The 287,681-nt window shown below is 45.4% G+C and overlaps 1 protein-coding gene across 1 annotated transcript; it reads left to right on the forward strand.

The window, feature by feature from the left end:
* The first annotated feature begins 17,808 nt into the window (after positions 1-17,808).
* On the forward strand, positions 17,809-150,357 carry ZNF804A (zinc finger protein 804A). The gene is made up of 4 exons (XM_059868240.1): positions 17,809-17,922; positions 122,704-122,847; positions 142,458-142,588; positions 146,757-150,357. The coding sequence occupies exons 1-4, from the start codon at positions 17,812-17,814 to the stop codon at positions 149,926-149,928; spliced, it is 3,558 nt and encodes a 1,185-aa protein (XP_059724223.1). The 5' UTR covers positions 17,809-17,811; the 3' UTR covers positions 149,929-150,357.
* Positions 150,358-287,681: the final 137,324 nt, after the last annotated feature.

The raw sequence follows: 287,681 nt of genomic DNA on the forward strand, positions 1-287,681 counted from the left end.
GCCCATCAGGAGATGATCTTGGATCATCTCAACCTTCAGCTCAAATCTTCCTCCTCCTCTCCATACTTGAACATCAGGAGATGATCTTGGATCATCCCAACCTTCAGCTCAAATCTTCCTCCTCCTCTCCATACCTGCCCATCAGGAGATGATCTTGGATCATCCCAACCTTCAGCTCAAATCTTCCTCCTCCTCTCCATACTTGAACATCAGGAGATGATCTTGGATCATCTCAACCTTCAGCTCAAATCTTTCTCCTCCTCTCCATACCTGAACATCAGGAGATGATCTTGGATCATCTCAACCTTCAGCTCAAATCTTCCTCCTCCTCTCCATACTTGCCCATCAGGAGATGATCTTACATCATCTCAACCTTCAGCTACAATCTTCCTCCTCCTCTCCATACCTGAACATCAGGAGATGATCTTGGATCATCCCAACCTTCAGCTACAATCTTCCTCCTCCTCTCCATACCTGAACATCAGGAGATGATCTTGGATCATCTCAACCTTCAGCTCAAATCTTCCTCCTCCTCTCCATACTTGAACATCAGGAGATGATCTTGGATCATCCCAACCTTCAGCTCAAATCTTCCTCCTCCTCTCCATACTTGCCCATCAGGAGATGATCCTGGAGGGGTTCTTTGTTTCTAGCTACCCTGGAGGAGAGCAGTGCAAGTTATCCCTGCTAACTAAAAGCTAGGAGTGGACCACAGAATTCAGGACAGCGACTTTCTCTTTGCAGTTGTTCTGCTACTGCTAAGCATTGGCCAGCCAGCCAGTTAAATTTTAAAAGGGAAGCAGCCTTGTGCTGGCTGAGAAGGCTCTTCACTAAAATAACAAAGCACAGGAAAGTGGTAGCTGGAAAGAGCTTGCTCAGAAGGACCAGGGCCATTTAGGAATAGCAAAAGGCAGCCCTGAGCAAGATGTGAGCAATAAACTGTCAGGAAGTGGTGAAAGGAAAAGGAACGGTGAATTTCACCCATTGAATTTCCTTTCAGATGTATTTGAAACCTATTTGCCTTCCCTTTTCCCTTTCATTTGATTTCAATAGATCACAAAGAAGACTTTGCTGTCCCTCAGATCTATTGTTCCAGAATCTTGTGGGGTTTGATACAGCATTAACTTCCTTCATTAGACTGTACCAGCACTGCCAGCCTGGCACCATTTGCCCCTGAAACACATTTTGTCAGCAGTAACTGCTTTTTTTGAGTGAGCTTCCTGAGTAGATGCTCCTGCTCTTTGGCAAGGTGAGCTGAGCTATATCCTGCTCCTGATGCTATTGCTGGTTGACTCACTTTGTCAGGTGAATCCAAAGATTTATTTTCTAGGCAGTGCCCCAGCTTGCATGACTCTGCTTTACTCCTACTTGTGAAGATCAATCACAGGGAACATGGCAGAGGAAATTACCAGCATGAGCAGGGAGTTCCTTGAGCAGCAGCTGATCAAAAGGTTTTGCTCTTTTCCTGCCCGTGGTTGCAGGGGTCCATGTATTCTTTGGGATCTGCCATGGGGGATAAAACAAGGGCTTGGCTCTGGTTTTTATATGGCCCAGAGTCTCTTGTCTATACCCCACCAGTATGATAATCATTGTAAGACCCTTTATAAGATTGTACATTGCAATCAGTCACACATTACAAAAGCATTCATATTTTATGCATTCCCTGGAGGTGCAATTGATGCAATAGTTGCAGATATAGGGATAAAATATATATATATATATATATGTGTGTGTGTGTGTGTGTATCTGTGTTTCTCAGCTGAACAATGAAGGCTCCTTTCTTGGGAAACATACTGCAGCCCTGATTTACTCCAAGAGCAGGATGAGGCAAGGAAAGTGTGGCCATGTGCTGGAGCAAGAGGCTTTCTGTGGGTTTGGAGGATGGCAGCACAAACTGTAAGAAATTCCCTGTCCTTGTGTGTGGCCTGCAGGAATATGTGAGCTGGAAGGAGATGGAATAGCAGGGGTGGTGCTTGGGAGCCTGTCAGGAGCTGGAATGAAGCTTTCCACACCTCAAGGCTCTGCTTACAGGGAGGTGAGGGTGCTGCACTCTGTGCCAGAGCCACGAGCCAGCCCTTGTGAGGTCAGGGCTTGGAGGAGCCCTGCAGTAATTAAGCTGAAATCTTCAGTGGAGGTTGCAGCTGCTGCGTTGCTGTTGGCAGAGAGCTCAGCTCTGAAAACACAGCAGAGAGTTGTTGTTGTGGGCAGCAGCACGACTGAATCCCTAAATAACTGCTGCCTGTGCTGAGCTGCCTTCCCACTGCAGAGCATTTCCTATCTTTGCTGGTTCAGGTTCTGGCCCAACAGTGGCACTGCTTGCTTGCTGTAGAGATGCTGCTGCTGGTCGATGGCTGGCACTGAGTGCAGTTCAAACAAAAACAAGTGCTGAGGCCTCTGATTTAATTGCTTTTTGATGTACCACACTCTGTCTGCGAAGCAGGCAGCCTTGTTCTCAGGCAACCTCTGGTTTAGTCTTGATTTTAACTCAGCCAGCCAAGCCATGCAGATGTCCAGTTTCTGGTTCTGCCTATTTCCAGCAGATTGGCATTTATGTATATCTCCAGTTTCTGGTTCTTCTTATCACCAGATCTCCAGTTCCTGATTCTGCTTATCACCAGATCTCCAGTTTCTGGTTCTGCTTATCACCAGATCTCCAGTTTCTGATTCTGCTTATCACCAGATGTCCAGTTTCTGATTCTGCTTATCACCAGATCTCCAGTTCCTGATTCTGCTTATCACCAGATCTCCAGTTTCTGATTCTGCTTATCACCAGATGTCCAGTTTCTGGTTCTGCCTATTTCCAGCAGATTGGCATTTATGTATATCTCCAGTTCCTGATTCTGCTTATTTCCTGATCTCCAGTTCCTGATTCTGCTTATCACCAGATCTCCAGTTTCTGGTTCTGCTTATCACCAGATCTCCAGTTTCTGATTCTGCTTATCACCAGATCTCCAGTTTCTGATTCTGCTTATCACCAGATCTCCAGTTTCTGGTTCTGCCTATCACCAGATCTCCAGTTTCTGGTTCTGCCTATCACCAGATCTCCAGTTCCTGATTCTGCTGATCACCAGATCTCCAGTTCCTGATTCTGCCGATCACCAGATCTCCAGTTTCTGGTTCTGCCTATCACCAGATCTCCAGTTTCTGGTTCTGCCTATCACCAGATCTCCAGTTTCTGGTTCTGCCTATCACCAGCAGATTGGCATTTATGTGTCTTGGTTTCAACAAGCTCCTTGTAGAGGTTCTAAGCTTGCTTTGCCCAGCTGGGGGGATTGGTGCTCGCTGGCTCCAGCAGGGCCCCTCAGAGGTGTGTGTGCCTTTAGGGATGTGAGTGTCCTTTCCAAAGCATGGCCTCATCATTTTAATGGGCCACTAAACTGCAGGGCTGTCCAAGGCAAAACCAGCAACAGCAAAACTATCCCTAGGGTGATATTCAACATGTTGTGGAGCTTTAAAAGAAATGGGAAAAAATTGGTTTCTGGTAGACCTTATAGGATAAAATGGCCCAAAACAGCACAACCATGACACACTCCTTTCTGGAAACTTCACCAAAATTATGGTGAAACTGATTTGGCAGAGGGAAAGTAAGAGCTGCAGCTTTTCTGCACCAAAGCACTGTAAGTTTTCCAGTGGAAAGACATCTTCTGTTGCTGAGCTGTGGCATGTTTTGGGTGGTGGTAAGGGATATAAATGCTGCATGTTGTTCACATTAGGTTTTAAATATTGTTTAGAGAACCTGAGAGAATACATGGCTACCAAGTGAATGATTGTGTGAGTGATTATTGTTCACTGGTAGTGTTTGAAACTGGATTTAAAATCCATCACAAAAATTGAGATATATGCCCTTGCTGCTTTGTTTTCTACACTGGCTCTGAATGCTCTCACAAGGCTGCCCAAGGACCACTGTATAAGTTAGGGGTTAAATCACTTTCTTATTATTTTTAATCCAATTTCCATTTGAACTTAAGCCCTTTCACCTGCCCGTTCCTGGGGGAAAATGAAATATATTTACCATAATTGAACTGTAGCTTAATTTCTTTAGGTACACAGTAAGCCAATGATCTCTAGAGAATGTGCTTCTGTTCTAAGAGGCTTATGAACAGAGGAAAGCATTAAATAATAACACAACTTCCAGATATTTATGACTGCAGTGAGATCACCTGACATTGGAGGCTTTATTTTTTTTTTTTTTTAATCTGAAATTGAATTAATTCAGGGTATTTGGTGGTTTTTAAAGCATTCCATGCTTTTTAAAATGGTCAGTTCTCTTTTCTCACCTTGTAGCAAAGAGGCTTACATAGTCTCTCTTTGGCTATTTATTTGGCTCTTCCAAATAAAAGCTGTTAGTAAAGCACCCAAACTCTGTGTGATTCTCTAGAGCTGAGACGATTTTGAAAAATAGAGGATTTTACCTAATACACACTGGCATTGCTTTTTTTTTTTTGTACCCACATCAGCACAAATCACCCTTCTTTACATACAAATCTCCATCTGCCTCTCCCTAGTGCTGTTAATGATGGCTTTCCCCATGTTAATGTGTCAGGAGGCAGCTGAGGAGCTTTTTTTGGGCTGAGATGTTGTGTGCTCAGCTGGGACAGGGCCAGCTGGGGCCCAAGGGCTGCCCAGGGTGTCAGAGGATGCTTTTCAGCCAGACCTTGAGGAGCAGGATGTTCAACCAGGACAGGGACACTGGGGCCCGAGGGCTGCCCAGGATGTCAGAGGATGTTTTTCAGCCAGGCCTTGAGGAGCAGGATGTTCAGCCAGGCCCTGAGGAGCAGGAGATGTTCAGCCAGGCCCTGAGGAGCAGGATGCTCAGCCAGGACAGATGCACTGGTACCTGAGAGCTGCCCTGGTGTGTCAGAGGATGCTTTTCAGCCAGGCCCTGAGGAGCAGGAGATGTTCAGCCAGGCCTTGAGGAGCAGGATGTTCAGCCAGGCCCTGAGGAGCAGGAGATGTTCAGCCAGGCAGATGCACTGGTACCTGAGAGCTGCCCTGGTGTGTCAGAGGATGCTTTTCAGGCAGGCCTTGAGGTGCAGGAGACGTTCAGCCAGGGCAGAGCCACTGGGGCCCAAGGGCTGCTGGAGGGTGTCAGAGGATGCTTTTCAGCCAGGCCCTGAGGAGCAGGAGATGTTCAGCCAGGCCCTGAGGAGCAGGATGCTCAGCCAGGCCCTGAGGAGCAGGATGCTCAGCCAGGACAGAGCCACTGGGGCCCAAGGGATGCCCAGGGTGTCAGAGGTTGCTTTTCAGCCAGGCCCTGAGGAGCAGGATGCTCAGGCAGGCCCTGAGGAGCAGGATGCTCAGGCAGGCCCTGAGGAGCAGGATGCTCAGCCAGGCCCTGAGGAGCAGGATGCTCAGCCAGGACAGAGCCACTGGGGCCCAAGGGATGCCCAGGGTGTCAGAGGTTGCTTTTCAGCCAGGCCCTGAGGAGCAGGATGCTCAGGCAGGCCCTGAGGAGCAGGATGCTCAGGCAGGCCCTGAGGAGCAGGATGCTCAGCCAGGGCAGGGACAGCTGGGGCCCAAGGGCTGCCCTGGTGGGTCAGAGGATGCTTTTCAGCCAGGCCCTGAGGAGCAGGATGCTCAGCCAGGCCCTGAGGAGCAGGATGCTCAGCCAGGACAGAGACACTGGGACCTGAGGGCTGCCCTGCTGTGTCAGAGGATGCTTTTCAGGCAGGCCTTGAGGAGCAGGAGATGCTCAGCCAGGCCCTGAGCAGCAGGATGCTCAGCCAGGACAGAGCCACTGGGGCCCAAGGGATGCCCAGGGTGTCAGAGGTTGCTTTTCAGGCAGGCCCTGAGGAGCAGGATGTTCAGCCAGGACAGAGCCAGCTAGGGCCCAAGGGCTGCTGGAGGGTGTCAGAGGATGCTTTTCAGGCAGGCCCTGAGGAGCAGGAGATGTTCAGCCAGGACAGAGACACTGGGACCTGAGGGCTGCCCAGGGTGTCAGAGGATGCTTTTCAGGCAGGCCCTGAGGAGCAGGATGCTCAGCCAGGACAGAGCCAGCTGGAACCCAAGGACTGCCCAGGATGTCAGAGGATGTTTTTCAGCCAGGCCCTGAGGAGCAGGATGTTCAGCCAGGCCTTGAGGAGCAGGATGCTCAGCCAGGACAGAGACACTGGGGCACAAGGGCTGCCCAGGATATCAGAGGATGTTTTTCAGCCAGGCCTTGAGGAGCAGGAGATGTTCAGCCAGGGCAGAGCCAGCTGGGGCCCAAGGGCTGCCCAGGGTGTCAGAGGATGCTTTTCAGCCAGGCCCTGAGGAGCAGGATGCTCAGCCAGGCCCTGAGGAGCAGGATGTTCAGCCAGGCCCTGAGGAGCAGGATGTTCAGCCAGGGCAGGGCCAGCTGGGGCCCAAGGGCTGCTGGAGGGTGTCAGAGGATGCTTTTCAGGCAGGCCCTGAGGAGCAGGATGTTCAGCCAGGGCAGAGCCAGCTGGGGCCCAAGGGCTGCCCAGGGTGTCAGAGGATGCTTTTCAGCCAGGCCCTGAGGAGCAGGATGTTCAGCCAGGGCAGGGCCAGCTGGGACCTGAGGGCTGCCCAGGATATCAGAGGATGCTTTTCAGGCAGGCCTTGAGGAGCAGGATGTTCAACCAGGCCCTGAGGAGCAGGATGCTCAGCCAGGGCAGGGGCACTGGGACTTGAGGGATGCCCTGGTGTGTCAGAGGTTGCTTTTCAGCCAGGCCCTGAGCAGCAGGATGTTCAGCCAAGACAGAGCCACTGGGATCTGAGGGCTGCCCTGGTGGGTCAGAGGATGTTTTTCAGCCAGGCCTTGAGGAGCAGGAGATGTTCAGCCAGGACAGGGCCCAAGGACTGCCCAGGGTGTCAGAGGATGCTTTTCAGCCAGGCCCTGAGGAGCAGGATGCTCAGCCAGGACAGAGCCACTGGAACCCAAGGGATGCCCAGGGTGTCAGAGGATGCTTTTCAGGCAGGCCCTGAGGAGCAGGACAGACACCTTGGCTGTGAGGTGCAGATGCTTGTGCTGCTCCTTGCCAGGGCTCTGTCCCAGCATGACTCCTGCCAGGGGTGCTGCTTCTCCCACACCCAGCAAGGGCTGGGGATTGTAAACCAAGGACGACTCCGATGGAGGGGAGAGAGAATGATGCATCTGACTCCATCATCAGCAGGCCAATGAATTACTTTATTATGCTAATAATTACTTTATTCTACTACACTGTGTACAGTTCATCTAGACTGAATCTGCCCTGCTCACAAGTGCCCAGCCCTGCACTCACCTCTGATTCTCCCGTGACTGTCCCAGGACAGTCCCACACACTCCTGGCCCTGATAGGCCAAGGGAACAAAACATCCTCACCTTGGCTAAACAATCTCCATGTTGCATTCTGCTTTAGCACAGCACAGGCACAGCCAGAGAGATAGGAATTGTGTTTTCCTTCTTCTCTGCTTGTCCCCCAGCTTCTCTCTGCTCAGAGGGGTGTGAATCCCACAGCTGGGAGCAGGAGCAGCCCTGCAGCATCCCCAGCTGCCTTGGGTCACCCCAGGCAGCACCTGGCCCCTGAGATGGGGAAAGGGGCTGTGCACACCTCCTGCAGGGGTGATGGTCTGCCTGGTGGTGAGGTTGCACCTGGGTGTGGTGCCATGGACCACCTCTGTTCCTGCCCCATCAGAGCAGCCTTTGGAGCTGCTGGGCTGGCAGGAGTGTGTGCACCCAGAGGAATGCAGGTGTTGAGGTGGGAGCTGGAGCAGAGGGGGTTTGTGACCCTGTGTTTGGGTGTGATGCTGACAGGAGTGCTATTCCTCATCCTGCTCTCTGTGCAGAGCATGTTGGCTCTGCAAACTCCTGGGGGGATTGTAAAAACTAGGGATGCCTCCCTGTGTGTGTCCTGCAGGGATGTGTGGGTGAGGACAGGGCTGGCCCATTCAGGAGCCCAGAATTCCCCCTGCTGTGGAGGGCTGAGCTCCAGGGACCCCTTCCTGAGGCATCATGTGGTGTGAACATGGCCCAGACAAGCAAAAACTGGGCTTGCTGCTCATCAGGCACCTTTATTGCAGCGTGTCTGAGCAGAGATGAAATCCAGGTGCTCTGTGCAGGGCAGCGTGTCAAAGTAAGGACTGCAGAAAGAAGGAAATGCTCTTTAATTCTGGCCATCTTAAAAGCCAGATAATTAGAGTGATGGAAAAGATGGCTTTTACTGCCTGCTCTCAGAAAAAGGAGGAAACATCATATATAATGTGCCCCCCAAGGCAAGGGTGACTGGATATAAAGTTTTTTAGGAATAATTTTTGCAAAACCTTTCCCAGGAAAAAACAAATCAGCCTGGATTTTATTTAGTTCCTCACTGCTGCAGCAGGACTACAGCTCTGGCTGCTCTTAGCAAAGTTAGGAAATGAGTTAGCCTCAGTATGAATGCAGTGAGTTCCATTTGCAAAGCCAGCCCAGAGCTTTGCACGGTGTTCCCAGATACCGGAATTCAATTCACAGGATTTGCCAAAGCTCTATTTTTATTTTGTCTTCATCTGATGTTATCAAGGTTGTTCATGTTCCAAAAATGGATGAGTTTAGCAATAGTTAGCAGTTGGTAATAGGAGTCAAGAAGACCAAGGCTTTTAACACATTCAGAATGTTTAATTTCCCCTCCATCTGATGATAATAACTTACCATGTAAAAAGAAAATAACACAAAATTATGTGGATTTAAAAAACCTCCCACGCACCTTATGGAATTAAAATAGTGTGTGGGCCTGGAACCACGAGTATGTTCACTAAGTATGATCTCCAGAAGCATGTTAGATTTGAGAAAAAAAATTAAATGGAAAATTAATCGTCGCTGTTTTATCCAAACACTTCACTTTCCTAACATTTCGCTATGCCCATTAGGTAATCATGCCATTTATATTTAGCTAAATTTTTTCCTTAGGGTGGCATCTGTAAAATTTAAATATCTGCTTATTCATTTGGGGTGTTTCTATAACTGGAACACAACATTGCAGGAAATCTTGAAGTGCGTCCAAGGAAAGGTCAGATTCTGCTGAAATTGTTACTTATCTGAAGCTTTTTCACACCAAAATGCATTTCAGAGTGTAGTCAGCAGAGTGTTTCTGTGAGGCTGGGTGGTTTTGGTTGTGGCATGAGGAGCTGGTTGGGAGTCTGTGTGTCTGTCTTGCCAGGCTTGGCCCAGCCCCAGGATGTGCAGTGAGCTGTGCAGAGTCACAGAACAGCCTGAAGCAGGAGACACCAGGGATCAGAGTGGGGAATCCTCCTGCCTCATCATCCCAGGGCATGTGGAGAGCAGGCAGGAAAGAGCCAAACCCTTCCCAGACATGCTTCTAGGAAGGAGTGTCATTAAAAAAAAAGACAACAAAAACCAACAACAACAAAAAAAACCCCAAAAAAACCCACAAAAAACCCCCAAAACCCCACAAAAAACCCCAAAAAACCCAACAAAAAAAAACCCACACAAAAAAAAAACCCACCAAAAAACCAAAACAACAAAAAACCCAACAAAAAACCAAAAAACCCCACTAAAAACCCCCAAAACCAAACAAAACAAGAAACTCACAGAAAGCATTTTCAGTATATATTTAAGCATGGGAGATAGAACTCAGAAATTTTTAAAATCAGGTGGGATGGCCGCAGTCTTAGTGGGGTACATGTGTTAGGGTGTTTTATTAATATTTAGCCTTTTAAAGTTTATCTCACAAAAATCAGGGATGGCTGTGGAAAAACTATTCCTTGTAATGGCACTCAGAGTGCTGTAAAATGAGATGAGCACGTGTTGTGGTGCAGCAAATAACCCTGGTCTGACTGTTGTGGCAGGTATTCCAGGTTCTGAGGATTAGATTGGGTTAGGAACATGAGGAGGAGGAACTGCAACATCTGCAGAGCAGAGAAAAGGTGAAGCTGAGGGTGGGGAGCCACTGAAATGCTGCCTGCCCATTGCCCAGCAGAGCAAGGACCCCCAAAATCCAGAGCACTGCTGCTCTCCCCTGCTGCCAGAGGCCCTACCTGGGTGCTGAGCATGTTTGTGACATGTTGTTTGTAAATGCTCTTTATGTGTCCCCACAATGTGAAAAGTGTGAAATTTGGGTTAAAAGGTGCTCATTTTCCTGATCAAAAGGGCAACATTGCTCAGAGTGAGCCCTTTGGAGATTGGAGTTTATCTGGAAAGAGCATTGTAGTTGGTAGAGATGGAAATAGAGTGGAATGTGGGGGGTTTAGTAAATCTATTTAGGATACAAGAGTCAGATGCAGAATGACACAGCAAAGATGTAGGTGCAAAATACAAATACATGCTAACCAGGTTCTTCACTTAGTGGTGGTGGCTCTAGCACAGAACCTTCATGGCACAGTTAGACTACAGCCAAGAATTAAATTTGAGAGAAGTTTAGCCATCTTTTCTTTGTAGTATGTGTACTTTGGCAGGGTTCATTCATAAACCTCCTGAACCAAGAGCCTTTTTCAAGGTATTATTACAGAAGCACTGAAAAGATGCAGTAACTGTGAGCAGGTTTTTGTGCCAGAAAAGAGTTCCTGCAGAAGACAGCCATGCCCAGCAGACCAGAAATATGCTGTTTTTAAAGGAATTTGTGTATAGAAAGCATCTTCAGGAAGAAGAGATGGAATGCAATCTTCCTTAGGTATACGCCTGTTAGGATATTTTTATCATCTGCTGCAATCTAATGCTGGCTCCTGTAAGAGGGGCTTTGCACATTCCTTTCTCATTTCTGCTAGGAAATTAAATCCTGGTAAGGTTCTATATGATGTCTCTTATCACTCTGTAGAGCAGCAATTTAAAGACCAGAAACACACATGGTTTTTCATCTTTATGATCCAATTTTGACCACTGGAGTTTGTTTCCTGCTGCTGTTTTCACAGGGGCAGAAAATGCTTTGTCCAAAAACCACTTACCTCTCTGCTGGCCTTCAGTTTGAGGAATGTTCTGTTAAACCCAAAATACACGGCTGCAATATTGGGCAGAAATTGGCTCCCTGCTAATAAATTCATACAAATAGTGCTTGGGTTCCTCTTGTTAGCTCCTCGTGTGAAGGGCCAGTGAGCTGAGGATGAGAAATGGAGAGAGAAATGAAGCACCAGGCACAGCCAAAGAACTGGCTGTGCCAGAATCTGAGCAATGAGAGGAGCAATTTGTGGGGGTGAGGGGTCTCTGTGAGAACCAGGATGGGCTTGGCAGCCCGGAGTGCCAGAGTCAGCCCCCACCAGAGACCCTCCAGTGGATGGAGCAGCAGCACTGAGGTCAGTGTGTGCCCTGCATCCTTCCATCCAATCTCATCCTGCACGCCCTGAACCTTGTTTTTATTCTCACAGACCCTCGGGGAGACAATTCTGCTGCAGCTCCTGCTTTTCTACCTTTAGGGTGTTATTCCAAATCCAATCCATGTTTGGCTTTCTACAAATAACGTGGAGGGCACAATGGAGATGAATACCCAATCAAAAAGTCTTAAATTGCTGTCTTTAAGGGTTGATCTTTAAACATAATCTGCCTGCCAGTAGATTACACTTCTGGCCATTTGGGTACAAATGCACTTTTACAAGAGAATAATTCACTCAGCAAAGCCAGCAGAGGGAATTTAGAGAAGATGGACAAAAATAACCAGGAATCAATTTATGTTCAAGCATTAAAGTAATGACAATAAAGCTTCACCAGCAGAAGCTGCAGAGACTTCAGTGTCTTGCAGTAAAGTGTGATTATTTATAAAAAAGGGAGAGAAAAGCTTGAGGAATATTTTATTCCAGTGTTAGGCCAAAAGAATTGATGGTGATTTCCAGCTGACAAAAGGGTGGCAGCAAAGACATTTAAAAGGGGCAAGTTTAGCAATCATGAGGGAGTGAGGGACTGTCCTGCCAGTGTCTGAGTCTGCCAGGCTCAGGCTCCAGAAAAACAAGGCACAAACTCCAAGATGGGCTTCAAAAGCAGTGGGGTGATGTCTTCTTGTTGGTTTAAGGGCTGCGTTGGTTGGTTGGTTGTTGTTTTGTTGGTTTTTTGTTTTCCTTCTTTTTAAACCACATCAAGATCAGCAAGTTTAAACATAATATTTCTTTCAGAGGGGTGAGAATTTGAGTAGGTTTTTTTTTTCTTTCTCCATGTTTTTTTTTTGTTGTTGTTTGAATGTTTTTTTTTAGAGTAAATGCATTTTCCTGTAAAGACTGCAGCACCTGGGTTCCCAGGGAATAGTTCAGTTGTGTTCTGACTTTTAAAACATTTTATACTTTCTTTTCCTCTTAACTTCAGGCATTTAGAATGCATCAGGGTCACTGGTTCTAGTGGGAACGCTGACGTTGAGGTTAGTTCAAGGGTGATTTAATATATTTAGGTATTGGAATTCTGTAAAAGCAAAGCTGCTTTGTTGTGGGTCTAGATAATAGATATCTGGTATTGAATTCAGCTCTGGGTGGAGAAAAGGCAGTGTGCAGGTACAGAAATGTGTCAAGTGACACTGGAGTGTACAAAGGAATAATGGAAGGAGAAAATTGAGCTCCTAACTATCTAAACATATATGTGTGTGTGTGTGTGATCAGGCAAAGAAGAGAGAAGGAAGGGGAACATCACCTTTTAATATTGGAGAAGGTTTTTCCTCTGTGATGCCTCCCACTTAACTGTCCCAAGGGATTGTTGATCCAAAAGGCCACGTGAACACAGCTGTAGAGCAGAAAAGTCATGGAACTAACCTGTTCCACTCTCATAATAAATGAACGACATCAGAGTGCTCATTATTTTAATTAAATTAATGTGGAGTCAGTAGTAGTTATGCTGCTTTATTCCCCCATCATGCAGACAGGAGGGATGGTTAATTCAGGGCTCAGCCCTACCAGAGCATCACAGCCCCAAGGCACCTGGAAATTGGGTGGAGAAAGAGCAGTTCAGGTTGTTTGGACACAGATCTGTGGCTGACCCCTGGCAGTTGCCTTGATGTGGTGTAGTTAAGAGTGCTTTGCCTTCTCTTCTGCTCACACAGGTCTCACAGAGACTCAAGGAAATGTGCATTTGGTAAAGCCTGGCATGATTTACACAGCTTGGAGCAATGAGTAAGTCCTTACTTAATTAAATGAATTATGTAGACATTTTTTAATTGTCCAAATGCCAAAGCAGATACGCTGGGCTTTGGAACTCCTCCCTATTTTTAGAGCAATCCTGACTTCCTTTCTTAACATGTTATTTTTTTTTCAGGCTAGTAATCTACAATGTACTTGAGCTATTTTGATATGGTTATCTTTAATTAAGCACATAACTTATTAATATTTTGCAAGTTGGATTAAATTCTTTTGATAGCATTTTAACATGCCAATTTGTAATTCCATTATTTCAGTGCAGCAGACGGATGGGTAAGTCATGAGTTATTAGGGGAAAGAAATTGTTCTAATGAATAAACAGGGCCTTGCAGGCAGCGAGCTGATGGTGTCAAACATCAGGAGGGCCAAAAAAGGACTTGAAGGCTATTTATTGCTGGACTGCAGGTATCTGTCAGCATTTAAATCACAATTCATAAAAGCAGTGTGGTTTAAAAGTATGGCAATGCATCATATTATGGAATATTGGAAATACCCTTCCCCAGCAGGTGCTTGAGGCTGTGCTGTGTTTGGGCTCTGTCACAGCTGGTGCCCTGTGAGAGTGAGCCAGGCAATGCCTGGGGTGATGGATGGGGCTCTGAGCTGGGAGCTCCTCACCATAAATGCTGTAAAGGGCTCTGATTTTCAGGTTATGCCAAACATCCCACCTTGAGAAATGGATCTTGCTGAAATGTGTAACACTGGGAAAGTAAACACAACATTTTAAATTTCATTTCCATTCTCCTCCATGACAGTTGTAGATCCCATGGAGAAGGAAGCCATCACAGCCTGTCACATGTTGGACTCCATGAAATGTGTTACCATTGAATCTCTGGAGTTGGGAAAGTAAACACAACATTTTAAATTTCATTTCCATTCTCCTTGTGACAGTTACAGATCCCATGGAGAAGGAAGCCATCACAGCCCATCACATGTTGAACTCCATGAAATGTGTTACCATTGAATCTCTGGAGTTGGGAAAGTGAACACAACATTTTAAATTTAATTTCCATTCTCCTCCATGGCAGTTACAGATCCCATGGAGAAGGAAGCCATCACAGCCTGTCACATGTTGAACTCCATGAAATGTGTTACCATTGAATCTCTGGAGTTGGGAAAGTGAACACAACATTTTAAATTTATTACCATTCTCCTTGTGACAGTTACAGATCCCATGGAGAAGGAAGCCACCGAGCCGAGCTCGCCGATGTGAAGTTTCTAATTGACTGTGCAATACTCCTGATCAAAGCTTTAGACCCCAGATTCCTTAGCTCTGGAAAAAAATTGTGTGGCTGTTGGCAGGGAAAATAATCTGTTTGTAATAAATGGCCACAAATCATCTGCTATCCTAGATCTCAAAATTTACAGTTTGCCTATTTATTTGTGGGTATCAGGTCTTCCCTTAATGCCTCGTTTGTTTTAGTTAAAAGCTTTTAGTTTCTAAAATACCTTGGAAATGTATTTTTTAACAAAGAAAGTTTCAACTGGGTAAAATTAATTTTAAAACTAATTTAAAAACTAATTTAAAAATTAATTTAAAATTAATTTAAATAAATTAATTGGTAAAAATGAAAACTTGGTGCTCATTATGTAGCCAAATTCACCTCCAGAAGAGTACCAGAATGAGGCATGAAAACTTAGGTGAGGAGTTGAGAAAGGTCAGAGATCAGCTAAAAAAATCTAAAAAAAATCCAACCAGAATCAACAGGGCTAGAAAACATTTCTTTTGCTTGTCAGGTGTTATTGGTTGTGCTTTGTTTATTCAGTGCTTTGGAGGAATCAAGTGGTTTTCAACTGTTTGTTGGTTTTTCCCCTCCCTTAATAGAGGAGGACAGTGATTTTCATGAGCAGGAGCTGTAGCAGCTTTTAATGCTGTTGCTCACTTCTGTTTGGTGCAAAGCAGGGTGCACCTTTGAGACCTGAGCTGTGGGAGTGGATTATTTCTCTGCTGCTCCAAGATGTTCCCAAGCCCTTGGACTCTTAACAAGAGCGTGCAAGCAGTGCCAGAAAGGCCAGAGAGCAGCTGGAACTTTTGAAATCCCTGCAAGGGCCCAGGGATGGCTGAGGCAGCTGTGAGTAAAAGGGTCAGCAATGTGTCTGAGCAAGGATTTCACAGGAAAAGGTTCCAGTCCTTTGAGATGGTGAATGTGTGGGGCTCCATTCCCAGGCAGAAGGGTCCTCACACATCAGTGATGTTCTGTTTAGAAGGTGGAAAAAACAATGTTCTAGTCCGAGTTGGAATATATTTATTCCCAGGAAAGAGTTGCCTAATTTTATTTCTTGCATAATGTCATGTCTTGTCTTCTGACATTTTGGAGAGGGAACCACACCCATGATTGTGTCTGAAGGGGAGCGAGGCCTCGAGTGTGCTGTTTTTAAATTTATCAGGTATTTATAATATTGACTTGATTTTCACATGGCAACAAAGCTGCTGGTTATTTCCAGACACACACGTACATCCTGAAACCAGAAGAGCCATGTTCTGTGTTTGTACATGATCACACTCCTCTTTTGGCTGCAACAAGAAGCAGCAAATTCTGATCTCTCACCTGTGGCTCAGCTGTCAAAACTTTCCACTTTTGCCTTTTCCATAATTCCCTCCCAAGTACTGGAAATGCTCAAGAATGAGTGACAGCTGTCACAATTTACTGTTCACTGTGTACGGTCGGAGGCAGTGACAGGAGATGTTTATCAGAAGGGGGCACATCTCAAAAAATGGGGCTTGCTCAGTCAAGGATGCAAACACCTGAGACAGCAATTTCTGCCCAGGGAAGGGTTTGGATGCGTCCCCATCCTCAATCTTCTGGCAGCAGCTCATCCATTTTGGAGGACAGGATGATAGGACACTGCTGTTATGTTGCCAGCACTAAATGCTGACTAAGAGACGTGTTCAGATGTTGCATCATGTTTCTGGGTTTCTTTTTGAAGGTGCTCCTTCTTTTGGCACTGGAAATTCATCCCATCAATCTTGATTTTTACAAAGCAGAATAAAGGTGAAGCAGGTTGGAAGGAGAGCCAGCTAAGAGTGTTTCACACCTCGCATGAGAAACCTGCAAATCACAGGTGTCTTGTGGGGGAGAAAAGCCCCAACAAAACAACAAACCACACTCAAGCATCTTTCTCCTGCACATCTTAGACTGTGACAAATTCTGGTCCTGGAAGCCGGCTCTGGTTGGTGTGCTGCAAAAAGAAAGGGACACTTCAGCTGGTGAAGGAGCAGGGGTGTGCCACAGCTGCCTCATGCTGATGGACCGGGTGGCTTTTAGTCCGGCTTGCTCGGGGCTTTGTAGAACCGAGCGAGTGCATTACACGGGCGCTGAGGCTGAGCATCGCAGAGCCTGCGCCAGAGCCCGCAAGAAACCATGGTCCTTGTCCTTTTCCTTGCATCCGCCCGAGCCCTGCGAGGCCGGGTGGGCAGAGCCGCCTCCGCCGGCGGCCCCGGGCCGGGAGAACCGTGAGTAACCGCGGGGGAGAGGCGGGGGCGCTCCGGGAAAGGGGAATGCGGCCCCCGAGGAGGAGGAGGAGGGATGCAGGCACCCGGGAAGGGGGGATGCAGCCCCCCGAGGAGGAGGAGGGATGCAGGCACCCGGGAAGGGGGGATGCAGCCCCCCGAGGAGGAGGGATGCAGGTACCCCGGGAAGGGGGGATGCAGCCCCCAAGGAGGAGGGATGCAGCCCCCAAGGAGGAGGGATGCAGGCACCCGGGAAGGGGGGATGCAGCCCCCCAAGGAGGAGGGATGCAGCCCCCAAAGAGGAGGGATGCAGGCACCCGGGAAGGGGGGATGCAGCCCCCCAAGGAGGAGGAGGGATACAGTCCCCCAAGGAGGAGGGATGCAGCCCCCAAGGAGGAGGGATGCGGGCACCCCGAGAAGGGGGGATGCAGCCCCCAAGGAGGAGGGATGCGGACACCCGGGAAGGGGGGATGCGGCCCCAAGCGCTTCCCGGCGCCGTGACCCAGAAGTTTGGCCAGCCCGCTCCTGATCCTGCGGGATGCGGCGGGGATGGGCTGCGGCGGCCGCAGCCCAGGGAAGGGCGGGATGGAGCTTACCCCGAGCGAGGATGAGGAATGACCGATTTCCCCCAGTTACGTTGTCACGGGCCAGAGGAGCCGAGAGCGGCGGGCGGGGGCGGCGGCCGATGGAGCCCGGGGAGCGGGGGGGCTGCTCCGGCCCGGGCAGGTGGAGGTGCATGTGGGAAGGGTGTCAGAGAAATGTGTAACAAAAAAAAGAAGAGGGCGCGGAGGCTGCTCGGAGGAGGGGGAGGGCTGGGGGCGTCGCACCCCGGGCATCTCGCCATGCCCACCCCCCCAGATCCCCGAGGAATCACACTCGCCGTCGTCCCCACCCCCGGAAAAAGGAGGGCACACCCCACCTGCGGGGCCGGCCGCGGTCGGGGTGCCGGCTCTGCCCTCTCCCCCCGCCCGTCCCCCTTTACCTGCCGCCGGCCCGTCCGCGGCGGGGGCAGCGGGGCGTGGGGCGGTGGGTGGCGGTGGAGGCGGCGTGTGACAGATGTCCTCCTCTGACAGCGCTCGGTGCCAGCCCAGTGGCTCCCTGCCATTGGCTCAGTGCAGCCGACCGGCAAGGCTGCTCGCTATAATAGCACTATGCCTGCCAGCGGCGGCGGCAGCTCGCTCGGCTCCGCCGCGGCCGCCCCGCCGCGCATCCTCCTCATCCTCCTCATCCTCCTCCCGCGGCCGCGCCGCGCCTGAGGGGCCGCACCCCCGGGCCCCGCCGGCCCCGGCCCCGGCCCTGCCCGCCCAGCCCCGCCGAGCCCGGCCCGAGGAGGCGGCCCCGGCCCCATGGAGTGCTACTACATTGTCATCAGCTCCGCGCATCTCAGCAACGGGCACTTTCGCAACATCAAGGGAGTTTTCCGCGGCCCCCTCAGCAAGAACGGGAACAAAACTCTGGTAATGGCTTCTTCCCTTGCCTTCCCCCTTCCTCCTCCTCCTCCTCCTCCTCCGGCTCGCGGCGGCAGCCGGGGCCGCCCGCCCCTCCTCGGCCGCCGCGGGGACGCGGTGCCCTCGGCTCCCGCGATCGGAGCCGCGCTGCGGGCGAGGGGCGGCCCGGGGACCCCTCGGGGCGCGGAGCCGCAGGGCCGGGGCTGCGCAGCCCCGGAGCTCGGGGAGAGGCGGCCGCCGCCCGGCTGAGCGCGGCTCCCGGCGCGGGGCTCCGCGGGGAGCGCCGGTGCTGTCCCCCCGTGCGGGGCCAGCCGCGGGTCCCGCCCGGGGAAGGGCGGGGAGGGAGCCGAAACTTGTGTGCTCGCTGGTCCGAGCCCTCTGGGTAGAGAGCGGAGCCTGAGAAACGATCCGCGGTTTGGTCTGTGGGCTGCCAAGTTCTCTTTGAGAGCGGAGCTCGGGCTTTGGCAGGACTCGGTGGGTTCGGGCAATTTGGTGTAGGTGCTCCGGAGAGCCTGCCCGGGCTATTCGGGCTGTTTCTGAATCGATCCTCCATCCTCGGGTATCTCTGCATCTGTCGGGTTCCCTGCGGTTTTGCTGACTCGCTGGAACTCGCCCCGTGCTGCTCCCGAACTTTAATGGGAGAGTGACGGTGCAGTAGCCTTGGCAGCGCGTTTGCTCTCCCGCCTGCCCCGATCCGAGGGGTGTAGGATAACGGCAGGCTGGGCGAGCTGCATCCCAGAACATCTCAACCGCGGCACAACACGCTGTGGACAGATGTCTGGAGAGGAGGATGGAGCTGAGCGAGGGGCTTAGCCACGTTGTTTATCTCTCTCTCCCATCGCTGCCTTACTCTGAAATCCTCTTTGGAGGAGACGGAGCAGAACTTACTCACCACAGTCTTGTTCCCTCGAATGCACGACCTATATTGATGGGGAATTTACTGAAGTACTTAACATTTGCTGGAGTTGGCAAGCTTGCAATTTCTCCCTAAATAAAGAGATTAAAGCAAGTCTGAGCCAAGTCATAAAAATAGTAACTACTACGAGAGAATCTGAGGCAGATTTTTGGCCTGTTTCAAATGTGAAGTTCCTGCTTTCACGTTGTAAATCTTTACAATTTTATTTGCTGTGGATTCTGCATATTTTTCTGTCAGGGATTGCGTTCTTGGAATTTTAAACAAGTGTTTGTAGTATCCATGAGATGGCAATATGTGTGTAATATTTCACTGTTACAGTTGCAAGCCCAAGACCTACTGCAGAAATATTTGGTACATTTCAAATAATGGCATGATGCATCACCTTCTTCCCACTAAACAATTTCAGTAAAGATGCATTTGGCAGGACTGAGAATACTCTGATGTAACTTTTGGACTGTGCATTATCTTGCAGTTCATAATGGATTCTGCTTCAACAGCATTTTTTGAAATATTTTTTATTCCATTGGCAAAGAAAAAACGATAACAGCCATGTATTCTCAATATTCCTGATTAATTTATTTACTGATAAAATTATTTGTGACCAAAATATTTGGGGAAAGACGGGTGCCACCTTCAAAGTCAAATAAAAAAATAATTGTGTGTACTTTGAAGGGCTCATACTCTGGAAGAAAATGTACTCTGGGAAGAAATTTTAACTCAGCCCTGCTCTTCATTGGGACAGATGTGAGGGGAGACAAGGCAGGGCTGGCTGTGGGACTGCCACAGAGCCCTTGGCTCAACAGCTGCTCTGTGGGCACCGAGCCCTGGCAAAGTTTTGGCTGGGTTGAAAAGGAGGAGTTCTTGATGTTGGCTCTGTGGGCAGAATGGACTCCTCCCCTGTTAAATAAATGCTAAAGATGCAGGCATCAAGGTTTGGGTTTCTGTTTGGGCTCTTTGGTCATTGAGAGGAGGTGAAGGTACCGTGGGGGTTGATGCTGGCTCAGAGGGGATGGCTCTGTGGTGCTGAAGTGCACTTACAGCCATTCCAATGGGAAAATCAGAGGTTTCTTTGCTTCAGAGGTTGGTCACTCTCACTGCAAACAGCCTTTCCAGACTGGGAAGGATGGAAGTGTTTGTTAGTGTAAGCTGGACTAAGTCTTTAGAATTCCAGTAAGAACACAGCCCTTTGGGATGCTCTTGCTGTCTCCACTGTAGAGTAAGGCTCGGAGAAAGAGCAATCTGTGAGGCTAAAAATCAGAAATTTTGAAGCTGCTCTGGCTCAGACCTATCTTCCTATGTGCTGTAAAGCATTCCCTGTCTCCTCATCTGAGCTCCAAGCTTTCAGAAATCACTGCTTCCTCTCAAACCAGGGAGAACTTGGAACCAGCCTCCCTTTGTGCAGCACCAGCTCCTGTGCAAAACTTGCCTTGCTGAAGTCTTGGTTCTCCTTCAGAGCTCTGCCACCACACTCAGTAGAAATAAAGGTGAGGGTAGGTTTCAGCAGGATTTCACATCGAGTGGGAAAGTGCTGGGTCTGGTCAGATGGTGTTGTGGTTTTGAGGTGACTGGGTGTGGTGTATCTTCAAGCCTGATCTGGGCAGGTTTTAGGGGAGAAAGCTCCTTGGGCCTTCATTCTGGAGTGACCTGGTATTGCCCTGAAACTTTTTTTTTTTTCCTTTCTTTTTTGGCCCTGCTCCCCAGGAGAGGTCACTGAGAGGTTTTGTCTCTGTGGGTGATCATCACGTGCTTGTCCTCTGCCTGCATCCTGTCTCACACAGAATTAGCAGTTTGAAACTCTGCAGATTTGGTTCAAGACTCCCAGAGTACAGCAGGGAGGAGGAGCTGGCAGGGAACACGGAACACAAAGCTCTGGCCTTCTCTAAAGGCTGCATCAGAGAGTCACTTTTTGGTAGAAAAGGTGGAGTGACAGTGTTTCTACTGCCTTGGTCTTCCTCTGTCTGTCTTTAATGCCTGGGGAGTGTGGGTTTGAGATGGGGTCACTTGGGAGGGGGACAGAAGGGTAGAAATACCGAGGAGGAGGAGGAGGATGGGGAAAGCCACAGTTCTGTTCCTCCAGAGAAGGCGTGGGGAAAACCTGAGCTCAGAGAGAGGGGAAAGGCCCCAGGGAACAAGGGAAAGGGTGGGTTTACAAAACAGGTTACTCTAAAAACTTTCAAAATTAAATAAAATAAGGAAAAGTTGCTTGTGAGTGAACGTTTAGCCAGGTGAGGGTGGGCAATGAAGGAATGTGGGTCTACATGCAGTTTGGGTATCTGAGAGCTTTGCCCAGTGCCTGGGGCCCCCCTGGCCCACTGGACAGCTCTTGGGGTAGGGATCTCTCACCCAGTTGTAATCTGCTGCTTGTCAGGAAAACAAATCTGAATAGAGGATTGATGGGAAATGGGCCCCTGTGGGAGAACAGACTCCAAACTCTTATTTAAAAGTAGCTTGAGAAAATGGAGCAGTATGGTTAAAAGAAATTGGTGGTGTTTGTGCTGTCAAATAAGATTTATCCTCTCCCTGTGCAGTTTGTATGGCCTGAAATATCCTTCAGACATGCACAGTCTCCTAACCATGGCTGATCTGCCACTGGAGTGCTCCAGGGCAGCTCTTTGGGAGGATTTTTGGTTGTTGCTGGAGGACTGTCACCAGCTGCCACGTGGTCTTTGTGTGGCAGGTGGTCTCTGAGCTAGAAACTCAAGACTCACCATGTGGGTCAGTACTGTGCAATGGTGCTTCACATTTCTAGTGCTCTTTCTGTATTTTCATGGGTTTTGGTGTTTTAGTCAATGAATATTGGCTTGATTGCTTGGCCATTTCCTGTCAGGGTTTGTACTTGGGGGCTGTGAAGTTTCCCAAGGATGTTCTTTTTGGCTGTAGCAGTTTATAAAAATTTTTGCTACAAACTCTTTGTTTTGCCTATGATCCTGAACTTTTAATGCACTTGCTCTGTTATTTTTTTTGGCCTTATGTCATTGGTGCCAAATTACAGTAGTCTGTCTTTGTAATTCATCTTCCTTGCTGTGGCTGCTGCCTTGCAGTTTATAATCTCAAAAACCATTGAAACTTGTATGAAAAAAAAAACCCTTTGCAGAGGGAGAAATCAGTTGCTTGGAGTTGGAACCACAGGTGATTTCTTTTAAAATCCTTAAAATGTCTTTCAGGATGTAAACTCCAAAGTAGGACAAAGTATTTCTCCTGGTTAATATGTAAAATTGTTGAGAGGTGACTCCTTGGCTTTCTGAGTAGCTGGTGTGTGGCTGGTGACTGGGTGTCTGCTGTTTCACCTTGAGCTATTGCACTGGTGTGAAGGGCTCTGTTTCCTTGAGATTTACACGGGTGGAGCCCTGGACACCTGGGGCTCCTTCACATCCTTTACTGGACAAACAGATTTTCTCTGGTGGTGATCACAATGGGTGAGGTGCTGTCACTTGGCTGAGGAGGTCAGGGAAAAGCTCAGACCTCTGTGGGGTGTAAATTGCTGCTGCAATTCCAGTTTCTAGTGCCTTGTTGGTAACAGACAGGAAGTAGATAAGATTACAAAGTCCTGATAATAAGTTGCTCAAAGGACCAAATACACCAAAGACAACAAGCTGTTTTTGTGGCTGAGAGTGACCTCTGCATTGGGAGGTTTATACTTTGGTTAAAAGTGTGGGCACAGGGCACTCCAGGCCTAGAATGGAGCCAGGGGTCCCCAGGTCCAAGGGAGGCAGTCACAGGTAATTTAAAACTGGAACCAAGCTCTGAGCTCAGTGCCCTAAGCCTTGTGGAGAAGATGATCTCATGAACTTCAGGTGGCTGCCGTGAGTACAGCTTTGTGCCTCCCAGCCAGCTGGGTTGTTACTGCAGGCTATTAGCTAATTAATAATGTAATTAATTGGTTTAGAAGTCCTTTCAGAAGTCCTAGGGCACGCCTGTGTTTTTGTGAAAGCTCCATGGAGCTCAAACACTGTCACACTGGTGCCCCCTGAAAGTGCCCTCTGTTGCTCAGGTGGTCTTTAGCTCTTTTACACTTTGTAGAACATTTCTGTATTCCCACATCTCCTAAAGTAAATAGGTTGAGGCAAACATAAAAATGTACTGTATGAGAATTTCTATTACAAACACCCATTCCCTGCTGCAGGAAGAAAGTATTAAACCAAAACACTTCCTGATGAATTCCTACAGCAGCTGTAATTCTGCATGGTCAGGGCAAATGCCCATTGGTTCCAAGCTATCTAGCACACACATAAAATAAGCAATGGTTACCACAGGTTTATTTTAAACACTGCTAAAGTGACATCCTGCAGCTCTGTTTGCCATACTGTGTATTACCAGTAGCAGGAGGGTGATTTTTCAATTCCATCTTGCACATGCAGGATTTAATGGAACTATTGCCACACATTGTTTTTCATCGTTCATGCTGCAGAATCTGTAGGCTTGAGTTGCTGGGCCAGGGTTGTGTTGGTTAAGGGAGAAAAATCACCTGTTACTTCCTTCAGTGGTCATGTTCCCTCTGGATCTGCTAATGTCTTTTTTGACCTAAGAATGAGACTTGGAAAAGTTCACATCTTTTCTGTGAAAGAAGCTGAACAGCCCTAACTCATTGAAATGTTAAAGTGGCAAAATAAATTCTGCCACATTTAATTTTAATAATTAATGAACATTACTTAGATCGTGATTGAAAACCAACCACTCAGAAGGCAGCAGAACGAACTGGTAAAGTTTAAGGAGCAATAAAATCAGAGCTGTAAAGTCCTTTTGTTTGAGCTCAGGTTACCTGGTTTGTTTGTGTGAGGCTGTCTCTAACAGTTCTGGCTCAAAACCCTATCAGCAGGCCCATTTGGGTGAGTTTAGAGGAAACTTTGATAATTTCAGTGCATTTCCAGAGCCAGTCAGAGAGGTCTCCAGACACAGCACTCCTGTGTCCATCAGACTCGGTGTGACTCCATCAGCTGCTCCAAAAAACAGCAGGAGCTGGAGCCAGGCCTGCAGCAGATTTAAACTGGGGCAGCTTCTGCTCCAGAGCTATTACTGAGCAGGCTTTGTACTGTAAAAGCTGATTAAATGCATGGTGAGCTTCAAACACATCGGTGTTCTGCTGAGTGTAATTAGACTATTACCATGGTTAAATTAGTACACTTGTTTGGTTTTTTCAGATCCAGGCCTTAAAGAATGAGTCTGAGCAGAGCCTTTGCCTTGAATGTTTTCTGGTGCAAATACCCGTGGCAATCTCTTGGCTCTGAGACACACCACGTTGATTTTAACACCTTGCTCACACTTGGAAAATGGTGCTGCTGGCATGTTGTTTACCATGCTGCTAACTGGAAAGCAGCAAGCTGCCTCCTGTGTTTTCCAAACCTCAGATTTATTTTTTTGAAGTCTTTAAACTAATTAGTCTTCTCCAAGGTGCAGGTTGCAATCCCGACCTTCTTGGCTTTCCTGTGGGCTCTGGGAAAGTTCAGGTTTATGGCCTTGCCATCAGCAGGGGTTCAGAGTTGAAAAAAGGAGTTGATTCTGACTTGTGGATCCAGAGGACCCCTCCAGGCTGAGCACAGAGAGGTTTTCTGTAGAACCTGACCAAGCAGCTGCAAGGTCTCTGATGCCCCTGGCTGGGGACAGTTACAATATTTCCTTTTCTGTATGGCAGGAATGTCAGCAGGAACAATTATTGTCTGCAAAAATCAAAGCCATTGAACAGATGCATCTGAAATGTAGGCAGGGACGAGCCTAAAGAACCCCACCAAATCAATACAGAGCGTTTTCTGTGATTTAATATCTTAATGCAGTTAATAATTATTTATAAGATGGATCCTCTAATGCTGCTGGTGGTAGTGGACAGTGAGCTGATTTTTTTCTTTGCTCACTGGTGATTCAATTGTAAACATGGCAGAAGAGGCAGTGAGCCTTCCTCATTTGGCTCTATCTGGCCACTCCTGTAAAAACAAATACCAGTCAGACCCTTCTATTTTTCCACACATTTTTGGAATGAGAACAAATGCTTTTCCCCCAGCGTTCTTGAGAGACTGTTATGTGATGAGCTGTGACTTACTGTTGTTTAAAAAACCCCAAAGTAAACAAAACAACATTTACTCACAAGGAGGCACAATATTTGTCATGTTTAACCTTGTTTGCTGAACGGAGATAAGAAACTGTCTGAAGGCGTCAGGAACCAGGAGATTTTAACTCCTGGTGTAATTAATTTATTTTGTTAAAATATGTTTACAGTTCCTTTCCTCTGAGGACTGGCCAAGGCAGGGGTACAGATGGGGCAGAGGGTTTTTTTTTTTTCTCCCTTGGCAGAGAATGTTTGTTCTGAACACTGAGTTATGTGTGAGCATGAATTTCTGTGGGAACTTTTTAATTAATTCAGAGAGTAGATTTCCAAATATTTTTCAAATGGCATTTTAAATGGGTGGTAGTTATCCAGATAGTGGTGTAGGAAAGGAAATGCAGGTTCTGTGATCCAGGTAATGGTGTAAGAGAGGAAATGCAGGTTCTGTTATCCAGATAGTGGTGTAGGAAAAGGAAATGCAGGTTCTGTTATCCAGGTAATGGTGTAAGAGAGGAAATGCAGGTTCTGTTATCCAGGTAATGGTGTAAGAGAGGAAATGCAGGTTCTGTTATCCAGGTAATGGTGTAAGAAAAGGAAATGCAGGTTCTGTTATCCAGGTAATGGTGTAAGAGAGGAAATGCAGGTTCTGTTATCCAGGTAATGGTGTAAGAGAGGAAATGCAGGTTCTGTGATCCAGGTAATGGTGTAAGAAAAGGAAATGCAGGTTCTGTTATCCAGGTAATGGTGTAAGAAAAGGAAATGCAGGTTCTGTTATCCAGGCAATGGTGTAAGAGAGGAAATGCAGGTTCTGTGATCCAGGTAATGGTGTAAGAGAGGAAATGCAGGTTCTGTTATCCAGGTAATGGTGTAAGAAAAGGAAATGCAGGTTCTGTTATCCAGGTAATGGTGTAAGAAAAGGAAATGCAGGTTCTGTTAACCAGACAGTGGTGTAAGAGAGGAAATGCAGGTTCTGTTATCCAGGTAATGGTGTAAGAGAGGAAATGCAGGTTCTGTTAACCAGACAGTGGTGTAAGAGAGGAAATGCAGGTTCTGTTATCCAGGTAATGGTGTAAGAAAGGGAAATGCAGGTTCTGTTATCCAGGTAATGGTGTAAGAAAGGGAAATGCAGGTTCTGTGATCCAGACAGTGGTGTAGGAAAGGAAATGCAGGTTCTGTTATCCAGACAGTGGTGTAAGAAAGGAAATGCAGGTTCTGTTATCCAGGTAATGGTGTAAGAAAAGGAAATGCAGGTTCTGTTATCCAGGTAATGGTGTAAGAAAGGGAAATTCAGGTTCTGTTATCCAGACAGTGGTGTAAGAAAGGAAATGCAGGTTCTTTCTTCCCAGCTGTAAGAGCAAATCCAGAAATAATGCCTCCAGAGGGATCTCCATGCCTCCCCCCTGGCATTGCTTCCCTGATTGCATCTGGTAAAGAACAGGTTTGGTGTTAAAATTCTGCAAGTGGCTTGGAGAGTGTTGAGAATTGGTTTGAGGAATTGAGAGATTTTTGTTGTTTGTTTGTTTGTGTTTAGATGCTCATCAGCATTCTTGGTTTGTACCAACGACTTGCTGGGCTTTGTGTCTGGCTGTGGTGATTTGCATTTTTTGAAATGATTTTTTCATGTGTGTGAAAATGATATTTTTGGAGAGGCTTCTTTCCCCAAATAGCAAGTGATCAGGCTACCTCCTCTGGGACCCAGCTGAACTCAAATATTCTCCTTGCAAGATCTCTCACAGCCAGCACAGAGCTTGATTGCCCACACTGGCCAAGGCCTGGGCAGGTTTTCTTTCAAGCTTAGCACTGCACAAAATCTGTTAGAATTTGCCTCTTTGCCTCAGGGAAATGAGTTTCTGGACTCAGGGAAATGAGTTTCTGGGCTCAGGGAAGGAGCTTCCTTCCCACCTAGCTGACAGCATGCCTCCACCATGGTTATAAATCAGTGCAGGTGTCCCTGCCCATGCACTGGGGCTGGAGCTAAATGACCTCTGGGTCCACTCCAGCCCACGCTGGTCCAGATTCTGTGGTCTGACACCTGTCAGTCAGTCGCTGGGGCAGTGTTTTCTGTGTGTGGGTGTCCATGGAGTTTGTGGATTGTGTTTTTCTTTCATCAACACATCTTGATTTACACGGCGGAATGCAGTTGTTTGAGCAGCTGCAATTTCTGGGTGTTTAATTTCTGCTGCAGCTGGTTTTGACAGGGAACCACAATGCCCATTACAGAATATCAGCTCCCTCTTCACCAAATGGATTTTGATCAAGTGTCTGGAGTTAAACCTGGGGCACACGTGGGTCTGTAGAGGATTATGGTGCATTGGGGCTCTGCCCAAGCAGTCCCTGAAACAGCCTGAGCCTAAATTTATAAAGCAAATGCAAAATGCCTTTTTTTTTTTGGCTAGTCATTATTGAAATGTATCATTATTTAGTGGAGTTTGCCTAAAGTTGTGTAATTGCATGGGATCTTTTGTCTTCCTCTTTTGGAAACAGTTGGCTTTATCATGAGAGGGTGTAACAAGACAAAGGTGTCCTCAGGCTTGGCCAGCACCAAACCTGCCTGTCCCAGGCTTAGTTCTGAGCCTGTCTGTGTCAGTGCTGAGCCCTCATCTGGGCTGGCTTCTGAATTTAAACAAAAAGGACAAAGTAAAGAAGTGGCATAAATGTCTTTATACCAGAAGTCTTGGGCTTCTTATATACTTGCAGCATAGTACACTGTGGGTTTAGTCTCCATTTTTGTGGTTTTTGGGGTTTTTTAAAGTATTCTATTTTTACAAAGTACTCTTTATTGTCAAAAAAAAAGGTTTTGGGTTTGCTTAAAAGTGAGACTCTGGAAACTTAATTCAATTGCATAAAGAACATTATGCTCTTTTACGTGAGTAGTAAACAACTGTTTCTACAAATAAAACAAGGTTGTTAGTAGCCTTTTTTAAAGCAAAATACCTTTTATGCTGCTGGTTCACAAAACATTCTTAAAATATAGTTAATGCTTCAGGATACTCTGAGGGTGGCACTGGAATGTACTGCTGAATAAATGGGTTCTCTGGCTTCTTTCCATTTATATTTCTAATAGCAATGCTAATTTTTTTTTCTGATGGTTTTATGGAAATATTTCATGAGGGAGAAAAATCAAGATAATATTTGCCTGTCCTTCTGCTGTGCAAATGAGCCAGTAAATCACCTGACACCTGTTTGTTTGGCAAATCAGTGAATTTGCATGAGCCAGCAGGTGGAATTAAGGCTCAGGAAGAGATGAAAGCAGTTCTAAAGGATTACTTCCAGAGGTTTGTGCAGTTGTAGCCTGTTGTATTACCAATGCTGAGCAGAGAAAAGCTTCCCAGCAGCAGGATGTCAGCAATGTTTGAGGTTTTCTTGGTGGAGCACCTCGGAGTGCCCGTGGGGATGGAGGTGTGGTGGCCATGTCATTGGCAAAGCTGCTGGCTGCACCCCCAGCTCCCTGGGGTGGCTGCTGTGCCCAGAGTGGACCTGCTGTGTAAGGAATGGAGGGTTGGAGGTGGAAAATGCAGCTTCCCAGGGACAGGAAACTGCAGTGAGCGTGTAACAGAGAGAGGAGGGAGAGTCACCAAGAGCTCAGGCATCATCAGTGAGGGATGGCCTGGTGGCACTGGAGGTGTGGGCTGGCCGCAGGGTTTGGGACCCTGACTTGTGTTAAAAGTCTCTGTTTCAGCCCACATGTTCAAAGGGTCAGTCAGAGCTCTTCAGTTCTCAGTCTCAGAATTGTTTATCATATCTTATCTACAAAATTTTCCTCCTGCCCAGCCCAGGTCCACTCAGCAGGTCAGCCAGAGGCACTCTGCCTGCCCCCAGGGTGGTGTTATCTTTATAGACTACAAACTGCATGTACAATATTTACAATAACTTTCCAATACCTATCACCTGTGTTAGACAGTGAGCTTCTCCTCTAGACCAATCTAAAAGTGCCACCATCACCACTGAAGATGGAGGTAGAGAAGAAGAAAGGCCAGACACGCCCAAATCCCTCCATCTTTCCCCAAAACCCCTATACTAAAATCCCCAAACCTACATTTGCACCCTGTGATCAGTTTATTTTTACACTATTTAACCTGCTGTGGCTTTTATCTCTTCATGTAAAGGTGGCAGTTTGCTCCAGGGTTCATAATTGAACCCACTGGTGCTCTGGGCTGAGTGCCAGGGTCTCTGAGCCCCCTGGCAGGGTCCCAACAACTCCAGACTCCCAAAGGGATGTCCTGAGTTCTGAGATGGAGAAAACCAGGACAAAGGTTTGCCTGTTCTGGCCACAGCAGCAGCACAGTCTGTGTTCTTTGTTCAGGTTCTTGTGCTGGGAAGCCAGAGGGACTGGGAGGAGTTTTGGTCAGGCTTGTCTTGGAGGTGTGTGACAGGAGGCAGCAAGTTCAGGTTAAGAGATGGAAAATCCTGATCAGGTACAGGGAACAAAGCACAGTGGAGGGGGGGAAGCCCTGGAAGGAGAGACTGTGGCATGCCCATCCTTGGAGATGCCCAGGCTCGACTGAGCAGCATTAATTTATTGGCAGTGCTTTAAGCCAAGTGCAGGACTCAGTATCCCTCCCTCCCTCCCCAGCCAAGGTTCCAATTTCACATTTGATCTGCAGAAGAGCAGCTTTTAATGGAATCCTCTGTGGTGAGGCTCCTTGGGGAGCCAGGCATGTCCCTCTGTGCCCTGCTCCCAGCCTTCTGGCACTCCTGAGTGCTCCTGGCTGCCCTCAGCCCAGATGTGGCACAGCTGGCAGGAGCAGCGCCTGCACCGACACCCTCTGGGAGCTCCTGATCCATCAGGGGTCTGAGACACAGGGCTTGTTCCAGCTCTGAGGAGCAGATAAATCAAATGCAGCTATAAAATCTCCTCGGGATTCCTGTGCAGGGATTCCTGGGCTGAGTCATGCCGTTGGTAGTCAATGACCCAAGTTGTAATTAGGGAGGATGACAGACTCGGAACCTTTCCAAAGCTAATTCATATTTAGCTCCCACTCTCCACAAGTCGTGTGCACCATCAGCAGTACACTTTACTGATTGCACTTTTTCTTGTTGAAAATTACTGGAGTATAGTGCCCTCATTTTGGGAAGGCTTTTAGAAGGTACTTGGGAACACAAGTGACACAGAAACTGAATTGTTGTCATTAGGACAGCTTTATGCAGAGGCCAGGAGAACTCAGGCCAAGCATTGTAGTCTGCAGTCCTTCATTATGGATTGCTCCAAAGAGGGAAAAATGAGAAACAAACTCTGAGCCTTGTCTTGGTCAGCCCTCAGAGCTCCTGCACTGTGGGATAGGCAGGGTACACTTGCACAGTTTGAGGATTTCCAGGAGATTGTTGGGATATTTTGCATTTTTCATACAGAGGGTGTGGTGTGTTTACAGTTTTGATATGTATATATTTATAGAATTAAAAATACACTTTATGTACTTATGTATACTAAGTATATATTTACATACTTAATTCACATTGTACATTGATATTTCAGGATGTATTTTTATATTATCATACCTGTACAACATTGTTAATATTTACTCTGTATATTCAAGCCCATTGTATGGCACAGTAGGTGTGATGTGCTTACAGTTTTGATATATTTATAGAATTATAAATACACTTTATGTACTTATATATACTAAGTATATATTTACATTGTTCACATTGCACATTGATATTCCAGGATGTATTTTTACATTATGATACCTGTACAACAGTGTTAATATTTACTCTGTATGTTCAAGCCCATTGATTAGCACAGTGCTGTGGCATCCTGCTCATTTCCCACAGCCCCTGATTGTCCTGGAGGAGATGTGATCCTGGAGGAAGGAAGTGCCAGAGTTCTTTATGAGGGGCTGAAACTCTCAGTTCTGTGAGAGGGGCCTTGCTGGCTCCAGGAGTCTCCACTCAGAGGAGAAGTTCCCATGGAGCAAACCTTGGAGAAGTCCCCTCAGAGCAAACCAGTGCACGTGAGGGCTGTGGATGCTCTCCCTCCTGCCCATCAGGGGCAGCAGAAATCTGGAGCTCACTCTGAAGTGCCCTGGTCACTGCAGGCCAGGCAGGTCGTGGCTAATGCTGTGTTGTAGCCACGAGATGAATGTTGGATTTATTTTCCAGCCAGTTAGCAGAGTAACTCGAGCCATGTATAATCACCTTAAAAAAAAAAACAAACCCACAACCAACCTGTCAGAACTTCTATGCATAGTAAATGTGAAAGCTGCAATATGGAATGAATTATCAAATGGCTCAAGTTCAGAGTACCTTTGAAAGCTACGGGGGGGTGTGCAGAGGAAATTGCATTTGTATTTTACACCTGACAAATCGAATTACAGCAACAGATCTGTAGCATTACAATTCAGAGACCAGGATTCCTTCTTGGAGCTGGCTAATTAGGAGCAGAACTCTGCTTGAAGGTTCAAATTGGATTCTTAGAAAGAGTCCCTTACATGAATACGACCTATAGAGAAATCAGTGTTTTCATCTCTTCTATTTTAAGAATTTTGAATCATAATGTAAAGTGACTCATCCATTATTTCCTCATCTCTTCATCAGCAAGACGCACGAGAAATTATTCCTTTGATTGTTTCTCTGCAAATGGGAAATCTTTACAGTTCCTTCTCTCTTCAGCAGCCATTCATAAATCCAATTAACATTAATGAGTCTCACACGTGTGCGTGGGGAGAGGAAACAAATGGACCTTTTGTCTCTCCGAGTGTGTTTCACTGCAGAGAAGGGAATGAAGGAAAAGCTCTTGGTTAAAAAGGGGTTAGAGAGGCTCCTGTCTCCCTTTGCAGGAGCTGGCACATTCCCCTGGCTCCCTCTCCTCTCCAAGGCTCCTCGCAGGAGCTGGAAATGCAGGATGAGCAGAGCTGCTGGGAGGTGCAGAGGGCTGTGCCTCCAGTTCTCAGATTAATTATGATGGGTCATGTTTTCAGCGGGGTGGCAGGGCTGCAGCAGGGTTAACAGGCTGTGCTTTGTGGCACAACTCACGGGAACAGAGGTAGGAGAAGTAAAAAGCATTAACAGCTCAGTGACCTACAAAGGAGAAATTCTTGGTGCCCTTCTTTGGGGGTTCTGTTTTCTCTCTGAAGAACAGGATTGATGCTGCAAGAAGTTGGTGACAGTTTGTGTTATTCAGCAACATTTCTTGTTTACTTAGAGGCACTCTTAGAGCAGCTGGACTTTCCCAATGACACAGGAGGTCCTGATCAAGCTCAGGGCTGATAGCAGGTGAGTGGAGTCTCAGTAAATTAAATACTGCCTCTAGGAAAGCATCTGCTCCTGTTGCTGGCAAAACAGTCTGAGCACAGGGCATTTTGCTTAATTTAATTTGTTGCAAATTAGCACCAACGTTTGATTACTGATTTGGGTATTGGGGTTGGGAAGGAGGATTCCAGTGGAGGAAATGTTTCCTTGAATTGGCTGAAGTTTGGGGTGGGGTGGGTGGCTCAGAGCAGGGCCACCACCCACCAGCAGTCCCACCAGGGTCCTCCCACAGTGGCCCAGCACCCAAAGCTGCTGTGTGTCCCCAGAAGAAGTCACAGCTGACACGTGGAAAGGCTCTGAAGAGCTCAGTGTGGTATAAATACCCTGAGACCATATGGTCCATCAGAATCACAATATCACTTCAGAGGTAGAGAAATAGTGTGTTTATTAGCTGCAATCACTTCAAAATGTTCCTTGCAGTGAATCAAGTGCTCAGTATGGCTGTATCTCCACACAAGCCTTTCTGCAGTTTGGTTTGGAGTGGAAGGCACCATCCTTCACCCAAAAAGAGAAGAGCTGAAGGCTCTTTGGGTATGCCCAGTGTCTGGAGTTTGGAGTGGAAGGCACCATCCTTCACCCAAAAAGAGAAGAGCTGGAGGCTCTTTGGGTATGCCCTGTGTCTGGAGTTTGGAGTGAAAGGCACCATCCTTCACCCAAAAAGAGAAGAGCTGGAGGCTCTTTGGGTATGCCCTGTGTCTGGAGTTTGGAGTGGAAGGCACCATCCTTCACCCAAAAAGAGAAGAGCTGGAGGCTCTTTGGGTATGCCCTGTGTCTGGAGTTTGGAGTGGAAGGCACCATCACTCACCCAAAAAGAGAAGAGCTGGAGGCTCTTTGGGTATGCCCTGTGTCTGGAGTTTGGAGTGGAAGGCACCATCCTTCACCCAAAAAGAGAAGAGCTGGAGGCTCTTTGGGTATGCCCTGTGTCTGGAGTTTGGAGTGGAAGGCACCATCCTTCACCCAAAAAGAGAAGAGCTGGAGGCTCTTTGGGTATGCCCAGTGTCTGGAGTTTGGAGTGGAAGGCACCATCACTCACCCAAAAAGAGAAGAGCTGGAGGCTCTTTGGGTATGCCCTGTGTCTGGAGTTTGGAGTGGAAGGCACCATCCTTCACCCAAAAAGAGAAGAGCTGAAGGCTCTTTGGGTATGCCCTGTGTCTGGAGTTTGGAGTGGAAGGCACCATCCTTCACCCAAAAAGAGAAGAGCTGGAGGCTCTTTGGGTATGCCCTGTGTCTGACAGTGCATCATGACTGTGCTTGGACAGAGCTGCAGCCTGTGGCTGCCTCCACAGGAGATAATCTAACGTGTGCATCCACATCAGATGCTCTCTGCTTCAAAATAACTGTTGCTGCACTTTTCTGCCATTAAGGGTTTCCTGAAACTATTACTGTTTTGCAGCTGTGCTTCCTCCTGAGGATGAACACTTCACCTGATTTAATTCCCGTTCAGGTCTGTAAGATAAAGACCAGAGCTTTTGCTCATACCACAAAGACACAAAGAAGTTATGAAAAGGTGATTTTGAGGGAGTGAGGAAGCAAAGCAGGGCCTGGCTGGTCACAGAGAGCGTGGATTTCTGAATTTGCAGGTCAGGATTGCTGAGCTGGGTCCAGTGGCTGCTAGCTGGAAGAGGGCACTGTCCTTGCTGGAAGGAAAGGTGGACTCTGCAGAGAAGTCTGGGGCTCTCTGGCCAGATCCCAGGGACCCTGAACAGATCCCAGGGACCCTGAGCAGACCCCAAAGACCCTGAGCAGATCCCAAAGACCCTGAGCAGATCCCAGGGACCCTGAGCAGATCCCAAGGACCCTGAGCAGATCCCAGGGACCCTGAGCAGATCCCAAGGACCCTGAACAGATCCCAAGGGCCCTGAGCAGATCCCAAAGACCCTGAACAGATCCCAAGGGCCCTGAGCAGATCCCAAGGACCCTGAGCAGATCCCAGGGACCCTGAGCAGATCCCAGGGACCCTGAACAGATCCCAGGGACCCTGAGCAGACCCCAAAGACCCTGAGCAGATCCCAGGGACCCTGAGCAGATCCCAGGGACCCTGAACAGATCCCAAGGGCCCTGAACAGACCCCAAGGACCCTGAGCAGATCCCAAGGACCTGTGGCAGCACCTAGCTTTGCTGAAGTCAGGTGGGAACTGCTCCTTGTGTTGTACTTGTGAGCTACAAAGAGTCAAAAAATGAAGGAGTGGTTTTAAAGTGTGTACTGAAAATTTAAAATGGATTAAACTTCGCTGGAAGGCACAGAGGAAAAACAAGATGGTGAAACTTTGAACCCTTCCTGTCAAGTCTCATTAAAGCTTTCTTGATCAGTGTCCCTTTGCTTTTTCCAGCTTGTCTCCCACAAGGACAGGGTGTCCAGATGGCAGCAGCCCCCCAGGACTCTGATAAACATTCCTGTGTGCTGATTCTGTACCTGGAATTCTGGAATTCTGGAATTTTGGAATTCTAGAATTCTGGAATTCTGGAATTCTGTGCCTGTAATTCTGTAATTCTATGCCTGTAATTCTGTAATAATTCTGTAATTCTGTAATTCTGTGCCTGTAATTCTGTAATAATTCTGTAATTCTGTGCCTGTAATTCTGTGCTAATTCTGTAATTCTGTAATTCTTTAATTCTGTAATAATTCTGTAATTCTGTAATTCTGTAATTCTGTGATTCTGTGCCTATAATTCTGTAATAATTCTGTAATTCCGTACCTGTAATTCTGTAATAATTCTGTAATTCTGTAATTCTGTAATTCTGTAATAATTCTGTTATTCTGTGCCTGTAATCCTGTAATAATTCTGGAATTCTGGAATTCTGTGCCTGTAATCCTGTAATAATTCTGTAATTCTGTGCCTGTAATTCTGTGCTAATTCTGGAATTCTGTAATTCTGTAATTCTGTAATAATTCTGTAATTCTGTAATTCTGTAATCCTGTAATAATTCTGTAATTCTGTGCCTGTAGTTCTGTGCTAATTCTGTAATTCTGTAATTCTGTAATTCTGTAATTCTGTGCCTGTAATCCTGTAATAATTCTGTAATTCTGTGGGTGTGCACACCCCCAGTGCTTGCTGTGCTGGGCTGTGCATGGAGACTGGTCAGCTCTGAGCACTCCATTCATCAAGCTGATGCTGGAGTGTGTAGCAGAGCTAAGTGGCTGGAAAGCAGCTGCCTTGTTCAAAAAAGCCACTTAGTGAGACATTTACTGAGGAAGTAACATCTTGGAAAATATTTAGTGCCACTTGAAACAGCAACTGTATGAAATATTTAGGAAACAGCTTCTTTGAGGGGGAAGTCTGGCAGGTTTTGTGCAGTAATGTTCCCATCTTTTAATGTTGCAGTCACTCAGCTGATAGGAAGAACCTCTCTTCATTATTTAACACTTAGGTTCACTTACCAGCCATAGATACAGTTGGTCCTGGAATGGATCAATTGTTTAAAAGTGTCAGATATCAGAAGAGAACGGGGTTCCTTACCCTGTACTGAGTGTTAGACCAGCTGGGGGTGTCCAGACTGCTGCACAGGCAGGGATCATGGGCCTTTCCAGCCCCTGAACACAGCACTCCTCATGTAACCAAAAAGTGGGGTTTTTGGAAAGAGTCATGCTTTTGTAGTGCACATTTGGCCTCCTTAAGCTGTACTAAATGCCAATTTCGCTATTATATTTATTTATTTTTAATGAATACAGTGGCTTTTCTCTTTTCTTTCTTGTTGCCTGCATGTAAATTGAATTAATCCCCTCATAAATTCATACATGTACTCAATCCTCCAACATGCAAGCTTTTGTTGTTAGTCTTGCAAACACTTCTTTAGCAACAGACTCAAGTGTTGTTTTGAGACCAAGCCACGCACCAGCCATTCCCATCTCATCCTCCCTGAAGCCAAGTGTCTGTTTCACTCATTTTCAGTGTTTGTAACCACATATTACAAGTTGTCAGCAAGTGACAGCTTTTAAAATACGCTCCTGTCTTGCTCTTCCAGTAATAAAATGCACTGTAAATGAGATTTCTTGTGTGGGCTGCTCCGACTGGGCAGTGGTGAGTGGGTCACATCCTTATCTGGATGTCAGTATTTAGAATATTTGTACAAATATCTGCCTTTTGATACGTTGGGTGTATCTGAGCCGTTTTTTTCTTGGCCAAAAACTGGTTTGTTAACAGTCTGGCAGTGAATCACCTTTCCCCCTGTGGCAGGTGTTGGTTTGGTTTGGCAGTGAATCACCTTTCCCCTCTGACAGTGTTGGTTTGGTTGGTGTGGCAGTGCCAGTCTGGCAGTGAATCACCTTTCCTCTCTGGCAGGTGCTGGTTTGGTTTGGCAGTGAATCACCTTTCCCCTCTGACAGTGTTGGTTTGGTTGGTGTGGCAGTGCCAGTCTGGCAGTGAATCACCTTTCCTCTCTGGCAGGTGCTGGTTTGGTTTGGCAGTGAATCACCTTTCCCTCCCGTGGCAGTGTTGGTTTGGTTTGACAGTGAATCACCTTTCCCCTGTGGCAGTGTTGGTTTGGCAGTGCCAGTCTGGCAGTGAATCACCTTTCCCTGTGGCAGTGTTGGTTTGACAGTGAATCACCTTTCCTCTCTGGCAGGTGTTGGTTTGGCAGTGCCAGTTTGGCAGTGAATCACCTTTCCCCTGTGGCAGTGTTGGTTTGGTTGGTTTGGCAGTGCCAGTCTGGCAGTGAATCACCTTTCCCCAGTGGCAGTGTTGGTTTGGTTTGACAGTGAATCACCTTTCCCCTCTGGCAAGTGTTGGTGTGGCAGTGCCAGTCTGGCAGTGAATCACCTTTCCCTCCTGTGGCAGGTGTTGGTTTGGTTTGACAGTGAATCACCTTTCCCCTGTGGCAGTGTTGGTTTGGCAGTGCCAGTCTGGCAGTGAATCACCTTTCCCTGTGGCAGTGTTGGTTTGGCAGTGCCAGTCTGGCAGTGAATCACCTTTCCCTGTGGCAGTGTTGGTTTGGCAGTGCCAGTCTGGCAGTGAATCACCTTTCCCTGTGGCAGTGTTGGTTTGGCAGTGAATCACCTTTCCTCTCTGGCAGGTGTTGGTTTGGTTGGTGTGGCAGAATTACCTGCTCTCTGGGATTCTGCCCAGGTGTGAGTTGAGCCACCAGCCAAGGTCCAGGCCCGTGCTTTCCCTTTGGGCAGCTTTGGAACAAACACATGTGCTGGCTCTGGGCAATGGGAGTGGATCCAATCTGCAGTCAAGTCCCTGATCTGCCTGTGCTCCGTGTTTGTTTACAGGAGCTGCATCAAGCTGCAGCTTCATCCTCCTGTGCAGGTTCTTTATGATGTAGATGTGGCTGTATGTCTGCAGAGAATGCAGGCTGAGCTATTTGCAGCATCAGAGTTTTACTCTGTAGGATGAAAGTGCAATTAGATGTTGTGCCCATAATAGTTACACTCTGTCCTTTGCAGTGCATCAGGAGATGGAGCAAGGCACAATCAAAACCTCTCACATTTTTTGTGACGTGCTTGCATGCAAACATTCCCTTTTGCACAGATGCACACGAAGCACACACAGTTTCTGCCCTGTGCTGTTGGCAGTGCCTGTTTCAGAAGCAAGGAGGCACGAGAGGAGCAGGAGCAAGGGCAGCAACCCCGGAGTGTGTGCAGTGATGGCCCTGGGGGCCTTTCCTTCCTGCTGGCTCCATCTGCCCCAGGGGGCTGGCAGGCCAGCAGCAGGGCCAGCGTGCTGGGTGAGTCCTGGAGAGCATCTCCCAGTGCCCCTGGTGTGCTCCAGCACCTCTGCAGGCTGTGGGCAATGACAGCAGGTGGGGTGGGAAATAAAAAACCCATTTTTTATTTCGTGCCCTCGCTGCTGCCAAACAGCCTCTGCCAGAGGCAGGTTTTTTCTTTCAGGTGAGAGATGAAAGTGTGGGGACAGGTGATGGTTTGAAAGCCTGTCATGTCTTTATTAATTCATAGTTGCAGTTGGGCTTGCTTTTTCAGCACTAGAATATTCATGTGTCCTTTGAAATTAATTGGTCTGCTCGTCATTAAAACCAGTGGGGATCTCATTTGAGTAAACACCCAAGAATTAAGCTGGCATGAAAAGTTCAGGCCATTCCAAGCATTGGAGAGCAGAATCAGTGCAGTGCCTGCCTGTCTTTGTTCCCCTTGGATTGTGTCTTTGTGGCTTCATTCAGGGGTGATTGCCCAGACAGGAAGAGCTGCCCCTTCACCATCCATGCCTGCAGCTCCAGATCCTCTCCTGGTGATTGCACACCTCTGGGGAAAGCTGTCTGTAATGGTGCATATTTCACAATACTTTGGTTAAAGTGTCCCCACTGTGACTATTTATAGTTATAAAATGTTATAGGTGTTCTGAGAGCTGGGGCTTGGTGGCTTTTCTTGCTGTTTGGCTGAGTTTTTAATTTTTTCTTTGTGCTTTTTGTTTCGCTGTTTGGATTTTTCTTTCCATTTTCTGTTCCTAGCAGTAGATTTTGATGGAGCAGGACTTGTGCCTGGGCTCAGTTTCTCCAGGTGCATGTGAGGAGATGGGCTGGCTCTGGCTCAAGGTGAGCAGAAGGCCAGGAGCAGTCCAGCACAGCTGGGTGCAGCAGGGGGGACCAGAGCCTGGCAGGCAGGAGTGTGGGTCTGGGGGCTCCCAGGCAGGGTGGGAGGTGCTGCAGCCTGTTTGTGGTGTGACATTGGAGAAACCTGGAGCTGATCTCATTTTCTTGGCCAAAAAGTGCTTTATTAACAGCACCTTTGTGTGCAGCTTCTCGAGATTCCAGTGGGGAAGTCCTGGAATTGAAATGGACTGTATATAAATGGGCTGTATATAAATATATATAAATCCTGAATACATCTGGTTGATACTGTCTGGAAAGATACTGTCTCCTGGGGGAGAGGGAAGGAGTGTTAGGGGAGATAATTAGAGAAAAACTAATTAATGCATTGCTTTGTATTTTTATGATCTCACTTTGGAAAAAAATGCACATTTAATACTTTTCACTACTGCCCTCTTCTCTCCTGCTCTCCTCTATTTCATTTCAAAGATGCAAGGGTTTTATGAGAGAAGATTCTAAAACATTTTTTCAACGCTTTGAGATAATTCTAAATATTCATATTTTCTACCAGTTGCCTGGACTCTAATCTTCCTGAATGCAAATTCTGATCAGGGCACTCAGATATTTGAAAGGCCCAAGATGCATTTGAGCAACAGACTCTGTCTGAGTTTTATTTTTCTCTCAACCTCTTAAAAATTTCCAGCGTCTGTGAAATACTGGGGGTGTCTTTGGGAGAGCAGAAATCCCCAGCCCCTGGTGAGCATTTCTGGATGCATCCCTGCCTGGGGTTTGTGCAGCCAAAGGCTTGGCAGGGGGGACAGATCCCTGCCCAGACTCAATGCTTGTCTCTCTTTGGTCTCATGGAAAACCAGCAGGGCACACATGCAAGCAGCCAGCGTGGAAAGCAAAGGGGAAAAGACTTGCCACATTCCATGATGATTTAAAAGCTGCAAAACTGTGATAAAGTCATTCTTGCTGTTCTTTGTACGTGATGTTTGTTGGCAGGGAAAATGTTCTTGCTCCCAAACTCCCGACACACCTCCAGCCCAGTTATCTGCAGTCCCAGGTCTCAGCTTTTAGGGGCAAGAAAATAAAAGAAATGACAGTAAAGAACTGGAACAACGCTCCCTCCCCAGCCCTCCAAACCCCAAACGAGCCAAACCCCCAAATCCAAGAGGATTTTTAGATAGGAGGAGCACAAGAGCTCATCATCCTGGTCTGGCTGGGCTGGAGGAGTGCAGAATTTGCCCTTTTCCTTGCCAGTGGATTCTCACCCCAGTGAGCCCTGCTCCACCCTGCTGGGGGGAATCCCTTCTGGTTTGACCTGTTCTGCACTTTGCAGGTTGCTCACAAGGCCTTGGGCTTTTGCTTGGTTTTGGTTTTCCTTCTGGTTAATTTAATCATGCTTTTAATTCAAAATCTGCCCATGGAGTTTAGGGCATATAGTATTGATATATGGTAGTTTAAAATTACAGCCCCTTCTTTTTCCCCCTCCCTGCAGATCCCTCAGTAATTATAAGGATAGATTGTTTTATCTACAGCTTTGCCAGGCACATTAATTTAGTCAAGAAGGTCACCTCTTTGCTCCTACTCAAAAATCTGGTTTTGCAACTTTTAACATTGTGTGTTCCTGTGGGTATTAGCCTAATGAGGGAAATGCAGGGAAAACTGGAATGATTTTGTGGAGCTCTGATAAGGATGGAAGAGTTTAATTGTTAACTCTTATTGACAATTTACAAATAAATCAGCCTGGAGCTAAGGCACTCTTAAAAGGCTAAATAGGAGGTTTAAAGTAAATATTCCTGGAAATGCACAGGGTGAGCACAGTCCCACTCATGCCTGACACAGAACTTTGAGAGAGATGCTGGTGTCTTCCCTTCATGTCTTTTGTCACTAAATAATGAACACACAGACACAGGGTGCCTCACGTCAGGATTTTTTTGTGGGCTGCAGAGAGTCACTGACAATTCTGGCTGGCTTACATGCAAAGACTTTCTATCTGGTTTTTTATTTTTTGTGACTGAGTGCAGTTTCTTTGGGGAGCAGTTGGGATGGATTCTGGGCTGGGTGACAGACATTGTCAGCTCAGAAGACAGGGATTAGTCAACTTTGGGCAGATAAAGCAGGGGCAGAATTTTGCATGGTTCTCCCTCTAGTTTGTGCACACTTCCCTTGAGCTCTCTGCCAAGCTCAGGAGCGTGTTTGGATGCAGCTCAGACCTCCCTCCTGGCTGGAGTGTGGGAGGAGAGCTTTGGGCACTGGGGTTGGTACCCACTCACACACAGCCTGTGCCAGCCTCAGGCTGCAGCTGCTGCTCCCTGGCCTGCCAGCAGCACAAATCCAGCACAAACTCCTTTCACCTGTGCCCTCAGGGCTGAGCCAGCCCAGGCTGGGGCTCCAGCAGGGCTTTGGTGGCACGCAGGCTTGGATGGAGGCATCTTGGGCATCCACTGGCATGGCTGGGATCTGCAGTGCCATCCTTGGGTTAGGAGTGTGCAAGAGAATAAGGAATAAAGAATAAGGAATAAAGAATAAAGAATAAAGAATAAAGAATAAGGAATAAAGAATAAGGAATAAGGAATAAAGAATAAGGAATAAAGAATAAAGAATAAGGAATAAAGAATAAAGAATAAAGAATAAGGAATAAAGAATAAGGAATAAGGAATAAAGAATAAAGAATAAAGGGTAAGGAATAAAGAATAAAGAATAAAGAATAAAGAATAAAGAATAAAGAATAAGGAATAAAGAATAAAGAATAAAGAATAAGGAATAAGGAATAAAGAATAAGGAATAAAGAATAAGGAATAAAGAATAAAGAATAAGGAATAAAGAATAAGGAATAAAGAATAAAGAATAAAAAATAAAGAATAAGGAATAAGGAATAAAGAATAAGGAATAAAGAATAAGGAATAAAGAATAAAGAATAAGGAATAAAGAATAAGGAATAAAGAATAAAGAATAAGGAATAAAGAATAAGGAATAAAGAATAAAGAATAAAAAATAAAGAATAAGGAATAAGGAATAAAGAATAAGGAATAAAGAATAAGGAATAAAGAATAAAGAATAAAGAATAAAGAATAAGGAATAAAGAATAAAGAATAAGGAATAAAGAATAAAGAATAACGAATAAAGAATAACGAATAAAGAATAAGGAATAAAGAATAAGGAATAAAGAATAAAGAATAAGGAATAAAGAATAAAGAATAAAGAATAAAAAATAAAGAATAAAGAATAAAGAATAAAGAATAAAGAATAAAGTGCAGGGTTGGTTCCTGAGAAGCAGAGGAGGAGGGCTGGAGGGACAAGCTTTGTTCTTAAAAGCTCTCATCAGTTGTAGCTCACCTCCATCTATGCCCTGGCCAGCTATCCACTGTGATGGAATCATAAATATGATCTGGGTTTTTGGGGGAGCTGGGAAAGGGTTTTTGAGTTAGAGATCCATAATTGCATGATTTTATGTTCATTTACAACTTTTGGAGGCTCTAGCAGCACTAGGAAGGCTTTGGGTGCTGTCAGACTGTTGGACTAGAGGCAAATGAGGTGGGAAATAACCAGGGTGAGCTGCTGAGGTGAGATGGGGTGGGTGAGAACAGGCTGGGGGGCTGGCTGTGTTAGCTGCCCTCAGCAGGCTGGGGAAGGAGAAGAAAGCCTTCAGCCATTTGTAATTTTTTTCAATGGTTGTTATTGTTGCACTGGAATAGAAAAGGGGCAGTGTGTTCCCTAGGGCTGCTGTAAAGGGGAACTGAAGGGCTGCAGCAGGTATTTTACAGGGAAGAGTGTGGAGATGCCAGGAAAGAGCTGCCTGTGACCTGGCTGAGGATGAAGGAGAGTTGCAGCACCTCAGGGGAGATGGAGAGTAAAGGTTTGTTCATGGCTTTATCCAGAGGGACACTTTCCCAGCAGAGGGAACCACACCTGGGAGCAGCCCTGACAGCTCAGCTGGCTGATCCCAGGGCAGCCTAATGGGCTCATCCTTTCATCCCCAAGGAATTTCAATTCCACTGCACTCAATTTTTAGTTCCCATCAATGCCATAATTTGAAGCAGCCCAAACTGGTTATTTTATAGCACACATTCACATATTTGATTTAGATTATTACTTAAAGTTTAATGTGTCTGATTTGGTCTCTCACAGTATAAACCAACATTTAAAAAGGACACAGCTGAAGGAGAAGCTGGTCAGTCGTGCTCAGTAGATGTTCTTACAGCTATTAAATACTGCTTCATCCCTCTGACTGATGAAGGCATTCTGGACTTTGCCTCAGACCTATGTTCCCTTTTCCTCTCCAGTGTTTATTTGTTCCACCACGCTTTCTACTTTTAATATTTTTTCTTCTGTTGTGTAAGTCAGCTTTTCCCAAATCCTGGGTTTGTGGGGATGGGCAGAGATGTGAAGCTGGCTGTGTATCTGGCTTGAAAAACCAAAAAGGAAAAATCACAGAATAGTTCAACTGTGAAATAAAAGTAGTGTGTGTTTGGGCAGGTCTTTTCCAGGTCGGGGGAGATCCGACATGGCACAGTATTCAGTAACCACACCATTCCCTGTTGCTTCCCCAGAGATTTAAAGGAAAGTCCCAGAGAATGAGGGAGTGTGAGGAAAGTATGAAGCAGCATCACTGATGATGATTTTAGGTCTGTTAGAGCATCCACCACAGCGGGGCAGCAGCCAGCAAGCGTAGGTTGTCTGACTCCTGCCTCCGGTGAGGAATGCCTGGTTCTGGAGGGGACAGCGACTGATCCTGAATGGAAGGTATTCATTGAGTGTAAATCCCTCTCCTGGTGCTGCCAGCTGTGAGGTTCTGTGCCTGTCACTCTTTGGAGAATGTATTGAATGTTCATATGGAGTGTAAATCCCTCTCCTGGTGCTGCCAGCTGTGAGGTTCTGTGCCTGTCACTCTTTGGAGAATGTATGGAATGTTCATATGGAGTGTAAATCCCTCTCCTGGTGCTGCCAGCTGTGAGGTTCTGTGCCTGTCACTCTTTGGAGAATGTATGGAATGTTCTTACTGAGTGTAAATCCCTCTCTTGGTGCTGCCAGCTGTGAGGTTCTGTGCCCGTCACTCTTTGGAGAATGTATTGAATGTATTCATTGAGTGTAAATCCCTCTCCTGGTGCTGCCAGCTGTGAGGTTCTGTGCCCGTGACTCTTTGGAGAATGTATTGAATGTTCTTATTGAGTGTAAATCCCTCTCCTGGTGCCAGCTGTGAGGTTCTGTGCCCGTGACTCTTTGGAGAATGTATGGAATGTTCTTACTGAGTGTAAATCCCTCTCCTGGTCCAGCTGTGAGGTTCTGTGCCCGTGACTCTTTGGAGAATGTATGGAATGTATTCATTGAGTGTAAATCCTTCTCCAGGTGCCAGCTGTGAGGTTCTGTGCCCGTGACTCTTTGGAGAATGTATGGAATGTTCTTATTGAGTGTAAATCCCTCTCCTGGTGCTGCCAGCTGTGAGGTTCTGTGCCCGTGACTCTTTGGAGAATGTATGGAATGTTCTTACTGAGTGTAAATCCCTCTCCTGGTCCAGCTGTGAGGTTCTGTGCCTGTGACTCTTTGGAGAATGTATGGAATGTTCTTACTGAGTGTAAATCCCTCTCTTGGTGCAGCTGTGAGGTTCTGTGCCTGTGACTCTTTGGAGAATGTATGGAATGTTCTCATTGAGTGTAAATCCCTCTCTTGGTGCCAGCTGTGAGGTTCTGTGCCCGTGACTCTTTGGAGAATGTATTGAATGTATTCATTGAGTGTAAATCCCTCTCCTGGTGCCAGCTGTGAGGTTCTGTGCCCGTGACTCTTTGGAGAATGTATGGAATGTATTCATTGAGTGTAAATCCCTCTTTTGGTGCCAGCTGTGAGGTTCTGTGCCCCTGACTCTTGGGAGAATGTATGGAATGTATTCATTGAGTGTAAATCCCTCTCCTGGTGCTGCCAGCTGTGAGGTTCTGTGCCTGTCACTCTTTGGAGAATGTATGGAATGTTCTTACTGAGTGTAAATCCCTCTCTTGGTGCAGCTGTGAGGTTCTGTGCCTGTGACTCTTTGGAGAATGTATGGAATGTTCATATTGAGTGTAAATCCCTCTCCTGGTGCCAGCTGTGAGGTTCTGTGCCCGTCACTCTTTGGAGAATGTATTGAATGTTCATATTGAGTGTAAATCCCTCTCCTGGTGCCAGCTGTGAGGTTCTGTGCCCGTCACTCTTTGGAGAATGTATGGAATGTATTCATTGAGTGTAAATCCCTCTCCTGGTGCCAGCTGTGAGGTTCTGTGCCTGTCACTCTTTGGAGAATGTATGGAATGTTCTCATTGAGTGTAAATCCCTCTCCTGGTGCTGCCAGCTGTGAGGTTCTGTGCCCGTGACTCTTTGGAGAATGTATTGAATGTTCTTACTGAGTGTAAATCCCTCTCTTGGTCCAGCTGTGAGGTTCTGTGCCTGTCACTCTTTGGAGAATGTGTTGAATGTTCTTATTGAGTGTAAATCCCTCTCCTGGTGCCAGCTGTGAGGTTCTGTGCCCGTGACTCTTTGGAGAATGTATGGAATGTATTCATTGAGTGTAAATCCCTCTCTTGGTCCAGCTGTGAGGTTCTGTGCCCGTCACTCTTTGGAGAATGTATGGAATGTTCTTATTGAATGTAAATCCCTCTCTTGGTGCTGCCAGCTGTGAGGTTCTGTGCCCGTCACTCTTTGGAGAATGTATGGAATGTTCTCATTGAGTGTAAATCCCTCTCCAGGTGCCAGCTGTGAGGTTCTGTGCCTGTGACTCTTTGGAGAATGTATGGAATGTATTCATTGAGTGTAAATCCCTCTCCTGGTGCAGCTGTGAGGTTCTGTGCCCGTCACTCTTTGGAGAATGTATTCATTGTTCATACTGAGTGTAAATCCCTCTCTTGGTGCTGCCAGCTGTGAGGTTCTGTGCCCGTCACTCTTTGGAGAATGTATGGAATGTTCTTACTGAGTGTAAATCCCTCTCTTGGTGCAGCTGTGAGGTTCTCTGCCCGTGACTCTTTGGAGAATGAATGGAATGTTAATACTGAGTGTAAATCCCTCTCCTGGTGCTGCCAGCTGTGAGGTTCTGTGCCTGTGACTCTTTGGAGAATGTATGGAATGTTCTTACTGAGTGTAAATCCTTCTCCAGGTGCCAGCTGTGAGGTTCTGTGCCCGTGACTCTTTGGAGAATGTATGGAATGTTCTCATTGAGTGTAAATCCCTCTCCTGGTGCAGCTGTGAGGTTCTGTGCCCCTGACTCTTTGGAGAATGTGTTGAATGTTCTTATTGAGTGTAAATCCCTCTCCTGGTGCAGCTGTGAGGTTCTGTGCCCCTGACTCTTTGGAGAATGTGTTGAATGTTCTTATTGAGTGTAAATCCCTCTCCAGGTGCCAGCTGTGAGGTTCTGTGCCCGTGACTCTTTGGAGAATGTATGGAATGTTCATATTGAGTGTAAATCCCTCTCTTGGTGCTGCCAGCTGTGAGGTTCTGTGCCCGTCACTCTTTGGAGAATGTATGGAATGTTCATATTGAGTGTAAATCCCTCTCCTGCTGCCAGCTGTGAGGTTCTGTGCCTGTCACTCTTTGGAGAATGTATGGAATGTTCATATGGAGTGTAAATCCCTCTCCTGGTGCTGCCAGCTGTGAGGTTCTGTGCCTGTCACTCTTTGGAGAATGTATGGAATGTTCTTACTGAGTGTAAATCCCTCTCTTGGTGCTGCCAGCTGTGAGGTTCTGTGCCCGTCACTCTTTGGAGAATGTACTGAATGTATTCATTGAGTGTAAATCCCTCTCCTGGTGCTGCCAGCTGTGAGGTTCTGTGCCCGTGACTCTTTGGAGAATGTATTGAATGTTCTTATTGAGTGTAAATCCCTCTCCTGGTGCCAGCTGTGAGGTTCTGTGCCCGTGACTCTTTGGAGAATGTATGGAATGTTCTTACTGAGTGTAAATCCCTCTCCTGGTCCAGCTGTGAGGTTCTGTGCCCGTGACTCTTTGGAGAATGTATGGAATGTATTCATTGAGTGTAAATCCCTCTCTTGGTGCCAGCTGTGAGGTTCTGTGCCTGTGACTCTTTGGAGAATGTATTCATTGTTCATATTGAGTGTAAATCCCTCTCCTGGTGCTGCCGGCTGTGAGGTTCTGTGCCCGTGACTCTTTGGAGAATGTATGGAATGTTCTCATTGAGTGTAAATCCCTCTCCTGGTGCAGCTGTGAGGTTCTGTGCCTGTGACTCTTTGGAGAATGTATGGAATGTTCTCATTGAGTGTAAATCCCTCTCTTGGTGCAGCTGTGAGGTTCTGTGCCTGTGACTCTTTGGAGAATGTATTCATTGTTCATATTGAGTGTAAATCCCTCTCTTGGTGCCAGCTGTGAGGTTCTGTGCCCGTCACTCTTTGGAGAATGTATGGAATGTTCTTATTGAGTGTAAATCCCTCTCTTGGTCCAGCTGTGAGGTTCTGTGCCCGTCACTCTTTGGAGAATGTATGGAATGTTCTTATTGAGTGTAAATCCCTCTCTTGGTCCAGCTGTGAGGTTCTGTGCCTGTCACTCTTTGGAGAATGTATGGAATGCATTCATTGAATGTAAATCCCTCTCTTGGTGCAGCTGTGAGCTTCTGTGCCTGTCACTCTTTGGAGAATGTATGGAATGTTCTTATGGAGTGTAAATCCCTCTCTTGGTGCTGCCAGCTGTGAGGTTCTGTGCCTGTCACTCTTTGGAGAATGTATGGAATGTTCTTATGGAGTGTAAATCCCTCTCTTGGTGCAGCTGTGAGGTTCTGTGCTCGTGACTCTTTGGAGAATGTATGGAATGTATTCATTGAGTGTAAATCCCTCTCCTGGTGCCAGCTGTGAGGTTCTGTGCCCGTGACTCTTTGGAGAATGTATGGAATGTTCATATTGAGTGTAAATCCCTCTCTTGGTGCCAGCTGTGATGTTCTGTGCCCGTCACTCTTTGGAGAATGTATTGAATGTATTCATTGAGTGTAAATCCCTCTCCTGGTGCTGCCAGCTGTGAGGTTCTGTGCCCGTCACTCTTTGGAGAATGTATGGAATGTTCTTATTGAGTGTAAATCCCTCTCCTGGTCCAGCTGTGAGGTTCTGTGCCCGTCCCTCTTGGGAGAATGTATGGAATGTTCTTATTGAGTGTAAATCCCTCTCCTGGTGCCAGCTGTGAGGTTCTGTGCCCGTCCCTCTTTGGAGAATGTATGGAATGTTCATATTGAGTGTAAATCCCTCTCCTGGTCCAGCTGTGAGGTTCTGTGCCCGTGACTCTTTGGAGAATGTATGGAATGTATTCATTGAGTGTAAATCCCTCTCTTGGTCCAGCTGTGAGGTTCTGTGCCCGTCCCTCTTTGGAGAATGTATGGAATGTTCTCATTGAGTGTAAATCCCTCTCCTGGTGCCAGCTGTGAGGTTCTGTGCCCGTGACTCTTTGGAGAATGTATTGAATGTTCATATTGAGTGTAAATCCCTCTCTTGGTCCAGCTGTGAGGTTCTGTGCCCGTCACTCTTTGGAGAATGTATTGAATGTATTCATTGAGTGTAAATCCCTCTCCTGGTGCTGCCAGCTGTGAGGTTCTGTGCCCGTCACTCTTTGGAGAATGTATGGAATGTTCTTATTGAGTGTAAATCCCTCTCCTGGTGCCAGCTGTGAGGTTCTGTGCCCGTGACTCTTTGGAGAATGTATGGAATGTTCTCATTGAGTGTAAATCCCTCTCCTGGTGCAGCTGTGAGGTTCTGTGCCCGTCACTCTTTGGAGAATGTATGGAATGTTCATATTGAGTGTAAATCCCTCTCCTGGTGCTGCCAGCTGTGAGGTTCTGTGCCCGTGAGTCTTTGGAGAATGTATGGAATGTTCATATGGAGTGTAAATCCCTCTCTTGGTGCCAGCTGTGAGGTTCTGTGCCCGTCACTCTTTGGAGAATGTATTGAATGTATTCATTGAGTGTAAATCCCTCTCCAGGTGCCAGCTGTGAGGTTCTGTGCCTGTGACTCTTTGGAGAATGTATTGAATGTATTCATTGAGTGTAAATCCCTCTCCAGGTGCCAGCTGTGAGGTTCTGTGCCTGTCACTCTTTGGAGAATGTATGGAATGTTCTCATTGAGTGTAAATCCCTCTCTTGGTCCAGCTGTGAGGTTCTGTGCCCGTGACTCTTTGGAGAATGTATGGAATGTTCTTATTGAGTGTAAATCCCTCTCTTGGTGCTGCCAGCTGTGAGGTTCTGTGCCTGTCACTCTTTGGAGAATGTATTGAATGTTCATACTGAGTGTAAATCCCTCTCCTGGTGCCAGCTGTGAGGTTCTGTGCCCGTGACTCTTTGGAGAATGTATTCATTGTTCATACTGAGTGTAAATCCCTCTCTTGGTGCAGCTGTGAGGTTCTGTGCCCGTGACTCTTTGGAGAATGTATGGAATGTTCTTACTGAGTGTAAATCCCTCTCTTGGTGCCAGCTGTGAGGTTCTGTGCCCGTCACTCTTTGGAGAATGTATGGAATGTATTCATTGAGTGTAAATCCCTCTCTTGGTGCTGCCAGCTGTGAGGTTCTGTGCCTGTGACTCTTTGGAGAATGTATTCATTGTTCATACTGAGTGTAAATCCCTCTCTTGGTGCAGCTGTGAGGTTCTGTGCCTGTCACTCTTTGGAGAATGTATGGAATGTTCTCATTGAGTGTAAATCCCTCTCTTGGTCCAGCTGTGAGGTTCTGTGCCCGTCACTCTTTGGAGAATGTATGGAATGTTCTTACTGAGTGTAAATCCCTCTCTTGGTGCCAGCTGTGAGGTTCTGTGCCCGTCACTCTTTGGAGAATGAATGGAATGTATTCATTGAGTGTAAATCCCTCTCTTGGTGCTGCCAGCTGTGAGGTTCTGTGCCTGTGACTCTTTGGAGAATGTATGGAATGTTCATATTGAGTGTAAATCCCTCTCCTGGTGCCAGCTGTGAGGTTCTGTGCCCGTCACTCTTTGGAGAATGTATTCATTGTTCTTATTGAGTGTAAATCCCTCTCTTGGTGCTGCCAGCTGTGAGGTTCTGTGCCCGTGACTCTTTGGAGAATGTATGGAATGTTCTTATTGAGTGTAAATCCCTCTCCTGGTCCAGCTGTGAGGTTCTGTGCCCGTGACTCTTTGGAGAATGTATGGACTGTTCTTATTGAGTGTAAATCCCTCTCTTGGTGCCAGCTGTGAGGTTCTGTGCCCGTCACTCTTTGGAGAATGTATGGAATGTATTCATTGAGTGTAAATCCCTCTCTTGGTGCAGCTGTGAGGTTCTGTGCCCGTCACTCTTTGGAGAATGTATGGAATGTTCTTACTGAGTGTAAATCCCTCTCCTGGTGCCAGCTGTGAGGTTCTGTGCCCGTCACTCTTTGGTAGGAACCTGGAGCATGGCTGGTGCACTGCTGTCTCCAGAGGCTCCTTCCACTGCTTTGTCTTTCCTTGAGTCCCAGACCTCCCTGAGAATGGGCCAGGGAATGAGCAGGAGTGTTTGTGTGGTTTATTTCATAGTGGTTCCAAATGGTGCTGGCATTCCGATGGCCTCACTGACAGAGTGTTGGTTTTTTGAGATTAATCAATTATTTTGATCTTTCTAGAACTGATTTTAATGGACTAAAGGAAATTCTGTTTCCAAAAATAAAAAGAACCAACAGCAGAAAATTCAGCTGCTCACAGGTCAGTGGATGCCTTAATAGAAGAATGGCTTCTGTAATATCGTTTAAATGACTCAAAATAAATAAGTGCATGAGAAAAGCAAAAGTCTTAGGTGAAGTATTTTGGCTTAATCATGCCTGCCCATGCTCTTGAGGAGGCTGCAGGGATTTACATGTGAATGGAGGGAGCTCATTGTGTACCTAATGACTCCTGCAGGTTGGGTCCTTCTCTCTTAAAGCAGTTGTTATCCTCTGCAGATCTACAGCGCTGATTTAAACTGCTGTGTGACAAATCCCATTAAGGTGATGAGTTTGTTATAATCTGTAATAAATCCTTTTGGAAACCTCCTGATTATCCCTGGTGTTCTCTGGGCCCGGAGATTCTATCAGGCAGTGAAAGTAAATTAGTCTGGTGAGGGAGGGAAAATGAGGGAGAATCTGAAAGTCAGGTGTGCAGTAAAGCTTTGGGGTGTCTAAAAAAGGAATAAGACTGTCTTTTGAATGATAATATTCCATCAGAGCTATTAACAGCCAGAGGGAAAGTGACTTATCCTTCTTTTTGCTGTTTTGGGCTGGATGTGCTCCTGGGTTTAGTCCCTGTGCACATTTTCCTGGAGTGGTCACTCACTCACCAGGCCCTGCATGGTGAGGAGATGGACAATTGCACACCAACGTGTGAAAAAATCCTGATTTTTGTACTTAAAATTGCACACCAACGTGTGAAGAAATCCTGATTTTTGTACTTACAGCTGAACACCAACGTGTGAAGAAATCCTGATTTTTGTACTTACAGTTGAACACCAACAAGTGAAGAAATCCTGATTTTTGTACTTAAAATTGCACACCAACGTGTGAAGAAATCCTGATTTTTGTACTTACAATTGAACACCAACAAGTGAGGAAATCCTGGTTTTTGTACTTACAGTTGAACACCAACGTGTGAAGAAATCCTGATTTTTGTACTTACAATTGAACACCAACAAGTGAAGAAATCCTGATTTTTGTACTTACAATTGCACACCAACCTGTGAAGAAATCCTGATTTTTGTACTTACAATTGAACACCAACAAGTGAGGAAATCCTGGTTTTTGTACTTACAATTGAACACCAACGTGTGAAGAAATCCTGATTTTTGTACTTAAAATTGCACACCAACGTGTGAAGAAATCCTGATTTTTGTACTTACAATTGAACACCAACAAGTGAGGAAATCCTGGTTTTTGTACTTACAACTGAACACCAACACGTGAGGAAATCCTGATTTTTGTACTTACAATTGAACACCAACGTGTGAAGAAATCCTGATTTTTGTACTTACAATTGAACACCAACAAGTGAGGAAATCCTGGTTTTTGTACTTACAATTGAACACCAATGTGTGAAGAAATCCTGGTTTTTGTACTTACAATTGAACACCAACACGTGAGGAAATCCTGATTTTTGTACTTACAACTGAACACCAACGTGTGAAGAAATCCTGATTTTTGTACTTACAGCTGAACACCCACATGTGAAGAAATCCTGATTTTTGTACTTACAATTGAACACCAACAAGTGAAGAAATCCTGATTTTTGTACTTACAATTGAACACCAACATTTGAAGAATGTGCCAGAATTGGCTACTAGTGGCTGGTTCTGTGTATTGAAATTAATTAAAATATTATGTTATTAAGTGACTTGCAAATCTTGTGTTAAGCAGGGATGAATTACCCATTCCTGTTTTATCTGCCTAAAATAATTACAGGGAGAATGTTTTCTCCAAAAAGCCAAGTCCAGTGCCTACATCCATTGGCACTGATTGTCATCCACCTGTACCTATTTTATTTTTGTGCTTTATGGGTGGGTAAAATGCATGCAGGTGCATATGTTATGTTTCTAAGGGTGTCCAGGTCTCCTGCTCACCTTTTCACCTTCACCCCCACAGTTTAGGCTGTGTGTCCCTGAGCTGTTGGCACAAATATTTTATTGCTACAGGCCTAAAAATGCATTAACCTGCTGCTCAACCCAGGTTTGTGTCCCTGCTGATGGGAGCAGCTCCTTAGTGGGGGTCAGTTCCTTTCTGTCTCATCAGAAGGCTCCAGGTCACCTGAAATGCAGAAATGTGCCCCGTTGGGTGAACAGTGAGCTTGTGACCTTGGTGCCTTGGCTTTCCATGGGGATTTATTCCAGCCTCCCTTGGCTTTCCATGGGGATTTATTAAACCAGTGGGTTTGCAGGGCTTTGTGCTCTGAATTGCACTTGGGATTTTCCTGTTAGTCAATCTCGCTGGGGTGTGGGGAGAAATCCAAACCTTACTTCCAGGTTTTGATGGCTGGTGGGGTTGTTATGAGTCTTGCTCGTGGCAAAACTATTGTTAGTCTTTGCAACTCCCAAAGTGTTTGGAATTGTAAGGGAATTGTGGGTCAAACATTCCAAAACGTTTGGAATCAGAAGTGAATTGTAGGTCAAGCATTCCAAAACATTTGGAATTGGAAATGAAGCATAGGTCAAACGTTCCAAAACGTTTGGGATTGGAAGTGAAGCATAGCTCAAACGTTCCAAAACGTTTGGAATTGTAAGTGAATTGTAGGTCAAACATTCCAAAGTGTTTGGAATTGTAAGTGAATTGTAGGTCAAGCATTCCAAAACATTTGGAATTGGAAATGAAGCATAGGTCAAACGTTCCAAAACGTTTGGAATTGTAAGTGAAGCATAGCTCAAATGTTCCAAAATGTTTGGAATTGTAAGTGAATCGTGGGTCAAACGTTCCAAAGTGTTTGGAATTGTAAGTGAATTGTAGGTCAAATGTTCCAAAATGTTTGGCATTGTAAGTGAAGCATAGGTTAAACACTCCAAAACATTTGGAATCAGAAGTGAATTGTGGGTCAAACATTCCAAAGTGTTTGGAATTGTAAGTGAATTGTAGGTCAAATGTTCCAAAATGTTTGGAATTGTAAGTGAATTGCAGGTCAAGCATTCCAAAACGTTTGGGATTGGAAGTGAAGCATAGCTCAAACATTCCAAAATGTTTGGAATTGTAAGTGAAGCATAAGTCAAACGTTCCAAAACGTTTGGAATTGTAAGTGAATTGTGGGTCAAACATTCTAAAATGTTTGGAATTGTAAGTGAAGCATAGGTCAAACATTCCAAAATGTTTGGAATCCTCAGTGTGAGTTTATGGGTTGTCTCTCAATATTTATTTATTCATTTCTAAGGGAGCCCTTCCTTTATCTTTGCCACCTGTCCCTGAACCCTGACCATGCCCTGCTGGTTCCAGGCAGCTGGAGCACGCCCCTGTTTTAGGTTTAACAGCAAAGGTGGAGGTCTGTTTGCTCCAGTAGATGTGGATCTGGTGGCTCCTGCAGCAGCTGCAGGGGACAGGTGTCTCTCCAGGGGTGCCCTGGGAGGTGTGTGAGGTTCTCCAGGCTCTCCACCTGGTGGTTTGGGGCTCATCCTGGGCCTTGGTGCTGGAAGCTCTGGTTTTCTGAGTCAGTGGCTGGGAGCTGCTCTTGGACCTGATTCAGCTGGGGGCGAAGGCCTGGGGAATAAATATTGCTTGGGAGAGCAGAGGGCTCTCAGAGAGCCATGAGCTGTGACAGCATTCTGCCCAGCTGATGAATGGCAGCGTGGCAGGAAGGATGCTACAATGAGTATTGATTTCTTTTGTGCCTGGAACTCATTTTGCTGCAGCTTGAGAATTGCCTTCATGAGCTGACAATCCATTAAGGATCACTTTGTGTGTCTCTTCCTTCATTATGGCATCTTTTACTGCTCTCTGCTTTACTGCCTTTAAAGCACATTGTCAAGGCAAAACTGAAACAGGTACAGGGGAAGCTCTAATAGGAGCAAAGCAATTTGGCTTTTGGTCAATTACTCCATTGCAAAAAATACTGTACTGGGGGACGACCTGCAAAGGCAATTTCAAGGAGCTAAACAGATCATATTAAAATTCTTTTAGGGTAGGGTAGCTCACCTAATGATTGTAATTTTGTGCCATGAAATGCACCTTTTATTGTAAGGTTGGTTTGTTTTTTTTCTTAGTCTGAAGACCTAAAATATCAGTTTTATGTGGACATAATTTAGTCTTGTTCATTCTACATGGCCAGTGGGTGCCCCACATTCTGAATATGTGCCAGTGATACCTTCAGAGATGCAGTGCTTGATGTTTTTCATGGACTGGAGGGTTGTTGCTTTTTATTCAGAGTAAACAGGGAAGCACTGTGTTCCTCTGCATTAATTTTTTGCCACTTCAAGGAGTAAACAGAGAAGTTGTCTGTTCCTATACATTAATTTTTTGCTATTTCAAGGAAGTAGACAAGTTTTGTGGCACAAATGCATTAATAGTAAAATCATGGTTTTTTGCTCAAGCACGTGGTATTTTCTTTGGTCGTGTAATCACGTTGATTAGGTTTTGTCATTATATAAAGGGCTGGAATTAAGAGTGTCCAGATAAGGTTATTAGATGCAGGAGCAGCAAATTAAGAGGGCCAATGCACTGTAGCCCATTGTGGCAGGAAGTGTATTATTTCTGCCACCAAGATAATTCTTTCACTCAGAAGAACTTCCCACGTGCACATTTTGGGCTGTTTTGTTTGGGACTGGGCAAGGCTGGCCCTCCCTAGGTCTCCTCCTGGTAGCAGTGTCCCAGTCCCAGGGAGGGATGCTGCCTTGCAGAGTGATTTGTGTTCCAGAGCCCCACTGAGGAGCTGGGCTCTGCACTTTAGGGAGCAGATGGTGCTCTCCAGAGCTGCTCTAAACCTCCAGAGCCAGCGTGTCCTGTGGCTGTTGCAGTTTGGTTTGGTGCAGTCAGTCACACAGGCAGGGTGGCTTTCCCATCACAGCGTTGTTCTCTGCTTTCCCCCCCGGCTGGGACATCTGTGTGAAGCTCTCTGTGATCCACCTCCTGCAGCTCCTGGCAGCTCCTGAGTCCTGCTGCCAGGACCTTGGCCCTGCTGGCTGCCAGCAGCTCTGTGCTGTCACTGCCCTCTCTGATGGCACCCCCTGGCTCAGGGCAGCACTGCTTGCTCAGGGTGACCCCACTGGGTTTGTGTGCTGTCACTGCCCTCTCTGATGGCACCCCCTGGCTCAGGGCAGCACTGCTTGCTCAGGGTGACCCCACTGGGTTTGTGTGCTGGGCACTGCCCTCTCTGATGGCACCCCCTAGCTCTCAGAGCAGTGCTACTCACTCTGAGTGCACCAGGCTGGGTTTGTGTGCTGTCACTGCCCTCTCTGATGGCACCCCCTGGCTCTCAGAGCAGCACTGCTCACTCTGGGTGACCCCACTGGGTTTGTGTGCTGGGCACTGCCCTCTCTGATGGCATCCCCTGGCTCAGGGCAGGGCTGCTCACTCAGGGTGACCCCACTGGGTTTGTGTGCTGTCACTGCCCTCTCTGATGGCATCCCCTGGCTCAGAGCAGGGCTGCTCACTCTGAGTGCACCAGGCTGTTCTGTGTGCTGGGCACTGCCCTCTCTGATGGCACCCCCTGGCTCAGGGCAGGGCTGCTCACTCAGGGTGACCCCACTGAGTTCTGTGTGCTGTCACTGCCCTCTCTGATGGCATCCCCTGGCTCTCAGAGCAGGACTGCTCACTCTGGGTGACCCCACTGAGTTTTGTGTGCTGTCACTGCCCTCTCTGATGGCATCCCCTGGCTCTCAGAGCAGCACTGCTCACTCAGGGTAACTCCAAATGCACCAGGCTGTTCTGTGTGCTGTCACTGCCCTCTCTGATGGCATCCCCTGGCTCAAGGCAGGGCTGCTCACTCAGGGTGACCCCACTGGGTTTGTGTGCTGTCACTGCCCTCTCTGATGGCACCCCCTGGCTCTCAGAGCAGCACTGCTCACTCAGGGTGACTCCAAATGCACCAGGCTGAGTTTGTGTGAGTGCTTGGCCAAGCTCTTGGTTCTTCTTCTTTCCTCCCATCTCCTCTCCCTTGCACTTTCAGCACTGCCTGATCTGTATCTTCCCATTGCTTCTGGCTAGAAACCTGAGGAGTTATGTTCTGGTCTCTGTCAATTAAAAAATAAATAGTAATTTAAGCCAATTAAGCCAAAAATAGAATTTTAAGCCAAGGCCACCTGGAAGCTCGACTGTGTCTTGCTGTGCTTGGAAGGCCATGGCAGAGTACAGAGGTGAAAGGAGTCTTTGCTCTCCTTAAAGCACTTGGTGGGCTGGGGTGCACTGCAGGCCTCCAGCCCCCCCTCAGCAGCGAGCTGGGTCAGGATTTCCAAGGTGAGATTTTCTGGAACAGGCTTCAGTCTGCCTCTTGTGTGTGTCACAGAGAATCTGGGATCATTAGTGGATGTATGAGTGAACAAAATTGGTAACCCCTCCCACGGCTGCACGTGCCACATCAGGAGAGGTTGAGTTTGGTAAATTAGTTCTGGGGAAAAGAATTCCCCATCTTCTTTGCTGAGGTGTTTTTTGTAGCCAACCCTGCTCTCCTGCAGATGTGATTAAACTCTGTGACTGCTGGACTGTGGAAGTGGCTCTGACTATGCCTGCATGGATCCTTTAAAAATATAACAGATTTTTTAAAATACCTAGAAGAGAGCTTGGATGCTGTTTGTAAACTCAGCAGCACATTTTTTGTTCTCTATTTACGTTGACCTGACTTTATTGTCTGGATTTCAGTTAGTTTTGTTTTTCCTTAACAGCAACTTTTTGTTCCCTATTTTTTTTTTAACTTTTACTAGTGGGAAGAGCTTTTTGTTTTGGGATTTTTTTAGTTTTTGGTTGTTGTTTTTCTCCTTTTTTTTTTTATTTTTGTGCGGGGGGCTTTGACTTTAACTGGTGTGTACTACTACAGCATTCACTTTTCTTTATTTGTTTAGGGTCAAATCCTTGGCCATGTCCATGGAGCATCAAGAGACACAGAAATAAGAGGTTTGTGCCATTTCTGCATCCCATTGAGTGTCAGGGGGGCTGGAGGCAGGCCCTGTGTCAGCAGACCCCTCCTCAATCCCTTCTCCCTCCTGGTGCTGGCTCAGGCAGTCCCAAGGGGCTGGGGCTGGACTCCATGGAGGACTCAGAGCTCTGGAAATCAGATTTCACCTGCTGGGGTGTGTTAAATGGGGCAGGTTTTGCTGTGCAAGGGGGTGTGAGTCTCCTGAGACAAATCAGCAGCAGCTCCTTTGGTGTGGGGTGCTGGATAAACTCTATGTCCCCATTGTAAGCCAAAGCTAAAATCCTGGTTTTGTGCTGGGTAAACTCTATGTCCCCATTGTAAGACAAAGCTAAATTCCTGGTTTTGTGCTGGATAAACTCAACATCCCATTGTAAGCCAAATGAAGTTAAAATCCTGATTTTGTGCTGGGTAAACTCAGTATCCCATTGTAAGACAAATGAAGTTAAGTTCCTGGTTTTGTGCTGGATAAACTCAGTATCCCATTGTAAGCCAAATGTAGTTAAATTCCTGATATTGTGCTGGATAAACTCAACATCCCATTGTAAGACAAATGAAGTTGAATTCCTGGTTTTGTGCTGGGTAAACTCAGTATCCCATTGTAAGCCAAATGTAGTTAAATTCCTGGTTTTGTGCTGGATAAACTCAACATCCCATTGTAAGCCAAATGAAGTTAAAATCCTGGTTTTGTGCTGGATAAACTCAACATCCCATTGTAAGCCAAAGTTAAGTTCCTGGTTTTGTGCTGGGTAAACTCAACATCCCATTGTAAGCCAAATGAAGTTAAATTCCTGGTTTTGTGCTGTTAAACTCAACATCCCCATTGTAAACCAAAGTTCCTGGTTTTGTGCTGGGTAAACTCAGTATCCCATTGTAAGCCACATGAAGTTAAAATCCTGATTTTGTGCTGGGTAAGCTCAGTATCCCATTGTAAGCCAAATGTAGTTAAAATCCTGGTTTTGTGCTGGATAAACTCAGTATCCCATTGTAAGCCAAAGTTAAATTCCTGGTTCTGTGCTGGGTAAACTCAACATCCCATTGTAAACCACATGAAGTTAAAATCCTGATTTTGTGCTGGGTAAACTCAGTATCCCATTGTAAGCCACATGAAGTTAAAATCCTGATTTTGTGCTGGGTAAACTCAACATCCCATTGTAAACCACATGAAGTTAAAATCCTGATTTTGTGCTGGATAAACTCAGCATCCCCGTTGTAAACCAAAGTTCCTGGTTTTGTGCTGAAGCCATAAAGCTGGCACAGATGGACTGGAAGACTGGTTTTTTTGGGTTAAAATATGGGGTAGCTTGAATTAAGTAACTGTGTTCAGTAGAAATGAAGAACTGTAAACTCAACATATGGAGATAAAAGCTCTACATGTCAGTATAAAAACCTACTCTACATACGAGTATAAAAATTTAACATATGAGTAGAAAAACTGAACATTTGAGTAGAAAATCTCTACAGTGAGCATAATGCTCCCCCCCAAAAAATAAATTCTGAGGTGTGGGATGTCTGCTGCAGGATGCTGTGGCAGTCCAGCTCACTTTTACCCAAGTATTTAGAAATAAAAATGCAGTAGTTGGGTATTTCCTCACAATGGGTAAATGTTTTTCTTAACAAAAAGGCAAACTGAACCTTGTGAGCCCTGAGTGGGCTCTTACAAGCCACAGCCAGAGGTGATGGAGCAGTGGTGGGCAGAATGGAAAAAAACCATAAAAAAACTGGACTTAGCAGGTCTTTTAACCTTTATTACTCAGCTTTTGAATTAAAATGTGTGGTTGGTCATTAAGGTTGGTCAGGGTTCATTCTGATATCCTTGTGCCAGCAGCTTCATTTCTGTGCCTTAGTGATTTCACCTGCATGCAGAAGTGAATGCAAAACAAAACAAAAAAAGAGAAACATTTGTATTTATTTATTTTACAGATTTTTGTTTTTGTTGTATATATCCAGAAGTGAATGCACCTCATTAATTTATCCTTGACCTTGAAAAAAAAAATAATTACATATGAACAAAATTAGCAACTATCAAACCCTTGAGTTACTTGCAGGGGGTGCAAAAAACAAATGAACAAAAACAAGACCAAAAAAGAGAAACATTTTATTTGTTTTACAGATTTTTGGTTTGGTTGTATATATCCTTGGGAAAGTAAACTCTGTGGCACACTGATCAGTGGAATGGGACCACAGTTTTTTATTTAAGGAGCTAGTCCTGCTGAATACACTAAATATAAAAGTGCAGAGATAATATTTGCATAGTTGAGATATGCATATTAAAAAATAGATCTACTGTAAAAAAATAGATATACTGTAACAAAATTGAAAAAGAAATTAAAAGCTGTATGGCTGCTTTGGTCCACCAGAAGACAGCCTTAATCTGAACTATGGTTCTGTTGGTTTTCATATTCTGAACATCCATCACAAAAATATCTGCGTGATTGCACAGAAATATATACTGACAAGCATAAAGCATTTTTTCTCTCTCCAATCATTTTTATTTCAAAGCTTAAAAAAAATAATTTAGAAATTAAGAATAAGCGTGCTAAATTTATCTTAAAACCAGGACTTGAATGGTAAGCATCTGAAAAATGCTCTCTTTGGAGTGGGAATGAGCTGTGGTGCAGACAGATGTCGTGGCTTTGGCTGTAATTCCGTTTGCTAGCGTGGCACTAAATTTGCTGTGGAGAATGTGCTGTCCTGGAGGAGCAGCCTGAGCTGGAGCTTCCATCTGTGCAGCCTGCTGCATGCCCTGCCACCTCCTGTGCCCCGGGTTGTGCCCTCCGGACAGCCGTGCCACCCCCTGCTCTGAAACCCTCTACCCTCGTGTGCCACCCCCTGCCCTCCTCCCTCAGACCCAGAAATGGCACTTTCCCCTTCTCCTGAATCACTTTTTATTCGAGCATGGCTTTGAGGAGCCTCTTGGGGGTGGGAATGATGCATTTTGAGGTTCTCAGAATATTAACCTGCTGCAAAGAGCTGCGGCAGTTCCTCGTGGTGAGCTGCTCTTCCCAGGGTTTCCCTCTTTGGGATGAGGTAACTCACTTCCAGCCTGGACCAGCTCCTTTTCCACTGGTGCATGCAGACCTGCAGCTCTCAGTCCACTGGATGTGTCTGATGGGTCGTTCAGAGGGATGCAGGAGCTGCCTGGTGGCTGCAGTGTCCTCCAGTGTCCTCCCTGCCCTCCTCCCTCAGACCCAGAAATGGCACTTTCCCCTTCTCCTGAATCACTTTTTATTCGAGCATGGCTTTGAGGAGCCTCTTGGGGGTGGGAATGATGCATTTTGAGGTTCTCAGAAAATTAACCTGCTGCAAAGAGCTGTGGCAGTTCCTCGTGGTGAGCTGCTCTTCCCAGGGTTTCCCTCTTTGGGATGAGGTAACTCACTTCCAGCCTGGACCAGCTCCTTTTCCACTGGTGCATGCAGACCTGCAGCTCTCAGTCCACTGGATGTGTCTGATGGGTCGTTCAGAGGGATGCAGGAGCTGCCTGGTGGCTGCAGTGTCCTCCAGTGTCCTTCCTGCCCTCCTCCCTCAGACCCAGAAATGGCATTTTCCCCTTCTCCTGAATCACTTTTTATTCGAGCATGGCTTTGAGGAGCCTCTGGGGGGTGGGAATGATGCATTTTGAGGTTCTCAAATTATTAACCTGCTGCAAAAGAGCTGTGGCAGTTCCTCGTGGTGAGCTGCTCTTCCCAGGGTTTCCCTCTTTGGGATGAGGTAACTCACTTCCAGCCTGGACCAGCTCCTTTTCCACTGGTGCATGCAGACCTGCAGCTCTCAGTCCACTGGATGTGTCTGATGGGTTGCTCAGAGGGATGCAGGAGCTGCCTGGTGGCTGCAGTGTCCTCCAGTGTCCTCCCTGCCCTCCTCCCTCAGACCCAGAAATGGCACTTTCCCCTTCTCCTGAATCACTTTTTATTCGAGCATGGCTTTGAGGAGCCTCTGGGGGGTGGGAATGATGCATTTTGATGTTCTCACAATATTAACCTGCTGCAAAAGAGCTGTGGCAGTTCCTCGTGGTGAGCTGCTCTTCCCTGGTTTTCCCTCTTTGGGATGAGGTAACTCACTTCCAGCCTGGACCAGCTCCTTTTCCACTGGTGCATGCAGACCTGCAGCTCTCAGTCCACTGGATGGGTCTGATGGGTCGCTCAGAGGGATGCAGGAGCTGCCTGGTGGCTGCAGTGTCCTCCAGTGTCCTCCCTGCCCTCCTCCCTCAGACCCAGAAATGGCACTTTCCCCTTCTCCTGAATCACTTTTTATTCGAGCATGGCTTTGAGGAGCCTCTTGGGGGTGGGAATGATGCATTTTGAGGTTCTCAGAATATTAACCTGCTGCAAAGAGCTGTGGCAGTTCCTCGTGGTGAGCTGCTCTTCCCAGGGTTTCCCTCTTTGGGATGAGGTGACTCACTTCCAGCCTGGACCAGCTCCTTTTCCACTGGTGCATGCAGACCTGCAGCTCTCAGTCCACTGGATGGGTCTGATGGGTTGCTCAGAGGGATGCAGGAGCTGCCTGGTGGCTGCAGTGTCCTCCAGAGTCACTCACAAAGCAGAGCAGGCTGCCTCGGGTGGCAGGAAGGTCTTTGCCACGTTTTGCCAAATTTTGAAATGAAGTTATTCAGTTCTTTCTGTGTGCATTTCAGATCAGTAGAGGGAGGATGAGGAACTGTGGTTTGGGTTATCTGGTAGATGTCAGAGTGAAGACTTGGCTGCTCAGGAAGTCATCCACAGGTTTGCCAGAGCTGCTGGGGGAGAGTCTGGGCTGGAATCAGTTGTCCCACAGGCACGTGGCCTTGACAGCTTCAGTTTGTATTTAGCCAAATCTTCTCATCTTTTTCTCAGGCTGTGGCTTTCAGTGAAGTGATGCTATGGCTAAAAGAATGCAAAATTTACTTACCACAGGAGGTTGCAGACCCCTGTTCAATCAGCCCATTTCCTGAAGAACAAAATCCTTGATACAATATTTTAGAGTTTGCAGCATCCTGTCAGTAATGCATGGCCTCTCCTACAAGAATTGAAGTTCTAATGAAACAACCCCAAAAATATTAATTAATAAATGACAGAGCTGTGTTTTCACAGTTTTAATCTGTTTGCCTTTGGTTTTAGATAAAGGCTCCCTGCTGGTTCGGGGTTGTTCTGTTCTGCCTGAGATAATCATCAAGTAATGGCTAATTCAATGCAATGATCAATTCAGCTGCAGATTAGAGTGGCATTCAGCAGTGAAAATAAATATCCCCAAACTGTACGTGCCCAAGGAGTGTTTAATTCCAGTCCAAATGGCACTGGGAGTGTTACAAATGTGCCTGGCTTGTTTGCAGTCTCGAGTCAAACCGAGGTAATGAGATCCAAGCACCAGGATTTAGGCTTGGGCACAAATAACTCAGAGTCTCTGAAGGTTTGGGCTGCCCCACTCAAACACATGCAGCTCTTCAACTTGGTGACTTCAATCCCTGATAAACAGGACTTTTAAAGTATGAAGGGAGGTTATCATGAAAGAAAGAACACTGGGTTTATTGTTCCAGGTAAAGTCTTTTGGAGGTGATTGCTCTCTCACGAAAACATTGTGTTCAGTACTCTGGTGGCACAGGCATCTGTCACTCAAGCAGATGTCAGCCCATAAACCTGAAAATGCAGCTTTTTTCCTGCTCTCTGTGGATAAGTGGAGCCTTCAGGTGGATACACTCGGTGACATTTGTTTCAGTGACAGATGTTCCTGTCTGGTGGCCCTCGGTGGGGAGGTGACCTTGCTGCCTTGGGGGGAGTTCCGTGTCGAGCTCTGTAATTATTTGTATGCAGAGGAGATGTGCCTTCATCAGGGCTGAAATTCCTGAGGACCTTCGTGCCCTCCAGGCTGCTGTGTGTGTAATGGAGAGGTTTGGAATTAGGCAGCCAGGCTGCAGTGTTTGCTTCTGTCCTGCCCTAAGCAGAGCAAGATGAGCTCAGTGAGCTCTGTAGATGTAAAGAACCACAGAACACTCGAGCTGCAGGGGATCAGTGCTACGAGAGCAGGGCCAAGGCTCAGTGTTTTGCCCCTGTGCTTTTCTCCTGAATGGTCTAAATGTTATGTCCTGAGTGCAGGATTTATTTGCTGAGGAATGTCCACAGCTGCATGGGCAGGGGCTGCAGGCAGAAGGCTTTTGGTCTGAAGAAGTGAAATCTCCAAACATTTCTGGTCAGTTTTAACTCCTGGTGCCTGGTGCTGTCCTTGCCAGGCAGATGTTTAAGCATTGTTTGCACTGTCTAGGAAAGGGGATGGGAGCTTTTCCAGCCTGCTGGATTCTTCTGGAATTAGCTGTTGGATGAGTGCATTCACTCAGGGAAAAATAACAGCTCAGATGGTTCTGTCTGCAGTGCTGCTGTCTCTGGCCATCATATCAGTTTCTGTGCATGCATTCTGAGTTTCAGGTTTGTTATCTGTCACTGAGAAGTGCTGAGTCTCCAAAATATCTTCTTTGGACAGGCAGTCCCTACTTCACCCTTCCTCTTGGGCATGGCTCATCTTCATTCAGTTTCCCCAGTGATTTATTTCTGCCTCCCCTCAGCCCCTTCATTTTCCAGCTGTACCCAGAAAGTTCTGTGAGAAGCAGTCCTGGAACTCACCTGCCACCTCAGGCTCCCAACTTGGTTTCAGTCCTGCTAATTTTTCACAGTGGAAGGAACTAAACCTTCATTTCCTTTTCACCTTCCCTACGTCATTCCAAAATATGCCAGTCCTAAAGGAGGTCCCCACGTGTGTTTGGGATTGCTGAGATGGGAATCCCAAACACACGTGGGATTACAAAATGTACCCCTGGCCCCACTCCAGTGTGCTGCCTTCAGGGTGAAGAATGATGCAGGGTCTCCAAATGGGATTCACCCTGAACATCTCATCTTTCCTGCATGCCTCCTGTCCCTGTGCTCAGTCAGAGAGAGCCTCTCCCCAAAAAAAGGAGTAACTTTTGTCTTGCCTTGTGCCTTTTGCTGTAGGTGACTCACATCCACGTTCCTGAGTGGAACAATTCCCGTTTGCCAGCCCTTTCTGGGGTCACCTGCCAGCAGTGTCTAGCAGGTGCTGGCAGGTGTGGGTTGGGTGGGACATTCCCAGCCCACCCTCGGTGCTTTTCAGGGTTTCTGAGGTGCCAGAGCCCGGGGTGTCCCTGCCACACGGGTGGGTGCCAGCTCCTCTCCTCAGGGCCCTGCACATGGAGAGGGGGCACAGAGCTGCAGGGGGCACAGCCCAGAGTGGGCACAGCCCAGAGTGGGCACTCACAGCCCAAGGCTCTCCCCCACCATCCCCTGCACATGGAGAGGGGGCACAGAGCTGCAGGGGGCACAGCCCAGAGTGGGCACAGCCCTGAGTGGGCACAGCCCCGAGTGGGCACTCACAGCCCAGAGTGGGCACAGCCCTGAGTGGGCACAGCCCTGAGTGGGCACTCACAGCCCAAAGCTCTCCCCCACCATCCCCAGCCCATGGAGAGGGGGCACAGAGCTGAGTGGGCACAGCCCTGAGTGGGCACAGCCCTGAGTGGGCACACACAGCCCAAAGCTCTCCCCCACCATCCCCTGCACATGGAGAGGGGGCACAGCCCTGAGTGGGCACTCACAGCCCAAAGCTCTCCAGCACCATCCCCTGCACATGGAGAGGGCACAGCCCAGAGTGGGCACTCACAGCCCTGAGTGGGCACTCACAGCCCTGAGTGGGCACTCACAGCCCCGAGTGGGCACTCACAGCCCAAAGCTCTCCCCCACCATCCCCTGCTCACAATTATCCTGCTCTGCTGCTAAATCCCGCTGGCTTCAGAGCCTCAGTGCAGGAATGGGGAAAGGAGATTAGGATAATTATTAACCCTGAGTCCTCTGCCCACCTCGCTTCCTCATCTGGAGGAAATTATCCCCTGCTTAAGTTCAAGTGTGTTAATTGCTCTGCAGCATAACGAGCTCTTAATCTCCCGGCTTCCAAAGAAGTGTCCTCTTGTGCCTTCAGATCCTCATCATCTTTAGGCTTCTTTGTCTGCTTTGCGTTGCTTAAAAAAAAAAAAAAAATTAATTTAAACTCTTGCCAATCTATCATAATAAAGCTCCAGAAAAAATTCATCATAGGCTCTTTGTAGGTGACTTGTGAAATAAATATTTACTGAGGGCTGTTCCATTTTAGTGCACTGCAGGTGCTACTTTGCAATTCAGTCTCTGGGTATGGAATATTGCAGATTTTTCCAGGGGTAACTTTATTGAGGTACCAACATTTCTTCTCTAAAATGCTTTTTCTGACCTGTCCAACTCCTATTTGTTTTGCAGCCTGCAAATATATAAATTTTTCTATTATATGTTATTTTCTATTATATATATTTTTCTATTTATTTATATATTTTTAGGCTGCAAATATATAAATAAATAGAAAAATACAGAAATAGAAAATATTTCTATTTTATGTATATTTCTATAGAATATAGAAGTATGTATTCTATATAATAATGTAGAAATATATTTCTATATTATATATAATTTAGAAATATATTTATATATAATATATAATATACTATAGAAATTGTATTTCTATATTATATATGATATAATATAGAAACATATTATATTATATTATATTATATTATATTATATTATATTATATTATATTATATTATATTATATTATATTATATTATATTATATTATATTATATTATATTGCATTATATTACATTACATTACATTATATTATATTATATTATATATATTTTGTATTATATCATATTGTATTATATTATATTACATTTCATTATATTACATTATATTATATTATATTATATTAATTATATTATATTATATTATATTATATTATATTATATTATATTATATTATATTATATTATATTATATTATATTATATTATATTATATTATTTAATATTTATATAAGCAATCTTCTAAAACTGAAGTTATCTACTGCAGGCTGTCATGCCAGATAATATTTCTGTGAGCCAACACAACCCAGGTCACTCACAGTCAGTTAAAGGTCCCGAGCCTGTTGCTTGTGAGGTGTTTGGCCCAATTTCCCCTGGAGCTCTGAACCAGAGCTGCCTGGTGGTGTTTGTGCCTGGCAAGAGCTCAGTCTGCTGGGACCCGCTCAGCCAGCCCAGAGCAGTGCTTCAGCAGGGCTGTCAGCACTGCAGAGCTCTAGAGCTGCCTGCAGGGGTGTGAGGGGCAAGGCTGCTGCTGCTCTGCATCCCTCACAGCCCTGGGGGCTGCTCTGGGGGCTGCTCTGCATCCCTCACACCCCTGGGGGCTGCTCTGGGGGCTGCTCTGCATCCCTCCCACCCCTGGGGGCTGCTCTGCATCCCTCTGGGTGTTGGTTTGCCTCCCTCACACCCCTGGGCTTGACTCTGGGTTTTGGTCTGGGTGCTGTTCTGCATCCCTCCCAGCTCTGGGGGCTGCTCTGCATCCCTCCCAGCCCTGGGGGCTGCTCTGGGTGCTGGTCTGCATCTCTCCCACCCCTGGGTGCTGCTCTGGGGGATGCTCTGCATCCCTCACAGCTCTGGGTGTTGGTCTGGGTGCTGCTCTGCATCCCTCCCACCCCTGGGTGCTGCTCTGGGGGCTGCTCTGCATCCCTCCCACCCCTGGGTGCTGCTCTGGGGGCTGCTCTGCATCCCTCCCAGCCCTGGGGGCTGCTCTGCATCCCTCCCACCCCTGGGGGCTGCTCTGCATCCCTCTGGGTGTTGGTTTGCCTCCCTCACACCCCTGGGCTTGACTCTGGGTTTTGGTCTGGGTGCTGTTCTGCATCTCTCCCACCCCTGGGTGCTGCTCTGGGTGCTGGTCTCCATCCCTCCCACCCCTGGGTGCTGCTCTGCACCCCTCACACCCCAGGGTTTGACTCTGGGTTTGACCCTGGGTGCTGCTCTGCATCCCTCCCACCCCTGGGGGCTGCTCTGCATTCCTCCCACCCCCGGGGGCTGCTCTGCATCCCTCTCACCCCTGGTTGCTGTTCTGCATCCCTCTGGGTGCTGCTCTGCATCCCTCTCACCCCCGGGTCTGACTCTGCTGGAACCTGTCTTATGATCTTCCCACCGATTCGGTAGTTAAATAACAAAATTTATCATTTTGTGATGGGGAGGGATTAAAGGAGTTAATGGCTGTGTTTGCTTTCAGAGGCATGTGTGCCTTCCATCAAAATAAATTAGTCTCTCAGGCTTCTGAAGGAGAGTATTAGAGCTAACATCTTAATATATTCTAAAGCTGCGTGTCTGAGAGAAGTGAATTAAAGGACTTTAAATTTCTAATTACTTGAGATGTAATTAATTTCCTCCTTTTTCTTAAATAAAGTTAGATGAGAAAGTGTGGTTTAAAAAGGCAGAGAGGCTGTGAAGAGGAATAACTGTTATCCTGTGAGGAGTGCTGCAAAGCAGGGAATTAATTTTATTTGGTGCACGACAGAGAGCAGGACTTCACAGATACCAAGGCAGCGCTTCATTTCTGTTTGGGAAACACTTTTTCTTTTTGCTGTGGTGACATCCCAAGGAGCAGCACCTTGGCCTTGCCCAGGCTGCCTGGGAAGCTCTGTCCCAGGTGCAAGCCAGCTGCTGCCTGAGCCCCTGTGCCTGCAGGGGGGTGCAGCTGCAGCAGAAATAACTCCTGACAGCACAACTCAGGAGAATTGTTCAGAGTTACCCTCTCTGTAAGGTTACAGCCCACCACACCTGACGGGGGTGTTGTGGCAGCCCTGGAGATCTATCAGTGCTACCTGATCTCCCCTTTATATCCTGCAGTAAGTTGAAGGGATTCACAGCTCCTGACTTCTGTCTGCTCTGCTGGCCCAAGTGCCAGCTGTGCTGAGTTCCTCAGGGATGTGTTTAACTGGGTTTGGTGAGGAGCCCACCCCACCACCGCCTCTCTCTGCCCAGCCAGGAGCCCTGTGGAACTGATGGATGGGGGAGAGCTGCCTTTGGGTGTTCTCAGAGCTCTGCCAGCTCTGCCTCTGGGCTGCAGGGCAGCTGGGGGCTGGCTCAGGGCTGGGAACCCTCCCTGCTGCACTCTGCTGGAGAGCTGCCTGCCATGTGTCCCCCACATCCCAGTGCTTTGGGTTTGGAGAGGGGAAGGTGGGCCCCTGAAAGAAATCTCACACATTTCTGTCTTGAGTGGACCGAGTAACTTTCACTTTGTTTGCAAAAACAGCTTGACACAGCTCTCTGCCTTTTCTGCTGTGGCTTTCCATAAGATTTCCTCTGTCCAGAGCATTAGCAGGAAAAAAATGTGTTTGGGGAAAAAATATTGAAAGCGTTGGGGAAGTTAAATAGTAGTTCACAAAAGAAACTAAAAAATACTTTCCAACCACCTATTTTATCTTGTTAGCTGTTTGTTGGTTTTCAGCTGGCTTACCTGGAGTTCAGCTGGGTTCACATGGAGAGAGCCTATAGATCAGGAAGGACAGAATGCTTCTGGCTCCTGTTCATTCTCTGGGAAACAATTTACCCAAAAGAAAGTGTTCTGCTGCACTGAAATGGAGAATTCCAGCTGCTGTTCTGTACTACAATATTTATTTTCTCCCCTGCGAGTTCAGCTCTTATTTCTTGCTAAAGACTTTTCTCCTTTCAAAAATCCTTCTCCTTACCTGTGTTTCTGCTGCTGTCCACAGCTCCTGGGAAATCAGCTCTTTGGAAACCTGCAAGACACTGGAATAAAGCAAGGTTAATCTCCAGTGTTTCTCAGCAGCTCAGTGTCAGTGACAGCATTTACAACCTGCTCCCCAGGAAGAGTAAAGCTTTAAAGAAGTGAGGATGGGAGTGCAACAATCCAAACTAATAAATGTTGCATAATGGTGGGGGTTTCTCCCCCCTCTTTGCAATCTGCAGTCTCAGCTCGCTCCAGCAAAATGGCAAAAAGGAAAAGGCCCATTTAACAACCTTCCTGCCACCACAATCTGTATTTGGGAACGTTTCCTTACACAGTATGAAGTGGTAAAATAATTGTCAGAGCTGTTTAGGTCAGCTTGTCCTCTGCTGGGATGAGCAATGATTCCTCCTGAGAGGAGCTGTGCAGCAGGCTGAGAACCTAGCCAGGAGATCTTGGTGCTTCTGGCCATAAAACAATATTAACTGATGTTTTGGAATAAGGAGCAGTTTTGACTAAAAGAACTGGGACTGGGTGGGTTTTCCATCACCTGGTGCTGCAGGGCTGTGCTCCACAGAGCCCCAGTGTCCCAGCGTGGCCGGGAGCTGTGGCTGGGTTTGCCTCTTGCAGAGGAGGATGGAGGCACCAAGATTAGATCCTAGAGGTGGCCAGCAGCAGGAACAGCAGCACAGACACTGATTTTGGGCTGCATTCTCCTCTGTCTGTCTGTCTGTCACCGGAGGGGGCTGAGAGCTGCAGTGTCACAGAGAGGCCGAGCAGGAGCCCGAGCAGCCAGAGGGGGCTCGACTGATTCCTTACAAGCACAGACACCTGGAGCTTGGGGGTCAGGGCCCCTCCAGGAGGAAGAGCAGAGATGATGCAGAGCCTCCCACGTCCTGTGAGCAGAGACAGCTGGGCTTTGTGACACCTGAGACGTGACTGTGTGCCCAGATGCCTCCTGGCACGAGTCCTCCTGGTGAGAAGGGCAGGGGGGAGTCACAGCTGCTACTTCTGAGATAGTTTTGGGGTAACAGACCAAAGAAGTTGTGCAGTGCTGCCCAGACTGAATAGTGGTTGATAATTGTGCCTGGAGAGCAAAGCTGGGAGGCATTGCTGATGGAAGCTGGGGGGTGTTTAACACTTGCAGGGGGTGGGTTGTGCTTCCCTTTGATCTCATTCTTTGTGCAGAGCCAGCATCAGTGCCTCAGAACAGCACTAGAAACTGCAGCTGAAGGACATTGTAGAAAAAAACCCCTAGTTACTGCCAGATTTGCCCTCAGGAGACAAATAATCAATTTATTTGTAACCTGGGCCATATCAAAAGCCCAGATGTAGGCACTGGGGCCTGTCACTGTGTCTCTGTCACGTTGGCCTTCCTTGTAAATGCAGATATATGTATTAAATGTCTCACATTTATAGCTATCCATAAGTTAATGAAACTCCCCCACACTAAACAGTTAGAGTTTAGTTTAGTTTAGTTGAGTTTAGTTTAACCAATACCCATGCAAAACATAGTTCTGTATTCTGATTGGTTTTGGTAGTTTTACTTTGTTTTGGAAGGACACTGGCTGTGGCTGAATATATAAAATTATATTTTGAATTATATAAAATTAATATAGTGGCTGAATATATAAAATTACTGAATTGCACTGGCAGTCTTCTGATGAATTATTAGCTTGAAATGAAAAATTTACCATTTGTATAATTTTGTGTAATACTGTGTTTTATTGGTAATGTTATGAACATTCTTAGAGTTGCTCAAAGACCTGTATCCAAAGTTTTTATCCTCTTTAGAGAAAGGGCAGTTAATTCCTTTGTGCTCACTGAAGTAGGGACATCTGCAAATTACAGCTCTGGTACATAATTGCATGTTTTGAGTAGCACACTGAATGTGAGTGGAAATAAACTGTTTGTAGTGACAAATGTATCGTCCAAGTCCTGCAAAATAAGGGGACTTTTGTTTTGTTTTGCCTTCTTCATTGCAAATAACATAATTGAACTATTTCTTCAGTCTGGCTTTTTCTGTTCTCTTTCTAGCTCGCAGGAAGAGTTTTGTGCTTGAATTCCAGCTTGTAGCTGCAATTTGAGGGCAGAAAAAAACCCTCAAAAGCATTGGGGCTCTTCTTTTGCCCAGGAACAGTCACTACCAAAGTGTTCCTTGCTCATCTACATTCTTCAGAACTAAAATCACAAGGATTACTGCAACACCAGTGGTGGCTTGTAGGGATTGCAGTGGTTTGTAAACCTGGCTGCTTGCTGTTGTCATTTGGTACAAATTTCAGTACAATGTTAACACAGAAGTTTGTATTGGTAGGTTGCAGTGGTTTGTAAACCTGGCTGCTTTCTGTTGTCATTTCTGCTGTGGAACACATTTCAGTAGAATGTTAACACAGATGTTTGTATTAGGTTGCAGTGATTTGTAAACCTGGCTGCTTTCTGTTGTTATTTCTGCTGTGGAACACATTTCAGTACAATGTTAATGCAGAAGTTTGTATTGGTAGGTTGCAGTGGTTTCTAAACCTGGCTGCTTGCTGTTGTCATTTCTGCTGTTGAACAAATTTCAGTAGAATGTTAACACAGATGTTTGTATTGGTAGGTTGCAGTGGTTTGTAAACCTGGCTGCTTTCTGTTGTCATTTGGAACAAATTTCAGTACAATGTTAACACAGAAGTTTGTATTAGATTGCAGTGGTTTCTAAACCTGGCTGCTTTCTGTTGTCATTTGGAACAAATTTCAGTACAATGTTAACACAGAAGTTTGTATTGGTAGGTTGCAGTGGTTTGTAAACCTGGCTGGTTTCTATTGTCATTTCCACTGTGGAACAAATTTCAGTACAATGTTTACACAGATGTTTGTATTAGGTTGCAGAGGTTTGTAAACCTGGCTGCTTTCTGTTGTCATTTGGAACAAATTTCAGTACAATGTTAACACAGATGTTTGTGGTGGTAGCTTGCAGTTGTTTGTAAACCTGGCTGTTTGCTGTTGTCATTTCTGCTGTGAAACAAATTTCAGTACAATGTTAATGCAGAAGTTTGTATTGGTAGGTTGCAGTGGTTTGTAAACCTGGCTGGTTTCTGTTGTCATTTGGAACAAATTTCAGTACAATGTTTACATAGAAGTTTGTATTAGATTGCAGTGGTTTGTAAACCTGGCTGCTTTCTGTTGTCATTTGGAACAAATTTCAGTACAATGTTAAAATAGAAGTTTGTTTTGGTAGGTTGCAGTGGTTTGTAAACCTGGCTGGTTTCTGTTGTCATTTGGAACAAATTTCAGTAGAATGTTTACATAGAAGTTTGTATTAGATTGCAGTTGTTTGTAAACCTGGCTGTTTGCTGTTGTCATTTCTGCTGTGAAACAAATTTCAGTACAATGTTAATGCAGAAGTTTGTATTGGTAGGTTGCAGTGGTTTGTAAACCTGGCTGGTTTCTGTTGTCATTTGGAACACATTTCAGTACAATGTTTACATAGAAGTTTGTATTAGATTGCAGTGGTTTGTAAACCTGGCTGCTTTCTGTTGTCATTTGGAACAAATTTCAGTACAATGTTAAAATAGAAGTTTGTTTTGGTAGGTTGCAGTGGTTTGTAAACCTGGCTGGTTTCTGTTGTCATTTGGAACAAATTTCAGTAGAATGTTTACATAGAAGTTTGTATTAGATTGCAGTTGTTTGTAAACCTGGCTGTTTGCTGTTGTCATTTCTGCTGTGAAACAAATTTCAGTACAATGTTAATGCAGAAGTTTGTATTAGATTGCAGTGGTTTGTAAACCTGGCTGGTTTCTGTTGTCATTTGGAACACATTTCAGTACAATGTTAACACAGATGTTTGTATTAGGTTGCAGTGGTTTGTAAACCTGGCTCTTTGCTGTTGTCATTTCTGCCGTGGAACACATTTCAGTACAATGTTAACACAGATGTTTGTATTAGGTTGCAGTGGTTTCTAAACCTGGCTGCTTTCTGTTGTCATTTCCACTGCGGAACAAATTTCAGTACAATGTTAATGCAGATGTTTGTATTAGGTTGCAGTGGTTTGTAAACCTGGCTGGTTTCTGTTGTCATTTCTGCCTGGAACACATTTCAGTACAATGTTAACACAGATGTTTGTATTGGTAGATTTATGTCACTCCACGGCGCTAAAATACCCGTGGAACATTCTTAAGTTAGAAACAAAATGAATTGTAAAATAGTGGAAAGTGCAGTCAGAACTATTCAGATTTTAGTGCCTGTGTGATACTGTCTGCATTACTCAGCACACCTAAGGATGCTGCTTGTTGGGTTTTGGGGGGAGAGCTGTGAGAACAGGAGGGAGGCACGTTTGTTTGTAAGGACTCAAACAGCAAGCTTTCCTTTTTAGCTCCTCTGTTTTGAACTCGGAGCACAAGGGGTTTGAAACTCGGCTCTCCTTGAATTATGCATGATGTGGAACTGCTCGGCAGTGTGCTTTAAAGTAACTGATAAGCCAGAGCAGAAATGGCTGTGGTGTCGCCTTGTCGGCACATCTGCATTTCTAAGGATGAGGCAGAATTTGATAACAGACTGAAGATTGTCTCATTCTCTGAGAGTTCCTTCTCTTCATCTGTGTTGCACTTCTGGAGCTGGTATCCATGGCAATTCACAAGGATGATTTAGGAGCTGGGCTTGAAAGTGTCTATGAGAGTTCTTACTCAAACTTCACAGCATTACTTTGTGAGTCCATTTATTGATGTGAACTGTTGCCAGCTGTGTATTTAAAATTCCCCCCCTCCATTGCTCACAGAATTTTTAGTTCTGTGGATTTTGGTCTCATTTTTGTGAGAAGTCTGAAATCCAAATGCATCTGGGTTGCACCTTAATGCTTTTACATCTTAGGACAAAAGAGGAATTGGGGTTTAGGAGAGCTGTAATGGCTAAAGATGGTGATTTAAACTCTTGGTGACCTTTTAGCTGTGGAGGATCAGTTTATGAAGCTTGGTAAATTTACTCATAACAATATTCAAATTCTGAGCACCTTCAAAGTCAGGTGCACTAAATCTTGTCTGGGAAGGGGAAAGCACCACAGGACCAATGCTTCCTAATGGAGTTTGAATTTCAGGTACCTGAGGGGCTAAGAGCCATTGGGGTGAGCCAGATCCAAGGATTATGATTTACCAAGTCATTATTTCCCCAAGACTGTCTTTTCTTAAAAAAAAGATTTATTTCTCTTCTGCTTGGAAGTGTTATGAGCTTCTGTGCTGTTCTAACACATTTCTGAGACATTCCTTCAGCCCAGCTCCATGATATTTTGGTTTGATCAATAGGGCTGGTTTGCTGTGAAGTTGTATTTATCCTCTGTTTGAGTTTTCATTAGGTACAGGAAATGGAAATAGTTTCTCTCCATTATTGTTCTCTCAGCAATGGGTTTATTCCTTCATCTCCCCTTTCCTGAATTCCAGGCTCCCTTGGGAGCTCATCTTGTGATTTAACAGCCTGAGGGGAAAAAAATAAATATCAGGATGGAGCTTGTTAACTTCATTATTTGATATTAAACATACTTTAAAGAAAATTTGTGATTTCTACTTTGATTATCGTATCTGGTACTTTTAATATACATTAAATATGTGAGTTAGGGCTGTTATGAGCTATTGGGAGAGTTGTATTATGGTGAGGACTTGATCAGCAAATTTAATTCTGAAATTCTTAGGCACGATAGAATGAAGAGTATTTCCAGAATGCTTTGGCATTTGTAATCCTCAGAAGTTGTGTTGGTGCACATGGAGTTGGCTCCAGATGGATTGTACACCTCAGGATTTTTTTTAGACATTGTGAAATAAATTTTCTCGAGGAGCTTTGTTGCAAACCCAGCAAACTCACTCAGTTTTAACTTTTCCATCAAATGCAGGGAGGCTGGGATTTGCCTTCTCTTCAAAGAATTCAATACTCCACTGTTTTTGCTCTCACCTTTTCCATATACATTTTTTGTCCTCTCTGTTTTCATACCTGTCCCAGTCTGTGGCACTCACAGAACATCCACACATCACAGGCTGTAAATCACAACTGAGTTTTCTCCTCAGAGGAGCTAATGGGTGACATTCTGATTGCAAATGCTTAACTAACTGTCAGTTAAAAATAGGTGGATTCATTCTGGAATCTCCACCTGTGGCTCTGTTTAAAAAAACCCAAACCAAAAAACCAAGGGCAGAGATGGTTTCTTTTGGGAGCTGATCAGTCCTGGCAGTGAATCCCAGGATGGCTGAGGTCAGCAGGGCTTGGTGCAATTGTCCCTTGGCCTGCTGGCTGTCATGCAGCCCAGGGTGGGTGACAGCCCCCTGGGCTGGGAGGCCCAGCCTGGTGACCACCAGATCCTGGGGTGTCCCTTGGGCTAGGCAGGGTTTTCCCATTGCCTCTGACCAGAATTTATGTTGGAGCATCCCCAGGGCTCTGCTCGCTGCCATCAGCATAAAGCCAGAGCAGCCCCTGTGTCCTCAGAGGAGGAGAGTTTGGGAAACAGGGATGGACCTCTGGGCAGTGGCACAGCCTGCAGAGATCCTGGAGCTGCTCTCTGGAGCCAGCCGAGGCCCATTTGGGGCTCCTGAGCTTCCCTGCTGCTGCAGGATTAAAACTGCATGGATTTTTGTCTTGGGATCAGTAAAAGTCTGAGTAGAAAGTTTAGGAGACTTTATCTTCTGTGCAAAAATTCTTTTTCACCCCTAGCCAGGCTTTACGAATTTATTTGTGCACTCAGTGTAGCTCTGGTTTCAGGTGGAGGCTCTATTCCTGTTAACCTATAATTTGCCTAAAATAATCCCCAATGCTGTCCAAATACGTGATTTTATTTAGGACTGATTAAAACGAGATTAGAAGCTGCAAGCTATGCTGAGAAAATGTGTATTTGTCACCTGTTGTGGTGAAAAAATCGAATTTAAAACTATTAAGTAGATGTGAGTTCTGTCCATGAAAATAACAATTAGACTGGGATCTTGCTGGCATCCCTCTCACGGGACCTGAACCAGGCACTTTCGATGGAAGGAACACACAGAAGCAAAAAATCATTTTATTATGTTCTTCAAAAGCCTATTAGTGCTTTAGTGGGCTTTCTATAGTGCTTTTCTAGAAGGAGAAAGAAAATTATTGCTCTCTGGAGATGTTCAGCATTGTGGTTTTTGATGGGAAATAGGGGAGGTTAAAGCACCATTCTTAGTCTGGGATCTGCACAGACATCTGTGTTTGTACACACTCCCATCCCTTCCAGTTGTTTCTGTCTGCCTCTAAAAACACTGCCACGCACTCTGCTTGTCTTGCAGAAATGAAATTTTCTCTAATGTCCAGCATAGTGAAAAATTTGATTAAATATCTTAGGGTGGATTTGTCTTTCAAATGTTTGCTGTTGTTTTCGATTATAATGACTTGTAGCATCAGGCAGAGCCATCACCTTCCTTGTTTGCCTCTCCTTCCCCCCTCCTTTCCACCTCCCTGTCTCTCCCCTCTATTCTGCTTCCATTTCTGTGGGGGCATGATAAACACTGCTCCCTGTGGAGCTCTGATATCAGCAAGGGAGGATGAATTTCCCCTTGGCTGAGATTTGGGGTTGATTCACTTCCTCATGCAGGAAGAAGGCCAAATTGCCCTCTGCATTTCCTGGGTGTCTGATGGCAGTGCAGCCATTATGGCACCACAATTACCCTGCAGAAGGACAGGTTTTTGTACTTTCTACTGGAACCTGCCCTGGCACCATCAGTACTGTGCTCTGCTTGTCCTCTTTGTGCCCAGAGCACTCACCCGGTCTCAAAAACAACAACAAGCAAAGACATCACCAGGCTGTCTTGATCAGTGCTGCTGACTGCAGAGATGCATGCAATTTGGAGGGAAAAAAGTCAGTGTTATGGATGAAATTAAATATCCATTTATCTATGGATAAATTAGAGCCAGGGGATAACTTTTCTTGGCCAAGCATGGTTCAGTGTTGGCATCAGGAAATGTCCCAGGGCTCCTGGACTCTGCAGAGCTGAAATTCCCTCTGTGAATCCAACCTGCTGGATGCTGCATTCCTGCCCCTCAGGTACCCACAGGAGCTCCACTCCTGGCATTTCTCAGGGCAGATTTGGCATTTCCAGAGCTGAGCTGCAATCAGTGTGCTCTGCAGCTTTCACTGATTGCTGTGCTTCTGCTCCCAGGGGGATCATGACTGAAATACCTGGAATATTTGGGAGAATCAGCTGCTGTTCTACATTTCCTTGCAGGCTCCTGCCTTGAGCTGTGCTCTTGTCTACAGATGTTAGCCCTTGGACATGTTAGATTAAAAACACCAAGTGCAGAACCTGAGGAGCTCAGGGTTTGGTGCTGATAATTCAGGAATCAGTAGGGTGGTGAGGAGAGCTGTGCACCTGCAGGATCCTGAGGCTGAAAAAGAACACGTGCTGGTCTGTCCTGGGGACTTGTTAGTTTTGCAAAAGCTTCCTAATGGATTAGATTTGAAACCTGGACTGGGGGAATCTGGGGCATTGACAAGTCACCCAATTTTGTATTTAACTCATGTTCTAGCTTGGGCTAATTTAGAGGTTCTTATGTGTTAAAAGCATTCTATAAAGTTGCATTAAGTAGATTATTATGCTTTTAAAATATGATTTTTGCCCTTTTTAAAAATTTGTATTTCATCCCTTGACTTCAAGAAGCCCTTTTTCAGACTCAGCAGTTGGTAACATTTAATTTTCTGTCATTTAGTGTCTTTAGAGATGTGTTGACATTTCTGCCTTTCCGAGGAGCATTTTTACTTCCTGTCATCAGCCTGTGTGTTATAAAGCACCAAATTAACCTTTCCAGCACATTTAGGTGTTACACAAAGGCACTTTTCATGGAATGCCATGCTACTCATTAGGTAAGTTGTGCTTGTTGTATGAAAGAATTGTCTGAACACCACAGTTGAACCACGACAGCTGTGGGTGTCTGTGTATTGGTGGTTCCAGGCTGCAGCACGGAATTTAAAGAATTTTGCCTTTGCTTTGCCTTCAGGAAAAGCTCCAAAAAGGGAATGGACAGCCTTTGCTGCCCTTGACTTCTCACAGTCTGGTAAAGATTTTGGTGTTGGGTAGAAAGAGCCAGCAAACACCCGAGGGAAGTGATGGGAGAGAAGGAGAAAAGTTCACGTGCAAGAATTCCCAGCAAGCACTTACCCATGACAGATGGCTCTGAGGTGTGAGCAGTCAGCAAGGGACCAGGCCTGAAGTGCCAGGAGCTGTGTGCTGGACTTGGAAACCACAGAATTTTCATTTGTCACGGGGCTTCATGTGTTTTATAGCTGTTGAAAGCACCAGGACCTGCCAAAGCACGTTCAATCCCCGGGCAAATTTCCCAGGGTGAGGGCAGACCTCACCTGGAGGAGCAGCTCCAGCTCTGTGCTCGAGGAGGGAACACCTGGAGCTGCTGGATCTGCTCAGAGCTGTGAAGGGGGAAGTGTTTGAGTGCTGGAACCCCAGAGCAGCAGCAGTGCAGCAGTTTGTGCTGCTTCCAGCTGCAGATCCTTGGAGCAGGGTGGTGGGTTCAGGTGCTGGCACGGGGAGCCAGCTGCACCTCCCCAGGTCTCAGGGCAGATCTGGCTGGCAGCAGGGCAGATGGAAATTGCTGATGGAAATTCAGAGGAGGATTGCCCTCTTGTTGTCTTTCACTCTTTATATGAGGCCTTTCAAAGTTCCTGCATTTTTAATTTGTGGCAGCCAGCTGAGAATGCTAATGACACTATCTGATGGTGATCAGTGATTTTTTCACATGTCCTTCTAATCATAACCCCAAAGTGATTCATAAACTCCAGACACTACACTGGCTTTTAGTTCACCAGGCACTTAATGGTCTGATGCATCTGGAGAATAAAAATCCAGCAATCAACCTTTATTCCTATAATTATGTGAAGAAAACAAAGTTACTGACACGGGGGAAAGAGACTTGTAGAGGAGGAGTGTTTGTTAGGTGAGAGAAATAATTAGCAGCATTTATTCTGAACTGAAAGCACAGCTGAGAAATATTTGGGAAACAATATGCAAAGCAGATGAATAAGGGATAAATGTGATTTTTTAAATGGATGTTCACAAATGGTTCTGAGCTCTGGTTCTTTACTCGTGTCACGCTGAGATAAATTCCATCTTAAGGTGAATGCAGGCTGGGTGGAGCTCTGAGCAACCTGGTCTAGCACAAGCTGTCCCTGCCTGTGGCAGGGGGGCTGGAACTGGAGGATCTGTAAGATCCCTTCCAACCCAAACCATTCCATGATTCTATGATAACCTAATTCTTACACTGAAATACTTTCTAATTTCTGCTCAGTGAGCAGAACTAAAACTTTCTGTCCAAATTCCAGTGGTTGTGCTCAGGAAGAAGCCTGACAAAATGCACAACATTTATGGTTTTTGACATGAAATCCTTTCCTTTGTGTCACCTCGTGGCCAAAATGATCCTATGAAACAAGTTGGTTTCAGTCCAGGGAAGGAACTTGCTCGGAATGTTTGCAGCCCAACTGTTCCTGCTGCCATCAGTGGAGGTCACAGGCCCCCAGTTCTGCTTCTGTCCTGTTTCTTGTGGCTCAGAGGCCTTTGCCTGGTCCTGGTTCCTGTGGGACACACTCTGTCTTCTCTGAAGCCCCATCTGCAATCACACCCTGAGTTAAGGGAAGATTTTGCCAGGGTGTCACAGATACTGGAGAAGGCAGATCACTGAGAAACTCTGAATAGCCAAACTCCTCTCTGGCATGCAGAAATGGGCTCTGGATTTTGTAATAATAGCTGTGACTGCAGGCTGCACACTCAGCTTGATTTTCAAGTCCCAGGTGGTTCTGAAAGCAAATGTCAGAGCCTTATTAAATGAGTTAACATTATTGTTAGGCAGAAAAAGTCAAGTGGATTTTTTTTTCTTTTTTTTTTTTTTTTTTTTGTTTCTTAGGGGGGTTTTGAAGAATATTTTTTTTCCCTGTGTGATTTTTGCTTCCCAATCTGGACATGTTGGAAATGTTGCCCTCATTCTCCCTCAGTCTTTGCCCTGGCTGCAAGGGGAAAATGCAGAAACAGGTGCTGTGGTTTGGGTGTGATGCAGTTTGAGAGAGCTCTGCTGAGTCTGTTCAATGATCCAGCTATCCTCTGCACACCCTTCGTGGTGCTGTGTCTGAATCAACACTGGGAATCTGGGGAGCACCAGTTTTGTTCTGAGATTTATTTTAGAAAACTGAGCAGTGCCAAGGCAGCTGTCAGTGCTCTGGGCACTGCTGGGTGCTCACACTGCCCTGGTGAATCCCTCCCCATGTCCTGGCTGGTTCAGTTTTGTTCTGAGATTTATTTTAGAAAACCCTGAGCAGTGCCAAGGCAGCTGTGAGTGCTCTGGGCACTGCTGGGTGCTCACACTGCCCTGGTGAATCCCTCCCCACACCCTGGCTAGATCAGTTTTGTTCTGAGATTTATTTTAGAAAACCCTGAGCAGTGCCAAGGCAGCTGTGAGTGCTCTGAGCACTGCTGGGTGCTCACACTGCCCTGGTGAATCCCTCCCCATGCCCTGGCTGGTTCAGTTTTGTTCTGAGATTTATTTTAGAAAAGCTGTAAGTGCTCTCTGAGCACTGCTGGGTGCTCACACTGCCCTGGTGAATCCCTCCCCATGCCCTGGCTGGTTCAGTTTTGTTCTGAGATTTATTTTAGAAAAGCTGTAAGTGCTCTCTGAGCACTGCTGGGTGCTCACACTGCCCTGCTGAATCCCTCCCCACGCCCTGGCTGGTTCAGTTTTGTTCTGAGATTTATTTTAGAAAAGCTGTAAGTGCTCTCTGAGCACTGCTGGGTGCTCACACTGTGAGGGTGAATCCCTCCCCACGCCCTGGCTGGTTCATGGACCAGGCTCTGCCTGGCTGGATGCAAACCCTGGATGCTGTGAATCTCCTTCCCACTGAGCGTGGGGCCTGGGGCTGGCAGCAGGGAAACAAGGGGGTTGGTTTGGTTTGTTAAGAAACGAGGAAGGAGAATGAAAGAGCTTTGGGATTGGTTGCAGTGAGTTTGTGGAAAAAACTTCATTTTTCAAGAAGCACAGGAATGTCAGTGGCTGCACACAGAAATGGCTGAGAGAAGCCAGTGAGTGGAAGCACTGTAGTGAGGAATACAGCCTGGGAAAGGTAATTTTGCAGTAAAATACTGCTGGGGTGGGGTTTTTTTGTTTATCCCTGCTGTCACTGTTGTGGTGTTTGTGAGGATGAGGTGAGAGATGAGAATCTGCCTCCAAGTTCTCAGAAGGCTGATTTATTATTTGTTATTTATTTGTTATCCTTTATTAGAGAGTGCTGTACCAAACTGTACTGAAGAAGGAGAAAGGACACAGGCAGAAGGCTGAACAAGAGGGACAGGGAGAGCTCAGGGCTGACCCCTCAGCCCTGCACAGCTGGCTGTGGTGGCTTGTCCAAACCTGTGAATTGGTTCTAATTAGTGACCAGTCTCCAGACCTCATCCCAGAGCAGCAAACAGGGAGAAGCTCAAGCTGCCCAAGAGAAGAAATCCTGGCAAAGGGATTTTCCAGAAAACATCACAGTGACAGATGTATTGTTGAATTGCTGCCCTCTCAGAATTCCTGACAGAGACAAAATCAGTGTTGGACACAGGACATTTGTAAAGATGGGATTTATTAATCCATATTCATGGCCATGAATATTCCTGGCGTTGAATTTTGTCATTTGTTAGATGGAAATATCTCCAATGCAACTGCAGCAATGCTTTCATGGCTGAGTGATGGATTTGACAGATTTCAAGGGCTTGAGCTGGATGTGGTTGGGTCTTTTTTGATTCACCAGTAAATACTGAGAAATTCATCAGTTCACAAGTTGGGGCTTTTTTGATTCACCAGTAAATACTGAGAAATTCATCAGTTCACAAGTTGGGGCTTTTTTGATTCACCAGTAAATACTGAGAAATTCATCAGTTCACAAGTTGGGGCTTTTTTGATTCATCAGTAAACACTGAGAAAAAAAAAAAAATTGTGATTTTGCTCCTAGAACATCAGATCATGTTGAGGTTTCAGGTACTTGTTAAAGGCACTTTAAGGCAGTGAACCAGCAGTCAGATTGCTGCTTTCAAACATCTGGGGCACCTCGTGCTCTAAGCTGCTGCAAATCCCTGATTTTTAGCTGAAAAGGAGTTTTCATGGCTCTCTTCATCTACCTTTCCATGGCTAAAAGCTTGTATTTTTTCATTTGTGTGTGTAGCTCTTAAGAACAATGAATCACTTTTGTCAGAGGTGAAGGATAAAAACACAGTGAAAACTGGAAATTTCTGGAAAACTGGATTGCATTTCAAAATGCTAGAAGCAGTGAAAATGGAAATCCTCCTATTCATTCAATCTGAAGCCATTCCAAATTATGCAAATCATGCTAACTCCAATGTCACTGATATTTAACTTCAGTTATAAATAGAAATACTTTGCATTTATTGAAAGATGAAAAACCCCCCATTTTCAATGAAGAATTACAATAAACATTGTCTTCCCTTTACCTTGAAGTTGCTCAAAAGGATTGTGGGGAAGTTTCTCCTCTTTATTTTTCTCTCTCCCTTTTGGATTTTTGTTTCTTGTCTCCCTTAGCAGCGCCGAGGTTTTTTTGTTTTCTTGTGAATATTAGCACCTGACTGACACCCAACTTCGTGTGAGACAGAGCCAAGATTCCTAATAATTACATTTCTTCAGAGTCAGAAGCAAATTTGACCCAGCAGGCTGTATAAAACTTGGAGTCCTATGAAATTTGTTTGAGGAACACTTAATGCTTTTGGTTTGTGAATGCTGCAGGGCAGAGGAGAGGAAGCAAATCTTGGGGAGGATGCTGCAGGTGTTTTGCCTTTGTTTTCTTGCATGGTTTTAGCCTAAAACGTTTCTGGAGGCCTTTGTCTCCTGGCAGAGGGGCTGGTGGATTCCAGGATGTGCTGAACATCCAGGAATGGATGGGAAGAGCAGCTGGGCAGGAATTGAGTGCCCGAGTTTGGACCTGATAAAGGGTGGAACAGACCCATTGTAAAGTTCCCCTTTGTCTTTAACAAGCCCTGTTTATCTGGGCTTAATTAGGTGAGGTAATGACTTAGACCTCCTGGTATTCAGAGTCTAGAGATAATGGTTTGTAACAATTAATTTCCTCACTCGTCCCTAGTGCCAAACCCTGACTCTTCAAAGGCAGCCTGGTTATCCAGTTTGGGGATAGGAACTGGAATATAAGCCTCAAAATCTGAGCCCTGTAAATTGATTTAACCAGGGGAGGAAGCATGAGGAATGCCCTGCCGTTTGGATGGGGAGGTCTGGGACAGTGACCATGCTCAGGGACATGAGGAGCAATGCTAACTCGTGGTTCAGAGCCCCTGGGAGCTGCCCTTCTCCTTCCCCTGCTGGCACAGCAGAGCAGGCAGCTCCACCTACAGAGTGCCTCTGCCTGGGCTGAGCATCCTCCATCCAGAGTGGAAATTACATGGGAAATTTGCAGCTTTTAAAATTTTTAATTCACTGAGAAAATCATGAAGTGCCCTGAGTTCTCCAGTTAGAATTACTTAAATAAAAGGGTGCTAAAATATGTCCTGTCATTTTCCACACTCAGAAATGGAATAATATATTATACTTTTATGTGCCAGAGTCCTTTAATGTAGGAAATAAAAGATAGTCATGAAAATATATTGAAAGACTGAAAATAGTATTTCAATCAAAGACTATGAAATATTAATTTGCTTTTTTTGGTCAGGAATAGAATCCTCTGGTAATAGTTGGATCCTTCCCTTGGATTTTTCTCGGTGTCAGGCTAGATATTGGTGTTGCATCTTATTTTCTCTTCCCACAGTTTGGTGTTGCACAGTGGGTGTGTCTGTGCAGGTCACTGTGTTTGTGCACAGGTGTTGCACAGTGGGTGTGTCTGTGCAGGTCACTGTGCACAGGTGTTGCACAGTGGGTGTGTCTGTGCAGGTCACTGTGCACAGGTGTTGCACAGTGGGTGTGTCTGTGCAGGTCACTGTGCACAGGTGTTGCACAGTGGGTGTGTCTGTGCAGGTCACTGTGTTTGTGCACAGGTGTTGCACAGTGGGTGTGTCTGTGCAGGTCACTTTGTGTGTTTGTGCACAGGTGTTGCACAGTGGGTGTGTCTGTGCAGGTCACTTTGTGCACAGGTGTTGCACAGTGGGTGTGTCTGTGCAGGTCACTGTGTTTGTTTGTGCACAGGTGTTGCACAGTGGGTGTGTCTGTGCAGGTCACTGTGTTTGTTTGTGCACAGGTGTTGCACAGTGGGTGTGTCTGTGCAGGTCACTGTGCACAGGTGTTGCACAGTGGGTGTGTCTGTGCAGGTCACTGTGTTTGTTTGTGCACAGGTGTTGCACAGTGGGTGTGTCTGTGCAGGTCACTGTGTTTGTTTGTGCACAGGTGTTGCACAGTGGGTGTGTCTGTGCAGGTCACTGTGCACAGGTGTTGCACAGTGGGTGTGTCTGTGCAGGTCACTGTGTTTGTTTGTGCACAGGTGTTGCACAGGGGGTGTGTCTGTGCAGGTCACTGTGTTTGTGCACAGGTGTTGCACAGTGGGTGTGTCTGTGCAGGTCACTGTGTGCACAGGTGTTGCACAGTGGGTGTGTCTGTGCAGGTCACTTTGTGCACAGGTGTTGCACAGTGGGTGTGTCTGTGCAGGTCACTGTGTTTGTTTGTGCACAGGTGTTGCACAGTGGGTGTGTCTGTGCAGGTCACTGTGCACAGGTGTTGCACAGTGGGTGTGTCTGTGCAGGTCACTGTGTTTGTGCACAGGTGTTGCACAGTGGGTGTGTCTGTGCAGGTCACTTTGTGTGTTTGTGCACAGGTGTTGCACAGTGGGTGTGTCTGTGCAGGTCACTGTGTTTGTGCACAGGTGTTGCACAGTGGGTGTGTCTGTGCAGGTCACTGTGCACAGGTGTTGCACAGTGGGTGTGTCTGTGCAGGTCACTGTGCACAGGTATTGCACAGTGGGTGTGTCTGTGCAGGTCACTGTGTTTGTGCACAGGTGTTGCACAGTGGGTGTGTCTGTGCAGGTCACTGTGCACAGGTGCTGCACAGTGGGTGTGTCTGTGCAGGTCACTGTGCACAGGTGTTGCACAGTGGGTGTGTCTGTGCAGGTCACTGTGTTTGTTTGTGCACAGGTGTTGCACAGTGGGTGTGTCTGTGCAGGTCACTGTGCACAGGTCTTGCACAGTGGGTGTGTCTGTGCAGGTCACTGTGTCTGTGCACAGGTGTTGCACAGTGGGTGTGTCTGTGCAGGTCACTGTGCACAGGTGTTGCACAGTGGGTGTGTCTGTGCAGGTCACTGTGTTTGTGCACAGGTGTTGCACAGTGGGTGTGTCTGTGCAGGTCACTGTGTTTGTGCACAGGTGTTGCACAGTGGGTGTGTCTGTGCAGGTTACTGTGTACAGGTGTTGCACAGTGGGTGTGTCTGTGCAGGTCACTGTGTTTGTAGGTCCAGTGTGTGGATTCTGCCCCTCTGCTCTGCAGGCTCTGGCACTGCTGCTCTGAGGGACCTCTCTGGAGAGCACCACTCTCACCTTGTGAGCTGTGTTCCCCACCTGTCTGCTTGCTCTAAATGGGTTATTTTTGATAAATCACTCCTCGAGCACTTTCCCTAAATGAAATCCTCATCCCCTGAGGTAACTTGATATTCTAGAATGTGCTGAGCTGGGAGGGAGCCACCAGGGTCATGAGAGTCCAACTCCTGGGCCCGTGCAGGAGCCCCAGCAATCCCACCCTGTGCCTGAGAGCTTTCCCAAATGCTTCTTGAGCTCTCTCAGGCTGAGGCTGTGACTACTTTTACCATCCTTTTAGCCCTGTCTTACACCTTACTTGATTTGGAATTGAAACGAGTTTATTTATTTTTTCTAGAATTAGCAAATTTGACCTGAAAAGCCTGGCTTTGGTGCTTGGAAAAATGTTTTGTTTTCAAAGGTTTTGGGGAGATTGTTTTTCCTTTGTATTGAACTGAGTAGACCCTGAGAAAAACCTTCTGCCTCTCAGCTCCCAACCACAACCAGAACTTGTATCCCCAGTATTTGCTGGTCCCTCGAGGTACCTGCTGGGCAAGGTCTGCCCTCTCTGAGCTCAGCTGCAACAGCTGAAGTTGAAATAAAGAATGAGATTGTCTCAGTGCAGCCAGTGGTGAGAAATGGGGACTGTTCCTTCCTTAGCTTGGCTCTGGTGGTGTGTGTGGGGAGGAGGATTTGGGAACCTGCTGCCGTGCAGTGCTGGTGGCTCAGCAGCAGGCGTGGGCTGGTCCTCACTCTGCAGCTTCCAGCTCTGCTCTGTCCCACCCCATGTCTGTCTGCTCCCTCCCAAGCACTGCCACGGACCTCTCTGTGACCATCTCTGGTGAGAACACCTCAAGCAGTGCCATAAACCCAAGGATGCTGTGGAAGTCTTTTAGGAAGGGATTCCTTCGGGCTGCGTGCTATTGATGGCTCCTGCAGTTTCACACACACCGTGCAGAAACTGGTCCTTAAGATGCTCAGACTCTTCAAAATCAAAAATAGACTGAAGGGAAGAAGGTACTGAGAGAGACAGGACAACCTGTCAGCAGCCTCTGGCTTCACAGATCTGGTGGGAAGTCCTGATTTACACCAAAGTGGCAGCAGCTCCCTCGGCGAGAGTGCCAAGGAGACAGATGGCAATGTGGAGTGTTCTCTGTTGTGCCTATCATCAGGTCTAGTAAAGAGACAACTCAGGAGCAACAACATCTTGGAGTAGAGTAAATAATACTCACTACCACTTTTTTATGGGGAGGGAGGCTGTTTGTTGGAAGCTGCTGGTGTACAGCTGAGCTGGACTCTTTGATTTGGGTGGAGAAGAAACATTAGTTAGGAGGATGGGTTTGTATTAATGTTGTGCTGCCTTGGGGCAGATAAATTAAAATTTTAGTCCCGTAGAAAAAGATGAACTTCAATGTTCAAGTTCAGTGGAAGTAAGGAGGGAAGGAAGCCCCAGAGTGCCAGTGGGGATAACTCTGCTTTGGCACGGGCTGCTGCCTCTCTGTCTTTGCTTTTTGTCCCGGATCCACATCTGGCTGCTGCTCTGCTTGCACTGTTCCAGTGGGCTCTGGGGGCAGCAGGCCCTGGTGTGTGCAGGAGAGGCTCTGTGACAGTACCATGGACACCTGCAGAGTGCTAATTGTCACCCTCAGCTCAGTGGGGAGGGGAGGCTCTGCTTGAGAGCAAAGATTTGCTTGAGTTGTGTTGGAGTCTCTCTGGCTGTCAGAGTGACCCCGAGAAAAGTCCCAAAGTCTCTTTGCCCAGCCTGGAAAGGAGTCAGAGCTCTTCATTCTCAGTCTCAAGGTTGTTTATTGCATCTTATCTATAAAATTTTCCTCCTGCCCAGCCCAGGTCCACTCAGCAGGACAGCCAGAGGCACTCTGCCTGCCCCAGGGTGGTGTTACCTTTATATACTACAAACTACCTGTGCAATATTTACAATAACTTTCCAGTACCTATCACCTGTGTTAGACAGTGAGCTTCTCCTCTAGACCAATCTAAAAGTGCCACCATCACCACTGAAGATGGAGGTAGAGAAGAAGAAGAAGAAAGGCTTGACACACCCAAATCCCTCCATCTTTCCCCAAAACCCCTATACTAAAATCCCCAAACCTACATTTGCACCCTGTGATCAGTTTATTTTTACACTATTTAACCTGCTGTGGCTTTTATCTCTTCCTGGAAAGGTGGTCAGTTGTTCCACAGGTCATAATCGACCCCACAGGTGTTCTGGGCTGTGTGCCAGGGTCCCTGAGCCCCCTGGCAGGGTCCCAACAACTCCAGACTCCCAGAGGGATGTCCTGAGTTCCGACAGAGTTGTTCCCTTGGAACAGGGACCTGAATCAGGGCTGGGCTCTGTGCTGTCCCTTCTGGATCTGGGCTGTCCCTCTGAGCTCTCTCTGCTGGCAGCAGGGGTGCAGTGGAGCAGCAGCAGGGATGCAGTGGAGCAGCATTAGGGGTGCAGTGGAGCAGCATTAGGGGTGCAGTGGAGCAGCATTAGGGATGCAGTGGAGCAGCAGCAGGGATGCAGTGGAGCAGCATTAGGGATGCAGTGGAGCAGCAGCAGGGGTGCAGTGGAGCAGCATTAGGGATGCAGTGGAGCAGCATTAGGGGTGCAGTGGAGCAGCAGCAGGGATGCAGTGGAGCAGCAGCAGGGGTGCAGTGGAGCAGCAGCAGGGATGCAGTGGAGCAGCAGCAGGGGTGCAGTGGAGCAGCAGCAGGGGTGCAGTGGAGCAGCAGCAGGGATGCAGTGGAGCAGCAGCAGGGGTGCAGTGGAGCAGCAGCAGGGGTGCAGTGGAGCAGCAGCATCGCTGCAGGCGCTTTGTCACTGCCCTGGTGCCCTTGGCTGTTTGTGGGGGGCATCCAGCTCCTAAAAGCTGCCACCTGCAGAGCATGGGCACTCCTCTGCTTTCTCTAGGTCTTCTTCTAGCTGCTCTGCTGCAGCTTCCTGCTCTTGAGCCTTGCAGGTTGATTTCTAACACAGAAGGAAGAGAAAAGTAGGAATTAACGTGTAGTTTTATGTGATTATTGCTTATTTCTTTCTTATTGCTGCAAGTTGTCTTAAAAAAAAGTACTCTCAATCTTTGTAGGATGAGCTTCTCCCTGGACAGACAGGCAGAACAAGAATGTAAGGTGCTTGTGATGAAATAATGAGCTTTAAAGGGCACAAATTTTAAACAGAGGGATCATACATGTGAATGTTGGTGTTTCTGGTGAGAAGCTGATTTGGTGTCTGCATTCCAGCCATGGCAGTGATTCCAGCTGGACTTTGGAAACCTGAAGGAAAAGGCCATGTTTGACCCAAAGATTGCATTTTCCTTTCTGTCCTGATTTCTTTGTGTGCAAAGATACAGAGAGCCACTATTTAATTTCAGGTGTAATTCCATTCCAAGTGTATCCTCAATGTAACATATTGTGTGACCTATTTTCCTTTCTTCCACAGAAGTAATTTTGTCCAGAGTCTTGTTCTGTTGGACATATTCCAAGGAAAATTTAATCTTGTGTTGGGCTGGGTTTTGGGAGGGAGCAGGAAACTGTCCATGACTTAGGCTTGGCCCTCAGGAGGGATCTGGGGTTGCACTTGCAGCCTCAGCAGGCAGCAGGGCTTGGTCTCCAAGGCTGTAGAGAATCTGACCTGGTGCATGCCCTGCAAATCAATCTTCATCCTTCCTCGTGGCTTCTTTTGGAGTTATTTAAGATCCACAGGTCGCCCTGCAGGAGAGCAGGAGAAAAGCTCCCCTTCCCTGTCAGTGTGAAATTAAAATGCTCTCTGGAAATGAAATCATGGTGCTCCTGGCAAAGCACATGCAGTCCCTAACCTGCCATTCTGACCCCACCTGCTCAGTAAAGATTTCCCACCACCCAGTGCAAACAGCAGCTGAATAAACTATTGAGTGCAATACAACACCTCAGCACTTTCCTTTTCTCTCCCACCCCAAACAGAAGGAAATGCACTGGGCAGATGGAAATGGGAGGCAGACAGGGTGGGTTGGGTAGCTTGGAAATGAAGACTGGAAGGGGAAAACAAGAGTGAGTAGGACAGACTGAAATGGTGTTTGAGCAGCAAGGATTTCTGATTTCTTCCCTGTAGGATGAGCAGACCTATTGCTGTCCCAAGGCCATGTGCTCCTTGGTGATGACACCAGGGGGATGAAGGGCAGCTGAGGGCCTCCCTCTTTAGTTCAGGGCGTGTCACCAGGCCAGGAGGGCAGAGGTGCTCTGCACTATAACAAGCACAGCATTAAAACAACAGATGACCATAAAACAAATCTTGCTGTCCCATGGGGACTCTTCAATGTTAAGTGAAAGCATCTGCAACTGATTATTTTGTCCTTATTCAGCTCAAAGAGTCCAGAACTTGGAGTTTTGAAATGCAGGTCCATCTCTTACATCGTGTATTTGAGATTAAATTATTGGATAAAAAGATTCAATGTATTTTTAATATCATTGACTTATCTCAGTGATTGATTGTGATTGCAGTCTGGGTTGAGATCTTCCCACGCATGGATTGTTTTCATCTGGAGGTCTGGCTGGCAGTCATGGAAGTAGGCTATTATTTAATTTCATTTGAGATTTATATTTATTTTTATTTATTTAAATATTTAATTTTTATATGTTTGTTGATATTTATTTAAAAATTTTATATATAAATTTATATATAATATAAATATAGTTTATATATAATATAATATATACATGATATTATATGATATAATATAATATAACAACATAATATAATATAATATAATAGAATATAATATAATAGAATATAATATAATATAATATAATATAATATAATATTGTAAGATAATATAATGTAATATAACATAATATATATACTATAATATAATATACTATAATATACTATAATATACTATAATATACTATAATATACTATAATATACTATAATATAATATAATATAATATTATATTATATTATATTATATTATATTATATTATATTATATTATATTATATTATATTATATTATATTATATATTTTATATATATAAAGATACAAATATAATAAAAATATACTGTATAAATATATAATATAAACATATTATTATATATAAATATAAAAATATAGATTTTATATTTATTTAAATATTTATATATAATATTTATATATAAAAACTATATCTATAATATAGTTTATTTAAATATTTATAGACATATAATATACTATATAATATAGAATATATTCTGTATTTCTCTATTTAATCCTGTGCCTACGAGCAGCAGATATAGAGGTACATGAGAATGTATTTGGCCATTACATGTGGGACAGAATTTATTCAGGTCCTGAGGGCTGTGTGACTGCATCTGCATATTTTCACACATGGAAACCTGAGCTTTCACTAATGCTAACACTTTGTAAGTGTGACAGACCTGATTTAGAAAACAGAAATTGCTTTGTTTCCATCCTCATGGCCGACTGCCTACAACAATGAGTCAGCAGCAACATCCTTGACCATTTAATTTTCCTTTGCCATTCTCAATGGTACTCATCTAATGCAAAAGCCAACCTGAGGATGGGTTTTCCACCTGGGAGGCTGTGTTTTGTGGGGGAAAATGGGATTTTAGGGTTTTATTATACTCTGCTGATAAATTTTAATATTATCTTGTCCTGTGTACTGCTCTGGATAGCACAAATACCTGTGTCCAGGAAGAGGAAGGCAAAAGTCCTGGACCCAAGGAAGCTGCAGGTCCAGGGAGAAATTCACTGCTCTGGCATTTATAAGGTGTTAAACTATTTCAGTTGCCTGGGTGGAACTTGCAGTTAAAATAGTCCAAGTTAATAATATTTTTTTCCTCTGAGTTAAATATAAAAGAAATTTTCTTCATAAAACAAATTTTCTTCGTAAAACAAATTTTCTTCAAAGTGGCTACAAAAGTAAAAAAAAAGTGAACAGAAACCTCCCCAAGCCCCTGGAGTGATAATGCAAACCAGGCAGTGCCTTCTGACCTGCTGGCCATTTGCTGCTTTATTTACTAGGTCATGTTTAGTACTAAAAAGAAATAAGTCTAAACAGATCAGCAAATAGCCCTGCAAACTCAGATAATCTGCACATCCGAAGGCTACAATTTTCCTATTTTACAGCCTCCTTAAAGACACTGTACCTGCAGAACCCACAGCTCCATGCAATCAATTGATTGCCAAAAGTTATTATCCCCCTAGGATGCTTTCCTTTTCATATGAGCTAGAACATTAAATTTAAAAATTAGCCCTGCTGTGAAACTAACAACAAGTCTTCAGCTGAAAAATGTCAATCCACTTCAAACAATTTCAAGAAGATCCTATTTTGCCCTTCACTTACCAAAAAAAAAAAAAAAAAAGAAGAAAAAAATTTAAAAAAGAAGAAAAAATTGGAGAAAATTTGTGTCTGCAGGGGCTGTGCAGCACATCCTTACTGGAGGCCAAACCCTGCCTGGCTCTGGGTGGTGGAGATGAATTCCTTGGCCCTGCTGGGCTGCAGTGTCTGGGGGAAGGCTGCAAGGTGACAGTGGGACCTTCACCAGCTCCTCATGGCAAGGTGACACAGGGACCTTCTCCAGCTCCTCCTGCAAGGTGACAGAGGGACCTTCAGCTTCTCCTGCAAGGTGACAGAGGGACCTTCACCAGTCCCTCCTGGTGAGGTGACAGAGGGACCTTCACCAGCTCCTCCTGCAAGGTGACAGAGGGACCTTCACCAGCTCCTCATGGCAAGGTGACAGAGGGACCTTCACCAGCCCCTCCTGGTGAGGTGACAGAGGGACCTTCACCAGCTCCTCCTGCAAGGTGACAGAGGGACCTTCTCCAGCTCCTCCTGGTGAGGTGACAGAGGGACCTTCACCAGCTCCTCCTGCAAGGTGACACAGGGACCTTCTCCAGCTCCTCCTGGTGAGGTGACAGAGGGACCTTCACCAGCTCCTCCTGCAAGGTGACAGAGGGACCTTCACCAGCCCCTCCTGGTGAGGTGACAGAGGGACCTTCACCAGCTCCTCCTGCAAGGTGACACAGGGACCTTCACCAGCTCCTCCTGCAAGGTGACACAGGGACCTTCACCAGCTCCTCCTGCAAGGTGACAGAGGGACCTTCACCAGCTCCTCCTGCAAGGTGACAGAGGGACCTTCTCCAGCTCCTCCTGGTGAGGTGACAGAGGGACCTTCTCCAGCTCCTCCTGCAAGGTGACAGAGGGACCTTCTCCAGCTCCTCCTGGTGAGGTGACAGAGGGACCTTCTCCAGCTCCTCCTGCAAGGTGACAGAGGGACCTTCACCAGCTCCTCCTGCAAGGTGACAGAGGGACCTTCTCCAGCTCCTCCTGGTGAGGTGACAGAGGGACCTTCTCCAGCTCCTCCTGGTGAGGTGACAGAGGGACCTTCACCAGCTCCTCCTGCAAGGTGACACAGGGACCTTCTCCAGCTCCTCCTGGTGAGGTGACAGAGGGACCTTCACCAGCTCCTCCTGCAAGGTGACAGAGGGACCTTCACCAGCTCCTCATGGCAAGGTGACAGAGGGACCTTCAGCTTCTCCTGCAAGGTGACAGAGGGACCTTCTCCAGCTCCTCCTGCAAGGTGACAGAGGGACCTTCACCAGCTCCTCCTGCAAGGTGAAGAGGGGCCTTCACCAGTCCCTCCTGCAAGGTGACAGAGGGACCTTCACCAGCTCCTCCTGCAAGGTGACACAGGGACCTTCACCAGCTCCTCCTGCAAGGTGACAGAGGGACCTTCACCAGCTCCTCCTGCAAGGTGACACAGGGACCTTCACCAGCCCCTCCTGCAAGGTGACAGAGGGGCCTTCACCAGCTCCTCCTGGTGAGGTGACAGAGGGACCTTCTCCAGCCCCTCCTGCAAGGTGACAGAGGGACCTTCACCAGCTCCTCCTACAAGGTGACACAGGGACCTTCACCAGCTCCTCCTGCAAGGTGACAGAGGGACCTTCACCAGCCCCTCCTGGCAAGGTGACATTGACACCTTCACCAGCTCCTCCTACAAGGTGACAGAGGGACCTTCACCAGCTCCTCATGTAGGAACTTTCTAACCAGACAGCATTTACCCAGAGGAGTGTAAAAGTTTTCAGTGCCTTTTTTAAAACCATTGCTCCCTGGTTATCTTTGGAATGGGCACACAGCTCTCTGGGATTCACTGTGCCTTAAACTTGCTCCATTTCTGGAATACATTTAATAATACACATTTTCTATCCAGGAAACCCTTCAGGCTGGATTTTCTTTATTTCAGCTGAGCAGTTCTCACTCTGCCCCTGCAGAGCAAGGCAGTGTTTGCACGGGCACAAGTGGCAGGTGAAGTGGAAAGGAACAGGGAATTCACGTGGCTCCCGTGCTTGCACTGACCTGCTCAAGAGCAGGGAGTAAGGAGCCACAAATAATTCACAGTGGAAAAGGCAAAAGCCTGAGCATTTGTAATAAATAATAATTTTTAGGTGGCGTGCCTTTCATGTGATAATAGCAGAATTTCAGGTACCTGGAAAATGTGCTGAGTCCAGAATAGAAAGAAATCCTTCAAGTACATCTGTACAGCCTGGGGGCCAAATAGGCTGTGCAGTTAAATAATGATTGGATTTCAGAGCTGTTTATTTACAGGGCATGAACAAGTGCATTTATGCAGGGGCTGTAATGAAAATCTTGCCTGTTTGTGAATTAGTGTTGGTTGGTTGTTTTTAGTTGGTTTTTTTTTGGTTTGTTTTTTTTTTTCTTTTTCACTTGGTGTGTGTAGGATCTGCCATGCAGAGTCAGGGTGATTTTCTTTCTTCTTTGCTGTTTTAAAAACCAGTTTTTCAGACTGTAAAGTAAGTCTTGTATTATGCAAAGAAATGACTATTGAAAAGGAAAACGCACCCTTAGGTAGCATTCAGAAAAGCAATAGAATAAGAAAAAGAGTTTTTGCAAGGCCTTGAAGGCCAAGTCTCTCTATATGTTAATAATAAATGCCCCAATTTCCCAGGCATGCTATTTTTATAATATAGTTTTCCTGCCTTAGGTTTTATCTAAATAAATTATGCTCGCTGTGTGCTACAATTGGAATAGTTTGGTAACATCATGATTGGATCTGTGATAATTTACAGCATGTCACAGCTTTTCTCTGGAGCATGAGGATTGCTTTATCTGTGCCTGTCTGGGCCCTGGTGGGATCAGCACTGTGGTTTTCCGAGTGTGTGCCCTTGTGATCTTCACACAGGGTGGAATTCTGTGGTGTGAAACAGCCAATCCAGCCCTCTGGAATTCCTGGAGACAGCTTGAAGGGGCTCTGCTGGCAGCCAAAGTGAGCAGTGGTGTTCCTGTGCTCACATCCCAGTCATTTTTTCCTACTGCACACCAGAATTCATGTGTTCACATCAGAATTCATATCAAAATAGAATAATTCTTGTGCAGGCATTGTTCTTTTTGCTTGCAGGGGAAATTGGGAACTGGTGGCACGAAGCCACCCCTAACAGCACAGCACAGACCTTTCTGCAGGTCACCAGGAGTGCCCCTGAGTTCAGCAAGGCAGGCTGCCTTTGCAGCTGGTTTGGTGCTCCCCTTTTCCTGGTCCTTCCATCCCCCTGACCATGGGGGTGTCTCCTGCCCTGACTCAGCACACTGTGTTCAGCTGGTTTTGTATGGAAAAGCCAAAAAAGTGTTAATTGTTGCTGTCATGGTGTTTTCATACCTTCTGAAATGCCACGATTTAGCATGAGCTAAAAAAAAAAACACAACTGAAATCCTGTGTGGCTTTTTCACTGTTGTTAATGAAGCTGTTGTCCTGGTTCAGGGCAAATTCTGGGAGCGAAATCTGAGAGAAAACAAGCATCAAAAAGTCACCCTAGGACAGCTGTAGCACATGGCAGACAAAGAACAAAGTAAATCTTGAAAACAAAAAAGGAGTAAAAGCTTTCACTTTTTAAAAAAAGCCATGAGAGGGATTCTGTTGGGCAGTGTCAGAAATAATGAAGGTGACGTGAAAAGGTGCAGTGTTTGCAGTGAAAGGTGCAGTGTTTGCAGTGGTGCAGTGTTTGCAGTGGTGCAGGTGCAGTGTTTGCAGTGAGAGGTGCAGTGTTTGCAGTGGTGCAGGTGCAGTGTTTGCAGTGGTGCAGTGTTTGCAGTGAGAGGTGCAGTGTTTGCAGTGGTGCAGGTGCAGTGTTTGCAGTGGTGCAGTGGTGCAGGTGCAGTGTTTGCAGTGGTGCAGGTGCAGTGTTTGCAGTGGTGCAGTGGTGCAGGTGCAGTGTTTGCAGTGGTGCAGGTGCAGTGTTTGCAGTGAAAGGCGCAGTGTTTGCAGTGAGAGGTGCAGTGTTTGCAGTGGTGCAGTGTTTGCAGTGAAAGGTGCACTGGTGCAGGTGCAGTGTTTGCAGTGGTGCAGGTGCAGTGTTTGCAGTGTTTGCAGTGGTGCAGTGTTTGCAGTGGTACAGGTGCAGTGTTTGCAGAGGTGGAGTGTTTGCAGTGAGAGGTGCAGTGTTTGCAGTGGTGCAGGTGCAGTGTTTGCAGTGAAAAGAGAAAGAAAGGAATAAAAACAACAAAGCAGACAGAAAAAGCCAAGGGTTAATTGATGTTAATAATTACGAATCAGGATTTAGGAATTGTGGTGAGGAATGTGTGTCTGTAAACTCTAATACACATATATAAGAATTTCTACATCAAATACATTGTATGAGAATATAAATATACCTCTAAATAAATCTATGTGAGGAAGGATCAATATTGTAAACTATTTTCTCTTCAATTATACAAAATTTGATTTAAAATAATATATAAATAGGTATATAGATAAAGCTATTTTACTGTAACTTTGAAGTATGATTACTTAATTACTAATGAAAGTGAGAAGTGTTTGAATGACGCCATAGGAATTAAAGCCAGGGGAGTTTGAAAAGATAATGCAGAAAAGTCAGAAATTCTGGGTAATTATTGATGTTCTGGATTTGGAAAAGGCAGCAGAAGAGCATGACCAGGTCTCATTACAACTGTAATTAAGGACTCTTAATAGTGGAGAGCAATGCTGGGCATTTTGCAACCAACAGGTTTAAACTGAGAGTTAGGAAAAATCTGTTTGAATCCTTCTCTTGAGTCACTGCTATTTATTTGTTTTTTATTCTTTTTCGTGGAGTGCTGGGGAAGTTCCAGATGATGGGAAGAAATCTAATGTTGTGCCAATGAAAGGCTGAATGGGAAGACTCAGATAATTATAAGTCTGTCAGCCTGACATTGATCTCGGGCAAAATAATGGAATGGTTTCTAAAGAGCTCAATTAATAAAGAATTAAAGAAGGGAAACATAGTTATTGCTAATCAGCCTGGGTTTATGGAAAACAGGCCATTCAAATTAGCTCGGTATCATTTTTGTGGTATTACAAATTTGGCTGATGAGATCAACTTCTGCAGGGCACTGATGGCTACCAAGCATGGATGGAAAGCTGTAAAACCCTGTGCTTGTTTAGCAGAGCAGGAGGGAAATGGGCACATCCAGAGCTTTGTGGGTAACAGGAGTGCTTTTGTCCTAGAGAGGAGGTGATGTAACCTGGGAACAGCCAGGGCTGCATTCTCTCTGGGGGCAGAGCTGTGCTCAGCACCCAGCTCTGTCTCCCTGGAGCAGGGTGTTCTAAAAGTCAGGAGCACAGTCAGCTCCTGGTGAGAGCTGCTCTGGAGCAGGGGCTGAGCTGGCAGCAGTGCAGCAAGGCTGTCTGACAGCAAGGCTGGGCACAGACAGGAGTCAGGAACTCAGCTGGAGACTGGAGGGGTGTAAGGAGGGTAGGGGACAATGAAATAATTTTTTTATTCTGTTCTCACTTGATGTTTCTCTTTGAGTGACCAGCTGGGTCCTTTGGCTGAGCTCTTTGGGGCTGCCAGGTAATGCACAGGTGCAGCAAGGCTGTCTGACAGCAAGGCTGGGCACAGACAGAGTCAGGAACTCAGTGGAGACTGGAGGGGTGTAGGGGACCACAGAACCATCTTTTCATTCTGTTCTCACTTTGTTTCTCTGTGATTGGCCAGCTGGGTCCTTTGGGGCTGCCAGGTAATGCACAGGTGCAGCAAGGCTGTCTGACAGCAAGGCTGGGCACGACAGAGTCAGGAACTCAGCTGGAGACTGGAGGGGTGTAAGGAGGGTAGGGGACAATGAAATAATTTTTTTATTCTGTTCTCACTTGATGTTTCTCTGTGAGTGACCAGCTGGGTCCTTTGGGGCTGCCAGGTAATGCACAGGTGCAGCAAGGCTGTCTGACAGCAAGGCTGGGCACAGACAGAGTCAGGAACTCAGCTGGAGACTGGAGGGGTGTAGGGGACCACAGAACCATCTTTTCATTCTGTTCTCACTTGATGTTTCTCTGTGAGTGACCAGCTGGGTCCTTTGGCTGGGTTCTTTGGGGTGCCAGGTAATGCACAGGTGCAGCCCCCAGCATGGCCAGTGCTCTGGGGAGCTTCCCAGAAATGGAAATGTGGTGAAGAAATTCTCTTCTCGCAGCATCTACTGTCAGAAAAAAACCCCAAAAATCTACAGAAAGGCTGAAAGAGAACTATTTGTAGTCAGCCTATATGGAGACAAACTTTAGCAGCTGTTTTTACTGAGTTCTGCTGCAATTTTTTCAATTCTCTTCTTAGATAAATCACTGGCTTTGCTTCCCAAGAGTTGGCTCATTGAAAGTAGATCAGGGAATTTTCTTTCATGCTGGTTGTTTGTTAGAGCTTCCTGGAAACATTAATTTTTGCTCCTGTGAGGGTTCAGATCCTGAGGATGGAGCAGAGGGTGGAAGGAGACATTCCAGATTTCTATCAGCTGTGATGGATGAAGAGCTGCTGGGCGAAGCTGCAGGAGATTTCCCCGCTCTCATCCTGCCCAGGAGTTCTGTGGGAATCCAGCTGTGTTCCCGGAGAGCTCCCCAGGAGAGAGGGGAGGCTCTCCATGAGACAAATCACCCAAAGGCCCCTTCAGACAGCTCATTCCTCATGGGGTGGCAGCTGGGTGTGATTGATGCTGCATGCAGGAGGGGAGCACTGGGATCTCTGAAGTCGGGTCAGCTCCTAATGAGCTGTAAATAGGGCTTATCTACACCCCCTGGAGCTGCTTGAATAACGAATTCTGGATAATTGACTTCACTTTCTGTTTCTTTTCGATCATTTCTTTCCTTTTTTTCATTTACAATCTATTCACATGCAAATTCTTAAGTCCAAGTAAATAAAAATCATGTGGTAGAATTCATCTGGAGGAAATCATTTATCCTGAAGTCAGTATTTTATCCTCAGACAATATTCTGTGGGCACATGCATTTGTGAAAAAGTCGTGTGTGGAAAAGATCTGGATATCCCTGGGGAGATTCAGGATGTTTAAAACTTTTTTATTATAACTTCATGAGGTTTTTTTCAGAACAAATGAGCAAAAGAAGTACAAAAAGGTGATACACTTTAATTAAAAACATGATAATTCTCTAGTTAAGATGAACAGGAATACATTCGATTTTAAATTTCTGCAAATTTTAACATTTAGGTGCTGCAGGAATTACTGTGAAAACTCCAGTGCCAACTTTAGATGTGCAGCTTGATACCACTGCTCATTTATGCAGACATATTAATTGCATTTTTAGTCCTGATTTCTCTAAAAGCCTTTTGCTGACAGGTTTTGAATCCGTTTCAAAAAGGTGTGCAAGGCGAGAAAAGTCCGAAGGCAGTTTTGGAGGTGAAAAGATGTTTGTATAATTTTTGTATTGAGGCAGGAGGTGCAGAGGAGTCTGTTCCCTGGCCCATAAGCAGGGAGGGCTCCTCCTCTGCCCCCAGGTGCAGCAGTTAGGGCTGTGTGCAGTTGTGCAGAGGCAGCAGGGAGTGAGCACCGGTGAAACTGAAGGACACGACAGCTGAAAATGAGACTAGAAACCAGAGAAGGGGCTGGAGTCGTGGGTGATTCAGTGTGGCAGAACCCAGAACACCACCAGGCCAAGGGCATGGTTAGAGGGACATCAGTGACTCTGCCTTCAGCTCTGCAATCACGGGAGAGGAAATGGAAAAGGGGAGAGGGTAACACCCCCACCCCCAACTGATTTAAATAAATATGAAACCAAAAAATGTAGACAGGAGGGAAAAGAAAACTTCTTACAAATGGTTATTTTCCCAGCATCTTTCGTGACATGGTTTTGATGACCTGGAAAAGATCTTTTAGCACTGGTGACAGGATGTGAAACGGGAGGCATTGCTGCTCTGTCCTGACAGGGTTTGTTCTTCTCCCCCTTAATTTATTTGGGAAATAAGCAGAGAATTTTCAGAAAATGTATAAAACACACAGAATTTGCAATTACAAGCGATAAAAAATTGCATTTAACTTCGCAGTTCATGGCAATAAACTTGTCAATGCCACTGTAGATGATTGACTTGTAAAGTAGATAAAATACATGTGCAGCTTTTAGTGTGCTACTAAAACATTGGTCATGCAAAAAAAAAAAAAAATCTGTGACTGCATCTCCAAATAAATAGAGTGTAAAAACTCCAAGTTTGATTTAAGTGTAGTGCCAGGTGTATCTGGTCCAACTCAGGTGCAATCCTAAATCTAATACACATTTTTCTGGGTTTCACTTAGGGAAATTTGGCAGCCCAACAGGGAGATGATTTCACAAGACAGCCTGACTAAAAATAGTGTATAGGTTTTCAAAAAATGGCTTCCAGAAATAAATACAGCAGAGGTATTGCAATGTTCCTGCAAAGAAAGGCATCAGCTTTTGTCAAAGCAGTGCAATGTTCTAAGCTGATTTAGCAGTGGTTATAATCAGCAGTAAATTATAATCATGCTAAATGAGCAGGTTTGGAATGTGTGAGTGCAACACGGAGGCAGAGATAGTGCAGGTGTTTGTGAAGTGAAGAAAGCACTCTGATAGATTAAAAATGCACTGCTGAAAGTTTGAAGGGTAATTTTTCCTCTCTCTTTTATTTTAGTATATTTTTAATAGCTGTCTGGATTTTTTTTTTTTTTTGGAAAGAGACAAACGTGGCATTATAATGTGGGGATCTGTTTCAGCAGAGTGTGGTGATGGGGTGTGTGTGTGTGTCTGGAAGCTGTGGGAATAAGGGATCACACTGTTTTAGAGATCAAAATACAGAATTATGCTCTCACTGCCAGAGACACGGGGAGAGGAGCTGGAAGCTGCTGAAGGCAATTATCCAGAGCCTTGCTAACTCTGAGCTGTTCCTATTAAACACACTGATGGCCCAGTGCTGGCTCAGCCCAGGGAACTTTCCTTGTTTCTCTGCATTCACACTGCCCAGAGCAAAGGCAGGGGAGCCAGGTCAGCTTGGGGGGCTGAACAGTTTGGATGAACATATTTACTGCAGAATGTAAGTGGATATGGTATTCAAGCACTTGGAAATGAGATATTAAGCATTTTCCCAAGGCTTACTAGTCAGAGGCTTCACTAGTCTCAGGAACAACTCAGCTGTGCTCAGCAGGCTGTTAAAATAAAACAACCCCAGTTGAGAGGGGTACCAGGACATGGTTCTGCAATTCTTATTTTGAGACAAGTGGTGTCTTCCAGATTTTCTGTGTTGGTAGGTCAAGCAGAAATTTTGTGCGTTGCCAGAAATATTTTTAACAGACTTCCAAAGTGAAATGAACAAGGTGGGTGGGCTTAGCTGTCTGTAAATAGAAAATCTAAGGAGTTCAGTGCTCTAAAATATTTTGTCTGGCCAGCAGCTACTGCTCCAGAAATGTGTGGGTGTTCTGTAGGTCCTGTCAAGTTACAGACACTGCAGAGAATCAAAACCACTGCCTCATCTCGGGGCTGGCTAAGGCAACTGAATCCCATTTTGTCTTTAGAAAAACAGTAAATTTTTCTCCAAGGCAGGGAGGAAAGCTGGGTGTAGATTGGATTTAGCATTCATCACTCACAGTCTGAAGGCAATGATTAATGCCTGACCGTGAGAATTACGCCTGATTATTTCTGAGACAGCAGTAAAATGCCAGGAAGGGTGTTTGAAAATGTAGAGCATGAATGAGGGAGCAGACTGCTTGAACTGGAGGGCTGGTTCATCACGTGCAACCAGCAAATGCTACTTTCTGTAGGCTGCTGTTTGCCCAGTGTGCTTGGAATGAATATGAGTTTTACTCATTTCTCAGAGTATGGGCTGCATATAAAGCAGCCTTGTTAATCATCATTAGAACATGAAAATGGCAATAAAGTACTTTCTAAGTACTTTTCATGACTTTTCTGCATCTTCCAGAAAACTTTTGGCATAAGCAGAGGTGTAATTCAAGATTAGATGCAGAAAAACAGGGGTGGATATTCTGCAGTTAAAGACCTTAAAATGTTTTCCATAAGCTGCTTCTTGTACATTACTGAGAATGGCTCAGCTACATTTTAAAGTTCTTTAGAGGTGATGGAAAGATGCTCTCTACGTGTGTCATTTGTATTCCTTCTGAATTTGCTGCATTATTTATGATGCAGGCTTGAAATGAGAGCGATCCTGTATGTGAGGAAGTCTGACATTGTAAATTCAATGAAGATTTGCCTGCCTTGAAAAACAGATGAGTGGATGAGTATTCCTCATCATAAATGTGTTATATATAATCATAGCAACCCAGGGATTTCATGAAGTGGTGCTCAGTGATCCAAAGTGCTCCTGTGACTTGACTCAAGCAAACAGAATTACCTGTGTTCACACTGACAGGGTAGAGAGTGTGGGCTCAAGGACTCCTAAAGTATTGCACAGAGGCAGGAGTATGTCAAAGATGGATATGTACTGGCTTTGAGTGCCTCTGTGCATTCTTAAAGGTGGGATGCATCCCACATTTTCATCTGAAAGGCTTTGTAAGATCATGGAACTGTGCTGAACACCAGCTCTCTGCATGCTGTGCTTCCAGCTGGAGTTACCTTCAGAACACATACAGAACTTGGAGAGCCAGAACACAGGGATGGACCACAGTGCCTGAAACCTGGGAAAAGTGCTGTGTTCAATATCAAAATGAAAAATAATTCATCAATGTGTCTCTTGGAGCTGTGGCCGTGTGCAGCCCCTGACATGAGGCTGCTGTTTCTCTGAATTATTGGTATTTGTCCCCATCCCAGACAGATCAGCACCATTTCACATCTCTCCTGTCACACTCCCTTCTTCCTGACCAAGAAATGAGAGCTCACTGTGAGGGAGTGAGCCCAGTTCCTCTCTCTGCATGCTGAAGCTTTCACACTGCCTGAAGCACTCAGGATATTTTGCTGCATGCTCTTGGTGAGGGCAAGGGGACGTGGCAATTCCCTCTGAGCTGTGGGTCTGGGCTGCTGTCAGTGGGGGCAAACCCTGGTGCTCTGCAAGTGCTTTCTGAAATGCTGACTGGTATTCCAAAGTGCTGGAATGTTGTAACAGTGCTGGTGTGGGCTTGTGTCAATGTCCACACTTCCACAAAAGGTGTGGGTGCCTTTGGTTGGAATGCCTTTGGTAACCTGAGTGCTTTCCTTTTTATGAAGGCAGAGCCAGGAGCCTTTGGAGAGGAGCCAGCTGTTGGAACCTACCAGGGAACCTGCTCTTGGTGCATTTTCAGTGTTTGTAACGGGAGCAGAAAGCAGGGGGGAAAGTTAAAAGCAAGAAGCACTAACAAGAAATTATTCCTAATCATATTGCTATTCCCGAGGCATAACAGAATTCTGGAAAAATCAAATTGCAGGATGCAAAGCTCGGGTGTCAACTTGTCACTATGTTACATTTAAAGTGGTTATTAAAATCATTATGCTATCAACCTGTGAAGTTTGGGCACACCAAATTTAGCAACCTGCTTAATTGCTCAGTGTTTTGCAGTGAGTGAGAGAGAGGGAGGTGGGAGGGGAGAGAAAGGGGTCTTTTCAAGGTACCCCTAAAGGCCATTTTCCCTGTGGAGTAAATGATGCATTTGTTGGTCAAAAAGAATTTAGTCTTTAAATATAAACTATTTTATTGGGAACACAGCTGCCTTCCTGTCTGCATGGCCTAGAAATGGTTTTATTTGGCCCTTCCAGCAGTGCAGCACAATGCACACGGGCATGCCTTGGTGGCTCTGGCAGTGTTAGTGACACTGCCCTTCTCCTGGGAAATCAGGTTAAAATGAACTGATTTTGGCAAAAATCTAGAACACTCAGGTTCAGGTGTCAAAGTAAACTATTTTATTAGGAATGCAGCTGAACTCCTGTCTACATGGCCTAGAAATGGTTTTATTTGGCCCTTCCAGCAGTGCAGCACAATGCACACGGGCATGCCTTGGTGGCTCTGGCAGTGTTAGTGACACTGCCAATCTCCTGGGAAATCAGGTTAAAATGAACTGATTTTGGCAAAAACCTAGAATACTCAGTTCAGGTGTCAAACTATTTTATTAGGAATGCAGCTGAACTCCTGTCTGCATGGCCTAGAAATGGTTTTATTTGGGTCTTCCAGCAGTGCAGCACAATGCACACAGGCATGCCTTGGTGGCTCTGACAGTGTTAGTGACACTGCCCTTCTCCTGGGAAATCAGGTTAAAATGAACTGATTTTGGCAAAAATCTAGAATACTCAGGGTCAGGTGTCAAAGTAAACTATTTTATTAGGAATGCAGCTGCCTTCCTGTCTACAAGGCCTAGAAATGGTTTTATTTGGCCCTTCCAGCAGTGCAGCACAATGCACACGGGCATGCCTTGGTGGCTCTGACAGTGTTAGTGACACTGCTCTTCTCCTGGGAAATCAGGTTAAAATGAACTGATTTTGGCAAAAACCTAGAACACTCAGGTTCAGGTGTCAAAGTAAACTATTTTATTAGGAATGCAGCTGAACTCCTGTCTGCATGGCCTAGAAATGGTTTTATTTGGGTCTTCCAGCAGTGCAGCACAATGCACACGGGCATGCCTTGGTGGCTCTGACAGTGTTAGTGACACTGCTCTTCTCCTGGGAAATCAGGTTAAAATGAACTGATTTTGGCAAAACCAGTGCCTGGAACACTCAGGGTCAGGTGTCAAAGTCTAATTTCCCACAGGAGTAAAGCTGGAGAACCTCAGCTGAACTTCTGCCACGACAGGACACGACAGAACACAGGCACACTGCTGCTCTCAAGGTGAAGAGAAAAAGGAAGTTTGTTTTCTGACTCCAGCATTTATAGATTCCCAAAAGTGCCAGTGCCTTGGAGGGTGACAGTGCCACCTCTCCAGTGACACTGCACAAACCAGCAGCCCATCAAATCTCTCCTCCTCCATAAAAGAATGCAAAACAATGAGTTATTTTCAGTTATGTACACTTTTTTTTGCTTTGATGTATTGCTGATTTTATCAGTCCTGATCAAATCTGTGATTTATATGCTAAGGAAAGTTAGTATCTGTAGTTCATCAGCACTTTTCTTTCCCTAAGTCAGTCTGTTCTCTTTTATGAAGAAGCTTTTCTATGCCATTAAAAATGGCCTGAATCTGTGCCCTGCCCAACAATTGAAATAGAGGTGCCTGAATGAACAGCCCTTGGTTCTCCCCTGCTACCTGGTTATAAATGGCAAGGAAAAATCAGCTTCAATGGGCTTTAGAAAGGTGTGAAATGGGAGCAGAACAATTTCCAGGAGGCCTCCTTCATGTGGCTGGTTTGTGTTTCAGAAAAGCTGCCTGAAGGCCCCCTGCACAGGCTCTGGGGAGGAAGGCAGCTCCTTTTTGTGCTTTAATTAGAGGGAAGGCAGACGTTGTTTTCCAGGTGGGTTTGGGCAACTCCTCAGCCTTGCATTCAGCTGTCAGTCTGTAAGAGAGCTGCAGCGTGCTTGGGGCTCTTTTAGAACCTCGACAGAGAAAGAAACTGATGTCCAGGCATGGCAATCCTCTGAGCCTCCAGCCGTGCTGTGGGAAAAGCTTTTTGCCCTTTCCCTGCACCTCAAGTAGCTGAACCAAAGGCAGGGAGCTGCTGGGAGCCACTGCTTCAGTGTGGACACAGGAGGCTTCCTTGCTGCCCGTGGATTTTTGCAGGGTCAAACCATTTTCTAGGTGATCTTACAGCTCCTGTTTACATATTTTAAACTAGGAAAGCTGTTCATCCCCAGTATATCACTTCTAATCAACTGTTGCTAATATATGTAATTCATATAACCTGGAGCAAGTCCAGTCTGAAGTGCAGTCTTCAAAATGATGTCGAGCTACATCTGTTGAAATGAAATCTGTAAAATTGCTTTTCCATGATGAATGCAGGCATGGGTGATTTCTCTCTAAAATAAGGATAAAATTAAGGTTGTTACTTGTGTCCACTCTGCTGTTCCCATACTAAAAGCCACGAAGAGACCTCAGGGTAATCAGCAGCTGGAGTCAGTGTGGCTTTTGCAGTGCATCTTTCGTGGGGCTCAGGTCTGGAATGAAACCATCTGAAGCCAGTCTCATTTGGTGTGGCATTTACAAGTGTGAGATGATCATTGCTGTCACTGAAGCACGGCTGCCTTTGTAATGAGCAGAGTAGCTCCAGGTGTGTGATGCTGCACCTTCAGCCTCAAGGTAACCAGCACATTTGCAGTTGAATTTATTGTTCAGTGAAGTTCTGTGTGGCAGGGGCTCTGCCCTGCAGCCAAAGGATCAGTGCTGGCTGGTGATCAGGCAGCCCTGGAGGGACCCCGTGCACCTTTCCCTGTGACTGTGCTTCCAGAGGGTTCTGTGGACACTCCAACCTGGAGAGCAGGGCTTTGCTGGCCGGTGAGGAGCCAGCCCAGCACAGCAGGATTCCTCCCCCCAGCTGCTCAGCCAAGCCCACCTTATCCCATCTCCCAGGGCATTAACCTGGCTCTCTTGTGTCTGGGTGGGATTGTTTGGCTCCCTCACCTTCCCACCGTGATGCTGCTGTCACCTTCCTCTCAGTCAATTCCTTCAGCAGCAGGTGAGGAGCTGCTCCCCTCTGCCTGGGAAGAAGGAGAGGTGCAGCAGGCTGGCTCTGCCCCCTGGTACCCCCTGGTGCCACAGCAGAGCTGGGGATGCTCTCACTGCGTGCCAGGGCTGCAGAGAAGCCATCTGCTTTCTCCTGACATTCAAAAATGCCAGCATGCACGCCCTGGTCCTCTGATCAAAACGTCTTCCCCCAGCCTCAGCCTAGTGTTGAGACACTAAAATGCAAAATTAGAAGCACAAATGTGTATCTACATTTATAAAATCTCGGATGTGTGCCACTTTTGGAGGAGGAACAAGACTTGAAAGTCTAAAGTTTTGTCATTGTTATATAATCTGAGATTTTTTTTTTGAAACATTATTTTAATGTTCCAGAGATAGGAGCCCAAACCATAACACAGTTATGAACCATAACAACTATGACTGTAATTGAAATAATAAAAACCTGCAACAGAGCCTTCTCAATAAAGGATATGAGTGAGGAATGGAATGCCACGTTTTGTAGGACAGAAGTGTTATTTATGGGGTTTTCTTCTAGAACATTCCTGCCTGTCCTTCTGATGTGGTCAGCTGCCCAAAATAAAGACTGAATCAACTAAAACTGGTGCCAGGGAGCTCTGAAATTATGCAAGCAGGCATTTCAATATTAAGAATTTGCATTTTTACTTGACTGCTGAACTGTTTTCTCTACTACTTCTCTTTGTGACTCTGTCACTTTTAAAAGCTATTTTAAAATGCTTTGTTTAACATTAATTTATATGAAATAGAGAATATTATGATTGGAATCAGGTAGGGAGGGGAAAAAGTATTTGTTAATGGAAAAAGTAAAAGCTGCTAGTAAACATCTTACCTATTCATGAGAGAAAATGGTGTAGGAAAGCTTTTTTAAAGGTCAGCGAATTTCTATGAAATTGTTCTGTTCTCATTGCCTTTAAAATCAGGTGTGCAAGGTGAAGATTAAGAGCTGTGTGTTCAGTGGCTGATTTGCCCTTTACAGCAGAAGCCAGACCCTGGCCCCAGAAAGAGAAAGGACTGGAAGCTTTTGGCTCCTTCTCCCACCTTTTCAGGAGCAGCTTTTCCCATCCCAGCAGTGATTTCATACCCCCCCTTGGCGAGGCATTTGCAGGAAGGGAGCACTCTGTGTGCAGAGAGAATGTGGAGAATGTGAATTTACCATCAGCACAGTCCTTTAAGGTGAGCCTCCGTGGTTAGTGCTGGGGAATTCCCAAAGGAAGGAAAATATGCAGCTCATCCCTGTCATGCTGTGGCACAGGAGGAAGGTATTAAAAGAAAGGTTTTCTTTTAATCAAGGCAAAAATCAATACTTCAGCAGCCTTCTTGAAAAGGCTGGCCAGAATTCCTTCAGAAACCCAAGGTGGTGACCCCCAGCACAGCTCCTCTCCCTGCATCCCTTGCTCTCGTGGTCCCTGAGCTGGAAATCCCAGTCTGGAGGGGCTGGGGACACGGCCATGAAAAAATGGCTCAAAAATCTCACAAGTTCAGGGTGCAGAAAAAATCATTGTAGTCAACAGCTGTGTGTCACATTCTCCAAGAGAGAGCCCAGGTAAAAGCAGGATACTGCTGAGCACTGATCCTTTGCTGTGTGTTTCCAGCTTCTTTTGGAGGACACAAATTGTCATTTGCTGTCTGCTGAAATCCCTGATTTCTGCCGTTGTTGTTAAGGCATTTTTCAAATTGCCAACAGCTGCAGCACCTGGAAAATTTTCATGTCAACATTAAAGGGATGACTAATTTATTAATCTGGTTTGGATGAGAATGACCTTTTCTTTGTATTAAAATCCCCTCCCTGAAAAATTGGTGTTTTTCTGCAGGTTGCTTGTATTGATTACTAGTGCTGGTATTTATTCATAATTGGAAGTACAGTGGGCAAGAAAGCCATTTTTTAAAGCTCCATCTAAAGCCTTCTGGCATTTTTATTTCCCTCTCTTTTCATAATCAACCTTGTTAAAAGCCTGTAAATTGAGGGAGTGTACTTTCTAAAGAGCTGTAAGAAAATTAAATGGGCCCAACTGGCTTTCAAAATTTTGGGCTAAGCCCCTCCAAAATGCTGTGGCTGACACAGGAGTGCAGTCAGTCATTTTGCTGGGACTTTGGACAGTCTCTGTATGAAAATGCAACTTTGATCACAGCAGTATCTGCACAAACCCCTGCCAGGAACCAGCTTTGTTCTGATTTTTGATGCTAAAATTACAACTTTCTCTTCAGGAAAGTAATTATTTCTTTTTTATCCCCCCCTTTCCTCTTTTTTTTTTTTTTTGATGTTACATGAGACAGAGTGGAGCAGCCAAATATTAGAAAGATTAGAAAGAAGCAATTTGGCTTAGAAAGAAGTGTCTAGATTGTGGAGGGTGACAGGAGCTGTCAGTATTGATTTTCTGCCACGTTCCTGTTTGACCTTTCTGCTTGCAGCGGGCGCTCCTAAGAGGATTTCGCTTGTTCCAAATTAAAGATATCACAGAAGAGCTGCTGACTCACACTGTGGGAGCTCTGCTGCCCTCAGCCCAGGGCCGTGCTCATTACTGATTTAATGGGCTCTGCTGGACCGAGGGCTTTGCAAAGCTGCTGTGGAAACAAGTGGTGATGATGAAGAAGGTGCCACCTCCTTTCCTCTCACACACACGTGTGTCTGAACATGTGTTTTCACTTCTGCATGTGAAACTGGATGTATCAAAATATACAGCAAAAACTCAGAGCAGTGCTTTAAATATGCATCTCTAAATCTTCGTTTGCATTGCTGAGGATGAAACTGGAACACAAACCCCAAGTGCTTTGTCTTCATTTTACACCTCCTGGCAGCAGCTGGACACAAAACTTCAGTGTGAGCATCCTCTGCCCAGCACCCTTCCACCCTCTTTGGAGGACACAGATTGCTGGTCTGGAGTACTTCAGATACTTTCATCTCACTTAATATTCCTGAAGCATTTTGCTATATGATGGAATTCAGTTTGGGGAAATAGTGATTTTTTCACTGCATGCCCAAAGTGCATGGAATAAATATAGAAATATAAAAAATAGGTGAATTCCTTTTCATTGTTAGGACAATTTTAAGAAGCAGCATGTTAGTATGCAGTTTTTTGTTTGATAAAGTGTGTGCTAGATTAATGTATTTTAAATTGGCACAGGAACATTGATCTGGAAGAGCTGTCTGTGCTGAGTGTGTCTTTTTAAAATAAAGTGGTTATTTGTGTCAGTGCTCACAGGGGTCCCAGGATGAAGGGATGAGAAAGTTGACTCCATGTTCAGAAGGCTGATTCATTATTTTATGATAGATATTAGATTAAAACTATACAAAAAGAATAGAAGAGAGGATTTCAGCAGAAGGCTGGCTAAGAACAGAAAAGGAATGAATAACAAAGGTTTGTGTCTGGACAGCTGGGCTGGGATTGGCCATGAATTAGAAACAACCAGGTGAGAGCAATCCCAGCTCCACCTGCTGCATCCCACAGCAGCAGGTAAGAATTGTTTGCAGTTTGTTCCTGAGGCCTCTCAGCTCCTCAGGAGGGAAAATCCCAAGGAAAGGATTTTTCATAGAACCTGTGGGTGACAGTTATTTGTGTTCACACTAAACCCATGGAAAGACCTCAGGGTAATCAGCTGTGGAGCAGTGTGGCTGTGGCAGTGCATCATGCCCTGCCTGTGTGCATCTCCGTGAACACAGGAGGTGGCAAACCCAGGCCAGCCTCATTTCCAGTGAGGCAAAGACCCCCAGGGTTTCTGTGTATTTCAGCAGTGCAGGGTCCAATGGAGAGGAAAACCAGGCTGCCCTCTGAGGATGCTGCTCATCAATGCTGCAGCACCCAGAGGAGCCTGGCATGGGCTGCACTTGCCTGGCTCTGCTCTGCTGAGGAGCAAAGTCTGAGACCCAAAGGCCTCTAAACTTTGGGCACACGTGTGTTTTTGTCCACTCCCTGTTCTCAGCAGGCCGTGCTGAGCTCTGGTTCCAGGTTGTTTCCTTTACAAACAGCCACCTTGTGCTGATATAAAATGTGGTTGGTTTACTACTGCATGTAAGTCAGTACTTACTGAACTGACTTGTGGATGCCATGGGACAGGGAGAGAGAAGCAGCAAGCGTTTCTCACAGCGGCTTGGGAGAGATTTTAGGGAGCTGGAAAGATGTGATAACCTGTTGACTACAAACAACTTGCAGGTGCTGTTTTTCCACCTTGTTTTTCCACCTTGTTGTTCCGTTCCTCTCAAGGACAGTGCGTGAGAAAGATGTTTGTGTTTGTTAGCCAACAGAACAGAATCGATGGTACCTCTCTATAAAAACCACGCGGTTCTTTTGAACAAAGCCTTCTTTGCCTTTCTAGGATCCTGCCTCTCGTCTGTTCCTGCCCTGACCCCGGTGCACGAGTGACACTGACTGTTCGTGTGACTCCTGTATCAGCTACTCTTCCATGCAGATTCTCTTGCTCTGTAACAGCAGTGGTTATCAGGTTTAGAAATGCTGATTTTGCACACTGATGAGTCCTGTTGTGCATCCAGCCAGTTCCCGTGGTGCGGGGCATTTGTCTGCTCTTTGTTTCTTCAAGGCAGCTGGAGTTCATTTTGACTAAAACCAGACAGCTTTGGCAGGGCAGGTGTGGCTCAGGGCCAAGGAGGAGCTGAATAGTGCAAGGACATGAAGTATTCTGTGCAGTAAATTGTTTTATGTTACCAAATGCCCTGAGCTCCCCCCCAGAGCTGGCATCTCCTCAGCAGGTGTTTTGTCTGGTGTGATGGGCCACCCTTCCTCCCTTCCAGCCTTTTCCCAGCTCTGTCAGAGGACCCTTGAGGCTCAGGTCATGCTGCTGTGACTGCTGGGCAGTTCACAGCCACTTAGCAAGGCTGGAAAATAAAGATCTTTGGATCTGTGGTTCTATGGAAACCTCAAAGCGCAGAGGGTTTGTTTTCCTGCAGAGCACATGACATTAGGAGGCCGTGATTTTAGTTTTTTGATCATTGCATTAATCTCTTTTGGAGCTTATGCTTTTATTGTTGGCTTTGCTTTCCCCTGTAAAAGGTTGGTTGCTCTTGGCCATCTCTCTCAGCTGTTCCACATCTCCTTCCATCTCCCTGTGCTTTGCTCTGGCACGCTGACAACAGAACTTAACTGGCTGGATGAATTGATTCACATTTCAAGTAAACATTTTTCCTTTTTTATTAACCTAGATCAGCTTGCTGGTTTATGTAGATAAAGGTGAGCTCTTGCAAAGGGGTGTGCTGGCAGTGAGCAGGAGTAGCCAGGCACAAAGAGCAGGGGCAGGCACCCCTGGAGCCCCACTTCAGCTTCTGGGGACTCCAAAACTGTCTTTTTCACCCTGCTCAGAGCCCCTGAAGCAAAGGGAACCTGTGGGCACTTCTCTAGTGCAGGTACATGGGATATTTGGGGTTTCAGACAGGACCTGATGGCTTTGGCAATGCCCTGGTTTCTGGGAGAAGCTGCCACGAGCGGATTAGCTCTGCTCTCAGAGGGTTTGTGGTTCAGCATCTCCTCCTTTAATAGCTGGTCTGAGCCCTGCAGTGTGTGACAGATTGGCAGAAATAGTCCCTCAGACTTCACTCAGATCTCAGGCTCTGCTCTGGCCCTGAGCTTTTGTCAGTGTATATTGAAAATGTATTTAAAACCCAATTTCCTTGGCTGACAGCGTGACAAGATGTCATTCCCTGCATTTTTGCTCAACTTCAGGGACTTTTGACAGCATTCAGTGTGGAAAAGCAGGACAGGAAATGGAACAGTGTGACTCAGGGTGAGTCTAAATGCACCATTTATGCTTAAGTGGGATATTTATTTATTTTTGAGTTGGAGATCATGGGCACTGCTTCATCTCCCTGCATTGTCCCCTGCTGCTGCCATCCAAGCCATTCCCAGCACGGCCACAGTGCTGCTGCTTTTTAAAGGGTCTCCTTGGAAATGCCACTGGTGGCAGTGGCCAGTCATTTTTAGGTGTTTTTCATCACTTTTAGGCGTTTTTCATCATTTTTAGGTGTTTTTCATCAGCTTGTGCACCCCCGTGGGACACCAGGCACTGGAGTTTGGCAATGCCCGTGGCAGGGCTGGCTGCCATGGAATGCTTGCCAGGGTAGCAGACAGCAAACAGATCAATAAAAATGCTTTCTCGTGCCTTTCCTGTTTCTCACACTGCCAGCCTCAGGAGTGTGTGCCTAACCACATAATTTGGCACATGGCTGTGCCACAGGCCTTCGGCTCCTCCTAATTTTCTAACACAAAAATGAAAAGTATCAAATCCACTAAAACTTTTTCCTCTTCCCTGTGGCCAGAGGGTGGGTGAACTTCTTGCTCTTTTAGGTGTGTATGAGCCTTAGGAGGTATTTTCTCTCGAGCTTCCATTGCCTTTGTCTTTTATTGAAATTTCTGACCGTCTTCCATCCGGCCTGAAGTCTCCAAACTGAAGAATCAGCCCTGCCTGTTCTCAGGAGCTGCAGCTGCCCAAACAGCCTCACCCAGGGAGGCTCCCAGCACTGAGAAATGCTCTGTTGGCCAGTGGTTCCACACTCATAAAGCTCAGGGGCAGCAGGTATCTGCCACGGCTTGTGGCTGCTGTGTTTAGCACTCAGCAGCAGCTGCATTTGCTCCAGTACCCTTTCATTTCTTCTTTCTGGTTGTTTTTTTCCAGCCTGAGATCGTTCAGATGTCTGCAGTGTTTTTATTGTGTTTTCAGAGGGAAGGAAGGGCAGGCCCATCTCCTCTCAGAGCTGCAGCGTCTCAGACTGCCCCAAGGTCACCCCTAATTATCCAGCACGGATAGCCAGGGCAAACCAGGACCCCTGCACGCTCCTCTCCCTGCCTGGAGGCTTAAAAACAATTCAGAAATGAGAGAACAGGATCTTCAAACCTCCCTGTGCCTTTGCACAGCGCTGTTCTTGCAGTCCCATCCCTCTTTGCCTGGGTGGAGTTGCTGCCTGTTCACTCAGAGCAGCAGCCTCACCACGCTCAAACACTGGTTGTGAACAGGATTTTGAATCAACTCAAGAGCAGAATAAATCTTTGGAAGGATTTTTTTTCAAGGGCTTTTCTCTATGGCGAATTTAAACTTAATCCCATTTCCCATCAGGGCAAACTTTTTCACTGGGCTTCTGAGTAAAAAGATCTATTTGCATTATTTAATGCTGCCAAAAGCAGTGATGCTTTTTCTTTTTTTTTCCTTTCTTTCTTTCTTTTTTTTTTTTTCTATAGATGAAGTGTTCTTCTGACTGTGATAACACTGAGAGGATTAATTTTAGGAAAATAAATATTTCCAGGAGTGCTGAGTTCAGTGGGGCAGCATGAGCTCCTCAGTAGCTCCCAACTATTTTCTTCTGGCTCTGAAAACATCATTGATTAAATGCAAAATATCACTTGCAATGCCCTCAGTAGGAGAAATGTGATGCTTGCATTTTTGAGATGTTGTTTTGTATTTTAATAACCATTTATCAGATTTTTTTAAAAAGTGGAAGAGATTGCAGTTTTAACCAGTCACGGAGAAATTGTATTCTTCAAGGGAGTGAAATGAGACAGAAACATCTTTATTTCAATTCATGTATTAGATTAATTTTGGCTTTCTTTAAAAAAGGTCTTAAAAAAACATAAGCAAAAGCAGAAAAAACAAGAAAAAATTGTTTTGAAAGCTCAGTAAGAGAAAAAAATCACTACGTTGGATCATGCTAAAAATCTTACAGAAAAGAAAATTATTACAATCAAGCATGACAAGCCAAGTCGAGGAAAGCTGAATGCAATAATCACCAAGAACTCATCCTAAGTATGCAAAATTTCAGGTGTGAGCTGTACCCCGGGTCAATCACATGCTCCAAATTAAATCCATTTAATATAGGGTCAGATTTTCAGTTTCCCTGATGCCTTGCCCAACTGGCAATTTCTCCTAGATCAAAAACTAACTTCACCAACTCATTAAAGCTTGAGGAGACCTAGAGCAACTTTTGATTACAAATTGATAGCAGCCAGTCACTTGGCAGTCAGTTAACCTGTGGGAAAATAAAGAACCATGGCACCCTAACCCTTCCTCAGGTCCTGAGGGGCTCGTGAGAAATGTGGTCCCAGGCCTTGGGGGGAGGGCAGCCAGGCACAAACCCTGGCATCTGCCCCATCAGGGGCTTTGTCCCTCTGCAGGCTGTGAGCTCTGCAGGGTTCAGAGGCACTCACCCCACCCAGTTCCCTGTGCCACGGGAAGAATCAGAGCAGCTTGATTTTCCCAAGGACTCTGGTCCTGTCAGACACTCCCTGGCAAGTGGATTAAGTCAAGCAGCTGTGAGAATCTTCAGACGTGCCTCCTGTCAGGAAATTAAAAAGCCAAGGTGGTTTAAATCCCAGGGTGTTTTAAAACCAAAACTCTGCTCTAATTCAAGGAAGTGACTGGACTATTGAATGTAGAGGAGCCAAGGAGATGAATCCCAGGCTGCTTCCTCCTTAAGCAGTGATGAACATTCAGTGAAGATGATTTCTAGAGCTAAATCTTTCCTTCCCACAGCAAAGCCTCCTTCAGTTCCACTCTGCCAAAAGACTGGTGCTAGAGATGTGCTGATAAATTTGTCCTGACCACAGCTAGACCTGTGTTTTCCCAGGAGCACTGGCCAAGACTCCTTCCCCATCAGCCTCCCAGGCAGAGACTGTGGCCAGCACTCCCCCTCTGCTGGTGCCTGCTCTGCCTGAGGGAGGATTTACAAGGCACTAGGATAAATAGATAATTCTGCAGGCCCCTGCCCAACAGTTAGTTTTAAGGGCAGAAAAAACCCAGCCAAGTGGTTTTATGAGTCCCAGTTAAAAGTAATTATGCACTGTAAGTGCTGTAGGTGAGTAAATGAGACAGACAGCTCTGGCAAGGAGCTGCTGCCTCAGTGTGAGCCTCCTTGCAGGGGACTCAGCCTGCCTGTGGCAGGACCTGCTCTGCACTGCTGTGCTCTGGCCCTGCTGGGTTTGAGCAGGGCTGTGGGCTCTGCTGGCCCTGCTGGGAAATGTGGTGCTGCAAACCTGGGCTGGCTTCAGGCAGCAAACAGCCCTCGTGGGAATGCATTCTGCTGCTTCCTTCTGATTTCACTGTGTGTTTGTCCTAGTGCTGGGCTGTTTACCCAAACAGCAAGTGCTGTCTGTGTGTTTGTTGGGAAGGTGAGAAACAGTTCTGTAACATTTGCACATCTCCAGTGTGCATTTCCAGCAGAATACTGATCAGCTCTCCTGCACACAATCAGTGTTTTGGTTGGGGCTGGCTGGCTGCAGGTAGTCCTGAAGAAAAAATAAAGGGGGTGTGAGGTTTTTTCAGCCTCTGATGTTTAAGTAATATAAATTACCACTCCTTCCTTGGCCCAAACCCATCCCTGGAGTGGGACAGTGGGGTCCCTGCTGGAAACACCTTTGCCCAAAAGCAGAATGTCAGAGGGGATCAAGGGAATGGTGCTGGTGGCCTGGTGAGCTGTGCTTTGCTGTCACCTCCTGCAGCTCACGGGAAAGTTCCAGGTAAGGCAATCAAAAGGACTTGATGATTTTCGTGGTAATTATTTTCCCAGCCAGTTGTCAATCTCCTTCCTGAATCTCCCTCTGTACTCCTCAGAGATGGATGTGCCAGGGTCAGTGAGGGATGTGCTCCATGTCCCTGCCCCACCTGGATAGGGACAGGAATGTGCCAGGGTCAGTGAGGGATGTGCTCCATGTCCCTGCCCCACCTGGATGGGGACAGGAATGTGCCAGGGTCAGTGAGGGATGTGCTCCATGTGCCTGCCTTACCTGTGACCTCCCCACCTGGATGGGGACAGGAATGTGCTGGGGTCAGTGAGGGATGTGCTCCATGTCCCTGCCTTACCTGTGCCCTCCCCACCTGGACAGGGACAGGAATGTGCCAGGGTCAGTGAGGGATGTGCTCCATGTGCCTGCCTTACCTGTGCCCTCCCCACCTGGATAGGGACAGGAATGTGCCAGGACAAGTGAGGGATGTGCTCCATGTCCCTGCCCCACCTGGATGGGGACAGGAATGTGCCAGGGTCAGTGAGGGATGTGCTCCATGTCCCTGCCCCACCTGGATGGGGACAGGAATGTGCCAGGGTCAGTGAGGGATGTGCTCCATGTCCCTGCCTTACCTGTGCCCTCCCCACCTGGACAGGGACAGGAATGTGCCAGGGTCAGTGAGGGATGTGCTCCATGTCCCTGCCCCACCTGGATAAGGACAGGAATGTGCCAGGGTCAGTGAGGGATGTGCTCCATGTCCCTGCCTTACCTGTGCCCTCCCCACCTGGACAGGGACAGGAATGTGCCAGGGTCAGTGAGGGATGTGCTCCATGTAACTGCCTTACCTGTGCCCTCCCCACCTGGACAGGGACAGGAATGTGCCAGGACAAGTGAGGGATGTGCTCCATGTCCCTGCCTTACCTGTGCCCTCCCCACCTGGATAGGGACAGGAATGTGCCAGGACAAGTGAGGGATGTGCTCCATGTCCCTGCCTTACCTGTGCCCTCCCCACCTGGATAGGGACAGGAATGTGCCAGGACAAGTGAGGGATGTGCTCCATGTCCCTGCCCCACCTGGATGGGGACAGGAATGTGCCAGGACAAGTGAGGGATGTGCTCCATGTGCCTGCCTTACCTGTGCCCTCCTCACCTGGATGGGGACAGGAATGTGCCAGGGTCAGTGAGGGATGTGCTCCATGTGCCTGCCCCACCTGGATAAGGACAGGAATGTGCTAGGGTCAGTGAGGGATGTGCTCCATGTCCCTGCCCCACCTGGATGGGGACAGGAATGTGCCAGGGTCAGTGAGGGATGTGCTCCATGTGCCTGCCTTACCTGTGCCCTCCCCACCTGGACAGGGACAGGAATGTGCCAGGGTCAGTGAGGGATGTGCTCCATGTCCCTGCCCCACCTGGATGGGGACAGGAATGTGCCAGGACAAGTGAGGGATGTGCTCCATGTCCCTGCCTTACCTGTGACCTCCCCACCTGGATAAGGACAGGAACCTTATAAAGGATTAGATTTGTTACTAGAGTGTACTAATATTATTAATGCATTCTATTTTTTATTTATTCCTTCGAGTACATCAGTGGGTGATGCTTGGGCTGCTTACATGGGGAAAAGAGGTGCTGTGCAAAGGTATTTAAAACATTCTCTATACCAAATAATCCAAGATTGATAGCAGAGGAGATGTTAGTAAGTTGTACCTCTCATTCCACAAAATCTGCTGTCTTTATAATGCCAAGTAAATAAACCAGAAATTAAGGAGCCCTTTGTTAATTGTGCTCACAGATGTCACTGTTAATTATCTATAGGAAAGTGTTCTCTTAAGTTGTGGCTGATTTTTTTTTTTTATTTTTTGATAACAATATATTTTTAGGTTTTTTTTTTTCATATAAATATAGCTAATGCAGAGTTTTGCCCGATCAAGAGTGTATTGGTTTGATTTTTTTTTTTGGAAATGTCTAAACCACAATTTCACTTTTTTGTTTAGTTATTGGAACAGGAAAAAATGCTTTAAGTGGTTTTTTTGTGAAAGAAGGTTACTCTTAAGTTGTGGCTGATTTTTTTTTTTCTTTTTTTTTGATAACAATATATTCTTAGGATTTTTTTTTCATATAAATACAGCTAATGCAGAGTTTTGCCAGATCAAGAGTGTATTGGTTTGATTTTTTTTGGAAATGCCTAAGCCACAATTTCACTTTTTTGTTTAGTTATTGGAACAGGAAAAAATGCTTTAAGTGGTTTTTTTGTGAAAGAAGGTTACTCTTAAGTTATGGCTGATTTTTTTTTTAATTTTTTGATAACAATATATTCTTAGGATTTTTTTTTTTCATATAAATATAGCTAATGCAGAGTTTTGCCAGATCAAGAGTGTATTGGTTTGATTTTTTTTGGAAATGCCTAAACCACAATTTCACTTTTTTGTTTAGTTATTGGAACAGGAAAAAATGCTTTAAATGTTTTTTTTTTTGTGAAAGAAGGTTACACTGGAACATCTGTCAGGTCTAATGGGCTCTAATCCAGAGGATCAGAGCAGAGCAGCTAATCCTCTCTGGGAGGGCTGCACCAGTGAATGATCCTGAGGAAGGGCTTTATTTCTTTATTTCTGTAACTGCCTTTGCTTGGCAGTGACTGCAGGCCTGACCCTTTAAGCCCATGGTAAACGCAGAACAAGCTGCAATGGAAGAGCTCACACTCATGGTAAATACGAATATTCACTCTAGTGATTGCCGTGGAATAGATAATGCATTGTCATTTCACATTCCTCCCTTTTTGGGCTGGCTGGCCTTTCTGCAGAGTGAAGGCTGAGCCTGGAGTGCACCCCGTGACAATACCCCAGGGCTGGGGCGTGCAGGGAGCTCTCCAAGGTACCTGTGTGAAGGGTTCAGCACCCCGTAGTACTCCTTTCCTTTCCTTTCCTTTCCTTTCCTTTTCTTTTCTTTTCTTTTCTTTTCTTTTCTTTTCTTTTCTTTTCTTTTCTTTTCTTTTCTTTTCTTTTCTTTTCTTTTCTTTTCTTTTCTTTTCTTTTCTTTTCTTTTCTTTTCTTTTCTTTTCTTTTCTTTTCTTTTCTTTTCTTTTCTTTTCTTTTCTTTTCTTTTCTTTTCTTTTCTCTTCTCTTCTCTTCTCTTCTCTTCTCTTCTCTTCTCTTCTCTTCTCTTCTCTTCTCTTCTCTTCTCTTCCTCTTTCCCTCTTTCCCTCTTTCCCTCTTTCTCTCTTTTTTTCTCTCTTTCTTTCTCTCTCTCTTTGTCTCTCTTTGTCCCTTTCTTTCTCCCTTTCTTTCTTTCTTTGTTTTTCTTTCTTTCTTTCTTTTCTTTCTTTCTTTTCTTTCTTTTCTTTCTTTTCTTTCTTTCTTTCTTTTCTTTCTCTCTTTCTCTCTTTCTCCATTTCTTTCTTTCTCACTTTCTTTCTCTCTTTCTCTCCCTCTTTCTTTCTTTCTCCCTTTCTTTCTTTCTTTCTCTCTCTTTCTTTCTTTCTCCCTTTCTTTCTTTCTTTCTTTCTTTCTCTCTCTTTCTTTCTTTCTTTCTCACTTTCTCACTTTCTCTCTTTCTTTCTCTCTTTCTCTCTTTCACCCTTTCTTTCTCTCTCTCTTTCTTTCTCCCTTTCTCCCTTTCTTTCTTTCTCCCTTTCTCCCTTTCTTTCTTTCTCCCTTTCTCCCTTTCTCTCTTTCTCTCTCTCTCTCTGTCTGTCTCTCTCTCTCTCTCTCTCCAGTCAGGTTTGTGCCAGCCCCTCTGTGAATAAAGCCTGCTTTTAATGTTTGCAGTAGCATTTGCATAGGCTTAAGGCTTTGGAGGAGGGAGGAGATGGATTTAGAGAAATAAAGCTGGCTGAGAGATGGGATCACTTATTGGAGATCTTTCATATAAATGATGAAGAATAGCTACAGTGAATGATAGCTCTAGGCTTTCAGACAATGAGCCTTTCAGGAGAAAAAAAGAAACTAAGTGACACCCAGCTCTGAGTTTCATTACCAGGCCAAATCATAATTCAAAATTCTTATAAAACTTCCAGGCTGGTTTGCAGATCTTGATGAAAATGAAACTAAGCTTGATGATATTTAACCAGTTTAAGTGAGGTTTTTGGCTGCTAGGAACATTCCTATCCAGTAAGTTTCCAGGTAATTTCTGTCTGCAGCCCATTGCCTGCTCCAAGGTCCATATGCAGTATGTTATCATTTGTTCCTCTCAGTTTTTGGGCAGTTATCCCTCATCAGTCCGGGCTGGGCTGGGCAAAGCCTCCCGTGCCAAGGCAGCACTCCTTGGAAAAGGACAGGAACAGCCTGGCAGGGAAACCAGCAGCCTCTGCTCTCCTGTCTCCATCCTCTGCTCTCTGTGTCCCCCCTCTGCTCTCCTGTGTCCCCCCTCTGCTCTCCTGTGCCCACCCTCTCCTCTCCTGTGTCCCCCCTCTGCTCTCCTGTGTCCCCCTCTGCTCTCCTGTGTCCCCTCTCTGCTCTCCTGTGCCCACCCTCTGCTCTCCTGTGTCCCCTCTCTGCTCTCCTGTGTCCCCCCTCTGCTCTCCTGTGTCCCCCCTCTCCTCTCCTGTGCCCACCCTCTGCTCACCTGTGTCCCCTCTCTGCTCTCTGTGCCCACCCTCTCCTCTCCTGTGCCCACCCTCTCCTCTCCTGTCTCCACCCTCTGCTCTCCTGTGCCCACCCTCTGCTCTCTGTGTCCACCCTCTCCTCTCCTGTGCCCACCCTCTGCTCTCCTGTGTCCCCTCTCTGCTCTCCTGTGTCCCCCCTCTGCTCTCCTGTGCCCACCCTCTCCTCTCCTGTCTCCAGCCTCTGCTCGATGCCCCCAGCCTGCCTTTTCTGTTTTTCAGGTTCTGAGCTGCTTCAGTGTGTGGGTCTGGGTTCCCATCAGGGCATGGTGAGCTGTGCCCAGAGCAGGGAGACAGAACAACTCCTGCTCCAGCTGGGACCAAGGACAAATGACCCAAATCCCAGCCCAGGAGCACAAACCCCGTGGGCTGGAGAGAGAAAAACAAGGGTGGGACTGCAGTTTGTGCTAGCTGATTCCAAGAGCTCAGGACAGAGTTCCCAGGTGAAATTTCCATAGTGCATAAATGTATTTTCAAGGGAGTAAAGTATTGCTATTTCCTGAAACAAAATGCTAGCTCAGTTTGGGTTTAAACGGAGCAGATTTTGTGAAACATCACCGTAGGAAGGTGTTAGGGATGTGTGAATTTGTCATGTGCCAGCCAATATCCAAAACACCACTCTGAAGTGACTTGTGCAATTCTATTAATGGACAAAATTTTGGTGAGGGAGTACTTCAGTTTGGGCATGAATCAACAGTGTTTGCTGGCAGTCCAATCATGCTGAATTATAGCTGAAGTGCTGCTTTAAATAATAAGTACTTTCTGGATATAATTTTAATTTTATGACTACTGTTCCTCTCTCTTGAGAATAAACAGCATTGTTATGAAAATATTCTAATCTGATAAACATAAATTTTCCATTTCAAAGTCCCCAAAATACATTGGAAGTATATGAGTCGTCAGCTGTGAAAACTGCAATCAAACAGTTTTTTCCCCAAAATTCACTCAGTTTTGGATGTTCTGATTACAATATTACCTTTTGCCTTCATCCACCTGAAGCAAAGAATTCCCAGTGAAGAAACTCTGAGAAACAAATCCAAGGGGATGATTTTGTTAAACAATATTACACATTGTTTATGTAATATTGTTTAACAAAATCAATCAATTGTAATTTAATACTACAAACAATATTGGGATTTTGGGCTGAGATTCTACCCCAGCCAGGCTTGTCCAAAGCAGAGCCAGGGCACTGGGGTGACAGATGCTCAGTGCTCAGCTGGGACTGCACTAACCTGACGTGACAGACCCTCCCCATCCCTCACAACAGACCCCAGCACCACCAGGGAAGGTGGGGAATTAAACAGCCTCCTTTGCAATGTCCTCGTTAGTGGTCAGCAGAGCTGTGAGTGGTGAGCAGAGAGGTGTGTGTCCTGGTTTGGGGTGAGAAATTAAATAAATCTGAGATATTAATTATATCTCAGCTCTGAGTGTGCTCTAATGGTCAGCAGAGCTGTGTGTGGTGAGCAGAGATGTGTGTGTGTCCTGGTTTGGGGGGAGATATTAAATAAATCTGAGATATTAATTATATCTCAGCCCTGAGTGTGCTCTAATGGTCAGCAGAGCTGTGTGTGGTGAGCAGAGATGTGTGTGTGTCCTGGTTTGGGGTGAGAAATTAAATAAATCTGAGATATTAATTACATTTCAGCTCTGAGTGTGCTCTAATGGTCAACAGAGATGTGTGTGTGTCCTGGTTTGGGGTGAGATATTAATTACATCTGAGATATTAATTACATCTGAGATATTATCACATCTCAGCTCTGAGTGTGCTCTAATGGTCAGCAGAGCTGTGTGTGGTGAGCAGAGATGTGTGTGTGTCCTGGTTTGGGGGCAGATATTAAATAAATCTGAGATATTAATTATATCTGAGATATTAATTACATCTGAGATATTAATCACATCTCAGCTCTGAAAGTGCTCCTCTGTTCACATGTACAGCCATTCCAGAAGGACACTGTACTTTCTTTAACTTTGCTGGGTTTCTTTTGTGATTTTTGTTTTGGTAAGTTAAGCTTTATTGTAAGAGCCTTGTAAATAAATTATTGTCATTTGCATCTTCGTGCTTATTGTGCTTGGGTATTGTCACTGACATGTCCTATGAAAAATCCTTTCCCTGGGATTTTCCCTCCTGAGGAGCTGAGAGGCCTCAGGAACAAACTGCAAACAATTCTTACCTGCTGCTGTGGGGTGCAGCAGGTGGAGCTGGGATTGGTCTCACCTGGTTGTTTCTAATTCATGGCCAATCCCAGCCCAGCTGTCCAGACACAAACCTTTGTCATTCATTCCTTTTCTATTCTTAGCTAAACCTTCTGCTGAAATCCTTTCTTCTGTTCTTTTAGTCTAGTTTTAATATAATATCTATCATAAAATAATGAATCAGCCTTCTGAACACGGAGTCAGCTCTCTCATCCCTTCCCTCATCCTGGCACCCCTGTGAGCACTGTCACAGGGTATTTTAGTGAGGAGTGAGGCTTGGATCGAAATGAACTTGAACCCAGCCCTCAGCATGATAAATATTTGCATTTAAACAGAGCCCAGGGAAATCCTTCAGGCCTCTGACAGAGCCCTGAGGGGGAGCTGGCACTGCAGGGCAAACTGAAGTGTGCAAATGTTCGTGCTCACAGCAGAGCCAGTAAATATTGCAGTGCAGCACAGCAAATATGGGAAGGCTTTCAGTCACAGAGGTGTGTAAATGTTTACCAGTGTGATTAACTGCAGCACTAAATCCACTCACACATCACAGGCAAAACTAAAATTCCTTTTTCCTGCCCCCCTCCAGGATTATGCTGAAAAGAAAAACACGATAGCAAAAGCTCTGGAAGACCTCAAGGCCAACTTCTACTGCGAGCTCTGTGACAAGCAGTACTACAAACACCAGGAGTTTGACAACCACATCAACTCTTATGATCATGCTCACAAACAGGTAAGAGAAATCTGCTCTCCCTGCTTCAGCTTGGCTCCAGGTGGAGTAATGAAATGAGATGTCCTCAAACAGGCTGGGAAATCACGGCTGAGTTGTCCTCAACTGCAGGTTCTGGAAAGCAAAAGTCACTGTTTTCTTGGGAGCAAATCTTACCATGGGGATTTTACAGTCCAAAAATTCTGAGGTGGGAAGAAACAGAAATTTGAACAGTTTAATATTGAAGAGGAGCAGGGAGTGGTGAATCATAATGAATAATGTGATTAAAATTGTAAATGTGCAATTTCCCTCTTACCAGTTTAATTTTTCTCATAAATGCTGCGGTGTACTTCAGATGTGACTTAATGGGAAACATTTCTTGCAACAGGTGTGCAAAAGAAGCTTGACAAACTCTTTGGGAAAACTTTTCTTTAGTGCAGGAACAGTTCTGAAATGGGCCACGACCACCTGAATCAGTGCAGGTGCAGCTTTGCACAGAGCTGTGGTTTTATTTCAGGGCACTGCTGGAAATCCAAGAGTGCCAGTGGAAGGGCTCTGTGTGCCAGTCTAAAGCAGCAGGGTTTGGGTTGGTGTCACCTCCCTGCCCCCTGCACCTCCAGGCTGTGTGTCCTTCTGTGGTGAGATGAGAGCAGAGCTTGCACAGGGGAGAGGCAGTGCACCCCAGGGCAGCATTCTGATCTGCAGAGGGGCTGAATCTGCTTAAGTCAAGAGCAAAGACAATGCAGCTTGGCTCCCCTGAACAGATGTGTAATGATGGTTAAAGATATTTAATAACTGTGCAGAAAATCCCTACACAGGCCACTCAGCCTCTGTACCTTTTCTGTTGGGGTTTTGTTTAATCTGGTGAAATCATATGGCTGTGTTTTTGGATTAATTGCTTTTTATTCTAATTGAATCTCCCTTTTTGCTGTTATTCTGCTCAGGGTGAGCATAGGTAAGCAACTACACGTTTTCCATCTGTATTATACAGAATAATGATTTGCTTTTCTTTAGCAATAGTCCTTGGAACTTTCTCTCTCTCACAGGTGTTTTTATTTAGCCCATAATTTTCACTGTCAGTGTGGGTGTCAGACTCAGTTTGGAGAGCTGTGAAGATGTGGACCTCAGCAGCAACAGCAGTCTGTGAGAAGCTGGAGGGGAAGATGCATAAATTAGATAAGAAATTAGCAGGTAGCTGAATTGTAGCTGTTTATTGAGAGTTTTAGGGAAAGCACAGCTGGACCTGATGCCTCAGGTGTTACATTCACCCAGCAGCAGGAAAAGAGGAGTTGTGGGCAGAGTCTTCCCCACTTGACCTCACTTAGGATTTCTATTTATTAATTTTTTTAATTTCAAATTTTTTAATTATTTCAAAGTGCTGTGAAGCACTTTGAAATAATGAAAACCCAAAGGCTGCAGTCCTTGTTCCTCTATTCAGTATTGATGAAAAATTGATTTTGAAGCGAGGTCAGGGGTGAGATTGAGTAGGGAATTTTTTCTCAGTGTTTCACATGGAAATTCTTGTTTTCTCATGGCTTTACTCCCAACACTTGGCTTCTTGATGGGTGTCAGTGGGACAGAGTGGTTGGCATTCTTTACCTCCAAACTTGCACTGATGGCTTAGATGATATTTTTGAGTAAAGTATTACTGCAGCAAAATCCAATTTTGTTGCCAATGAGTGTTCTGTTTTCTCATTGCCAAAAAAAACCAAAAAACAACAACAAAAAAAAGACCTATCAGGATGTCCCTGCCCCAGTAATTACTGCAGAAAAGATACTGTGTAACTTCTTCTGTTTTCATGTTTGGGAAATTCGATTCTGTAATAATGTTTGATTACCTAATTGACTTTTTTTTTTTTCTGAAGAAGTGTTTTTAGAGCAAACACGATTACAGTGGAGGAGGAGACAGCCCATCTGTCCCACTAATAGCCTGCAAACAGAATATTATTAACCCCATGCACTGACACTCCTGATTCCATGAGGAGCCTGTTCTTTATTGCAGGAGGAGCCTCAGTCAGTGGCAACTCTTCCTCAGATAAAAAAACTTAGTATTTATCATCAGTTCTTTATTTTTTCTGGTTTTGAATTACTGCAGCCTTCTAATTCCTGTCCTTTTCCATATCCAGATCAGCCTGATAACCTGATAAATCACTAACGTTAAATTTCCATGCAAAAATAAAAAAAATACAGGTTTTTTTTTTTTTCAGCTGCACATTGCTCGTTTATTTTCCAAATCTAGCTTGTCACTTCAGTGAGGGGAAAAAAAATTACAGCACGAATGCAGAGCAGGAGGGAGGGACAGGAGGAAACCCTGCTTGCTCCATGCATCCTGCCTGTTCTTTTCCCTGGCACGTGTTTGTACTGCTGTGGGGCTCATCCTTTCATTCAAAACTCTGATCAGGCATTTCAGTCCAGCTTGGTCTCTTGAGATCAGCCCGTGACAATTTCCTCATGCCAGTTAGCAGAAGCTGGTGGAACTTTTGAGCTTGGCTTTGCCACACCAGGATCTATCAGGTTTCTGAAGTCTGGCCAGCACTATTGCAAAAGAAAATCCTTTTTTTTCTGTTCATCATATAAGATGAGAATGGGCACAATAATTAGGACTTGAGGATAGAAAAAATGAAGTTTTCAGTTCATGGTTTGGAGGCATTGTGCATGTTGTAATGCATCTTTTGACAGACAGAGTTTTGGGGAGAAATGATGAAAAACTTGTACAGGCATGGAGATCAGAGGATGGTTTACCCATCACTCCCTCATTGTGTCAGGCAATGGATCAGCTAAGCAATTACAAGGAAAACACTGCTCTTTATTTCCCTTTATGCTTTAACAGAGTCAGTTTTCCACAGTTAATTTAAAATTCATTGTGGCTGCAAAATTCAAAGCAATCAGCAGAATGCCTTTCCTGCAGTTTTCAGAAATTCTAGGTGCAGTTCCACTGCTGTCCTCACAGTAACCAGGCAGATTGCAGATTAACTGCAAGTAATGAATAATCTGAAAAGCATTTTGTTACTCCATGGTTTGGAGCTGTGATGTGATCAAAAGGAAGAGAAGAAAATGCTAATACGTTCCCAGCAGTATATTGAATTCTGACCCCTCGAGGGGAACAATTTCCTACAAGATGATCTAATTTGCTGAAACAATTAAGTGGTGTGAGCCAGTGGTTAGTACTCGGTGCCTGATCCTGCAAAAGCCACCTCCTAGTTTCCTGTTTGCCACCAAAAAAGAGTTTTGGGGTATTTTGTTGGCCCCTGGGAGCTCTGCTAGCGTTCTCCTTCTTGCCCTGCAGTTTGTTCCTGCTGGTTTCCATGAGAGAGCTCATTCTGCTTCGGGAAGAGCTGAGCAGCCTCTCCAGGGCCACAGTCATGCTTAGGGCAAGCTCTGCAGTCAGTGCTGCTCCCTGCAAAGCCAGCCCTGCATCAGCTCAGAAACAGCCTGCTCTCCTCCTGGTGCTGAAAGTGAGCCCTGCAATCACAGCTGCCTCTCTCAGGAGAGGTGACAGGGCAAACAACCATCCCAGGTGTGCTCTATTGCTGGTAACTTACACCTTCCACGCCTCCTAACTCAGGGGAGTGCAGATTTAGTGAAAAGTGGGAGAGTTCTTCCACCAGCCATGGCCCTGCTGCTCCTGCAGCTCTGGGGCCAGGTGAGCTCCCCTGGCTCTGAGCCCTGGGGGTCATTAGGCACAGGAATGCCTAATGAACGCCTAATTACCAGAAACAGGGATGTCTTCAAGCTCCTAACAGCCCTGGGGCTGTTCAGTGGAGGCTAACACATGAACTCCTGTTTTTCCTCTCTTTGTCCCCGTGCAGGCAGAGCTGCAGAGCCTCTGCTGTTGGCTCTGGCTTCAGGTTGGATTTTTAATTAGTGCTGCAGCTACAGCTCTGCAGGAGGGGTCTGAGGGGCTTCTGAATTGCAGTTTTCCCACCCTCGTGCTGCCAAAGAATGCATGAGAAAGGCCTAAACGAGGTGAGCACTTGAAGGGCCAGGAGTGTGTCTGTCTGCCTGCCCACTGCTGGCAGAAGGCAGCAGCCGTGGCTAGAGAGGATTTCAGAGTCATTGAAAAGGAAAGTTAGAATTGCAGCCCTGCCTTGTCTTGTGTCTGGCTTGGCTGAGGCTTTTCCTTCCTCTTAAGGACACCACACGCTTTTTCCAGACACACCTGCTGGTTCTCCCTCTGTCTTACCCAGCCTTGTTCGTGGCAAACACCCTGGAGACAAACCTGAATGATGATGGAAAGGACTTCTCCATTTCTTCCAAAGTCTCCGTGTATGGCAGAGGAGGGGCTCAGCATCTCAGGATTTTAGGTGTGGGTGTCTTTTGGTTGAATGATTTTAAAAACAAAAATAAAAATTAAGGCATTCAATCTGCAGAAGACCATGTAAATACAGGCACTGCATGTGCCCCTCTTGCAGAAATCCTCCTTCCCTTGAATTGTCTGTTCCAACAGTGTGTTGCATCTTTTTTATTAATTAGAACTGGCAAGAGACCCATGGTATACTGTAATATAAATTATAAAGTACATCAATTCAAGTTCATTCATGATTAATGTAGCTGCTTTGGAATGCCTGGCTTCTCTGACAGCACTTCTGCTGTTGCCCTGGTGTGCAGTCCTGATACACAAAATGATAACAGGGGAGGACACAAGTAAGCCCTCACCTTCCCCTTTCCAGCCCTGAAATTCAGCCACATTGAAAACAATTATGTCATGAAAAAACCTCAAACTTTTTAAATTCTGATTTTTAATTTTTTATTTTAAAAATAATTTTTTTAAATTTTTTTAAATTTATTTTTTAAGAATAGCTGTTAAGTGCTTGCCTGCACTGTCATCTGTGTGCCACATCTGGTGCAGGATCTCGTTGTGCTACATGATTTATAACTACAGAGCAACTTATCTGCTTCTTACAAATTGCTTGTAATGAGAGCTGGGAAAAAGGCAAGAGACTGCCAGAGACTGGAGGGCAGAGGAGGGTTCCAGCAGTACTGGAGGTTAGGGATCATGATTGCAAACTTTCTTAGCACCCACAACGGGGACAAATGAGAAAAAAAAGAGGAAAAAAGGAAGGAAGCGTTAACTTGGTGCTTATCAAAGCCACCCTTCGTTCTCACTCTTTGCTGAGGGAGCCTCAGGCTCTCAGGAAGGGATCTCTCCATCCTGTGCTGTGAGACAGAGCTGCTGCCCCCTCTCCTTCTCTCCCCTCTCTCTTTAGAGTGCCACTTCTCAGCCCCAGCAGGAGGCTTTTCTTCTGAGCCATTTCAAGACTCATTTCTTGCCTAATGAATCCTTCTTTTTCCCTTTGTTTAGAGGAGAGTACAACACATGCTGCTGACGCAGTTTCCTTCCTTTCCCTCCCTCCTTTCTGCCCACAGCCCTGCATTTCTAAGGAATACCCAATTAGTACACTTTCCTTGGTATGGGGTTGGTTAAAAATTAGGGGTTGTATCACGAGAAATACATTAAAAACATCATCTGAGGTAAATTTAGCACTCTAGGTGTGGGCTTTATGAGAACTGTTAGAGTCCCAGCCTGTCTGAAATCTGCCTTGCAAGGATGACACCGAGCACTTGGAGCTTGCATGGCTTGGGGGGAGCTCTGAGCTGCCCCTGGGTGACCAGAGCCAGGACAATGACACTGAGCACTTAGAGCTTGCATGGCACAGGGGAGCTCTGAGCTGCTCCTGGGTGACCACAGCCTGCAGGTGACCAGAGCCAGGACAGTGACACCGAGCACTTGGAGCTTGCATGGCTTGGGGGGAGCTCTGAGCTGCCCCTGGGTGACCAGAGCCAGGACAGTGACACTGAGCACCTGGTGATGCAGGGCACAGGGCAGCTCTGAGCTGCTCCTGGGTGACCAGAGCCAGGACAGTGACACTGAGCACTTGGAGCTTGCATGGCTTGGGGGGAGATCTGAGCTGCTCCTGGGTGACCAGAGCCAGGACAAGGACACTGAGCACTTGGTGATGCAGGGTACAGGGCAGCTCTGAGCTGCTCCTGGGTGACCAGAGCCAGGACAAGGACATGAGCACTTGGTGATGCAGGGCACTGGGTGACCAGAGCCTGCAGGTGACCAGAGCCAGGACAAGGACACTGAGCACTTGGTGATGCATGGCTTGGAGGGAGCTCTGAGCTGCTCCTGAGTGACCAGAGCCAGGACAATGACACTGAGCACTTGGTGATGCATGGCACAGGGCAGCTCTGAGCTGCCCCTGGGTGACCAGAGCCAGGACAAGGACACTGAGCACTTGGAGCTTGCATGATACAGGGGAGATCTGAGCTGCCCCTGGGTGACCAGAGCCAGGACAGTGACACTGAGCACTTGGAGCTTGCATGGCCCAGGGCAGCTCTGAGCTGCTCCTGGGTGACCAGCACCTGCAGGTGACCAGAGCCAGGACAGTGACACTGAGCACTTGGAGCTTGCATGGCTTGGGGGGAGATCTGAGCTGCCCCTGGGTGACCAGAGCCTGCAGGTGACCAGAGCCAGGACAATGACACTGAGCACTTGGTGATGCATGGCACAGGGCAGCTCTGAGCTGCTCCTGGGTGACCAGAGCCAGGACAGTGACACCGAGCACTTGGAGCTTGCATGGCTTGGGGGGAGATCTGAGCTGCCCCTGGGTGACCAGAGCCAGGACAAGGACACTGAGCACTTGGAGCTTGCATGGCACAGGGCAGCTCTGAGCTGCTCCTGAGTGACCAGAGCCAGGACAAGGACACTGAGCACCTGGTGATGCATGGCTTGGGGGGAGATCTGAGCTGCTCCTGGGTGACCAGAGCCAGGACAGTGACACTGAGCACTTGGTGATGCATGGCACTGGGTGACCAGAGCCAGGACAAGGACACTGAGCACTTGGAGCTTGCATGGCACTGGGTGACCAGCACCTGCAGGTGACCAGAGCCAGGACAATGACACTGAGCACCTGGTGATGCAGGGCACAGGGCAGCTCTGAGCTGCCCCTGGGTGACCAGAGCCAGGACAATGACATTGAGCACTTGGTGATGCATGGCTTGGGGGGAGCTCTGAGCTGCTCCTGGGTGACCAGAGCCAGGACAAGGACACTGAGCACTTGGAGCTTGCATGGCACAGGGCAGCTCTGAGCTGCTCCTGGGTGACCAGAGCCAGGACAAGGACACTGAGCACTTGGTGATGCAGGGCACAGGGGAGATCTGAGCTGCTCCTGAGTGACCAGAGCCAGGACAGTGACACTGAGCACTTGGTGATGCAGGGCACAGGGCAGCTCTGAGCTGCCCCTGGGTGACCAGAGCCAGGACAGTGACACTGAGCACTTGGTGATGCAGGGCACAGGGCAGCTCTGAGCTGCCCCTGGGTGACCAGAGCCAGGACAGTGACACTGAGCACTTGGTGATGCATGGCACATGGCAGCTCTGAGCTGCCCCTGGGTGACCAGAGCCAGGACAGTGACACTGAGCACTTGGTGATGCAGGGCACAGGGGAGATCTGAGCTGCTCCTGGGTGACCAGAGCCAGGACAAGGACACTGAGCACTTGGAGCTTGCATGGCTTGGGGGGAGATCTGAGCTGCTCCTGGGTGACCAGAGCCTGCAGGTGACCAGAGCCAGGACAAGGACACTGAGCACTTGGAGCTTGCATGGCACTGGGTGACCAGCACCTGCAGGTGACCAGAGCCAGGACAATGACACTGAGCACCTGGTGATGCAGGGCACAGGGCAGCTCTGAGCTGCCCCTGGGTGACCAGAGCCAGGACAATGACATTGAGCACTTGGTGATGCATGGCTTGGGGGGAGCTCTGAGCTGCTCCTGGGTGACCAGAGCCAGGACAAGGACACTGAGCACTTGGTGATGCAGGGCACAGGGGAGATCTGAGCTGCTCCTGGGTGACCAGAGCCAGGACAAGGACACTGAGCACTTGGAGCTTGCATGGCTTGGGGGGAGATCTGAGCTGCTCCTGGGTGACCAGCACCTGCAGGTGACCAGAGCCAGGACAATGACACTGAGCACCTGGTGATGCAGGGCACAGGGCAGCTCTGAGCTGCTCCTGGGTGACCAGCAAGTGGGAAGAACCAGGACAACTGAGTTCAGCTGGGATCTCAAGGAGAAAGGGGAAAAAAGTCTCTGAGGGGCAGGTGAAATCACTGGGGGATTGACAGCTGAGAGAAGTACTCTACAGGGAATATTTACATGGAGATTTTTGGTGCTCGGGTGCTTAAAAGCAGGTCAGGCCAGAAGCAGATGCCCATCCCCCCCGTGCCAAAATTCCTTCAAGGAATATGTATATATATATTATATACCTGAGGCTGTTTTAGGATTCTTTTACTTTTTTCCTAAACTAAATTTAAAAAAAAAATCAAAATCAGAGTGGGGAGGAGTGAATGTCCAAGCAAAGCTTCCATTACAATGAGCTCTAGGATTTGTAATGCTGAGAGCTGGGCAGCCTTAACGTGGCTCAAGATGGTGAGGATGATGATGATGATGATGATGATGATGATGATGATGATGATGATGATGTGGGGGTTTATTTGACTTCAGTAATGCCAGATGATGTCTTCAATGACAGCTAGTCTTTTCCCAGTGACTCTGCAGGTGGCAGATTTTCCTCCCAGGCACGGCTGGGGTCTCTTGCTTTGGCTCTGCCCACCAAAGGGAAGCCAGGGTAGCTGATGACTCATCTCTGCCCCATTGACATGGAGATCACAAGGCAAAAATCGTGTTGCACCATTTTCCTCGAGCTTTAGAGGAGATACTGAGCATTAAAAGAGTGCTGGGTCTGAAAGGTTCTGACTGCCTGAGGTGTAAACCCCGTGTGTGAGCCCAGAGAGCTCCCCTGGCTGCTGTGGGGGCTGGGGATGCCCTGCCCACAGGAGCTGCTGTGCCTCCCCGTGGGGGGCTCACAGAGGATGGGCTCCTCTGCCAGCCCCTCCAGCTCCATCTGACCCGGGACACTCAGCTGTGGCTTACTGCTGACCAGGCACCAGGGAATGACGTGGCTCAAGCAGTGCCCCTCTTTTCTTGGGCCACTGCAGGGGGTGAGCACTTCTGCAGGTGAAGCAAAGCCAGTCCTTGCTCTGGTTTTTAAATTTTTAAGTTTTTCTTTTTAGTTTTTTTTTTTTTTTTTGAAGTGGGAGTAAAGAAAAGCAGAAGCACTTTCTGAGCTCAGCTGGCTCTCACACAGCGGGTGTCTGTCTGTCTGTCTGTCTGTCTGTGCATGCTGTGCCAGCTCTGGATCTGACCCAGCAGTGCCCTGGGTCGGTCCCTGGCACTCCTTGGATTTTGTGTGGCTGGAGGATGTGAGGAAATGGGATGGCATCCCCTACTGAGCCCTTCGTGCTCTCACTCCCTCCTGTGCAGTTTGGAAAAATAATAAATAAATAAATCAATCAACCCCACCAAGCTCATAATAAAATAATCTTGAAATATTAGTCACTTCTGGGAGCACAGATGATTTCTGTGGAGTAAAGTGCCTGGTATACTGCTAAGGAAAATATTTTCTTGCACATTTGTAACTGCTGTCATTGACAGTAAAATTGCTTGAAATATAAAATAATGGTGGTGTGTTGCCTACCATGGCAGGAACTGTAAGAGGTTCTGCCCTTTGTAGGCTTTAATGGGTGCTCCACAGAGGAGCTGACACTTCCATTTATTAACTTGTAATTGTCCAAAATAAAATCTGCTCTCTCCCCGTCCAGTAGATTGAAGCCCATGGTATGTTAATTGTGCTGGCTCTTCTCCAGGCCTGACACCTTGACAGCTCTTGTCAGCTTTTAAAAGTTATTCCCTCATGAAAACCATCCCGGGTGTTCTCCCATAATGGCCTTGCCACTCATCTCTTCTATGTTTTTTAATTCTGACATCAAGGTCTGCACTTAGCACTGACCCCCTGGCAGGAGGGGCTTCTCTCATGACGAGCAGCAGGTCAGTGCTCCCCGTTCTGGAGGAATGCAAAACAAAAATTAAATCCAGCACTTGGCTTGGCAAGTGTGCACCTGGGACTCTCGCTGTGCTAAGGCTCAGGTATTTGCTCTTCATTAAAGAAATGAGGTTGTACAGTAAACTGATTTATTAGCTGTACCACCCAAGCTCTAATCGCATCAGATCTCACACTGTGCAGGACTGGAACATCTCATAATTTCTAAAAAAAGGCTGCTAATTAACATTTATGTGCTCCAGGACACGGTGGTGCTGAGACTGGTGGCACATTTTCCTTGGAGCTGGCACTGGAGCAGGATAATTGTGCTGAGGGAGTCGCTGCCTCGGAGATGGAAACCCAAGACCTCGACCACCATGGCAACTGCAGCTCCCAGGCTGCTTGCTGAGGAGAGAGGGCTGTAGCTCCAGCTGTGCACTGGCCAGAATCCAGGCAGGAATTAGATCACTCAGGTTCATTGTGCTGCCAAACAAAGCAGCCTGTGCCTCAAACTCTGCCTGAAAGTGGAGCAGGAGAGAGGGCAGGGGTCTTGGTTGCTGGGCACTTTGTTTCTTGGAGTTTGCTGCAGGGACAGAGAGGGAGGCACTTTTTAAACTTTTGTAAACACAGTTACGCTGACCTTGAGATGATAAAGCCTCTGCTCTTATTTTCCATTTTCTGTGGCAATGCTTTATTCAGCAATACCTTCCCGTGGAGTGCAGACATTTCAGATCTGCCTTCTGCTGAGAGGTACAGCAGGTCCCCCTGGTTAATTGCCCCTGTTGTTTATGTGCCAGGTAGATGGCTTTTTATGGGCTATTTTTTCTCCTTTTCATCAAACCTCGAGCTTGTGGCAGTTCAGGTTTCAGAGGTCAGTGCTGCAGGTAGTGCTCCGTGCTGCCCTCCGTGCACACTGGAACCTGTGTCCTGCAAGGGGAGGGGTTTCTGTCCTTGCTGTCGTTGTTGCAAAGGAAAGGTACAAGAGGCTGATGTCACTTTTCCTTAGGAATTGCTCTCTACCCTTAGGACTGAGATTTGGGCACGTTTCCGTTCAGTAATGAGCTTTGGGTTATTAGTTAATTGTTGTTTTTCTCAATTTCCTGGTGATTCTTAATCAGGGGCAAATTACCTCCTGATAGGTTCATATCTGACTGAGGTAAAGAAATATTGCCATGAATTCTTGCATTGAAAGAGAGAGTTCCTTTCCAGCACACTTCATCTGCATCCCTGAAACTAAAAACATCAATCAAATCCTGACGTTAATTGGTCTTGCCTTGCAAGATGCAGCTTTTATATTTGAGATTTTTTTCTGTAATCTGGTGTTTTCCTCCCGGGGCTCTGTGTGTGAAGTATTACAGGTTAGCTTTAGGATAACTGAGATTTTGTCTGTGCCACTTTGCTGAGATGGGTCAGAATTTGCCAAGGCTCATTCTTGTCTCAGTTTTCCTTGGTCAGATTTATGTTCTTTGAGGAAGCAAAGTTCTTTGTCATGGTCCTGGGATGATGGTGGCAAGGACCAGGTCCTGCTGCTGAGGAGCAATTTGTGAGCAAAGGCTTTGCATGGCTCAGTGATCCAACATAAAACTGGTCTGAGAAAGGGATTGTGATTTAGCTCTGACATAAAGAACTAAAGTAAAGAGCTCACGTTGAGGGGATCTGTGTGTCTCCTTCAGCCCATCAGTTATTAGTGTATCCTTCAAGGGCTATGGGGAATAACTTTAGAAACCCAACTGTAAATATTAATTCCTCATTTTTGGTCACGGTGCACATTGTAGAGATCAGAAAGATTTAAGATTTGGAAGGTTCATTTCAATCTCAGTGGCAGACTTTCCTAAAATGTCAGTGGCCAAAGAGGCTGAAGCTAGAAAACACAGCCTGAAAATGCCTGCTATCAATTTTTACCTTGCTTGTAGGAAGGGAATTGTGTCCCCCTGCAGCCAGGCTGGAGCAGGAGCCGGGACAGCAGCAGGTCCTACAGGGAATTTCAGTGCTGCAGACACAGAGGCCACTCTGGAAGGTGATCAGTGCCAGGGGCACTGGTGGGTGTTGGAGGGCTGGGAGTGAGGAGTTGCTGGGTGGAGTCCCAAAGAACTCCGAGGTGCCAAGAGCATCATTCGTGCAGAGAACAGCTGAGAGGTCTCCAAATGAGCAAAAAGCAACTTTGGCAGCTGAGCCATCCCCTCTCCTGGGGTGGGGGCAGTATCCATTTTGTGACCCAGTCCCACTGCAGAGCCATCCTCAAGGGAAATCCAATTTTCCCTCTCCACAGAGGTGCAGAGGTGCCCTTCCTCTGAGAGAACCTCTTGGTGAGAAGTGGCTGCTCCTGTGGAATGGTTTGTGCAATGGGAATGCTGCTCAGACAGGGATTTTCTCCATTAGCTCAGAGCTCTCTGAATAGACTGGAGGAGAAATGCTGTGGAGCTGTCAGTATTTATGCAGGGAGAATTGCAACTGGCCAGAAAGTAAAGCAGAAATCCTTATTTCTCCTTCAGTGACTGGTGCCCACCTGAAAACACCAGGAAGCAGTGGCTCCTTGGGTCAATGTTTTGGCTGCAGTAAAGTCAGTGAGAAAATACTGGCTATGCAAAGCCCAGAAGGATCATTGTGGATGCATAAACTTTGCTGCTGGAGTGAAAGGAATGGTGCTGGGTCCTGCTGTGGGCCCAGGGAATGGCACCTGATGTCTGGGTGATCCATGCTGGTTTGTCCCTCCAGAGCTGAAGAGGAGCTGTGCCTGCTCAGGGCACCTGGGGAGAGGGGAGTTGAGCCCTTCTCTCTAACAGTGCTGGGAATAAACATTTCTTGTCAGGGTTTACAACACTGCACGTGGTTTTGGTTTGGTTTTTGGTTTTTTTTTAAATTAGAATCCTAAATGGCAGGAGAGGGGGAGGTAACTGGGAGTGACCCTTGAAGAAATGATGTGTGCCAGTCTTGTATTTAATCTTTGTGACTAAGGAAGCTTTCTTGAGTGTTGCTGGAAACTTGCATGGTGAATTTGAAACCTCTTCTCCCCATGAGCTCAGCAGGAGTTTCCCCACTGACTTCAAGAGGAGTATAATGAGGCTTAGAGTTATTAAAATAAATACCTTTGAACTCCAGACTCTGTAACCACTTCCCAGATGCAGAAAGCCTGTGTCAGCTTCATGCTCTTTCCATTAACTGCTAAAATTATTTTGATAGGTGAGATGCTAATTCTGTGCTTCTCTGTAGTTTCCTTTGCGTGTCCTTAACATTTCTGGGATATTCAGCTGATTTCTGCTGAAGCTCACAGAAAATAGCCCACAGCTTGCAGCAAGCCCTGGCTGCTGCTGCACACGTGGTTAGCAGCTCTCACAGTGAAATATTCAGTGTGCAAGGCTCAGCACTTCTGCAGCCTTAGAACAATGTTTTTGCACAATGGCAACGCTGCAGCCACGAAGTCAGCTTGAGAAAGCAGAGTTATCTTGGAACAGAAGCAGCAGAAGTGTTAATTTGTGCTTCATAACCTGTTGTTTGTCAGAGCCCTGGAGCTTGGCTGCAGTGCTGTCTGCATCCTGCAGCAGGGGTGCTGGAGAGGAGCAGAAATGCACGGGCACCAGGAGGGTGTCAGAGCCCTGGAGCTTGGCTGCAGTGCTGTCTGCATCCTGCAGTGCTGTCTGCATCCTGCAGTGCTGTCTGCATCCTGCAGTGCTGTCTGCATCCTGCAGCAGGGGTGCTGGAGAGGGGAGCAGAAATGCACGGGCACCAGGAGGGTGTGAGAGCCCTGGAGCTTGGCTGCAGTGCTGTCTGCATGCTGCAGCAGGGGTGCTGGAGGGGGGAACAGAGCCCTGGAGCTTGGCTGCAGTGCTGTCTGCATTCTGCAGTGCTGTCTGCATGCTGCAGCAGGGGTGCTGGAGAGGAACAGAAATGCATGGGCACCAGGAGGGTGTCAGAGCCCTGGAACTTGGCTGCAGTGCTGTCTGCATCCTGCAGCAGGGGTGCTGGAGAGGGGAGCAGAAATGCACGGGCACCAGGAGGGTGTCAGAGCCCTGGAGCTTGGCTGCAGTGCTGTCTGCATCCTGCAGCAGGGGTGCTGGAGAGGAGCAGAAATGCATGGGCACCAGGAGGGTGTCAGAGCCCTGGAGCTTGGCTGCAGTGCTGTCTGCATCCTGCAGCAGGGGTGCTGGAGAGGGGAGCAGAAATGCACAGGCACCAGGAGGGTGTCAGAGCCCTGGAGCTCAGCTGCAGTGCTGTCTGCATCCTGCAGTGCTGTCTGCATCCTGCAGCAGGGGTGCTGGAGAGAGGAACAGAAATGCACGGGCACCAGGAGGGTGTCAGAGCCCTGGAGCTCAGCTGCAGTGCTGTCTGCATCCTGCAGCAGGGATGCTGGAGGGGAACAGAATTGCACAGGCACCAGGAGGGTGTCAGACCAAGGCAGGCTTCTGGTGCTGGGAGAGCTTCAATCATGCCATAATGAAGTGTGTGTTTGTTTCTGGCAGATAATTGGAGGGAGAAAAGAATAAGAGCAAAGGAATTTCTTTTCCTGTCTATTGCTCCCTTGTACATCTTTTGCAGTCGCATAATCAAGAGTAATTAGTGAGATATTCATCAAGGATAACTAGCTCTCATCTATCTTACAGGTGCAAGTGTGAAAAATATTTAATGTTCTGATTTTCCTCGTGATTCTGAAGCAGTAATGTTTTCATTAGGTTTTGCTTTTCATTTTAAGCTCAAGAGTAATTTGTTTTTTCCCCATAAAGTTAGGTAGGAAAATCTAACTTGAGACAAGATTTACAGGATGCTTCAACACAAGTATGCAGTCTCAAAAACTAATTATGTTTAATGGAAAATTAATTTCAGTCTTTATATTAGAAAATTTTAAAGGACAAAGATGCATTTTCAGTGATATAACATAATGCTACATGTATTTTATACATATATATAGGTTCTAAATGTAAGAGCTGTCCCAACAGTTCTCTTTGCAGACTGCACAGCAAAGTGTGCTGCTGTGAACTCTGCCAGTGTGCTCATGAGCAACTTGGAGGAGTTTGAGAAAATTTGCACCCCATCACTTCATTTAGAGTCAGTGAAAAATCTTCTGAGTGGTGAAGAATCCCATCTTCCCATCAGGCCATGATGGATGAGTGAAGCAGCACCAGCCTTCCTCCCCTCTGAACTCATCCCCACGTCCTGCCCAGCCTGGGATGGTAATTCTCTTGCATAATTCAAGTGAAACCAACCATTCTGCCCAGTTAGGGCAGCAGAAATGCAGTGCCAGCAATCCTGAGCATGACTGAGGGCAGTGAGGGGATGCAGGTGATGGCAGTTCATCACATGGCCAAAAAAACAAATAGATAATAGCTACAGTATCAAAAAAAAAAAAAAAAAAGAGTGGACACAATTACTCATTTAGGTGATCTTTAATTTAAAGGAAATAGCATTTTATTTATTTTTTTTTATAACACCAGGTGCATGTCTTGTGGTTTAGAACTAGGAGGAATTCCTAGATATGAATTTGCAGAGTAGAGACCTCAGGAGTTGCCATGGTGTAATCTTTGCAGGTTGTTAAAGCAATCCTGCAAGACTGAGATGCCAGTGGTGAGAAGGAAAGAGGCACAGCCCCAAGAGCAGTTTGTGCCCAGGGAAGGGAAGAGGCAGAGCCCCAAGAGCAGTTTGTGCCCAGGGAAGCAGCACAGCCCCAAGAGCAGTTTCTGTCCTGGAAGGAAAGAGGCACAGCCCAAAGAGTAGTTTGTGCCCAGGGAAGGGAACAGCACAGCCCAAAGAGCAGTTTGTGCCCAGGGAAGGAAACAGCACAGCCCAAAGAGCAGTTTCTGTCCTGGAAGGAAAGAGGCACAGCCCAAAGAGCAGTTTGTGTCCAGGGAAGGAAACAGCACAGCCCAAAGAGCAGTTTGTGCCCAGGGAAGGAAAGAGGCACAGCCCCAAGAGCAGTTTGTGCCCAGGGAAGGAAAGAGGCACAGCCCAAAGAGCAGTTTGTGCCCAGGGAAGCAGCACAGCCCCAAGAGTAGTTTGTGCCCAGGGAAGGAAAGAGGCACAGCCCAAGGAGCAGTTTGTGCCCAGGGAAGGAAAGAGGCACAGCCCCAAGAGCAGTTTGTGCCCAGGGAAGGAAAGAGGCACAGCCCCAAGAGCAGTTTCTGCCCTGGGAAGGGAACAGCACAGCCCAAAGAGCAGTTTATGCCCAGGGAAAGGAGGGGGTGCCTCCCCTGAGGTCTGGCAGAAGGGAGCTCCGGGCTCTCCAGAAGAAAGGAGCAGGCAGAGGCTGAGCACACCGAACTTGTGCCACCCCTCCTTGCACCATCCGAGGAGAACAATTTAATTTAAATCTGAGACCGGGCGTGGAGCACTGCTAACTTAGCAGTGAAACTGGAGAGTTCAGGATCTGGTCAGACTCAAATCAGTAATTACAATCATCCCAGTAATTGCAGGAAAGCACTGCAGCTGGGGGATGATTAGGGATTTGTACACACCTCAGCTTCTCCTTTTTACCTGGGACAGCACCCTGTTATCTTCCTTTTGTTCCCTTACTTCTCACTTACTTCTTCCCTCAGCACTGGAGGGGAAAAAACCCTGAAAAATATTGAGCTCCACAAAATGCAATTAAATCCTCTCTTTAGGTGCCAAGGGCTGGAGGTGAGGAGGGGAAGGAGCAAATTTCATCTCTTCTCTTGTGTTTGGAGCACTCAGAAGTTGCCTGTGAAATGAAGTGCTCGAGGTTTCATGAGTGGCTGGTGGGAGGCAGGGTCAGCATCACGCTGTCTGGGAACCCAGCAGAGCACAAGGGTGAGATGTGTTCAACCAAGGTGCTCCACGCTTCAAGTACTCTTTTTCTGGGAAAGACAGATATCATATATCTGGTTTTGAGTGTACTTATAACCTCACACTGCATCAGCACTATAAAAACAAATTTTATCAGTAGAAAACTTTGATATTTAGAGAATACAAATGGTGGAAGATGTGATTGCGTTTCAGATTATTTTTCTCTATCTATCAAGGATATCCAGGCATTTGAAAAAGAATGCAAAACTTGAAAATAGAGAGTGGCAGTCACTTTGCTCCAAGTTTGTTTTCTCTGCATGTTTCTCCATATTTATTTCTTGGCATTGAATGGACTGCCCAAGTCGTGCCACCACCACCCAAAATGGCAAAGACCAATTCAGTGTTTGACTCCTAGAATATCTCAGGATGGGTTGGCCCCAAAAAGATGACAGAGTCCACCTGCCTGCCCCGTGCAGAGCCACCTAAAGCTAAACTAAAACTAAGCCATGTGTCACCAAGGGCCAGCTGGTATGTGTGAGGTGTTTTTCTGGGAATAGGGGAAAGAAAAATTCACAGAAGGGTGAAATTAAAAGAGTTGAGAAGGAGCAGGGGGACACTGCAAACTCTATTCTGTGTGTCTATTTTGTGTGCCAGCAGTGGAAACAGAAGCTCTTAATGCCCCTCAAACAGTCTGAATTTAGAGTTTTTGCTTCTGCAAATCACTATGGCCCCTGTTCATGGTCAGTCATTACCCTGGACACTAAAAGGGGGTGGAAGTCCCTGGGTTCTTGCCAGAACTGTGAGCTGGTGGCTTTGTGAGATGCCGTCAGACTGTGAGCCCTAAGCAGGGCACACTGGGGACCCCTGGGGCTTGGCACCTACTGGGGTGCACTTTACTCACATGAAGAACTGGGGTACATTTTCTGACATGAAGAACTGGGGTACACTTTACTCACATGAAGAACTGGGGTACACCTTGCTGCATGTTGTCCTTCTGTGATGTAAAGAAAACGAGATTCCCTTTCTGTGTGGAGAATCAGGCCCCTGAAGAAGGGAAGAGCTTGGAGGTCCTGAAGAAGGGAAGAGCTTGGAGACCCCTGAAGAAGGGAAGAGCTTGGAGGTCCTGAAGAAGGGAAGAGCTTGGAGGCCCCTGAAGAAGGGGAGAGCTTGGAGGTCTCTGAAGAAGGGAAGAGCTTGGAGGTCTCTGAAGAATGGAAGAGCTTGGAGGTCCCTGAAGAAGGGAAGAGCTTGGAGGCCCCTGAAGAAGGGGAGAGCTTGGAGGCCCCTGAAGAATGGAAGAGCTTGGAGGTCCCTGAAGAAGGGGAGAGCTTGGAGGTCTCTGAAGAAGGGGAGAGCTTGGAGGCCCCTGAAGAGCTTGGAGGTCCCTGAAGAAGGGAAGAGCTTGGAGGTCTCTGAAGAAGGGAAGAGCTTGGAGGCCCCTGAAGAAGGGAAGAGCTTGGAGATCCTGAAGAAGGGGAGAGCTTGGAGACCCCTGAAGAAGGGAAGAGCTTGGAGGTCTCTGAAGAAGGGAAGAGCTTGGAGACCCCTGAAGAAGGGAAGAGCTTGGAGGTCCCTGAAGAAGGGAAGAGCTTGGAGACCCCTGAAGAAGGGAAGAGCTTGGAGGTCTCTGAAGAAGGGGGGAGCTTGGAGGCCCCTGAAGAAGGAGAGAGCTTGGAGGCCCCTGAAGAAGGGAAGAGCTTGGAGGTCTCTGAAGAAGGGGAGAGCTTGGAGGCCTCTGAAGAAGAGCTTGGAGGTCCTGAAGAAGGGAAGAGCTTGGAGGTCCTGAAGAAGGGAAGAGCTTGGAGGTCCTGAAGAAGGGGGGAGCTTGGAGGTCCCTGAAGAAGGGGAGAGCTTGGAGATCCTGAAGAAGGGGAGAGCTTGGAGACCCCTGAAGAAGGGAAGAGCTTGGAGGTCCCTGAAGAAGGGAAGAGCTTGGAGACCCCTGAAGAAGGGAAGAGCTTGGAGGTCTCTGAAGAAGGGGGGAGCTTGGAGGTCTCTGAAGAAGGGGAGAGCTTGGAGGTCTCTGAAGAAGAGCTTGGAGGTCCTGAAGAAGGGAAGAGCTTGGAGGTCCTGAAGAAGGGAAGAGCTTGGAGGTCCTGAAGAAGGGGGGAGCTTGGAGGTCCCTGAAGAAGGGGAGAGCTTGGAGATCCTGAAGAAGGGAAGAGCTTGGAGGCCCCTGAAGAAGGGAAGAGCTTGGAGGTCTCTGAAGAGCTTGGAGGCCCCTGAAGAAGGGGAGAGCTTGGAGGTCCCTGAAGAAGGGGGGAGCTTGGAGGCCCCTGAAGAAGGGAAGAGCTTGGAGGTCCTGAAGAAGGGGAGAGCTTGGAGGTCTCTGAAGAAGGGGAGAGCTTGGAGGTCTCTGAAGAAGGGAAGAGCTTGGAGGCCCCTGAAGAAGGGAAGAGCTTGGAGGTCCTGAAGAAGGGAAGAGCTTGGAGGTCCTGAAGAAGGGAAGAGCTTGGAGGCCCCTGAAGAAGGGAAGAGCTTGGAGGTCCTGAAGAAGGGGAGAGCTTGGAGGTCTCTGAAGAAGGGGAGAGCTTGGAGGCCCCTGAAGAAGGGGAGAGCTTGAAGAGCTTCCACAGAGCCGCAGTGAGAGGTGCCATGCCCAGCATCTCGGGCAGGAGAATCCCAGATTTGTTATCATCTGGGGCTCTGCAGGCTTTTGAGAGGCTTTGCAGAAAAATCCCCGGGCTGGTCTCGTGTGTTCTTGCTGTCTCAAAAAGCAGTTATGCTGTGGGGGATGTTTTGGGGAGGGATCATGAACAAACTTCTGGGTGAACTTTGCCTCGTTCCACTGAGGCTGATCTGCATCATCACAGAAGCTACAGTAAAATTCTCTAGGCTGCCTCTAGCCTGGCTCACCTGTCTCTAGCATGTCTGGCTGTTTTGCTCATTCCCTTGAAATCCTGAAATCTGTTGAGTGGTCGGGTTCAGAATAATTCATGCTGGGGGCACTTTCCAGCCAGTCAGAGTCACCAAAATGTTTCTCCTCCAGGGGTTTTCATGTGCATTATGTGGCTGTTTCTTGCAGAGGCTGAAGGAGCTGAAGCAGAGGGAGTTTGCTCGAAATGTGGCATCCAAGTCACGAAAAGATGAAAGGAAACAGGAGAAAGCCCTTCAACGTTTGCACAAGCTAGCTGAGCTAAGGAAGGAGAGAACCTGGTAAGTCCATGGTGCTCAAACTGCAAAATACTTTTAGATAAGCCCTGCACTGTTTGCTGATGCTGTGGGATGCAGGAGAGCCTTGGCTGTAGCACACACAGGAGTTTTTGGGGCATTTTGGAAGCGTTCTGTGCCCAGCATTTGATTCCCACTGAGTGCAGGAATGAATGTTTAACACTGCTTTTTCAGCTGAGCTAAAATGACACATATTTTTAGTTTAAAAAAAGATGTGTTTCATATATATTTCATAAAACCAGGCACTGTGGTTGAAAGCTGAGTGAACTAGGTCGTGCATTTGCAGGCTGACACTACTTCATTGATGAGGTGAGGAACACAGTCTGTCTCTCCAGGATGTAACAGATCTCTGCGATTTACTTTTCAAAATGCTCGCCTGGGAAAGCATCCAGAAACCTAGCTTTGGATCTCAATAGCCAGATTTTTTATATTAGAAGGTAAATGCTTCTTCTCCCCTGCTCAGCAGAGTGTTTACCTCCCTCTGCAAAAGTGGCTCCTTGCTACAATGCGTTTTTAGTATTGTATCTAGGCAAGCTGTTGAAATTAGTGTTGAGCTTGCTTGTTGTGACTGAATTCTCAAAAATGTGACACAGTTCTGGCACTGATGAGCCACTGAAAATATATGTACTTGTCACAGTGTAATCTCTGGGGAGGAAAAAAAAGAAAGAAAAAATGTAGATGCTCGTGTGCAAATGTTTTCTCTTTATTCAGCCTTCACCCCCCCAAGATGAGCTCCCAGAGAAGTCCAACCAAGCTGCAGCTCCTGCTCAGAAATATTCTGTGTGCCTAGTTTGGATGGTGGGCAGTGTCCTGAAGCACAGCCTGAGTGAGCAGGTGGATGGGACACGAGTGTCTGTTTGACAGGAGGAACACAAACCCTCACTGTTTAATCTTCCTGTGATAAACCACGGGGACACTCCTTCTCCTCCATGAGTGCCTTACCTGTTCCTGTTTTACACTTGAGTGTATTAGGTATCATTGCCCCTAAACGTGCTCCAAAATTGGGTTCTGCATGAGAAAGAGGAAAGAGGAACTTCTGTTTTCCTTTTTCCATGCTAGTGAATCACAGGTTTGCAAGCCTTTGTTGTTTCTGGATTATTTGGGGGTTTTTTTTTTGTTTTTTTTTTTAAATCCTTTTGCTAGTTCCTGTAGGAGAATTTCTATCTGAGCCTAATTTATCTGTTCCATAATTGCTATTTACTACCATTTGCATCCTTAGAGGTGTGGCATAGACACATGGGATTTTTTAAACTGGCATTTTCTAGCTGGGTTCTGTAGAAGTCACCATTTTATTCTGTGAAAGAAAGGACTTGTGTGTGGGTTTAATATATGTTTCAAATTTATAAAGAACTGGGCAAGGCAGGAATTCTCAGGAGGAATTCCTTTCTCATAAAGCCTCTACCTTAATTTCTAGACCTGATAGGGTAAAGACATTATTCTTCATCTCAGCTCTTCTTGGGGTCCTAAATGACTCTCTAAAGTTTTACCAGTGACTCATCAGTGGGCACTGATCAGCACTGCAACCCAGAGTGATTTGGCTAAAACAAACAAACAAACAGGTCCATTCCTCCTAGGGCTGAGCAGTTTTTGTGGATCCTGGAAAATTGTCAGCTTAAACACTTTTTGCTCCTCTCTTTGCTTCCTATTAAGTCAAACAGAACAGATGGGGAGAGGACGTGAAATGAAGAACAGAAGCAGACAGTGATAAATTTTTTTCTCAAGAGGGATGAATCACTTACTTCACTTCTGCCAGCTGAAATGCTCTCCCCAGTTTTATTTCTCCATGAAGGAAATGGCTGGGATGGTGCTGGTGGGGTCTGTGCACACAAATAGGATGGGAGCTGCTGGGGGATTGCCTGTGGGCAGAGCAGCAGGCTCTGGAATGATGCCTACGTGGGAAGTGCTCCATGATTTAGTGCATTTTGGAGCATGGAGGAATGTAAAACTGCAGTCTGTAGTAAGTGTTGGAATGTAAAACTGCAGTCTGTAGTGAGAGTTGGAATGTAAAACTGCAGTCTGTAGTAAGAGTGTTGGAATGTAAAACTGCAGTCTGTAGTGAGAGTTGGAATGTAAAACTGCAGTCTGTAGTAAGTGTTGGAATGTAAAACTGCAGTCTGTAGTAAGAGGGTTGGAATGTAAAACTGCAGTCTGTAGTAAGAGGGTTGGAATGTAAAACTGCAGTCTGTAGTGAGAGTGTTGGAATGTAAAACTGCAGTCTGTAGTAAGAGTGTTGGAATGTAAAACTGCAGTCTGTAGTGAGAGTTGGAATGTAAAACTGCAGTCTGTAGTAAGTGTTGGAATGTAAAACTGCAGTCTGTAGTAAGAGGGTTGGAATGTAAAACTGCAGTCTGTAGTAAGAGGGTTGGAATGTAAAACTGCAGTCTGTAGTGAGAGTGTTGGAATGTAAAACTGCAGTCTGTAGTGAGAGTGTTGGAATGTAAAACTGCAGTCTGTAGTAAGAGTGTTGGAATGTAAAACTGCAGTCTGTAGTAAGAGTGTTGGAATGTAAAACTGCAGTCTGTAGTGAGAGTGTTGGAATGTAAAACTGCAGTCTGTAGTAAGTGCTGAAATGTAAAACTGCAGTCTGTAGTAAGTGTTGGAATGTAAAACTGCAGTCTGTAGTAAGTGTTGGAATGTAAAACTGCAGTCTGTAGTAAGTGTTGGAATGTAAAACTGCAGTCTGTAGTGAGAGTGTTGGAATGTAAAACTGCAGTCTGTAGTAATTGTTGGAATGTAAAACTGCAGTCTGTAGTAAGTGTTGGAATGTAAAACTGCAGTCTGTAGTAATTGTTGGAATGTAAAACTGCAGTCTGTAGTAAGTGTTGGAATGTAAAACTGCAGTCTGTAGTAAGAGGGTTGGAATGTAAAACTGCAGTCTGTAGTAAGTGTTGGAATGTAAAACTGCAGTCTGTAGTAAGTGTTGGAATGTAAAACTGCAGTCTGTAGTGAGAGTGTTGGAATGTAAAACTGCAGTCTGTAGTAAGTGTTGGAATGTAAAACTGCAGTCTGTAGTAATTGTTGGAATGTAAAACTGCAGTCTGTAGTAAGTGTTGGAATGTAAAACTGCAGTCTGTAGTGAGAGTTGGAATGTAAAACTGCAGTCTGTAGTGAGAGTTGGAATGTAAAACTGCAGTCTGTAGTAAGGGTTGGAATGTAAAACTGCAGTCTGTAGTAAGAGGGTTGGAATGTAAAACTGCAGTCTGTAGTAAGTGCTGGAATGTAAAACTGCAGTCTGTAGTAAGTGTTGGAATGTAAAACTGCAGTCTGTAGTAAGGGTTGGAATGTAAAACTGCAGTCTGTAGTAAGTGTTGGAATGTAAAACTGCAGTCTGTAGTAAGTGTTGGAATGTAAAACTGCAGTCTGTAGTAAGGGTTGGAATGTAAAACTGCAGTCTGTAGTAAGTGTTGGAATGTAAAACTGCAGTCTGTAGTAAGTGTTGGAATGTAAAACTGCAGTCTGTAGTAAGAGTGTTGGAATGTAAAACTGCAGTCTGTAGTAAGAGGGTTGGAATGTAAAACTGCAGTCTGTAGTAAGAGTGTTGGAATGTAAAACTGCAGTCTGTAGTGAGAGGGTTGGAATGTAAAACTGCAGTCTGTAGTAAGTGTTGGAATGTAAAACTGCAGTCTGTAGTAAGAGGGTTGGAATGTAAAACTGCAGTCTGTAGTAAGAGTGTTGGAATGTAAAACTGCAGTCTGTAGTAAGAGGGTTGGAATGTAAAACTGCAGTCTGTAGTGAGAGTGTTGGAATGTAAAACTGCAGTCTGTAGTAAGTGTTGGAATGTAAAACTGCAGTCTGTAGTAAGAGTGTTGTAACCCTGGTGGTCTGCTGGGAGGAGCAGCAGGATTTTTGTGGAGACAGTTTCTTCTTTGGCCAGCCAGTGTGTCTAGGAGAAGGTAACTACTTTGTAGGAACATCAGTCCTTCAGCTGAGAACTTCACAGGAGGGGCTGGGAGCATAATATTTACTCATCCTGTTTTTTACTACTAGTGAACTGATTTTTAGTATAAAAGATAGCATTTTTCGTAGTCTAAATGTTCATATCCAGAGTGTCTTCCTCTTTCCTTAAGAAGCTCTGTAAATACCAGTGAAATGCCACGTTTCTGTCAGCAGTTCTCTGGACAGGACTGACTCACGGTTTCATTTTCCTTCCCAGCGCTCCTGGAAGCGGCCCCATGTTCAAATCCACCACGGTGACCGTGCGAGATGACTGCAGGGGGGTCCCCAAGGCTGCTGCCACAGACTCTGCCCGGGGCCAGGATTTCAGCTGCCCGCTGCTGCCCGCTGCACAGAGCTGCAGGGACATTGCTTCTGTGATTCCTCCCGCTCCTGGCGATGCAGGCAGCCACCAACCCGACCCGAGCAAGTGCGGAGATCCGCTCCAGGGAGCTCAGGGACACAGGGTTGGCTTCTCCTTTGCTTTTCCTAAGAAAGCAGCAGTCAAACTGGAGTCTTCAGCTGCTGTTTTCTACGAGTTTAACGAGGAGGCCTCTGCGGAGCACGGGTGCAGCAGGAGGAGTAGGTTTGTTCCGGGAACGTGCAGCCTCCAGCCGCCTCCGGCAGCAGAAATAGTGGTGTGCCCTGAGGAGAGGCACTGCTGCTCTCAGCCGCTGGTGGAGAAATGCACGGACACGGCAGAGGCTCCTGGAGCTCAGGAGTCCAAGGAGCCACCCGGCGAGGGGGGCAGGGGGCTGGGGAGCCCAGCTGTGCCCCCTGCCATGCCCCCCGCCCCGGACACGGATGGCCGCGGTGGGGCTGAGAGCGTGGCCCAGCCGGGGGACCCAGGGCTGGCCCCGGCTGCAGGCAGTGCCCAGGGCCTGCCCCTGTCCCCAGAGCTGCAGGCCAGCAGAGCTCCTGAGCAGGAGCTGATGGGGGATTGCTCCTCTCGGCTCCAGGCTGCGGAGGAAAACTGCGGTGATGGGAACAGGGAGCCGCCCGCCACCGAGAGGGAAATAAAACACCTGGGGGCTGACGCAGCAGTTCCATCACCGACTGAAGAAGGCAGTGGAGCCCCAAAGAGCAAAGCAGACGTGTACAAGAGGCCCTGTCAGCCCTTTGTTCCTGTTCTCAGCAAATATGGATCAAATGTTCTTCAGTGGCCATCAGAAATGTTGATTTACACAAGTACAGGCCCATCGATTTCTTATAGCTGTAATCCTTTATATTTTGATTTTAAGTCATCGAGAGCAAGTGAAAGCCAAGAAAAGGCCAAGCATCAACCAGACATACCTCATTTGCACCATAAAACTGAATCTGATCATATCTTAGTCTCAGATTTTACAAAAAGACCGACTTCAGAGTGTGGTGATTATGAAGTAGAAGTGAATAGAAATGTGTGCAACTATACAATACCCCTGTTAAGTGATGTTTCCCTCTTCAGAAATTGTGACCTTGCAAAAAATCAAAACAAAGTGTCCTTGGATGAGTCATTCAGGATTAGAAAAATAGAAAAGTATCACATATCTCATAACCCCTTACGACAAAGCACTGTGATAGATGAGAAATACAACAAAGTCTGGATCAAAGAAGGCCATGAAAAATGGCTTCACAAAAGCAGAAAACGGAAAAGGAGAAGAAAATTGTGTCATTGTCATTATCATCACTGTGGAGACACAACAGTAGCAGAAATGGAGATGTCTCCAGTAACTGAAAAAGAAGTTACTTACAGAGATGAAAATAAATATCAGCACCTCCAAAACAGTGCAGAGAAGTGCAGGCACGATGCAGGAAATGTCTGGTTAACTGCAGGCGAGGTGCAGCAGCCACAGCCAAAATTCAGCATCGAAAATGGCCCTAAGAGAGTGGTGTCTGCACCAGATCACACCCCCTGGGACAGAGGCTGGTGTGACCTTTGGGGTGCAAAGAGCAGTGCCCATCACCGTGGCTGCAGGGGGGCACACAGGAAGGGCAGAGGGAGCTCCCGGCGGCTGGCCAGGCAGCTGAGCTCCAGGAGGCACAGCCTGAGGCACTCCAGAGCCTGCTGCAGCTGCAAAGGCAGGAGGCCAAGCTGCAGCCCAGAGCATAAGTGTTTGGGACAGTGCAGGGAGGAGAAGGGGCCGAGCCAAAACCAGCCCACCAAGAGGGGTTACAGTGTCCTGAGGGAAGAACCTGAGAAGCCCCACCGCAAGAGGAGGCAGCACACCTACTCCTCTTCCTCTTCCTCGGAGGAGAGCTCCTGTGGGCAGGCACTGTCAGCAGAGGAATGTCCAAGGCAAGGACGTGCTTCGGGTGCCCATCACAAGGCAAAAGGGAAACGCAGGAAAAGGAAGGCCAGGATCCATCGTCTCTTCCTTGGCAGGAGCGCAAAAAGTGAGACCTCTGAATCTTCCAAAGAAAATTCCGCCGATTCTGCGCTGAATATTTTGGGGGACTTACCGACTCAAGAAAATCTAGAGGAAACTAGCGCAGCTCCCGGAGACGATGATGCAAAAGACAGGGATGAAACAATGGAGCTGGAGGAGAGCAAGGCACCTCTAGAAGGTGCTGGCCCGCAGGCGGTGGAAGGTGACAAAGCCACGGCGTGCTCGGGCGCGGAGAGCGTGTTGGCCGCGCTCGCCGATGGCCCCAGCCCAGCCCCTGCTGCTCCTGCCGCCCCCCAGCAGGGCGCTCCCCGGGAGGGAAAGAAAAAGGAAAACGTCGGCAGTCGCGACATCCAGGCTCGTTACAAAGTTCCCGTCCCCAAGAGGCACTTGGAACAAGCTCCCCCCAAGTCCTATCTTTGCCACTACGAGCTGGCCGAGTCTCTGCCGCACGAGAAGATGGGCGAGGTGGCCGGGGAATGGCTGCAGTGTAGTCCCGGCATCTTTAGCAGCCCGCCGCCCTTGCCATTCAAAGAAGCACACGTAAACACTCACACCTTCCTAACCACCGAGCAGTTAATAGCCCCCTTCCCCCTGCCCGAGCAGACCCTGCTCTTCCCTCCTGAGAGCCCCGAGAAGTTCAAGGAGCTCCCCTCGGAGGCCTATCCTCAGCAGCTGGTGCCGCAGGCCGTGCTCTCCGGCAAGGTGAAGCTGGCCCTGGCGCCGCCGCTGCCGCCGCTGCCGCCGCCGCTGCGCTCCGCCTCGGTGACCAGCATCCAGCACACCGTGCTGCAGCAGCACCAGCAGCTCGTGTCGCAGGTGCCGGCCCTGTCCCGAGCGCAGCCCCTGGCGCAGCTGGCCGTGTCCCCGCGGCTGTGCCCGGCGCTGGTGGCGCCGCCGCCGCTGCCGCTGCTGCCGCCCGCCGTGCTGCCGCCCGCGCCGCTGCCCTTCCCGCCGCTGCCGCACGCCGTCTTCCCGTCCCTGCTGGCCCCGCACCCGGCCGTCATCCCCCTGCAGCCGCTCTTCTAGGGCAACAAGAAAAAAAAAAGCCTTCGCCCAAACTGCTGTTTCTACAGCCCCCCCCCCGTTCCCCCCAGTTTTAGCTAAACTGGTTAGAATTCCTTGCTCCTCGGGAAGCATTTACTGTAAGTATAATGATGCAAGAAACGTTCAGACCTACACTATTACTGAAGCACTGAATAGTCTGATACTAATTATGAACTATATAATATATATATATATGTGAAAATCATGTCTTAGAATATGTATAATGTATATAAAATATATTTATAGTTCTATAACTTATGTTGTAAAGTATTCCCTTTTTCGTTTTTTATCTTTGTGTATTTGCACCTATTTAATGTTTAGACAAAGCTGATGCACTATGTTTTGTACTATGTTCTCTGAAACTGTAAATCTAGTGACAAACTATCTCTTGCAATAAATTTTTGTTAACTACTCAAGTATATCAAAAATCTTTCATTACAAGCCTCACGGATGTTGTTCTTCCATGTCCCTCTGAGCTGAATAGCATCCTCTGCCCCTGCTGTGTTGGGATAACCAGGTTTCCTACAGGCCAGTGATTTATCAGGGAGGCTCAGAGGCCAGTTCCTCGAGGGCAGCTGTCTCACCAGGCCAGAGAGAAAGGGTAATGGATGTGTTTGTGCCAGCAGCTTGATGTCACCGGGACAAATTTTGCCCACTTGTACTCTGGGCACACACTGCTGACCGGTGGGGCTGATCCCTTCTGGACCAAACCACAGAGGGGCAATGAAACAAACCTAATGCTGGTGGTGGAAGGGGAGGACAGGCCAGTAGTGACAGCAGTTTGGCTTGGAGGGAACAGTGCTTGCCGTGGAAGGGCAGAGCCTTGGTTCCAGCCAGCAGCTTCTCTGGTGGCCCTCGGGTCTGTCAGAGAGGTCCTTGCTGCTGGGCAGCCTGTGAGGGCAGCAAGAGCACAGCAGCAAGAAGGGGACATCAGAAACCACCAGGGTTTGGGACAAATTCTTACCTCACTTCACCCCCTCCTTCCTGCAGCATTTCCCTAAATAAATAGAATAACACAGGGTAGAGATTAATTGCAGTTATAATATACGGCCATTGTTTCTAACTGTGTTTCAGAGACTTCTCCCTACCTCTGCAGCCTTTTCAGTGCTGTCAGACCTCACCCAGCTTCAGCTGGGGAAATCTCCTCATTTGCTCTGGCGTGAGGTCTATCAGAGCCATGCCTGTGACCAGAATAAAAGCAGAGTCATTCTGAGTTGGAGCCATCCCTCAGAGTTAGAATGGAGGGTTACCATGGGAGAGAAGCCAAGGATTGGCAGCATGAAGGTTAGTGCTAGGAGCAGGCCCTCCAGAAGGAAAGGCAGGTAGGCTCTCCCCATTAATTTCTTCTTTTCACCTTTCTATATACTATAATAAAAATCATATAAAGTCGAACTGAAAGAATAGTGAATTTCAAGTATTATTAATAGACACTGCATATTAATAGCTAGAGGCATAAAGTAATGCTATATCTTACACATGTATATCTGGATCTTATTTTCTGCATTGGTAGCATTAGAACTTACCTGTGTGGGTATTGCAAGGTTCAGTTTAATTTCACATTAAAACTGTGGCAGACCACACCTTGCCACTGTGATTGCAGAGTCCCCTGCTCCAGGGCGTGTGGTCACAAAGGGCTAATGGAGGTGTCAGAGAGCAAAAAGTGGGTAAGGAGGAGCAGGTGAGCAGCCAGGCTCTGCAGAGTGCCCGGGCCCCCCCAGGCTGCAGCAGGGGTGGGAGTGGGCAGCACCCACCCTGTGGTGCCCAGGGAAGGCAGACTTTCCCTGGCTCTGACTTCAGGTGGGTGCCCTTTGCTGTTGGTGTGGTGCCTGAGAATGCAGGACGAAGAGACTTTGCAGAGCTTTATGTGCTGCAGAGGGTGTTTGTGTGCCCTGCCTCCTGAGGCCGAGCAGGGGCTCTCCCCTGGGGCAGGGAGGGCTGTCCTGGGCCATTCGGGTCCCGCGGGTGTCGGGCCCTGGCTCCTGCCCCCTGCCCTGCCTTCTCATCTCCCACCAAAGACAAAATCCATCTCAGCACAGAGAAAAGAGAAAAAGAATCTTTCTTTTTCTAGTATGGTTGCACGTTCTGGCAGAGTGAAAGGAGCCAATTTAAAATTTTCAGTTGCAATGCTCATTGAAAAATCCCATCGATGAACTTGGAAGTCCACGTTCTTTCCACCAAAATGTTCCAACACCTTTGAATTCTTCTTTTTCCTTACAATTTAAATTATTTTAGGTTGTTAAACAGTTTTAAGACATTGCACAATTCTTTATTATCTACTGTAATTGCTGTTCAATAGTGTATAAACTATTTAAAATATAAGACTAATAACCATAAAATGTAATAATTTTCTAAGATGGTATTGCCTTTAATGCTAGAGCTGTTTGTATATGTGACTTCATATGTAAAAGCAAAAGCAGTATAAAAATAAATCATAAGTTAAGTTTCAAATTGAACACACTAAATTAAATTACCTAATGAAATATTCTTTTGAGTTTCTGGTTTATTATTAAATACATAATTCCTAGTAAGTTATATAAGGGTAGTTCTTCTTTTGTATCTTTTATCTGGTATTTTAAATTAAATGTGTATTTTTTATTCCATAAATTGGTAGTCTAACTTTGAAACAAAAGCTATTGCAAGTGCTAAATAATTTAATTTTTCTAATTCTAAATAAATTCTACCCAATTCCTTAAATCTAAGTAATTTACTTCTGAATTTACAAATTTGCACAGATCTGGTGTGCCTAAGCTCCTGGCCACTTGCCAAGTGCAGAATTTGTGGGACTTTTTCCTAGTGCAAGCAGTCAGAGTGCTGCTCCCAAAGGGCAAGAATTAGACCTTGGGATCGAGCCCTGCCTGAGGTTAGAGAATTTGTGATTTCCCCGGCCAGCTCTGCAGAGAAGCTCCTGGAAAGGCCCCGTGTTCCACTGAGCTGAGGAGAAAATCTTTGTTTTGCTCCTTGGAAAGCTGCAGCCCACCCAGACTGAGCCTGCTGGGGATGCTCCCTTTCTCAGGTACTGTGAGCCCTGCAGAGATGGTTCAGAGGAGCTCGTGGGCATTGAGGATGCTCTGAGAGACCCAGGAGGGACTGGGCCTTGTGTCTGTGAGTGCACAGAATTTCTGAAATGTTGCCAAGACACGCCAAGAGTGGGGTTGTTAATCTGGGTTCCCTGGTGGTCTGGAAGCTGCAGGAGCTGCAGCTCCTGGGGAGGAATTGCCAGGTTCAGATCCTGAAATGGGCCCAGGGAGAAGCTGCAGGTGACAGGCATGGGTGAAAGAAGCACTGAGTGAGGAGGATACTGTGAGCCCTGCAGAGATGGTTCAGAGGAGCTCGTGGGCATTGAGGATGCTCTGAGAGACCCAGGAGGGACTGGGCTCTTGCCTTGTGTCTGTGAGTGCACAGAATTTCTGAAATGTTGCCAAGACACACCAAGAGTGGGGTTGTTAATCTGGGTTCCTTGGTGGTCTGGAAGCTGCAGGAGCTGTGTTTGCTGGGGAGGAATCACCAGGTTCAGATCCTGAAATGGGCCCAGGGAGAAGCTGCAGGTGACAGGCATGGGTGAAAGAAGCACTGAGTGAGGAGGATGCTGTGAGCCCTGCAGAGATGGTTCAGAGGAGCTCGTGGGCATTGAGGATGCTCTGAGAGACCCAGGAGGGACTGGGCTCTTGCCTTGTGTCTGTGAGTGCACAGAATTTCTGAAATGGTGCCAAGACACGCCAAGAGTGGGGTTGTTGTTCTGGGTTCCTTGGTGGTCTGGAAGCTGCAGGAGCTGTGTTTGCTGGGGAGGAATTGCCAGGTTCAGATCCTGAAATGGGCCCAGGGAGAAGCTGCAGGTGACAGGCATGGGTGAAAGAAGCACTGAGTGAGGAGGATCACGGGGTGAGGATGGTTTCACCTTCAGTTTAATCAAAGTGGTCACGACGTGATGCCTTCCTCACCTGACCTGTTGCCTTTTTATTAGCTTGTCAAGGTTTTGCACTTGTAGGAATGCTTTTGGGTCTGGTATTGAAACAAAGCTTTAAAAGTATTTAAAAAGTATTAAAGTATTTAAGAGTAGTGGAGCATCCAATTCTCTTTCCTCCTGTACACAATGATGAGCTGCTAACACAACTTACAAATTACATGGCTGTAATTCCTCTGACAAGTTTATTTCCTTCAGCTGTGCTTTTCCCTCCTAATAATTGTTTTCTGTTATGATAATATTTACTTGATATGCTGCAGTTAAAATACAGCCTTAAATACATTTGTTCAGGTTCTTCCTTGGTGTAAATTCATGTACAGCTCCTGGCTTTGGTTTGTAACCCCCAAAATCACTCGTGCTGCAATGCCAAGGGTTTTGTAACTCCCTCAGATCAAGGCAATGGATTATGGCCACAGGAATGTATTCTGAAGAGAGTTCCTTGTTTGTAAGTAAGGTGGTAAATTTTAATCTGATGGGTGTTTTGCTGTGGTGCTCAGAGTCTGCATGTTCTCAGCTCTGTACATTCATTTTCTGCTCTGCAATTACTGTGCATTGCCTGAAGGCTTGGGGATGTGCACACATTTGTGCCATGTGCCTACAGTGGTAAAATACTGCAGCTCTCTATTAACTCTCTTTATTGAAAGTAAAGACATTTTTACTGCATAAAGATCATTGGATATTTTTAAATTGACATGACTGGCTATCTAAATGTGTGTGTTATTTCATAGATCACTTTGATTTAGTGTTTGCAGCAGGCGTGTTTCTGTGCATTATGTCTTCCCTTCTCCTCTTTACTTCAGGAACATTACAAAGTTTTCTCTTTTTCTCTGTGACTAAGATTATCAGAGTTTATGGGAATTTGCCTATTTATGAAAATGAACCAGGCTATTTTTTAACTTTCATCTGCAATAATCAGTGTACCAACTTTATGAATTATAAGACATCTCATTTTTGCTTCTAGCTTCTGTTTTATTTTAGGGATATTATAAAGGTTATAAGGGAGAATTTCTACCCTGAGTCTAAATTTTGACCTGTCAGTGAATTTCTGAAACCAGCAGAGTCCAAGGAAGCTTTGCCATTAGTGTTCCTGAGGATTGATTTTGACCTGGAGCATCAGGCCTCTTTATTTATTAAATCTGCCTAATACTTGCTGCTTGCAGGTAAATAATAATTTCATGAGGTGTGATGAGGAGCACAGTCCAGTAAAGGAAAATGAATCCATTTTTAATCAGTGTTCTACCTCCTTTGTTGCCGAGCTGTTTGTATAATTAATGACTATAAAGCTGTATCTTTAAAATTTCTGTTCTGTATCATCAGTGTTTTCAAACATGTTTCCAGTCTCTACATGTTCTTCCAGTCTGGTACCAAAGAGAAAACCAGTTCCCTGGAATATTGATTTCTCTACCTGTGCAGGCTCACCTAGACATTTTAAAAAGTAGAACTACATTGATACAATATACAGGTAACACAATGCATCAGCAGTGTTTATTTCTGCTGGGACGAGATCAAAATGTGCAAATCCATGAGAGAAAAGCACCAGGGAGCTTCACAAGTGAGCCCATGATGAATACAATACCATTTATGAGAATTAAAGGTGGTTGCTCTTAAATCAGAAGTGGTGTTTGTTTGCTATGAATGAGGCTTTAAAAGAGATTTTTTTTTTCCTCAAAAGAAGCAGCAAACAGGGAAATAATTTTGAAAATACTTGTTTTTGAATCAGCTGGATAAAACCTGTGTACCTTTCTCCAGGATGAGAAACAGCAAGTAAGTATTGGACATTCAAAATCCTACAAGGAAAAATGTTCCATTTACATAAGGAAAAGCTTTACACTTCTAGTGCAGTCTTACCTTGGTTTAATCCAGCGAAACCTGCAGGAGGAATTATTTAAATGAATATATTTGCAGTACTGTGAATACAGAGAAAATGAAGCCCAGCCCAGGTCCAGATTTTTCCTTGCAATGCACCTCGGATTTCACAGCCTGAGTAATTTGGCCCCAAAGCTTCTTGCCTGGGACAGACTCTGCTATAAATGGCTTTTGTGTCACACAAAAGCTGGAAAGAGTGGCAGTGCCAGCCAGGGAAATCTCTCCTGCTCTGGGAGGTGCTGGAGGGAGCAAACCTGGACTGGGCAGTGCCTAAATCACACTCTGTCCTGGTGGGGTTGTCAGTGGAAATGGAACCTTTCTTGCATTGTGTTGATCCATCTCCAGGTGTGCACAGGTGTGTTTGTACACACGTACCAGGGGTAGGAGTCTTTTCTTTTTCTAGGCATGTTTAAGCAGTGGTGTGAAGATCTTATTTGAAATCTACATTGCAAAAGGGGAGAAATCTTTGAGGGGAGGAATCTTACACAGAGTAATAAGGAAAAAAGTGGTTATGATAGAATGAACCCATCTCTTCCTTTTGAGGGCGGAGGGGAGTTGCACAAAGTTATTTCACTTGCTTTTTATTGGGTGCCTCTGCTTTTACCTTTTTCCCACTGAAATTAGTGCTGTTTGCCTCGGCTGGTCTGTCAATCCATCCGTGTCAAAAAAAACCCAAACCAGCCAGGTGTGCAGGAGAAAATCTGCACACAGTTTGCTCTTAATAAAGTCCCTTTTCTCTCTGGAGAAATTATTCATGGAGCGAACCCTCAGTGTGCAAAATCAGCCATTGCTCTCCCTGCCACGGCCTGCAGCTGCACGTTTGCTCACCTTTTTAAACCTGTCCCTCTCCAGGAGCAGAAGAAATGAAAAGGAAGTTATTTTCTTCCAGTGCTGAAGAAGTCCCAGGCCTCCAGCTGGGCTTCCTCAGCTCTGCTGGGTGTTGGTGCAGCTGCCTGCTCGTGGCAGAGGCCAGTCAGGGCTCTGTGCTTGGAGCCACAAGAGGAAAACCAGTCTGGCATGGGGGGCATTCTGTGGTTTATCTTCCATAAAGTGGTGCGGGCCATTGGATGTGTTATTGGTTCATAAAAAAGGTAAAATGCTATTGAGGTTGTAAAAAGCAGATTAAATGGAAGCCAAGTGCTGGGGTGAGATACAGAGTGTTCACAAAAGGTTTCACGAGGGAGTTGTGTGAGGTAAGAAACTGATCATGAAGAAAAAGAGCAGCAGTAGTAATAATATTTTACATAAAATGTAAAATACCCTTTCATAGGCAACATCTGTGCAAGAAAAAGCAGTCTTGAGCCACCAGCCAAGCCCTGGGAGCTGAATTTTGGGCAGCAGGCTGTTGGGGGAAGCAGTGCTGTGTGGGAAGTGGGACAGTGTGCACAGGGGCAGCAGGAATTGAAGAATGTCTTGAAGGACAGGAGAAAGTGGTTTTACTTCTGGAGGCAGAGGAAAGGCAGGGATGAGGCAGTCAGACCTGCCAGTACTGAGGGGCTGGGTGGTGGAGGACAGGAGAAAATGGTTTTACTTCTGGAGGCAGAGCAGGGATGAGGCAGTCAGACCTGCCAGAGTTGAGGGGCTGGGTGGTGGAGGACAATAAAAAGTGGTTTTACTTCTGGAGGCAAAGCAGGGATGAGGCAGCCAGACCTGCCAGAGTTGAGGGGCTGGGTGGTGAAGGACAATAGAAAATGGTTTTACTTCTGGAGGCAAAGCAGGGATGAGGCAGTCAGACCTGCCAGAGTTGAGGGGCTGGGTGGTGGAGGACAGGAGAAAGTGGTTTTACTTCTGGAGGCACAGGGAAGGCAGGGATGAGGCAGTCAGACCTGCCAGTACTGAGGGGCTGGGTGGTGGAGGACAGGAGAAAGTGGTTTTACTTCTGGAGGCAGGGGAGAGGCAGGGATGAGGCAGTCAGACCTGCCAGAGTTGAGGGGCTGGGTGGTGAAGGACAATAGAAAATGGTTTTACTTCTGGAGGCAAAGGAGAGATGAGGCAGTCAGACCTGCAGTACTGAGGGGCTGGGTGGTGGAGGACAATAGAAAATGGTTTTACTTCTGGAGGCAAAGGAGGGATGAGGCAGTCAGACCTGCCAGAGTTGAGGGGCTGGGTGGTGGAGGACAATAGAAAATGGTTTTACTTCTGGAGGCAGAGGAAGGGCAGGGATGAGGCAGTCAGACCTGCAGTACTGAGGGGCTGGGTGGTGGAGCAAGAGCTGCAAATGAGGCTGGGGCGAGGGAAGGCACTGCTGCAAGAATTCCTAAAGGCAGCTTCCATAAACCCTGCTCAAACATGTAGAAACTGGTGATAATTAATCTCTAGAACCCCTGCCTCCTTTTTATTCAGTTATCCTGGGGGGCACTTCTGCTTCTAAGCCCAGGGTGGGAGGGCAGGGTTTGCCTGCCCCAGCCCGGTGGCACACAGGGATCCTGCAGTGGCTCAGGGACGAATTCCCTGGAAAGCTGGAGACACAAGCAGCTCTTTGGAGTGTCTTGCAGAGGCAGGGAGACACAAGTGGAGGCCAGCTCAGTGTGGGGGTGAGGGAGGCTGGAGCTGGGAGTGCATTTCAGGCTCTGTGTGCTGCTGTGGCTGCCTCTCCCCTTCCTTGGGTCACCACGCAGGGTCTGAGAGATGCAGCAGCAGCAGCAGCTGAATGTGACACCCTTCTCCTCAAATGCTGCAGCGACCCAAACATTCCTCTGTGCAGGACATTTTCAAATAAACCTGCCTGCCTTTTGATGGCAGAGCTGAGAGCCCTCTCCAGGGAGTGTGGGGAGCTCTTGGCTGCTTTACACCTGCCCCTTGCACTGGGGGCAGCAGGGCAGGGCTGAGCAGGTATTGCCAGCCAGAGGATTTTGTTCTGAAGCGCTGCAGAGCAGTGCTAGAACTGCTGGAATGCTGCTGGAATTCCAGCAACAGGAAGGCAAAACCCTGGTGGCCATCAGGGATTCCCTGTCTGTGACCACTCAGCATCCAGCTGTCTCACACTCAGTGGCCTCGAGGGTGGAGAAAGCTCCACAGAGTAACTGGCAAGCTTTCTTTTCATCTTTTCCATCCATAATGCATGTATATACATATTGTTAATAATTCATATTAATGGAGAGCTCTTGCCCAAGAGCACATTCCCCTATCACAGAAAATAAATTGTTTAATGATGTCTAGGATAGAAATCAGAGGCTGGCTCTAAATCCAGCTGTTACAGAACAGTACTAGGCATGCAGTGCACACTTCCATAAACAAATAAATTCATTACAGTTTAATAACAGCGGAAATAAAGAATGTAAGGTAATTTAAATAATGTGCAAAACAGAGCCATGTTTTATCCTAAAGCCACAATGCCAAGCACTCACAGTCTCAGGAATTCTTGAAAGCCTTCAGGGCTGGCCCGAAGTGCAGGTAAGCAGTGAGGTGTGGAATTTTAGTGCTATCATTGTGGCCTGGATTTACAGGGAGGCAAACTCCAGTGTGGTGGTGGCAGGGGTGCAGGCCTGGGTGTCAGCTGGGAAGGAGTCTGGGATGCTCAGCCTGGGGCTGGGTCACCCAGCAGGGTTGGGGGGCTCTGGGGTTTGGGAGCCAAGGGCAGGATCTGCAGAGCCCGAGCACTATGGGGCTGGCTGTCTGTCTCTGCCCCCACACACGCTCAGCATGGCTCTGGCACGCTGGGCTTCAAAGGATGAGTCTGGATGCTAGGTTTTTTGGGTCTTCAGAATTGTTTATTATCTCTTATCTCCAAAGTCCTTTCTCTGCCCGAAGGATCTGACCAGCACAGAGCCAAAGGCACTCTGCCCACCCCCAAGGCAGCCACATCTTTTATAACAAAAACTACGTATACCATATTTACCTTTTGTCCCCAATACCTGTCATCTTCGTCACTAAGTACACCCTCATCCCAGACCAATCCCCAAATGCCAACACCACTGCAGAAGATGGAAGACAGGAAGAAGAAAGAAGAGCCTGGTGGCACACCCTGATTCCTCCATCTTGTCTCTACAACCCCCCTGTACCAAAACCCCAAAATTTGTGATTCACCCTATAATGATATCTTCCCTTCACCATTCACACACGAGTGATTCTCACAGGTTCCATCTCCTCATCCATCGGTGGCACATCTCTAGATGGATCAAAATCAAGCCACCAAGTGCTTCTGGCAACATTCCAGGGCTCCCGAGCCCCCCAAGGGTTCTCTGGGTAGCTCTGGACATCAGGAGTGATGTGCTGAGCTCCCACATGGCAAGAGCAGGGTTGGGAGATGACAGTGGTGCTCTGCAGAGGGGCAGCATGGTGAGGAGGAGGAACAGGACCTTGCAGCTCAAACTGCAGCAGCCTTGCAGGGAAATTCTGCCAGTTGTCTGCGCCCTTTGGCTGCTGGCTAATTTAGGCACCTTTATTTCATGTGCTTTAAAACAAAACAAAAAGAGGGATCTATTTCCTGCTTAGAAATGGGCAATACCAGGAGGTTCCTGAGTGAGTGACTTCTTGTTTTTCCAATCCCAGCAACTGGAATGTTCCTTATGATGGTGAGAGCTGACTCAGCTGGGCTGTGTCCTGTCCTGCTGGCGTGGTCCAGGCTCTAAGCACACCACCAGGGCTGGCCAAGGCCCACAAACACTGCAGAGGGCTGCAGTGATTTTGCTCACCAGTGCCACTAATCCAGCTTTAAATCATTTTTTCAGAACCTGTCTCCTATTCTCCTCTCAGTCTGAGTGACAAAGTGCATTCAGTGGGGATGATGCACGTGAGAAAGTGCTGCTCATTTCCCAGGACCTGAGGAATCATCCAGGACTACATTTTTCTCTGGTGTTTCTGTTAGTGTTTAAGTGATCCAACCATCATTTTGGCTATGCACTCGATTTTGATCTAATATGTCCTGAAGACTTTTAAGACCATTTTTTTACAGTTCCTTAAAGTAAGAGCCTGTTCCACTCTCGATGACCATAAATAACTCACTTTCCTGGAAATGGATTTATCACCACATCTTGCAGTCAGGTCAGTTTTTTCACATGGAGCAAAAAAACCTGATGTGGGAAAACAGCCTGGGAAAAGCAGTGAAATCAAACAAGAGCAGATCCCTGTGCACAAATGATGGATAGGCATGCTTTAGTGAAAAATTAAACATTTAAAATCCAGATCTCAGCTTGCCTCTGTGCTTGTTTTGTTGAAATTACAAAATATGCCAATGTTTCCATTCATGCCAAATACCAATTAGCAAGACAATAAAAAAACCAACCAAAACAGGAGAGACCCTCACTGCTGGTGTCAGAATTCAGAGGCAGAGGGTTTGTTTCACTGGGATAAAGTGAAATGACCTGGCTTTTTGGGTAAGGTTTTGGCTGCTTGAAGTCAGTAACCCACAGCTCGTTTTCAGAGTGTGCTCTGTAGGAAAGGAAAGGCTGACAACAGATTTTCAGAGATACTGTGTTGGATTTTGCTGATAAATGGGCAATATTTTGGATCTTACAAATATTTGGATCTTATAAAGAATTATTTGCTCAATTTTTATATGTCCCACAACTTTCTCAAATTGTTCTTCAGTGCAAAATAAGGTAGCAATTGAATTAATAGCAAATTTTTGAGGAACTATTTCTGGTTACATTGAGCGTGATGACCAATGATTTTTTTGTGTGTGTGCAACAGGTAATTTCTGTGCACAGATTTCTGTGTACAGATTTCTGTAATTTCTGTGCACAGATTTCTATGCACAGGTCAGTTCTGTAATTTCTGTGTGCAGATTTCTGTGCCCAGGTGATTTCTGTAATTTCTGTGTACAGATTTCTGTGCACAGGTCAGTTCTGTAATTTCTGTGTACAGATTTCTATGTACAGATTTCTGTGCCCGGGTGATTTCTGTAATTTCTGTGTACAGATTTCTGTAATTTCTGTGTACAGATTTCTGTGCACAGGTGATTTCTGTAATTTCTGTGTGCAGATTTCTGTGTACAGGTGATTTCTGTAATTTCTGTGCACAGATTTCTGTGCACAGATTTCTGTGCCCAGGTGATTTCTGTAATTTCTGTGTGCAGATTTCTGTGTGCAGGTGGTTTCTGTAATTTCTGTGCACAGATTTCTATGCCCAGGTGAGTTCTGTAATTTCTGTGCACAGATTTCTGAGTACAGGTGATTTCTGTAATTTCTGTGTACAGATTTCTGTGCACAGGTGATTTCTGTAATTTCTGTGTGCAGATTTCTGTGCCCAGGTGATTTCTGTAATTTCTGTGTGCAGATTTCTGTGCACAGGTCATTTCTGTAATTTCTGTGCACAGATTTCTGTGCACAGGTCAGTTCTGTAATTTCTGTGTACAGATTTCTGTGTACAGATTTCTGTAATTTCTGTGCACAGATTTCTGTGCACAGATTTCTGTGCACAGGTGATTTCTGTAATTTCTGTGTACAGATTTCTGTGCACAGGTGATTTCTGTAATTTCTGTGCACAGATTTCTGTGCACAGGTGATTTCTGTAATTTCTGTGTACAGATTTCTGTGCACAGGTGATTTCTGTAATTTCTGTGCACAGATTTCTGTGCACAGGTGATTTCTGTAATTTCTGTGCACAGATTTCTGTGCACAGGTCAGTTCTGTAATTTCTGTGTACAGATTTCTGTGCACAGGTGATTTCTGTAATTTCTGTGCACAGATTTCTGTGCCCAGGTGATTTCTGTAATTTCTGTGTACAGATTTCTGTAATTACTGTGCACAGATTTCTGTGCACAGGTGAGTTCTGTAATTTCTGTGTGCAGATTTCTGTGCCCAGGTGATTTCTGTAATTTCTGTGTACAGATTTCTGTGCACGGGTGAGTTCTGTAATTTCTATGTACAGATTTCTGTGCACAGGTGATTTCTGTAATTTCTGTGCACAGATTTCTGTGTACAGATTTCTGTAATTTCTGTGTACAGATTTCTGTAATTTCTGTGTACAGATTTCTGTGTACAGGTGATTTCTGTAATTTCTGTGCACAGATTTCTTCCAGGCTGAAAAACGCCAACCAAAACTGTCAATGCATTTGGACCAGGTCACACTGAAAAAATTTCTGTCCTCCTTTCATCCTCCCTGTGCCCAGCTTTTGTGTGCCACAGAGGTTTATTCCACAGTAATGTGCTGCTCTTTGTTGTAGTTTGAGCTGTTGGTTTTATTTCTCAGCTTGCAGGGTGCAATTCCTCTGTGGCAGGGTGCAATTCCATCCTGGCAGTGCCACGAGGGAACCTCCAGGGAAGCAGGAGGAGAAATCCCATCCCTTGGAAGAGCACACAGCCAGGAGCATCCCTTCATTCAAACTTCACTGAAACCCAGCTTCTCGTTGTGAAATCAGAGTACAGAGACAACACCAGCAGCAGAAAATAGATGGGAGCTCCCAGCTGAAGTAATGCCCAGAAATTGGATTCACTCAGTGCCAGGACCCTGCGTGGCTGCAGCCTGACAAAGCTCTGAGCTGGCTCAGGTGAGTGCCCTTCAATCTGAGCAAAGAGCATTCCATGCCATTGCCCTTGTGTTTCTTCCTCGATGTTCAGTGTAAATATTCTGTCCTGTCAGAGTGGCTGCTGACTTTAAATTGCCTCATGAATTTCAGGAAGCTGCTTTTGAATTTTGGGGCTGTTCACTGTCAGTGCAGCCAGTGCTGGGTGCCTGCAGGAAATGCATGATTGTCTGTGCATTGCACTGCATGTCTGGTCACCTGTGAGACAGGGCTCTGTGCTCTCTGAATTTTGTACTGATAACAGAATGTTACAGAGGATAAAATACATGTGTGGGTTTGTGTTTAGGTACACATTTTCACATCACTTTCAGCCACTGAATCATCGTTAAAAAAAAACCAAATTGCAAATCTTAGACCTAAAATCAGCACTATATATAGATTTATGCCTATATAATACTATAGATATTTATATATAAATACATAAATATATAAAACAAATATATAAGAATATATATACATATATATGTATATTATATATATACATTGTATAGATACACATGTATTATATATATGTATATATATGTATATATACAGATCTATAAAAATAATTAAGAATCATATAGATATAATAATTATATATAAGATATATCATATATAATAATTATATAAATATAAATAGCAATATAAATATCTATATCAATAAATATAAATATAGATATAAATAAAATATAAATATAAATATATAAAATAAATAAATAAATAAATACACACACACACACACACACACACACACACACATATATATATATATATATATATATATATATATATATATATATATATATATATATATATATATATATAATATATATAAAATAATTAAGACTCATATGGATATCAATGAATCAACACAAACATTCCAAAACTTGTGAGAAAAGCCACACTGCCCTGGTGCTGCTTTTACCTTTGGTGGGATGTGAAACCTTTTCTCAGTGATGTAAAGAAACATTGCCCAACAGTGCCATAATTTAAAGCCTTAATTAAACATGCATGAGGGAAGATTAAATCCATTTTTGAAATGTTATGTCATTTAAAATGTATATTTTATTTAGTACATTTGCTATTAATTTTAATCTGAGCAATAAAAATATATTGATAGAGTTTAAATGAATTTTTTGTTGAAGCTTCTGTAGAAGTGTGGGGGGGATTTTTGGGTGTTTGGTTTTGGTTTGCCTTGGGGGTTTTATGGCAAGGGGGTGGGTGTGTGGGGGTTTTTCTTTTGTCATTCATTTGGTAATGAGAAAAGTTATTTAGAGTGGCAGTACAATATCCATCCTTAGAGGTTTTCAGGATTCAGGTGGACAGAGCCATGGGAGACCAGGGATCCTTGTGATTTCATTAAAGGTCAAAAATCACTGCTGGAATTCAGCCCAAACACAAGGGGGGTCACAGCTGGACCTTGTGCACGGAGCAGGGATAAATCAGCACCTACATCAAGCCCTGTGCCTGCCAACTGACAAAAAATCAGAATTAAAATCCAGATTGGGTCAATGGCACTCAAACCCCAGATTATTTTCCAAAGTAATAAAGATTTTAACCAACTCTGTGTGTGCTTTCCTTCACTTTTCATCACTGGGACAAAAATCACTTGTGAAATTCTGAGGGACAGGTGGCTGTGCCTAAAGACACATGGCAAGGCACAAATGTGAGAATTTTCATTCTTTGTGTGGTTACCAGTAACTTAATCCTGTTTTCCTTGGGTGCACTCTTGGGGTAGAACATACTTTGACTTATGCTTTGCTTTTAATAGTTTAAATTCATTTTTGACAACTGACATTTCCTAGTCTCTCTGGATTTCATCAAGGGTTGATTTGTTTTTAAAAAAAACACAATTATGCTATGTATTTATTCACTACATCAAGTGAAACCTTTTCACTTTGAGATGTTTGGGGAATTATTAGTTTTATTGATTATTTTACAGTTAAATTGTATTCTATCAAATCAAATGGGTCAAAGGTTTTTTAAACCCTTTTATTCACCCAAGTAATTTAGGATGCAGTTCAGTCACAGTGGTTAACTGTCCTCACTTTGGTTCAACATCTCAAGTTTCAAGTTGTTCTCCTGGTCCCATTAGATCCTCCTATTGATGTGCCAGGCCTTGATTTACTGGCTGCCCTGCCAGCAGCCATAAGAACACAGATTGTTTGTAGCCTTAAAGGATATTCCCAAACACTGCTCACAGATTAGGTTTGAGGAGTAGGCTCCATGGCTTTCTGTCAGATTTCTCTTTAAAAATATTTCTATGTAGAAACAAAAAAGAAAATGTATTTAATGTTAGTTGCATTTCCCACCGATGAACAGCTTGGGCAAAGGAACTGGAATTAACAGATTCATCTTAGCCCAGTAATGTTGTTTTTTCTTTATTTAAAATTTTAGGTTGCACTTGCATTAGTTTTCTAGAAGATGTGATTGCATTCAGGCTTTTCATTTCAGTGCAAAACTGGCATGCTTGGACTTTTGCCTGCAGCTGCAGCTGTTTCTGCGCAGCACAGATGTGCAGGACAGAGATTGCTGAGCAGGCAGCTTGCAGTGGGACTCTCTGCAGAGCCCTGCAGCAGGAGCCCCAGTTCCTCATCAGGGAAATGAGCAGGGTGCTGCAAACCCACCCACTCTGTCTCCCCCGGGTTTCCCAGAGCAGCTTTCCCCCTGCTCCTCTCCCAGAGCAGCAGCAGGGTCGGTGCGAGCGTGGGGCAGCCCCTGCACACCTCCCCTCTCCCTGGCCACCCTTCCCTGAAGTGCCCCACACCAGGGTGGGGATGTGGCAGCTGGGGACACGGTTTGTGCTGAGCACAGAATCCTCCTAGAGGCCCTTTCCAACCTCAGTGCTTTCCTGATTCAGGGGAAGGTGCTAAAATAAGGTATTCCTTCCCTGCATGCTGATCTGCCTTGTGGAATGAGACTTGGAGACCTTCAGCTTGTTATTTGGATGTGTCAGTTATGCTCTAAATACATTTTCTCTGGCCAGTGCAGACCTAATAAAACCTGTCCAAGCTGAAAGAGGTTGTGAGATGGACAGGTGAGGGGTTTGTGTTCAGCCCCAGCCTGGAGCAAAATGGGCATCAGGGAGGCTGCTGAGGCAGGATGCAGGGAAGGAAGGAAAATATATCTGTCAGCTTTGATGTAGAGAAGGTGGTGGGTTTGGGGGACACTGGGCTCACTTCCACAGCTGAGTGTTGGAGTAGAAAAGTGAGGCTGGTTGTGTTCACAGGGTATTGGGTTTTTTCCTTTAAAGCCAAGCAAGGTATGACAAAGCACCCGGGAAGCTTAGGGAAAAGAAACAAACCTCTTCACTGCAAAGCAGCACACCTCTCAGAGCCAATATTGAACGTTCCCAAAGGCTGACATCAAGACAAGTGCCAGAAGTAAATGGAAGTACAGAAAGAGAGGAGAAATATCAGAATCACTGAGCTCTCAAGGCACGTGGCAAACACGGGAAGATAAAACCTCTCCACTATAATAGCCAGATATAAACTACCAATTCCCCACATTAAGCATTTTGCCACGGCCATGCTGAGCCTTTTGTCACTGTTTCCAGAAGCACTGATGATCTGGCATGCAGGATGCCATTATTTACCACCTGTCCTGATGGGCTGTCTTGTCCTCCTGGCTGGGTTCAGTGTACCAGCCTTCCTGCTCTGTTGCTGCCATGTCAGCTTCAGTCACTCTGCTTTTAAATGCCCACTACAGCAAAATGACTTTGCAGTTTGGGAGTGCCCTCATTCACAGCACATCCTCTGACTGGTGCATAACATGCATTTGATCCAAACATTTAAAATGTCAGATTTAGGGCTTTTGTGTCTAGAAATGAGTATTTTATGATTTAATCACTGAAGATGGCTATGCTTTAATAAATATAACTATATGTGGGAAATCTTATATTAATGCAAAAATAACGTCTTGTTCTTAACATCAGCTGTTAAATTCTATAGCAGTAAATTTACAAGCTTACTTAAAGGGACAATCCTTTATAAACAGTTCAGTGGAGAAGCACAGCCCAGCCTCTGCTGCAGGAGGGGGCACATGTGATAAGTCATGCTTGTACCTGAGAGGAGCCAAAAATAAGAATAGCTCTGCCTTGATGCTTTTGTTTGAGAAACCCCCAAGACTCATTACAATACAAACTGTGACTGGTCTTTGGTACAGAATTTCCTGGTTTTTCTGGGGAACCTGACAATGGAGCTTTTTGGAATCTTAAGTGTTTCTTATCAACTTGCCAAGAGGAAGCTCTGCTGTGATTAGTTACAATTCAAATATGATCTGCCCACGGCTTTGGCCAAATTGCTCCATTAAAAATAGAAGCAACTGTACCTTGCAGTTCTCCGGGGTCTCATTGAGCTATTAGCTACCTTTTGCACCTGGAAGTGCACTTTTAAAAATAAACCCTGGTTCCAATGCCGTTCCTCAATAAAAGTTCCTTTCATCCTTTTGGTTTCCTGCCTCAGGAAGGATGGAGAACCCAGTACCACACATGGGGAAAAATCTGGGAGTGCAGCCAACAGCAGCAGCAGGAATGAAAGCCAAACACTGCCATTCCAACCGGAACAATTCTTCCCTCCTCCTGCCACAGGAACCTAAAAAGCCCCCTGGAAAGCCTTGGAACCAGGGCTTTCCTGAGTAACACACACCTGAGGGTTATTTACCTGGTGTTTGATATTGCTGCAGTGAGTGCAAGTCACTTCTGTTTGTTTCTGTCTAAAACAAAAGTGGAGTTATCTGGGTGTTGGTTTTTGGCTTCTCTTTTCTACCTCTGTCGAGGCTGGGATTGAAGGCACTGGAGACAATAGTCTGTGTTCAGGCTTAGATGTTTATTTTTTCTTATCTATGTTACAAAATACCACCCAAACCCATGGAGAAGAAGGAAGAAGAAGGTAAAGAAGAACAACCTGCCTCCTCCCCAAAACTTCCATCTTGCTTCATACATCTTACCATATTCTAAAACCCCAAACTCTCAAGTTTTCTACCCGGAGATATTACACACTTGTAACCAACTCCACACCTGCAATCCCAGTGCTATCAATCAGTTTTGGAAGCCTTTTCCACGGCCTCAGATCAAATCAGAGTCTGTCAGCACAGAAAGCCTAAAATTCTCAGCATTGGGAACTCCAGCATTTGGGTTCTCAACATGGAAAACAGTAATTCTTGTTTTATTAAAAGAAAAAAACCAAAAAAACCAAAAAGGCCCCTAGTTAAGTTTTGTAAGGGGATGCTGCAGAGTTGAAATGGAAGGTGTTCCGAGGTATTTTTATGGCCAAGTATTGTATTTGCAGGGATCCCCATGGCAGGGAGGAATGGTGGATCTGACTCCGTGTTCTCAGAAGGATAATTTATTATTTTATAGTACTGTATGATATTAAAGAATACTAAATACACTATACTAAAGAATACAGAAAGGATACTTAGTCAAAGCTAAAAAGATAATAATGAAAACTCGTGAATCTTTCCAGAGTCCCAACACAGCTTGGCCCTGATTGGCCAAAGAGCCAAAACAGCTCACACCAGAATCCAATGGAACAATCTCCAAACACGTTCCAAAGGAATGGAAAGCGCAGGAGAAGCAAATGAGATAAGAATTGTTTACCTTTTTCTCTGAGGCTTCTCAGCTTCCCAGGAGAAAATCCTGGGCAAAGGGGTTTTTCCAGAGAACGTGACTGCCACAGCCAAGTTCTGTTGCCGTGCGAGCTGCAGCACCACTACTCGTGTTTCGAGCAGGCCTGGAAAAACAAACCATTGACCGCGCTCAAAGTCTCATAAACGAGTGTTTATTTGCCTTCTGCAGTCATCCCTGTTCGTGCTCCTGTGCCAGTAGGAGCTTCCCTGGAGATCATTCAAGGGAGCGCCGTGTCGGGGAGCCGCGGCGGCGGGCGTGGGATTGCTGGATGGAATCGTTCCCTCTCCGCGGGCCGTCTGCCGCCACCCTGGAACCCCGGGGCACTGTCAGATGGACTGCACTCAGCCACGGCCGGGGCACAGGGAAATACAGCTCCCAGTTACGGGGATCTGGGTCAGCTCTAGGAAGGGCTGATTCAGAGACCAACGGCTCGAGTCGCGGAATCTTTAATTAACGGGTTACTCCATTAACGTGCCCGTTGTGTTCCAGGTGAGTGAAGGAAGGGCTGATTCAGAGACCAATGGCTTTGGTGGGCATCACAGAATCTTTAATTAACGGGTTACTCCATTAACGCGCCCGTTGTGTTCCAGGTGAGTGAAGGAAGGGCTGATTCAGAGACCAACGGCTCTTGGTGGATGTCACAGAATCTTTAATTAACGGGTTACTCAATTAATGTGCCTGTTGTGTTCCAGGTGAGTGAAGGAAGGGCTGATTCAGAGACCAACGGCTTTGGTGGATGTCACAGAATCTTTAATTAACGGGTTACTCCATTAACGTGCCCCTTGTGTCCCAGGTGAGTGAAGGAAGGGCTGATTTAGAGACCAACGGCTCTGGTGGACGTTGTGGAATCTGTAATTAACGGGTTACTCCATTAACGTGCCTGTTGTGTTCCAGGTGAGTGAAGGAAGGGCTGATTCAGAGACCAACGGCTTTGGTGGACATCACAGAATCTTTAATTAACGGGTTACTCCATTAACGCGCCCGTTGTGTTCCAGGTGAGTGAAGGAAGGGCTGATTCAGAGACCAATGGCTCTGATGGACGTCACAGAATCTTTAATTAACGGGTTACTCCATTAACGTGCCCGTTGTGTCCCAGGTGAGTGAAGGAAGGGCTGATTCAGAGACCAACGGCTCTTGGTGGATGTCACAGAATCTTTAATTAACGGGTTACTCCATTAACGCGCCCGTTGTGTTCCAGGTGAGTGAAGGAAGGGCTGATTCAGAGACCAACAGCTCGAGTCGCGGAATCTTTAATTAACGGGTTACTCCATTAATGTGCCTGTTGTGGTCCAGGTGAGTGAAGGAAGGGCTGATTCAGAGACCAATGGCTTTGGTGGGCATCACAGAATCTTTAATTAACGGGTTACTCCATTAACGCGCCCGTTGTGTTCCAGGTGAGTGAAGGAAGGGCTGATTCAGAGACCAACGGCTTTGGTGGGCATCACAGAATCTTTAATTAACGGGTTACTCAATTAACGCGCCCGTTGTGTCCCAGGTGAGTGAAGGAAGGGCTGATTCAGAGACCAATGGCTTTGGTGGACGTCACGGAATCTTTAATTAACGGGTTACTCCATTAACGCGCCCGTTGTGTCCCAGGTGAGTGAAGGAAGGGCTGATTCAGAGACCAATGGCTTTGGTGGGCATCACAGAATCTTTAATTAACGGGTTACTCCATTAACGTGCCTGTTGTGTCCCAGGTGAGTGAAGGAAGGGCTGATTCAGAGACCAATGGCTTTGGTGGACGTTGTGGAATCTTTAATTAACGGGTTACTCCATTAATGTGCCTGTTGTGTTCCAGGTGAGTGAAGGAAGGGCTGATTCAGAGACCAATGGCTTTGGTGGACGTTGTGGAATCTTTAATTAACGGGTTACTCCATTAACGCGCCCGTTGTGTTCCAGGTGAGTGAAGGAAGGGCTGATTCAGAGACCAATGGCTTTGGTGGACATCACAGAATCTTTAATTAACGGGTTACTCCATTAATGTGCCTGTTGTGTTCCAGGTGAGTGAAGGAAGGGCTGATTCAGAGATCAATGGCTTTGGTGGACGTAGTGGAATCTTTAATTAACGGGTTACTCCATTAACGCGCCCGTTGTGTTCCAGGTGAGTGAAGGAAGGGCTGATTCAGAGACCAATGGCTCTGGTGGACGTCACAGAATCTTTAATTAACGGGTTACTCCATTAACGTGCCCGTTGTGTTCCAGGTGACTGACATCATTTGCCCCTGAGGCTTTTTTTTTCCACATGCCTTCTGTTCCTCCAGCGAAATGTGTAACAAACTGAAGTATTCATTTTGATTGCATAAAGCACATGGGTATACAATTATGTGAAAAGAAAGGTGACATTTGTTGCCTGCCTTCCCTAAGGCCCCTACAGGCTTTGCCCTTCACTGAAAAAATAAGGCATAAAGTCATTAGAATAAGTGCTTTTTTTTGCACATTGTATTTTTGGAAGTGTATCTTATTAAAGCAGAAGCCTTTGCTAGAAACAATGGGATAATGATTCCTTACAAAATAAATAATACATTTTTCTAAAATAAAACTCAAATAATATTAAAATAATGTTTTTCTCACAGAAGTTTTACATTCTTTCATATGTCAATTGTGTGACCATTTTGGAGCTTTTAGGAATGCATTTATCCAATGTTACCAAATTTATAAGATAAATGTGTGTTAAAGAAATTAAATATTCATGTAAGTATAATCAGTTTACTGCTAATTTTATTAATCTTTTTTGCTCATTATTTTATGCTTTACTAAGCAATTAATCTGCATGTGAGTCCCTTTGTATGTTTTACAGGGACACTTTCTGTACTGTGATCAGTTTTTCAGTGCATACTAGGCTGGAAGAACTAGTTCATTGCAATCTCAATATTTATTGGAGCATTAAATGAAACATTGGGGGAGAAAGCTAGCTTGCATAACTAGGATGACAGCATCTACAAATTATATAAAAACACTAGGGATTTTTTAAAATATATTTTTGTGGTGCAACATGCAGAGGAATTTATTTGGAAAGCATTCAGAAAATGAATTTGAGGTAAGTCAGGAGTATGTGAAATAGTTGTGAAGAAGAACTTCCTTTGTTTTGTCATCGTGGGACTGGGATCTAATCCCTTTGGAGGTTCTGCTCTTTTATTCTGTATCTTCCATCTTGTGGAATTTTTTCCTTCTTTCCTTCACCTAGCTGACTAAGACAGGGACTCCAGGTCTGCCTAGACCTGGCCTCTCTCCCACTGCATTTTTTAGATGTGTTTTCTGGGTATCTTGCAGAAATTCAGCCTGGGGAACTTGAGCTTGACCCAAGCTCTGGTTCCTCACCCCTGCTACCCACATGTGGGGATGATGGGATGTGTCTGGATCCATGACAACAGCAAGTGATTCCCTCTGTAGATTGTTTCACTGTTGCTGATTGAAAATGACTGCATAAATCACTCCTTAGATGATGCTGAATGTTTAGAAGGCTCTTTCCTACTGCTACCTATTGGAAATCATGCAGGTGATCTCTCCTGCCATCACTGGGCAGGCTAAGCTAGAAGACACTGTGACCAAACGAACATCCTGAAACCACAGACAGGAAATTGGACTTGTTTTTTCACAACCTAAGCTTTCCATCATGCTTCAAGTGAGAGAACATTCCATGCCTTTCCACTGTCCTAAGCAAGAGGGGAACACGCATTTGTGTGCCCGTGTGTGTTTGTGAGCTGCTGTGTTTATATTCAGCTGCAGAAAATCTGTTTCTAGCATCAGCAGTGCCTCACACCTATTTCCCATCGAGCTACTTGGTATTGCAGCACCTGCCTCCCTGGTATTTTGCTCTGGGAGGGCTGTGATGAGTGCTATCTTCCATATTATTAAAGGATAACACGAGCATTTGCTGGCATGTCACTGTAGCAAACAATGACTTGTAGCTCCCTTGAAAATTCACACGCGCTTTATTGCTGCTTGAGAAAATAACACACATCTCCACTGCAGCTCCAGCCATTTTCCTGATTGCTAAAGGATTTCCCCTCTATTACCTCTGCATTTTCTGTGTTGCCAGGTGTGAAATGAACAGAATCATAAAGTCAGGCTGTTTTGGAGAATAAAAACAACAGCACGGTCTGTGCTGCTGAAATGGCAGCATGCTGAAAGTGGAAAAATGCTACTAGCTATTGGCAATCCGACATACGTGACAGATAGTGGAGTGTGAAAGACAGATTTGCCAATTCTTGCAATTAAAGGCAGTTAAAATATATAATTCTGCCTCAGGAAAATATTTCATCTTGTCCTTAAATTTCAGTGTGTGCTAAAGTCATTCTGAAAGCAACAGGATTGCTGCACGTTGCTTAGAAGTAAATAATACTGATATTTAAGTGTTCCTTAAAAATGGCTGGGCTGCCAGGAGGTGACACAATTGCTGGTTGCAACAGGAGTTTCAGCAGTTACAGGATCATGGGTTTGATCCAGCTGCTGGTAAAACCACTCAGGCCTTGTTCAATATTCCCTGGAATTGAACAGCAGCTGACTCAGACGAGGTGTGGCTGTGGAAATCTAAATCTGCCTCGATCAAAGCTGGTTTGGAGACACAGGATGGGGTGTCTGAGCTTGGGAGGGCAAAAATCCCCTAATTAGAGAGTGAAGAGAGCTGTATGGGGGGCCAGGGGAGTGACTTGGATATGCAAAGGTGTTTGTGCACTGAATGATCTGCAGCACCTGGGCCAGTGAGGTCAGGGAAGCCTGGGTGAGTGACGCTGCATTTCAGCCGAATGCACGGCCAATGCAGGGGAGCAGCAGCGGGGCAGGAGGGGCACCCATGCACCCAAGCCCCACCTGGGATCCCCCCACCCCTGCCAGGGAGGCTGTCTGAGCTCAGCCCAGCATGCTCCTGCTGCGTCCTGGCAGTGTCCCCTGAGGTGGATTCCCCTTGCTGGAGTGTAAAATAAATGAAGCCACAGGGGCTAGCTTCTTAGCCAGATAGCTGGTCCCCCATAGGGTCAGAGAGCCCCAGGCAAGCAGTCTCAAGGCCGGATACCTCAGCCCTATGGAGGCTGGGGTGCCCTAGGCCAGACTGCGGCACAGCCGTGACCCCTAGCAAGCTTAGTGATTGTCAGCTCTCAGTGAAAATCAGCTCTTTTATGATTTCAGCTCTTAGCTTGCTCGTAGGGGCTGTGGCTGGCCGTGGCTTCTGGAAGGCAGAGGAAAGAGAGAGGAGAAGGCGGCCAAGCGTTCCACGATGGTTTATTCTGAGGGTCTCGCGAAGGGTCTTGAAGCTGCTCTTCTGAAGAAATGGGCCAAGACAGCCTCTTTTATAGGGTTAGGGAGGATTGAAAACTGACCAATTGTAAGGGTCAGGGAAACTAGCCTGTGGGGTCACAGAGAGATAAGCAGGCCTGGAGGACCAGAGTGAGGACTCCTGGTTCAGTTCCTGTGATTCAGCAAATACCTATCTCTAAACATCCCTCCACGGAGCTGTAGCCAGCCCTGCGCCTGCCACAACTCCACTTTCTGTTTTTAGAAAAAAGACATTTCCTATGGTTCTTTTAAAACAATGAACAAGGCATGAAAACATAGCTAATGCAATAACAACTACAAGGAGAACCCACACTGGAGGTGCTGGCTTCGTGGACAGCTGGGCTGAGAAGGTGCTGAGTGATGTGCTGGGGCTGGCTCTGTGTGCTCCCGCTGCCTGATCTGTGAATGGGATAACACCTCCTTCAGACAAGGTGCAAACACTTTACATCTATTACAGGCAGCTAGAGCAGAAGAGATTCCATTAAGATTTCTTTTTGAAATACCAAAGGTGTTACCAAAATAGTGCACTTCTATTAAAAAAGAGACGTTGCTGAGAAAAATCACTTGTGGAGACCTTAGCTAAGGAAAAATTAGAGTGAAAAGCCTTACAACAGCAACAGCAATAGAAAGAGGCATAAGAGCTGAAGCTCTGGGTGTTGTTGGGGAGAACTTTGGGTGTGGGGAGCTTGGGGTGCAGCTGCAGAGGAGCTGCAGGTAAGCTCCATATGGACCCTGGGGCAAGGGGCTGAGAACTTCTCACCCTGTGCCCAACAAAGGCCAGGGGCACCTGTGGCCAAGCCAGGTGAGGGACAGCCAAGGGCACAGCAGGAGCTGAGGGCCTGGGGGGAAGAGCAGGACTTGTGCCTGCCTGGACTGTGAGGGGTTAAAAGCCCAGTGGGTGCTTTGCTCTGGGTCCCTCCTCGGAGGCACTAGCTCAGGCTGATGTTTTGTAATTTAGTTATTGCACCAAGATTTAGTTATTCTTTAGTAAAGATTGGGATGTCTGTGACTCTGCTGAAGGTCTGGCTGTGAGTGGGGTGTGCAGGGAGCTGAGTGGGGCCCCTGCTGGGTCCCTGGGCCACGGCTGTGAGGGGGCTCTGGAGCTGGAAGTGTGGCTGCCAGAGTGCCCTCCGAGTGCTCAGACTGGAAACTTTTCTTTACACAGTCTTAAATTTAAATCCCTGCAGGACAAGAGCCCCTTGATCTGTGTTTACTCAAGCCCACCCCGTGGGTCATGGCCCGAGCAGCCAGGGACTGGGTGAGCCTTTGCCAAGGCTCTGCATGGCCAGCCTCATTGCCTGGGCATCTGGACAGACGGACCAAAAGGGGAGAGGGAGGGAGGAGAACAGGGCAGAGTTTGTTATTTATTCCAGTCAAAGCACTAGAAAAACATCAGCTGGTCTAGAGAGTAATAATTAAAGTTTTGTGTGTGGCTCTTTGTGCAAGCATGAGGATTCCCTGGATCCATGACCTCCTTAGTTAGTGGCAAGCTACAGGCACCAGGCTTTTCTGCTGTGGTCTCCTTTCCCCTCCCAGGAGGAGCAAGGAGCTGATGAGCAGCACCTGGGACACCTCTGTCTAGACAGGACTGTTTGCTTTTTATGGGAGAAACTGTTTTTCAGGGTCTGTGTGTGTACAGTTCCTAATGTAACAGAAAGGTCTTTTTTCATGCAGAAGCCATCCAAAGAAATAACATTTAATTATAACCCATTGTGATTTATAGCCTCGGGGGGGGAAAAATGAGTGCCAGAAGCTTATTGGTAAGGGAGGTCAGGCAAGGAGGAAGCTGCAGGAAAAGCTATCAGTTACCTCTTATTGTCTTTTTCTCCAAGTGTTTGTAATCTTCTGCCTCAGAAGGAAAGCAGAGTGATCTGTTTCTGCTTGTGAGGCGTGGAATAGACGCCTATGTAACACCTTGGGCCATTAAGAGGGTAAGTGGAGCAAAGCCATCTGTGCAGGCAAATGGAAGACAGGCTAAGGAACTTCTAGTGAGGCTTTGGTTGGTTGGTGTTTGCTTTTATTGCTGCCTTTGCATTTGAATGGGTTTTAACAGAACTTTTAATTCTTCCTCTGTAAATGCACTGGAGAGCATGGGGTAATGAAGTTTTGGGGGCTTTGTAGTGCTTTTGCTAGGTGCAAAACCGTGTTTTGGACCTTTCCACCCTCACGGGTTTCTTGTTTCCCCATCCCATCCTCAGCTGTGATTTATCCTTGAGCAGGCTGTTCTGAGGCTCTGGTTGAGTTTGGCACTGTTTGATGCCCTGTGCTGCCCTGATGGCTCCATGTTTGAGCACAGGAGCCTCTGGCAGCCTCAGGCACAGATTCCACAGATTCCCCTCTCTGTCACCACCTCCGTTGGGTGCTGGGCTCTTGGCACGGGGGGCACCAGCAGATGCCCCCCAGGGTAAAGTGCCATTTGGCACCCGTGCACCAGTGCCCCCAAGAGGAGGGGCTTTGTGCAGGAGAGGCACAGCTCTCAAAGTGCCCATCTAAACCCATTCTGCTTGGCACTGAGCAAACTGGCTCCATCCTGGGCGAGCCGGCGCCGTGCCACGGCAGCAGATGGGGCTGAGGGAGGGGAGCCCTCAGGAAACCTTGTCCAGCCACCATGGGTCTGTGTCTGAGGGCACAATTCCAGCCTGTCCTAGGCTCCCAGCTCCGGTTTGAATGGCTCGTGATAGATTTTAGGATGTCAGTCCCAGTTTCAGAATGTGCTGTACTTCTGTTGCTCTTGACAAAATCATTTCAGCCTGAATGGTGCACTTGTGCAGCACAGCCTGGGAATTGTAACCGACAGACTCAGAGGATAATGATCCTGATGTTTGTGTGATGCCAAAACCAGTGGGCTCTGTTTAATATTCTGTAGCACATTCTCCTCAGTAGGTTCCCTCAAGAAAGTTAGAACCTGCCTCACACAGGTGGTAAAAAATCACAAGCTGAATGCAAGGGTTGTTACAACCATTTCAAAACAGAAGCAAATGTATGCACCTGAGTTTGTCTGTGGTGCTGGTGGAAAAGGCAACGTTCAAAAGCAGAACAATGTCACAATCTCTAATTACTGTTTGTTATTACACCAGCCACAACTGTGCTGTGCTTTTGAGGCAGAACAGAAGCAGAGCTGTGTGTGGGGCTCTGCACCTGTGATCCACAGGGCTCCTGAGTGCCCCCTTTTATCCCCTGATAAAAGCCCTGAACCCACATTCTGAGCCACAGGTTGTCTGTTTGAAAGTGACAAACACTGGAGGATTAAAAAGCCACTGCTGATTGCACTGATGTGGATTTGTAAGCAACGGGGCACCCCTTCAACAATGAGACCAGTGAGTGCAAGACAGGAATTCTTCCAAATTCACTGGGTAGAGTTGCTTTACAGAAAGCACAATCACCCCAGAGGTACTGCACGTTCTGGATAAAGCCATTTTATCTTCTTGAACTGCTGTAAGAACAAGCTTAACATTAGCACTGAGGCTGGAGTGACAGGAGCAGCAAATTAAAATCAAAAGAGAGCAAACAAGGTGTAGGCTGACTCATGATATGCCTTGATCTGCCTGTAGCTGTCACACAGGGCAGTTGTTGTGCTCATCAGAACAATTCAATGGCATCAATATCACTCATTTGTTTTCCTGATGCTTTGTCCCTTCACCAGAGGTCATTTTTCATACCCTCACTCAAGTACCAAAGTAAGTAGGATAACCATAATTTTTTTTTTTCAAGTTTTACTCTACAAAGTTTTCTTGGAGGATGGAAATGCTTGGGGCCTGACTGGTGCAGGTTTTTGATCTGTTTTGTTTGGTATTTTGTTTCTTTTAATCACCTCCCAGATGAGAATGTCATTTGGGATGATGTAAAGAGATTAATTACAATTTTTTTCCTCTCTCAGCAGGAGAGAGGAGACTTTACATCCATAAAGTTATGTTACACAGAAGGAACTGCTCTAAAATTAGTAAAATCAAGTATCAATATATAGGTTTAACTGGAGGCTTTGCAATTTCTGTAAATCCTGTTAACCTGTGCCTGGGTCAGTCTCTGCTGGGAGCTCTGGGGAGATTTTGGGGTGTCCTGCTGCTGGCAGTGGCACGGGCTCCTCCTGTGTCCCCAGCACTGTCCCTGCAGCCTCCGCCCCTTCCAAGTGCTAGAAAAACATGGAAGGGCATGTCCCTGTGGGCAGTTTTCAGGAAAAAACCACCAAATGCAAACAGTAATTGTATTTTGGGACCTGTGGGGCCCTGAGGAGACCCTGGGTCTGGTTTGGTTGGTGTCACTGGGCTGAACTCAGCAGTGTGGGCGAGTCTCTGGGGGATGGCACTGCAGGGACACAGGGCTCAGAATGAGGATTTCAGAAATCCCCAAATCATCTCTTCAGGCAGCAGAGATCAATGTCCCAACACCCTCAGACACCTGGCTCATGTTTTCTCTTCAGGGCAAAAGGATTTAAAATATTATCCCAAACCTCTGGTTACCTGTCAGAGAATACTTTCCTTGGGGAATACAGAACAAAACCAAACTTTAACAAAGCTGCTGAATTGACTTTCAGCTTTGGCATTCACTGCAATGCCCCTTACACAGCTCCTGCATCTTGTGTAGTGCAGAACCATCAATAACAAGAGCCAGGAGTCGACTGGGGATCTGTTTTCCTCTAATGCTGGCAAGAAAAGGGAAAGCTGAGACCAGTTAGGGCAAAGAACACAATCCCAGCTAAAAAAACACCCTCTCCTGTTTTAATACCACTTTGATTTAAAAGCATAGCAATGTGTCAGTGTTTATTGTAGCAGGAGAGCACCACCAGGCTGCCTCAGCCTCGCTGGCTGAATGGTAATTAATGCCCATTCACAGGAATATATTGATAATATCTTTAGCCTGCACAGCGAGAGCCAGCCTGTTATTTTAGGATGGGGTTTTGGCCTTCAGAGTGGTGCTGCATGTTGAGGTTTTATTTCCCTCAGCTATTCCATTACCAGAATGAAATGCCAGCAGTTAATAGGATGGCAGAGTAAATGTCACCAGCTGAAGGGACCACAGGAATGTGTATTTGCCACATGTAGGAGCCCTGCTTTATTACAGCCCAACGTGGAATTTATGAGCATTGCTGTAATATTCTGGATATGCCTCTCTGGTAATATCTGATCTATATCAGTGGTGGATACTGCAGAATCAGCTCCCTCCTGCTCTCTGCAGCTCCCTCAGATGCTCTGAAGCCATACAGTCCCAGCAATGCCCTGCCAACCAAAGCAGGTAGGACCAGCCCCCGCACATTATTTATTGGCCTGTGAATGCAGATTGCAAACACACTTTATTACCTGCTAATTTACCTCCTGCTGGCTGAAGGATGGCCAAAGTCTACTATTTGTTTTATAGGAATTCATTATGCCATTAACCTTTCACTCCTGCAGGCCACGAGCAAGAATCTCCTCAGTTAAATCACTCCTGTAATAATGCACTACAAATGAAAACAATGATTTATTGCACCCCACAAAGACTAATAAACATAAATTACATCCTAATGCTCTGCGTGCTGCAGATGATTGTGTGCACAGCTAGTCACTCTTTTCAAAGGCTGTTCTGGTCTCCTCCAAAACAATGTAGTAAGAACTGTGCCCATTTTGGTGTTTGAGGGAACATTTCCATATCTTGCATTGTAACAACAAGGAAATCATCAAAGATGATGGGGTTTCTATATTTAGTTTTTGTTTTTAAGGAGGAAGAATTAAAATAAAAGGTAAGACAGCAGCAGTTTCCCCTCTCCTTCCAGCTGTATTTAGTTTTTGTTTTTAAGGAGGAAGAATTAAAATAAAAGGTAAGACAGCACCAGTTTCCCCTCTCCTTCCAGCTGTATTTAGTTTTTGTTTTTAAGGAGGAAGAATTAAAATAAAAGGTAAGACAGCAACAGTTTCCCCTCTCCTTCCAGCTGTATTTAGTTTTTGTTTTTAAGGAGGAAGAATTAAAATAAAGGGCAAGACAGCAGCAGTTTCCCCTCTCCTTCCAGCTGTATTTAGTTTTTGTTTTTAAGGAGGAAGAATTAAAATAAAGGGCAAGACAGCAGCAGTTTTCCCTCTCCTTCCAGCTGCTGCTGCTCTCCTGTGTGGATGGCAGTGCAGGCACGACTCGTGGCCCAAGGGTGATCCAAAGAGACATTTATATCCCTCCTTCTCCAAGTCAAAGCAAAACTTTCTGCACATTTCCTAGGGTTTCAGTAAATGCTTTGTGACAGGGTGCCTCTGCAGTGAGTGCAGCATGACACTCTATCAGTTCTGTATTTTCTGCACCTTTCTGATAGCCTAAAAAATCTGTCCTACCCATTTCAAGCATTGCCAATTAAAAAAAAAATCCTCTGCAGTATGTGACATTCACCTTGATACCAGTGACATTCAGAGAGCCTGCTGATTTTTAAGCTGGTGATTAAGAACTGTCTGAAATAGTTTCACACATGGTTTGTAAATCCTCAGTCAGAGCTTTTCCATCAGTGCCGCTGTGAAAGATTTCTCCTTGGCTTTGCAGGTGTATGAACAAATTCCTTTGCAGGAACTCTCTGTCTTGAAAATGAAATGATCTCTTTCCTCTTGTAAACATTTATTTTCTCCAAATACAAGAGCTGCTAGTCAATGACTATAATGTAGCACAATTTTGCACTGGATAGAGGTCAACCTAGAACATGACCAAAGGAAACCAAAAATCCAGAGGCTTTCCCCCCTCAGAAAATTCAGTAGTCCCTTGTGCTTAGAGCATGAAATACAAAGGTGAAAATGGTCTGATCAGAGTGGCAACATCAATTTACATCATTTCAATTGATCACACAGAGCAGCAATCAGCAGGGTAGTCTCTGTCCTGTTTGAACAAATGCTGTGTGTCTGAAAGGGCTGCAGAAAATAAGGACATTTATTCTGTTTGTTTCCAGAATGGAGTTGGTACAGCTGATTTAAATCCTTATGACAGTTTGTACCTGATGGGGGGTGAGAGGGAGAAGAACCAGTGTTGAACTCCTCTCAGTCTCAAGTCTGAGTTACTGCCATCATGCTCTTAGTGACGTTATTCTCCTTTGATATTTTTTAGCCATGGAGTTGGATTTCAGGACAAGAAGAAGGAGAAAGCTGCACGGAGTTCATGCAGCCACCACTGCCAGCAGCAGCAGTCCCAGGTGTCCTGACCTGCAGGAAGGCTGCTGCCTGGCAGGTAGGCAGCATCTCCTCATGTGGCTGAGCTGCCACTTGCCACATGCAAGCTCTTTCCTTGGAGGCTTGTTCTGCAAGGTCTCCTCAGCTCCCACTGCCAGCTGCTGACAGCAGCACGCAGCTGAGGGCAGGGGGCACTCCTGCATGGAGGACAGCAATGGCACTAAGCTCTCCCATGGGCACAGGGGCACTCCTGGTAATCTCCTGGATGGAGGACAGCAGTGGCACTAAGCTCTCCCACGGGCACAGGGCACTCCTGGTAATCTCCTGGATGGAGGACAGCAATGGCACTAAGCTCTCCCACGGGCACAGGGCACTCCTGGTAATCTCCTGGATGGAGGACAGCAATGGCACTAAGCTCTCCCAGGGGCAGGGGCACTCCTGGTAATCTCCTGGATGGAGGACAGCAATGGCACTAAGCTCTCCCATGGGCACAGGGCACTCCTGGTAATCTCCTGGATGGAGGACAGCAATGGCACTGAGCTCTCCACGGGCACAGGGCACTCCTGGTAATCTCCTGGATGGAGGACAGCAATGGCACTAAGCTCTCCCACAGGCACAGGGCACTCCTGGTAATCTCCTGGATGGAGGACAGCAATGGCACTAAGCTCTCCCATGGGCACAGGGCACTCCTGGTAATCTCCTGGATGGAGGACAGCAATGGCACAAAGCTCTCCCACAGGCACAGGGCACTCCTGGTAATCTCCTGGATGGAGGACAGCAATGGCACTAAGCTCTCCCATGGGCAGGGGCACTCCTGGTAATCTCCTGATGGAGGACAGCAATGGCACTAAGCTCTCCCACAGGCAGGGGCACTCCTGGTAATCTCCTGGATGGAGGACAGCAATGGCACTAAGCTCTCCCACGGGCACAGGGCACTCCTGGTAATCTCCTGGATGGAGGACAGCAATGGCACTAAGCTCTCCCACGGGCACAGGGCACTCCTGGTAATCTCCTGGATGGAGCACAGCAATGGCACTAAGCTCTCCCATGGGCAGGGGCATTCCTGGTAATCTCCTGGATGGAGGACAGCAATGGCACTGAGCTCTCCCACGGGCAGGGGCAGTCCTGGTAATCTCCTGGATGGAGGACAGCAATGGCACTAAGCTCTCCCACGGGCACAGGGCACTCCTGGTAATCTCCTGGATGGAGGACAGCAATGGCACTAAGCTCTCCCACGGGCACAGGGCACTCCTGGTAATCTCCTGGATGGAGGACAGCAATGGCACTAAGCTCTCCCACGGGCACAGGGGGCACTCCTGGTAATCTCCTGATGGAGGACAGCAATGGCACTAAGCTCTCCCACGGGCAGGGGCACTCCTGGTAATCTCCTGGATGGAGGACAGCAATGGCACTAAGCTCTCCCACGGGCAGGGGCACTCCTGGCAATCTCCTGGATGGAGGACAGCAATGGCACTAAGCTCTCCCATGGGCACAGGGCAGTCCTGGTAATCTCCTGGATGGAGCACAGCAATGGCACTGAGCTCTCCCACGGGCACAGGGCACTCCTGGTAATCTCCTGGATGGAGGACAGCAATGGCACTGAGCTCTCCCACGGGCACAGGGCACTCCTGGTAATCTCCTGGATGGAGGACAGCAATGGCACTAAGCTCTCCCATGGGCACAGGGCACTCCTGGTAATCTCCTGGATGGAGGACAGCAATGGCACTAAGCTCTCCCATGGGCAGGGGCACTCCTGGTAATCTCCTGGATGGAGCACAGCAATGGCACTAAGCTCTCCCACGGGCAGGGGCACTCCTGGTAATCTCCTGATGGAGGACAGCAATGGCACTGAGCTCTCCCAGGGGCAGGGGCACTCCTGGTAATCTCCTGATGGAGGACAGCAATGGCACTAAGCTCTCCCACGGGCACAGGGGGCACTCCTGGTAATCTCCTGGATGGAGGACAGCAATGGCACTAAGCTCTCCCAAGGGCACGGGGCACTCCTGGTAATCTCCTGGATGGAGGACAGCAATGGCACTAAGCTCTCCCACGGGCACAGGGCACTCCTGGTAATCTCCTGGATGGAGGACAGCAATGGCACTAAGCTCTTCCACGGGCACAGGGGGCACTCCTGGTAATCTCCTGGATGGAGGACAGCAATGGCACTAAGCTCTCCCACGGGCACAGGGGGCACTCCTGGTAATCTCCTGGATGGAGGACAGCAATGGCACAAAGCTCTCCCACGGGCACAGGGCACTCCTGGTAATCTCCTGGATGGAGGACAGCAATGGCACTAAGCTCTCCCACGGGCACAGGGCACTCCTGGTAATCTCCTGGATGGAGGACAGCAATGGCACTGAGCTCTCCCACGGGCACAGGGCACTCCTGGTAATCTCCTGGATGGAGCACAGCAATGGCACTAAGCTCTCCCATGGGCAGGGGCACTCCTGGTAATCTCCTGGATGGAGGACAGCAATGGCACTAAGCTCTCCCAGGGGCAGGGGCACTCCTGGCAATCTCCTGGATGGAGGACAGCAATGGCACTAAGCTCTCCCATGGGCAGGGGCACTCCTGGTAATCTCCTGGATGGAGGACAGCAATGGCACTGAGCTCTCCCACGGGCACAGGGCACTCCTGGTAATCTCCTGGATGGAGGACAGCAATGGCACTAAGCTCTCCCACGGGCACAGGGCACTCCTGGTAATCTCCTGATGGAGGACAGCAATGGCACTAAGCTCTCCCACGGGCACAGGGCGCTCCAACCTGTGGTTCCAAATCCCAGCTAACAGTGCTTTGGAGTTTGGGTCAGAATTTGGTTTAAAGTCTTAGTTAGCAGCTCTAAATGAAAATAATTTCCCATTTATGTTCCTGCCACCAGGGCTGAGGGGTATGTTCAGAAGCAGCACCCACGGGCCCAGAGGACACGTGGACAGCTGTGCCCAGGGCCTTCCTTGGGCTGAGTGCACTTCTGCATCCTTGGGTAGGGAACAATCCAGTTTAATCATATGCTTGAGGGGGAGGAAATTACCCCAATTAGAGTCTCTTTATTGTTAGTCTGATCAGCTTATGTTCATCGTGTAGCTTGTTTATTTAAGTGGGACTCAGCCACTGTGATCTGCGTACTAATAAAATTAGTGTTCACTTCTTTATCTGAAAAAATGGAGATGGTCAGGGGCACAGCTGCACTGGTTCTTGTCAGATCCTGACTCAGGGTCACAGCTGAGCTGTTGAAAGATTTCTTTGTTCTTTTGGTTGCCTGATTTTCAGAGAAAAAGTGAGAGCAAAAATTTTTCTTCTTTCTGCTGTCCCGCTGATCCAACACTTCTTGATAACTTCTGTATTTTTTGGCCTGTTTCAAGCAAAGCTGGCAGCTCTGCCTGAGCTGGGGTCTCATAGCTGTGAGGTGCCAATGGTTTTCATTAAAATCACTGCTTTGGCACGTGCTGTGGTGTGCCCTTGGTGGAGGTGGAAGCATTCCTTGTTCTGCCTGCCAGCAGCCTGAGCACCCACACGGCTCTGGGCACAGTCTGTGCCTGGCAGTGAGGGGCAGGTAAAGGTGCACAGAAGGAGCTGAGGACCAGGGGGTCCTGCAAAGTGAGGGAAGTGGATGTTTGTTTGTCATGACAGAGCAGGAGCTGGGAAAAGTGGGGCCAGCAGGTGAGGTTGGAGGCAAAGGAGCTCGATGTGCAGCCGTAACTGGGTTAACAGTTTGCAGACAGCACAGAAGATGGATGTCTCAGATGTGCAGGAAAGCAGGCTTCATTAGCTCTGCTCCTTGCAGAAAAACATGTTATTAATTGCCTTTGGTCTCCAGGGGAACCACTAGCCCCGCTTGAAACTGTTCTGCTGCTTATTGTCTGAGCGCTGAGGCATGCTCTGAGCAGAGGGATGGCTTTGATGCTGACAGATCAAACTCTGCTCTGAAATCTGCTGAGATGAGGAAGCCTGAATCAGCAAAGCAGCTTTTAAGGAAACAGAGATCCCTCTGTGGAATAAAGAAACAAGTGCTGCCAGAGACTGGAAATATAAAGTCTGTGCTCTTTAAAGCTCAGCACTCTCTGGGGCCCAGCCAGCAGCCTGGAGGACAGAGGAGAAATTACTTGAGGATTTCCATCCAAGGAGGAAAAGAGCCCTAAGTGACTGCGTGTGGGAGGGCAGGGGCAGCCTGATATGATGTGTGGGAAATGCCTGCTTGCAGGCTGGGGGTGCACACAGCAGCAGCATTGGCAAGTGCTCTACAGTGATGGGAAAAATTGCCTGGGACTTTATTTTCCCTCTAACTCCTAGTACATGCTGAACCTGAATTTTCAGTTTGAGACTTTCCACCTGTCCTTTTGGGTAAGAGTTCTGACACTAAGAACTGTCTTCTGCACAGATGAAGTCCAAGTCACGACTCTTTTGTTTGTTTAATCTCTTAAATATCTTACTGTGAAGGTCTGTGAGAGGGCAGAAAAAACACTGCATTCTTTTTGGAGAAGCTCTGATTTGGTTCTTCAGCTCACATGCTGCTTGTCTTTGCCTTTTTTCTTTCACTACAAAAACCCAACACAGGTCTGGGTATTGCTTGCAAAGGCAGCCAGTTTGTAGGTGTGTGACCTACATGATTAGATGCTGCTAATTTACAGGCAAACACATTTACCTGCATGAGCCCATCCTCTGCACTTCTCCAGAGGAGTGTGGTACATTTATCTCTGCGAGTTTATCTGGGGCTTCTGGGGTGAAAGCTCCAACTGGATGGGCTCTGGTTTAGTGCTGCAAGCTTGTGACACAGATTTCCAAACCCCAGGCAAGCTTCTCTCAGCAACTGCAGCGTTCCCTGCTCATGTGTGAGGAATTGGGAAGGAATTTTGAACGAGTTAGAGACAGGACCTCTGATTTTTTTAGATGATTGGATTTATTTTTCTTATCTTCTGCCTAGGCAGGAAGGGTGGGTTTGGCTCACGTCTTCACTGCATGGTTCAGAAGGTCACAAGACCTCTGGTTACAAGACTTTGTAAGGATCTATTGACCAATAAGACCCTGCCAACAAGGATATTTATGTTTTTGACCCAATCCTTAAATATTTTGTGTCATGGACTCATGCCATGGTCTGGTTGACAAGGTGGTGACAGGCCAAAGGCTGGACTCGATGGTGTTGGAGGTCATTTCCAATCCCAGTGATTCTGTGTGATAATGGCTTAGGGGCAAAAGGAAATTGGGAAGTTTAGTCAGTGGAATACTTATTTTGTGGAAACTTTGGAAAGGCATTAAAGCAGACAAGTACAATAACAAACTTAAAGTAAGCTTTTTATTACTTAATATTTTTTCACCAAAATTCAAAGCTTTGGCACTCTAAGGAAAGCAGAAAGTGGAAATCTCAGCAGAGCTGCATTAATTTTTCAAGCCCTAATGTGCCAGACAGGGAATAAGTTATTACATCTGTTGCCCTCTGGGAGGAAGAATGAAAAGCACAGAAATGATTCTTCGCTGTTAGGATGGAATAACTGGATAATAGCTGATATCAGCAGCAGCACTGCTGCAGAAAAGCTGTACAGCAGCTTGTGTGCCATCATCAGGAGGGAACAGTTCTCTGTACAACTGGTGTAGCAGGATTAGGAAACATGGCAGGGCTTCTTTGTTCTTCTCACGGGCCCTTTACAATTCTGGGGGAATTCCCAGCGAGCGCCTCGTGTGCAGCTGCTGGTGATCTGTGAGGGACACTCCTTTCTTCACGCTGCATCCTCTGCCTGTAGGCATTGCTTGCAGGATCCACAGGCACAAATGCAGCTGTCCAAGGCAGGTCTGGGAGGGCAATGTGCACTTTGAGCTGCGGTGCCTCTAGGTCAGGGATTTGCCACAAGCCTGGCCCCTGGGTGGGCTCCTGGAGATGAGGAACTGAGTCCGTAAATCCTTGTCCCTCTGACAGGCAGAAACATTTGCTGAGTCCTTGGGTGACTTGTTTTCCAAGGGAGAGCCCTGCAGGCCCCTTATTAATGGCTGTCTTCTCTGTAGATACACTGATAAAGTGTTGTGATAACGTGGCAAATAAACCCTGATAGCCCCGGAGGAAAATGTGGGAGTTACCTGTGTGTCCTGAGCTCACCTGGGAATGAACACACCAAAGCACCATCCCCGTGAGCACTGCTGCCTCAAGCTAAAGGATCTCAGTCTTTTCTCATCCCCAAGAGGTATGAAAAGGCTTCAGTAACAGGCCACGGAGCCATGGAAGAAAAACAGTGTGGATTTTTAGCAGGCTCTGTGTCTGCCTGTCTCCTTGGAACATCAGAGGGTGCAGTGGCACGTGGATCTGGAAAGGCACAGGGACAAAAGGGATGAAAAAACCACTCTGGGCCTTCTCAGATCAATTCCCTTTGTTGCAAAGAGCATTAGAAAGCAATGTGTGGATTTTTATCCTCGCCTCTCATGGATCCTAGGACAGCCCTGTGTGCCAGGCTTTGTTGTGGGTGCTGTTGGCTCCTGGGTCAGAGGAAGCTCATTTCTGGTGGAACCAACAGCGCTGAGGGTTTCCCTGCACATTTCTCTCCTCAGCACTGGACTGATGCTGTTCTCTGGCGTGACCCTGCTTTGCTGGGGCTCCTCTGAGGCCTGGGGCACAGCAGGCTGTGACAGTTTGCTGAGCTGCAGGATGTAATGCATAAGCAATGGCTGCTTCAAGGCTGATGCGAGCTAATGGAGGGGTAAGTGCAAACCAAACCTCATGGAAACATTCTGTCCCTGATTTACTGCAAGCACCATCTAAGTGTATTGAGGCAGACCCAGGGTAGTCCTCTGCTGTTCCCTGCAAGCGTTCTTTAATTTTCTTAATGCCTTTTTTTTTTTTTTTTTTTTTTTGCATTGAGCAATGCCAGGGCAGGTATCAGTATGTGGATTTAGCTGAAATCAGCTTTTTTTAAAACGTGGTTCACCACTCTATTTGATGAAGGGTTATTGGAAAGCTTCCAGCTGCTCTGTGTAGATTAGCTGTGCCTGAAGCCTTATGTAGCTGGCTGTAAGAGGCTGTCACTAAATGGTGGCAGGCCATGTGCTCATATATCTTACATCAGCACTGTCCTTGAAAAGCCAGGGTAGCAACTGGACTGTGACGTGGTTGGGAGTGAGGACCTGGGCACAGCTCACACAGCTCTGGGTGTGTGACAGGGCTGCACCAAGGGTGAAATCCTCCAGAAACACAGAACAAGCATGTGCCTTTATTTGTTGTGTAAACAAACAAAGGAAAAAAATAAATGAATACCCCTGCCTCTGCTAGCTTGTAGTTAGCCCTACCTGTGGGAGGAAACATCAAACCCCCAAAGTGGGCACAAATTAGTCTCTGGTTTTGAGCTCTGCCTCCCTCGAGAGGGGACCTGCAGTCAAAGGCAGCCAGCAGCTCGGGAGAGGCAAGATCTGCAGGAGTAAGCAACTACAACAAGGGGAGGCTTCTCCACTGTGAAGGGAAATCTGTCTCCGAGTGGATTAGGGCTGACACATCCCCTTTGGAGAAGAAGCTCAGAACTGACAGCCAGCTGGAATTAGGGCTGCAAATGCTGCCACCACCCACCCGCCATGGGGAAGCAAACGCGGTCTCCTGGCTGCCTGCAGCTGCAGCCATCTGTTTGGAGGTGGGCTCCTCTCTGGGCTTGGCTGGAGCTCCTCACCAGCCCTTCAAGGCTGCCAAGCAGCAGGAGCTTGGAAAGAGCTGCTGTGGGTCCCAGCACTGCAGCTCCTCTGAGGAGCCCTGGCTCTGCCCGGCCGGGACCCTTGGCCTGCTGGCCCCTGGTGACACTCACAGGGCAAGGCAGGGGAGCAGAGAGAAATAAAACAGATTCTGAGGGGCTTTGTGCCTGCCAAAACGCAGTGCAGTGGGGCACCTCGGACTGAAATAGTGCGGGGCAATCCAAATGTCCTTAGGAGAGCCATCCCCTGAGATCTCTAGATGAATAGGAAAAATCACTGCCTTTTCACCACCCACTGAATCAGCTGGAATTTATGGCTTAAAATTGCTCAATCAGTTCCAGAATGGGGGAAGTCAGAATACCTAATTACACGGTTATTGAATATGGACAGAGCACTCTTTAAAAAAAATGAAATAAAACGTAACTGTGCCACAGAAGTGGAGAGATGTGCATAGCTGGGAGGCAGTGCAGCTGCAAGGGATTTTATTCAGATGCTGTGTGGCTCACTCTCAGTTCTGTGGGACACTTAACAACAAAATCATTCCACTTTAGGAAAAAAGCAGCCAGTGATGATTATTTCACTAGGTCTTCAATATATTAATCCTGATTCTTACCTTACTTAACGTTTTCTTTTTCATTTTTCCTAAAAGGTTTTCCAGAAAACAAGGAAATGCAGTAATTCTGTACCCAAATGAAGCAGCAGTGCAGCCATTGCACCACTGCTGTGTCACTTGTGCTGTTGGGCAGTGATTGTGTGCAGCACTAGAGGGTTTTAGGGTCAATGTCCAACCCCAGGGATTTCTGGAGAGCCACCCTGCAGCCCCTGTAGGACAGATGCAGCTCTCTGGTACAGGGTCCCCAGCAGGAGACACTGTGGGTGATGCTGGACACTGATCTTCCCTTTGTGTTAAATTGTCTGGTTTTTCTTTTAACTGGAGAAAATTGTGCACACTGCTTCACCCTCCCTTGTTTTTAAGTATTAGATTCAGTCTTTCTGTCAAGGACCTGTTGCTATCTGTCTTTTTTCCCTTAGGAGCCCAGTTTCTTCTGTCTTTACTCCTGTATTTTTTTCAACATATCTACCTTTCCATTATTTTTTTCCTTATAATTTCCTTTATTTCCTATATCCCTGATTTTTAACACCAGCATGCTGGTGCACGCTGGCCACCACCAACTCCCAAACAAGGAGGAAGAAAGCTGATTTTTTTATTTATTGATGAAATTGCTTTGGAGTTCTGAAACCCAGGGCAGGTTTCTAGCACCAGCTCCCGAGGGCTCTGCCCCTACCTAGACACGAGCCTGAGCTGCAGAGCAGGCTCTGTGCAGCAAGCCCAGCAGTGCTGGGAGGGAGCAGGGTGGGCCTGGCTGCTGCCAGGGGGAGGCTGGACCTGGAGGCTGCCCTCTCTCTCTGCCCTTGGCTGGCATTGGCCATGGTGAGGGTGCTCTCTCTGCCCCCCTTAGCTGGCATTGGCCATGGTGAGGGTGCTCTCTCTGCCCTTGGCTGGCATTTGCCATGGTGAGGGTGCTCTCTCTCCTCCCTTAGCTGGCATTGGCCATGGTGAGGGTGCTCTCTGCCCTTGGCTGGCATTGCCTATGGTGAGGGTGCTCTCTCTGCCCCCTTGGCTGGCATTGGCCATGGTGAGGGTGCTCTCTCTCCCTCAGCTGGCATTGGCCATGGTGAGGGTGCTCTCTCTGCCCCCCTTGGCTGGCATTTGCCATGGTGAGGGTGCTCTCTCTGCCCCCCTTGGCTGGCATTGGCCATGGTGAGGGTGCTCTCTCTCTCTCTCTCTCTCCCTCCTTAGCTGGCATTTGCCATGGTGAGGGTGCTCTCTCTGCCCTTGGCTGGCATTGGCCATGGTGAGGGTGCTCTCTCTCCCTCAGCTGGCATTGGCCATGGTGAGGGTGCTCTCTCTCCCTCCTTAGCTGGCATTTGCCATGGTGAGGGTGCTCTCTCTGCCCCCCTTGGCTGGCATTTGCCATGGTGAGGGTGCTCTCTCTGCCCCCCTTGGCTGGCATTGGCCATGGTGAGGGTGCTCTCTCTGCCCTTGGCTGGCATTGGCCATGGTGAGGGTGCTCTCTCTGCCCTTGGCTGGCATTGGCCATGGTGAGGGTGATCTCTCTGCCCTTGGCTGGCATTTGCCATGGTGAGGGTGCTCTCTCTGCCCCCCTTAGCTGGCATTGGCCATGGTGAGGGTGCTCTCTGCCCCCCTTAGCTGGCATTGGCCATGGTGAGGGTGCTCTCTGCCCCCCTTAGCTGGCATTGGCCATGGTGAGGGTGATCTCTCTGCCCTTGGCTGGCATTTGCCATGGTGAGGGTGCTCTCTCTGCCCCCCTTAGCTGGCATTGGCCATGGTGAGGGTGATCTCTCTGCCCTTGGCTGGCATTTGCCATGGTGAGGGTGCTCTCTCCCCCCTTGGCTGGCATTGACCATGGTGAGGGTGCTCTCTCCTCCCTTAGCTGGCATTGGCCATGGTGAGGGTGCTCTCTCTGCCCTTGGCTGGCATTTGCCATGGTGAGGGTGCTCTCTCTCCCTCCTTAGCTGGCATTTGCCATGGTGAGGGTGCTCTCTCTCCCTCCTTAGCTGGCATTGGCCATGGTGAGGGTGCTCTCTCTCTGCCCCCTTAGCTGGCATTGGCCATGGTGAGGGTGCTTTCTCTCTCTCTCTCTCCCTCCTTAGCTGGCATTTGCCATGCTGAGGGACTGCCCATGTCCAGGGCAGCAGTGCCCAGCCCTGGGAGTGGCTGCTCCACTGGGACAGTGGCTGGAGTGCCCTGGAGGCCCTGCAAAGGGTTTGGTAGTGAATTCCAAAGAATTATTGCATCTATTTGTGACAGTGCTCACAGGGGTCCCAGGATGAGGGAAGAGATGAGAGAGTTGACTCCATGTTCAGAAGGCTGATTTATTATTTTATGATAGATATTATATTAAAACTAGACTAAAAGAACAGAAGAGAGGATTTCAGCAGAAGGTTTAGCTAAGAATAGAAAAGGAATGAATAACAAAGGTTTGTGTCTGGAGAGCTGGGCTGGGATTGGCCATGAATTAGAAACAACCAGGTGAGAGCAATCCCAGCTCCACCTGCTGCACCCCACAGCAGCAGGTAAGAATTGTTTGCAGTTTGCTCCTGAGGCCTCTCAGCTCCTCAGGAGGGAAAATCCCAAGGAAAGGATTTTTCATCAAACACGTCTGTGACATCTATTCTTGCAGCCTTTTCCAGCGTTTCCTGTCAAAGTTTTCTGAGGTTCCCTAGTGAAACAAATGCTCTCTGCTTCTCCCATTTCCAAGAAGCCTTTACCCTTGGCTAGACAAAGGATGACATTGCTGTGTCACTAATCTTGCCGATTTTCACAGTGTTTGATAAATGCTGCTGAACAGATTTCATCACATCCAGCAGATTTAACGCTTCTTTAGATAAGGCAAGTGCCTAGCAGTAACACTTTCCTCAGTCAATTCAACTACAAGTAAATACTGTGTGTGATTATAGGATTAAATCTGAAGCAAAAGCCTGGTTTTGTAAGCAGTTAAAAATCTCTTGCTGAAGCTCTTCTCTCTCTTACTTGCTGTAGAAAAGGGACTCATTTTCCTTTGACAGGTTTTCAGTTATAAAAATTGATTGTATGCTTAAAAAAACAGGTTCTTGGGAGAGCTTTAATTTCCTCTTGAAAGGATCATTTTTTAAATGGAAGTGCACTTGATTTTGGAAAAATTTCAATTTTATTTATTCCAAATCTCCCTGCAAATCTATTTTTCTGCTCGATCCATTTTTCCTTTTCATACTTGTGTAAGTTGCCATAGCTACCCATAAATTGCTGATTTTTTCCCCCCCAATTAAATCTCAGTAGTTATGAAGAAAGATGTTGTTACTTTTAGCAATGAGAGGTTTCCTCTCCAGCCCCTCACCCCCTTGTTGACTGTGTCTATTAAAGCAGCAATATTTCTCTGACTCATCCTTACCTGATGATTCAGAACCTCAGACATGAGGCCCACGCTCAGAAATTACTGCAGTGGGTGTTGATATCTGTGTGGGAAAGGGTAAAGCCTGGAACCTGTAGTGCCCAGCGTGTCACACGAGGCTCTGGGAGAGCACTGCTGCCCAAAATGATGGAGCATTCCTCCATCAGTCACACTGCTCAGGGACCTCAGAGCTGCTCCCAGCACTGGAAGGGTCTCAGCACTTGCAGGAGCTCCCCAGGCACTGTGAGGTCTTGTGCAGGCTGACCCAGGACAGAGGCCAGACTGAGCTAAAGAATAAAGCAGGGATTTGTTAAAAGGATTTCCTCCATGGATCCACCTTGGGCAGCACCAGAGCCCAGCCAGGGCTGCACCCAAGATGGACCAAAATGGCCCCAAAATGCACAACTGGGCACGGGGTCTCTCACTTTTATGAGCTCTGCTCCATTTGCACCTTGCAGTTCATTGTCCCAGCCCAGCTTTAGCCCAGGCACTCCCACCCTGCTGGTTTTTCTCTCTCCATTCTGCTGTTGTTTGTGCTCCTGGGCTGAGATTTGGATCAGTTGTCCTTGGTCCCAGCTGGAGCAGGAGTTGTTCTGTCTCCCTGCTCTGTGCAGAGCTCACCATCCCCTAAGCTCAGAACTGCACACTAAAGCAGCACAGAGTCTGAAAAATATAAAAGCTAAACCCTGAGGCATCAACTGAAACTCCCAAACATTCAAAAAGGGAAGGAAAGAGGATCTGGAAAACTGCCAGCCAGTCAGTCTCACCTCAGTCCCTCTGGAAGTTTTGGAGTGACCCCTCAAGAAGCCTTGGGCTGGATTCTGCCCTGCACAGTGGTCTCACCCCTTGTCCCCCGTGGCTCTTTATGCAACGTGTGCAGAGTGGGATGGTGGGATGTCCACTCACAGGGGTGTCCACTCACAGGGATAGCCATTTACAGGGATGTCCATTCACAGGGATGTCCACTCACAGGGGTGTCCATTCACAGGGGTGTCCATTCACAGGGGTGTCCATTCACAGGGATGTCCATTCACAGGGATAGCCATTTACAGGGATATCCACTCACAGGGGTGTCCACTCACAGGGATGTTCATTCAGAGGGATGTCCAGCTCAGTGTGGCAGAGAAGTGGAGCTCAAGGGGGATGGTGGGATGTCCATTCAGAGGGATATCCACTCACAGGGATGTCCATTCACAGGGATGTCCATTTACAGGGATGTCCATTTACAGGGATGTCCAGCTCAGGGATAGCCATTCACAGGGATGTCCATTCACAGGGATATCCACTCACAGGGATGTCCATTTACAGGGATGTCCAGCTCAGTGTGGCAGAGAAGTGGAGCTCAAGGGGGTTAGTGGGATGTCCATTCACAGGGATGTCCACTCACAGGGATGTCCACTCACAGGGATGTCCATTCACAGGGATGTCCATTCACAGGGGTGTCCACTCACAGGGATATCCATTCACAGGGATGTCCATTCACAGGGATGTCCATTTACAGGGGTGTCCACTCACAGGGATGTCCAGCTCAGGGAAGTGGAGCTCAAGGTGAGGTTACAATCCCCTTGCTGCCCTTGGCTAATTTTCTTCCATAAGGCAGAGAAGCAGAACTTTGCTATTGATCCCACTGAAAGAAGGGAACAAAATGTTTATTATTTCCTCAGAGAAGAGAGAGGCACAGCAGTTCAACTCCCTCTCCTCTCAGCAGCTCCATTTTTAGTTCAGTGGTTGAGGCAAACAAAAAGCCTTCCTTACACAGTTTAGTGATAACTTATCACACCCAGCATAGCCCAGAACACTCTTGGAGTGCCTTCCTAAAATTTATCAGACTTCCCAAGCCATGATTTACCCTGGCACTCTCTTGAAAATTTCTGCAATGAATCAAACTTATTGTTTTCTGTTTCTATGGAAATAGAGCAGGAACACTCAGGAAATCATCTCGTTGTCTCAGCTGATGAACAGATGAGGGAGATCCCACCCCAAACTTGAGAGCTGGTTCAGAACCCACACAAGGTGAGAGCTTCAGTCCAAGTCTGATGTTTTAAGGATGCTGCTCAGCAGGGCAGGACTCGAGGGCTGTGTCACTGCCTCTGGGGAACACTGGTTTATTACATGGATATTTCTATGACACGTTTCTTTGGAAAATGCAAAGGAATCACATCTTCTCCCCTGGCAGGGTGGGCAGGCCCTGGCACAGAGCAGCTGGGGCTGCCCCTGGATCCCTGGCAGTGTCCCAGGCCAGGCTGGGCAGGGCTGGGAGCACCTGGGGCAGGGGAAGGTGTCCCTGCCATGGCAGGGGTGGGATGAGATGAGCTGTGAGGGCCCTTCCAACCCAAATCCCTCTGAGATTCCATGATCCTGTGGCATGAACAAATGATGCTTTTGGAGCCCCCAGTGTGCTGAGGGCAAGCCCAGCACAGACCACATTTCCAGACACGTTTTCTATCTACACAGGAGCAAAGGATGGACAGACAGACACGTGGCTGGACCAGCATTTGATTTGGCAGCTCTTGCTTCAATTAAAAACAAATAATTAATGTATGTGGGGTGCTTCATAAAGCAGTGCCCACGCAGTCCTGGCTGGGGCTTGATCTACAGCACAGAAACTTCTAGAAATGTCAGCAGTGCTCACAGTACATGCAGCAGCATCTAAATCCCCTTGGAAGGGGTAGGCTGCTGGTGTAAAGGGCCTTTCATAAAAATACCTGGGATTTTCTTCATGGGAGATGAAATAACTCTAAAATAATGGGATTACATCCCTGATATCATTTTAAGTGACGTCAGTTTTGTAGTTTTGTATCTGTTTTAAATGGTGGTTTATTTTAATGGGTTTTTTTCACACTGTCCTGCAGGAGCCCACAGGAAACCCTTCCCCAGGTGAGCAGAACACCTCCACTCCATTTCTGCTGGACCTCCCTGGTGAGCAGAGAACATGGAACAAGTGCAGACACCTTATTAAATCTGAATGTTTGAATCAAGCAGTTCTGGAACTAAAAACACGCTGAAAAACACACATCCCAAATTTAAAATGCCAATGGCAACCCTGCTGTTATTTATCTATTTTTCCTAGAATTATGTTCCATTCTTCACACGTGACAGGCTGAAGTGTGGGGCCTGAGGGATGTGCCCAGTTTTGCCAGGTTTTAAGGACGTGGTAATCCCAGCACTGCCACAGTGAAATCTGATGCTATTTCATCCCTTTGCTCACATGGCTTGTCACTATTTCCTTTGGAAAACTGACTGAGCCCTTTTCTCTGATGGCTGTTTTCACCATCTTCATATCTCCAGGAAAAAAAAAAAAATTTGAATAAGGAAGCCTTGTAGGGTTTTGGGAATCTCAGCTTACCCTTTAGATGTTTGACAGGCTGGAGAATATATTCATGTAAAACAACAAAAGGAAATGATGATACATCTTCCCTCCTCTGAAATACTGTCTGCCTAAAATAAGGCTTTTAAAATGAACACTGGAAAGAAACCCTTGTAAAAAGCTTATTTTCTTTTGACAAGGTATAAAGTTGCTTTCTCTTTTTTTTTTTTTTTTAGAGAGGAACAAATTCATTTTTTCCTGTTTAGACTAATTTGAGGTGGAGTAGAAGGAATATAATGGCTTAATTATTTGCATGGTAATTTTTGCTTTTCTGCAGGAGAGTGAACATGTGTATATGAAAACCTTTATTAATAATTCCCAGGTGTGTGGCAGAAAAACAATCTGTGTCAGTCAAAATATCCAAGTTATTTGTTTCATTACAGGCAATATAATTGCATTTTATCCTTCTGGCTTCAAGAGCTGGATCTTGTACTGCACTTCTGTTTTCTGGATGCTACAGAAGAGGTATAATTGAGCTCGAGAAAGTGAATTTTGGATTTTGCTGTGGAGCATCAGTTTGCCCAGCTGTGCCAGGGAGTGACTGTGGAGTTCAGGTCTCGCTCTGGATCCTGGGTTGAGACACGTTGGCTCTGATGCTTTTTGGTCAAGTTGTGCTTTGAAGGGCACTGCCAGGAAAGCTGAAGTCACAAAGGTGGAGCAGCAATCCCACCTGGGCAGGTGTGCCTTTCCTTTCTGGCTGGATGGAGGCAGGGAGGATGCAAACAGGGCTGCAAGGGGGAAATCCCTGCCCTGGGGGAGAGGCACACACCCCAATGGCCTGTCCTGCCCTGGAGGGGCCCTGCTGCTGCCCACAGACAGGTGCTCACCTGGGACAGGACCATCAAGGTGAGGCCAGGCTGGGATCAGCCTCACCAGCTTCACCTGCCTTCCCCAGAGCTGCAGCCCTTCAGCCCCAGAAGGTTCTTCAAGCTCCAGCCTGAAGGCTCAGGTTTGGCTGGAAGTGGGTTAAGGAGATCTGCCCCCTGTCCTTTGCTGAGCTGATGTTTGGGTTTCCTGGCCTGGCTGGGGATCCCTGGGTGGGCTCTGCTGCTGCCACCAGCCTGGTTTGGGTTTCCTTACCTGGGAGAGGATCCCTGGGTGGGCTTTGCTGCTGCCATCCTGACCAGGTTTGGGTTTCCTGGTCTGGGTGGGGATCCCTGGGTGGGCTCTGCTGCTGCCATCAGCCTGGTTTGGGTTTTCTAGGGACACTCCTTGCACATTGTTTTCTGGCTTCTTTTGTCAGGCCCAAGATTTGATCCTGGCTAATACTGAGAGAAGAGCCTGTAAATGCCTGCTTCTTTCTGCTGAAGGCAATTTGCTCTTCACAGAGCCCAAGTTTCCTGTGATTTGCACAAAGCCCCTTTCTAACCAAGCTGGCTTTCCCTCAGGAAAAAAAGCCCCACTGTCCCACACAGCCATTGGGCTTGCACTGGTGTCCTTAGGTGGTTTACTGTAAAAACAAAGCTCACACAAAGATCCCACATGGAAAAGATCCACTTGCAAGGAGCTGTATGATGGTCCTTTGGTTTGTCTGGTGTGCTTTTGAGATGTGGCTTTTTTTGACATTTTAGCTGCCTGTGATGCCATGATGTACAGCACAGTGACAGCTACATTTACACTAGCTGCAAATCTGGTTCTGTAAACACCAGATGAAACTTAAACTTGCACACATATTCCCAAACTGTCACTACTGTGACAACACACTTCTGTCCAGAAACGCAATGAAACTGGTTAAATCTGCAGGGGTGTTAAAGAGCCTGGCTCACAAACTGAAGGGACATTACAGCAGACCTCGTTATTTTTGGTGTTTCAGTATGTGGGTGGGTGGGGGGATGGATGGATGGATGGGGGATGGATGGATGGATGGGGAATGGATGGGGAATGGATGGATGGATGGATGGATGGATGGATGGATGGATGGATGGATGGATGGATGGATAAATGGATGGATGGATGGATGGATGGATAAAATGGATGGATCCTTAGCAGAATCGTCCCTGTTGCTGGGATAATCAGACAGGTGAGAAACACAGAATATCTGTTTATTCATAGGGAGAAAAAAATGCAGATTTTCTTGAATTTCTTGGGTAAGGGAAAAAAGTGTAAGTATAGACAGAGCGCAGGCAACTGATCCTGTGTAGAAACAAACAGAAAATCCCAGAACCCCCAGATGAATAAACAAAACCAGCAGCAAAACCAACACCAGACCACCAGACAATGAGAGCTGAAAGCCTTTAAAGTTAGGGAAAGAACTTGGCAGAACGGGCAGAACAAAGCATGCCTGGAAATCTCCCAACAGATCTTGGTAACATCTGTGTTTTTGACTGGAGAAACTGAATTGCTTGTTTGTTAATTAGGAGGGCTGGTATGTTGCTATGAGGAGTTTGAAATGGGAATAATAAACCTGCCATGAGGATTACCATTCGCTTTTCCTAGATAAATATTTCTGCTCAAAAGTTAGATTCCTGAGGAATGTTTTGGTCATCACAGTGTTTGATACTTCTGTGTAAGAGTTGGGGAAAAGCATGTTATCAAGTGCCTTGAAAAAACACTTTATTCTTTAAAGAAGCATTCTCTGTTGTAGCTGGGCATTAAATATTCCTGGCCACAAACACTCTTTCCTTCAAGCAAATTCCAGTTTGAGAGGAAACACTACCAGTCTTCCAAGGGCTAGGAATCCTCTTGGCTGAGGTTTAAGAGCTAGGGTGGAACATGATCTTGGCAAAGACCCTAGATAAAAATCTCTTTAATTTCACAAACTCACCAAAATCGAGGGTTGGTGGTAGAACAGGGAAGCCCCCAACCCCTTTCTGTTGCTCTTTAGGAACAGAAATCCCTGCTCCAGCTGTTAGGTTGCTCATCCAACATCAGCCTGTGCCAGTGTAAAGAACAATTCCCCAGGACTTCTTGCACATCCAAGCAGAAAAGGCTCAGTTTTACCTTCAGCACATCAAACGCTGCAGTCTGGAGGGCAGGGCACCAGGAAGGTGTTTCCCTGGACTCCATCACACCCTCGTCAGTGGTGCTGCAGTCAATGGCAGCGCTGATCTCTTGCAGCCTTGCAGCTGTGCAGCACAGCTCAGATGGTTTCAGGGCAGCAGCTGAGGTGCTTCATCTTGTTCTGCCGGATCACGGTGAGATCTGCAGCTCTGAGCGGCCTCGGGTGCTCGAAGAACGAGGTTTGTTTGTGTCTGGGGCTTCACAAGGGCAGACAAAACCCGGCTGGGCTGGAATGGGAGGGGGGACCCGTGGGGAAGGAGGGGAGCCGGGCTCCTGCCCGGAGCAGGGACAGGAGCATCAGACCTTTTGTCAGAGCAGCTGGATCATCTCTTACCAGCCAGCATCACCTGATGTACCTCAAGCAAACTGACAGAGCCTGAAGGTGTAGTCAGGAAGTGCTGGTGATTTATTTCCCCACTGATTTTCAGCTCCAGTGGAATGCACAGATAAAATGCAAAAATATAACAGCTTAGAAATAACTCTTCTGTGATTATATCCAGGCCTTTCCTCTTTAAATATTCAGAGGAAATGTAAATGTATTCATGGCATTGTGTATTCCGGCTGTAGAAACGCATTTGCAGTGTGTCAATGTGTTAGAAAAATAATGGAAAATACTATTTTCTAATAAAAAACCTCACAAAAATTGAAGGCAGTAAGGCTAGCAGAAGTTGTCCCAAAGAGGATGTATCGTTCCCTGGGTTCTCTATTTGAAATTCAGATTGTAATTACAGCATTGTACTTGGAGATTGCCCTAACAGTGATTTAGGTTCTTTCCAGCAGCCGTTTCTCTGTGGTGAAGGGGCTCTGCTGGTGACACATAAATTCCTCTGACAGATGTGGTGAGCTGGCTCCATCCTGCCTGGGCACTGTGCAGGGAGGTGCTCTAACTCCTTGAAAAGGTTGTTTAGAAAGGTAAAAAATCGCTGGCCTGTTCATGTTGGGCATCTAATTATTTTCAGGAGGATGGTCCTGGTATCTTTGGGGGTATGAGGCTGTCCAGGGAAGTGGCAGGGATGTGAGGAGGATCTGGATCTCACATGCACTCAGCATTGCTGTGGGTGTAAATGGAATTAGGGACATTGCCAGCTGTGATGTGCTGGCAGCTGCTGGGATCATATATAAAAATAATTAACATTATATAAAAATATAATTTATAGGTATAAATTATATACTATAGATATAATTTTAAATTATAACTGTGTCTGTCTTCTGTAGTTTCCTTCCAGACTATCTCCAAATATCTAAAACTTTTCAGTGCAAGTTAATGCACAAAACTATTGCAATTTAAAATGTAACCTTCAAAATATGAGTGTGGATGGATTGGTGTCAGAGACATTACATTTGATAAAGAGAATTTATTTAAAGGTTAACATATCTATGAACAATTGTGTCTTGCCGAGAGCTATAATATAAAATCCTGGAAGTCAGGCTGTCAAAACTTAAGTTATTTTTATGAGGACTTCCACAGAAAAGCTGAGATAATACAGCATATCAATAATTTACTTTAGACATTTTGATTTGTATTTATTAATAAATGCAGCTTGCATATGTAGTTTCCACAGTAATTAAATTGTAATGTGGAAGGAATGGAAAAGGTGATAGGCCTTTGGCTGAGAGCAAGGGGAACGTGTCATGTAGGCTTAAAATATTGCTAGTCTTCCAGAAGCCATTAACTATAAACAATGTCGGCATTTTGATTGCATTTTAAGGAGGAAAAATACCCGACCTTGAAAAACAATATATAACTTTGTGTGGAAAGAAACAAAACTCTGCACTGGAAACGATTGCAGCTCCGCGGGGCAGCTGATGTATGTGCTGCCCCAAGACAAACTCTGCCTCTCCCTTACACATCCCTCACCCTCCTGCAAGCCTGTCGTTCTGTTTCTGTTATTCTGATGTACCCTCTGCTGTCCCCCTGCCTTTCTTTTAGTCCTGTGGGGTTGGGCTGAAATCCACATTGTTTGAAACAGGGCTGGGCAGATCCCTTCGATTTGGGGTCTTCCTGCTCGGGAGCAAACTCTGTCTTTGCAAAGACTTGGTGGTGTCCAGACCTCTACATCTGAAAGCAGGGAAACGTGGAAGTCTCTTCCTTCTGCAGCTGTTTAATTCTTGCAGTAAACTTTTGATCCTGTGGGATGAGAAGGGCCTCAGAGCTGAGGAGCTGACTCATTTCATTACGGAGCTGAAATCGCTGGCACTGCAGAAACAGGACACACTGAATGGGATTGGTGAGGCTCTGCTACAAGTACACAAAAATACAGCTTCAAAATTATCCTGATAATCACAGAGATGCTTCATAAGTAACTTTGTGAGGCAACATTCAAACAGTCTTACAATAAACTACGGAGCTTTATTATTTTATCTATATGGTAGATGAGAATTTGGGGTCCAGAACAAATCCAGGTTGATTGCCACTGCAGAACAATTTTATTTCTTCTGACCATAACCTTATCCCTTTCCAATGGTGTTTTTTAAATGAGTAATGTTGTACAAGTTGATTCTGGTGATGTCCTGCCCACAAACATTCATTCTGAACTTACATTTGAACTCAGCTCTACTGAGACATGACACCCTGTGATCAGCAGTGGTTTGTGATGGGGCTGGGATTTTGAGGATTAGAATCCTCTGAGGATTCTATCAAACCCTCAAGCTTGCCTCAGTCCCCCTTTAAGAAAAGCAGGCAGAAGAATAAGCATCTTTGTAAGACTGCAAAGCAGATATAGCAGATAAAACTAGATGTGATTTCTTCTCCAAACTCTGACTTCTCAATCCCATTCTGCCAAGAACGTGCTTTGAGGGATGAGCAGCCAAAATGCATTTCTTGAAGATCCACACAATGGATGTAAAAATGGAAGTGTGAGGAAATGCTGACATGCAGGGGCACAGGCTTGGTCTCCATTCCTGATGGTGGCTTTTTAGGCAAGGGAAAATCAGGGTTCGTGCTGCTCTCCTTGCTTATCCAGCAAAGCCTGCAAGTCACACTCCGAGGGCTGCTGCAGGGCTGGAGGTCTGAATCAGCTGCACCATTAGGCTGCAGGAGGAAGACTCTAGTTCACACATGTTCTTCTTTCTGTTTTTTTATTTTTTTTGCCTTTTTGAAATGGAACATCAACAACAGTTCAGCGGAGCTCAAAATTAAAGCTCAGGAGCGATCGGTTAAATCTCAAAAAATTGCAGGGGGGAAATAGAGTGAGAAATTAGTTTCTTAATATTGACATGATACTGCAACCTTCATTATAAATAAGATTGTCAGCTGACACCCATTCAGTTTTACATACGGATTTCTTATGTCTGAGGGGACCATGAGCATTTCCTCCCAGTGCAGAAATCCAAACAGATCCGTGTGGAATGGGTTAATGTTCATTAAACCAGGCCTTCCTGGGCAGAGCAGGTGTTTGTACTGCTGCCACCTGCGGGGCCTGAAAAGCTTTCTGCAGGTGAGTCTGTTGCAAGGGGCTAAACTGGCTCTGTGTCCTCCATCCCAAGTGCAATTGTCACTGCCTTTTGTAGTTTCTTTCCTTCAGCCAATTAAAGATGTTCAGGACTTGTTGGACTGCTAGATGAATTGCTGTCTGCACACACACACATATAGATCTATGTTCATATATCTATTTAAATATACAGAGCTTATTATTACTTTTTTTTTTAAACACGTGATCAGTTTTTGTGATTTTCTAGGGGGAAAATTAGGACTGAAATTAAATGCAAAATTGGGGATGAAATATGAGAACTGCAGAGTAGCTAAGTCCCCTCATGTTCCAGACTGCTGCCAGGACAAGCCATTCAGGAATATCCCCTGAAGGACAAATATTTTATAGCTATGACAAATGCCCAAATAGCTAGGAAGGGGTTTTGCTGCTTTATCTGTCTTTTCTTCATTATGCAAAAAAAAAGGGAATATTCTTTCTTTGGGTGGATTAGGAACTGTCTGGGATTCTGTGCAGGAATGATTTCTATTTCCTGGAGTGCATGCAGTGGTACCTGATCAGAATATTTCCTTTCCCCACCCAATCTAGACACAAGGGCAGGACATGGAAAGAGGGCAAAGTCATTATTAAGCTTGCCATGAAAATTCTGTGCAGTTCCCAATGGTGTGCTTGTGAAAATTTTTGAAATAGATGTTTCTGATTTGAAGTGGTTTGCATGGGGATCACACCTCTGTGGTTATAGGAACTGGGTATGAACTGAGTTTGGATGTGAAGAGAATTTACATTTCCTGCCCCTTGGCCCTGGAAATGCAATATTGACCCTCTCCTAACCCAGAGTGAGCTATAGAAAAGCTGCTGAATTTCCCCCAAGATGTCCCAACACATCTTTAAATTGAATTTTGACAGTTCTCCATCCCACAGGCCTCCCACAATCTCAGCTGGGTGCAGACAGCCCTGGCTGGCAGTGCCCTGCCCCAGTTCAGTCACTCCAGCTCTGTCCCAGGCTGTGTCCCTGCCCCAAAGTGCAGCTCCAGAGTGGGAAATGCAGAACCCTAAACCAGAACCCAGAGAGGGAAATGCACCTTCATTTCTGTCTGTTTTTTGTGTCTCTTGAGCTGTCTGCACAATGAGAACTGCAGAGGAGCAGACTGGGGCTGCAGGCACATCTTGTTCAACCCCTAATTAAAGTTTCTGAAATGTTCTTTCACGTGGAGTTGGCAATGCTTTTTTTCCCTCTGCCCAGAACTCCCTTCAGTTTTTCTGTGTCTGTCTGGGTTGCATCAGGTGCAATATGGTAAATTTGGATGGAAGTTGTCAATGGAAGACATTTAATTAGCTGTGTTGTCCACAGAATAAAGTCTTTATTAGTAGGGTGTAAAATCACAATAACATTCTTTGCTGTCATATTCATTTACAAGTTTATAACTAATTAGCTGTCAGTTCTCAGCCTCAGGCCCTGTCTTGCACACTTCCAGAACATTTTCCTTTTTCCAAAACACTGTTCCAGTAGACCTCCTGTCCCAGGCACTCCCAATGTGCTGACTGGGGGGTTACCCCTTTATTTGGTTATGAGTTAACTAATTTACCTGTTCACTTGCTTGCTTGGGTGCTCTTCCCACATTTTCTGGTACTTCAGGAGTTTTGTGTCTGAAAGCTAAAGTTCTTCCACATTTTTTGAGCGAGACCTTTTCCACCTCTCATTGTGTAGCTCTGAGCTTTTATTCAGGATAGCTGTCACATTAAAAAAAACAAAAACCAAACCTGAGAGCTCTTTACTCCAGGTATTTCCTGTCTCCTCCTTGGTTTGGGGTGAAGGACATTTCCCATTGTGGAAATATGAGTGAGAGATGGGCAGTGAGAGATGGGCAGTGAGAGATGTGCCTGGTGGGTTTTTGGTTTTCCCTCTAAAAGCTGGTTAGATATGAAGTGTGGAGGCCAGGCAGGGTGGGCTCTGTGGGGTGTGTGGGGCTGGAGCTGGTTCTGTGACTTGGTTTGGGGTGAAGGACGTTTCCCATTGCTGAATTTTGAGTGAGAGATGGGCAGTGAGAGATGGGCAGTGAGAGATGGGCAGTGAGAGATGGGCAGTGAGAGATGTGCCTGGTGGGTTTTTGGTTTTTCCCTCTAGAAGCTGGTTAGATATGAAGTGTGGAGGCCAGGCAGGGTGGGCTCTGTGGGGCTGGAGCTGGTTCTGTGACTTGGTTTGGTGACAAAGACAATGGATTGGTGGCAGTTTCTAATTTTAGGATGATCTTTGTATTTTCCTGACTCCAGAGACAATACAGATTGCAATTATTTCTGTAGCAGAATAACAGGCATGTAGAGAGGCAAACAGATTTATTTCCCAAGTGTCTTGTCTTTGAATAATGTTTTTCCATCTGCATATCACTGCTGCTTTCTCTGCCCCCAAAACCTTATATTATTCCTCTATTTTCATCTTTATTGATTATTTTTCTGCTTAGGCATTTGCAGGAGTTTCCAGCCTATGGATTTCAGCACTGTGCAGTTTGCAGCTCCCAGAGACCCATCCTGAAGACAGCAGAGTGGTGCAAAGCTGCTCCAGCCCTGCTGCTGCTGCTCTGATGAACTTTGCTGGCATTAATGAGCACTCCTGGCCTCCCTGCCCACGGCAGAGGAGGTGGAACTGCAAGATCCAGCCCAAATCATTCTGGAGTTCTAGGATTTATTACAGTAAAGTATTAAATGGCTTTTTAGCACGTCTTCATAATGTGCTCCTAAACTAGGAGGTGATCGCAGAAAACTTGGAATTTGAAAAAGACCTTTGAAAAAAAAAATCAGGTAATTTTCCACACAAAACAATAGGCAAAAGTATTACCTCACAAAGCAGTAGAAGTTCTTCAGGAATTCAAATCTCTTTTATTTCATCTGAAAATTGTGCCTGCTGGCAACAGAAATGGTACCCTTTTCCAGTGTAACTTCATCTTTTAGAAGAACCAACTTTAAAGTTCAGTTTTAAGGAGCCAGGCTCTGAAGCCCAGCCCCTGAAGATGGCTGGCACAAGCCAGCAGCGCAGACACTGCAGCCTGTCCATCCCCCTGCTCTTTATCCCTGTGTTTTATCCTTAGAAAAGTGGTCAGAGAAAACATTTCTTTTTTATTAAACAATAGAAATAAGGGATAACACTGAACTCAATTTACTGCAGCTGGTTTTGCACTGTGTAGTGCAACACTGCTGACTTGTGTGGATGCATCTGAAAGCCTTTCATACCAAAGATTGACTCCAGGCTAAGGTGAAAACAAGAGCAACAAAGCAAGAGGAAATGATGAGTCTATTTTCTCAGAGGAGAGGTGGGGAAAAAAAAAGATTTTCCTGATGAAGTTTAGCAGGGTAGGACAGGAAAGGACTATTTTCAGAAAAAATGACTTTTTAAGTGACTTAGTTTAACTCAGAGCATTTTTGTTTTCTCAGTAGTCCAAGTCAATGCCAAGGAACATTTAATCCATTGGGTTCATGATCCTGGAGGTGCAGCTCCCCAGTGGCCCCTGTGGGTGTGAAACACAGCAAAAGCAAAGCCTAAAGGCAGGGCCAGCCTTTCTTGGTGTGTTTTAACCATTTGTGCTTTGGCACAGCCTGCCAGAGCAGGGAGTGTTCCACCTGACCCCAGGAATGCTGGCTCCTGGCTTTGGGATTCAGCCCCCTGAGGAGGGAAGGGGTCAGGAGACAGGAAACTGCTGGCCTGGCTTTGAGAAAATTCTCTCAGAAGGGGAGCTGTGCATCTCTAACCACAGCCAGGACTCTCTGGTTTGTTTCTGCTTCTGTTTGCTTTTATTTGTAGGGGTGCTTTGGGACATTAGAAGCAAGAAATTAATTTAGCAGTGTGAATAGAGAGGATGGAGAATAAAAGAGACCCAAGTCACTAAGGATCAGTCCCTAACTCAGTTGTAAAATAATGTCTGGAAACAAATCACCAACATTCTGCCTTCTCCTCCAAGGGGTAATGGCTTTAAAATGAGAAAAGGCAGATTCAGAGGAGATACTAGGAAGAAATTCTTTATTCAGAGGGTGGTGGGGCCCTGGCACAGGCTGCCCAGAGAGGTTGTGGGTTCTTGCAGGTGTTGGAGGCACACCTGAATAGAAATTTGAGTGACCTGGTCTGGAGGAGTTCTCCCTGCCCATGGGAATAGGAATTGGATGAGCTTTAAGGTCCCTTCCCATCAAGGCACTCTAGGATTCGGGGTGATTCCTCTAATTTTTCTCTTTCTCTTCTCCTGCTACTTAAACAGATTTATTTTCAGGTGCCTGAATGAGGAGGGGTGGGGAGCAGTGGAGTTGTTCTCACCAGTCTGCAGGTTTACTTTGTTTTTCTCCAGCCTGTACAGGTGTCAGGGGCTGGGCAAGGCCTCAGAGGAGCAGGTGGAGCTCCTGCCAACACCTTCCCTCAGTGCCATGCTGGCTGCAATCCGAGCTGCCAGGCTCTCATCCTTAGGGAATCCACAGAGGGCTTTCAGGAGAGGAGAGCTGCTTGGAAGGAAGGTGCTCCAGCCATAACTGTTCCCATTCAAAGCCTTTGCTGCCTCATTCCATACTCTTTCTACTGATGGGTAATTATTTGTAAAAGCATTTATTATCTATTATCTAAGCTATTACATATTATCTAAGCTATCCATGCAGTATTTTCCATAAAATTCCCTTTGTTTTCACACTTAGCATTCACTTCTCAGTTCTGTTCCTGCTAGTGAGCCAGGTAAAATAGTGGAAAGAGTGAGTTTATCATTTTTCTCAGTGTATCCAGCCAAAAGTAGCTTCCTGCATTATGAGGGGAAAACTCCATTGTAAAATGGGACCAGACTTTAAAACCACCCCTTGTCACATAAAGTACTCAAAGGGAATTAGTTCAATCTTTTAGTTGATTCCAGCTTACAGCTGCATTTCTTTGCTTTGAATTTTTCTTTCAGTGAGCAGAGTCCTGGGGAGCTGACCTTCCTTCAGGTAAGTGACACATTAAAGAAATTTAAAATATTAACAAGAGAAAATACACAACTGATGTGCCCTGCAAAGGGATCTTGCAGAATTCCTCACTGAAAATGAGCTGGTCTTCATGGTTTAATTAAGAGTATTGCACAGACAAATTGGGGGCAAGAGAATGATGTGGCAAGTGAGAATTCCTGGTGCTCAGTTGCTGCACAGGACCTTGCTCCTCAGCAGTGTAATGGACAGGCTGCTGGCTCAGACATTAATCTTCTCACTACATCCATAAATGAAATGTCATGCCTAACAACTCCTCTTTTATTGGTATTTCATCTTAGCTTTCCCTGATTAAAATTAATGTCTGTGCATGTACGTATGGAAATGGGGATTAAAAGATCTCCATATTCAGATGGTCAGAGCTGATTCACACACACACAGAGCCCAGTTTCAAAGAACAGATAGGGAAAAAAAACCCCAAACCAGCTGCAAAAAGTCGGAGCACCTGTTCTTAACAAACATGACAACCTGCCAAAATCTCATCTTGAGATGTGCTTAAGACTGTGACAGAGATAACCAGAAATTACTGTGCACTGGGACAGCAAATTAAAACCCAGAAGTCAGCGAGGCCACAGGATATTGGATTTAAGACCATGAAGAGGTTGTCAGTGTTTTTGACGTTTCACTGCTGGAAACAAACCAGTGTGCTCAACACGGGGATGGGTCTGAGTGCTGGAGCTGGGTGAAAGGCTGAGTCAGAGCCACAGGAGCAGCTGAGCACCCTCAGGTCCAGCCAGTGCTGGGGCCCTGGGGAGATCCACGTGTGCATGAAAGAAACGTGGCAAATATTGTTCCAGTGAAACAAAAGTGGCACGTTTTCCTGAAGTTACAGGTTTGGTGTGGCTGCTCTGCTGGTGTGGCAACAATGGGCAGTGAAATGAAAGTTCCTCCCCACGTGCAGGAGTGGGTGTTTTCACTGGGCTAGAAGAGACACAAGTTTTACTCTGTTTTCCAAGTGTTGTGGGTTTGTTCCAGGTCTTTTCAGAGAACACACATGGATGTTATTTCTCTGAGCACAACTCAAATCACTAAATTCTAAATTCCTCCATTTTAGCTTGCCAATTAAGTCTGTTGAATTTTACTTGTCCCACCCTGCTGACTAATCAAGCTGAGGAGATTTTATGTTCTCATACTTTGATCAGCTTTGACTAAATCAGAGGCTTTTTAGAAGAATGCTTCAATAAGCTGTGACAGAAAGGGAAAATTTTGATGAACTTCATGTGTACAATTTTAGAGGTGTTTTGTGGATTACACTGTGAGACACGACTGACATGCTGAAGCACTTTGTCCTTTGCCTCGTGGACTTTATTAAACTTTTTGCCTTAAAAAGGGAAACATGAAACATCATCTCCCCTCACGTCTGACCACAGACCCAACCTGTGCTGTCTGGCAGTAAACACACAGCCTCATCAAACCCCTCATCTTCCCACGTCCCAGCAATAATTCCCAGGGAATCTGAATAAATTACCTGGCAAGGGGCACAGCTGCTCTCCAGCAGCAGAACTAATGAATTGTCATGACTGGAGAGAGGGAGAGGTGCCTCGCCTGGTAATGCCAGGCAGGTGACAGGAGGTGCCTGCACCAGGTGAGTCACCACTGCTAATCACAGGCTGAGAAATTACAGCCCCTCTGTGGTAAAGGCTGCTGAGCACCTGGGGACAGCTCACAGCAGGAGAGGGCTTGCCCTGCAGCCCAGACAGGGCTGAGCACCTGTGCTGCTGGGCCTGTCCCACCCCAAGCCTTTTCACATCCATGGCATTCTAAACACAAAAATTGGGGACTGTCCCCCATTCATTTCATATTTTTTTAAACAGATATATTTTTTTTAAACAGATATATTTTTTTTAACACTTTAAAGGCAAGGGTACTCAGTTGGAAGAAAGAATTCAGTTGTTCTTCTCCTCTGTCAGTTCTTCTCCTCGGCTAAATCTGTAATGTTGTAATGAAAAATGTCAGTGGTGTGATGGTGATAGCCACAATAAAACCATTTGCTCTCTGTTTTTATCTGAGGATACTAAATCTGACATGCCAGTCATATCTCCAGAGTGGGTTTGAGTATGAATTCCAGCTCAGTCAGCAGAGTTTTAGATCAAGCCTGGTGCTTTGTAAAAGCAGCAGGACCTTGTCAGCTCAGAAAATGTTAATGGACTATCTGGCAAGCATGACTGGAATTACAGTTTCAAACTTATATTTTACTGCACTCATCATTTTTGGTTTTTATCATTTCCTCTCAGCAGTAACTCCCAGAAATCCTCTGGTAAAGCAGACCAAGTGGGTCTTGCACAGGCAGAGGTGATCAGTGAGAGAGGTAGGTAAAGGACACTAAAATACAGTGCATTCCAGTGGACCTTGAATTTGTAATACTGTGCAAGATTTTGTGCTGCTCAATATTTATCAGCCTGGGAATTTTGCTTCCAGACCTGTTGCAGTATTCATCCTCTCTGCTTTCTAACAGGGATGGCAAAATCAAAAATCAATGTGTGCCTTAATCCTCTGCTACTGACATGCTCAGGCTTGCTTTGATATCCCCATTTCGGAAATAAAAAATCCAAGAGCAGGGAAAAAACCCACGTGGACATTGTCAAAGCCACAGAAAGCTCTTTCCATGGATAAGCTGAAGTTAAGTTGTTTAATTTATCAAGATGACAACTGAGAGGGGCTTTGGTTGCTGTAATGTCAATAGTTTATTGTTAGCTAAAAGGAGGGATGCTGAAAGGGGCTCTGATTTTTCAGGGAAGAGCATGACACATTCTGATTTATGGGCAAATTCTAATGACATAGCAGCTGAAATCTGTAATCCTTCAAAAGTGATGAGATGAGCAGAGCAGTCCAAAGAGACAAAAGGCAAGTTTAATGTTCCTCTGTCTTATCATATCTAACTTCTGGAAACAATACAGGAGGATATTGAAAGTGAAAACACGTGCAATAGAGGGTTAAATTCTTTATTTAAATACTTTATTACGCTTTAATTTATTTAATGAGGGACTCTTTACCTTTAAAAAGTGAAAATGAACACATAAGCTTGGGGTTCTGGGCTAGAAGTGGTTTTTTTATTATCTGAAATGTGTACTGAGCTGGCTATGATGTCTTAGTAAAAAAGAAATTAAAAACCCAAGTTATTGCACTTGAATTTCTTGTTTCTTCTTGCTCTGTTCCAGTCAGTTCTGGTGGCATTTGAATTGTCACACTATTCGTGTGTGAATGCAAAAGAGTCTCAGTACTGGAGAACTGTCTAAAACTCATCCCAGATCTCTCAGATTTGGCTTCTGTGCAGAGAAATCTTCTGTGCAGACATCTTCGGGCACAGAGACAGTGTGAAAAACTACAGAATATCTTTTTATAGCTTCAGAATGAAAAATGTAAAGAGAAATCTTGGTAATTGATTCAAACTTTAGAAAGTCATGAATATGCTTACATGGAGGTCACTATTTACATAGATGGAAACCTCTGAGAGGGAAAGCTTTTTATACTTTCTGTTTGAGGCCAAAGGGAATTGCTGATAACTCCTCCCCAGGGAAGACCCAGCTCTGCCCTGTGACAGGGGCCAGCATGGCCTGAGAGTGACCAGGGACGGTTTGTGTTTGTGGTTCCCAGGTTCAGTGTGGGTCCTGGCTCGGGGTCAGCCCATCCTGCCTTCCCAGTGACCAGGGACAGTTGGTGTTTGTGGTTCCCAGGTTCAGTGTGGGTCCTGGCTTGGGGTCAGCCCATCCTGCCTTCCCAGGGACCAGGGACAGTTGGTGTTTGTGGTTTCCAGTTCAGTGTGGGTCCTGCCTTGGGATCAGCCCATCCTGCCTTCCCAGTGACCAGGGACAGTTTGTGTTTGTGGTTCCCAGTTCAGTGTGGGTCCTGGCTCAGGATCAGCCCATCCTGCCTTCCCAGTGACCAGGGACAGTTTGTGTTTGTGGTTCCCAGTTCAGTGTGGGTCCTGGCTCAGGATCAGCCCATCCTGCCTTCCCAGTGACCAGGGACAGTTTGTGTTTGTGGTTCCCAGGTTCAGTGTGGGTCCTGCCTTCCCAGTGACAGTTTGTGTTTGTGGTTCCCAGTTCAGTGTGGGTCCTGGCTCAGGATCAGCCCATCCTGCCTTCCCAGGGATAATTTGTGTTTGTGGTTCCTGCCTTCCCAGTGACCAGGGACAGTTCAGTTCAGTGTGGGTCCTGCCTTCCCAGTGACCAGGGACAGTTTGTGTTTGTGGTTTCCAGTTCAGTGTGGGTCCTGCCTTCCCAGTGACCAGGGACAGTTTGTGTTTGTGGTTTCCAGTTCAGTGTGGGTCCTGCCTTCCCAGTGACCAGGGACAGTGGGTGTTTGTGGTTCCCAGGTTCAGTGTGGGTCCTGCCATCCTGCCTTCCCAGGGACAGTTTGTGTTTGTGGTTTCCAGGTTCAGTGTGGGTCCTGGCTCAGGGTCAGCTCATCCTGCCTTCCCAGGGACAGTTTGTGTTTGTGGTTTCCAGTTCAGTGTGGGTCCTGGATTCCTGCCTTCCCCGTGGCTGCTCCCACCACCCTCACGTGCAGCCACACTGGCTGCAGAGGAATTTGGCATAAATAACCTCCTGCAGCACATGGAACAAAGCTCTGCTTGTCTGGGGGAGAAGCCTTTATAAGTGCATGTTAAGCAAAAACATTTTAACACCTTTTTTTTTTAACAAAAAAGAGAAATAACTCAAGGATGCTGCACGTTCAGATAATAATGATAAAAGAAAAGCTTGGATGAAACAAAATCTTGTAGTAATGCCTGTAAAACCCCCTGGCACTGTCAGCTTTTGAAGTGTTTCACTCCAGTTTGCATTCATGCTAATGAGCACTTGAGTATTTCAGGGGTTTGTGTGCTTGCTTCAGCCTGACCCAACAGTATGCTTTTAGGATCTTACACTCTGGGGTAAAATCCTGCCTTTTGCCCGCTTGGAGCACATGCTCCTCTTGCCTCCCTCTGAGGAGCCCCTGGGACCAAGCCTGCTTGCAGTCTGGTGCTCTTTTCTCCCGCAGATGATGGGCTGCTGCTGCTCCAGGCCTCTCTCAAACGGCCAGTGGGATGATGAGACAAACTCCTGTTTATTTGGTATAATCTGTGCCAGTTTGCAGATGGGCTCTGCACAGTTCTGGGAGGTGTGTGCTAAGCAGCCATGAATGACTTGGAAGCGGTGCTGGAAAAAATACTGACATTAAAACTTTCAGCAGTTCCACTCCCATCAGATTTTCAGACCTGGCTGAGCACAGAAAGGGGAGGATCTCGAGGTTGCAAATGTTCTGGGGCTGCTATTGTGCCATTTTTCAGCTTTGAAAGAAGCCGTGTGTAATACAGAAATGAAGAGGTTTACCCAGCAGAAAATAAGTGTTGCCACTTTATTGTTTTTGGCAGGAGGTGGTGGTTCATCATTTGGACACATCAGGTACTTTCCTTGTGACTATCATATAATTTAAAATGACAGTGCTTCAAATGGTGACAAGATGACAGAGCGCTGATCTGCGGTGGAAGTCTAGCATGGAGAGAGAGCTGCAGCCAGGCAAAATTAATTTGAAAGGGAGTTGGAAGAGCACTTTGCTTTCAGTTTATTTATTTGCTGGGCTTTGCCTTTGCTGATTCACTAGCAGGGACCCAGGAGCTGTGAACCTTGGCATGAATGTCCCCAGTTTGTGGGGTGTTTGTCCATGGCTCTCTCTGCTCCAGCATTTTGAGTTGTTTATACAGCATTGTTCATCCCTGTGAAAACCACTGAGCTCAAACCTGGTGCATTTGCTGTGGCTGGAAGGCCTGTGTCCATCCACTCAGTAAAGAAAAAATTCATGGTTAAAACTCATGTGCTGGTTTGACTGGCCACAGTTCCCTTTGAGATTCTCACCTGGCAGAGAATTTGCATTTTGGAGATAGAGGTTCTGCTGAACTTCCCCAGCCTTAGAAATGTCTGGGAGTGCACAGGAGCTGCCCTGTGCCAAAGGCTGTGACAGGTCAGTGTCAACAGCTGACGGCAGGACAGTGTCCATGTGCCTGGGAACTCACTGCTGCATTCAGAGACCCAGAATCCTACACACTTTTTCTTTTTTTTCCTGAGGGACCTGAGTGCATCTTAGAGGATAAAAATGAACATAGACTTTGTGGTCACAAAAAAAAAAAAAAATTTGTAGAAAAATAGTGTATGTTATAAATATGGTGATTATATGAAGTCTAGTAAAATTCCATCTAACTGAAACACATTCCTTTCAGCAAGGACTGGAGTTAAATTGATGCCTTGTGCAGGCTGACCCAGAACAGAGACTAGACTGAGCTAAAGAATAAAGCAGGGATTTGTTAAAAGGATCCACCTTGGGCAGCACCAGAGCCCAGCCAGGGCTGCACCCAAGATGGACCAAAATGGCCCCAAAATGCACACCTGGCCACGGGGTCTCTCACTTTTAGAAGTTCTGCTCCATTTGCATTTTGGAGTTAATTGTCCAATCTTTTAGGTTATGAAGTCCCATCCTTATTTTCCTCTGTTCCTTCTGCTGTTGTTTGTGCTCCTGGGCTGAGATTTGGGTCATTTGTCCTTGGTCCCCAGCTGGAGCAGGAGTTGTTCTGTCTCCCTGCTCTGTGCAGAGCTCACCATCCCCTGATATACAGCTCAGAACTGCACACTAAAGCAGCACAGAGTCTGAAAAATATAAAAGCTAAAAGCTGGGGTATCAAAATGAGATTCTTGAAGTGTACAAACACATACCAGAGGAGTGTTAATGAATGCCATTACTATCTTAGAAACTGAAGCTATTGCTAAAATGTGACCCAGCTGTTTAAACTGAAATTAATAGACAGGCATCATGTGCCACTTGATTTTTCTTAAGTCATTTTCACTGCTGTTCCCAGGAGAGGCTGTGAATGTGGGATTGATTTACAGTGAGTAAATTATCCTGCTCCTCCTCTTCCCAACGGGTTTCCTCTAAAAGCATTCCTGCCCTCCTTCCCACCCCTGGCCCTGCTGGGCTGCAGGGGAAGCCCATGTGGGGAGCTGCAGGAAGGTGTTCAAAACACCCCAGCTTTAACACTCAGCCAAGGGAATTTTTTCTGTGCTGCCCATTACTCAGTGTAGAAATCACTAACAGTCATGTCCAGGAGGATGTCCCTTTTCTCTGGCCATTCAGGAGATGGGAACTCTCTGACTGACTGGAAGGTCTGTGCTTGTGCTTTACAGGCTGGAACCATTCCGTGCCTGTAACCAGCTGTAAAAGGCCACAAATGGAACAATATCATGCCTGGAGCTACCCAGTCCTTCAGATTAACAGCTGGCCCTGCAAGTGCTGTTGTCCTGATGGGAATTCTAGGGCAAAGCCAGCTCCTGGGGATGGTGGGAGCTCAGTCAGCAAATTATAAGGTGGTAAAGAAAAAGCTTTTGTTCTATGGCTGTGCTCAGTTTGAACTTCTCTCATGTTTTTTGTGATTTACTTCTATTTCTAAACAAAGATAAGCTGTCAGCCCCCCACAATGCCCCTTTGAAACAAAGCATCAAATCCCCAAACCCTCTGTGCTGCAGGAGACTCGGATTCCCCAGGGACTGCTGCAGAACTCGGGCTGCTGAGACTGGTCAGTGATGCACTTTTGAGATCTAAGGCTTCTTGCTTCTACCTTGCAGCCTGTGGTTTTAATCCTCTGTGGGGCTGTGCTGAACCAACAGCTGGCCTGTAACTGGGGGAGATTGCTGCAGCCATTTATCTCGGCGGGTGTTCCTCCTGCTCTCAGCATTATTGCAGTTAAATGGTTATCATTTTCATCCTAGTGTCTTCCTAAGGCAAAAATAAGCATGTGCCACTTACCTTTTCAGTGTTATTGAACCATTTTTGAATCATTTCAGAACAGAATGATTTACTTTTTTTTCCTTGGTTTTTTTCCTGCTGATCCGTGACCATAGCCCAGGAGCAGTTGTGCATTGTTATCACTCTCATGCTATTTAGCAGAAGGGAGAAGGGCCTAAATAAGCTTAAAAGGTTCTGATGACCACGGCTGGAGTGTCAAAATCCTTTAACAATCAAAAAAAAAAAATCAGATTATTTTATAACCGTGCATCCAGATTCTCCAGGTTATTCTGGTCTTGTTACACCGCCTGCTTTTCATGGCACCTTAGTGTTTTCTTCTAACTCTGCATGGCCCCAGGCAGGGGCCCTTTTGTGGAGTCAGTCATTTCCCAACTCACAAAACTGGGAAGCCATAGTGGGTGGTCAGGGTTCAGGTGAGTTTTGGAAGATAAAATATCTTTATTTTCTTATATTCCATCCCCCTGCATTAGAATATCTCTTCCTGCCCCAGGGTGTGGGTGATGGGACTCGTGTTCTGGGAGGAGGCTTGTGTCTGAAAGGCTGCAGGGACCCAGGAAGAGCAGGAAATGCAGCAGAGCTGTCAGAGGGAGGGACTGCAGCTACTCCTGGCAGCTCAGGGGAACGCTGGACCCCTCCTCAGGAGTGCCCTTGTTAATGCCAGCACACAGAACTCATCCTGAAATTTTAATGCCAGTACTTTACATTGTAATATACAAAGAGCAGCTCCATGAAGACTTTAAAACAGGGAGAAAGAGGATGAGCAAGTCCTGAGGGTTGCTCCCATATGAGAGCCCCTTGTAGAGCAGACTCCATGTGGGTACAAAGTGAGAACATTTGGCTGTTCCATAAAGCTGGGCATGTTTGGTAGTGCCAGGTGATAAACCCTTGTCCCGTGGGAGCTGGGTGTGGTAGCTGTAAAAGTGATTTATGCTAGGAATTCTCTGTGTCCATAACCTGTAATTGCTTTTATTACCTGTAACTCAAGGCAGGTGTGCATAAAGCAATCAGTAATTTCTCCTCTAGCCACAGGATTTCCTGTGCCCCAGCCAAGGGCCTCTGCACACAGACAGAAAGCAGAGCCCTGGGATGAGAGCTCTGCCTGGGATTACCTGGAATTACCTGGTGAGCACAAAAAGGGCATTAACAGGAAAATAGCCAAGGGCTAGCACAGGTCTTCTCCCCTGAATGGAGTCTAAGACACAGCCTTACAGCCTGGTGGGCCTGCTCTGTGCCTCTTGAGCCATTTCTCTTCAATGGTTTGTGCTAATGTGGGCTGAAACAAATGTAATGGATGTAGGGGTAGGAAAAAAGCTCTTCTGCTCTAATGCTCAGTTTAAAGTGATTTTCAGACAAAGAAAAGGCTGAATATGTAGCACACAGTACAGCTCTAGCTAAGGGAAGGAGCTTGGAAGAGAAGGTGGCTGTGACTGAAAGCAAACACAAGACAAATGTGAAGTGCTGTGTTATAAATTCTGTATTTCTCCTGCTCTGTCAGTTTATTCACAATACTCTGTCTTTAATGTAAATAAATGTACAGCAGGGATTTTTTCTTCCATTTTTCTTTTGCCATTTGTGTACTTTATTCTTTTCAACAGTGTTTTGTCTTTCTTTCCATGGCTCCTTGGCAAAGGCAGCACAGCCCTCCCCACAGCACCCTCTCTGTGCTGGGGGGCACAAATGCCCCCCTGGTGCTGGGGCTGCTGGCACCTCTGGCCAAGAACAACGATAATGAGGCAGTTCCTAGCAAGCCATCATTAATGTGATGGTGGCACCCACAGCAGGCCATGCTCTTAAGTTTTATTACACTAAGGCAGCCTTCAAACTTTCAAATCGTTTACAGCTTTATCACACTTTTTCAGGAGCTGTTATTGCTCAGCCATTCCTCCTTTTCATCCTCTTACCTTCTCAGATGAGAAAAGATCTTTGATGCTTCCCTTTTCTCACTCCATGAATGGATCAAAGAGCCCAAAGTTTTGCACAGGGCTTTGAAACAGGAGGAGCCCTGGAAGAGGGAGATCACAGTCAGATGGAAAACACTGGTCTGGTTCTGTGGCTGATATTTGTGAGCATAAAAGCATTGGGGAGAAGGTACAATGGCATTTTTAGATAAAACAATAGCAGATTAAAAAAAGTTAATTTTGTACTAAATGTCACTGTGATATTATGCCTCGCAGTGAATTCCTAACTATTGTGAAGTGATAATCAGCTTTCTTTCCTGTAAAAGGATCCATAGTCTAAGGAGACTCATGAGTGGCAGCCCAGATATGAGAAATGTTATTTGAATTAGGCATTCTTATCCATGTTTATAGTACTTTCCAGAGGCTCTCTCTCACTTTTAGGCCTTCTTCACAAAAGCACATGCAATAAAAATGTTACTGCTGCCAGCTTGTATGCCTGAAAGGTCAATTCTTCTTTTTGTTCTAACTTTATCAGTTTCTTTAATAAAAGATATTAACTCTCTTCACAAACCTGTCTCACAGAGAGAAGAAAAATATCCCCAGCTCCAAAGAAAATATCACTTCTATTTAATGATTAAAACAAATCAGTGTGAGAGAAGACATAAGGCAGCTACCAGAAATTTCTGGCAAGTAGCAAGCTACAAAAGCTTCAGTTTTCTGGCCAACCTGAACTTTTTTGGTTTTGCTTTCTTAGTAAAATTAAGTACAACAGAGCAAGAAATATTTCAGGGCCATGGCTCACACAAAAAGAAAAGAATCCTCTCTGGGAGAGGAGACCAACACCAAACTGATCTTGCAGTGCAGGAAAGGACCTGGAGAGCAAAGCCACCTTAGCTGAGGTGACCTTGGGAAGGCACCACTGGATTTCCTGACAAGAGGGCACTGCCTGAGGCCTCAGAATGAACACACACCAAAATCTCAGCAGATTATTGCCAACAGGATCATTCTAATACTGATCATTTTACATGATTAATAACAAATAACAGTAATTGCATTTACATAAAATATAACAACTGTGGTATTAAAATAGTGGTTTTTTTCTGAGAAATATGTGAGTGGTTAATAGTAATTAACAGTAACAAACAAAACCCATTGCAATTCCATAAAATGTAACAGTAATTAATAGTAACAAATTCAATTACATTGCTATAAAATGTAACAACTAAGACAGTACAATTATAATTAAGACTATATAGTAGTAACAAACAAAAATTATTACACTTCTATTAAATGTAACAGGAATTAATACTAATTAATAACAAGACACAGAAACCATTACATTTCTATAAAATTTGATGGTGATTAATAGTAACAGTCATTACATTTCTACAGATATAATTGTACAATGTTTATAATTTCATTTCTAAAAAATATATAATATTTATAAGTGCAATGCTAATGAGATGTTAGCCCAGTGCAGGTAACCAGGCCTGTGGTGTTTATACAAAGTAGAACACAATTTTGTCTTCCAAATTTCCCAGTTCCAATTTTGAGCTGGTGCATTTTTGTTCCAGGTTCAGCGTGTAAATGCCAACCCCTCTGGGAGGGAATAGAGCCAAGTTCTCCCAGTTCAGCAGGGAAGAGAGCCAAGTTCTCCCAGTATGGCAGGGAATAGAGCCAAGTTCTCCCAGTATGGCAGGGAACAGAGCCAAGTTCTCCCAGTACAGCAGGGAACAGAGCCAAGTTCTCCCAGTATGGCAGGGAATAGAGCCAAGTTCTCCCAGTACAGCAGGGAATAGAGCCAAGTTCTCCCAGTATGGCAGGGAATAGAGCCAAGTTCTCCCAGTACAGCAGGGAACAGAGCCAAGTTCTCCCAGTATGGCAGGGAACAGAGCCAAGTTCTCCCAGTACAGCAGGGAATAGAGCCAAGTTCTCCCTGTACGGCAGGGAACAGAGCCAAGTTCTCCCAGTATGGCAGGGAATAGAGCCAAGTTCTCCCAGTACAGCAGGGAACAGAGCCAAGTTCTCCCAGTATGGCAGGGAACAGAGCCAAGTTCTCCCAGTATGGCAGGGAACAGAGCCAAGTTCTCCCTGTACGGCAGGGAACAGAGCCAAGTTCTCCCAGTACAGCAGGGAATAGAGCCAAGTTCTCCCAGTACAGCAGGGAATAGAGCCAAGTTCTCCCAGTTCAGCAGGGAAGAGAGCCAAGTTCTCCCAGTATGGCAGGGAATAGAGCCAAGTTCTCCCAGTATGGCAGGGAATAGAGCCAAGTTCTCCCAGTATGGCAGGGAACAGAGCCAAGTTCTCCCAGTATGGCAGGGAACAGAGCCAAGTTCTCCCAGTACAGCAGGGAACAGAGCCAAGTTCTCCCAGTACAGCAGGGAATAGAGCCAAGTTCTCCCAGTACAGCAGGGAATAGAGCCAAGTTCTCCCAGTTCAGCAGGGAAGAGAGCCAAGTTCTCCCAGTATGGCAGGGAATAGAGCCAAGTTCTCCCAGTATGGCAGGGAATAGAGCCAAGTTCTCCCAGTATGGCAGGGAACAGAGCCAAGTTCTCCCAGTACAGCAGGGAATAGAGCCAAGTTCTCCCAGTACAGCAGGGAATAGAGCCAAGTTCTCCCAGTTCAGCAGGGAAGAGAGCCAAGTTCTCCCAGTATGGCAGGGAATAGAGCCAAGTTCTCCCAGTATGGCAGGGAATAGAGCCAAGTTCTCCCAGTACGGCAGGGAATAGAGCCAAGTTCTCCCTGCATGGCTGGGAACAGAGCCAAGTTCTCCCAGTATGGCAGGGAACAGAGCCAAGTTCTCCCAGTATGGCAGGGAACAGAGCCAAGTTCTCCCAGTACGGCAGGGAACAGAGCCAAGTTCTCCCAGTATGGCAGGGAATAGAGCCAAGTTCTCCCAGTACAGCAGGGAACAGAGCCAAGTTCTCCCTGCATGGCAGGGAACAGAGCCAAGTTCTCCCAGTATGGCAGGGAAGAGCCAAGCCCGTGCAGGACTCACCAGCACAGGCTGCTCTGCATGGTCCCTGCCTGATTATCCAGAGGTGTTTGTGGAAAATAAGTGTAAAGTTCAGCTTCGGGGGCTGATCATTCTTTCTGCACCATTTAAGCACATCATCTCATTTCTGAGTGGTGCTGATTACAACAATTCATGGGCAAGCACAGTCATTTTCTGAATGGAAGGGCCAGGGAAGCGTGGCCCTGTCACCAACCAAAGCCCAGCTGCAGTGAGTGCTGCTAGCAGGGCTAAAGGCTGGGGGGAGCCTGGCTCCCTGTGAGTAAATGCATCTCGTTGTCTCATGCCTTCACATTCCAACAGCTTAATTTTAAATCATCAGATAATTGTGTAATTGTGGTGTTTCTGTTGCCTGTGATGAATCAGGGTCTCCAGTCTAATGGTTCTGTGGAAATAAAATTGCCTGAAAGCAGCCCCAGCTCTGCTGTGTGATGTCAGTGTGGGGCAGGTAAATGATGTTTGACTTGGCAAATGCACCTACAGCCACCAGGGCCACTCACTCCTCGCTCCAGGCAGGACATGACTCGTGACATCCCTGATGTGGCTCCCCAGGCCATCAGCTGCTTCTGATGTCTCCTTGTAGCAGTCCAAGGAAGGGCAATCCATTACAGACAGAGCTGCTGGACTCTCCTGAAAAATACACACCCAAAGCATTTGGAACTAGCAGGCGAGTCTCAGTGTTCTTTCATGTCTTCCCATTCCACTGAAACACGAGCCATTTGCTAAATACTTCTAATTTGAGTGGAATTGGTGTAAATGCCTGTCAAAGACAGGGATAACACCGAGGATGAGAAGGAAAAAAGAGCTAGATGTCCCCAATTAAATACAGCAGCAGAATTGGGAGAAACAGCTGGATTTGTGCAAACAGGCTGTTTGTGCTTTGCTGCTTCATACAGAACCTCCAGAGCCAAAAAAAGCACAAGTAATTACAGGCAGCTTCAGGTAATCTTTAATTCTTTCCCTTCACCCAGGTGGGACCTGGCACACGATTTCCAAACGCAGCCACAGCCTGCTGTGACTCTGCTCTGCCCCAGGCTCTTGGCTCTGCTAAAGGCAAAGAAAGAGGGGCAGAAAAACGTGAGGGCAGGCAGCAGAAAGATTTGCTGTGTGCCCTGTGCCTGTTCCATCCTGCCCACCTCAGCCTGCTCCGAGGGAGGGTTACCTGCCTCACACAGGGGTACAGGGCAGGATCTGTGCCCACAGATGCCTCAAAGCCATGCCCAGGGAGCTCCCAGCAAGGTGGGAACACACTCTGCTCTCCTCAGCACCATCCAGGCCAGGGCTGAGGCACCACAGCAAATGAAACCACAGCCAACAGCACAAGCACCCCAGGTCTACAGCCACTACCAACACCATGGCTCTGAGTAGGACTCAAGGCCACCCTTTTATTTCTTTTTTTTTTTTTTTTAAGACTTTTTCTCTTTGGGCAGTCAGAAGCTTTTTACCAAAATCAAGTTTAATTTATTAAACGAATTTATTTCAGTACCAGTATCTCAACCCAAATACTTCTCTCCTTGTCTTGGTATTTTCTTCACTGAGGTAATTGAAATACATTCTTGTAGTTCCTTGGCTGTGGTGTTGTGAGGTCCCCAGGATGAGGTGGGAGATGAGAATTTGACTCCATGTTCTCAGAAGGCTTCTTTATTATATTATGATATTATATCATAAGACATTATATACTAAAACTATACTAAAGAAAGAGAAGGGATACAGCAGAAGGCTGGAAAAGAATGATCATGAAACTCCTGACTGACATCAGTCCAACACAGCTGATGGTGATTGGTCATTAATTAAAAATAATTCACATGGAACCAACCCAAGCTGCCCTGTTGGTAAAGGATCTGCAGCCCACCTTCCCAAGCAATCAGATAATTATTGTTTTCATTCTTTCCTGAGGCTTCTCAGCTCCCCAGGAGAAGATCCTGGGCAAAGAGGATTTTTCAGAAAATACCATGGTGACACTTGACTTTAATTGTGTTGATCCAAACAAGCCTGCCAAAGCTCTTTGAGCATGTCTTTAACAGAGACACTTTCCTTCCTAGCAGTTTTTGTTCTCCACTCCAATAAAGAGAGGTATGTCGTTTCAAGGGAACTCTTAACACTGCTCTAAATTAAAGCACATCAATGGCTTTTAAAGGGTTTGTTTGGATTATGCCAGAAAATACCATGAAAAGTGCACTGGCTGCCTCTTGGCAGTGGCAAACGTATGGGTCACAGCCACACTAAACCAAAGATAACCAAAAATACTCCCAGGCCTTTCTTCTTCTTTTTATTTTTTTTTTTTTTTCCTCTTCTGTAACTTCCAAATGAGGAACTGCAGAAGTTCTTGTCCCCTGGGACATGAATTTATGCAGCACATCTTATGATAGTAGAATCCAAAGTAAATTTCCTTGCATAATTAAGTTAATCTTATTTTTGTTATTGTACCTGTTGAAAGGCATTTAGCTCCCTGCTTATACAGAGACAGCCCTGACTTCTGTTTCAGCACCAGCTGAAAATTTAAAACAGGGAGGATTTACCCACACATTAAGGAATATTTTAAGAAGTATTGAACTCCAGTTCTCCTTTTTACATCCCTTACCCTAATTTACTTCTGCCTCTGAGTGCTATGCAGAACCCATAAGGGGGACAAAGCCCGAGCAGAGAGACTTCAAATGAACTTTTCAGAGCTTTACCCTGAGAGGAAACCGTTGTAGTTTTGATATTCACAGGCTGAGAAGAGCTATTAAAATACCTGTTTTTCTGAGCCACTGCTGTGCTTCACCTCCCTGCTTCACCTTCCCCCCGTGGCACAACAGCCAGAGCACTCCATCCATGGGGAGGTTCAGACTGGGAGCTCTTTGGGCCAGGGGCTGTTGCCATTTCTGTGGCTGCTGTCACACTCCTCAGTCCCAAGAAGCCAATGACCTTGACTGGACACAGAAGCACATCAGAGGAAATTAATACAATTAGGCTCAGACAAAAGGGAGAGTTGGTGTCCCCTGACTCCTCTAACTGATGAAGACAGGCTGCTCCCAAAGGGAATCCTGACCCCCAGATGGGCTGAGACCTGTCCCACACAGGGGCCATGAAGTCCTGCTGCTGACACCTGATGAGTTTGGCTGACTGGAGAGCCTGAGTTATGTCTGAGGCTCCATCTGATGTTTTTCAGATGACTAAACTTGAGCATTATTGAACCCAGGCAGACACCAGGCTTTGAAGCTCACACAGCACGTTCATCACCGAGCCATGGTTGTGATGTGCATTACTGTTAAGTAATACCCAAACCTGCAATTTCAGAAACAAAATGTGACAGCTCTCAGGCAACTGGGGCAGCAATGATCACTGCAGAGTAGCACCACTGAAACAGGAGGTGCTGCTGGCTGTGGTTACAGGGCCTGTTTCCATAAAGCTCCTACAAAATCCATAGCACAGGAACTGCAAGTGAAAACAGAGGCTGATGTGTGCAATTGTTGATTCTGAATGCACAGCAGACATCTGCATGGGCAAATCACTGTGCATGCAGATTTCCTCCAAAACTCACAGAGACAGTTTTGAGCCAAAGCCACAAATGCTTTTTGGAGTATTCCTGTTGATTTCAGGGATTTTGCCCACCAATATTATTTCCACACCATTGACTTTACTCCACTGCTCTTAAATATCAAGAAGATCCTTAAGTTTTCTTTACTTATAGCACAGTTCAACTGATATTGAGACAAACCAAGCCCAAATACTCTAAGAAGGGATAATCTCAAGAAGTAAGCTTGATAGTCACTAAACAATAAAGCATGAATCATGCACTATTTATCTTCTGCAGTGGATATTTGCAAGCAAAAATCAGGGATTTCTTCCATTTATTTACCTATTTTCCCCTCCAGGAAGTCTGTTTAATGAGGAGAGCCCTCCAAACTGTGTATATGCTAAAGCTCTTCAGTAAACTCTTCCTAAAGCCCAAATATGTCTCACAGTAGCATTTTGCTGTTGCTGCTCAGGGATCAAAAGAACTAAGCGTGAAAATAAAATATGCTGAAAAGCTTTTCAATTCTGTAATTGTGTTCATGTTGCAATGGGGTGTTTTTTTGTTTAAATTGGAAGGCTCTCAATAATTGGAAAGCTACCAGGTTGCCCTCAGGCAGAAAAGCACCACCAGCTCTCTCATGCCATGCAGAGAACCGAGGGGTATTTGGTGCCTCTCCCCACCTTACATTTGCTTCTCCCCAAGGGTCTGGGCCCTTCACCTGCTCCTCGCTGGGCACAGGGGCATCTTCCACTTCCAGTTCTCCCGTCACCATCTGTGTGCACCCAGAACTGGTCAGGTCCCAAGCAGAAGTGGAGAGTGGCCAACCAGCAGCAGTGACCTCCAGCCCTGCCAAGGGCTGAGCAGGGCAGGGACGGTCACTTGCTTTGGTTTGCTAAATTCTCCCAGGATTCCTCATGAAAAATTAAAGTTTCTGTTCCTTTGGCTTAAGCTGCTACACTTTAGTAGGAAGAGTTGTTGTTCTTGGCTTGCTGATTTATAAGGTTTGAAGCACTTTTGCTTTGCATTCTGCTGCGTGTAAGCTGGCAGTGAGCTAGAAGGAATAATTTATAAATGAGATGAATTTGTATAGATTAGCCAAGTGCCTACTGACTGAGAATATAGCAAGGTCTAAATATTTAGATGAATTAAGCAGCAAGGAAAGATAAATATTCTTGAAAAAACCACATTTAGTAGGCCACTGAAGTATAACTAGGAATAAATAAAAACAAGCAAAGAAAAAACTTAAGAACACAGAGGAAAGGCGTAGCAGTATAATGAAGCAAACAAAAAAATAGTTTGCATGTCTTTATCTGTACCTCTCCCAGCACTAAGTCCAAGTCTATGACCTCCAAAGTATAAAATACTGGTTAGGTGAATGACCTATATTGCTATTTCCAACTGAGCAGCTTGGGACACACATTGTGTCTCTGTGGTCCACGTTACAAAAACTGCTTTACCTCCCTGTCCCTCCTGCAGACAAACACAGATTCCATGTCTGTGCACACATCCATGCACACACAGGAGAGGATTGTGTGATCCCTACCTTGGAGAGCAAGTGTTGGCAGAGATTCCTGTCTGCCTCCTGATTCCAGCAATCCAGGAGGGGGGAGGAAGTGTTGCTCTCACACTGGATAGACCAAAATCACAAATTCTGGTTAGGCACAGTTCTTCTGGTCTTTCCTATAAGCTTTGCACTTTGTGGTGAGTTTATTTCCCCCTTTTTCCTTAATGGAGAACAAGCATCACCAGGCAGCATGGCACAGCAGGTGGGCAACCTCTGCAGGTACCTCCCACTGTGTTCCTTTCAAACGTTCCTTAAGAAAAAGATTAATATAAATACTTCTCAATTTTCCACTTCTGGATGAAACTAACAAAATAGGAAAGGGCTAAAGAATGGGAAAAAAATATCAAAGACAAGTGAAAAATATCTATTTCTCCAGTGATCACCTCATGGGAATCTTAGACAGATGTTAAAATATACTCCAGGAGTAAGAGGCACCACTTCAGTCTTTCAGAACATTTGTCTTTTACTGACATGAGTTCTCATCTCTGTTAATTATGGAGGTCTGGGTGAGGTAATTAAATTAAGAGGAAAAATAGGGTTTGGGTTGTTATTTTAATTATTTGAGTAACGTGTACTTGGTACAGTTTACCTTTTAAAAAATATAGCCTAAAACCTCTAGAGAACAGACTAATAGCTCTGAATAATCCTAGGGAGAGCTTGACTTCCTATTAATTGATCTGCTAAATCACAAAATGGTTATTGCCTGCATATATTTAAAAATAGATTGTAGGATCTTAATCACTACTTTTAATCTTGAAATTCTTTCTGGAGGCAGTAAAGACTCAGTTCTATGTGGTTTTTGTCTTCTCTTGTTACTTCTAAAAGTTATTAGATTCCTTCTCACAACACTCTGGTTTGTTTCCTTTATTTTGTGTAAGTATACTTTAAATTGTACTAGAATATCAAAGAGAATTTACAGTTTTGTATAATTTTGGAAAACTTGCAACTAATTAAAATAATCCCATTGTTCCCATAAAATCACAATATTTCCATCTCATGTCCTCATTATGTGAAACATGTCAACTCTACTTTAAAAAAATCTGAATTTACTTTATGGTAAGAACAAACATTCTAGCATAGGGAGCCAGCTAAACTAGAAAACATTTCAAGTAAAATGGCTCTCTCTACTCTGGGCATGGCCTTACCCAGTGCATTTCCCCGGTAATAATTTTTGAAGTAATTTACTTACAGAACAAGTTAAAATAGTTATTTGACCTTTCTGGAGTAACTGAATCTAAATTAAAGCATGAGCAATTACTGCAGTGTTTAAATATTCCACCTTCCCTCACTGATTTCTCCCCTCCCCCTCAGTATCTTTATTAGCACTGGTTGCTTCTTGCTTCTCTCAGAAGTTAATTTTTAAATTTCAAAAATCAGCATAGAACATTTTTTTTGAGCTGATGCTGTGAGGTGAATTTTACTACCAAGCATCATTAAGATTTCAGTCTCATTTCAAGGAAAGACAGTTGCACAGTCTGCAAGGAAGAACAGATTATTCCACAGATTAAAGACAAAGCCCAGAAGTACACATGATGACAGCTGCAAGAAAGCTAATATATTTTCAGTCTCTGCAAAACATGAGGTTTTCTCAGCTGAGTGATGGAGTGGGAAGTGATGGGGTTTGTATTATGGATGTTCTCAAAGCCATAACAAAAGCAGCCACATTTTTCTCCCTGGACATTTCAGAGCACTTCCCGTTTGATATGGAGCCCAGTCAGTAACAAGGGTAACTGCTCATGGCACTCAGAGCAGGGAATTCCAGCCATAAATGAAACTCCAAACCTGCATTTTTGGGAGTTTCACAGAGGTGGCTTATATTGGCTTGCCTTGAAGGGGCAAGGGAGGCTACACACTTGGAACAACAACATCATGGATCTACTCAAGATGATGACAAACCTCCCAAGCATTCAAAGGAAATCATTATCACTGACCCAAAAAGACAGAGAAGGAAATCACATTCTTCAATTCCTTGTCTCACCTAAAAGCACTACAGCCCAAAGAACTTCCTGTCTGTTTAATCTGTGTGCTGTCAGCCAAAACAACAACAATCCATTTCCAGTTTTACTGACACTTGAAGTGCTGATAAACCTCCATCTCTGTCACCCCAGTGGACTGGACCAGTCAGGCTAGAAGCCTTTAAAGATATTAGCTGAAAATCACAGTGGAAGGGAATTTTTTCTCACTCTGACATTTTCTCACATTAAAGGAAACAGTATGATTCTTCTCTTAGGGGTACCTGGTGGATTAACATTGTCTTTTGGAAAACTACAGCTAATCTCAAAAACAGCTACTTCACACCTAGTTCTCTTTTAAGCCAATAAAATCAATTTAATCCTTTGTGGGCAATCAACTGATGCCTCAGGGTTTAGCTTTTATATTTTTCAGACTCTGTGCTGCTTTAGTGTGCAGTTCTGAGCTGTATGTCAGGGGATGGTGAGCTCTGCACAGAGCAGGGAGACAGAACAACTCCTGCTCCAGCTGGGGACCAAGGACAACTGACCCAAATCTCAGCCCAGGAGCACAAACAACAGCAGAATGGAGAGAGAAAAACCAGCAGGGTGGGACTGCCTGGGCTAAAGCTGGGCTGGGACAATGAACTGCAAGGTGCAAATGGAGCAGAGCTCATAAAAGTGAGAGACCCCGTGGCCAGTTGTGCATTTTGGGGCCATTTTGGTCCATCTTGGGTGCAGCCCTGGCTGGGCTCTGGTGCTGCCCAAGGTGGATCCATGGAGGAAATCCTTTTTAACAAATCCCTGCTTTATTCTTTAGCTCAGTCTGGCCTCTGTCCTAGGCCAGCCTGCACAAGGCATCAGTTCCCATCTTCCTGGAGCTGCATCCACCCACGCACCTCTAAGAAAATGAGAACTTTTATTTGCATTGTGCTTCTAACACGTTTTGTGGTTTAGTAAGGTGTGTGCTTAACTAACACAAACCCCACAAACACCTCAGTAAAATGGTCAGAGTTGGAATGTCTCATGGAATATGGGAAATAATCCTTCTTTGTGGTACATTATATAAAACTACCTGCCTACAGAATTATAGAGGTCTTCACCTCTGGAAAGTGCTAAATATTGCAGTATTTCCACTGAGCAACAGTTCTTTTGACAAAGAAAGAAAGACACATGATCCAGAGCCTTCCTTAACCAGAAAATTGATTGGACTTCTCAGACCCAGAAAGCAGCAGCCAACGTTGCCCAAACCTCTCAGCAACATTTTGTTTAGAAATTTAGATTACATTGAGCTTTCTCACTGACACCTTCTGGGTTGTCTGAAAGGTGCAGCTCCTGTACTCTTCCAAGGAACCTTCTGAAGCACCTTTCATATTCCTACCACGGGTTTGCTCTGGTGACGTTTTTAGGAAAACAACAGGTCTTCAAGCACAGGGAATGAAGAGACAGAAGTACTCAATGCTGCTGTCTGAACCTGCAAGCCAAGGGAAGTGTGAATTGCTCTAAGTTGATTGTTTCCTTTATTCTGTTTTCCTATTCCTATTTCCATACATTAAAAGGGTAAGGAATAGACTGCTCCATTTAAAAACCTCTTTCTCCTAGGAATTAATTTTATTTCATTGTTAATGTTTATCAATAGATGCTTAAAAGAATCAGATTTTTGTTGTTGTTTTTAAGTTCTCATTTCAAGAAACAGCAGAGTGCTGGGAAGGGCAGTGAGGTGCAATGAAGCCCTGCATTGTGAGGGATGATAAAAGCACACTGAGCCACTGAAAAGCAATGGAGAGGAAAGAAAAGGGAGCACCACAACACACCCAGTGCCATCACCATCAAGCTAACATTACACCCAGTCCCTGTGAAGCCCCTGATTGTGGAGACCACATTTTCTTCTAAAGACTTAGAGGTATTTTCTGTCCACTCATCTACGAAATTCCACTTCAAGTTAAGCTCTTTAGCTGGTATGTAAAATAAAATTTCCCCTAGAAATGCTATGAATTTTTTATCTAATTTGAATGTTTTCCAGTTCTGGGGATGTACAGCTATCTTTTCTCCAAGCATTGTTTGTGACAGCCATCCTAGCAAGAACACATTTGTGATTCACATCAATTTTAGATAGATTACTGGGGTGATTTTCTTCCTCAGTTCATGAGTTCCAGCTGAAAAAGCATCAGTTTGCTATGCATAAGTATCACTTGCTGTCTCTGGGTCATTGAGACTGCTCAGAGGCAGGGGAGAAAATACCTGGGGTTTGTTTTTTGATTTTTTTTTTTTTTTTTTTTTTTTTAGGGAGGGGATATCTGCCTTTAAAAATAAAAAAAATAATTCTGCAGGATTCAGGAATTTGCATTTCCAGTAGTAAGGATTTCATCACCAAAAAAAAAAAACCCAAAAAAACCCAAACCAACAGAAACAAAACAAAGGCTCCAAAAGCCTTCCTGTCTGTGATCATTTGCTGCTCTGTTTTCCTGTCCTTCTCATCAATAGCTGTTTTTACTTTTGCCTCTCTCAGTTCAGTTTTCTCACGCCAGGCACGTTCAGTCAGATGGAATTGATCAGAATTCACTGCTCAATCAGGATTTACCCTCAATTTACTGCTGCAATCATCCTTTGTGTCAGAGAGAGACACCCTGCCACTCCCCATCACCTGGGCTCCCTCCTCATGCCAAAATCTTCCTCTTTCCTGGGCGTTCCACTGTGGGAAGGAGCTGTAACCCCTCTGAGCCCATGCCCTTTCTCAACTTCTGCAGCTCTTTCAGGGTCCTGCTCCCTGAATTCTTGGGTGCTAATAGATTGAATTTCTCCTACCCCATCACAAGGTGCTCTAATATTCTCAAAAGAAAGGAAAGGGGCAGCTAAAAATGATTCTCTAAGTAAATGTGTAAATATGTAAAAATAATTCTCTAAGTAAATATTCTCAAAGTAATATTTATTTTTACCAAAAATGGTGAGAACAGATTTGAGTTGCCAAACTTTAGGGGCTGTACTGCACTTGCTAACACGGCCAAACTCTGTGGGACTTGCCTTCAAAATGCAGATTTGTACTTCTGCAAATTGGGTGCAAAAGGGGTTAACATGCAGGCCTATTTACTATTTTTCTGCTTTTTTAAGAACCCTAGTTTGGGGTTCTTATGGAGCTCCTATCCATCTAAATAACTATCCAAGCAGGGAGTAATTCAAGCACTGTCTAACTACTCGTGAAAGTCTGAACAAATAATTTGCTGTAAAACCTTCCACTTGCCAGTTTTCCAAATCTATAAAGGATGGCATAGAGCCACTGCCTGAGGGTGTACGAGGGGAGCTGCACACACAGTGAGCTAGTCAAGGATTTGCTTTCCAGGAAGGCAAGGTATGAACTGAGAATAAGGACAGAAATCAATTTCAGTGCGGCACTGCAGCTACTAAAGGCTGCAGATGTTGTGGTACCCTGCAGCTGCTCTTGCCTCAGGGCCTGCCAGAGCTGCCTGAGTGCCTGGGCCATCACATCAAGATGACTTTGCACACTCTGCACAGCCCAGGGGAGCCCTGGCTCTGACATAGCACACTCCCTTTTCCTCAGGGCAGGGTTCACCACCTAACCACTCTCATTCCAAGAACCATGGACGCACAGCCAGCAAAGCAGGACTCGTCCTCTGGCACTCACACGAGTTCTTCACAGCTGAAATAGCTCAGGACACGATACACAAAGTCACTTTTCAAGGTCAGTCTCACATTCCAAGTGTCCTGCTGATGACGCTGAGCTCTGTGGCCTGGTCAGCAGACACTGACAGCCAGGGCAATGAGTGCAAACATCAAGGAAACGAGCAACACAAATGCTAATAAAATCTTATTTCTGTTCTGCAACTAAACAGCTTTATCAACAGATCCTGTAAAGGTTAACAGATCACAATCTTTTGACAGAATCATAAAACAGCATCCAAAAAGATCTGCTGGTTAAATTCAGATTATTTATAGAGAGGCATGTGTATTATACACACAAAACACTATGTTTATGTTGGATTTCATGTGTACATACTTATGAAGTAAACCAACTACAGGAACATAAATTATCAAAGGCATCATTCTACAGTCCACAGAATCTCAGAACAATTTCCCACTTTAGACCCAGTTTTGAAATAAAAGGATGGCAAGTCTTTTTGCCCAATAATCCCTCCTTGGGAGATAAACCACCAATCAATGTTTTGTACAGCCTGTTCTGTGATTTCACACCCAGTCACTGCTCTAATTGTGGGCAGGAACAAAGCACTGTGCTCTTGAGCTTAAACCTACTCGGAAATCCTATTTTTAAAAGTCATACAGAAAATGTAATCTGCCCTTGCCTCTTGGTTCTGTAAATCACTGTCATTACACTGAATAACAGAGTTAAGCACTCCCCATAAGATCATGGAATACTGATCTTAGGAAATTTGAATATTATGGTTGCACTGAACTTCCACATCCATCCTGTCAGACTTTTACAGCTGACAGTCAAATGCCATATTTCAAGCCTCCAAACATTTTCCTCCAGCAAAACAGCAAGTACAGGAACAAAAATTATTTAGTAAGTGGAGAAGAAATTCGGTGCTGAATTTCTGGTGCTGTGACTCTGGTGAGTTCCAGTGTGCACCAAGAGAAGACAGGCCTCATTTCCCCCAAAACCAGGGACAGCCAGACATTGGGACTGACAATAGCATAAGATAATCTCTCAGGCACGTTGTGCTGTGACTAAGCTCTTGATAAAGGGGTCTAGAAGCCCTGTAAGAATTGTGTTTTAAAGTCAAGTTGGTTACAGAACAGCTAGAAGCACCAGTGAAAGCTTCCCTATTGTTTCCCTGTGCCTGTTTTGCAGCCAGACTTGGAGAGGTCAGTTTCTGATAAAACTGCAGAAGACAGGAGAGTTAATGACTCACATCTGTGATTTTAAATTATTCAGTTACCACTTGAGCACTAACCCGAGGCACAATAAACAGCAGCTAATAGGAGTCATGCATGTTTCATAAGGGGAAACTGTACACTCTGGAGTGTGTTACATCCAGCCCTGAAAACACTCACACTGTTTTCAACACCATTTGAGGCCAGCTCTTCCTACTATGGCTTTACCTTTCTGCAGTGGTACCTCTCATTGGCGTGAACCAGAGTTTTATTGAGGTACAGGAAACAGATTGCAATCTATTAAAAAAATATTTTCTTTTCAAGTCATATAGATGGGGTAAATCTGTGGATGGGTTGGCTCAGTTTCAATCCTCCTTTGCAGGGGCTGCAGAGAGCAGCTGCAGCCACATGTGCTTCATATTCTGCTGAGACATGAAAAGACTGAACCCTGCCCAGGAGCCAGACACAGCCACCAGGAACAGGAGGGTGTCACCAGACTGCAGCAGCTGCACACTGCAATCCAAGTCTGCCCCTGCTGGGCTCCTGGCAGCACTCATGTGCTCCCCCAACACTTGCACCCTTCAGCAGGCAGCTTCTCATGCTGCCAGCAGAGTCTGAGCATGAACAAAGAACCTTTTCCCACTGTTTGGAAAGGAGTCTGCTTTAGAAACACTGAACAGACACCCAGAAGAAGGAAGAAAGTAGGAAGTACTGGAAGGAACGTGAGAAATGCTTTTAGGCAGCTAATCTTAAGAGCCTGGGCCCCTCATGGCACCTTCTTTAATTCAGTTGTGACAGAAAACCTGAACAAAGCTCACTTCAATTGCTCCTCAGTTATCCAGGAGAACTTTCTGCTGAGCTCACCTGCAGAGAAGTCTCTCCTGCTACTGTTGGCAGCATTATCAATAGCAAAGCTTGTGAGACAGAATAGCAAATAAAAAAGGTGGGATTAAATGATAAAGCTCAAACCTTCACACAAGTGTCTGGCATGAAGTAACAGTCTGCTAAATCATAACTGAAGATGAAAACTTTACTCTCAACAAGTGCATCCTGAACACCTCTGAAAGGTGGGGAGAGGCACTGCTAGGCTACAGCCTTAGGCTATTAGCTCCCAGTCCAATCTGGACCTGGCAAAGGCAATATTTGCATAACTCTGCTACGCTGAGACTGCAGCTCCTGAGCTGTTTGCCAGCTCCTTGCACCTCTCATCTTTTTCTTCTGTAATTGGTTCCCTACCCTTGACCTGGGGAGACGGTGCCATGTAGCAACACTGCCAGCAGAATATTTGTACCTCTGAGGGATTGATGGCACTGTGCTCTCTATAAAAACGCCTCTATTGAACCAACACGGCTGCTCTTACAGCTCAATTACAGAGCAGTCATCCAGGAATTGAAGATGACTTCTGAGGCAGGAGAACTCGTGTCCCTCCAGAAATGATACTTTTTCTCCAGCCGTGAAGCCATGACCCCTCAGGATCCAAGTCATTAACAGAGCCTGACTATCAGAGGATCTGCCATCTGATTACTGCAGTCTGTCTTCAAAAGAGCTCTTCATTCACAAAGGTATTAGCGGGGAGTTAAAGTGCCATCAATTTCTCTCTGCTGTTTCTTGGATAGCTGTTTCCTCTCTTCCAGCTAATAAGGTTAAAGAAGGAGAGATTGTCAGCCAAGCCAAGTAAATTAAAAGTGAAACTTCTCAGTCATTGTTATTCCTCAGTTTCTGAAAAAATTCGCCGTCTCCTTTTTGAGGTTTCACTTTAAATTAATGACGCCGAAGTTTTAGAGAAATAAAACACTTGAAACCCTCACCCTAACCTTTCCCTCAAACACTGTCTACAAAAATCCATGAAAGAGGCCATTTTTGAAATTCTCACTCTGAAAGCAGCACTTTTTTATCAAAGACTCCAGCAAGTGGCACTATTCTGGAAGCCCCCACAGTTTCCCTTTGTGTCAGTTCCTCATGGGTTCCTCATTATCTTTCAACACAGCCATTTCTAATTTTGGCAGGTTCACCAACGCCAAGCAAAAACAAAGTCCCTGTTTTCAGCCTATTTCCTTGATGCATCTGTCCAGAATTTAGGGAACAAAATACTAATCTCAAACTTGATTCCTTCCAAGTAGGCACCACACACCACCAAGCCACACTGCTCACTGCAGAAAATCTGCTACAGCTGTTTTCTTAACTTCAACCCTTCTGTTAAAAAGCTAAACAAACCCCTGCCCTTTAGTCTCCAAGGGACAAATTCTACCAAACCCTCCTTTATTCATGCCTACATCAAAAGCACATATGCTGCTAAGACTCCAATTAATCTTTAAGAGCTCCTAGCATCTATTCTGAATTCACATACCTTAAAGAAAAAACTGTCATGAATCAAGTCTACTGCTAATTATGACCCATAGCAGAATGCTTTCCCCCTCTGTCCAACATAAACTTTGCAATACCCATTACCATTGTAAATTATTTACTGCAGAGCTGCTGAACAAAAACCAGGCTTATTGGAAATTCTGTTGCTACACAAAATAGCTTTACAACACATTACACCTTCCTACTTCTATTAGACTTATTACTTCATATTTCAAGCAGAAGTAAATATTCCCCTTGTGGGAGACTACTGTCTATTTGTGTAAGACTTAATGACACAAGGTAAATGGTGCTGTTGGTTTGAGTTAGACATGCAATACACTTCAATAATGTGCCATTTCCCTCTGCATATGATGCAATCCTAAAGAAAACATGATTAGAAAACCCATTTGTGCTTGAAATTTCCTGTGATTGTTTTAAAGGCTATAGCTCAGATCAACACTGGAGTGTTCTTCCTTCATCAATTTCCATTATCAGTTTGGTTCAGAGAAATCCTGTCCCAGGAGGTTTCCTAAACAGATTTTAAGTGGATATAGTGCTCTGATTGCTAAAGAAAAGCACACAAAACCTACTGATTCAAAACATCCTCAAAGACACTTAACATGAGTAATAAGTACTAAGTATTGCATTCAAAGATCTTTTTTTCATATTTTCATTACAAAACATATTCTTTCTTCAAAGAACACAAGCAGAATATTACTGTGGGTAAAGACTTCTCAGATAGTTTATTTATTGTAACTTTCTCAAGAGCTTTCCTTTTTATTAGGAAGTCTAAAACCAGGAGGATGTACCCAATCTCATCTGGTCTTTCCCTGCCAACTGCTCATTCCCCAACATTTATAGCAAAGAATGTTTGCTGGGCTTTCATATGCTCAGTGTTCTGTCAAAAAAAAAGGAAGTGCAATACTGGAGGAAACATACAAGTGAGAACCATTGTCATTTGTCAAGGAAAGCCCTGGAAGAGCCAGAAAGGGACAATCCCTGTGAGTATCACTCTTTGTTGTGGTGGGAGGACACAGAGGAGCAGAAACTCCAGAAGGCAAAGGAGCCCTCCAAGCAGTGCCCTGACCCAAGGGCATCCGATGAGCTCCCTGAACTGAGGGCTCTGTGCAAAGCAATCCTTTCCCTGCCAGCCCCTCCGACAGATGTTTAACCCTGAGAGGTTAACAGACTGCACGCTGCTCTAGAGAGTCCATTCAGAAAGAGCTCTTCATTATTTCTATCCCCACCCCCACAAGCACTAATTCCTATTCAAGACAAGATTTCCTCTTAACAATATGTGAGCAAGAGATGTTTATTATTTTCCAGTCTCTCATTCTGGTGCTGAACTTCACCTAGCAGATTTGTCTTCACATTTATTCTGTCAATAATTAATTTATTTCTCTATTTACTGGTGCATTTTTCACTCCAGGACACAAAGCAGGAAGGAATAAGGAATTTAAGCATTTTAGAATGCTTTATTACATAGGCAAGCAAAATGTGTGTTGTTGGCATATCACTGCCTATGAGTCACTGCTTGAGGAAGTAACAGGATAAATCAAGAGCACAACACAGCTGCTCTGCCCAACCATATCCTGGCAAAGTTCATCCCCCAAGTCATAAGAAAAGAAACCATCTCTGACAAGTAGTTGATAGAAATGCTGTTAAATGGGATTAATCTGCCCTGGGCCGTGTTCACAGTCTCCTGACAAAATCAGAAAAAAACACTTGTCCTGGACCAGAGCAAGGGAAATTCTAATCCTGTGCCCTGTTCCTATTGCCAGCAGGAAGAGGATGCCTGGGGACACCTCACCTGGCAGGGGAGGAAACAAACTCTGTGCTGAAGTGTGAAAGTAAAATACTCAAAATTACATCTCCAAGAGGAATTTAGTCACTGGAAGTCAAAGCCAGGAGTTCTGGCTTCCCAGTTTCAGAATTGTTTCCTATTAGCAGTCAATTTAACTTAAATTCCTCTTTCCAGCCTTATCCTTTGCTAACTGGAAACACACAAGAGTAAATACAGCCTCCCAGGCTAATGCAATATTCTGAAAGGATTAAATAAAATCTCTCTGAGCAACCCTAATATCGTTATACATTTCTCAAGAAGGCTGAAGGATTATTAAGTGCTCTATGATTTTCTGACTAGAGAAGCAAGCTACTTTGGGACATGTCTCAGCCTACATTAGTGGGATTTTTATACATTTGCCTCATCAACTGGATTATCAGAAAGAGTAAATTCATTTAGAGAGACAGGTTTTTTTTTAAAGTACTGCAACAGTAGAGCCAACAAAATCTAAAGAAAATTAAATTTAAAGATTCTGAAAGGATTTTGTACATATGAACATTGGTAATGTGCAGTAATTCATAAAAAACTCGAGGGATTCTAGACCCATCTGATTTTTTTTCTGAGATTAAGTTAAAAATACAATAAACTTTTATTTAGTTTTGTTATTTTAAATGGAAGAAAACATTTCTGCCTTAGAAAAAATGATCCTGATATATGCTCCTGAATGCAGAGCTTACTCATTGATTTGTAAGATTGTAATGGTAAAGACTAAAGATAATTAAAATTGCCTATGCTTGAATTCTGTTCTCCATATTCAGATACCCTTCTGCCTAATGCAATTTGAGGCAAAAGCCAAAACGTCAGCTTTAGGAATCAACAAGCAAACTGTCATGAGATAAGGAAGTTTTCTTTAGGGACTGCTAAGCAGACAGCCACTGGAGAAAATCATTAACCACTTTTCAAAAGAATAATTCCCTCTAAGTATCACATGTAAATATGACCTGCTAAATATTCACCAATTCATTCACAATGGATCCCTCTCCTACCTTATCGTGTTTTATTTCTTGTGTCTTTTTAGTTAGAAGGGGTTGGGTTGGGAGCAGGCAGGAATTGTGCACACCGTGGGGCTCCAGGCCTGGCCACTGATAGCACAGCTGCTGATTTTTAATTGAGATGTAGGCAAAAGAACATATTATATTAATTTAAAAAAAAGGATCCTTTTTTATTTCTCCCCCAAAAATTTTCGTGCATCTTTAATTCCTATTCAAATCAACCAGCTACACCAAATTAAATGTGGTTCTGCTGTGGCAGAAATCTTTTCAGAGCAAGTGTTGGCACCAGAATGGTTTGTGATGATCATTCCTGAGCTTGTATGAACACTTCAGATTGCATCTGTGAAAAGGTATACATTAAACACCACAGTAATAATCAGAACTTTAAGAAATACTGGCATAAGGCCACAGCAATACCAACTGTTCAGTAATAATTAAGTCTGTAGGCACACGAGAAGGGAATTACTGAAACAGCTTTTCAAGCTAAAGTTAACATTGCAGAAAGTACTTCAGAATGTTTCTGAATTCCTACCAAGAAAAATAAACAGGGCAACCATCACCTTGGCAGTGACCTGTGGTCCTTCAGAGCCTCTTGAGAAGAAAATGCTTGCTTTATATTTGCACTGTCTGAGTTTAACTGAAATCACAAGGGATGTGTGCAGGATCCAGCAGGATTAGATCTTCACCACCCAGAGCCACTAACGTCCGTGACACATCATTTGATTTGGGATTTTTCATCCTTGACAAAATCTGTTCTGATCACTGCCTCTCCACCAGGAATTCAGATTTTGTAGGAGCTGTAGAATATTCTCTGAGGGGAGGGTCCAGAACAGATGAGTGGATATCTCTGGCCACTCTTCATTGCCCACAGTTTAACAGGACCAGAACTGATTTCTTCTACACAGAATTTATGCTTTATGCTTTTTCCTCCTCCAATATTTGCTTATTGAGAAGTTCTTCATCTTTGTTTTCTGCAAGTTCTTTTAGGATTGTATTCTTTCACTTTTAATAGAAGTGCAAGAAAAAGAAAGCAACTGCTCTTTTTTGTATGTGTATTTTGTTGTATGCTTATTCTCACCTCTTTGGAAAATGTCTAAAATTTATGACTGCTAGGTAACTTTTCCTGATATGAAGGGAAATTTTAGTGACCCGTAAAATTTGGAATTTAAATTCATGTATTTTTGTTACCATTAATTCCTGGTGTGACCATCACTGCTCACAGCAATTTACCACAGGCTGCACACTCTAATATAGCTGAAGGAGCAGGCTCTGGGATCCCCTTGAACAAAGGACCACATTGAATGGTCTGTTCAAGTGACTGGCTTTTCCTATTTTTCCTTAGTCACACAGGTCCCATGTGGGCAAAGCCTGACTGAAGGCTGTCCTTGGGCTCCTGTCGCTTACAGGATGCAGCTTTAGAGGAGACAGCACTTAGAAATTGCTGGTTTCTTTTCAAATTGATGGCCAATCTATGAAAGCTAAAGGAGGAACATTTGTGATAAGTCGTTTTTCACCTCTTTAAAACCAGAAACATTATTATGTGCACATAAACTAACCTGAACAAAGAATTCCTCAGTGCCACAGGGGAAAGCTGCTCAGTTCTCAGGGCTGGAGCAGTCTACTGATTCATTGATGGCCTAATGAATTGAAATTGTGAACTGTTTCAGTATCTGAAACAGCCAAACCACTGTATTCCACATTATGAAACATTAGAGCCTGTAATTTTATAGGTTCTCATCTATAACTAACCCAAGAAGTGCCCATCCACGGGCAGGGTTTGCACCACACTCAGCAGAGAATTTTTATCCACTTGGCTTTGCCAGGACTGGAGAGCAGAGGGAGAGGTGCCCTACTGGCACCCCTACATCTTGGAACCTCTTTCTTTAGGTTATAATGGAAAAAAATCCTGTTGATTCAAGGTAGAGAGTATTTAATCCCTCATGCCCTCATATTTTTCATCCTTTTGAAAACAGAACAGTAAATAAGAACTGACATTGTTTTAATCCTTACTGTCCTTTTATTTAATTTGCAATGGCTACATGCAGTTGTTATCTTTGCAGCCTAAAATTATTTACCAAGATTTTAAGATCTGCATATCAACAGAAACTTGATTAATAAGTGCTGGTTATATTTCTAAAAGTAATTAGGCAAATTAATCTTCCAAATACATATACTAAAACAGTGTCTGTCAACCTCAGTCACCTTTCTCTCCTTTTAAAACTTTCCAGAGAGTCTGCATTAAGAAGGACTTCAATTTAAATGGCTTGCCAGAAATATGAGCAAGGTTTCCTATGAAAATACCTCCCTGCAGGGATCAAATGTGCCACCTCTACATGGAGAGCCAGCACAGCCTGGATTGTGTGACACTAAAGTGCCTGCCTGGCTCCTCACCCCAGCCTGCTTGTGCTGCCAGCACCCTTGAAAACAGGAGCTGCACTGCTGGCTCTGCTGCAAACAATTCCTCAATTCTTAGGAAATCTGGAAATTAGGTTCTATTACATCACACAACCTTATTATTATCTTTCAAAAGTTTTGACCTCCAAGAAAAATAGAAGCAAACACCAGACGTGTTTGCCTGTACTAAAACATTTCAGTGCCAAACCCACAGGTATTCTTTAAAAAAAAATAAATTCTGTAAGGCATCAACAGGATGTTATTAAAGAACTGGCACAGCTCTATTGATCTTATCTCTAGGAAATCGATTCCTCTCACAAGTGTCCTCTTTAAATCTGTGTGGATGATGAGCCCTTCAGTGAGCAGGCAGGAGCAGCAGCCGTGCCCCAGCTCCTGCACTCACACCCTGCCCCGGGCTGCAGGGTTATCTCTGGTGCTGTCCACTGCACACCACCACCGAGAGCCCCCGGGACTGCAGGCCATGCAGAAAGCTCCCTTGGGACAGCAGGCCCTGCAGAAAACTCCCTCGGGACAGCAGGCCATGCAGAAAGCTCCCTCGGGACTGCAGGCCATGCAGCAAGCTCCCTTGGGACTGCAGGCCATGCAGAAAGCTCCCTCGGGACTGCAGGCCATGCAGAAAGATCTCCCGGGACTGCAGGCCATGCAGAAAGCTCCCTTGGGACAGCAGGCCATGCAGAAAGCTCCCTCGGGACTGCAGGCCATGCAGAAAGCTCCCTTGGGACAGCAGGCCATGCAGAAAGCTCCCTCGGGACTGCAGGCCATGCAGAAAGCTCCCCCGGGACTGCAGGCCATGCAGAAAGCTCCCTTGGGACAGCAGGCCCTGCAGAAAACTCCCTCGGGACAGCAGGCCATGCAGAAAGCTCCCTCGGGACTGCAGGCCATGCAGCAAGCTCCCTTGGGACTGCAGGCCATGCAGAAAGCTCCCTCGGGACTGCAGGCCATGCAGAAAGATCTCCCGGGACTGCAGGCCATGCAGAAAGCTCCCTTGGGACAGCAGGCCTTGCAGAAAGCTCCCTCGGGACTGCAGGCCATGCAGAAAGCTCCCCCGGGACTGCAGGCCATGCAGAAAGCTCCCTTGGGACAGCAGGCCATGCAGAAAGCTCCCTCAGGACTGCAGGCCATGCAGAAAGCTCCCTTGGGACAGCAGGCCATGCAGAAAGCTCCCTCAGGACTGCAGGCCATGCAGAAAGCTCCCTCGGGACTGCAGGCCCTGCAGAAAGCTCCCTCAGGACTGCAGGCCCTGCAGAAAGCTCCCTCGGGACTGCAGGCCATGCAGAAAGCTCCCCCGGGACTGCAGGCCATGCAGAAAGCTCCCCCGGGACTGCAGGCCATGCAGAAAGCTCCCTCGGGACTGCAGGCCATGCAGAAAGCTCCCCCGGGACTGCAGGCCATGCAGAAAGCTCCCTCGGGACTGCAGGCCATGCAGAAAGCTCCCTCGGGACAGCAGGCCATGCAGAAAGCTCCCTCGGGACTGCAGGCCATGCAGAAAGCTGCCTCGGGACTGCAGGCCATGCAGAAAGCTGCCTCGGGACTGCAGGCCATGCAGAAAGCTCCCTCGGGACAGGAGGCCATGCAGAAAGCTCCCCCGGGACTGCAGGCCATGCAGAAAGCTCCCCCGGGACTGCAGGCCCTGCAGAAAGCTTCCCCGGGACTGCAGGCCATGCAGAAAGCTCCCTCGGGACAGGAGGCCATGCAGAAAGCTCCCCCGGGACTGCAGGCCATGCAGAAAGCTCCCTCGGGACAGCAGGCCATGCAGAAAGCTCCCTCGGGACTGCAGGCCATGCAGAAAGCTCCCCCGGGACAGCAGGCCATGCAGAAAGCTCCCTCAGGACTGCAGGCCATGCAGAAAGCTCCCTCGGGACTGCAGGCCATGCAGAAAGCTCCCCCGGGACTGCAGGCCATGCAGAAAGCTCCCCCGGGACTGCAGGCCATGCAGAAAGGTCTCTCAGGACTGCAGGCCATGCAGAAAGCTCCCTCCACGTCTGAATGCTCCCGCTGCCCTAAAGAACCTGATTCCCTCTTCAAACCAGTCCTGTTGTGTTGCAGGTGCACACAGGAATGCAACAGTCAATTTCCCAGTCAAAAGGCTGCAGCGATCGCTGGAAGCACCTCCCACATGTCCAACAGCCACTCCGAGGGCAGCAAAATTCCAACAATTACAGCAAGATTGTCTGGTAAATTATAAGTGATTAACTCAGGCTCAGGAAGGTTCCCACCACAGAGACAGCTCCACTGGTGGAAGTCTGAGCCTGACTCAGCAGCTGGTGTGTGGCCTGGGAACGTGATCTTCTTCACGTTTCATTAAAAGAATTGAGAATTTCAGAATTAAAGCCTTTAAACAGGCTTTAATTAGAATGCTTGCAGCTGATGTACTTATTTTTCTTTTGAAAAGCCAGTTTTTAGGCATCTGGATTGATGGCATTTCTGGGAAGAAACTGGGAAGTCTGGGAACTTGTGGAATGTTCTTTCTTGGTGGGTTTGGGAGGAAGTTCTTTGACTGGACCAGCCAGGCCACTTAAAAGGCTTCACCTGGCTGGAAAGAACAATGAATTTCAGCTGTACTTCTTGGCAGTGTCCTGCTTCTTTTTCAAAAGGCAAGATGAAAAGGGTCAGGAAGTACCTCTCCTGATCTGAATTTACAGAATTCTCCAAATTCTCCAAACTATTATTTGTGTGCAAACCACATATATAAACAAAACAGCAACCATGTGAAAGTTAATTAGACTGAAGAGAGAGATCAGCTGTTTTTTCTATGTGACTTTTAAAAGAAAATGCAGCAGGAGATTGTGGTATATGGATGTAGATTGAAAATAGGAGCTACATCAAAGCACAAATAGTATTACAGAAAATCAATTACTGGACAGGTTTTACTGATAAGTTCTTACAAAAAAAAAAAAAAGCTACAGTGAAATCTACATAAAGGAGGATCTCAAAACTGTTCTGCCTTACTGTACTAAATGGAAACATCTGTGGCCATGAGCCTGCAATTCCATACACTTGCACAGATTACTGTACTTGTGTGAAATGCAATCAAGTTACTTTTAAAGACTTCACGGTGGTTTGCAGATGCTAAAGCAATCATAATTAACATCTGAGTTGCCAGAACTTACACACCAAGTTTGTATCAAAATCAGAGATTTTAGGAATTCAAGGTCAGGCCTTTAAGCGCTGAAATCTCTTGTCCCTGAATATCTAGCAATGATTAAACATCTGGTTGGGCTAAAATACAGTTGTTCAAGGAGATTAAGAACTAGCAGCCTCTAAAGGGGTGGGAAAAAATAGAACTGATTGCAGGTTTGTCAACCTGAGGCAGTAATTTCACTGCTTATCACTGTTTCATCAGCACATCTTTATGTGGGGAATAAAGCAGTCACCAGATTACTGCTTCAATCAGCATCATAAAACATCATGTTTCTCCCTGCTTCCTAACAGCTGGTTTAAGAGGAATAAAAGGTTCATTTGATGGGTAAGTTGGAAGATCTCCAAAGGCCCTATGAGCTGATACATTTCTACAGCTGGACTTTCAAAGTAAGCCCAGTGTTCATAAATGCTGCCCAGCCAGGGTTTTTTGAGCATGAAGCTTTCTATTAAAAAAAAATTCAAAATAATTTTGCTACCTCTAACACACAAATCTACTCACTCATCCTTTGCCATGATGTCAATTTTGCCATCAGTAAGAAAGAAAAAATTACTTCCTTTAGACATTATCAGCTAAAAATCTAATTCCATATGACAAAAGCGATATTTCACCATCTACAAATTTTGCTGCTAAATTGTGAGGTTACTCAATTATACTTCTGTATTAAACGATTTTCACCAGAAAAAGGTTCTCCTTCTCCTCATTTGCTTTCCCTGTGCTGTGGAAGAGACCCATGAGAGCAGAGCCAAGTGAACAGGGCAGTGTGGGAAGGAATCCCTGCGGCATGGCTGTGACAGAGCCTCTCTGCACAGCACCCACTGCAGCACAGCACCCAAGAAACCTCATGGCAAACAGAAAATGAGACTTTTAGGAGGTCTATCAACAGCCCATTGCTACTCATACTGGATGTGTTGGGCACCTATAGGAATTCCAAAGGAGACAGCCAACACCAGCATCCACCCTCCTGCCCAAATTAAAAAAAAAGGCCAACCACCCCTGAAGGAGAGAAGGGAGAAAGGCTACAAATAAAGTACCAAAAAAGTTCTCTCTGGTATTTTTAAAAACATTATCTCTAGAATTACCTCAAATTATTACAATAGTAATAATAAAAATAAATAAAAACTCCAGAGTCCATGTCCTCACTTCCAATGGATATAATTCAGTTTTTACTTTCAAAAAAATTTTCCAGACTAAGGTTCAAAGTGCCATCAAAAGCTAAGAAAATCCAGCAGCTGGAATATTGGAATATTCCCCTACAGCCCCATGATCTTGGGTCTCAGCACCCACAAAAGATGACTTCCACACACTGAAAAGCCCATGGGAGCCCAGATCCTAATCTGCTCTGGATCCATAAAACAAACAGGCTCTGATTCTCCCCATTAGTATTCCTTGCAAACAAGGATCTGTCTCTGGTACATTAGGGTGCCACGGGCTGTGCATCCTGCAGCAGAGTTTGCACTAAATGTGTGACAGCCAGGGGATGGCAGCCACAGCAGGGACAGAGAACACCCAGCAGATTCACAGCCCTGCCTCAAGAAAGCCAAGTGCTTAAAATTCAATGTTCAATGCAATTAATTTTTTTAAAGGGAAACTCTCTGCATACTTTCTAAGAAATGGACTGTGGCAGCCACCTAAATTGTTTTCCACTGGAAGGCAGGACTTGGAGCCTGTCACATTTACGACATTGTGACAACTGTTCATTTACCCAAAGTGATAAATCTCACGGTACCAAACTCAGCCTTTTACACTTGTTTGATTTTTAATAACCCCGATGTGCCAACAGAGAGAGTCTGAAGCAGAGGAAGAGGCCTAATGCTCTGTGCAGCTCCTCATAACTAAATGTTCTGTGCAATACCTAAAGTAAATCCATCTTGGGAGAGGGAGAAGGGGCTGGAATTGTGTTGGCAAATAAAGCTAAAATAAACCAACTCAAAAGCCCCCAAATAAACAGCAGTGTACTCCACTACATAACACAGTAAATACACTCCCACACATATGGGGGAAAATGAACATATGAACAAACTAACAGGATTATGCAAAAGAAGCTTCTAATAATAGGCCCATAATTAATCTTTTTCAGTCTTGGGGCTCGCCTGTAATCATTCTTCATGTGCATAATATAATTTGGGCAATTCTAATTCCATGCAAAGGACGTGTCTTACAGCAGCCCTCCAGGACTATTTTTTGCTAATCTAGTTATGGCTCAGCAGATGGTGCAGAGCCCACTCCTAAGCCAGGCTTAGCTTTGTGCCATGCTCTCTGTATTGACAAAAATGGGGCAGCTTTTGTTTGGACCACCCAAACACACTTCCCTTGGCAGAACTGAGGAGAGTTCTGCAGAAAACCTTCTGGCATCTAAAAGCCATCACGAGAGTTACTTTACTGTACTCCTCAATTACATTCTTTTCCTGTGGCTATTGTGTAATTTTAAAAAATGCTTTATAATTGAATCAAATAACTTCTATAGGATGCAACACTTTATCTGACATTTTATGCAGCATTTCTGCATGCACGTATGTGTGTGTCCATATGAAGCAACATATTTTAAAATCAGTTTTCTTAGGTTTAATAAATAGATGATCCTTACAGGAAAAAAAAAAAATATATCCTAATTGCTTTACAAATTTCCTGGAAGAACAAATATTTGAAAATCAAAAAAAAAACAGGGAAGTAAGAAAGGAAGCTCTACAGAAATTCTACACACCACACTAATTGTTTTCTTTTGAAACATGATATTTAGTGAAAATATTTTCCAGTTATGGAAAAAATGTATGTTTTTCAGCCCCTAAAACTAATTCAGACCTTCACACTGAGAAAACATGCAGGAAAGTGGTTCCCTCTTTCTTTCCCCAAGTTATTTGCTCCAGGAATTCAATTAGGGAGTGCTGCTGCTGGAAGTTGAGATGTTCTCTGGCACATATTCATTCTCCAGCTTCCTAAAATGCAGTGTGCTACCGGTGATAACTGAGGCCAATATTCCTTTCATGTTCTGATAGGAACAATTAAGGCCTTTTGCCACACATGAAAAGGTCTCCACCAGCTCTCTGAAAACACCTGGAGCACTGTCACACATCAGCCCCTCAAATCACAGCCTGGCTCCTCATTTTCAAGCTCAGTTCTTCCTGCTCTGTTTCAAGGAGGTGACTTTTTGAAGTGCATAGTGTTGGAGCAGCCCCCTGCAGGTTCCAAATTCAGCTGTTATTAGGGAACATAAAATGCAGAATAATATGGCATTGCAGAAAAAGGCCAATACTGGCTAAGGTCTGGTATTAGAAATGGGAAAAAGAAACCCTTAAACTTTTCAATGAAGAGAACAAAACAAATGAAATCTCAGTGCACTCTGAGCAGAATCAGTGAAGATTTTCTCAGTGCAATTTAAATGTGAAGAGATGGGTTCCTTGGAATTAAATTCTTTATTTTAATCTATATTACTACTACTACTACTACTACAAGCTTCAGCTGTGGTGTTGGGAGACATCAGTTAACATTAAATTCATGCCCAGAGAGCTGACTGGCTAACCCAGGAAGGGTCCAGGGCTGCTGCAGGGCCCCTGCCCAAACCCTGGGGCAGGGGGACTGGACTGGCTGCACAAGCTGACTGAAAGCTAGCAGCAGCAGCACAAAATGCTTGTACCCATTGATCAAAATTGTAAATGGAAACTGTCCCAAGTGACAGCAGCAAGGAGGACTAATCACTGCCCAGACTGCAGGGGAGGTGGCAGAGATGGAAGATGCTTCTACAGAGTTTACAAAAAAACACCAGCTAGAAGAAACTGAATAATGCTTTGAAAAATGAAGTGGGGAAGTAGCATCCTTAAGGGTAGCAGGTAGATAAACAGCTGCTTTTCATGTGGAAGAATGAAAGAAACCATCCTTCCTACGGCTCAGCCCTCACAAATCCATGACAAAAGAGCAGCTACATTGCCAATAAGGATGGTAATTCACAATAAAATAGTAATGTCATTACAAAAAAATGCAGCCAAGGGGAACCAGCATGGTAACCCCAAAGCCAGTGCACATGGAGCTCCCAAGCCATCCTTTAGGGGAGAACTGTTGCTCCAGGATCTGCAGAAATCCTCCTGAGAAGATGGGCTCTGTCAGGAGGCAGCTGAACGGGTTTGTGACACTGCTCACCTTGGTCTGGCCCAGCCTGCCCTGGAGGCTGCTGAGCTCAGAGCCCTGTCCCTCTGCAGGCTCAGCCCCCAGGCAGCTGCAGAGACACAGCCCAGGGCTTTTTGTGCCTCCTGTGGGCACAGTGGGACCTCAGGACCACAGGCAGGTACAGCTCAAACACATCTCAGGTGCATCACATTTTCCTTCACTTCTCCATTATTCTTTATGGTCTCTGCTGCAGGCAAGCCCCTGCCCCTCCAGGCTGCTGCCTGCTTGCACAGTGTGGCAAAGCACAGCCAGACACGAGTCCTGCAGGTTTAATAAGGTTGCTGATAAAGTGCCACGAGCTCCAGGGGCTCTGGGTGCATTTAGAAATGCTATGTAATCTTCCACATTCTGCAAATAACCACGGCTTGGGACTAAAATACATAAAAACTTGTCAAGACTCTGATATACTTAATATCTGCTTAGTGACATCTCATTTAAATAAAAGATTCATTACCCTCAAGATGCTATTGTTTTTGGAATTATTTTCATGGCAGCAGTATGATGTGCAAGGCTGAGCTGGTGCTGGCTTTATAAACAGATTTTCAGAGTCACTGCCTGAATGAGTTCAGATCTCAGCAGCCTGAAATTTAGTACACCCAAGCATCAGAAAAACACTGAAGTTCATTAAATGGCTTTGCAAGCTGGAACCTCACAAAATATGACTGCAGCCTAATCTGAGGTTGTGTCTGCTCCCTAAAATTAAAGAGAGACACTAAATTAAAATGACTAGATTTTATTCTACCAAGCATCCTCAGGATAGGACTTTGGGTATTGTGGGGAAAATATTTGAAATGAGCCAGGTATTTTTCTGCAAGAATGAATATTAAGTACTGAGCAGGTGCAGTAGTTAATTTTCATAATGTTCTTGGTTATGCAGCTAATATAGCATTGCAAGTTTCATTACAAGGCAGAATAGATCCTAACAAATTTTGTTTTGACACTAACTGCCATTCAAACGAGCAAAAGTACCCTCATTTATTTTAATGAGGGCTGACATAAAAAAACCACATGCAAATAAGACAATATTACATAAAGGCAAAAAAGTCAATCAAATCATGAAACATAAATAAAATGCTAAATATAGGGATTATATGGCCTTGGAGTCACAAAGTTATTTAGGTTGGAAGAGACCTGGGCAGGGAGATGGGCAGGGGCAGCATCCACTAGGCCAGGTTGGGCTGAGCCCTGTCCAGCCTGGCCTCCCAGGGATAGGAGCATTCACCAAAATTAAACATTGAAGAACTGATAGTGAATAAAGACACTCAGCAAAGAAGCAATGCACACACACACCTGATTTTTTTCTTTTTTTTTCTTTTTTCTGCAGTCCCAGCTGCTAAAGAAGGGAAAATTACAAATGTCCAGGTAACCAAAGCAAGCCCTGCCTCTCTGCCACTTTTCCTCAAGCAGCTACCTCTAAAAATCTGGAGGTTCTGAAAGAATTTCTTCATCCTTCCCAATTCTTTTAGCAATGCCATTGTCAAAACCACTGCTCTGTACTTACAGCAAAGCTCAGTATGTCACTGCTCTGGTCAGTGAATCCTATTTGGTGCTCCACACTCTTATTCTTGTTTTCTCAGTCATCCTTCACCCTTCAAATGCTGACTGAATCCCAAGCAAAGACTCCATGAGAAGTGAAATTTTCTGGTATTTTCTGCCAATCTATTTCCAAGCATTTGTACAGTGTCATGTAAATAGCAGCATCATTGTATAAAACAGTGCAGCTGAAATGTTGTAATTAATTTTGATACCTGTAATCATAAACTGTAATTATCATGTAACTGGAGAACTATAATCAAGGAGCAAAGCCCAATTCCACATTTGATATATTTCACAGGAAGAGCTCTGTGGTTACTCATCTAACTAGGAGAAAAAGCTGCAAGATTAGCTGTGCAAGTGCACTTTTAAAAGTCATTGTAATTAGAGATGCTGAACAAAACACAATTGAGCAGAAACAGAAAGGAGAGGGACAAAAATTGTTTTGCTGGCCTTCAGAGAAATATCAAGCTTTTGACATTTCCACACCTTTTAACTGTAATTGTGATACAACTACATAAAATGCATTACAGACACTACAGAGCCATCATTTTTAACCCATATGCATTTGGCTGTCTGAACTGCACTGACTCCCAAGCAATAAAGTGGAATTTGTTATTATTTATAGATCAATCAGGCCAGCTGCTGAGGCTATAGTCATATTTGCTTAGATTATCACAGCCATATTCTGACAACAAAGATGGATGGACAAAGGCCTCTGGAAGAGAGAAAAAACCAGAACACTTTATAATAAATTACATTAAAAGGGTGAATAAAATAATTTACACTTATTTTTCACACCCACACATTGGCAAGCCCAGAAACACCTGCACTGGAGTGCTCTGCCCTGCAGCTCTACCCATCCTGCCATGGAGCAGAGGAGACACCAGCTCTCAGTGTTTGCTGTCCCCAGGGCTGTCCTTACAAGGAGAGGCTGGTTTTGCACATTTTCATGTATTTTCTGTCCTCTGCCCCTTTATTTGGATGTTCCAGGGTTGCAGTTGTGTTCTTCATCTTCCCTTCACCAATTCCTAGCAGCTTCTGTGGGTTCATTATTTTGCTCTGTCCTTTGTTTCCCCATCTCACTGCCTTTATGTCACTGTGCTGCTCTGTGTTTTGAGCCTTGCCTCATCTGCTTTGTTTTCCTTCTGGTGCTTCCACAGCCCTTTGCTCCTCTTCACATTTTACTCATGCAAATCTTACAGTCTGTGTTACAGATTTCTGCTACAGTGAGCTCTCACAGGAGTCCAAAACCCAAACTCTGGAAAACACTGCTTCCCTGTACATTAGGCAGTTCTTATCTACAGAACTGCATCAAAGAAAGACTAAATATCCATCCACAGGGCCTGAGTCTACAAAATCATCTGCGTGTTTAGTTACACAAGTTACAGAGTGATTCGTTGGGTTTTCTGTAAAAGCTCACAAAATAGAACAACAGTGAAGGAAAACCCACAGGTGTAACCAAGTTCTCTCCTACAAGAAAGAGAACTCAATTTTTTCCAGCATTTGGGTGATTTGTGCTACAATGAACTTTTCCACTGTTGTTCTCTGATGGTATAATTACCTGTAGGGATATTCCTGTAAAACTGGCATTTCATCTGCTGAATAATTGACAGGTTGGCAAAGTTTAAACACATGTAAATGGCACCCTCACCATTAATGCCAGGCAGACAAAGGAGAAGAAGGATCCTGAGGAGGTGCCAGGCTGCTGTTTCACCACCTTGAGAAGGCAAGACCAGCAGGGCCTCTCAATGCCCTCACAGCTGATTTCATCCAGATGTGGCAGATGGGCTTTGAAAACAGCAGCAAGGAAATTCCATGGGTACCACACCCAGTGCCCTGTGCCAGGGAGCATGGAAGAAGCAGATCAAAGCTGACAGGATGATACTGATCAAAATGGAAAAGATCAAGTGTGAGATGATCTTGTCCACAAAGATGAGTTGACTGAAAATAATTTGTACAAGTTTCAGCTATTACAAACTGTCCTTAAAATAATAAAACTTACCAAAAATGTAAAAAATATGCTTCAATGGCAATAAATCCCAATAAAATACCACTCAGTCTAAAATGTGTGAATGCCATGGATTTTATCTATGCTATACATCAGTCATGGAAAATCTAGTGCCCCTGCTTGCCTTAAAAACATGAAATCTCTAGTACACACTGCCACCCTCAAAATCATTAAACATGTTCTCAAATTGCAGGCAACTGAACTGAGTGAAAACCAAACAAGTGGATTAAGGCCAAAGAATCCTTACATCAATCCCACTTCATCCATGTCCTGGGAACCTGATGGATTGATACATGAAACATTTAATTATTATGACAGACACAGACTGCAGACACATGTCTCTTTAGGAATTCCCACTTTGTACCCATTTCTTCCAGGGAATCCAGCCCATAATATTGTGAAAAGATTGCCATTACCTCCAAAGGAGGGATTAAACTGTGGCAAATTTTCAATAACATACTGCCTGGAATGCTAATTATAGCACTCTTTTTATGAATATTTAATTTTCTGTTGGGTCTTATGTCCTTGAGCTAAAGCCCATAACTTCTATCAATATTAATGCCAATTATGCTTTGGATCCATGGAGATCAGAGAAGTTACCTAGAGATCTTAATATGCCCAGTCTTGTTTAACTATATTGGTTTTCAGCTTCATCTCTACCTGGTGCTGTATGACAAGGATAGATTTCAGTCCTTATTAAAGAAGATTTCAGCCCTTATCAAAGGGCACAAATGATGACGATCACAGGAGGTCTCATCAGCATCTGATACCAGGTTAGTGAGTTTGAAAACACTGATTAACTACTAATTATTAAAAAAGGAGGAAAAGCTAGAGAATCTTCAATTTTAAAACCTAAACTCCACATCTGTAAGAGTATCACAACCATCCCTCTTAAGTTCATCTCAAAGAGATGCTTTTGCTGAGAAATAGACTTGTGAGGATACAACTTTCCCCCTCATAAGTAACTCAAACAATGTGCCTGCAAGCTTGAAAGAAAGAAAAAAGAAAAATAAAATCAGAGAGAAGCCATGGGAAATGAATAACTAGAAATGACAAGTTATATTTTAGTATCTGTCAAAGTCTGAGGAGAAAATTCTATGACTTGGGCCTACTACTTACTCCCACATTGGTACATGAAAACAAATACATCCAGGGGGAAAAACAGCAGCTCCACTGCAGTCAGTGAGGGAAAGATGCTGCCAGGCATTAGGATTTTATCCATTTGGTGTTTTTTCAGATCATAATGGGTTCTACCTATTGGGTGCTTTTTCATTCTGTACAGAATCTGTGCAGAAGTTTCTCAGCCCAGTGAAGTTCTGAACCTATGCTAAGCAGTTTTCAGGTACGTTGGCAAAGTGAGAAAATGTTTATTACAAAGTTGTTTTAAAAAATGCTATTGCATCAAACCTCTGCCTCAGCTGCAGGTTCCTCCTCTTTCCCCATCTCAGTTGGAATGAGTGTGGTTTTTATAGGTCCCATCATCCCCTCAAGTCTTTGCACAGACTCTCCAGGCTCTCTCAAAGACTTCAGCAGGCTACACCTAATAATCACATCCGTTTGAAGAAGACTTATTTAGCCAAATTAATCCCAAAGACAGACACCCAGCTCTTGGTCCAGCAGCCCGTTTACTCACCCCAGCACTCCAAGCCATGGCTTTCAGAGCTCCTTTGCCACTTCTCCCTTCCCTGCCAGCTGCCAAGCTTTCCAGAACTTGGAATTTTTAAGAATTGGAATTTGTATTCCAATTTGTAAGAAATGCCACCTCTTGATGCAGGTATGTGCACACATTAAATTAAGCAATTTCTCTCTGATTATGTCAGTGTAAGATGCTTTTCTCCTGGGATGGCCATGCCATTCTTCAGAGAGGTTGAAAACAGGATTTGGAATGGAAAATTTACCTCAGGTACCAAAGCCTGGAAAGCACATAATTGCAACAGCAGCATGAAATCCATCCTTTCCCCTGGCTTGAAGTGCTATTTGCCTGGCTGGTTTGTGGTGTTTGTGCTCAAAGCTCCTGCTTTGCACACACAAAGGCTTCAGTGTTTACACTGCAAGCATGGCAGCCAGCAAATAAAATCTCTGGTTAAGAGCAGGGAAGCTGAAAAGCCCACTTTTAATTGCTGAATTCTTCAGGAATTTCTAGAAATTGTTCCAGACCTGATGGTATAAATGATAAGACTAGGAGGAGAGAGTATTAACTGAGGAAATTTCAGCTGTGGTGTGCTGAGCTGCTGAGGCTGCACAGGCTGCCAGCTCACGAGGGTTCCTGGTGTTCTCAGCCCCAGGGAGGAAAGGAGATCAGCAGCTTTCAAGGCGGCCTCCTTACCTCCAGAAAAATACATTATAAAGGGCCTGTATATAGATGGTTACAAGCTCTGTAACCTCTCCATTACACTCCTTTTTGTATAAGGAACATCCAATTTAAAACCAGCCCTGGATTTGGAGCAGGGGGAGCTGGGCTGGACATCAGAGTGGAACAGCACCTGCACCAGCTCTCGCTTTCCTCTCGGTCCAGCAGCCCAGCACAGCAAAGGCTCTAAAGGAGCCATTAAGTTTGCACCACAGCTCAGCTGATCTCCACTCCTGCTGCTGCCAGAAGGGTCCTCACACTCTGCAGAGAGGGCTTTTTTCCTAATTAGCACTTCTCTGCCTTGTTAACACACAAAGAGCACTGTGGCATATGCTTGCCAGCCAAAACAAATGCAGTGCTAGAACTCGTAAGAGCCTGACACCACAATGTCTCATCTCCCCTTGCAATGCACAAATGGCTTCATGAGGGTACATTGTAAAAACCAGAGGAAGAGAGGGAACAAGTCTGCACACAATGAGAAAAGAAAGACAATAAATGCCTTTAAACTGTATTATATCAAAAACATTTCTGCTAAAGCATCCGTTAAATTAGAAATTGGACTGTTTGTCTGAACACCAGATGAAAATCACATCAAGCTTTTGTAGATGGAAGGGCAAGAACAACTCTTATTTATTTTTAGAGACAAATGCCACCTCACAGTGACAGGAACTTGGCCAGGAAGGTCGAAACCAAAATGAAGCAGGGCCTTTGTGAAAATGGATGAGTAAATTTCTATTGATTTCTTTCTACTTCTTAAGGAATCAAATTGCTGCAAGGCTCACTGTGGAGCTCCCAGGTTTTTGCTCAGTCGGTTCAACCTCGACTCAGTAACCTCTGTGACACATCTGCTTCAATTTATTATACTCAAGCCCATGGAATTTGTGTTTCTTTGACATCCTCACAGTGATTTGATTTTCTCTGGCTACACAGAGGGTCATTAGGTTTAATGTAGGGCACCAGTACATGCACTGATTTGTAAGCAAATGTAATGCAAAGTGGGATTGGGTGTTAAAAAACCACAGCTGGAGCACAGGGGGCCAAAGTCAAAAATAGAACTGAATATTCTTCTAAAAGAGAAAGTAACAGCAGGACTCGAAGAATTCAGCACTGGTTATGTTCTGTCTTCTAAAAATAAACCTAACTACTGCAATAAATAAATAAACTTGAGGGCAAAGTAGAAAACATGGGTTGAATGCAGGGAAGTCTGTTCATCAGGCCTGAGATGAAGAAGGCTTAGCCCAAGGGGACGCTGAAGACGTTCATTCACCAGTGGGATCTCTGTTAATTCCAACAGCTGACTCCTGCTTGCTCCAGAGGCAAACAGGTGTATGCACAGGCACCTGGAGCTCTGCAGTCCTGCAGATCCAGTCCAGTCTGCTACTGCCTTGAAGGGCTTGAGCCTTGCCAAAATGCCAAAATCCCATTATTTTGGTTTTGTCACTCAGAGCTCATGGCCACAAAAGAAGCAGTGTCTCAAGTTATCTTAACCAGTCTCATTTATGAAACTGAACTTGAAACATCAATTCAGAGGCTTTCTCAAATCATTTCAGGAATTAAATCTCTGCCATTTTCCTGCCATCCTTAACATATGTACCTTTTTAGAAACAACATCACCCAATTTGCTATTAACAGGGAAAGGCAAATCTCGGGATGGTCATGAGTAGTCAGCACATCTTAATGCTGATTCCAAAATTAAAAGCCAGAGGGGCTTCTTTTCCCTCTCTGAGGTCTTCCAGCAAATTATTGATTGTTGCTGATCTTCTTCCATTAATATATTTCTTTCTTACAGCCTGAGTGATTGCGTTAAAGTGCTTAGTAACTCTCTAATCATGTACATCTCCTGGGGCTGAAAAGAGCTTTGGTTTTAAAAGTAATTTGTTTCAAATGAGGCCTTATTCATCCTAATGTGAGGGTCAGGGGCTCGGGGGAAAAAAGGAAAAAAAAAATTTTCCAGGACCATACTTGGAAGATCCTAAATTCTAAGCCATTTGAGGTCTAACAGTTCCCTTAGCAGGAATCTTGAGTTTTTCCAGAGAGACTTTACTTTGAATCCAAGCCCTGAAACCACAGCTGAGGCTGTTCAAGCTGTCCGAAATCCAGATTAAAAGCCAAGGTGGTAGTCACTGGCAATGAAAACAGCTCCTTTCAGAAGCTCTGAGTATCTCAAAGTTTAGATTTAGTTCTCTCCCCTGAGATACCCAGTATCTGAAAAGGACAAGAAAGTTTGTAACATCCACTGTGTTTTGCCAATAACTGTAAATTTTGCTTTTGAGGCCTGCTTGTCCTAAATAACACAATAAAGTGAAACACATGTCTGTCTTTTCCCTTTTTATATCACCAATGTATTCAGAGACCTTGCTGCTAAGTGAAACCAGCGGCAGTTTCTTTCCTTCTTACAGAAAGAGTAAAACCAAAGCTATTAAATAAATATTTTTTAAAAATTAAATACGTTGCACAAGCTCCGTTCCTCTCTAAAACCTGTGTGAAATAGTGCAGAGCAGCATTTAGCTAGCTTGCCTATATTTTGTACTGCTGAAGTCAGTTCAATTCCATGCACAGTCTATCAGATTACTGGATCTGTTTTTGACCAAGCTGCATGAAGGAGCAGATGTTTTAGATGGTCAGTTCAGTTCCATGCACAGTCTATCAGATTACTGGATCTGTTTTGACCAAGCTGAATGAAGGAGCAGATGTTTTAGATGGTCAGGTAAATTCCATGCACAGTCTATCAGATTACTGGATCTGTTTTTGACCAAGCTGCAGGAAGGAGCAGATGTTTTAGATGGTCAGTTCAGTTCCATGCACAGTCTATCAGATTACTGGATCTGTTTTGACCAAGCTGCAGGAAGGAGATGGTCAGGTAAATTCCATGCACAGTCTATCAGATTACTGGATCTGTTTTTGACCAAGCTGCATGAAGGATGAGATGTTTTAGATGGTCAGTTCAGTTCCATGCACAGTCTATCAGATTACTGGATCTGTTTTTGACCAAGCTGCAGGAAGGAGCAGATGTTTTAGATGGTCAGTTCAATTCCATGCACAGTCTATCAGATTACTGGATCTGTTTTGACCAAGCTGCAGGAAGGAGCAGATGTTTTAGATGCTCAGGTAAATTCCATGCACAGTCTATCAGATTACTGGATCTGTTTTGACCAAGCTGCTTGAAGGAGCAGATGTTTTAGATGGTCAGTTCAATTCCATGCACAGTCTATCAGATTACTGGATCTGTTTTTGACCAAGCTGCATGAAGGAGCAGATGTTTTAGATGGTCAGTTCAGTTCCATGCACAGTCTGTCAGATTACTGGATCTGTTTTGACCAAGCTGCAGGAAGGAGCAGATGTTTTAGATGCTCAGGTAAATTCCATGCACAGTCTATCAGATTACTGGATCTGTTTTGACCAAGCTGCATGAAGGAGCAGATGTTTTAGATGGTCAGGTAAATTCCATGCACAGTCTATCAGATTACTGGATCTGTTTTTGACCAAGCTGCAGGAAGGAGATGGTCAGTTCAGTTCCATGCACACTCTATCAGATTACTGGATCTGTTTTTGACCAAGCTGCATGAAGGAGCAGATGTTTTAGATGGTCAGTTCAGTTCCATGCACAGTCTATCAGATTACTGGATCTGTTTTGGACCAAGCTGCAGGAAGGAGCAGATGTTTTAGATGGTCAGGTAAATTCCATGCACAGTCTATCAGATTACTGGATCTGTTTTGACCAAGCTGCAGGAAAGAGCAGATGTTTTAGATGGTCAGTTCAGTTCCATGCACAGTCTATCAGATTACTGGATCTGTTTTTGACCAAGCTGCAGGAAGGAGCAGATGTTTTAGATGGTCAGTTCAGTTCCATGCACAGTCTATCAGATTACTGGATCTGTTTCTGACCAAGCTGCAGGAAGGAGCAGATGTTTTAGATGGCATTGCCATCCAGAGGAAGATGCCTTAAGAACACGCTGTGTGTGTAGGGATGCACTTCCCACAAAGCAGGGCTGTAACACTCGGGCTGTTCAAACTAAAACTTCTAATCCAACAGAAAGTAATGAAGGGGAGCATATTGGATCTACAAGCACAGGTGAGGTGCACAGGTTAATTTATTGGTGTTGTTTACAGGGCAGCTCTGTACCACTCCCCTCAGCCGGCACAAACTCCCAACCCACTGCCAGAGCATCTCAGCCCTGCAGCCTCTCCTGATCCACACAGCTCTCATCTGCCACCACAAACACCAGATCACTGAAAATGAAATGTTCCACTTCATTTGACCTTCTCTTGTAGAAAGATATTAAACATGTATAAAAATTGTACATTTTCTTTCATTGATTTCAGAGCGTATTCAAGCGAAAGCAGCAGAACACGCATTTCAAGAGCTGTCAGACACTCAATTTACTGCTGTTCTGGGCACTAAAATGCACAGGGCTCCGAGAAAATAAAAAACAAAGCTACAGATACATGCTCAGAATACAGAGGATCCCAAAGACAATTCAGGTACTTTGCCAGCAGGTTTCTCAAGCCTCAATTATTTCCACATTTGCTATGCAGACTACTCGGAGGCAGTGTGTTTACTGGCATTTCTCTCTCCTTTTAGTATTGAGTTTTAATTCACCTCAGTTAGATCTGCAGATATGTGTGTGTACATTGCCATGAGTGCGTGTATGTATATATATTTATGAACTCCAATAATTAACCAATAATTAAGGCTTTTCTTCTACACATTTACAAACAGGCAGTCATGATCCTCTGATCTGTCCACTGGACTACTCCCTCATCAAAAATTGCCTGCTTTTGATTACAATGGGACATGAACTTTACCCTGCACCAGCAGACCTTTGGGCTTTGCAGATCACCTTCCCAGAGAGAGGGATGTCAGTAGCAGGAGGCATGGAAATATTCCACCTGCACCTTGTGCTTATTAGCACAATAAATACCTGGGACAGAGACAGTCAGGTGGTGTCTTTCACCTCCCTGGCAGCCCAGCTCTGTGCTTAACTCTGCTGACTGAATTAACTCAGATCAGAGAACCAGGCAGATAATGTATTCCTCCCAGAAAAGAAAAGAAAAAAGGGTGAACATGGAATAAAAATAAAGACCTCGCATGAAACAGAAGCCTCTGTGGCCTCACACGCTTCTGAAATGGTGCAAAGGGCTTTAGTGAGGTTATTTTAGTGCTCTGAAAAGGATTTTTCATGTCTTCCAGTGAGGTAGCAGCTATATTAGCAAGCATAAAACTTCAATTTCTCACATCTGAGACTCTGGGCTCGCTGCCTGTGGCCTTCCTTCTGCAAGACAAGCTTTTACTCAGCAGGCTCCTGGCTGCCAACAGGGGCATGTCCTGAAAAAGTTCCTAAAAGGTGCAAGAGAAGGCAGCCACTGCAAAAACTTTTCTCAGTAAAAGAGATATTTGGGATTACTTTTTTGTTTCCTCACATATGAAAGAGTGGTATGTTATAAACCATAAAATGGCTATTAATTAAACAAAATAAACACCCTCTGAGTGGTCCATGCTTATTCCCACCTGGATTCACTTTGTTCCAGAGCTAAAAGAAACTGGAGTTCCTTGGAAAGTTTGAGGCACTTGTTTCTCCCTAGCAGGGGCCCAGAAATGGGCCTTTAGGAATTTTAAAGGAGTTGCTGGTCTGGTTTGGATGATGTCTCAGGTTTTAGCTTTTATATTTTGCAGATTCTGTGCTGAACCTGTGCTGTGTGTAGGTCTGAGGTTCATGTCAGGGCATGGTGAGCTCTGCACAGAGCAGGGAGACAGAACAACTCCTGCTCCAGCTGGGGACCAAGGACAACTGATCCAAATCTCAGCCCAGGAGCACAAACAACAGCAGAATGGAGAGAGAAAAACCAGCAGGGTGGGAGTGCCTGGGCTAAAGCTGGGCTGGGACAATGAACTGCAAGGTGCAAATGGAGCAGAACTCATAAAAGTGAGAGACCCCGTGCCCAGTTGTGCATTTTGGGGCCATTTTGGTCCATCTTGGGTGCAGCCCTGGCTGGGCTCTGGTGCTGCCCAAGGTGGATCCATGGAGGAAATCCTTTTAACAAATCCCTGCTTTATTCTTTAGCTCAGTCTGGCCTCTGTCCTGGGCCAGCCTGCACAAGGCACCAAGGAGAGCCCTCAGGATCTGCCCTTGTTCTCTGCTCCCTGGCTTTCCTCTGGCAGCAGTGCTTACAGAGCTCAGTTTCCTGTAAAGCATGCCTTGTGCTTAACTGCACAAAGCCTGGCTTTAGCCCAGGCCAGGCCACTGAGGGGTTTCAGTGCTCACATGGCCCAGATGTGATTAATGCCACCAGACACTCTGCTCTGCTTTCAAACTGCACTCTACTCTTTCTGTCAGCCACGTGGGGCAATTACAGGATGGTTTGGCTAGAAGTATGAATAAAATTATTAGTTTAAGAACTTTAGTCCTCTCTCATCTAATTTCTCTAATTGATCTCAGTATTTAAATTTTTCATGAAGAAAAAAGTCCATTATTTCATTCAAATCAGTATTTACTATTAAGTTTACCATTAACTTAATTTGTAAAGACAAGCTTCAGATAAAATTAGGAATCTTGAATTATTCATGGTGAGGCCTACTAATTTTACACTATTATTTCTTATGTGAAACTTCAATGTCTCACACCAAAAGGGTTGGTGGTTTGTTGTTTGGTTTTTTTTTTTCTGGCAGAGAATAAATACTTCAAAACACTCCCCAGAGAGCAAAATGTAGCTGTCACATTGAAGATAATGCATTTAATCTCTTTGTTCATTGCAGCAGTTTCAGCAAGCTTTATTGTACTGCGTTTCTTTATGGCAGCCCTGCAAAAAATTCATTTACTAAGTAAGCAGCCCGATGGTCTGTACATTTCTACCCACTTAACAATTAGATTAGTGCTTTCAAAACACCAAAAAGCAGCAGTAAATTCCTTTTATAAGAGCTGCTAAACAAAGGAAGCATGTCAGTCATTCCTCAAAGCAGAGATGCCAGTCACTTTCTAATCTCCACAGATTTAGTTGAATTTGGATTCAAACTACATATGATTTTTAGCCTTCTGTTGCAAATCTTGCTCAAGACCTATTCTGCAGGTATTTCATCTTAATTCATTTTGATGCCTGTGTGGAACATATCCTAGTACCAGCACCAAATCATTCAAAACACTGACCATGACTAAAATGTGTTCCTATTTTCAAAATGTTCTTTAAAAAACACACCTGGAGCAAAGAAATTAATTACATGTATAAACCTGGCTGTAGCACAAGAAAAAGCAGCTCTGAACATCCCTTTCTCATGCTGAAGAGTTCCTGCAAACTCTGCTTACTGCCTGCTCACAGAGAGTGGCAAAGCCTCCTGCCAGCACACGCAGCTGCCCCAGGATCAAAGTGCCAACCCCACCTGGGAGATTTGGCCTCTGTCTGTCTGTCTGTCTGGCAGAGCCATTCAGATTTGGATCATTAAGAGTTTCCCTGCTAAAAGTGCAGAATGCTCTTTAAACAATCTGAAAAAGATCCCTCAGTGTACATTAGAGCCTAGGCAATATCAGTGCTCTGGCATTTTCCTTAATTTGACTTCCTTTGTCCTTTCCAAAAGGGCACAATTTTAACAGATATTTAATCCACAGACCACAGCAGCCTGTGGAACACTGGATCAGTGTTACAGAATGCTCTCTGCATCAGAAGCACAATGGCAGCTTCCATAAGAATAAAGGATATTTTCTCCTGCTTTGTGAAGAGGAGTATAAAGTTACACTGATTTTCCTGCTGTTTCTGCTTTTTGGTCATGCCAGCTGCTAAAATTAACTCTTGCAAATTAAGCTAGGCAAAAGCAATCTCATATGGGATCTGAGACTGCAGCAGTAATAAACAGAGACTTTATATTTGGGGCTGGAGAGGATTGTCTGATATGAAAGGTTACAGCACAAGAGGAGACTGACCAGAGCCAGTTGTGTCACTGCCATGCATATGAGACCTCCATGCCTAACCAGTACCAACTCAACCAGCAGCTGAAAACCAACAAATAGCTAACAAACAGAATGACTGAGGGGAAAAATATGAATGCAATCTCAAAAAACCCCAAAAAAACCCAAAGATATACTGAACAAACAGCCCAGGACTATCTTCCTATTTCAGAGTTTGGAAACTAGCAAGCTAACTGAATCTATTTAAATACATTCACAAACTGGTTTTGCTAATAAAGCTTTCAGACAGTGAACACAGCTCCTCTTGGAAAAGACTGCTTAGAAAGTTGGGCTTTGCAATATTCCCACGAGGAAGGGCAGCCAGGAGTTTTGCTGTGCACTGGGAAGAAGCAAATTTAGAATCCAGAGACCTCGAAATGCTTTGTGGCCTCTTCTCCATCTATAGGTCCCCAATTAAAGACAGATGTTAAACATATGCTTCAGTCTATTTCAATTTGGGAAGTCAGTGGAGCATGAGCTCAAGGCTTAAATTCTGCACAGGCATCACTGTACAAGTGGGGAATTTAGTCATAAGTAACACTTAACTCTTAAGTGGCAGCTTGGATTAGGGGTATGAAAGTGTTTAATGTAGGAAATCACCACCATTAACTTCATTTTAACAGATGAAAGAGCTGGGACACAGAAATGAGTGATTTGTCTCCAGACATACAAAAGGCCAATAAAAAAAGAACCCAGGGAAAAATCCTGTATTACCTGATTCTCATTTCACACTTACAGGCTCTCCAGCCATCTAACACACCTCCCCTAATTGCTGTATTCAGCAGAACAATAACAGCACTTTATCAGCACAGACAGTGCAAGCCATCAGGGGGAATGGCTACCAGACCTCTGCCTGAGCTGTGCACCAATCTGCAGCAAATTTACCCCAACACAGCAAACAGGGGCAGTCACTGATACTTTTGCTGGAGAAATGGAACCTGAGCGTGTCCCAGAGTTGGTAGCCCACACTGACTGGAGGTGTCTTCCCTCACTGCACTCATGATTTTGGAGCTGTCTCTGAACAACACACATACCTGTTTTTCTAACCTGACACAGCTTCCCCAGAGATGTTAAACCAGACATCTGCAAGACATTTCTGACAAAACACATTTCCAAGAGTTTCCTCCATTTTTACTGAATTCTTGCCCAGATTGCAAAAATCCCATGCAGATTATTTGGCTTATTATGGATGCATGAATGAGACTGGAAGCAACTGCAGCGATGCCCAGCACTTGTCCTGCAGCACAGAGGGATGGTCAGCACCCTCTGAAAAAAGGCCAGGTCTGGCAGCTCTCTAATTTCAGCCTTCCTCAAAGAGTCATCCTCACATGCCATCTCCACTGCCTCTGCCTTCAGGTTCAGATTAACTCCTGATCAAGATAAATGAAATCGTCTCCCATGTTGGCAGCACAGTGTACACAAGACACACATCTGTTACCAAAACTGTGATATTCCCTTTTTTCTTAAGCAGTTGGCAAAACTTCTCACTGCCTGTGCTGTTTCACTGGTGCAAGGTTTATTTAACATTCAAAGAGGACTCTCAGGAACCAGTGAAACAGGTTTTAAAATACCAGCATTTGTTCACTGCTCCCAAAATTTAAACTGTACAGAGACTTTCAGACATCAATAGAACAGAGCTGTTTTAACAGACATAGCTGACCACTAGGTAGAGCATTTATATTCTGCACCTGAGCATCTCCTATGCCCAGGGACTGCACGTTCCCAACTGATATTTTACTCTAAACCTGAAAACAGCATGTTAACAAGGCTATGCTAATGTTCATGTTTGGAAAAAACCAGATCCTCAGAGTTTCATTACTTATTTTGTAATTATTTTAACTATTCCCTCAACAAAGAGCATTTTTGCTTACTTCTTCAGATTTCACAGTTTATGTACAGAATTGCCTTTTAACAGCCTCTCTGTGGGCTCCCACAACCTTAATTCATTTGGAACCCATAGAAACCTCTCTGCCATCTGGTAACTTTTTGCAATCTAATTATCCTGATAAATGTAAGCACCATATTAGACATTTTCCATTACAGGGGTGACTAATGTTGCTTCTCTATTTACAAATCTGCCTGCAGATTTCTGTTACAGGCCCATTTGAGGAGCCTAACAGACTTGTTCATTTAAATTTATATCTTACCCCATGCCAAGGTTTTCCACCAAGCATTCCTTGAATTACAAACTCCTGTTTATTCAAATCAGTTTCCTGTCGTGTAAATTAACTGTAGAAGGTAACAAAAAATGCCAGAGAATTTGTTCTGCACTTTTTTTTTTTTTTTTGCATGTTGCCAAATGAAATTTTGAATAAAATCTTTGCTGCACCATGAAAGGAAAAATAATGATTGAAATATTTCATATAATTGAAAAATAATTGGAGCTGCAGATTTCCCCCTCATTCTGGAATTTCAGGCCAGCAGCTGCATGTCTTGGTGAAGGTTCTGGAAAGACAGCTGACTTTGAAGTTTGCATTTTTTCCACAAATGGGAGCCACTAGGGAAGTGCAGACTGACACCAAGAGCCCAAGGCCTTGAAAAGGCAGCTCAAGACACAGGAGGAGCCCTGCTGCTCCTCCCCAGCTGGGCACCCCCTCAGCAAGTGCCCCTGCCTGCAGCCCAGAGGGACGTGGCACGGAGCAGCTCGGGCACCATGGAAACCTCTCCTGGGCACAGACTGGCCACCGCCAAATTCCATGGTGCCCAAGAGAGCAGTCTGGGAAGTGACACAAAAGCAGCTCTGAAGAGGGAAGAGAGCTGCAGTGTGTCTCTGTTTGGAAAAGAGCAGCATTTTGTGTAGTCAGCTTCTTTAGCATCTGCAGAACTGAGCTAGAGGGAATGGAGAAATGGTTTCTGCGTATCTTGCAGCTGTACAGCTAGTCACAATATTAACTAAGATTAGGAAATTACCTCAGGATTTGTCCTTTTTCATCAGTTGATGATATCAGGCTCACAGAACAATACAGTTTGCTTTCAAAAGTGCCTTAAACCAGCCACTCAATGTGCTTATATCTAAACTCTTAAAGAAATCTAGGCTTTTTTAAACCTTTGAAATATAATCACTTATGCAAACGTAAGCCATCTCGTTATTTCCCAATAGATGACACTTTGCAGTGCTATAGATACCACTTTTTGCAGAAATGTATCTAAAATGTGAATTTCTATATCCGCATGTCACTCTAGCAGCAAATAACAAAAGCAACAGAAAAAGGGTTTTTCAGAAAGAGGTACAGAGCCAGCAGTTGCACAGACTCCTGCCAACAATCCCCTCTTTCTCAGCCTTGGTTCTCTTGGTTTTAGCAGTTTTGCAATACCATCCTTCAGTTTGGGTATCTGGGTTCCTGCTTCCCCAGGAAAACTGTCTGCAAAGGTTTTTATTTTCAGATGCTGATGCAGGTTACTAAAATGCAGAGGATGATGTTGGCATATCCAACATCACCAAACTTTTAATTTTAAACTCACCAGCTCCATTTAAGGTGCTGGCTGATAACTTGGTATCAGTGGGCTGAGCCTGAGATTAGAGCTGCCAGGACAAAAGTACACTAATTACACAGTTAAAGGTTTTTTTACTCTGAACTCTACTGAAAAGGGAGCAGTTGGCTAAATTAGACAAAATTAATGAAAAAAGAAGCACGGTATTAGACAGGCACATTTATTCTCCTTCAATTCAGCCATTAGTAGTCTGTTTTGCTGCTGAGTAACACCAGGAAGGCTCAGCACTAATTAAGCCAGTCATTATCACAGCTAGGTGTTTACAGCCTTTAAACCTCTCACTCATTTCTTCTCCCACTAGCTCCTAAGGAAAACATTTGCCCTTTTTAACTCAGAGAGCAAACAGGTCAAAATAAAAACCGATCCCACTTAGGGCAGTTAGCCAGGAGATGAAAAGAGAAAAGCCTGGTCCCTGGCAGCCCCCGAGGGCTGTGCCAGGGCAGCTGGGCCAGGGCAGTGCTGGGGGCAGCTGGTGCAGGGCTCCAACCTCTGCTGGCACTGCCCAGGCACAGCGCCCTGGCCAGGATTCTGCAGGGCTCCAACCTCTGCTGGCACTGCCAGGATTCTGCAGGGCTCCAACCTCTGCTGGCACTGCCCAGGCACAGTGCCCAGGCCAGGATTCTGCAGGGCTCCAACCTCTGCTGGCAGTGCCCAGGCACAGCGCCCTGGCCAGGGTTCTGCAGGGCTCCAACCTCTGCTGGCACTGCCCAGGCACAGCACCCTGGCCAGGGTTCTGCAGGGCTCCACCCTGCTCAGAATGGTGCTGGTGCTGATGCAGGGCTGGGAAGGGTTTCCCTCACTGCTGGGTGGAGATGAGCTTCGCCACGCTGTGCTACTGCAGCAGGACATGCAATGCCTGCATTTAATAAATGGCATCACTGACCACACTGCCTCACAGCCTGGGTGACAGTGCAGGGGTGCAGAGCTCCTGGGTGACAGTGCAGGGGTGCAGAGCTCCGTGTCACATGAACACCACGCTGGAAGCAAACTTGGTGACTAAAAGAAGGAGGGAGCTGTGACAAAGAGGAGCTGCACCATCCCCTGTGTTTCTCATCAAGACGAAGCTCCTCTCCACTTACTGCAAGTTACAGATGCAGTTCCTAACGCATCCAAAAGCTCTCCTTGAATCCCTCAGATTCAGGGAAGGCCCCAGAATTTCCAAAGACTTGTGGGAAAATCTGAGACAGTAATGGAAGGTGCCCAAAAGGGTTTGTAGGATCAGACCTTGAAGCCAGCCTTTGGATTAAAAACGAAGGGGAACAAAAAGCCCAATGATAATCCAGGAAAAAATGCAACTATCAGAAAAGGCTCATCTTCCCTGAATGGTGCATGAATAATACATCAGTCTCAGAGGTTTTTTAAAAGACTTCAGCAAACAACTCCACTGAGCTTTCTGGTCAGAAGAAGCTACCTTAAACCATGGTTGCAGTATAGGGCTACCCTAAGACAGGATATGTCAAGCTACAAAATCACAAAAAAAAAAAAAAAAAAAAAAACAATCAAGTAAATTGTTTTTTTCATTGCAGGAATACTTTTAGTCTTCTCTTTCAGCCACTAAACCGCCCTCCCCTCTTATTATTTATTTCAGGGTTTTGTGAAGCTTTTAAAAAGAAGAATTATCCACAGAAGTGCCATTTAAAACTAACTACTTTGAGTAGTAGAACCATGAAAGCAATTGATTAAGTCAGATGAAATTATTTTTTCTCATTCCATTAACTTCTACTAAGATTTTAAAATAAATGCTCTAAAGAAAGAGACATTATTAACAAGACAGAAATGCTTTTTAAAAGAAATAAAACAGCTTGATTGGTTTTTTTCATTCTCCAAAAACAAATAAAAGGACAAATTTTTTAATATCTCCCAAAAAAAAAAACGATTTTTTTTTTTTAAACTTGGTACTTAATATCATTTTCTGAAAGTCTCTTTTGATTTTGAAACAGGCTTGCAGAATTTTGAAACAAAGTACTGCTAAAGAAAATCCATCAATAATTATTAAAAATGTATTGATAGTTATCAAACAATTTGGAGAAAATGTTTGGAATGTCTTGGCCACAGTCCTTAATTGAACTACTTGGGCTGAGCTTGGTTTGTGGCTTTTGAATGCTTTTGAGCTGTTAGCTCTTTCCACTCCTCTTGCTTTATTTAATTTTTATTTTTTTCCAGAAAGTCTGTCCGTGACATCACGCTGCTAAGGAAGGCTGGTGGGGAGCAGAGCAGAGGTACAGCTGCTTCCTGCAGGGACATGGGATGGCTCCAAATCAGCCAGACACAGCTGCCAGGAAAGGCTTTCTGTTACACAACTCGAGATGCTGAGAGCAGCAGGAACTGACAGCTGGCCACAGTTCAGCCAAGACAGCAAAACCAGCCAGGGGGACCCGAGCTGGGTTTGCCTCGTGCTCCCAAACTGCTTTCTACCACTGCAGCGCTCATTTGCAGCTCCAAGGAAATATGGGTAGCTATGGGAAATCAAGGCTGACTGATGAAAAAGGACAAGTTTTTGGAAACATAATGAAAAACCTCGCAGCACTCTTCTTGCAAAAGAAGAACAACATGGCAAGTCTGATTTCTGATTAGATTTTTCAGTAATGAGTCAGGTGGAAGTCTACCAGAAATGAGGCAAGCTGCAGACTGAAAATCATTCAGCTTCCTTAGCAGGCTGTTACGAGCTGTGTGAGCAGTATCAGATGTGCTTATGCCTCACTGATTTATGACTGAAGCCACAATCATGACTTAGCATAAGAAAAATTTGTATACCCTGTTTTCCTGCAGGAGCCAACTGTGTGTAACCATTTTTTTCACCTGCTGTGCAAGTGTCTTGGCATCTAAACTGCACCCTGTGTGCAGAGCCATGTAGCACTGAGTAAGGAATTATGATCAGCATTTGAAGTCCATCAAGCTCATGCCACAGTGAGAAAGCCACAAATTGACTATGACACTCAATAGCATAAAAATAAATCTATTAAAATATAGGTTAGGCCAATAGTGAGAGATGAATAAAAGCAGGAGTCTAGCCCTAAAATCCTCTTTGAACCCACACAGCAGCATTCCTATTTTACACTGTCCATGCCCCTCAATACTTGCCAGTCAGTAAGATCAAAAAATATTGAAGTCCCTTTACCCTCAAACTCTGAGAGTCCTGCTAGAATAGTCTTTAACCTCACACACACCTGGAATTCACTGGGCACAGGAAGAAGTCCTTTAGTATGGAAAATCTGGGAGCTGACAGGCAAAGAAGGGGATATTTTTGTACTAATTCAGTTGAATTCAGCCACCAAGATGCTACCACAGTATTTCAAGATTCCTCCTAAATTTAACCCTGTCGTAAGTTCCAGGCTAACGGGGAAGTTGCTCCTGTAAGTCCTCGTGGCAATGTTGCCCTTTTGTGTTTGTAAAGCTTCAAATGTTTCTCCAAACATGAAGGGTGGATCCAACTTGATCAGTTTTTCACCAGTGACCAGTTTTCATCGTAGGAAGACAGTTCATTTATCAAGGCACAAATCATTCTCCTCATTTTGAGAACTTCTGAATTAAAAGCACACACCTTCAGCACTGATTCCCAGGTATTCATTTACTGATTATTTCATTATCAGCCAAAGAGCAAATATGGAGAGGAGTTAGCTTGGTTTATTGTCAAGCTAATTACTTTTCCTGTGCCATTGTTTAAATTATGTAGGAATGTGTTGACAGCAGTGTTCGTCCTCTGCGATTTGTTATTTGATGTTGCTTCAAGTATTAATTACACATTATTAAAAATTAGAATAAAATGGTGACACTTGAGTGCATACATCCATATAGACCTGCTTTAATTGGGGGGGAAAAGTAACCATAGGCAATAAATACAATTCCTTCAATCAAATTAGTTAGAATACTTAGTTTGCTGCCTTGGTGAATTTTCTTAAATGCTTCCCTAAATTTTATTGACAGTATAAAGCTCGTTGTAACAGGCAGCTCTTCAGTATATTAAAAGAGCTCATAAATGAATATAAAATATTAAAGAAGGTTGTCATTTATTTCAGCTAAACCCAGCTGCGTGTGATGAATGCTAATGCAATGGTTATCAACCCTTCCACAGCCAGCACTGCAGAACCCCACAAGAAAAGTGTCTCAAGGCCTGTGCTTGCATAAACACTTCCAGATCTTTTTCAGAATTGCAGGCAGAACATGATATTTAAACCTCTTATCTAACTACACAAGAATTATTATTTTTCAAGTAGTGTTTTCTATGAGCTCACTATTCCTCAGACTAACAGAGTTCCACACCATTAATTCCATAATCATGGCTGAGAATTTGGTTCTCACGTCTTCATTCTAAAAGGACATTCATATGCAAACACACATATCCCATCAATTACTGCAAAATTTAAAAAAAATAACCTGAGACAGTCATTGAAAAGACTCCATCAGCCACGTTGATGGTTTCATCTGCTATGATCCACAAAAGCACATGTTTTTACAGTTTCAAAGAAAGGGGAGTTTTGATTGTTTATTGTTGGAGAAAGGGAGCGTTAGGGTTAATGAGTCTAAGAGGACTTGTCTTTAAATATTTCATAATGCCATTTTAGACACTTAATTTTAAAAAAATTACCTTTACTCTCACTTTTTAAAAAATCTCCAGAGTTAAAACAGAGGCTGTGCTATAAGAGCATCATACAAGACAAACCCCATTAAATTCAGGCTGTTAATTCACACATTAAAGTTAGATTTCTCTACTGTATTTGAGTATTTGTACACGTGGTTCTTTCAGCCTAATGCTACTCAGTTTTCCTGGCAGCAGATTTCCTAATTGTAATGCACCAATTAAGAGCTGGAAAAATAAAAATAATTACTGATAAAACTTTTGCCAAACAGCAGCATTCCCCCCTCCACTTTTGTACAATCATTACATGTGCAGAAACCTTCTGTTGTGAGCTACCAAGAACCAAGGTTTCACACCCAAGTTACAAAAAGCACAAGAAAGCTAAGTAAAAACCAAAAGGCTGATGAATCCTCAGCTCTAACGATGTGAAAGTGAGTCAGTAATCACTTCTGCCACTCACAATACATTTTTAACACACTTACTCAGTAAGGTCCAACAGTTATTATTTAGAATCCTTCCAGCTGTCACAAGGGGTGCTGGATATTTGACGTGGGCCTCATGTCTGACAAGTATCACAACAGAATTTTCTAACTGAGAAGTTCTAGAGTCATTAAAATTGCTCTTGAATTGCTTTGCTGGCCAGAAAAGCAGCAAGAGGGTGAAGAGGCAGGATGCCTGTGCAAAACTCCCCAAACAGGGTTGGGGGTGAGTCAGAGTCATCATGACCAAAATATCCAAGGGGGAAAAATGAGAATGTATTTTGTAGACTTGGGGCAGAAGTGACATACACCTGGTGCCCCAGAGGGAGAGAAATCCTGTGAGCTTGGATCCTTCTGCCCATTTTCCCTTTGGTTCCTGACTCAGGGCAGGTTGGAATGACCTGCAGGCCCAGCTTCATCAACCTTTGGCCCTTTGGGAGGGCACACCTCCCATGGGCCTGGCAGCACAGCTTTAGCATCCCCAGCTGACCTGGCAGCTGGTTCTCAGCTGCTTCTCTGATGGAAAAATTCCTTAGCTGGAAAAGAAAGGAACTGGTCTATTTCTGCTGGTTTCAATTCAATTTCCATCCAAACAAGAGTTACTGAAGCTGGATACCACAGCCAGGTAAAAGCACTCAAACCAAGCACTGTACATTCCTTATTTCCTTTGCTGCACTGAGGCTCAAGCCACCAAAACAACCAAACCCCAGGTGACTCAGGCCCAGCAGTGATCTCTGTTCCTCTTTCCTTCCTGACATATTTCCCATCGGCAATTGAGCAAAACAGTCAAATACCCAGTGGTCTCACTCTGAACTGGGTCAGGCTCTTGCCTCAGTTTGTGTTCTGACCTGCTCTTTTCTTGAGAGCAAAGTGACTTCAGCATTGATTCTCCAAAGGATACAGAGTGAAAAACATGAAGCAGTTCCATTCTTGTCGTCAACACTGACAATCAAGTGCCTGCTGCTGTGAAAACCACTTTGAAATCCTTACTTAAATTTAGAAATATTTGACCTCTGACTTCAAAGACTGCCTGGCTATTTGCAAGTGCATGAATAACCCCCACAAAACCAGAGCAGAGAGGAGAAACCCTTGGACTGAAGGGTTCTTTTTCTACAAAGCATAAGCATAAATTTAAACTGTCCTGGTTGTTGTCACAAAGGTGGCACCAAAACCAGAAGCCAGCTGGGTTGGACACAACTGTAAAGACTTGATGAGAAAGCAATAAATGTGCTGTGAAATACAAAATTTCATCCATTCACCAAGAAAAAATACCTACAAATCAGAGGTACTGCCAGCCAGGCCTCTATTAACCTGTTAGCTTGCATAGTGGGGGAAAAAATAAAGGGCAAATTCCTTGTATTAAAAAACCCCAAAACCCTTGGGCAATTCCATCAGCAAGGCTAAAGCTGCTCAAAGCTAAGCCTGGTATTTTCAGAAATTGTTCTGAATGGCACTGGCATGACAAAGATCAAGAGACAGCGACTCATTTTTTAAGTGTTGTTTCAATTAAGTGCCTAACATTTGCAATTATGGAGTTTTGAGAAGCTGAGGCAACAACGTGTTCTCATTAATTTATCCAGCAATAACAGTTTTGGCAAGAGGCTGGAATCACAGGCCAATGAAACAGATGAGCAGGCAGGGCTGTCTCTCACTGAAAAGACAATTGGCCTCTGTAGGCTTTCCTGCAAAGTCCATAACTAATTAAAGTCTTTACAGAGACTGAGAGATTGGAGCCCTCTGCCAACCTTTTGGGATGTGCTCGTGGCAGGGAGGCAAGCGTCCAGGAAGAGCACAAGGAAAGAATTCCATGTGGTCACACACACACACACACTTGTTTTACTGCAGCTGCTGAGATGCAGGCAAAGTGATGAAAAATTGACCCCAGCGTGCAAGGAAATACTAAATCTATATTTGTCTTGTGTTGGATTTTTACCACGGTCAGCATGTGCCTTCCAAACTCCACAGTCAGTATTCTGTGTTTCTATGGATTTTTTTTAACACCTGAAATCTCTTCTGGGCTGGGGTTGCATAGTGCTGGCCTTGCCAGTTTTCCCTCACCAGACTGGGGTCTGGCAGAGCTGAGCTAGCAGGCAGGAAAGGCACCCTCTCTTCACTGCAGAAGCACTCTAGCAGCAGCATTAGCTGTTGTACATCAAGCTGCAAAAAGAGCCCCTGGCTGATGGCCCAGTGAGTTCAGATTTTTCAAACTAGAAGGAAAAGACAGTCTCATTTACTGTCAATTTTTATGCTAACAAAGACACGCAAGACCTGTCTTCACCAGGCTCTTCTGAGTTTTTAATCAGTTTTTGGCCATCCCTGTGCATAACCCAGAGGAACCATTTCACACAACAGTGACCTCTGGCACCAGCAGTCCCTGGCAAAGGGTGCTCAGGTGATGCCTCAGGTTTTAGCTTTTTATTTTTCAGATTCTGTGCTGCTTCAGTGTGTGGAGCTGAGGTCCATATTTGGGGATGGTGAGCAGGGCAGGAAAGGTCCCAGAGTGCAAGCAGATGCTGACTTTTCCCACCATGGTGCCACTCCTGAGGATACACACCACAAATTGTTCAGCTCCTGCCCTGAGCAGCACCTGGCTGCAGGGCAGGAAAGGTCCCAGAGTGCAAGCAGATGCTGACTTTTCCCACCATGGTGCCACTCCTGAGGATACACACCACAGATTGTTCAGCTCCTGCCCTGAGCAGCACTGGCTGCAGGGCAGGGTGGTGCAAATGCACCTCAGGCTGGGCAGCAACAGAGCTGTTCTCTCTGTGCACACACACACACTGAGCAGGGCAGTTACAGAGCAACTGCAGCTAGCAGGGGTTTTCCAAATTAAAAAAAAAAAATCGGACTCTTGGTACCTTTCATGGTGAATGGCACGTGTGGGTTGATTTTTCAGCTCTGCTAAGCAAATGGGAGAAGTTTGTTTTGAATTCACACTTTTAAGTGAAAAATACAGCTCCAGTTTGGACTTCTTGATAGGAAAGAAGCATGGCAAGTTTTCCTTTAAGTCCAAGACACCCTTCTGTTTGTTTTTGGAAGGGAATTTCCAGCCAGGTGAATGAGCTAGAGACCCACAGAAGAAATCACACCACCTAATTACCTGCCCTGCTGGCAGAGGCTCCAACATCCCCACGCCTCGAGCCACTTACCCAGGGAAACCACAGCTCTGACAGAGTCACTGAGCTGAGGAAAGAACTCCAAGAGCATCAAGTCCAGCCAGTCCCCCAGCACTGCCATGTTCACTGCTAAAAAATATCCCACAGCCACATCCACATGGTTTTGAACACTTCCAGGGATGGTGGGTGCCTTATTCCCAACATTGCTGTGCCCAGCTTTACACCAGCACACAGCAGGGGTGAATTCCAGCTGCTGATTGCTGCTCAAATGAACACACCCAAGCACTTGTGACCAAACTTCCTCACTCGTTTGGCACTGCCACCTGTGCAGCACAAAGCTCTCAGACCTGCTGCCACTCCCTCTGATTTCTTCCAGAGAGAAACAGGACTTGCACGTCCTGAAGCTTGAGGATGCATAAGGCACAGGCATTTAATAAAGTCAGAAAGAAAGAGAGGAAGAGAAGATAGGAGAGGAAAAGAGAAGAGAAGAAAAGAGAAGAGAAGAAAAGAGAAGAGAAGAGAAGAGAAGAAAAGAGAAGAAAAGAAAAGAAAAGAGAAGAAAAGAGAAGAAAAGAAAAGAAAAGAAAAGAAAAGAAAAGAAAAGAAAAGAAAAGAAAAGAAAAGAAAAGAAAAGAAAAGAAAAGAAAAGAAAAGAAAAGAAAAGAAAAGAAAAGAAAAGAAAAGAAAAGAAAAAAGAAAAGAAAAGAAAAGAAAAGAAAAGAAAAGAAAAGAAAAGAAAAGAAAAGAAAAGAAAAGAAAAGAAAAGAAAAGAAAAAAGAAAAAAAGAAAAGAAAAGAAAAGAAAAGAAAAGAAAAGAAAAGAAAAGAAAAGAAAAGAAAAGAAAAGAAAAGAAAAGAAAAGAAAAGAAAAGAAAAAAAGAAAAGAAAAGAAAAGAAAAGAAAAGAAAAGAAAAGGAAGGAAGAAAAAAAGGGAGAGGAAAGGAGGGGGAGGAGAGAAAGAGAATAATTTCTACCAAAGATACATTTCTAAAACATTTCCACATGGGAAACAGGCTTAGAAACGTGGCAGACTGAGATGAGAAAGCCTCACTTTAACAGACCCGAGTCAATCTAGGCAGCTGCAGAAATAGGGAACAAACAATAGGGAAGTGCTTTTTCTTTTTTTACACCAGGACACACGAAGTTGAAGCCTGGAAGTTTTCTGTGTTCTGCTGGTAGGACAAAAGTTGAGCTCAGTATCTGAGTAGCAGCTTTGGCTGTACCATTCCTACAAGGAGATAAAAGTGCCAGGTTGCTTTATAAAAGGCCAGAGCTACAGGACCACAGATTGCCCCGAGAGTAGGAGCAGGTTTATACAGACATTGTTCTTTTGGTGAATACCCTTCATCTCCTCTCAGAGGGATGAAAAGATTTTTCATCTGGCAGGAGCTGCTTTTGAACAAAAAGGGCTTTCCTATACACTGAAATACAGGCAAAAACAGTTAACATTTTAAATCTGGAACTGCTGGGCAAGACAAAGAAATAAGAAACAATCATCCATAAACAACTTTGCCTGTCTGGTATTCTTCTCATTTCCACTGAATTAAACCAAATTCTGCCTAGTCCTTTCCCACCCCTGGGAGACTCATTCCATCATTCCCTTGCAGAGTCATAGTTTGCTCTTGCAAAGCACCCAAATCCCTGATGGACTCCAGAATGGTCTTACCCTGACTGTGCTCAGTGGATCCCCAAGGAAAGAACCAACACCCTCCACTGCTCCTCCCCGTGAGTTTTCTCTGCCCCAGCCACCTCCCAGCAGAACTCAGGGTAGAACAAGAGCATGTGAGTAAAATCCTCCTTCAGAGTTGGCATTAGCTGAAACTTAAATAAAAAACCTGACGCAGAAACTCAGTGGGGGCTGATGGTAATAGAGACACAGAGCTAAAATAGGCATAATTCTAGTTTTCTGGAGGAAAAGAACTGAAATAAACTGAACATATACCTGGGAGAGATTTGGAGCTGGCAGGCACACCCTCTAGACCATTACATTAAAATAGATGAAATTAGGTCCAGAGCTGATTTAAAGACAACATAACTGTCCAGTCTCACATGAAATATAGATGTATAGATTATCATTTCCAGGAATACTTCCAAGGAAATTAATTTTAGCTCTTAAAACAGAGCACCCAGGACAGCACATTTCCAGCCTGTTTAAACAATTTGAAGTGATTCAGGAAAGGAGAGGCTCATTGCATAAATAGAAAAATATACAAGATAGAAAAATATACAAGCTAAGTGGAAGGACTGCTGCTGGCACAAGAAAAATTAACCCCCCTGAGCAGGGGAAGTAGAGATTTCTGCATGTTTGGAACAAACAAAGACAGTTCTGCACACCTTAATTCTCCCTCTCACTTTCCTGAGATTCTTTTCTAGGGGATACTTGGCCAAGCATACAGTTGTGCAGATTTGTTTTCACTTGGCACTCTGTATCTGGAATGAACATCTCTGGCAATAGACTAGCACTTAATGGAAATGGATTTAAGGAATGTTTCATTTCATGTGAGTACCACCACTGCAAGCCCTCGTTGATGTAAGCTCCCAGATGACAGCCATATAAAATTAATATGGAACTTAAGCTGCAGAATTAATTCAGGACAAGCTCACACTTCTTTTCACCATGAAATAAGAATACTTGGATGAATAAGAATTCCTCAATGAACTGATGTCAGAGTTGCTGCCTCCTTACAGGTGGACAAAGCCAAACAAACACGACCTTGCTTCTGGAAGTGCTGCTGAGCACATCACAGGAGGGCAAGCACAGCTCTGTGGGTTTTGTGCCAGGTGGAGCCCTGTGGGGTCTGAAACCAGGACACAGGCCAGCTCTCACAGAAACTCTGTTTTATCTCCTGGCCCCTTGCAGAGTTGAATTCACAGGACGCAGGGGCAGGTTTATCTGAGAAGGCAAAGCCCTCTGTGCTGGCCAGGGAGGAGCAGGGAGCACAGCACAAGCCAGCTCCCTTGTCCCCTCATGGGGCTGAAGGTGTTTATTTACTCTGCACACACTCAAAATAACTTTGCTGAAAGTAACTCAAAATCAGGTTTTAAATAAATAAATTAGCAAGTCACTTATGGCCAAAGATGACTTTCTGTAGGTGGAAAGGGAATAACTGTTGGCATTTTATGTCAAAAACTTTACAAAGACTCATCAGAGAGATCCCTTTTTTCTAGCACAGAAGGATGAGGGAAGGAAGACTGGATTTCAGGATATTGTGACAAAACTCAGCAGGAAACTCTACAGGAAGAGCTACAAAGCATATATTATTTGAAGCAGTGAACTTTAACAGGAATTTCATTTTACACACGGATGTTCCCTGTGTGATAATCTCCAGTCTGTTTATTCCTCAGCTGGAACTCCAGATGTGAATGTGAAGGTGACAGGAGCAGTGAGTTTTGTGTGCCCAATTTTTAGGAAAGGTATTACCCTTTGAATGGTTCTTCATCCAAACCCAACTTTCCCAGTGAAAAGTAAACCAATCTGTTTTATTTTCTCGGTGATGTTAAGCATGAAAGGAACTCCTAGTTCATAGCTGGAGAAATAGTGAGCAGGAAGGATTTTATGCTGCTCACATCAGTTCAGGAGCTGTCCAAGTGACACACAAACAGCAGGATCATCAGCAAAACAACCCCAGACACAATGATTGAAAATTTAGCCCAAAGGCCTCTCTATTGGTCTTGATCCAGACAAACATCTTACAGAAGCATCTTTTTTCAAACTGTCTGGGATAGCCTAATTCCAATTGTAAGTAAATGTACTGTGAATTGTTTTAATGTGATTTACTGGGGGGTTGGACAGGCTCAGAGAACTGATAATGGATGTTATGGAGAAAAACTGTGTGAATTTCTTTTTAATGAAGGGCAAACCAAGGGTTTGTCATTCCTTCTAATTTCAGCTTCCTGGGACGTGAACCACAGGTAGCTTAAAAACAGAAAAAGATTGTGCATAGTCTACATCAGATACATTTTTTTCAGCACTTAATTTTTAAACCAAAACTCTAAATAGAAAACAGGTAAATAGTCCTTGAAAATTATTTCTAAGGGCTACATAACATCCAAATACCAGTTTTCTACTGCCCGGAGAAATATCCTTGCAGGCATAGCAAGATATGTTCTCCTGTGTTCCACAAGCATTTAACAGGAATGTTAAATGTTCTGTTCTGTGTGTTATTTACCCAGAAAAAGAATTAAATAGATTACCCACCCAGGGCTTTCCCTGCAGCTTGTATTTTCACAGGGCTAGTAACACGAAAATTAAGCCTCATGTCCTTGTACTGCTTGGGCTCAGTGATCTTCAGGATCTTTTCCAAACCATGTGGTTCTGTAATTCCAGCTCCTTGGTGCTTAGGTCTCAGCATTTTCTTCCAGCTTGTGGGTATTTATTCCATTCCTCCCTGTGGGATTAATGGAAGTGCAGGCTCCTCACCCAGCCCTTGCACAGCACCCCTAAAGGGAAATCAAACAACAACATGATTTCCCTATCGTGCACAAAGACCTTGTCTCCTTTGCTCCTTTAGATATTAATTAACATTTCTTCTCTGAAAAACTGCTCTGTAGATCTTGGGAGTACAAAGGATGCCACGTTATGTGTCAGTTGCTATGGTAACTAATCCTTCCTAAAGGGAAGAAACAGAGCAAATTTGTAGGACTCCATATTTACTATGAACAAGGGTTGTCACTAAATAGTCTTTATTTTGCAATAAAGACCATTGCTTTATTTTGTTTTACTCTTGTTTGGAAATTATCACAACGGACTTAGTCAGATTTAGACTGTACATTCTATTTTTTTTTTTTTTTTCAGTCTGAATATTCTGAGCTTCCTGTTCTCATGAAGTGGCAGAAAAAGAAGTTAATTCCAGATCTTGGATTGATTTTTTTTAAAAAATTTATCTGTGTGAAGGTATAATATTGAGCAGTCTTTAGGAGACATATTTTGGGTTGGAAATGGTTACATTTCCCAGAAAAATTACATGTAATGAAGAACTTTGGGCGAATTTTAACATGTTTCTCCATTTATTTCTGTTTCTTTGTCCTGAACCAGAGAGGTTCTTCAGGACTGGAGGGTTCCTTCATTTGTCAGTCACTCTGATCCCACTGTGAGCCTCCATCTTGCAGTGGGATATCAATCTCCTCCTTTCACAACTAGTTTCTGAGGTATCTTTTACTGGGGTCCCAGGACTGATGGAATTCTTTCTTCAAAGAAAAGTGTAAGCATCAATTTCCTGAAAGGGACATTTCCCCCTACCTGACCTCGACCAGTCAGAAGCCTCCAGGAGAGGTGGTAGTAACAGTCTCCATAAAAATACAAAAATAATTAAAAGACACTACTGGGTGGGTGTATGCTTACCCCAGGGCAAGGCAAAGAGAGCAGTTTGGGAGTGCTGATCAGCCCCTCTGACAGCAGAGCTACTGCAGGGGGCACCCCCTGGGCCCAGAGATAATACAAATATTCTCACAGAGACAGGGCCATCCCAAGGCTGAGATATAAGAAAATGTGGTGGTGGTGGGTGGGAATGAACAGAAAACCTTGCTAAAACATCTCCCTAAATAATCTCAAAAATTTCTTATTTGCTTTTCTCTGCCCTTTTTCTCTCCTCATCACTGCTGGACTCCACAGCCAGACAAGAATCATGAAGGACACAACCTGATTCAAGAGCTGTGTAACAAAAATATGCTTCAGACAGACAGGAGAAAAAGCAAACAATTTAGCAATTTCATTAATGGGCTTTCCTATCAATGTGCTGGCAAAGAAAGCTTGTACACTGCCAGGCTTAAAAACACAGACTAAAGCAGTTTCTTCACTCTGCAGCCATTGGAAAAGTGGCTCCACTTGGCATGGCTTTGAGCAATGGATTTACTCTATCAGATTGACCAAACTGCTCATCTGCTTCCAGCAGTCACAGGGAGAGGGAAATGTAGCTCAGCTGTAGCATTGCCTCCTTCCAAAGGAGTCAGAACTTCCAAAGCAAGTCAGAATTTATTCATTGCAGGGGACAGGAGATTCCTTAACCTTTCTGGCTGCTGACCCTGAGAACTGGAAACAAGCACAGAAAAATGAGGACCTAAAGTATTCTATGGACTGCATCATTAAACTTCTAGATTTAGAACAAATTATAGAACAAATGTGTTTATTTCAGAAAACATTTCTATGATCTTGATTCTTTTCCAATACCTATAGCAAGAGCTGGATGAAATAATTTATTCCCTAAGCTACAATTCTCCATATCCCATGAGACACTGCAATGGAGACCAGATTTCTCTAGAGAAGCTCTAAATTTTCCTTATGGAAGAGAAAAAAACTATCATAAGAAGTATTTTTTTTTTAATGTTTGAAAGCTGCAGTGTCAGCAGAGCAGCTGCAAGGGGAAAAGAAAACCAGGTAGAAATGAGCCTTGAAGTGTGTTTGACAGGAAATCACCTGAAAGCTGTAGATCACTGAGAAAGTGGCACAGACAGACCTGAAGGGAAAGGGGAGAGCTGCAAAAAACTTGTAGAAGTTTTGAGGGTTATTTGAGCCCAGCTAATTACACAGCTGAGGGAGCTGAGCTCGGGCAAGGCAGGGGACAGGAGCAGAGCAGCCTGATCCAGGTCACAGAGCTGCCACCGCTCAGGTTTTTCTGTCTGAGGAGCTTTTATAGCTCCCATCTGCATAGTATCTGAGAGCCTTACACTGCTTTAATGTGTTTATCCTCAGAAGGAGCCTGTGAGGCAGCACAGCACTCATTTTGTCACTTTACTGATAGTGTGCTAAAACTGGAGGCTGCAGGAAGATCCGTACTTGGAATAAATTTTCAAGGCTCTGTAAAAACCACTGTCCAGTAAGGGGAGTGGAACTTGGATTATTTAAAGCACCTGAGGGTTTCCCCCCACATGATTTGTTCAAGGTCACACAGGCTCAAAGCAGCATCAGAAAATGAAACCACTGTTCTGAGGAACACCAAAGCTGGCCCATCATTTTGTTTTTCACACAAGCACTTGTGACTGAAGGGAAACCTGAGCCTCAGGACTGTAAAATGGATGAGGGAACAGGTGCACAGATGTCATTTACTTGGGCCATGGCACTTTTTCCTGGTCCTCTGTGATTGTTTAACAATTGTTGGTTCTGTTGGTTTGTTTGGGTGTTTATTTGATGTGAGTTTTTGGGGGGGGCTGACAGACTGCTCTTCCACCAGCAGCAGAACCCAATGAAAGATGCTTCTTTCTCGTGGAAATGATGGTGGGAGACAAGTATTCAGAATTGAGTTTTTTTCCAAAATTAATAGTTCTTTTAAAAGTACTTTCACTGGCTTTATAGCAGTTTGAAATTCACAGTTGTTAAGCATACAAAATATTTTGTGTGTTTTTTATACTTTAGCAGCAGGAGGGTAAAACTAAAAACTCCCCTTCCTGTGAGCTGCTGTGCATAGCAACTGCCATTCCATGGCCCATCCTCTCTGCTGATGGTAGCATCAACATCTGGCAGCCTTGAACAACATCCTTTACATTTGAATTTTCAGATAGAGAACTTGAAACAATGAGCAGGGATGACAGATGCCAGTCACTGCCTCTGACAGGTCAAATGCAAATTTCTGCTTCAATGGTTCAGCTTTTGCAGGATTTAAAGCAAAACAAGAATTATTACTACAGCATAAAGTGACTTAAGGTGCACACACTAAATGCCAAAGACAGATATATATCCCAATAATATAAAATTACTGCCAGTCAAACAAAGTACCAACCAGGGGCAGCACAGGGAGTGTACAACTGTCTGCCAGGGCAGAAGATTTGTGATCTTCATTGGAAATACTTTTGCAGCAGTCAAAAGAGAAATCTTGATCTTGACAAAGAAGGTCTTCTCTGACTTTGATCCTATCAATCAAGGGTCCAGTAGGTCCTAACTCAAATAAGCTATATCTTAGTTTCACCTTTGGACAAACATCAATTCTTTTTCCTTCTGCCATTCTGAAGAATGATTGATTGATGCCTTTTTTTTAAGGCTGTAAGAAATGATCTTTGGAAAGTAACTGATAGCTTCAGGGTTATTGACAATTGCCTCCCCAGAAAAATATCAGGGTGACAAATGCATTTGAAAATTTCTATTTCTAACGTTGGATGGTGTGGCAGAAAACTAATTAAAGATGTCATTTCTGTTTTATTTGTGCTAGGAAGACACTGCCAGCACCTCAGTAATATAACAGCACAGGCCAGTAAATTCTGCTCTCACTCTGCACAGAACCCACACGGAGTTCACCTGAAATGAAAGCTACAACAGGAGAAAGGCAAAGTTCTGCAGTGCACTGGCCAGCTCACTGCCCACAGGGACTGTCCTCTGTGCCAAACAGGTCTGAGTCTGAATCTCCATCTCCTCTTCTTTCCTACTGAAGCCAGGATTTAGAAAGCAGGAAACACAGGATAAAGCAGGATAAAAATACATCAGACATACACAAGGCCAGCTGGGAGGAATGAAAGGTGGGAAAAATGTAAGAAATTTTTCTCCAACATTCATTCCAACTTCTCTGCCATCAACTTCATTTCAGCCCATCTTTAATCTTGTATCATACCTTAATTCTGTTGGTTATCACATTTGCCTGAATAGAAACATTTATAAAGTGTCAGACTCTACCTCAGTTGTAAATCCCAGGAGTAAAGATCTTAGACAGGTTTGGAGTGTATAATACATCTGTATATAAAGTACACATGACATACCTCCTACTACTTGATAAATAAACCCCAGAAAATTACTGCTTTGGAGTTCTCTTGGTTAAGCAATGTGAAAGTCAGCATTATTTTAACAAGAGAGAACAAAGAGAATGCACAAATCAATTTCTTAGGGTTAAGGTCAAAGAAAGTAGGAATCCTAAGGCCAGCTCAGAAGCCCCCTCCAAGACTCAGAAAAACAATCACATGGGTTACTGGCAGTTTAAGGCTTTTTTCCCCTTTAATTTCTTGCAGAGTTTAATAACAAGGAAATTCCTTGCAACAGGAGCAACCAATGGACTTGGAAAAACAGATAAGCCTCCTGTCACAAACCTTTTTTGTGTCTCTTCTGCTTCTTAAACCCACAATTCTCTTGTTTACACCTATCAGGCACCTTTACTGCAGCCACATTAGCACCCCTTTTCCTTCCCTCACCTCCCAATCTCTGCTCCACTCCAGTGTGGATCCTGAATCCTGCAAACAGCACGAGTCCTCTGAGTCCTGCTTGTTGCTCCCAGCTGTGAAGAATCTCCTCATCCCCATCAGACAGATTTTTGCCCACTCTTTACCAGCAGCAGAAGAGGAGATGCTGATGAGTTAGATGGTACCCTGGAGCTGAAACAAAACCCATCTGGTTTTGCTACCCCAGCCAGATTTCCAGGATTATTTTGATACGGATGCTCTGGTCCTTGAGGCTGGACAAGCTGGGATTTCACTTTTGGGCTTTTTTTCCTTTTTTTTTAATCTCCACCATCTGTTTTAGGAGTCCTTGAATTGACAATATAAAGGTCATTGTTTCAGCACACAGGCAATGGGATTTTGTTAAATAGGCAGAAGTTGGCAAGCATTAAATAATATACACATTTTAATAAATGGATACGTGCATGCATTACCATAAGGGCTTTGGACCACATAGCTTCAAAGTGTTTGACAAATGGCTGGAAGGGTTCTCAGAGGAAAATTTTGAATGACTTGCTCCAAAGAAGAGCTTCTCCTCAGACCTTGGGGTCCTGGTATGGATTATTCCCATTTAAAACAGACACATTCATGATATTTGTGTGTGTGTGTGTTCGTACTTCTCCTCTGGGACCCCAGGAAGGAGCTCAGAAAATATTCCTTCTGTAACATCCCGTTTCTGTTTGGGTCATTCAGTTTGCATTCCAGCAGCACCAGTGTCCTTCCTGGGGGAGTGACAAGGGAACCAAGGCCCTGACACTCCCGGGGGGGCAGAGCAGAGTGAGACTCTGCCTGCGTGTCAGGACAGAAAACTCAGAACTGCTGGTGTTACTCCAACAATTCTGAGAGCAGGCAAGAGGAATATGGGCATCCATCACTGCAAAGCCATAAGTATGTCTATAAAATATACTTTACGAGGCTGGGGGTTCCCTGCTTGATGAGTCCCTTGGGTTTGGAATGGCAAGGGGGGCACAGACATTCTTGATAATTCCCTTCAGTTCCTTGTGCTAGGGCAATGCCTTCCTTCCTCCACTCAAAAAATAGTCTGAGAGCAAGTCAAACAAAAGGAAATGAAAAATTTACGTGGCAAATGGCATTCTGTAATTGATTTTAACAGCTGGTTTTGAAATGGGATTATTTTAGAACTGAAAAAACAACGTTTTTCCTATTGTATTGTGGTCACTACTTCTGGGCACAATTTATCATTGCTTTAACTAGATAATTGAAAAGTTAACTTTTAAGCAGCACTTGTGATGTGAAGGTCAAAGCTCTAGACAGATATTTCAATAAGGATTGATGGTTTTGGTTTTTTTACCAGTTTTCAGAGTGCAGACATTGTGCTACATGAAAATAAGGTCACATTTTATGATTCCCTACTCTGACACCTGAAAACAGCTTAAAATCAGTCAGAAGCTCAAGTGTTTCCAGTCACTGACTTTCCTACCACTGATAAAAGGACAGGTTGGGGTTTAGAAGGACTTTCTTTCCATAATATATGGCCTTTTCCATCTGCATTAAGCACCGGACTTACAGGAGAAACATAAGTTAAAAAATCCCAGGGACCTCCACTAATAACATAAAATCCTAGGCGTGCTTAATGAATATTCAAACATTTTCAGTGCAGCAGAGCAGCCATTTCTTGAGCCGTGGTTTCCCTGCTCAGCCTCACTCTCTGTTTGCAGGTCAGACAGGTTAATGCATCCCCACATCAGCTCAGTGCAGCTCCCACCGAGGGAAGGGCCCCCTGGCACCAGGGCTGTCTGTCACACTGAGGTGATTAGACAAAGTCTTGCTTCCCCTGGCAGGGATGAGGCTCTGCCAGCCCGGTGCAGCTCCCCACTGAGTGCTCCAGCTGAAACTGGGAATCCAGGGAGCTCTGTCATCCCTGACAGCATCCATCAGGAGCTGCCTGCCAGCTCAGAGCAGCGCTGACCCAGCCCTGAGCCAGCCTCCCCTGCCTCGGCTGCCTGCAGATCAGGAGTGCAGGGGGATCAAAGGATTGCCCTCTAAAAACTGGGGTTTTTTTTTTCCTCTCTGCCTTTGCTATTCAGTATTCCTGAAATAATTTTCAGAGGCACTAACGTCAATCTGTTCCAACACAATAAAGTGCCCAAATTCAGTTCTGAAGACGAGTAGTCATTAAAACAAAGTGCTCCACACAGTAACCCCAGTTCCAGCTGGGCAGCTCTGAGGGGATGAATTCTGCTCTGTCAGCAATAAACAGGCAGCCAGATATTCACACACAAGAACAACTCCCACTGCTATCAGGGTGAATGAAGCACACTGTGGGCAAAGGGCAACGCTTCACTTTCTTTTGGTCACTCTTCAGAGTCAGCATCATGCCTCTGGACTCCTGGACACTTCATCAAACAGGAACTTCAGCTTAAGCAGAGTCCTGAGGAGGCACTGAAGTTTTAGAATGGGAAAGAGAAATGCAATCTGACGTAACCTTTCAGATACTTTGGAACTATAAGTTCCAAAAGAGTATTTTTTTTTTCCTTTTATCATTCCCCATCACAACTACTGCAGTTGCCACGAAAAAGCCTTTTAACTTTTTTTTTTTCCTTTTTCTTTGGTAGCAGAACACTCTTTATGAATCAGCAGTGGTTTATTGCTTTTATGACTCAAGAATTTTTCGGACAGGCCCTCAAATTAGGATGGGTCTTCACTCATATCATTCAGGGAGAATTCATTAATTTCACTGTCTGCAGACTGGTGAAGAACAAGTCTTCCTTCCTCACTAATTTTTTTTCTCAATAACATTTTGGTAAAGCACATTTGAAAAGTTTCACCAAACTTCCAAAAATGTGGCAGGAAGTCCCATTAAGATCACTGATTTTATTTGCCCTTCTGCATCTTTATCCATGTCTTTGAGAACTTAATGCTGTAAAAAAGTGTTTGCTCTCTTATGATAAATATGATAATCTCTCCTACCCAACAGGTAGAATTTAAAGCTGAGATAAACAGATCTACCACCCCACAGGAGTCATGATCTTGAAGTATACAACAGTAACAAACATTAATATGAGTAGAGGAGGAACCAAAAATCTTCAGCAGAGACAGGTCCTGCTGTTGTCCACAGCACCTGAAAGGGGTGAGTTACAAAAACTCACAAAAGTTTTCCCCAGGAAGTTCAGTGTGGTAGTGAGGAAACACAAGTGGGACTTCCAGAAACACCTACAATTTAAATGCACAGGGGCACCACAAACCAGCACAAGATTGTGTTTGTTTCCCATTCACAGGCCAATGAAACCATCCAGAAGAGCCAGCAGAACGCAGGCAGAGCAGAGACAAGAGGCAGCTCTACACAAGACTCTCTGCTTTCCTAACAAAACTTAATGCAAAAATAATGCTGAAATAGATATTTAAAAAATAAAAAACCCAAGCCACAGGGTGGGCTCTCTGTATTCCTTCTAGTTAATTTGAAATGTAAAAAACCCCCACAATAAACTGTAAACCAGCAGCATGGTTTGGGTTTGAGCAGAGCAAAGGGGAAGAGTGGGTGACAAGAGCACTTCCTGGAGAAGGCTACTGAATGATTAATGATTAAACTTCTAGCAGCAAACAGCTGAGGGACTTGGCCTGTGTCACTCAGGATGGTGTAAACCTCTGTAATAACCATGTGCACTCATTGCATGTCTAAGCTGTAGACTCTCTGTTATTTCACTTCCTCTGCATGCAGAAGGCATTCTGTACTGATTGTTATTCTCTGGGCTCTTCTAGGTCATTATATCCTTTTCTAGAGTGAGGGGAGCAGACTTGTGGAATATATTGAAATGTCAGATCCCCAAAACCATATGGAGAGGCATGGTGATGCTTCATCTCTTCTCCAGTATTTCTAACACCTTCACTTTCCTGCCCACCAACTAAGACCAAGCTAACATTTACAGCAAACTACAATTAAGCTTATAATTCTCTTTCAATAATGGCATATTTAGAACAACCATGATATAGATGAAGGTATTTTGCTTTTCTGGTTGTTTTCCCCTGTGTGCATGGCTTCTTATTGATCAATACTGAATTTCAGCTGCTCCTTGCTGGGCACTGTGGGATGGTAGAACAGTGGCCCATGCCATCCTCAGTTTTGATACTCTCCATCAGCAGAAAACTTTCCATTCATCTTTTTTCCATCACACAGAAATATGTTAGAGAGCAATCATTCCAGACTCTAATTGCATTGCAAAAATAGATGATTTCTTCTGACTGTTTTCTAACTTTGAATTAGCTCTCAGTTTTGGAGAATGCAGCTTCTTTTGTCCTCTGACAGGTTAGTTTCTTTTACAACCATTGGCAAGGTCTTTGTCACACCCTTCAGTGTGTTTCAGGGGCAGAAAATGCAGCAGGTGCAGAGCAAAGCTGTGGAACTAATGAAGAGATACAAATGCTTATAACACCATAGTGGGGGTCAAAATACCCTGGGATCATGTTAAAAGATGAGATTATTAAAATTAAGTATACCTTCTTGTTGAAAAAATCTTGTAAAAGCGAGTACTTAATCTGAAAGAAGCTGTGCTGAAAATTGAAACATGATTTAGACTAGAAATAGAGTGCAATATTTTTAAATGTCTAAGGAAATCAATCATTCAGACAAATAACCAGCAGCAGTAGATTCTATAAAAGTATCTTTCCATTAAAATTATTTCTTGCAAGTTCTATGTTTTCTATTATGAAGAAAATTAGATTAGTCTGTTCTAATGGTCTTTTATGAGTTGAAGCTAGAGTCTACTTAATGATGTGCTGCTTTATTAATTCCTCTTTTGGTCTACTTGGAAAATGTACTGGAAAATGTACTAGCAGCCCACTGCTGTACCAGTGCAGGCTGGAAATCTTACACAGATACTAGCTAATTAAAAAGAGCAGGTAATAGTTTCTGTCTCTAACCTCACTGAACAAACGTGCTCTGTTAATAAGCATTCCCACTGAGGTATTTACAAACCCTGTTGCAGGATGTTCTTGTATGGAGACTTGGGCCTGAAACACTTACCTGTTACCAAACCTCCTCCTGCCCCCTTTGCCCAGGTAACCCGAGCAGCTGCCATCCAGAGGCAGAGCCAGCAGCTGGCCAGGTCCTGGTGGAAATGTCCAGCTAAAGGGCCACATCCATTCCATGTCCATCCAGAGATCCCCTGATGGAAATGGAATGCAGCAGCTGCTTACAGGAGCCGTCCATGTCTGCTCTCCTCTCCCTGAGTGATGCTGACAGAATGCCTTTCTTCTCAAATTGCCATGGGGGCCTCCCAAGGGGCCAAGGCAGCCAGCAGAGGCAATGAGAGGGTTTACTGCTTCAGCCTGACCATTATGCAATTATCTCTGTCTGATATAGTGTTCCACAATCATCTCAGCTGACAGACATAAGTCTGTTCAATGCTCTATCAATTTGTGTAGTATTTCCTCCTGTAATCAAATGTCATATTTCTGATCTAGCCAACTTGGCCTTCTACTGAGACCACTGGCTCCAGCTTTTCCATGAGCCCTGTGATCTCAGTGCATACAGAGACTGTCTTTGCTCTGAGCTCCACAAAAAAGACCAAATGTATTTATTTGGAAGGCATTGGCAACATTTTTTTCCTTAACTATGTGCCCTAGCACATCTCAAGCGATGCCTGTAATGTGTCGTTTGCTCCTACACTGCTGACAGTTTAGAGATCAAATAAGGACGCTGAGAGGTGTGCTGATGGCTGCAGACCTGCTTATCTCACATTGCCAGGGACGTGCAGCAGGCTCTCAGGCATCCAGCACCACTCCACAGCTCATTAATCAGCAGCCTGCTGCTCGCTGCCTCTGCTGTTCCACCCGTCAGGAGCTGTTTCCACCAGAGCTCTCAGTGAAGCTGTTCCTAGGAAGGGTACAAATACCTGTCTGGCTCCTTTCCTGGCTGCAGAATGTGCTCATGGACAAGAGCCCACACAGAGCTCTCTGGGTAAATGGATGTCATTTCCCTCAGAACAACAACAACAACAGAAAAGTTGTACGTGGAAAAGAACATGACCAGATCCCTCTCACCCGTTCACTTGGAGCTCA

Source organism: Haemorhous mexicanus, chromosome 26 (genome assembly GCF_027477595.1).
Source record: "Haemorhous mexicanus isolate bHaeMex1 chromosome 26, bHaeMex1.pri, whole genome shotgun sequence".
NCBI classification, from domain to species: Eukaryota; Metazoa; Chordata; class Aves; order Passeriformes; family Fringillidae; genus Haemorhous; species Haemorhous mexicanus.

Excerpts from the sequence above, each read along its gene's own strand:
- ZNF804A (XM_059868240.1), top strand. The coding sequence starts at position 17,812 with ATGGAGTGCTACTACATTGTCATCAGCTCCGCGCATCTCAGCAACGGG. Across the intron at positions 122,848-142,457 it reads ATGATCATGCTCACAAACAG|AGGCTGAAGGAGCTGAAGCA; the intron begins GTAAGAGAAATC and ends TGTTTCTTGCAG. Across the intron at positions 142,589-146,756 it reads CTAAGGAAGGAGAGAACCTG|CGCTCCTGGAAGCGGCCCCA; the intron begins GTAAGTCCATGG and ends TTTCCTTCCCAG.